Source organism: Phodopus roborovskii, unplaced genomic scaffold, assembly GCF_943737965.1.
Source record: "Phodopus roborovskii unplaced genomic scaffold, PHOROB, whole genome shotgun sequence".
Lineage (NCBI taxonomy): Eukaryota > Metazoa > Chordata > Mammalia > Rodentia > Cricetidae > Phodopus > Phodopus roborovskii.
In genome coordinates this window covers 19684286-19892598 of record NW_026126517.1, presented here as the reverse complement: position 1 = coordinate 19892598, position 208313 = coordinate 19684286, and the positions used below count along the sequence as shown (strand labels likewise).

At 42.8% G+C, this 208313-nt stretch overlaps 2 protein-coding genes across 2 annotated transcripts in view; both read left to right on the top strand.

The window, feature by feature from the left end:
- Window positions 1-11796: 11796 nt before the first annotated feature.
- On the top strand, window positions 11797-139142 carry LOC127231574 (alpha-tectorin). Its single transcript, XM_051197181.1, has 30 exons — window positions 11797-11985; window positions 21852-22001; window positions 24622-24761; window positions 30056-30237; window positions 32045-32301; window positions 34751-34877; window positions 36456-36572; window positions 72966-73030; window positions 76126-76259; window positions 78844-79131; window positions 82421-82558; window positions 82972-83137; window positions 86463-86875; window positions 92621-93191; window positions 95119-95711; window positions 96969-97542; window positions 102882-103483; window positions 109946-110507; window positions 116656-116855; window positions 120803-121186; window positions 123286-123572; window positions 125433-125713; window positions 128440-128550; window positions 129636-129838; window positions 130755-130918; window positions 131343-131591; window positions 136572-136734; window positions 137762-137849; window positions 138123-138239; window positions 138861-139142. The coding sequence occupies exons 2-30, from the start codon at window positions 21869-21871 to the stop codon at window positions 138959-138961; spliced, it is 7410 nt and encodes a 2469-aa protein (XP_051053138.1). The 5' UTR covers window positions 11797-11985; window positions 21852-21868; the 3' UTR covers window positions 138962-139142.
- Window positions 139143-202626: 63484 nt separating this feature from the next.
- The window catches only part of Sc5d (sterol-C5-desaturase), a 12658-nt gene continuing 6971 nt past the window's right edge, over window positions 202627-208313 (top strand). Inside the window, exons 1-4 of the mRNA XM_051197182.1 lie at window positions 202627-202782; window positions 204830-204902; window positions 206930-207147; window positions 208225-208313. The exon at window positions 208225-208313 is cut by the window's right edge and continues 44 nt beyond it. Coding sequence (XP_051053139.1) covers window positions 206938-207147; window positions 208225-208313 — 299 coding nt within the window. The 5' untranslated portion in view covers window positions 202627-202782; window positions 204830-204902; window positions 206930-206937. The remainder of the gene's footprint in view (window positions 202783-204829; window positions 204903-206929; window positions 207148-208224) is intronic.

The window sequence follows — 208313 nt, the reverse complement described above, 5'->3', positions numbered from 1 at the left end:
GTTGAAAGCTTCAGGTCCCACAGGATTGGAGGGGGCATGGAGGGGGCTGTCCCCACAAGTAGATGTATATAAAGGATAGAGAGCTTTTATGGGACATTTTATAGATGAGGTCACCGAAATCAGGGACAGGTATCACAAGTAGTCGGATTCATATAGAGTCAGGCCAAGCTTGCAGGTATGTTTGGCTCGGTTCAGTCCAGGGATCCTGTCTCCCAAGGCATTTCTCTTCCAAGTGATAGGTCTTTGGACCTGCGGGTTCTCTCCTGATGCACCAGTTGGAAAAGCAAGAAGACTGGGTGCATTTCTGATCAAGTCTAGGTGGATGTCACCATCTCGGTTGCCATGACAACCGCAGCTTGGTCTAGGAGACTCAGCGCCCGGCCCCTCCCAATCACGCAGCGGACGTGACACGTGCGGCGGGGGTCACGTGTTGTTGTTGGGGGGCCCCCTGAAAGCTGCTTCCGGGTCAATGCAGGACACTGGGCTCCAGCGGCCGGAGAGGGGGTCGAGGTGAAGCGGAGCCGGGCCGGGGCCGGCCGGGAGCAGGCCGGAGGCCGAGCGGCGGCGACGGCGGTGGCCGGGCGGGCGGAAGCGCAGCCTGAGAAGCCGCCGCCTCCCGGGCCGAGGGGTGAGTGTAGCTCGGCCGCCGCTCCGCTGGGGCCAGAGGCCCGAGGCGTGCTCTCCTAAGAGGGGCAGTGGGGGTAGGAGGCCAGACCTGGGACCCCGGAGGACCGAGCATTGGCAGAGGGAGGCTGGGCAGCGGGAGTAAGCTAGGATGCCCCCAGCCTTCCTGAGGCCTGGGCTATGAAAGATGCTCCCTTGGTGGGAAACTTGGCTTTGAATCACTGAATCAGGAAAATTTGTGTCCCCATCTGTAAGGGTTTGTGTCTTTGGGAAAGAGCAGCCGTTCCTATACTCCTTGGTCAGTAGGCCTGCCCCTTCCAGGACTGCTCAGAGCATGTAGTTTGATTGGAGTTTGGGGGAGCATATATTTGCCCTAAGTCATAGTAAGATGGAGATCTGCCAGAAGACCCCCATCCCCGCTTCCTGGGAATGGTGTTGAAGGATCTGTGGTGGTCTGTGTTTTGAAAATGTAGAGTACAGGCTTCTGGGGCAGCTAAGAGGAAGACAGTCTGGAATTTAAGGAAAGGAAGAGTTGCCCCTTAGGGACACAGGCAGCAGTTGCAGAAGTTGTAGTTGAGGAAAAGTTGACTGGAAGAGTTGAACTGTTGACAGACAGTGGAGGAAGGAGGAGTTTGACTCCAGGGTTGCTTAGCTACACTAGTTTGTCGGCACCGCCTTAGAGCTGGCAGGACCTCAAGGGCAGCTAAGGGCTTGGCTGGGATTTGTCCCCGTTCTCTCTGTTTTTGCCTGGGCTTTTGTGTGTGTGCCAAGGAGCCCTTAAATAGGTTTCTATGGGTCCATCCTGAGCAAAAAGCTTGAACACATTGTTTGGGGGAGGTGGTAAGGCCTTCGGGCCAAACACAGGCTTGGCTGGGCTTGTCCCTGCTGTGTTCATTCTTGGTGTTTGCCCCTGTAGCTCTTGAATAGGTTCCCTTAGGCTTATTTTGAGCAGAGACCTTGAGCAGGGGCTCAGGATTAAACATGGTGAGTCAGCCAGGGTCCTTTGTCTATAGATCTGGTTCTCCATGCAATGACCTTCTAACTTAAGGAAAACCAAAAACATCGCAGTAATAAGGACATTATGATCTAGTACATACACCTCCATATGAATGAAAAGTTTCACAAAGTAGTGTTTTTGTATGTATGTGTTTTGTTTTGGTACAGAACCTCTTGGTATGATTGGCCTTGAATTTTCTGGGTAGCCCAGGCTAGCTCGCTACTCACAGTACTCCACCTGTCGCAGCCTCCACTGTGCTGAGCCCAAAGCATATGATGCCATGTCTGGCTTCACACAGCAGTTTTTGCCCTTATTAGCTGCCTTCTGCTTATTTCTGTTATATTCCATTTTCTTTCAGTGGAGAGAAAAATGCTGACTGAATCCCACGAAATCGATTCACAGGTCACAATTTGTGGTTAGGAAAAAAAAAATGCCATTTTAGGTCTATTTCTTTGGTTAGTCAGTGACCCTGTACTGTAAGCTTCTTGTGAACAGGTGTTACTCCAGGTCGGTGTGTTCTTTGGATGGGACACCCGAGTGCTTCTATTGACTAGGTATTATCACACATTTGGCCCTTTCCCAAAAGTACCATAATGCTAATTTTCTATGAAATTGGGTGCAAGCCTGTCCTTATTTTCTCCAGCCTTTGCTGTGCCTGAGAAATACATCAGGCCTAGTTCCATTGAGCCACGTTATCTTTGTGTTATACTTCACAGGCATTTTGTTTTTGTGTTCCAGTGTTAAAGAGATCCACTGAGCTGTGGGAGAGCCCCTGCTCTTCCAGAGGACCAGAGTTCAGTTCCCAGCACTCATGTCAGGAGTCTCACAACTGCCTGTAACTCCAGTTCCAAGGGGATCTATAACCTTCCGCTGGCCTCTGTGGGCACCTGTACATATACTCACACAAATATAGCCACACACATACACATAAAAATAAAATCAGTGTTAATGTAGACGTAAGAAGGCGGGGCACTGAATTACTTTTCTTCTGTTGGATGCCATCTCAAGCTCTTCTGAAGGTTTTAGATGATGGACTTGATTTCTGTCTGCGAAATGCTATAAAGCTCATTTGTTGGTATACATTTTAAATGATCAGAAATTGAGTACAACCCTCAGAGTTAGGACCTGTGTTCCCTAGCATCCTCGTAAAGAAGCTGGGTACAGTGCCATACCTGTAATCCCAGCACTGGGAGATCAAGACAGCAAGATCCCAGGGGCTGAATTAGTAAGTTCCAGGTTTGGTAAGAGACTGTCTCAAAACATAAGAAAGAAAGCTGACATCCATTGCTGGCCTTCATACACATGTACCCATCTGCAAACACGGGTACATCCACACAGGATAGATGAAATCCATAGAAAATGGTAAACCAGTATTAATCTTTTTTATTGTTTGTTTTTCAAGACAGGGTTTTTCTGTGTATCCTTTACTGTACTGGAACTCCAGCTGTAGACCAGGTTGACCTCAAACTCACAGAGATCCACCTGCCTCTGCTTCCCATGTGCTGGGATTAAAGGCATGTGGCACCACCACTCAGCCAGTATTAATTCTTAATAAACATTGATAGGTGTTGGTGAACAAAGGGAGATGCCCCTTCATGTGTTGCTGCTTCCTCTGAAAGTTGTTACACAGCCTGTTGCTGCAGGATGTACTGTAAGGAGTCTTTCTCTGTCTCAATAGCCAGCTCCCAAATAATGACACGGAGGCTTCTTATTAATTATGAAAGTCCCTCCTATAGCTCAGGCTTTTTCCTAACTGGTTCTTTTAAATGAACCCATTTCTATTAATCTACATTTTACCATGTGGCTTTTTACCTTTCTTTCATTCTGTATGTCCGACTCCATGTCTCTTTGGTATCTCCTCTGCTCCTTGATTATCTATCTCATCTTACTTCCTCTTTCTGCCCAGAAGTCCTGCCTAGCTATTTGCCATTCAGCTCTTTATTAAGCCAATCACAGCAATATATTTTCATGCAGTGTACAAATATCCCATAACAACGTGGCATGTCACAGGATGTTGCCTCATTTCAGTAACTGATGACGGCTACCTTGACAGAGTTGCTTTTTGTTTGGATGAAGATGGAGGCACAGCCACCAGGAAAATGTTGCCCAAGTTAAACCTCACCCGTGGAGCACATTTTCTGTAGATGCTGTATGAACGCACAGGTCACTGGCAGCCATGGAGCTGCCATTCCTGCCTTTTGAGGCGATGCTTCCTGATTTTTTTTCTCTCTGGGGCTTACATCTGTGCTTGGCCAGTTGTCTTGATGTGTGATGGGTTATGTTGGCATGTGTGAACCATCTCTGAACATTGTGTCTTCTGACCAGCCAGATACTGCTTGTTTTAAAGAATGTTTTGTAGTGGGTACCAGGATCACTAAGGAAGATCTCCACTCATTTCATATGGGGGGGGGGACTCGTTTGTATGTGTGAATAAACAACTTTGGAGAACTTACTGGGTGTGATCCTGTGTCCTTTTTAAACATTTGTTTCTTCTCTTGACCTGCAAATCCACAGGCTCTTCTTCCCTGGGAATTTTGCTTCCTAACTGCTGAGGGTTTGGAAATTGGATCCTGGATACTGTTGGGATTCTGTGTAAAATGAGATTGTGTTGCTCTGACTAATGTTTCTCCTGTGTGTGTTTGTGTTTCTTGATATTTAAATGGTATAACATGTATGTGGACTACTAAGACCTGTCTACACATCCTATTCCTGAACTGTATTTTTGTGTGAGTGCTTCATGGACCCTGGGTCTGGCCAGCTATATAAGAGACCACCCACATATAATTCTCCTCACCCCTACAACCAGTACCAGGAATTGAACCCAGGGCCTCATCTATGCTAGGCATATAATCTACCACTGAATTGTATACTTCAGAAAGAGTGTACAATTAACTTGGAGCTGATAGTACTATGATTATGGTTTAGTAGGTGAAAAATACAAAAAACACCCCTGCGCTGTGCCATACATGCAGTTTGCCATGGAGCTGCCATTCCTGCCTTTTGAGGCATGCTTCCTGATTTTTTTCTCTCTGGGGCTTACATCTGTGCTTGGCCAGTTGTCTTGATGTGTGATCCTTGTATTCCACTTGATCTTGCCCAACTTTGTGAGAGAAAATGTGGCTATCTTCAAAAACCATTAACTAGTAGCTTTCCAATACCCAGTGTCAAGCCCCAGTGTAATGGTTGACATCTAGGGCCTTCTCAGCTTCCCCCAATTTTCCTTGTGACCATCATCCCATTTCCCAGAGCAGGTGCTCTTCATTGTGCCTCCCTTTGCCTGTAAGAGGCTTCCCTTTCTTTGTCAAACCCTCTTTCTGCTTGCTTCATTTCCTATAACCTTTCTCGTGAGAAGTCTTTGTGCTTGTGTTCCTGTATCAGAAATACCCAGAGGTCAGGAGGTTCTAACATCACCTTGATCACCAGCAGCATTATTTACAGAACAAGTGAATTCTAATCCACAGAACAAACAATTAAAAAGTAGATCCCTGATCCCTCCCTGGGCTTCCTGAACCAAAATTTCTGTGTGGAGCCAGGAGTCTGTGTCTTAGTGCTCTGCCCACTGATTGTTCTGCCCAGTAAAATTGAAGAGTCGCAGCCTAGCTTGATGCTTTAAACTATAGCAGGTACACACAAATAATTGTTGAGCACATGATGTTTAACGAACTGAGAAATGTCCTGTTTCAACAGGCTGGTTTAATTTTAGGGCTTTGAAGTCAGCCTCCTTTGCAATCCTGGCTCTGTCAGTTAGGCACTAGTCAGATGGCCCAAGCCTTGTTTTGTTTGGATTTTCTGATCTCAAATGGGGTTAATAGTACCTTTTATGAGTGTCATGAGAGTTAAATGAGATGGTAATGGCAAGCAGCACAGCATATGCACATAGTAAACTCAGGTTTTATCTGCTGTTGTGAAGACACTTGGCTTAATAACATTGTCTGGTCATGAAACTGGTTGATTAGGAGGCCAAAATCCAGCCCTGTCTTCGCTAATACAGGAATTGCTTGTATAGTTTCAGGAATTCAGGTGTATCATATTTTCCACTTTAGATCAGCAGATCCAGGGTCTATGTAGTAATTGAAGACATAAAGATGTTCTGTCTCTAAAATGATTGCTATTAAAATAGCATTTTGTTTCCCCCCTTTCATTTCCCCATTGCCCAGTGAAGAGAATGTTAACTCCATAAACAGAGCTCCTGGTGGTGGGATCACAGCTGTACCCCACCTTCCAGGCCCCTTCCTACAGCACATCCAAGCAGCCACACCAGTCCTTCTCTTTACCTGCATCTGTCATTCACATTCACTTTGCTTACACACCAGCTTCCCCTCTTTCCTGTTTGATGAGTTTCTGATGGCTTCTTTTCAGGCCATTACATGTTACCCACTTCCTTGGTAAAGTCAGTCACACCTTCCATGTCCTCAGAGTGCTTTGCCCACATTTTGTGAACTCTGTGTACACCTGATTTACTGGGAATAGGGTTAGCTTTGGTTGTGTTTTCAGCTGTTGTGTGTGAATAGTCCACTCAAGAGGGAGAGGATGTTGGTGATTTTACCCTAGACCCCTCTTTGCTATGACTTCCCTTCTCTGTATTCAAATAACAACTATGTATTAGTTCCTTACTATATGCTAACCACTTAGCTAGATGCTTTCATTGGAAGAATTTTATTTCGGAATGGTCACACCAACTCTAAAACAGCAATGGATAGCTTCACTTTACTGTCAAGGACACAGGCATAGGAAGGTAACTTATGTAAATTATCTAACAGTCAGAATAAACTCAGAACTAAATGAAGCATGCCTTAAAAAAAAAGAATTTATTTCTACTTATGTATAAACATGTGTGTCTGTGTGTAGGTTATGTGCACAGGAGTGGAGGTGCCTGTGAAATCCAAAAGAGGGAATTAGATCTCCTGGAACAAGTTTTTACCTGGTTATGAGCCTCCTGGCACAGGTCTTCTGTAGGAGTAGTCATGCTCTTAACCACTGAGCCATCTCTGCAGCTTTTGGAAGCATCCTCTTAAGCTTAAAGTAGAAGATTAAGCATACCCGTGTGTGCACACATGGGCACACACATACCAGGAGATTTTTTAAGTAGTGATATTTTCAAAATTCAGGGTGGTGTGATGTGAAGATTTGATTAGCAGTTCACATCCTTAGGAATGTACTGCTGCTGATGGTGTTGGGATTGTTCTTAGAATAATGCTTTTCTGGTGGTTTTTCCAAATTCATTTTCCAAGTCCTCTGTGATCCTCCCCAATGTACTTGATTTTCATTTCACTGTCAGTAGATACTGTATCGTGTCTATTCAGAACAGTTTCAGTTTTCCCATCAGTACTTGCTGTGTGCCAGGCTCCACTGTGATAACTTGAAATGGGGCTGACACAACCTCACTCTTGTGGAAATCGACCACAAGAAGTGCCCTGTAGGGTGGAAGAGGATGAAGAGACAGTGAGTGGAGACAATGACATTGTGTTTGTATTTGGTAGTGTGGTCATGGGCAGCCCCTTGAGACACTTGAATGCAGGAATGAAGTTGTCAGCAAAGAGCCAGAGAAGAGGGAATCAGCTTGACAAGTTTCAGAAGAGGAAAAGAGTGGAAGGAAGTAGGTTAGAAAGCTAAAACAGAGAGCAGAGCTCAGGAAACCTAGGTAAATAAAGCCTGGAAGCTACACAGTTGAGAATGGTTTTATTCTAAGTGAGAAAGGAGGCCATCAACATTTTTAAGAACACCACTCACTTGACAGGAAGTTAGCAGATACCATTGCTGAGAGTGGTGAGTGCTTGGACTGGTCCAAAGTGCTGAAAACAGGAGGACAAAGTAGATTTGGATGTGATGCGATCTACTGTGTTGACCAAGTAGGAATGAAGGGCCTCCATCTTTCAGGGGTGCCTCCCAGGGTATTGCTGTGCTCATCTCTCAACTCCATGCTTCTCTGATTAGTTATCCTATGGGTTCTCTCCCCCCCCCCTTTGTCTCTCTCCCGCTGAGTGTGTATGTGTGTACACGCAAACGTGTATGGAGGCTAGAGGTCTATTATCTTCCTTGATTATCTTTCATCTGCATTTTGTTTTTTGTTTGTTTGTTTTTGTTTTTGTTTTTTGGGTGTTTTGTTTTTTAGACAGCTAGATTTGACTCAGCTAATTGGCTGGCTGGCAGACTCCTGAGAGCCTCCTGTCTCTGCCTCCTCACTGCTGAGATTTCTACAGTGTGTGTGTGTGTGTGTGTGTGTGTGTGTGTGTGTGTGTGTCACACTTTTCCTTTAAGTTTTTGTGACTGAACTCCAAACCCTCAGCATTGTTTTAAAATGTATTCATGTTGATGAGGAAACTTAATGAGCTGTTGTTAATTTCCATTGCTGTGTAGCATTTTATTTTATGTCTATGTTGTAATAGATCCATTTGCTGCAGGATGTTTGCATTTTCAAATGCTATTTACAGGCATCTTACCTTTGTCTCTTGGTGCAAATGTACCAGTTCTTCTAGAGTAGTGACATTTCCTCATGTTGTCCTTCAATATATGTCCTTCAATAATAAAATTATTTTTGTTGCTACTTCATAACTGTAACTTTGCTACTGTTTTGAATCTTAATGTTTTTTTTCTGATTGTCTTAGGTGATCCCTGTGAAAGGATCGTTTGACTCCTATAGGAGTCATAACCTATGTGTTGAGAACCATTGTTCTAGATCTTTCTTTGAGAGCTAGAATTGATGGATCTGATGTAATTTACAGGCAGGACCTGGTGGTGCCTGCCTGTAATCCCAGCACTCTGGAGGTAGAAGCAGGATGATCACAAATTCCAGGCTAGCCTGGGCAAACATAGTGAGACACTTTCTCAAAATGAAAAGTGATAAGTTTATCTTCAGGTTTGCTGTCCAGAGATATATTGTGTTCTAAGATGTTTGCACCAGGTATACTCAGACTAGCCCTGCAATATAGGAGTGCTTTTCCTCCAGTACTTCTGCCATCAGTTTTAAACTTTTGCTTGCATGTGTGTGTGTGTGTGTGTGTTGTGTGTGTGTGTGTGTATAAAATTGCAAAGAGTCCATTTTTGTCTGGATTATTAAGGGTGATTATCTTTTTAAATTATTTTTTATATGCATTGGTGTTTTTCCATGGGTGTCAAATCCTCTGGAACTGAAGCTGCAGGCAGCTGTGAGCTGCCATGTGGGTGCTGGGAATTGAACCCAGGGCCTCTGAAAGAGCAATCTGTGCTCTTAACCACTGATCCATCTCTTCAGTCCTGGGTGATTATCTTTTACATAAATTTATTAGCCAGTGAAGAGTTATCTTCCATTATCTACTTGTTCATGTCTTTTATTCACTTTTCCCATTGGATTTAATTTTTTTCTTTTTAAGAACAACTCTATATTTTATGTATAGTGCAAAATCTGTTTCCAGTTTCAGACATGTCTTTTACATTTTTAATGTCTTTTGATGATCAAAAGCTTTGAGGGTCACTGTCCAGCTTCTCTCTGTGCTGTATGTCGATGATCTGTTGTGCTGTCTAAGTCAAGGGCATGCAGCAATCCTCAGGAGGAGCGCCTGTTTTCGTCCCTGGGGAAGCTTGCTGTTGCCTTTTTTTCTGGAGTTGGGGTTTTCCCTGTGTTGCCCTGAGGCTGGTATTCAGTTCCTTCTCTCCCCTCTTTTAATTTTTTTCCCAGATGTATATTCACTGTCCCAGGATTAATTATTGACTGGTTTAAGTTTTCCTGATGATTCACTTCCCCCTCATGCCTTATTTATGTGGGCCTATTTTCTCTCCTCTTGGTCTAGTCTTCTTTCCCTAGAGTTGTTCTTAAACAAAGCATAACTGGTTTTCTGCAGTCACCCTGAGTTGGTGGATGCGGAACAGTTGATCCCACAGGAAATACAGGTTAGTTCCTGTGAGCTGTGACCCTGAGGACATGGCCTGGCAAACAAGCACTGACAATACATGACCTTCTTCTTTATGAATCTGTTTTAATCTTGTTTGTTTGCTTGGTTCCCAGTGAAGGAATTCTCTGCACTGGGATTTGTCTGAATAGAACTGTCTAACAGGTGTGTTTGCACCTTGAGGCACATCCGGAGCCTCCTGTGTCTTTGGAGCACATACCACTTCAGCACTAGTCTTGAGAGACATCTTAAATAGTGACAACAGTAGCAGCACAAACGCTATGAACAACCTAGCACTGAATAGATCCTCAAATGGGCGCTTGTTTGCAGTATCAGAGATGGGACCAGAAGGCAGAGTCCCACCCAGTTTTGTGTCATGTGCAGGTACTCATTGGGTGACTCACATTTTCCGCCCTCTGCATGTATCCACAAGTAGCTACAGGAATTCTGAGTTTTGATTTGCAGATGCATTTAGGCAAACAGATGGTTTGATACATGGAAGCCATGCAGAATGGAACTGTGAAATACTGGAGATCATTTTTCAGGGGATCATTAGCTTTAGCACTGCCCTTGCCATACACATATCTCAGTAATGTTTTATCTTAAGAGAATAATTTAATATGATGACTTTAAAATACTACATTTTCTGATTGACATATGCCATTATTGCAATAAAAGACTTTCTTTTCTGGAGGATGCTTTTATTGTATTTATAATCATGGCATTATACTTAGTCCATGGATTTGAAGCAAATTAGGAAAGATTTTTAGTTCTTACTATGTTGAAAACAAATCTAAATTATTAAACCCTTACTACAGTGCCTCATTAAGATCATGTTTTTCATGGGCATCATTAATAATTTAAAGCCTGTTGGACAGTGATGGTGCACGTCTTTAATCCCAGCACTCAGGAGGCAGAGACAGGTGGATCTCTGAATTCCAGGCCAGCCTAATCTACAGAGGGAGTTCCAGGATAGCCTTCAAAGCTACAGAGAAACCCTGTCTTGAAAATACTACTACTACTACTACTAATAAACATTAATTAGTATAATAATTAATATATTGATAATATTAATTAATATAATTATTATTATTATTTCAGGCCTAGGTTTTATAAAGGCAATTACCCTTGATAAAATGATAGCTTTCATTCATTTAGCAATTTGTGTTCTCATGAAACTTGATAAATTATGATAAGAAATGTATAAATGATGATTTAATTCCTCATAAATCAGATCTCCAAATGAATTTATTACAACTTTCCTATTTTATCCTTCAGGCATGTGGAAAGGTGACAGAAAGTTGTTCAGTTAACATGGAAGGCATTATAAACATCAGACATGTTTACTATGCTGTCTCATTAGTTGGCATTATTCAGCATAGTCACGGACCCTAAGCTAGATCAAATCTATTTAATTATAAGTAAGCTGTCCAACCTGATGCTCTCACTCCCAGGGTCACTTTGAGCTGATAGTGGTGGTTGGGCAGTAGACATGACAGGACAGCAGCATCCGTAGGTGCTTCTTGTGCTAAATGCTTTCCCTGGTATTCGTTCTTCAGCAATTCTCTGAGGAAGAAGTTAGGGGCACTCTGTTCCTCTTTCCCGTGCATACACACATGAAGTTTTGGAGATCCTCAGCAACTTGTCTATACACACACAGGGTGGTGGACTCTGTCATCAGTTCCAGTAAGCCTAGCTCCGGAGCCAGCACTCACTGCCACAGGCAGCAGGGCTGAAGGAGCTTGCCACTTTGTTTTCATGTGTAAATTTTGGCATACTCTCTACATGGCTGTTCAAACATCTGGTTACTAGAGTGCTTTGTTATCTTGAGAAGGCTTTTGAGTGATAGGTTAGCTGTCTGTTCCTGATGAGACTTGGCCTTCACATGGCAGCTTCCCTCGCTGCTTCTGGAGTGCACAGATAATGGAGTAATCTATAGACAGCTAAGTAATGACCTTAAACTTGTGTATTACAGCTGCAAAAGGCAAAACAAAACAAAAAATGTGCATAAGCAATCCATTCAAGAGGAGGATATCTGCATTGCTGTTCTAGTTGGGAATAGTTTCCCCCTTTAGTGAATGGCCAGACAAGGCTAATGTTTTATGCTCAGGTACAGTGACTTTGATGTACTTACAATAAGAATTTTGGTTGCAATAACTTTCATATGCTTTAGCAAGCAAGGTCTAGTTCTAGGACTTGTATGTGGTGCTATATTCTGTTGACCTGAAATATTCCTTTTTTTTTTTTTTTTAAATGAAGTCAGCATGGCTCAGCAGATTAGATACAGGAAGGATGACTTAGCATGCTGGTCCAGCCCCAGAAACCTGAGCAAATCCCCACAGTTTCCCAGGCTGTAAATAACAGATAAGTGTGAAGGTGTGTCTTTCAGAGAGTGCCTGTGGAAAATTTCTAGGCTTTATAGTGATTGTTAATCTCTGTGTGAAGACATTTAGTTTGGGGACATCACTTCAAGAGTAAATGTGTCTAATCCTGCTCTGAGTAAGTGAGATATCCCCAGATGGGATCTGGGTCAAGGGAAAGATCAGGGTGGGTGTTGATTTGTTTGTGAAGGAGTTGGATGTGAGGGCTTCAGGGATAGTCTCCTTGGAAGGTGTTAAAGTAAATTGTAAATGCTAACCTTTATGTTGTGGTTGCCAGATATCTGGGAATGTTTTGTTTTCTGTTTCAGAGTATCTAATAGGGACATAGGCAGAAATGAATACTTTGAAATAGTTTTGAATGAAGAGGTATGTTGTTAGGTTTTCTCCCTCTGGGGCAGTAAGTACACTTGGGTCAGGCATCTCAGATCTTGTGCTTGAATACACTAAACAGCAAGTTCGCACATCAGCCGTGTTTGCTAATGTGTACCCGTAGCTTGACAAGAAAACCCTGTTGACACTAAGTATGTCTTAATGTGTGACATGGCCTGCAGTAGAAAATACAGAGTTCCCCTGGCAACATACAGCCACAGTTTCAGCATCTCTGATACCACTAATTCAAGGACAGAAATTTTAGTCAAGTTGTCTAAAGTTCATGTTGCTTCTGTGGTGCTGCTAGACCTGTGGTCTAGGGATGAGGAATTTGAGGAATTCACATTTCATCTGTCAGTGTATACACACATACATATATATTCAAGAAAGTATGATGTGCTACATATTACACTAAGATGTTGTGTGGAAGGCAGTTGACAGAGAGGCTTTGGGAATAGGGTGGTTGATTGATGGGTGTGAGATTATGGTGACATGGCGTGGGGTGATGATAGATTATCAGCCAGACATCTTGCATTGGGAATGTGAAGAGTAAAGTTAGCAAGTTGGCTAACCATGTCTCTTCAGTGTAACTCTAAAAATTTATTATAGAATTTTCTTCACTTTAACTTTACTTCTTTACTTTTCAACCAAAGAGGGCATCTAGCTAAATATATTACATAATACCCAGATAGAGTTGAGGGGGTACATAACTTCAGTACAGATGAACCTGGGTGTATCAAAGAGAAGGAGACCCACTTGTTTACTGCCTTGAACTGTGTCCTTGAGGTTGTCCATTTGGAAGGCATGGCTAGTGTTTGTGACATCCATTGTAACAGCTCATTCATGGGATTAAGATCCTTCACAGGGATTTTGTAGGTAAGTCTGTATGGACACAGATAGTTTTTCATGAACTTTGGGGCAGATTCTGAAGTTATGTGTCTAAAGCCATAATCTTTGAGTAGAAAATACACATCCTATAGTCTGGAAAGTGTGGTCTGGAAGGACAACACTGAAAGAGTGTTCCCAGGCCCAGTCAGATTGCTGATTCTGCCCCTGACTTCCGTCTTCTGATGTGGCTATGTTTGCCTCAGACAGGAAAGGCCTTTGGCTTTGGCTGCACTTACTGCCTACCAGGTCTATATCAGCTAATGAAGGATTGTCCCATGGTGGGGGTTACAGGTCTTGTGGTTCCGACTTTATTGTTTTCTTACTTTCACATAGCAGTTCTAAAAGATTCAGATCAGATAATGCAGTTTTAAAAATCAGTATGGTGATTAATAGACTCTCATCTTTAGATTCTTAAAATCTTTTGCATAGGGAAGTGTAGAACACACCCATACATTGTCCTAGAGTGAGTGTGTGTCAGTGGTGACGCTCTTGTGCTCTGCCCAGAAACAGTTGTTCAGAAAATGAAGCAAGTGAAAACCTGCAGCTTTCTAGAATACAGCATTGAAGGATCTAGTGAGGTTTGGTGTCAAAAACAGAAAAAGCCTTTTTATGATGAGGTTAAAACAGGAATCCACGCGTGGTGAAAGTCAAATAGCCTAAGAAAAAGAAATTGGAAAAATTAAGGAAGCTGGTATCCTGGGGATTGTGGAAAGTGACCCAGGTGAGATCCTTCTTTGTCCTGTCACTTTTTGCTGACCTGCTGACGTTCCCAGACTCCCCTCATACTTAGCCAATGCATTTCTCCTGTTCACCTTAAAAGCAAACAATTATTAACCTCTGGGTTTTCATCAACTGCTCATCTGGTCCATTTTCATCCAAGCCCCTCAAAGATCAGGCCCATGTTCTTTGTCTCCGCTTACTGCTTACACTTTATTTCCTCAATTCCCTGTGGAATGGTTTCGTTTCTCTTGTCTATGCTGAAATTGTCGTCACTTTCTCTGAGGTGAACAAATTGCTCCACCTGTAAGAATCTTAGATTGTTAGCAGTAAGGTTTTTCTTGCTGGCCGATCTGGTCCCACCGCCCCAAATAACACACAGAGACTCTGTATTTGATACAATGCTGTTGGCCAGATACTAGTTTCTTATTGGCTAGCGCTGTCTTAATTATTAACCCATTTCTATTAATCTAAGTACTTCCACGTGGTCTTATCTTACCAGAGAGAGGGGCTAGAGTCCTTCTCTCTCTGTCCTCCATCTTGGATCTCCTCCCTACTACTTCCCCTCTCCTCCTAGTCCCGCCTATCTTGCTTTCCTATTGGCCAACAGTGCTTTATTCATTAACCAATACGAGAAACATATTTACAGAATGACATCTCCCATCATTTAGATCCCATCTATTTGACTTGTTTCTTTATCTCCTCCTCCCTCCTCCCATCCCTCCCTCCCTCCCTTTCTTCCTTCTTCTTTTCAAGACAGGGCTTCTCTGTAACAGTCCTAGCTGTCCTGGCACTCCATTTGTAAATTAGGCTGGCCTCAAACTCACAGAGATCTGCCTGTCTCTGCCTCCCAAAGAGGTAGAACTAGAGGTGTGCACCACCACTGCCTGACAGACTTCCGTTTCTACTGCTAAAGATCACGATCAGAAACTTCATCTTTGTACTGGGTTCACAGTGCCTCTTGAGAAGTTATCTTTCTTTTATCTCCACAGGGTAACCATTGGCTTGAGTAGGGCCAGCACAGTCTGAGCATCTACCTGGGCAGTCATCTGCACTTCACATCTCCACTATCCCTGTATTCTGACAGTCCTGGTAATGTTTCAGGCTTCTCTGCCTGATCCTGTTTTTTGTCTTTTATACTTGAAATAGTCTTCTCCAACTGGCCCTAATTAGGTAGCCCAGGATTCATCTACTTTGTCATGCTTTCAAAAGTTAACCATTATACATAACACACATACACACACACCAAACACACATTTGTGTGTGTGTGTGTGTGTGTGTGTGTGTGTGTGTTGTGTGTGTGTGTCCCGTAGAGGTCAGAAGGGACACTGGCCCCCTGGAACTGGAGTTAGAGACATTTGTGAGCTACTCCATGGATTCTGGGAACTGAACCCAGGTCCTCTGCAAGAACAGGAAGCACTCTTTAACTATTGAACAATCTCTCCAACCCCCCACTTTACTCTTTTTGTGTAACTGTTTATTTGAGTATTACCTCATGTACTTCCTTCTAAGGGGTTTGTATTTTGTTTCTTCTTCCTTTCTTTATTGCTCAGTATAGATTCAGCCTCTGGTACATGTATGCTCATTGATTCCCATGAAGTGAAATGCACTCCATGGAAGTACCTATCGAATACATAAATGAGCAGGCAAATTGGCCTAATTGGGATGATTTGGTAAAGTTCAAAAAGAAATCACATTTATTTACTCCCTGCCCCAAAAGTTTGTGAGAGATTCCTATTGTCAGTTTGTCTTCTGAAGGACATGGACATCTAAATGGAAAGACACATCACTGGTGTCATTTATCATCTGACTAAAAGAACCTTAAAGGAGAATGGTGCAAACTTTGGCAAAATGTTTCCCTTCTCTATTCTCAAGTCAGTATTGGCAGGTGTTTTCAGAGTGCAGTTTTCTGCCTTCCTCGGATAAGTGGAGTCATATGTGCTGCCATTGTCTTCTACTTCTGATAAGGAGATACATACTGCATGTATGTGGATCCAAACCAAATGATTCTTTCCTAAGTTAGAACAGGTTCCCAGCCTTGACAATTGCAGCACTGTGAGACTAGCCAGAGGGCGCTTCTGTGGAAGCCCTTCTTTGTTGATTTTCAGTCAGTGGTGACCTGGTGGCCTGAAATTCCAAGGCTCCTAAGTTCATCTCTGCCTCCTGCTTTGAATGTGTAATTGCACTTGGCTGGTAGAGGCATGCTGGATGTCCCTGTACATGGTCTATAGTCCAGAATGGAGCTTTGCCTTTGCCCTAATGAGGGAGCAGTGAGGAGCTATAGGACCTGGTGGCCTCTGTCACCTGCCTGTCTGCCTACACTCACTCCTCTGCTTGTCCTGGTGCTGAAGTTTACTTCCTAGGCTCAGGTATGTGCTCTCCCTCTTTTCCAGTTGCATTTTACAAAGTCATGTGCTTCTGTTTGATCATCCATTCTATTTCTCATTTCTTCCTCTTCATTCCTGTAATGTTATTAGAATACTATATATTCCACATGTAAAAAAAAAAAAAATCCCTCAAGCTTCTTTTTGTCATAGAAACTGTAAATCCTGGAGGAGATCAAATAAATAAATAACAAAAGTTGGCAAACCATTGAGTCATACCTGTGTATATTACATGAAAACACCCACTCTGGAAGATGGTGCTGGGTCTGTTGAGTTCAGCTGCCTCAGAGTCAGGATTGACAGGGCTCCTCTTTGTGGTCCTTCATGCCTTCTCTCAGCCTCAGTTACTCTACTGCCTCTAACTCTTTCTCTCTTTCTTTCCAGAGATAGTCTGTGTAGATACAAGCCAATAATTCTATTTTTATAAGGTTTAGATCTTACCTTTTGGCCCTCTGCAGTTGTATTTCTATCTCTGGGAAATTGTGAGCAGGGCCGGTAGTGTTTATGCTTTATGAAGCACACTGTTTCTTATTGTTTCTGTGGGCAGTATTGACACTGCTTGCTAGAGGTTATATCTTGGCTAACCCTAGCATCCACGCTCAGCTCTAACAGTTTTCTGCTCTCAGTTGTGTTGAGTTTCCTACTTATTTTAATCTCACCCTTTTTGGGTGGGAACATAAAGTCCAGGTTGTTTGATAGTGTACATGTGGGACTGGATGTTCTGCTCCGATAGTCATCCACCTGGCACAAGTGCTCTGTGCACCCTGTCCTCCACCCTCGCTTTGTTGTGACTTTCTCCAGGCTTTACAGGATATTGGATCGGGATCTTGAGGTACAAAGGATTTGAGATTTTCACATATTCCACCACCTGTAATGGAACCCAGCAGCATCACCCAAGATTCCTGGCTCACTGGCTTGCTGGTTTCAAGCACCAATGGAGAACAGTTTAAAATGCATTTGAACTCTGCCAACTGCAGAGGTAGACTGGTGTAACTTGACTCCTGTTATTTCCAGAATGCCATAGATTACCTCCAACCCCCAACCCCCAAACCTTTTAAAAGGCTGCAGTTAAAGATCTTTTCCATTTTGCATTTCCTCACTTTTCAGTCTTCTTGTTTTTCAGCCTTCCTTTCCCACCTACCATTCCTCCTAAAATACAGCAGATCTAAGCAGATTTTGTGTTGCCAATCCATTATGCCCTCTCAAGGTCCCAGTTGGACGGCCATGTGTCTGTGTACAGCCTGCATTACTGGAAGGCTCTTCAGTAAACTTTGCTGGGAAATAATCAGTAAAGGGGCTGGGGTCACTTTGTAATCTCAGAGAGGACAGAACATATTTTCACATCCTGAATATTTGGAAGAGGTTTTTTTTTTTTTTTTTGCATGGGGGATGAATAATGGGGACTGAACCTGGGGCTTTGTATATGCAAAGCAAAGACATTGTCTCCAAACTGTACTCCTGGCCTTTTTATTATTCATTTTTTTTTTTTTTAATTTTGAGACAGCGCCTCAGTAAGTGGCACAGGATGGCCTAGAAATCACTTATAGGCAGGCACCACCAGGCCTGGCTCTGGAAGAGTTCTCAAGCTTGAAGACTTAAGGGAAAGTGTTCAAGTTCACAGGCTTGTTTATCTCCTGGCACATACCTCCAGCTGAGTCAGGGTTTACTTTTGCATTGCTTGTGTGGTCTGCCTTCCAGTTGTGTTCCTGTTAGCTGCCCTTGAATTGTGTAGGTGCAGGTGCTTCAGAAGCCTCCAGATCAAAGATGCTGCTTGAACATGGAGACCCTTATTGCCATAGTGACAGTTTGCCTCCACCACCACCACCACCACATACCTCAGTGTTTTGAACTGCCAATTTATGGGAGATGACAGTGTAATTTCTCTGATGGTTTTGTTAACCGTTTCTAAAAATTCCCCTGGTGTCCTGTTTGAGATGGATGTTGATAAGAGCTGTGGTGCCTTTTACTAGTGACAGAGTACCTGGTCTGTGTTGTTTGCTTTTGATGATGGTGAGTTTACATGAACAAAAACCTTCCGATCTGAGGGTTTCTGAAGCCCATGGTAGCTCTTCAGACACACACCATTTTGTAGGTCAATGAAATAAGCTGTCATATAGTAACAACACTACAGCAGGTGCTGACAGGAGGCTTACAAATAAAGGGGTAAAACAGAGGACAACCCTGTGTGTAAGGCGTTCTCAAGGTGACCTGTGATACACTCTTGAAATGGACTCCACAATATCCCTCTGGCAAATTATACAGAGAAAACGTGTTTCATGGATAGACATGTGTTCAGTGAACATCTGTGTCCCACATGTCTGGACTGATTCCGCAGAGTTCAGTGAATATCTGTGTTCTAGGCCTCTGCACTGATTCCATAGTGTTCAGTGAACATCTTTGTTCCAGGCATCTACACTGACTCTGTAGAGTCCAATGAACATCTGTGGTCCAGGCATCTGCACTGACTCCACAGAGACCAGGGAACATGCTTGGGTTACAGTTGAAGACATGCAGCTTAGTGGCTACGTCCTGTTCTTTTCTCCTTTTAATACTTTCTTCATACCTGAGAGGGAGGTTTAGATCATCCATGGGTGAGGAAGAGAGAGAGGTTAGGAACTAGATCATGTGTGCCTAGTTTGTGAGAAACATAAACTTCCCGTGTCCATGGGTTTTCCATCTCACCATGATGCCCAGGCAGGATGAACAGCGGTGTGTAGTTTGGAGCTGTACTACAGCCTTGTAATCCAGATAGCACATTTGTAGCTCTCCAGTGACTCTAGGATCCAGGTGCTCTACAGATTATGGCTTTTTAAAACTTTGTCCACTTGTGACCACTTTCATCCATGAAATTTTTGCATGACTTCAGATATATAGGTAGATAAAATATATAAATCAAACATTTCTTGATAAGAAAAATTTATCTTAAAGCAATTATTTGTTACACATAATTTTACCATTTATTAAGGACAAAAAATAAAATTTTCATAGTAATTAGATGGATGTGCATGTTTTTACAGGAAGAATTAAATGTTGGCTGGTGTATTTGCTACTGCCAAAAGCAGAGCATCTTGTCTGTTGGGTCACAGAACTATTAAGTGATGAAAACTGAGTGGGCTTAACCTAACCTCTTCCCAAAGTGTCTGCCTTTTCTACTCAGCCCCCTGGAGATGAATGATTTTTATACTCGGCAACATTTACCAAGCCCTTGCATACACAGCATGCTGCACTGGATGCTGTGAGTCAGTACTGGGAGATGGAGACTTTCACAGTTCTGCTCTCAGTATAATTTAGTGGTAGAGTTAGTATAATAGCCCGAGAAAAAGACCCAGACTTCGGCTTATTTAACTGTATAAGCACAAGTAAAGCAGTGTTGCTACAGTGAAATAAATGTCAGCACTCACTGCAGGCAATATGAAGCATTGTCTGGTTGGTATCTACAGCTCTGAAAAACTCGAATGCTTGCTCCTGCTGGTGTCTTCCAGTCCTTTGCCTCCCTGGCTAATGTATAACCACATTCAAATCTCTAATTGTTTTTACTGTCTTATAATTTCTTTTGAATGTGTGCATGAGTGCTTGGTTATATATGTGTGTGTACTACATGTGCCTGGTGCCGGCGGAGGCAAGGGGGTGTTGGGTCCCCTAGAACTAGGGCCACAAACAGTTTTGAGCTGCCATGTTGGTGTTCAGAATCAAACCAGGGTCCCCTAGGAGAACATCAAGTGCCACTAAGAGTAGAGCCACCGCTCCAGCCACTCCATTAGTTTAAGGGGGGAAATCTCCACAGTTGCCCCTGACTTCCTACCCTTGTTCCTGCGGGGCTTGTCATCCCAATTCACTTCTCATCGAAGGTCCTAGCCTGTTGGCTGTGTCCTCTGCTCTTTGGTTATTCCTGTTCCTTTTCTTCGTGACTCACTGTCTCCTCTGTCCCCAGCCCCCAGAGTGCTTTTGTCTTGTTATTCCTCATAGTGTGTCCTGTATTCAGGCGACATCTGAATCTCCTTTTTCAGCTAACGTTTCTCACCTAACTTTATGCTGTTTCCTGCAGTGTCAACAAGTGCTCACACTGTGCATGGAGGAAGTGCAGTTCATCGTCCCTTGACTAGTTAAAGACGCTAGTTGCGGTGGTCAGCACCAGAAACCCGAGGGTTGTCTTACAACCTTTGCTAGCCTCAGTAATTCCCCGAACCTTGCTTGATGAACCCATCTTGAGCCAGCCATGCTCACTGATTGTTCCCAGTATATTAGTCTAGGTCTCACTCATCTTTTGCCTATGTTTCTGTGGTGTTATCTAACTTCTTTCCTTGGGTCCTGGTTCCGTCTTATCTGTCAAATACTCAAGCACCAAGATGAGTTTAAAAAACAAAAACAAAAAGATCAAGCTGTGTTCCCTCCTCCAAGGCTAGATCTTTCCTACTATGCTCAGCTACTGATGGAGCATACAGCAGTTCCTACCTGTAGCTGCTTTGGCAACCCCACATTTCTTGAAATTATTCATAGGCCACTGTGCACTCTCATCATGGTGCCATTTCTAAGCATTTTTATTGATTACTTTTATTTTAAAAAGTAGTAGGCTGGCTGATAATTAGAGACTAATTGTGGTCGCCTCTGTTCTGGCTGATATGAAGCCTGGAGCACAGGCCAGTCCCTTAAGGTAGTGGCTTGTCAGGCTGTCAGAAGTCAGCATGTCTGCTCGTCTCTCCTTTCATCCTTTCATGTGTGCATGAATGTAGAGAAAGTGCTAGATTTACTGAATGTTCTGGCCCTAGGGAGAGATTAAATAGAGAAAACTTTACCTAAATTTAGCACTAGAAGAAATAGCATTCTCTATTAGGTAGGCTTAGGTCCAATCATAAGCGATCAACAAATGGAGAAGGACAGTGGCTTATATTAGACTGTCACTGGAATTCCTAAGGTACCTGCCAATCTGAGATCTTAGGTCTATGGAGGACTTGGGGACAGATCCCTTTTGCTTGTGTCCATGTCCATCAGGTTTATTTCCTGGATTATGCTTCAGGAAGACATCTGTTCTGCAGCAAGAGAGGAAACAGGAAGCAGAAGGAAGATCAGGTGGAAAGTACTAGCTGACTTTAGATTTCTGGAAATTACCCCAGAGATTTCTATTTCATCAGCCACAGTTTATTCATACATTTCTAAAGACAAGTATGTGTGTGCGCGCGCACACACACACACACACACACACATACACCACAAGTATACACACACCAAGGTTTTGTTACAGTGGGAAAAGAATAAATTTCAAGGGAGAGTATTAAAAGATTTGTATGAACTATTCATACTTAGCCTGATGTTTAATCTGCACCTTCTGTGCAGTCTTTTTCTAATTAGTACATGAACCTTATAACCATCCAAAGGCATCCATGTTATCCATGGTTGGAAGAACCCCTCCTCCTCCAAATGCTAGACTACCTTCTAGTGATATTGTACACACCATGCTGAGTGATCATTGCTGTCCTCTGCAGGTTCTGTAGTCTCCCCACACCAGAAGTTTGTCTGGGGTAGTAATGTATTGTACCCATCTGCAGTGCCCATCCACCTGCCTCATAAACAAAACATAGTTCTTTCATGAATACGCAGATAATTTTGATGATTTCCAGGTTTCTTATAGACTTTTCAGAAAAGAAGATGGACCAACCTAGTGGAAGAAGTTTTATGCAAGTATTGTGTGAGAAATACAGTCCTGAAAACTTCCCTTACCGCCGTGGCCCTGGGATGGGAGTCCATGTCCCAGCCACTCCTCAGGGCTCTCCTATGAAAGGTAAGGAAGGTGGAACAAAGAACATGTGTTTGTCTGCGATTATTTGGGCTCAACTACATCACCTCATTTGTGAGTGAGAGAGTGCCTTTGTTTGGAATCATGAGTCCAATGATCAACCGTGGTGTTATGACTCTGGTGTTCTCTTAAAGAGCTTTCTTCCAGATTGCCCAGGAGGCATCTTAGTTTTCTTTACAGGGCAACACTGAGACTTGGGGAATAATTCTTCAAGTGCATACCCTTTCAAGGAGCTTGAAGAGTACAGAATGGTACAAGGCCAGCTGTTGCACTTGAGGTTGAGTGCACAACATTCAAATTTATGAAGCTATAGCACAATGTCGCTTATGTTGAGCCAAATGAAAACCACAGTGATTAAGAATGGAATTTAGAAGATAATACTATCAGAAGGTTCAAAGGTTAACTAGCCCTTGGAGAATGTAGAATATGGTTAGAGAGGAGACAAAGACATTCTTGAAGAGGGAAGTGTACAAGGTGGGTTTTGGGTTTTGCTAGGCTTTTTATCTTAACTGTACTTGACAGATTTTAGAAGTTCTTTGTAATTAAGGGGAGTTCATAGGGAATCATTGCCTTATTCCAGTACTCAAAGTCTACTGACACTCATTTCTCAATATAACTGTCTCCAGCTTTGTAGAAGTGAATCTCTGAGTTGGCAGTTTGTTGCCCAGACTGTTCTACATCTGAGAAATTTGATACTAAATAGCACTTAGTGGAAAATTATATAATTCAAGGCCTCAAATTATGAATCATGATCTTCAGGAGCCCTTGTTTTTTTCTTCTTCTTCCAAATGGGAGGCAAAGTGTTTGAGGTGTCGTTTGCCCCTTTCAGTAAGATAGTAAGAGTGGTTTTGCTGACATATGTGTGTTAGAACAGGCAGTGTGGCCAGACTTGGTATTTAACTGACCTTAAGTTTGCATATTTCAAATTTTGAAATTTTTCTCCAATTAAGATTTTTTTTTAAAGAAGGCCATATTTTCATATGGGAAATTGTCTTAATACATGATTATAAAATGGGAATAATTGATAGTTAGGACTAAAAAAGAAATCAGCATTTTTATTGTCTTCTTGTAAGTGAGGAAGATGTTTTGAACACACAAACTTGAAGAAGTAGCTTAGCAGATAGCTCATTAGTGGTTTGAGATTTTTTTTTTTTACTTTTATTGATTCTTTGTAGATTTCATATCATGCTTTCTGATCTCTCTTATCTATCTCCTTGTCCCCTAGAATCCACTCTCTGCCTTTGAAAACTCCTCCCAAATAAAATTCAAATGTAAGAGAAAAACCAAACCTAACAAAAACAACAAAAGAATCTATGTATAGAAGCTGTAGTGTGGCCCATTGAGTCACACAGTTTACCCTTTAGTCTGTTTATCTTTACTTACAAGTTGTTCCTTACCATGAATCATTGGTCTGCCTCTGGTTTCTGCTACACCATCAATAATGGGCTCTCTCTCACTGGAGCTCCTCTTGGATAGCCTGTTGTCCTGTGTCATGGAGATCCTGCTGTTTTGGATCTGTGGGTTTGTTCCCTTCACATGCTTCAACAATTCATAGATTTGGTGGATGTTGGGGGAGGCAGCTCTCCACTGAATCTATGAATGAACTGTTAGAGATAATTTTTGAAAGGATAATTTGAGAGAAAAGAGAGTGCAGATGCTTTAGAACTGCGGGCTTGAGTTCAGCCGGAGGTTCTATGAGACACAGGTGACCTAGGTCCGATGTGCAGGCAAGAAGACAACAGTGTGGGTGTTTATGGTAACTGGCAGATGCCCACCTGGGAGCAGAGCTGAGAAGACTTCCTGTGGTGGGAGTTCAGCTCTTCTGAGTCCCTCCTGGCCCATATTGAACTCAAGGCCCAAGGTCCCATTGTATTTTCTAGGCCCTCTCAGAATGTGGGAAATAGAATTAGTTTTGTTATCTGATGATTGCTGGGTGCTAAACGCACATAGGCAAGAATTAGGCTGTAGTAGAATGGTCATCAAAGACACCAGAGAGACTTCATCCAGCAGTTGATGGGAACAGATTCAGAATCCCACAGCCAGGCATTAAGCAGAGCTAGGGGACTCCTCCAAAGGAGGGGGAGAAAGGATTGGAGGAACCAGAGGGGTCAGGGACATCAAGAGAACACAGCCCACTGAATCAGTGGACTGGAACCCCTGGGTGCTCAAAGAGATCGGGGAGCCTGTAGGGGTCTGACCTATGTCCTCTACATGTATGTTATGGCTCAGTAGCTTGGTGTTCTTACGGGATTCCTAACACCTAACAGTAGGAGTGGAGGTGTTCTCTGTCTCTTTTGCCTACTTGTGGGATCCTCTTCCCCCTACTGTGTTGCCTCATCCAGTCTTGATGTGATGGTATGTGTTTGGTCTTATTGTAGCATGTTATTCAGTGTTTGGTTGATGTCCCTGGGAAGCCTGCTCTTTTCTTAGGGCAGATGGGGGAAGACCTGGGGGAGAGGGGAGGTTGTGGGGAGAGACTGGGGGAAGGACCGGAAGGGGAAACTGGTTGGGATGTAATGTATGAGAGAATAATAATGCTATAAAAAGAATGCAGCTGAATGGAGCAAGTTTGTTTTTTTTTTGGGTTTTTTCCCCTCTCTTTCAGATCGCCTCAACCTCCCCAGTGTGCTCGTGTTGAACAGCTGCGGGATCACCTGTGCAGGAGATGAGAGAGAAATCGCTGCCTTCTGCGCTCACGTGTCAGAACTCGATCTCTCTGACAACAAACTGGAAGACTGGCATGAGGTAAAGCTTGTGCAGCACTGCTTGGGGAAAGGCGTTGGTCATGGCTGTGTTCTTGTGTTTTACATTGCTGTATTTGGGGGAAACATTGGTAACCATTGTGTTCTTGATTATATTCCTTTACATCCTGCTGACTCTGGTTCTCACTCAGAACCCTCTTGCCCTCTGTACATGTCAAGGTAAGCAGCAAGTCACCGACTACCTGTGGTGAATTTTCAGTTAGTGGTTATTGCTACAGCCCTGGTTTTATTAGTGTGGGCAGCACAGAAACATTTTATTCCAGGCATCAAAAGGTTAATGAATCTATAGATGCTTCGACTGCTAACTGCTAACGGTGCTTTCTCCATTTCTCAGCCTACTTCTTCTGCTCATGCCCTGCTCCACATATGTGGGGGTCGCCACAGATTGACTTAGAATTGCTTCCACTGAAGCCGAGATTGTAGTCATTTTCCTGTTACTGAAATCTGTGAGAAGTCCTTCAGAACTTTCCTTTCATTAGCCACCTGTCAAGAAGTTTGATAAATCTGATGCCCTTTGACTCTGGAGTAATTCTAACTATACACTAACAGTGCCATTAAATTCCTTTTTGTTAGTATAGATATCATTGCCTACCTGATTAAAACATTTCCTGATAGAAACTACCACAAAGTATAAGGGAAAACCAGTTCTTCCTACTTGGTTCATTCAAATTATGCTTGTACGTTTTGCTTTGACTCTGTAGAAGTTTGCTTAGTGGGGTTTTCCATGCAGTTGTCTCCTGCTTTCTCCATCATTGCACAGTGCATCACAGACTGCTGAAGCAAAAGAATCATGCTGGACCCTGCTGCATGGCACCCCTCCCTTTCTTTTTCTTGCATAGCAACCTAGGTCTGAATCCCAAGGAATGCCCCTCATCACATAGATCTCTGTTGTTTCTAGAACTTCATGTCTGTCTTTAGCCGGTGCTGTCATTTGTAGCACATCCTACGCAAATGGCATGGGAGCGTTCTCGATTTATTCATGCGAACCCACCACTCTCCTTTTCCTGTCATCCGATGGCTGTAGCCTGGGTTGTCATCCCTGTGTCACTCTCCCTGTCTCTCAACTCAGGCATCTAATTACCCCAGAGCATCTGTGCCCACTGCTACAGAAGGATTTATCCCAGCCTGGTGTGGTCACTTGCCGACTCCACATTTTTCCTAGAGACTGTGAGCTTGATTTCAGTGGCGATTTCTGTCTTCTTAAAATCACCACCATCCGGTGTACAAATTGTCAGGTGTCTGTTGCCCGTGTTAAGGAATGACTGACTGACTGCATGTGTGGATTGGTGAAGACCACTTGCTGTAACTCTTAACTGTGACTTCCCAGAATTTACCTGGTCCATTAGCACTTCTCACTCATCAGTATATGGGTGCTGATAATTAGCCATTGAAATACGCTGTAGCTATCAAGTGTTACACAAATCCTAAAACAGCTTTCTTGTTTAAGAAAACTCTGTGAACTGTTCAGAATTTTTATGTTATCTGTTCCACTGTTCTATTTAATCTGGTGTCTGTGTCTTAGTGGTAGTTCCTGTTGTGATGGGATTTTTATCAAAGTTCTTGAATGTTCATGTCAGGTGAAGTAGAGATTCCCAGGGATGTTCGAGAAGTAATTTCTATGCATACACTTATCTGTGTGTCTGTATAAACTACTTATCTTACTGTTCACAAACCATAGCTTGTACTGTCTGGGTCCTCTGAGACACCCAGTCACCAGGCATGCTCTGCCCGTACTGCTCAGGTGCAGATAGAACACCTTGCTAACCCTCCCAAGCTGGGACTCTCTTCAGTCCTTCTGCAGAAGCTCTGAGTCCTAGAGTTGGGTAGATTTGTGCTCTACTTCCCTGGGGCTTGGAAGGTGGGAGTTCGGACCAGATCCTCCTCTGACTCAATCCTCTGCTGAATCCTCTAAATATGTTGTGTGGAGATATGAAATGTTACACAGGCTGGATTTTGACCTGTAATTTGACTGTGTACTGAGCTTTTGCTCACTAGTGAGAGAGGTTTAATAACCATGAAATTGTACTTCAGAGGGGGCTTACAGTAAGAACTAGGCTTTTTTTCTGTTTTAGCAAAGGCCTGTGGTATTTCTCAGATCGCATTGCTTACAGCCAGGGGCAGCATATTTATTTAAAGTGTATCTGCTCTTCGTTTGAGCATCTTCCTTTGTACTTGGTAGCCTGTTGATACTGATGCTTTCAAGTTTCTCTTTCAGTTTATTCTAGTTTTTACCATTCCTTGTTACCCTCCTATTCCTAACTGCAGTTGGTCCCTCTCTTTTAGAGAATATATCAGAGCATAAATGGACTGGAGGAGTACTGACAACAAAAGAATATTGTTTTTTGTTTTTCCCTTGATTAACCTTTGCCAGGCTGCAAATGCTTCATCGGTTACTGGTTTTAAGACATCATATTTCAATCCCTTGCATCCCATGTGTCTGACTATGAAGAAGAGCATTTGTCCCTAGACTTTAACCAAGTTGACTTCAGCCTTATTAACATAGCAATGTGGAACAAAGTGATATAGAATGTTCTTTGGGTTTCTGAGTGATCGCTGACATTACAAGTTATGAGCCATTTCCTTTGTTTTAAGTTGTTGGCTGCTATATATCTCAAGACTGAAACATGTATGGGTGAGAAAAACGTGATACTTTGGAGGGAGGTAAAGATGTATCCATTTTTCTTAATTGGGCACCTGTATATAAAGTAAATGCAGTTTTTAGCTACAGACTTGAATTTTTTGGCTGGATAGAATTTAGTTCTACCTTTCCCAATGTATCTCTGTTTCCCCCTTTCTTCTTATTGAAACCATTTTATAAAAGAAATAGAATCAAGTGTTTGAGACGAGGGAGGAGTTAGCCAGTCAAGTGAGGCAGAGAAAAGCTTGGGCATAAATTACAGATTGTTATCCTCAGTCCTTTCCCCATTTCCCTTACATCTTTAGTTTCCTCCTTTAGAGATGCCAGGGTAGAGGACCGCCTGTGAAATGCTGGCACTGTAGAGGCTGTAGAGGTGATGCCAGTTCATCTTGCTTTTGCATGTGAGCAAACTCAACTCATTCCAGCCAGAGGAGTCTTATTTTTAACTTAAAGACACCATGTGAAGAGCTGTCTTAGAAACTCAGTGGAGTCTGTCACCTTTGCAGTTCGGACATTTTTCTATCATAAGTAAATTTTTATCAGCCTAATCAATAGTATATTTTCCTTATTGTCCATGGGAGGTTACACAGGAAGCCTCGTTGATCTTTATACTTCTAAAAGAAAATATTTGTTTCTAACATATAAAACATTTCCTGCCTGATTGCTTAGCTTGTGTCCAGTGTAGTGTTTGGGAATATACACAGATCCCTCACTGGACATTTGGCCAGTGTAGATGGTAAAGAGAGGATCATACAGCTGTTAGCCTCGGGATCCCCCACAATTCTTTTCGCAACCTTTTTAAGTAACTTTTTAGTAATTTGTCCTTTATTATAGAAACAGAGGGAGGAGTGGATGTTCAAGAGGGGTTTACATCTTGTTTTCATTTAATGGGAGTTGTACTGTTGTTGGAAGTTTTTAAGTAGAAACCCTCCTTAAAAGAGGTGATGGGTAGCTTGCTATCATCTTCTGTGTGAAAGTCCTTCTCATTGATATGTAGGTCATGGAATGTAATACACTGCTGGTCCCAGTGTGAGCTATTAAGCTGTGTTGTAGTCACAGCCTAGATTCCAGATTCTAGCCGTGTATTGCTTTATGGTTTGGTAATACTCACTCACAGTACTGACTGAGAGAGAATATTCTCATACTGTTGGCACCCCTCACACTTAAAACAGCAGCTCAGTGCATCGTAGCCTGTTTCTTCATTTGTGGAACATTTAGTGTACAAAATGGATGAACAGTGAGCGTGAGGGACTTTTCTCCTGACAGACTCCTGGGAGCCTTCCTAGAGTTAATCTTCTCGCCAAACAGAGCAGACACAGTGGCTGGATGGTGCTGCAGCTCACGTTTTCTTCTGCCCATGGTCCTCTTTGGATATACTCAGCATCTCTTCCAGAGCCCCGAAAACAAACTGATACAAAGGTGTCAACCCTGAGTGACGTCTATATACATCTGACTTAACCCCTCACTAGGTCCTGGGACATCCAGGTACTTTCCCCTTTCACCAGTGAAGAAACAGACTTGGAAAGGTTAAGTGATGAAACCAGTCGGCTAACAAGCATTGGAAACTGATTTGAGAGCATGTCTCCCAACACTCTGGAATCAGTTCTGCTGTTCCTTTCTGACTCCAGCACTATCTAACCTTGTGGTGCTTAATACATTTGTAGGCCTTGAGCATCACTCCATGCGTCCTTCATTTGGTCCTTACCGACAGTGCCAACTGCCTTCAATTGCTCTTCATTTTCTTCAGGTTATATTCAATACATACATACATATTCATTCATTCATGTGGGACCATAGCCAAATTATTTAGCATCTCTGAGCTTCAGTTTCCTCCCTTGTCACAGTGAGAAAGTCACATCTGGCAGACTGTTAGAGAGTTAATGTGTGTTCAGAAAGCTAGAACTGTACAGAGTGATTAGTTAGACTCAGTCACGTCTCTGGCCCCACTTTTTTGTATAAGTTGCTCAGTATGGTGACCATACTTTCTCTTTAATCAGTGTCTGTCTGTCTGTCTGTGTCTGTCTGTCTGCCATCACCTGTCTGACTCTCTAACTATTGCACTATACTGGATGTCTTGGGCTTTTGAATACATGCATTTTAAAGTTTGATTTGCTTTTTGCCTTGGAAGCAATCTCTAAGTGACGTCTCTCCAGTCAGTTTTGGACACACAACATTACAGGAGGGCTGGGGGTGAGGTTGAAGAAGCCTTTACTCAGCCTTAATGTGATGTTGAGAATGAGAGGAACAAGACAGTCAAAAGAATTGCATGGCTTAATCTTAGCTCTTTAAAAATGTATAGCCTAGAGTACCATCCAAATTATCCTTTTATCTTACTTATGCAAGAGTGCATCATACTGGGCAAAATCAGGGCCTTGCTAATGGTCACATAGGGAGGGAATCCTTCCCTGTGTCACTAACTCTCAGTTATGCTACTCTTTCTTGGAAACAGACTAAATTATTTGCCTCAATTTGTGGAAGTCACTTCTGCTGCTCTGTGGGTGGGTGCCTTTGCTAAGTGGGACTCCCTGAGGTAAAAGGCCCTTCACCTGGGGACCCGCTCACTCAGGCCCTCCTGCACAGGACTGCTCTTTAAAAGCCCCAATTACTGCCTGATTCACATCCCTCTCTTTTCTCTGCAGGTCAGTAAGATTGTGTCAAATGTTCCTCAGTTGGAGTTTCTAAACCTGAGTTCCAATCCTCTGAATCTGTCGGTTTTAGAGAGAACATGCGCTGGGTCCTTCTCGGGGGTTCGAAAACTTGTCCTCAACAACAGCAAAGCATCATGGGAAACAGTGCACACGATACTTCAGGAGTTACCAGAGTAAGCCCAGTGTGCATGGGGGAGTGGGGTCATGTTGTCATTTGAGTCTCTGCACAGAATTTCTGTCGATCTCTCCTCTCAGAAACTCTAGAACTGTAGGTTGAATGGAGAACGGTCAGAAAAATGAAGTTACTGGAGAGGGGGTGTCAGGTGACCTGCTCACTTTCCAGGAATATAGGATGACTCCTGGGAACATGGGATGGCACCCTTCCCTAAAATATACTCCTGAGAAGCACTTGTCATCCCAAGCACCTCAGCCTTTCTACATTACCTGATTTAAAAATTGTGCTTTGTCCCTTTCCTTTGGAAGGAAGAGAAATGCTAGTATCTCTAAAATGTGTTGACATTGCGATGACTAGGTGCCTCTGTGGGCTGATACAAAGTGGACCTGGCATGTGTGTGACAGTTGTGTGGCTTGGTCTGTCTCTAAGGCTCCTAGCAGTGAGATCAAGACCTGTCCCTGGTGCTTAGCTGGCTTTTGAGAACCTGTTCCCCATGATGGAATACCTCTCCCCAGCCTTTATGCAGGGGAAGAGCTTGGTCCTACCTCAGCCTGATGTGTCATACTTTTTTCAAGCCCATGGGAGATCTGCCCCTTTATGAATGGAGACAGGGGAGGAGTGGATGGGAAGGGGTAGATGGGAGTGTGGAGGAGAATAGGAAGGAAGGAGAGGAGGGGTTGGGGAAAACTGCTCTGTATGTAAGGTAAATGAAAAAAGTTAATAGAATAAAAAGAAATTTTATTTTGGGCCATCAGCTTAGGAATATTTTGTTCTGTTCTGTTTGTGTCTGTTTATGCATATAACTGTGCAGAGGAGACTCTGACAGAAAGAAATGAAGTTGGAGGTTCTTTGATTTTCCAAGTATAGAAATTCTCCAAGCCCCCAGGACTTGGCCTCACACCAATTTCTGAGTCTGAGTTCCTCACTATGAAGCTAGGTAGCTGTCTTCATGATGTACAGATTCCAGCATGGCATTGAATTCATTGTTCCTTTGAGACAGGGTCTCATGAAGCCTAGGCTGGCCTCACACTCACTTGTAGCTGACGCTGATCTTGAATTCTTCATTCTCCTAGCTCTACCCCCTGGGTGCTCGAATGGCTTGTGTGTATCATTAGATGTGGCAGTTGAATTAACTTTAAACTCAGATGTCACTTGCTAACCAACCATGTGACCTCTGACAAGCCCTAAACCTCTTTGGGATCAGTTTCCCTGTCTGTGAAGTGGGCAGCAGTATATTAAATTTCCTGACAAAATGCTGACACAGGGTAGGGATTTGGTAGTTATTATTTCTCTTTATAAATATTTGTCCATGTCATTTTCTGGAATTTTATTCAGTTGCCTCTCAGCTTAATTAAGTTTTTTCCTCCTTGAAAGCTGGGAATCCTTTCCTTGTTTGTAAACTTCCACTTTGGTTTCATAACTGCAGAAAACACTCTCATTCTAAGAGTTAGTGCTGCATGCTTTTTCTCAGTTAAGCACAGGATTAACCTAGCAGCAACTCCTACCAGTCTCTGTTGCTTTGTACTGGACTAGCCTTCCCAGTGATACACTACTTTAAGCCTCAGGAAATCTCCTTTATATATTGTCTGGAATACATGCCAGAGTCTCACTTATTTATTTATTTTTAGTTTTTGAGACAGGATATCACTGGGTAGCCCAGCGTAGCCTTGAATTGATTCTGTTCCTGCCCCAGCCTCCTGGCCTTTACTGGCACCTGCATCGTTTAGTTATTGAATGCATGGCAGTGTGTGTGCAGGTCAGACTCAACTGCTCTAAACAATTGGCTGTTTCCTTTCTCTCTGCAGTTTGGAGGAGCTCTTCCTGTGCCTTAATGACTATGAGACAGTGTCTTGTCCTTCTGTTTGCTGTCATTCCCTTAAGCTCCTACACATAACAGACAATAACCTCCAAGACTGGACTGAAATCCGAAAGCTCGGTGTAATGTTTCCTTCACTGGATACCCTGGTCCTGGCCAACAATCACTTGAATGCTATCGAGGAGCCTGCTGACTCCCTGGCTAGGTTGTTCCCTAATCTGCGATCAATCAGCCTTCACAAGTCAGGTGAGGCACAGGCTTCCCTCATTCAATGTCAGACTGGTCAAGTTCATGATGAAATAAAATAAAAATGTGTTTTAGTCATAGCTATGCTGCTAACAGGGTGGGTTTCCAGGTACCTACTATCCATTACTTTTAGGACATCATTTTCTTTGTAAGTACTACAATAAGTGCTAAAGACCATAGAATTATATTCGTAATTTATATTTTCTGCTTTAAAAGGGTCATAAAGGAGTAAAATGGAATTGATGATGTAGTTACTAAAAGACAGAAAAAAGAATTATAAACTAGATCATTTTACCTAGATGCAGGGTAAGGAATCCTAGTCTGGCAGCCTTTTTAAATGCTCATCCATACATTCTTGATTATCACCATATTACTAATGTGTCCTATACATTCCAAGATGAATACATGTTAGCATTTTTTTGCTTAAGACGAGATTTAGGCTTACAGCAAACTTAAGTATTAAGAACAGATGGTTCTTATGTATGTACAACCTGCCGCCACTTTCTTCCTCCCATCCCCAACTGGTATGTTTGTAACATGTCCATCAATGAACTGGTTCTGACATGTCATGCATCTGAGAGTAAGTAGTGTCCCTTAGGGTGTATGTACCCCATGGACTTTGAGAAATGAGCAGAACAGCTCCTCCGTGTGGTATGCATGGACCAGCTCAGTGCTGACCCGGTGCCCCATAGTCCACCTGATTATCTCTCTAACACTGATATGCTCCAATCCTGATCCTGTTCTCTCTGAAATTCTGCCTTTGCCATGGTGTCATTTATTTACAGTCACACCGTGTAGACCCTAAGTCATTTTCTTTGACTTAGTAGCTCACATTTAAGCCCCTCATGCCTTTTCATGGTTTGAGATGTCCTTTTCAGCCCAAACGATATTCCATTTTCTAGGGGTACCACAGTTGATCCATCCCCGTCTGAAGGGCTCTGGTTTACTTTTCGGTTTGTACAGCTATGAGTAAAGCCTTAACCATCTGTGCAGATTTTCAAGTGGACATAAGCTTTCAATTTGTTTAGGTAAATAATAAGGGTGTGACTTAGTTTTGTAAGAAACTCTAAACTCTCAAAGTAATTGCACCATTTTCCATTGCCACCAGCTGTGACTGAGAGCTGGGTTGCCTCACATGCTTGACAGCATCGGGTGTTGGCAGTGATGTATGCTTTTTGACTTATAATAGGTATCTTGAGTTTGAAGTTCCCTAACTGCCAAATGGGAAAGAGTCTGTCTGCTTGCTTGCCGTCTGTTGTTGTCATCTATGACAAGGTGTCTGTTCAGGGATTTTTTTGCTATTTATTTGGACTGTAGTTGGATCATTAGTTGGGTTGGGTTGTGAGATACTATTCTTGGGAAGATGAGAGCAAACATCTCAGATAAGGGACTGATGAAAAACCAAAGTATAGATGCCATTAAAGTCCAGCTTGATAAACCAGTGAGATTTATTGAGGTTATTTATAGAAATATGAGCGAGGGGTTAATCGTGCCAGAAATGACACAATGGTAGTTGTATCACCAAAGCCCACCCAGCACTAGTGACTGTTCACAAAAATTGCAAACCTGGAGCACACTGAACAATCGCCAGGCAACTTAACAAGTTGGAGTGTGTCCATGTCCAAGTGGATCAGTTGGTCCTTGTTCCTTCTAGGCAGTTTGACTATTCTCCACTTTTTCCAGGCATGTGGGCTTGTCTATCGTTGATTCTCAGCAGTCTTTACTATTTATATTATTGGGGAGGGAGGGACCTAGTGAATCTTGTCAGTTTCAGGAACTTCTTGGAGCTACCTTAAGTTGTTTACTTTTAGTCTTAGGTGCTTCCCTATAGTATTTCACTGCCCTTAGAATGGTCCTGTTGCTTTACACTCCCTGTAAATATCCTGTCTTAAATATTTTCCTTCAAGGTGGAAGATTGTAATCTGGAGGAAACTACTACACACCAGGTTGAACTATTAGTTGGATTTTTGTTGAGTTGCTAGTAGTTGGGTTGTTGGTTGAATTGCTGAAAATATGATGATCCAGTTAGAAGCTGTTGTTTTGCAGTGGGAGATGGGAGGGTTTGGGGGAACCAGCCCACCTCTCTGTCCTTCACCACTGAGCTCACAAAAATGGAAGAGGCTTTTGCAATGGGTTTGTTTGTTGGTTTTTTTGTTGCTTGTTTTTGAGAGAGCATCTTACTACCCTGCCCAAGCTGGCCTGGAGCTCCAGATCCTGCCTTAGCTTCTGAGCACATGTAAATCTGGACGTGAGGCATTGAGCCTATTTTCTGGGGAAGTTACTTTGGAGTCCTACCATATTCCTGTATCCTTGGAAAGGGGCCAGCATCTGGCTGGCTGTTTGTACCTCAGCATTTCAGGAACTGCTAGGTAACTACTGCCTGACCATCTTATCTTCTTCCTTTTGTTCCTTTCTGCGTTTGCCTAACTTCCTTTTTTCCCCCCATTAGGTTTGCAGTCATGGGAAGACATTGACAAACTAAATTCCTTCCCCAAGCTTGAAGAAGTGAGATTGCTAGGAATTCCTCTTCTGCAGCCATACAGTACCGAGGAACGCAGGAAACTGGTGGTGGCCAGGTGTGTTGTGCTGCCCCTCTGCTTCCTTCTTCAGGGGCCGCAAAGGGGGGTGCGCTCTTTGGGGTGCTGTGGATTTTCCCTCTCCTGAGCAGGCTGGACTTGAGCTGCCCCTGGAGAGCTCAGACCTGCATAAGAAGGGTTGTAGCGTTGTGAGCAAAACCTAAAGCTGTCCTGCCAGGTGCTGGCGGAAAATTCCCTTGTAAATGCATGTTTTGTTTGTTTGAAAGCCCATTTTGAGTGATGAGCTGGAAGCCTGTTGATGGAGAATCATCTGATGCAGGTGTCCTTATTCCTCTAACATAATAGCAGCTACACCTGGAAGTGGAGCCGCCTCAGAGAGTCTGTTTTCCTCTTGAGTATTCATTGGTTGACTTAAGAAAACCCACTCTTACGGTCTTCTGTGTTCCCGGCCTTTCCTGTCCATAGCACTGCCTCTACACACTGCTGCAGCTTCCTTCCAGCGTGTATGCTTGCAGGAACCTTTAGCAGAAAGAAGATTTTGGCTAAAATGAAAAGAGCCCCAGGGCTTTGGCTGTGCTGTCTGTGTGCACCCCACGGGGAGCTCTTGGAGAACAGGCAGTGGGCATTGGGGTATCTGCAAAGAGTACCTCCTTAAGCACAGCATTGTTCTTTCTGCCCAGCTAATGCCCAGCTCTACACCTCCATGCCTGGACTTCTTACCACAGTCAGAGGGCCTACTGTTCCCCTTTGGGGAAGCCTGAGTCTCATGGTAGGTAGGCTTTAGGCTTTTTGTTCTTAACACAATTTTTTTTTACAAGCATAAGATGGTTTGTTAGTTATATATTCATATTGTATGAACTACACTTTGAACTTGTGTTATTTAACATAGCAGCCACCAGCCTGGATGGCTATGAGCCCTTGAATTAATGTCTTAACTAGTTTGAGATATAAACAGACACTGGATTTCCCCTAGTTTATATGAGCAAGAGACTATAAAAGAGCTCCTGACTTACTTTTTAAACTATTGTTTACAAGTGGAAATGCTCATATTCTAGTTATAGTGGATTAAATAAAATATATCATTACAATTTTACCTCTTTTTTTGCTTTTTAAAATGGAACTGGAGAGAGGCTCAGTGGTTAAGAGTACTTACTTTCTGTTCTTCCAGGGATCTGAGTTTGGTTCCTAGTACCCATGTCATGTGGTGTACAGCCACCTGTAACTCCAGCTATAGAATGTTGTTACCCTCTTTGGGCCTCTGCAGGCACCTGCACATGTGAATATATAGACAAACACAGATACATATCTATGAAACAAAGAATAAAAGCAGATTCTAAAGTGGAGCTACTAGGTACTTCAGATTCATAACCAGGCTACATTCTATCCACCTAAGTTGGACAGTGCGACCTAGAGCTGTTCTCTGAAATGCTAGGTCTAAAACAGAAGGTCGGTGTTACACCCGGAGATGCAAAACTCTATTTCATCCTTTTGATGACTTCATTGTGTGTCAGTCTTCACACAGGGACAAGGCCCAACCAGCTGTGTCCTTTCAAAGGCCATGACTAATTGCTTTATTTCCAGCCCCTTAAAATGTCTTTGTTTGGCTTTGACTTACAGATTGCCCTCTGTTTCCAAACTCAATGGCAGCGTTGTCACCGATGGAGAGCGAGAAGATTCTGAGAGGTTTTTTATCCGGTACTATGTGGATGTCCCACAGGAGGAAGTGCCATTCAGGTAAAATGCTCTCAGGAGGCACGGTAGAGTGCCAGGTCAAGGTGTCACCCCAGAGGACTCAGGCAGTAGGTTTAAAGAGAAAAAAAAGCATAAAAATAGACATAGTTTATCTTCCGTAGTACAGTGGATCTCAACCTATGGATCATGACCCCTTTGGGGGATCAAATGACCCTTTCACAGGAGTCACATATCAGATATTTACATTGTGATTCATAATAGTAGCAGAGTTATAGTCATTAAGTAGCAATGAAATAATTTCATGGTTGGGGGTCACCACAACACAAGGAACTGTATTAATGGCTTGTGGCATTAGGAAGGCTGAGAACCACTGCCGGCCGGCGTAGTACATTTTCTCTAGTCTTCTGTAGACAATGGACAGGTGCCTGGCTAACATCCGCTTTTCTCACACTAATTTTGTGTCACCAATTTCTCTTTTCAGAGCACATTGCTTTGTTTGTGTTTACTTTGGACCTGGTAGCTTCTACAGATTATATGAGGAAAGGACTGGAAAGTGGACTCTTGAAGGGATGAGTTAGGGTGGCTGCATAGGAAGATGAATGCCGGGCTGAGTTAGCATTGTCCGAATTTTGGGATGATGTCTTGGCTAATGTGAAGAAGTACCTTTAATACTCCACAGATAAAAAGGAAGGGTGGTGGGTGCATGTCACCAAATACACAAGAAAAGATACCCCTGAAAACAAATTTCCAAGTGTTGACAATTAGAATTTCTTGCCAAAAATGTTCCACATTTCCTTTATTTAAGAAAAAGCTGGGAGGCTGGAGAGATGGCTTGGGGGTTTAGAGCACTTGCTCTTGCAAAGGAACTGGGCTCATTTTCCAGCATTCATATGGCTCTCAGCCACCCATAATTTCAGTTCCAAGGAATAGAACTTCCTCTTCTGACTTCCTAGAGCACCAGGAATGCACACAAACATACATGTAAGCAAAACATTCGTACATATATGTTTCGGGATATGTTTCGGGATATTTGACTGCACTATTTGACTATATTTGACTAACTAAACTCTGAAACTGTGTTAACAAAATTAACCTTGGATCAGGAGGTGGAGCCAGTGACAAGAATTAGCCATAGAGAATATGGAGGACTCAGGGATACAGATAGAGAGATCCACAAGAAGCAGAAGTGAGGGACTTAGAGATTGGGATTTTTTTTTTTTGGTTTAGGACAAGTGGAGAGTTGCTTCTCTTGCTTGGTCTCCTGCCAAAAAGGAATGCCAGCTGGTTGCATCTAGGGTTCTCTGATCTAGCAGGTTTTCACCCCAACATCTGACTCCCAAGTCTATTGATAAATAGAATAATAGTAACTTAGTTAAAACCTACATTTGGTGGCTTTAGCCAAGCTGGTGCCCATACTGGCAGGACTGGAAATCCTGCCAGGCCTCACTCAACCTGAGTGATGGGGTGCTGACTGTAGGGCCACAGGGTACAGGTGGTGGTTAAAGCGTCAGTAGATTCAGGTGTGGTAAAGTCAGATGTATAGTGCCCACAGCCATCTTGGGCTCTCTGGGAAAATGGGAAGGGAACATAGGAGAATGGGAAGCTCTTGGGCCAGCTAGCTTGATGTGCACAGCACAAAACAATAGTGAGACCCTGTCTCAGATAAGGTGGCAGGTGAGGCCTGACAGCTAAGACTGTCCTCTGGCCTCCACATGCACACTGAGGTACACTCACATCCATGTATACATGCACAGATGCAAACAGGTGCAAGAAAGGAAAGAAGAAAGAAACTAAAGAAAAAAGAAATAGCTGGGTTTGGTGACATACACCTGTAATCCTAGACCTGGAGTTCAGTGATAGCTATGGTTATATAGAGAACCCCTTTCTGGAGGAAAAAGAGGGGAGAAGAAGGAGGAGGCAAAAAACTAAGCTTGGTGGCTTACCACGTCCGTATTCCTAGCACTAAAGAGTCCACTGGAGAGTTGGAAGTACAAGGCTATCCTTGACTACTTAGTTTGAGCTTAGCAAGTGCTAAATGTCTTTAAACAAATGAACAAAACTCCCACTATGAACAGTCAAACCAAAGTGGCAAAATCAGCAACGAGAAATCTTCAAGAATAACATGAGCCCCTACTAGATCCAGGGTTGAGCTGAGCAAGGTCGGCATTGGGGAGGGATGTGAGGCAGGTCAGTTGAACCTTATGTCTATTCTGATTCATTCTTGCTGGATGGGCATGTTTTCTCCTCAGATGAGTTAATATTTACAAACTAATATTTGTGACTTAAACTGGTGGGCATTCTGTAAGTTTGCATACTCTTTGTGGTTATTTAGAAATATTTGAACTCCCGAGTATTTAATTAAAATATTAGGGAAATTAAAGATTGTTCAGATTCTTTAAATTAACTCAGAACCACCAGGTGGGGAACTTTGTTATACCTTTTAATGTACACTATACATAAGAGGTTTAAACTAAATGAAAAGCAAAACAAATAGGTTTAAAAGGTGGTCCATGGTTGGCAGGGTGGCTTATCCGCTAAAGGGTTAATGGTGCTCACCACTAAGATTTCTGCAAGTTGTCTTGTGACCTCCACACACACAAACATCATGGCACCCAGGTGTGCTGGCTGCTCACACATATGCATGTGTACACATACACACATAGAGAGAGAATAGATAGATCTTAAACTTAAAGTATGGTCCAGTATCTATTCTCATTTGGCTAACTTACTAAAACCTGTAAATTCAGCTATGTAGGTACAGATTGACAGAAAGGAATAGATGAAATTGTTTTCTGTCTCTAATGGTGTAATTATCTTGAAGTACGTTTATTCCTCAGTAATAGGGTTCTAGGATGAATTCCATAGAAATCAACCGTGATTAGCTTTAATCATCAGAGAAGTGCATTATAAGGATATTGGGAAGAATTGTTAGGCATGAACCAAGAGAGGCTGTGACAGCCATAGCTTCAGCTCCCGTTTGATGTGTCACTGCTGTTTGTGGACACCAAGGTGCTGGGAACTACCTCTGACACCTGCAGCTGTGTCTTTTAAAACTCTATTAAGTTCCTATTATGTGACTAGTGGCATTGTAGAGCTAGCTAGTGAGGATGACCAAGCGCCTCCTAGTGTGGCTCCCATTCTAATCGTAGCTTTCATTGGCTTTCACTTCCACCAGAGACTGGCCTTGAGCTTAGGCCCTCTTGTCTCTGCCTCCTAAGTATGGGGACTACAGGTGTGACCACTATTCTTGTTTTAACCACAGTGTTTCTTTCTGGGCATTTTCTTGAACTGAATTCGAGACGTACTGAAACATCAGATTTTTGTTTGTTTATTTTGCTTTTCTTTTGGGCAGTGCTGAGGATGGAACCCAGGTTTGCTAGGTGAACTTCGTGGATAAATAAGAATCTGGTAAAACAAATAGGCTGATGGATGTTTATTCAGGGAGAAATCATTTACAACAGAAACAGATGACTGCCAGCAGGTTTCCATCCTAGGGATGCCTCCGGATGGTCTCGTCTCCGACCAGGAAGGAAGAGAGAGCCTGCTGGGGTTCCCGACCCCAGATCTAGTTCCTCCAGGTCACATCCACACCTGTCCCCACCCCCAATGGCTGTGGTCAGTGCAATAGGTGCGGGTGGGGTGGATCCTCTCACTACACCCACCTCTGTCTCAGCTACATCCCTAGCATCCTGATCTTCCACTTTCCCCAGATAGAAGCTGTTCACCAAACATAACAGCTTGCTTCTTAATCTTTCTGACGTCTACGTGCTTCTTTTCCCAGTTGTAAGAAAGATAATGTTTTTGCATGTTTTTAATGTCCCAGGTCATAGGGACTGCTGTGTTAAGTCTCAGACCTTTGGGTGGCCCATATTACTTTATATCATGATACCTGTTGACTCAGTAGTGAAGTTGACCAGACTAGTAATCTTTTACAGAATGATAGAAAATGAGAAAGAAAAAGAAAATAAAATTCATAAGTACCCACATGCACATAGCAATGAACCAAATGTAAATTTGGATTGATACTGTAACCTTGTACACTGGTCCTAGAGCCGCATTTGGCATTCACTGCTGTCTTCCATCACCTTCACCCCACCTCTACCCTGTTTGCTTATAGCTCTCTTAGACTTCAGGCAGTGCAGTCGAAGCCAGCTGTTTCTGTTGGAGTCTACACCCTTATTCATTTTACGTATCTGTACTTTGTTGTCTTTGAATTTCTCCCTCTAGACCTGCTAGTACAGGGAAATGCTAAAGAGAGCCTCTGGATGCCATCCACACCTAATGTGACCCCTTTATTTCCCCTGACACTTAATCACCTACCTTGGCTGACATTTCTACTAACTTTTCTTGGTGATACATTTGGCCTGGCATTGTGTAGAAGTAGAATGGACATTGTGAGTGCAGTTTCCAGGAGGATGTTATTCTGAAGGCTAAGCTTTGAAGCCTTGTAAACTTACCAGTCTAAAAGCTGTTTTGCAAGCTGTTTGCCATATGGACTTTTAGGGTATGTCATGCACTCTGCTGTCAGACTTTGGGATTGCAGACCTACTCTGACTCAGGAAGAACTGGCATTATTTTTAACCCAGTCTCTATGGTGATAGGGGTTGGGGTTCTCTAGGGGGAAACACTGTTGTTTCAGCTTAATGCTGTAGTTGAACAAGGTTCATGGGCTCTTTAAAGTGATCCTAAAGATGCCACAATCCATTCTCTGCTGCAAAGATTTGCACAGACTGTTTAATAGATTCACTTATTTTGGTGAAGGCATATGTATATGTGGGGGGGGCATGCGCATGCACACTAGAGCACGCCTGTGACTATGGGGGCCAGAGATTCTTATCTGCTGTCCTCCTCAGTTGTTCTCCACATTATATTTTGAGACAAGGCCTCTCACTGAAGCTGGAGCTCAATGATTTAGTTAACAAGCTTGCCAGCAACTTCCAGGAATCCTCCTGTCTTAGAGGTGGTGTTGTGGATATGAACTCAGGCTACAAGCACTGTACTGACTGAGCCCTCTCTCTAACCCCTGACACAGATGATTTAATGACTAATCCTTCCTTTCTACCTCTTTGTCTCATTATGCCTACTTTTCTGACCACTAAGACTTAAATGCCACAGCTTGGCTACTCCTGTCCTTCAAGTGGAAACCGGTAGACTAATCTCAGTCCTCTGCCTTCATCTCTAGCTTTTGAAGGTTTTGTCAGCGATGTGGGGACTCCTCTTACACTTTCAAGGCTTGGAGTAAGAAGTATCTTCTGGGTCTTCCTAAGGTTTCATGAATAGAAGGTGGGTGGAAGGCAGTATAGGTGGCATGATCACTTGTGTTACTCTTGTGTCCCTCAAGATTTTGAATTCTTGCACACTATCCTCTGTGTGTGTGTGTATGTGTGTGTGTGTGTGTATGTATGTGTGTGTGTTTGACATCTCAGCTTTCTTTAGCATAGACCATGATTAAATCCACTTTCTGGTCAACCATCTGGACACACACTATTACTGCTCTTGGCTGCTAATGAGGACCATCAGATTTGAGATATTTTGGCAAGTTCTGTGCCAACACGGCCAGCAAGAGCGAAAAGTGCCTTTCCTTCTTTGGTCTGAGCTCTGGGTCTCTACTTGGATACTTACTTCTAACACGTCTGTCTTCTCAGTGACTAGAATTGTGTTTTTGTGATTACCATCTCTGAGTGTGCCCTGATCTGATGCTAACGGGCCAGGATATATATGTGGAAGGGATTGGTGTATACTTATAAGAGGATTTTAGAGAAACAAACTCATTTGTAAATGTCATTACCTAGTCAGCTGGGGTGTTCAAAGCCTCTAAACGCCTTCATTCCATTCCTGTCTTGCTCTCTCTTCTAGAGGTATTGTACTTTTTAGATATTTTAATTATGTGTAGGTGTGTATGGGGATCTGTTTGTGGGTCTGTGAATGTGAGCGCTGGTGCTGGTGGAGGCCAGAGGTATTAGTATTAGATAGCCCTGGAGCTGGAGTTGTGGGTAGCTTTGAGCCACCCAGTGGTAGTGCTAGGAACTGAACTCTGGTTCTCTACAAGAGCAGCCAGCATGTGCTCTTCTGAACCATCATCTCCCCAGGCCTCTTTCTCCTGTCACTGCTTCAGCCTTCCTGTGGTCACTTAGTTATTTCAGTCTTTATTCACTTGCAGTGAAGAAGCAAGGATATAAACTCCTGTATATCTTTTATGGCTGCCTTAGCTGCTTTGTTAGGAAAATAAAGGCACCTTTTTTTGGGGAAGGGCAGGAATGGAATCTTAACCATGTAGCCCAGGCTATCCTCAAACTCACATTACTTATTTTTAGTTGTGGGGGTGCCTATGAAGATCACAGGAGTTCCTTGGTTTCCTGGAGCTGGAGTTAACAGGTGCTTTGCCCAACAAGGGTGCTGGGAGCCAAACTCTGGTCCTCTGGAAAAGCAGGGAACATTCTTAACCCCTGAACCACCTCTCCAGCCCCTAGCTGTGAATTCTTGATGCTCCTTTCTCAGCCCTGTGAGTGCTGGGATAATAGGCATGTACCACCATGCCTGACTAGAATGCAGTTTTAATAGTACTTGCATTTTCAGTCTCCTCCCTGGGCATAGTTTATGAGGATTTCACCCTAATATCCTTTTATTTAAGCCCATAAGCTAGCAGGTTCTGTGCCTCATGTGGCCTTGAATTCATAAGCTCCTCATTCTTGGCAGGGCTGCCGGTCACCCCAGCCTTGCACGTGACCATGGGTGATAATTAGTACTTTCACTTCTCCACACTAAGGATTTAAAGAATGTCTCTGTGAGCACTGATATGATGCCCTCTGGCCTCTCCTAGGCAGAAACCAAGCACAGATTGACCTTCATTACCTGACAGTCTATTGCTTGTAATATTGACCTTCATTACCTGGCAGTCTATTGCTTGTAATTCATCTGCGCCTTGATACTAATTTCTTAGTGCAAACAACAGAATCATCTCAGGACAAGTTAAGTCTGGTAGGAATTTAGTAAGAGAATCATAGCTGCTGTGTGGCTCACACAACTGACAAGAAGATTAGAGAATTATACTTGTGCGGAATCAGTGGAAGGCATGGCCCAGCCAGGATTTCTGTGTCCATGCATGAGTGACATGCTTCTGATAGTTGAAAGTTGGACAGACCTGAGCAGGTGGCTGCCACCATCACCATCTGACTTTTGTAGCCATGCCTGTGAATCCTCAGGTCTGCATCTGCTGGACACAACCTCTGAAGGAACTGGAGAAATGGCTTAGCAGTTAAGAGTGCTTTCTGCTCTTACAGAACACTTAACTTTGATTCCCAGCATCCATGTGGCAGCTCACAACTGTCTGGACCTCCAGTTCAGGGGCTCTGATGCCGGCTTATGAAGTCTATGGGCTCCTGCACACATGTGATGGACACAGATACACACACACACACACACACACACACACACACACACACACAAATAAGCACACACAAGCTGTCATACCTTCCTCTCTACCTAGTTCTTAAGATTTAAAATGACAGGCTTATATCATTTCCTCTCTTCTAGTTTTTGGGGAACACAGAAAGAATATTTTCTCTTTAGTGTTTGCACTTCCTTTTAGCTACTTGCACCATATGTTTTGAGCCACCCCCACCCCTGACCAAGGCCCTAATGAGAAGTACATTCAGATATAGGTAGCTGAGGGTGACAGCCATCAATCACTACAGTGCCTATTCCCTAGTAGTTTTCATATAAATCTCCTGGTGGATTTATTCAGCAAATATTTTGAGCCCTTGTGATATGACAGAACCATGCTATGTGTCTAAAAGGGAATTGTGGGGGCTTGTTATGTGGCACAGTGGTAAAGGTGCTTGCCACCCAGCCTGACAACATGCTCCATCCGTGGTGCTCACATGGTGAGAAGAGAGAGCCACCTCCTGAGAGTGTCCTTTGTGCCTCCCCATGCACCACACAATAAATGATGCAACATAGCTTTTAAATTTGGTGTAGTGGCATTTATGTTTGACAACCAGTGTAGGTGACAGATAAGAAAACAGTGTAAGGTTTATGTGTACTGAAGTGTGTAGTGGGTGTAGTATGTGTCCACTGTGGATAAGAGTAGTGATATATGAGCAGAACATTGGTACTATACTCACCCTCCTCTCTTCCAGATCACATACATTGCCTCTTCCTAAAATGCTGATGACACCCTAGTCATCCTAGTACCTGGTGGAAGTGTTTGTGACTCCTTAGGTAATCCAGTCTTTACCCTGACTGGGAAGGGATTTAGGTTCCTGGAAAGCATGTCCATTTGTTTTGAAAAACAAAAAACAAAGAAACAAAACATTTCTCTTCCTTTGACTAAAGCTGCTGATGGTCCTGGTACTTTTAACTCAGTGTCCAAATCGATTTCCTGTACTGACTTCCTCTCTATGGTCTCCTGTACTGACTTCCTCTACAGTCTCCCCTAGTTTCAATTCTCTGAAAACCTCTCTCTGGCTTTCCTGCCTCATGTTAATTAGAAGTATGTCACTCTACTTAATTTAGACATCAGTGAGGAAAGAGACCCAGGTTGTCTCTGAGTGAAGTATGATGGGCCATGATGGCGAGCAAGCTAAGGGCCCCTTAGGTAGCAGAGTTACTTGGTGACTCGGTAGCTTTCTTCATATGTTTGGTTGTGACTGATCATTGTACCAATGGAACTTACCATGAAACACCCAGAGATTTACCGAGTCTATTTTCCCACCCCAGAATAAAATGTTTAGGGCACTGAAGGGAGCCACACTTCAGTGTGGTGTGTCTTGTAAGTGTAAGAGTTCAGTAATTGCTTACAGGTGCTTACTATTTTCATTGCCTTCTCCTGCAAGGTGAGGTCTCTTTGCTGTGGCCGCTTATGGTGAATAGCTGGTTAGCAGGAAACTGAGCCACCTGACATAGTCTACATGTTATTTACTTTGTCAGACATCCCAAAGAAGAGAAGCCTCTGTTCTCAGATGCTTGGCCCCTGAGCATCCCCGTGTTTGCTGGTCAATAGACCCGTTCTTTTAGAGTCTTCCTCTGTGCCTCATCTCTCAGTGGCTCGTGGAGCAGTGGTGTACTGTTTCAAGTAACTCCAGTGCTGCAGGTGGCTGGAAAGCTGTCCTCTCCTGGCTGGTCATGTTTCAATCACTGGCTTCTTCTGCCTCACCAGGAGAACTTCTAGGAATTGATTCTAGATCCTAGCTGGGATTCAGGGGACAGTTTAATTTCTTTACTGATTACTTTCTGTAAACCAAGTGGCACTGACCCCAGGAGCTGGGGTGATGGACAAACAGCAGTGTCTGGAGAGGCTTGCTTCAAGGCCAAGTCGATGATGACAGCTTTCCTTGGCTGGGTCCTGACCTCTAGAGGCTGAGTTTTCCCAAACCTTTCCTTCTTAGATTCTTTTCTCCACTCATCCATTTCATACCATTAGCCAGTCCTGTAACTCTGAATGCCACCTGTATTGTGATAAATGCCACATTGACCTGCCCCTCAATTACAGACTAGTGTTTGCCGTTACCTGCTTGACATATCACCTGGATGACAGAACATCGTGTGTCAGACTTGGGATTTGTCCCTTCCCACACCTGATCTTCTTCGGCCACATCTGCCCATCTGCCCACTCCTCACTCCTTTGTTGCTGCCTTAAGCTCTTTCGAGAGCTATGGAACCACCCACGATTCTGTTCTCCTTAGCCTTTATCTAGAGCAGTGGTTCTTAGCCTTCCTAATGCTTTGACCCTCATGTTGTGGTGATCCCCAGCCGTACAATTATTCTCATTGCTACTTCATAACTAATTTTACTACTGTTACCAATGATAATGTAAATATTTTTGGAGATAGAGAGTTGCCAAAGGGGTCCTGACCCACAGGCTGAGAACTGCTGATCCCTTTTAAGGAAACTGTCCTTAGATGGCTTGTAAGTTCTGTCTATCGTGTGTCTATCGTGTTCTTGTGCTCAAACTTTCACCATGTGTTGCCTGTACTGTTATATTATAACAGCTTAGTAACCAGTCTGTGAGCCCACCAGTTGACAGGAACTCAAGCCTATGTATATTTCAAACCCCAGAAGCAGGCACCTGCTTGCTGGTGACCAACACATCTAGTACACTCTCCCCTCAGGCTCTGGCTCTGGCTCTCTCAGTTTGGTCTGCACCAAGCAAGTTACCTGTGTAGCTTTTTCTCTCGCTGCCACCTTATTTGAGAGTCTTCCTTTGCACACCTTTGTCTCCCGCCACTTCCTTAACTTACTTTGATTTTATCACCAACACCTGATTTGTATTATATTGCCTGTCCATTCATTTGTTAGTCCTTCCATCCCTCCCACACTGCACTGTCAGTTGGCCAGATGTAAAAACACTTTCTGCTCAGTGCCTTTCTTTCTGCTCAGTGCCTTTCTTTCTGCTCAGTGCCTTTCTTTCTCCTCGGGACCTAGAACGTTGCCGGCAGTGTCCCAGTGCTTAGTAATACCACTGCAGTCAGAGTGCACGAGGACAATTAGGTCAGGGAAAAGATCGTCCACTCTAGAAAATGTTTGTGTTGACCTATGAAGGGGAGGAGAACATTCTGGATGGCATTTCCACATAACTGGTGAGAGGTAGAACTTGGGAAGTTTTGAAAGTAGTAGTGAGCGGAAGGGAGGAGTTGGCTGCTGAGTACTTAGCCGTTCTTTTATCTACTGCAAGTAGGAAATTGCTGCAAGTTTGATGTGAGTGTGGGTCAGTTAAAAGGGAGGGCTTGGGTTCTGGTTACAAGGAGGGGCTGAGAGAGACCTGAAGACTGAATTAGTCATAGAGACTGTAGTAAAAGAGGCCGTGTGCTGGACACCACAGGCCTTTATAGAGGATGCCCATGTTTGGCTGAATTATAGAGTTTAGTCCTCAGAAAACACATTGCACAGCACTACTTGTTTTCAGATATTTATAGTTGTGATTCCCCTAGGGGTATATAAACATCATTCAGGGAGGCAGGAGCCTCCACGCTGACGGCTCCCGTACATGTGTATATTATTTTTATTTTGCCCTTTATCAGATGTCTGTCACACTGCTTCTGTTTACCGTTTCCCTTTATCTTGTGTTTGCTTCCTCTCTCCATCTCCTCTGAGAGACTGGATTTAAATTGCTTCTTTAGTACTGAACTGATACACAGCCCTCTGTTTAATTTTAAAGAGAAAAAAAACAGGACAAAAAGAGGCAGCTTCCTTTTGGATGTCATCATGCTATGTATCTTTGGGGTACAGTGGCTTCTTGTTCCGAGCACAGTAAGGGGAAGTGAACTGATTTGGGGTGGGGGTTTTTTAGACTTTAAAATTTCATACTTCATCCAAAGAGTTGTAAGAGCCGAGTTAAGTGTTCACTGCTTGACGGAGGAATGCTGCCTTCAGAGCCTGCAACGGAGCGGGCAGGAAACAGCTTTCTTAGCTTTTCTTTGCTTTACTCCCCTCAAAAGCTGCTTCCCCACTTTGTGTCCTGGGAAAGCTTCTTTATGATGTCAAGGATTAGACGTCCAGTTCCTAGAAGTGCTTACTGAGTTGTCACCAGTGGCATGCTTTGTGAAGTATGGAGGCTGCTTTTTCTGCTAGAGACTAATGGGTTTTCTTAGCTGAGCTGATTGTATCTGCCTGTGATTGTGAGACAGGGCAGCGGGCTGTATTTGGACACCACCCTGATGAAGGCCCGTTTTGTCTCCCATGCTGGAGGAATCCTAGCACACTGTGTCTGTTACCTCATATTCCTTCCACACAGAGGAGCTGCTGTTGTGAAGAGCATTCCTTCCCTGGACAAGGGTCTCCTGGGGTTCTGTGCACTGCCAAGCTCCATCATCCTCTGTCAGGGCGGTGACACAGCACCTGCTCACGTTAGGCTGGGAGTCTGAGGAGAGACAAAAGGGGCTTTCTCCTCCCAGCTCCTTGGAGACCCTCTGAAACGTTAGCTTTCCCTGTAGCTTGCAGGCTTTGTCACTCCAGTTACCCAGGGCTTGGTTTTGACTTCTTGCCTCTTTCCCAGCCTGGCAGGAGGTAGCTCTCTCCCTATCTTGATGGCAGTTACGGATGAGTTTTCCAATATACCTGCAAAGGAGAGGGAGAATGAGTCTTCCGAGTTCCCTGGTTTTTTGGACATTGTCTTTGTTCTCTAAACTTTAGCTTTGGCTGGAATGAGTAGCTAGCTTTATCTTTTTGGTGTTTTTTTTCTTACTGAAAAATACTTACAATAATAAAACACCCATTTTCCACCATCCAGAACTGATGAGGTTAATATTTCACAATATTTTTACTTTATTTTTAATTAAAAAGAAATAACATCACAGGAAAAAAATGTTTTTATGTTTTTTGTTTGTTTGTTTGTTTGTTTGTTTGTTTTTCCTCTCCTCTCATTCAATTCCTTACTCCAGGAAGTAACCAGAGAAAGAATTGTTTTTTTAGGATTAGTGTGTGTGTGTGTGTGTGTGTGTGTGTGTGTGTGTGAGTGTGTGTGTACATGTGTGTCTGTGCATGTGTATATCTGTACACCTGTGTGTGTATGTATGTGTGTGCGCGCACATGTGTGTCTGTACACGTGTGTGTATGTATGTGTGCACGTGTGCGTGTGTGTGCACGTGTGCGCGTGCGTGCGTGTGTGTGTGTGTGTGTGTGTGTGTGTGTGTGTATACATGAGTACAGGTACCCACAGAAGCCAGGAGAGCTCTCCTCGTATTCCCCTAGGGCTAGAGTAAGAGGTGGTTGTGAGCTCTCTGATGTAGGCACCAGAAATTGAACTCAAGTCCTCTGCAAAACCAGTATGCTCCTAACTGTTGAGCCATTTTTTCCAGCCTGTCATGACAATAATTTGATGTGTATCTTTGATATCTTCTTTTTTAAACCACCACCAAAATAGACAGTAGGGTTTATATTTCTGTGTCAATGAATATCTCCCCATGGTCTGTGGCATCTCCAGCTGATGTTTTCAGCTTGTACTTTGTTGGAAACAGGATCCCCCCCCCCTTCATCATTCCCCTCCAACTCTTTCCCCACCATGTCTCCCTCCCAAATTCACATTTGGTTATTGCTGGTGAATAGGAAGGCCAATGAAGAGTTTGCACGCTGATCTTTTGTCATTCCTAAGGACATATGGAATAGTTCATATGTACTTCCTTGGGGATTTCTCAACACACAGTTATTTCCTCATGTAATTTCTGTGCTGCACCAGACAGGCTGGGATGTCTCAGTGGTAGAACATTTGTGTCGCATGTATGATGGAGGCTCTGAGTTCAGTCCTTAAAACCACCCAAACCCAGAAGTCTTGCAGTGATCCATCCTCTTCCTCACCTGAGGAGAATGTCTGGAAGGCTTTAGTATAAAGCATTCTGATATAAAACTGGACTTTGATTGAGTTGAGATTGTTTTATTCTTGGTTTTCTAGGAAGTTTCTTGAGTCATTGAATAGCACCAGGTTTTGCATTCTGATTAACATTTTCTTTTGTTAGTCTGGATTTTAACACTGTGTTTGCTTGCTGAACCATTTTTGCATTCCAGTGTTCAACTCATTATGGAATAAGAAATATCCTTTATAAGCAGGTAGGACTTAATTTTATGCTATTTGGAATATTCCCATTTATTTTTCATATGTAAAATTGGTCTATAATAATTTTCTGCCCTTCTGGGATTTAAGTGTTGCACTAGCTTTGTAAACTGAGTTGGGCTGGTAATTTTTTATTTTTCTAGTAAGTATTTCGCTTAGCTTTAAGATTTTAGACTCATTGCAATACTCTTAGGAGCTGTGGGCTATGTGTCTCAGTTTCTACATTGTTTTATTTTCTTCTTGATGGACAATGCTTCTACATGAAATCTGGTTGAAAATTTAAACTTGTAGCAAAAAGTTAATCTTCCTACTCACGTGCTTAGCAGCCATGAAGTACTTAGTTCCCAGGCAACCACTAGTAGGGGTTCTGATAATCCCACTGCAGTTCTGTGCTAAATTTCTGTGTGAAGATGGTCACAAAGCATTGATTCAGAGCTGTTGTACATCTTCAGTACCAACCCTAGTGAGACCCTTGCCGTGTGAAAAGCAGGCTATACCATTGTTCATTGCCTTTTACATTTCTAGTAATGTTCACTTCTGCTTTTCCCATTTATCTTGCTGGATCCTATTAAATGATTATCTTGTATCTGGATCCATTTTAAATTTTAAGACTTTTGGGGTGTGTGTATATATGAGTGTATGTGTTTGTGGTGTGTGTACATCTATAGGCCAATGGATCCTGGGTGTCCTACACTGTCATTTTCTGTTTGAGATAGACTCCAACTTAGCCTGGAGCTGGTGCAGTCAGCTAGCCCCAATTCCCAGGTCCCACCCTCCACAGTGCTGAGGTTAAGCGTGTGTTTTACAGGGGTACTGCTATCTGAATTCAGACTGTCATGCTTGCCTAGCAAGCATTCCTAGTCACTGAGGCATTTTTCTAGCACTACATTATTCTTTTTTAAAATCAGATTTATTGCAATATAACTGACATGGAGTACATTTTCACCCTTTTTAGTTTATAGTTCTGAATTTTGACAGTCCCATTATATAACCTCCAACACAAGCAGAATCTAAAATTCCTATCATCTAAAAACTATTTCCTCTTCAACCTTTTCCCCTGACTTCTACCCTCTGTCAGCTCCAGATTGTTTTCTGTGCTGGCTGTTTTGGCTTATCTGGAATAATACACCACTAGAATCGATACAGTCTGTAGCCCCTTTTAATTGAAACATTTATTAGGAGTAATTATAGGTTCACATGCAATTGCAAAAACAATTTGTGACAAATGATAGCACCTGTTCCTTGTAGTGACAGTGTCTTTCCATGGGAGGCAATTGGACAGAGAGAAATCAAGTGTTAGGACCATTCAAGTGTATGTGGCAGATTGAGAAATGAGACACACTCCTGCCACTCCAGGGTATGGAGGCTGATATGGGAGGTTCTGAAGCTCATGGCTTACATGGTGAGACACTTCCAAAAATGGGAGAAAAGTAAAGGAGCCCTTGAAGAAAAATTGAAAGGGGATGAGTAGGAGTGAGGATTGAGTGTCTAGACTGATGCTCATTCTCACAGCAAGCCACTGAGGTGGTTGGAGCTAAGAGGGATGATGGCTTAGACCAGAGCTTGAGTTCTTGATTCATCCTTTGCGCTAAAGCTCAAGGTTCATGATCAGGCTCTAATGACATATCAGTAAAGTATATGCTAGATGATCTGTGAGGTGCCTTCTGCCTGTGATGCTCGTGTGTTTGAGTAAGGATATCAGTGGCCTTAAAGCTGTCAGTAGAATACAAAATCTGTTAGGGAACATTAAGATTTCTTCTCTGCTGTGCTGTGGATGGTACAGTCTCAATACACAGTATGTTGTAGCAGAGACTAGACAGGGTGTTCAGAGGACACTTGTGGTGCAGTCTCAGTGGGAGAAGGTATATTGTAGCACGGGCTAAATGGATACTTGGGATATAGTTTGAGTTCCCAGAATGCCCCAGGAGCAAAGTAAACTTAAGGAATGCTCATTTCTAATTTCTTCAAGGATTATATTTAACCAAATGGGCCACTGGGAATTTTTCATGTTTTATGTCTCACATTTTTTAAGGAGAGATCTGTACAAGGAACTTCTGAACACAAGTGCATGAAATTTTTCTCACTTACTAAGCAAGGCTTATAAATACTAAATAATTATTAATAGCCAGATGAAGAAGATACTGGTCCATAGGATGCAAGTTGAGAAGTTGGTTTTGAAGAATATTTAAGCATCTGGAACTGTTTGGTTGTCTAAGACCACAGCTTTGTGAAGACATTGAGGGGATACTGTGTGAAGCTCAGGAGCCTCAGTGCAGATGGGGCCCAGCTTGGGTGGACTTTGAGTTACAGGTGAAATACCCAAACTAAAAGACTAGGAAGAAATCTGTTCTAAATTGTACCAGGCTTTTGTAAAATGGAGACAGTTTGTCCTGGAGCCACACTAAATTCATGGGAAGTCATAAGCTGCTTAAGAATGGATTTCATACAATGACTGATGTCCATACAAACTCTTCAGGAGAACTGAAGAGTAGACCAGCCACCTCCTCAGGCTTGCCTCTAGAATACCACAAAAGTGCTTCCAAGGACACTGTTACCTCTGTAGTAAACCTGGTGGAGGTAGGTGTGATGCCTATCTCAAGCACTGTCCTTGGTGCTTCTTAGATCACCTTAGCTTGACCTTCAGAGCAGCAGGATGCTGCCAGGCTGTTGACTCCAGGAATGAACCTTGCTTGAACTTTAGTCTGGTAATTAAGAAGTTGCTACCCAGACTGTCCCCATGCTGTGTCTGCTAGATCCATTTAGTGCTGACTGATACTGGTAGAAGCTAAATCTTGTCTGCAGGGAAATGTGGGAAATGTAGTTTTCAGCTTTTTAAACTCTGTAGTATAAGAAGGCCAACCAGAAAGAGATTCAACAAAGATAGACATGTATTGAAAGAAAATGTGTCCCTTCCGACCATTAACAAGAGTGACTCTAATTTATAAGGTGTACGGGCAAGAGAGCAATAGATAAATTAATTGGACATTTAGAAGGAAGAGGAATTACAACATGTTAATTGATTGGATGAAGGCAATGGAGGAAAGAGATATGACAGGAAGAAATCAGACAGTTCGGGTTTTGCTAGAATAACTGGATAGTTTTCAGTACTGTTTACTAAGACATGAAACATTGGCAGAAAGCTAACTGGGGGGGGGGGTAATAGTGGGTTATTTCTGTGCATGTTGAGCTTGAGAAATGTATAGGACAGTACAGTGTCCCAGCATAGGGATCATTTGATCTCTAAACACACTTGTTCATTTGTAGCAGTGAGGCTGATTGCTGCGTGTGGTTATGGCTTAGATTATAGGTAATGTTTATGGTTGACATCAGTTCATTTGTCTACAGTGTCAAGTGAGTCGAGAAATACAAATTTATCATTGTTTAGTTTTGTATTTAAGAAGGTTTGGGGTTATTATTAATTCTCTAATTCTGTCATTGAATTTTTTTCCCTGGAAGGACTCATGGGAACTCTATTCCCTCTGTCCTTTCATTTTTTAGAATGTCTCCTAGCCAATATTATTGCTGAAGAGAATTGGACCAGGGGCTTGGCTGCTCTTTCTCAACCTGCTTGTCTGACTGGTAATGGGGCATCCTCCCCTCCCTCCCTCCCTCCCTCCCTCCCTCCCTCCCTCCCTCCCTCCCTCTCTCCCTCCCACCATCTCCTTGAACTCTCTTTTGTACTTCTACACTTCCTACTCCCTAGACCACTGTGGTTGTGGTGTCCTTTCTTCTCTCTTCTTGGTGTGCTTGCTCTTAGATTGCTTTCTGCCTCTGTTTTCCAACTTTCTTCTCGTTCCTTCCATCCATTCCTTTTCCTGTGACATATGCTTCCATTTCTATGACTTATGTGGACTTTGAATGAACGTGGACAGTTGTCAGGTTGTTGGAACATGGCATGTGTTAGCTCTCCCTGACCCCTTTGTTATTGCCTCTTTTGTCCCTTTTAGGTGGTGTTTGAGGGTGCTGCTCTTGTTTCTACTTTTCTGTAGTCTGGAGGGGAAACATCTCTTTAAATTGGGTCAATTCATTTGACCCTATGGGTTACACTTCCATTTTTGAGCTTCTGTTTTATGATCACAATTGTCTCTGCTTGTATGAAAGCATGTGGCAGGAAGGCATGGGAACGACTTAAATGTGGAGCCATCTGCAATCTCAAGTCCTGGTGTGGTGTGGTGTGGTGTGGTGTGGTGTGGTGTGGTGTGGTGTGGTGTGGTGTGGTGTGGTGTGTGTGTGTGTGTGTGTGTGTGTGTGTGTGTGTGTGTGTGTGTGTGTGTGTTGTGATTGGGTTACTGTTTGCTAAGCTCCTGACAGTGGACAGACAGGCAGGATTCCGATCTCTGGAGCTTCTCTCCATCCTGGTTCCTCCATACTCTGGCTGACTCCTTCATCCCTGGCCCTGTGTCTTTCACTGAAGCAGACTTTCTCTCTTTACCTTCTTTCTCTGCAGTCTGAGGATCTATAGTCTGAGGATCTGACTTGATCTGTTCCCCCACTACTGGGCTCTGGGCTCCATTTGAAAGGTTCTGGCCATGAGGTTATGCCCCCATTGTGTTGCTGATGATGGTGTGTGGTTCTGGTTTTTGCTTTCTTGTTTGTTTTCATCTGGGCTTAAGCACTGGGAGACAGTTCTACAGGCTGTCATGTCACACGAGCACCTTCTCTAAGTCTTTTCTGAGGAGACTTCAGTTGTAGGTTCTAAGATGTCTAAGATGTGTGTATGCTTTATTATTGCAAGCTCCAAAGCAGTAGGGATATAATGTTGGTATATATTATATATAATACAATATATAAACTTAGAATGTCCAGGGTGTTTACTGGACAGTTGTTTTATTTATGGCTGCCCTTCGGTACATTTGCTAATGAGGAAGCAGATTCAGAGGACACCATGAGCTGCAAAGTCATCATGGTAATCACAAGGCGGGCTTGAAAGTCAGGACCTGTGCTATTTTTACTACACCCTGTTTCTCCCTCCATCTCTCAGCACAATGTCTTACTGTGTCATTAGTGTTCTACTAACCTTATTATGACACTGATTGTACTTAGAAGCCAGAAGTAGAGTGGGAGAGCTGGAGCATAATGCTACATGACTGTCATGTTCTGATCCTTAATTAACCTCGGCGTGTCTTAGTTACAGCAAAACTCATGGTTACTCTTAACCCCTCTCTGTTATGTAGGAGACTGCCCAACTTCCTCCATCAAATCAGACTTAATTCTCCCAAGGCTGGAAGTGGATACAGAAATTTCCATGTAGGAACTTAATATTGGGGACTATGTTCTCACCTTTGTAACTCACTTTCTGATTAGTGTGCTTTGCTTTATTATTTCTGCCCTGATGACAGAATGTCTTTATTTATGGACTTATTTTTCCAAGAATGAGTCCTTGACCCTTTCATAACTCTTGTATTTATCTGGGGCCAGGCTGGAACATTCATACAAGGCTTCATTGAAAGAGCTGGAAAATAGCTGAAACACATGGCATTGTTGTTGTTGTATAAATTATGGCTACTTGGTACTTCAAGACACTGCTCCCTCCCTTCCCCTGTATTACCAAGAAACGTGCTTAGTTAGGTGTTTTCCCTTCTTAGTGGTACCACCCAAGAAAACACTCACAGGAGGGATTGGACTCTTTCCTGTTGCCTTTGTAGCACCCACTTCTTTAGGTTGTTTGCTTTCTCAAACTTTTTTCCATCCCTAATTGCTTAAGATAGGGTTTCATGTAGCCCAGGGTGATCTTGAGATGTAGCTGAGGATGACCTTGAACTTCTAATCCTCCTGCCTCTACCTCCCCAGCGCTAGGTTACAGATGTGCAATCACTCTGCTGAGAGATATCCTCAGCCCCTTTGAGCCCATTTGTAAGTAGCAGAGGCACGCGGACCACCTTCTAGAGAAATGCTTCTCTCCCCAATGATGTGGTTTTACTGTGACCTCAGCAGACAGCTACATCAAGACACAGAAGCAACAACAACCCCTCAGTAGCTAGAGCTACATATAGGAAGAAAGGAGCGGTTATAGGACAAGATGAAAAAAGACGCTGAGAGCAACAGAGCAGTTTGCTTGTGTGTTGTGAGTGTTTAAGGTGACACTTTTTTTTTTTTTTATACTCCTAGGTATCATGAACTCATCACAAAGTATGGGAAATTGGAGCCTTTGGCAGAAGTAGACCTAAGACCCCAGAGCAGCGCAAAGGTAGAAGTTCACTTTAATGACCAAGTGGAAGAAATGAGCATCCGTCTGGACCAAACAGTAGCAGAACTGAAGAAACAACTAAAAACTCTAGTGCAGTTGCCCACGAGCAGCATGCTTCTCTACTACTTTGACCACGAGGCCCCCTTCGGCCCAGAAGAGATGAAGTACAGCTCCCGAGCTCTGCACTCCTTTGGCATAAGGGATGGAGATAAAATTTTTGTGGAATCAAAAACAAAATAACCTCTACCAGCCTTGTAAAAACTCACATAGGACTTCCTGCAGGGCGTTTGTTTCCAGCGTGCTTTTCTTTAGGAGGAAGGACATTTCTGTTTTGTTAGTTTTCATTTAGCTTTTGGAGGGGTTTTGTATATTTTCTTCCCCTAGAATGGGTAGGGGATTGTTTTTGGTATTTTCTACCACAGATTTCTTCAGCTCAGTCAGCAGAACTTGCTGCATCTCCAGTCTTTGTGTTCTCTCTCTCTCTCTTCCTCTCTCTTTCTCCCTCTCTCTCTCCCTCTCTCTCGATGACAGAGAAATCACCGACTTCTTACTGTGTTGCTGGGGTTTGTCAGCCTCTGGGCTCTTTCCTGCTAGGCTCAAAGACAGAGTGGTCCCTCAGAGGGGTGGTGCACAGTGTTCAGGTCTGGGGAGGGGGTTCTTCCCAGGAAGAGCCAGCACCTTCTATCTCCAACTCCGGCTCCTCTTTCCCCTCCCTCCTCCTCCTTTCCTTTCTGGGGTCTGTTTTTGACTCTGACTTGCACACATTCACCTGGTAGCTTTATTCTATTTGTAACTTACTTGGTATTTTTTCCCCTCAAATTTGACTCCCCTTGCATTCTCTGTTTTAAATGCTTTTGAGTATTTTAAACATTTTTCAGCCTGATTCTGATCTCAGGAACTCCCATTAGGCTTTTAAAGAGATGGAGATGGAGAGTTAAACCCAAGGAAACTTGCAGTGGTCCTGGACACATGGGCGGAGCGCTTTAACCCCTCTGCTGCTGCTGCCCTGCCCTGGAAGTCCTTGTGCATTCCATCAGCGATCACTTCTGTTAGGTCTTTTCTTTCTGCTTAGTGATTGTATTTCCTGACAGCTCTGTCACATAAGCTACTGGAGATAAAGGAAGAGCCTGGACAGGTCTGGGGATGCAACCCATAGCAAAGAGCCAACTGATGGGCTGACCAGGAGTCTGTGAAGGAGGTGGAGAGATTAGGAGAGACTGAACTTGCTGACTGTCCTACCTTTGTCCTCCATCGAAGCCCTTGTCCTTGTGATGCCATTTAATGTGAGAGACTTTACTCAAAGGGAACTACGGTTCCCACCCTTTTCTTAGGACTTCGTGATGTCATTATTGAACATCTGTTTTTGTTTTGTATTTTATTTTTACGTCCCCTGTAGAATGATTTTTGCCTAACCTATGAGTGAAGTTCCAGTGTTACACCTCCCCAGCCCAGGTTTCTTTTGCAGAAGTGTATCTAAGGCACTTTCTTATATTTAACACCAGTCCCTTGCTTTCTCTGGATTCTTTGTTTATTCAATGTAAGTCCTTTCTTTAGTATACAGAACTTTTTTTTTTTTTTTTTTTTTTTTTTTACTTTTTACCCTTGTTATGGGAATCCACCACCTCTCCACCTCTCACCTCTCCTACAATCACTTTGTTAACTCTTTTAAGTGACTCTTATGACTTCTTCACGGATGGGGAGTTGTGTTTTTTAAAGTTTCCTCCGCCATGTGGCAGGTGTTTGTTCTCTTGATGCACTTCAGGTTCAGTATCTAAAGCTGTTGACTCAGGCCTCCGGACAGAGGGACGCAGGCCTGCATTCGCCGCAGCGCTAAAGGTGAAAACCAAAGGGTTTAGAAAGATGAATGAAGCCAATTCTCCTGCTGCAGACTTTATCTCCGAACCCTAAAAGTGGGCAGCAGGAATCAGGCTAGTATAGACAAGGACAGTTATTTTGCAATCGCATTTTCTTGACAGATTTTTGGAAATAAAACAAAAAGTGTGGCCACAGTGTCACGAAGATGAAGACTGGGTGCTTTGTGTATGTGCGCATGCGTGAGTGCGTGCGGAGGAGTTTGCGAGAGAAAACTGTAATGGAGACTGCTTTTGTCAGCCTGGGAGACAGATGCACTCTTATTTTTGAACTTTGGAGCCACTACCGTCCCACGGCAGAAGGCAAGAGTGAGCACTTACATTTTGGTCATAAGTGGAATAGTCACAATAAGATATTTTATATATGACAAAAAGTTTTATGAGATGCTTTTTTACTCTTTGAGACCCATTTCTTCTGTTATTACAGAGTACAGTGTTTATCTACTGCAGGCCCAATCCTTTATTACAGTTGCATGTAAGGGGAGCTTCTCATCCAATTTAACTGGTATAGGTGTTTCTAGGGCATTGTAATTGGTGGTTTGAATAATTGCTGAATCATTTCCAACTAAGAAAATCTCAAATACAATCCTTGGGCTTTTGGAATTACAGAAGTAAATGAGAAAAGCTGTTTAAGCATGCGTATTTACAGATTTATTCGGGTGGCTGAGTAAAGAGGCTGCGTTTAAAACAAAATCGGTGCTGTGTAGACATTTATAACCAAAATTATTTTTATAACAGACGCAGAAGGCAGAGAGAAGAGACTGTGGACCTTTGAGTCTTCACATTATGCATCATGCTTGTCTGTAGCTTGTCTGTATTTTAATATTGACTTCATCAGATGGAGTGGGAGCATATTGTTGACAGTTAGGAGGCAAATGCTGTCCTCACCGGTATTACAGAGATGTGCCTTCAGGCACAGCAGAGAGAACACACCTTTCTAAAGTAGAAATCCTTTTCAGATGTGGAAAAGGAAAGGAATAACACAAGAAAGCCAAAGCCAAACCAAGAGTCCTACCTGTGGGCAGAGCTGCTAAAGCTGTGGTCCAAATCCATTTGTGAGTTTGATTGTTGATCTCTCCCAGATTTCTTTACAAGAAGCAAAAGCCCACAGTTGCCTATTTCTGCAGCCCATTGCCATAAATGCATAAGAAAGCCACAGAGATGAACATTCCTTGTTCATAAAAATCCTTTTTGGTGAAAATGAATCCAAAGGGCAGAGGACTATAATGCTGCACCCACAGAGAGCTGCTTGGCTAAGAGGAAGGGCAAATGCAATTGCAACTGGGATTTTTAGCCATGTCTCCCCACCAGCCATGCTGGGAGCAGAAGACACTTTGTTTTACAGTTTTGATCACCATGGGAGCCATGTCACTAATAGCTTTTCCTAACACACATGAGTGTGGCTCAATACACTGCAGCTTAGGCCCAAGGGCAGGTAGAACATGACTCCAGAATGCTTGATAGTTCTTACATATTGTCACTTCTGTTTATGAATTTGACTTTTCCCTTCATTTCAGGTGAGACTGAAATGCAAACAAACTGCTTTCAAGATGCCCAGAAGCTCTGTGTCCCCAAATGTTGTTGTGAACTCTACTGTTTTTCATAGGTGCTTCCTTAAAATGTATGTTTATTGTAGTGACAGAGGGACTGGACTCTCAGGCCCTTTACAATTGTCTCCTGCAGTTAATGGAAATATAAATATATATTTTATTTTAGAATATAATTTAAACATGAAGGTCTATTCTTTGCACTTTTTATTAATATATATAGAGAGATAATCTTTAAAAAATTAAAAATCCAAGTCCATTTATTTCTTGTGTTCTGAGTGGTTCTTCTGGAGTGTTGGGACAAAGATGTGTGTTTGTTTTTATACAGTTATAGATGGACATTGGTTCTGGAGTGCCTTCTTGGGGGGATTACCCTAATAGTAGCCTTGCCATTTTGCCAAATGTAATGGGTATTTTGCTGAGGTTGAAACTTCTCAAACATTTTGTTTTTAAAAAAGAAAAGAAAACAAAACAAAACAAGAAAAAACGCTTTTACTTTTTTGTTAGTAAAAGTTTAGGTTTCCAACACACTTTCTATACTTTTTATTTAAGCCTTTAGGGACAAAGCTTTCTAACTGTTCAGCACCCTCTTTATTGAATAAGATTGAAAACTTCATTTTTGATGAAGTACAAATTTGCCAGTTTTTATTCAAGGGTCATTTTTCTTGAAAACATTTTCTGCAACTTTGGGCATCTTATCCTTATTTGTTGATCAATAATTTCTTTGTAAGCTGTTAGGATTAACGCCCTTTTGAGAATTAGGGACCGAGGAGTATGCATCTGTACTTAGGAGACAGTGTTCATGGTGCTCTTGGTGCTTTGGAAGTGCATCAGTATCTTCCATTTAGAAACTTAAGATGAGATCTGCTTAGGTATATTATTTAACTTGCCCAAAGAAACACAGTTGGTAAATGATACTTGGCTCCAGCAAAATGACAGCAGTGGATGTTGCCTGGTTTTGAAACCCTTGCCCTCCAGCCCACATCTTCACTGTTAATCCTCATGTTACTCCAGAACAAAATCACTGGAATAGCGAACAGTGCTCAGTCCATCTTCAAAGATCCCTGTGTCAAGTCATGGTTGGTAACTACTGAGACCCCTGCTCCTCTGAAATGCCACATTGGGTGCTTGTGATTGATGCTGTTGGTAAAACAAGACGAACCTGTAATATGATGTAAGGAGACTGGTAATTTGGTTTTTTACCTCAGTCCATTCTTAGTTTCAGTATGGAGCCAAAGGTGACAGAGGCACTCGGTTCCAACTGAGATTAATGTCAAGGACACCCCAACAGTTCGGGTGAACTACAATTGGCATTTATCAAGGAAGGGGAAAATAGTTTATAGCCTGATGGAGCCCTTTTGTGGTTGCCACTGCTGTTGTTCCTCCCTAGTATTCAAGAAGAAGCTGTGTGAAGCATATAAATACTGCCTACAAAATAGAGGAGACAGGTTCTTGTGGCCTGCAGGATCTAGGTCTGCCAAGCCAATTCCAATGCAGTTTGAATTTGTGGAGTCCTTCACAGTTGCCTCACCCTTAGTGCTTTTTAGTCACTTCAAGTAATACAATTAATACAAGTAAGAACAGCCACAGGAGAGTCAAACACGAAGGAATTACAGAGAAAAATGTCATGGGCATGGGTGTCTGTTTTATTCAGGAAGTTCAGCAGGGGTGATGTGAACTATCTTGGTTGTGTTAAAATGCCATTTGTTCTAAGTTTCATATTTTGCATTACAAAGAGACGACATTAAGATGTTAGATTTGCTTTCCAAACAGGTGACTTCCATAAGGTTCAAAACTCCAGTAATGTAAGGAAGGTAGAGATTGAGAGGCCCCATTGTAGTATCTCTACTGCATCTTTTATTCATTTTTTGGTGTCCTCCCAGAGTTTACACAAATAACAGCAAATCCAAATATATATATTCTAGTTGCTTGGTCTTGCACAGCAAAGAGTGTGCTTTATGTATGGTCACTAGCCTTGCTTTCTTTGTCCATAAAGAATATCTTAGAGATGTCTCTGTAATAGGACATAGGAAATCACCTTAGCCTCTTTACACATGGTAGTTGTTCATTGTATGCCCACATGTGTCTGATGAGTATTTTATTCCTTGACATTTGAGTTTCTCTTGTCTCTCAGCTCTCTCTGCCAGAAGCAACACATATTCCTTTGTATGTTTGAAATGGTCTGTAGACCACGTGTGGAGCTGCTGAATCAGAAGGTAGAAGAGTTTGTAATGTTGATAGATATTTTGAAATTATTCTCCAGTGGGATGATACGAAATTAACATGTAAAGGGCCAGGCAAGGTGGTTTGCACCTTTAATCCCAACACTTGAGTGGCAGAGGCACATAGGTCTCTGTGAGTTCAAGGCCAGCCTGGTCTACATAGTGAGTTCTAGGCCAACCAGGACTACTCAGTGAGACCCTGTATCAACAAAACAAAAACAAAATAGCATAAAGCTGCCATGGTTTCTTATTTGGCACAGTCCTGCAGGGTCTAAGGCTTCACTGTGGTTGAACTTGATATCGTGGGTTCTTGGCAAAGAGTCAACCTTCCCAGCCAGTCTTTGCACTTGGATTCAACACATGACTGATGTCATGTGGTATCAGTTAGGCACAAGGGAAGAAGGATATATTCTAGTTTAGATTTTTCAGAGACTTCAGTCCAATCTGCTCTGTTACTTCTGGACTCACAGTGAGATAGAAAATAACAATACAGGGTGAAAGTGATGAAGAAGGAGCAGGAAAGGGCAAGGGCAAGGTAGAGTCATGGGAGGCATATCACCCACATCACACTTCTTCAGCCATGTCCCATCGCACCCATCACCTACCATACGAACCATTGTTCTCTGAAGCCTGACCTTGAAGGTTTCATCTCTGCCACAGAAGGCATAAGTGTTACTCATGTTTGACAGTGTGTGAGCACTTTAGCAGATCACTTGTCCTAAAATCCTGTGCTTATTTTCCGTAATAAGCTTCAGTCAATGCTGACTCTTGCCTGCCATTGAAGTGTCTTGTAGAGGATCCACATGTTGTTCCTTGCGGGATGGAGAATACAATGAGCCAGCCCTCTTCCCATCTCAGTGTGCTAACAAGGGTATTAGTACAAAGCCAGTTCTGAGGTTTTAGTTATATGAGTCTACATAGAACTTATTGTTTTAATTGCTTAGCTGCAGCTAGGATGTAGCCCTGTGGTAAAGGACTTGCTTAGCCTGTGTGAGGCACTGGCTCCTGCCCAACACCACAAACTAATAATGAATGCTTTGGTTAGACACAGTTAAGCTGATTTTTAAGAATGGCTCAGATCTCAGATATGAACATCTTTTGTTATTGAATCTTTAGGGAGTATTCCGCTTCATAAATAAACATTAATAAGCATCATTCTGTGATTTTCAGATATCCAACATCACAGTTTTATATGAATATTGTCCCAGAATATGGATCACAAATGTGGCCAGAACAGAAAGAAATGGAACTTAGGGAAATGATTTTTTTTTTTTAAGTAGAGTCCTAAACCCAATAGTTGCAGTATGCAATTAAATACTACCACTTTGATCTGCTAATAAATATAAAAATGTGGTTTAAAAAAATATGTTTTTAAGGATGGAAAGTTGAGCCTGCAAGATGGCTCAGCAGATAAAGTCATTTGCTGTTCAAGCATGTCAACCTGCACCCAAGACCTCTATATAAAGGTGGAAGGAGAAAGCAGACTTCTGAAAGTCGTCCTGTGACTTCCATGCACACATTATACCCCCCACATATAACAGCAAAGAAATTAAAATTAACTGGCTGTGCCTTTAATCCTAGCACCTAGGAAATAAGAGGCAGTCAGATCTCTGAGTTTGAGGCCATCCGAGTCTACATGGCACATGCCAAGCTAGCCAGGGTTACATAGTCACTATTTTAAACAAACAGGATGAGAAGCAAATTTTCTATATGAGTATGCCATGTTCTGGAAGTCAACCCAGAGGACCAGGAGTAAAGATCTGAGACAAATAGGAGAGGTGTACTCCTAGATGTAAGACTCTTAGACTCTTGCGGGGTTGTTGGTGGGGTGTGTGTATGTGCGTGTGCGTGTGCATGTGTGTGTGTTATAGTCTATTGTGAAGAAAACCCCAGGAACACAATTGTATTTTCCCCTATAGTGCCATCCATTTTGAGGATCTGCTATTACTCCTTTCTAGGGAACAATGTATATATAGCCTTAGATAATAGTTGACTCATTTAGGTAGATCTGGGGGCATTGAGGATGGACCTGACGAGTCACTAGGTAAATGGTAGAAATAAGTGCATCCAGAAAGCACAGAGTTTACATGGGGTACAAGGCACCAGCACCCCAGGTTCAGTTTCTTAGGAAGCAAAAATTGTGATATAGTGGAGGAGTAGCAGGTCTGTGGGGAATGTCACTCAGAAAAGAACAGAGAAGTATCAGGATCGGGGCAGGAAAAGTCTTCACACTGAGCTACAGATACATCAAAGGTAGCCCCATCCAAAGGAATATTCTGGATCAAGGAAGTCTTGCCTGGTGAGTCTTGCCATGAACAGAAATGGCTTCTTGTCATGTCTCTGCTGAAGGAGAACCCCCCATATCTGCTGCCACTGCTTCTTAAGCAATCTACTTTACTACTCACCGGGGATGGTATCATCTCAGCCATGCTATTTATGCTGTAACCTGCATATCCACTGCCAGGGGCCACTCACGGCTCCTTCGCTCTGAAATGCTTTCCCCAGTGGTGCTCTGGATCTTGCATCCTGCAAGTCTTCCCCCGATTAACAGTGCTGGCCCAAGCCTCTGGGCAAGCAAAGCATGTTCACATGTGTTAGGCACACTTTTCATCACTGTGGCAAGTACCTGAGAGAAAGAAGCAGTTTTGTGTTTCAATTCACAGATTGCCTGGATTGAGTGATTAGAGCCATTGCTTTGGGTCTAGGGAAAGGCAGAATATCACGGTGACAGGAGCATGCTGACGAGGCTCTTTGCCTCATGAAAGCCAGAAAGCAAAGAGAATGTAAGGAAGGCCCAGGGCCAGATGTGTCCTTTAGTGACATGCCCCCATGATGTAGTTATTCCAGCCAGGTCCTCCTCCACAGTTCTGTCATATTCAAACTGTCTGTAAAATATGATAAAGCCATGGAGCATTAGTCAGTGCAGAGCCCTTGAGATCTAGTTGCCTCCCCAAAGAATTACTTCATAACATCGCCAACTATCAGGACCAAGCCTTGAATACATGAATCTTTTGGAGGACACTTTGTATCTAAACCATAAATATTTAAACGAGGGGGATAAAAGTGGTTTGACTCAATTCTCCCAAGAGGTCAGTCACTGTCCCTGAGAAGCACTGGCATATTAGGGCTCAGCTGTGCTCTGTCATCCACAGATTGGACATTTGAAGATGGGAGACACTAGAAGAGCCTTGCAAAATGGGAGTTCATACTTTTGGTCCCCTCTACCTCCATTTCCTGTGGCTGTGGCCACCTTATAAATATATTCATTGTACCAACACTGACAAAGTCTGCTTCAAATCAGCTGGTCTGGTGTTTTTGTCTACTGAGTCCCTCTTCTGCAGCAGATGCTCTCGTGGGTGTTTATATATGACACAAAGATCTTCACACTTTGCAATTCCCTCCCTTCTGTCTATTCACATCTCCACTCCAGACCTCCTAGTCACTGGTTTTCCAACTTTTTGAGCCATTGTCCATCTGGCAATGTGGTTCATCACTGCCTTTGAGTTTACACATAGAATATCCTCAAAACACTTCTCTTTTGATACAAAGTGCATGACACAATGGATTACACCAAAGCTCCATACACCAGGAAGATGCCTCCTTCTCATGGTTAAAATCACCAGCATTCTCATGAGCATTCCCATTAGAATCACACAAGACATACATATGAGGCTGTAACATAGCTACCATCTGTCTGCTAGACACACGTGCACACACTCAGGGGCATCACATCACCTACACCAACTATACATTATATATATATTGATCTTCATCTAGATGACCAAATATGAGGTGTGGGATCTGGGATCTGGGTGGCAGGTGACAGAGCCCGAACTACCTAGTTGGGCAGCTTGTTCATGACTATTCTCTGTGTATCATTTATACCCTATGATGGATTGCTGGGGTCCATCTGCCTTTGGAAGTTGGATCCAATAGGGCTCAGATCATAAAAGAAAATAACACATGGCCATTTGTCTCTTGGGCAAATGCCCCATCAGAGGCCCCAGTCACATGCCAACAGTTTAATTTGAAGAGGTGTATCTCTTTGTTGCTAGAGGTATGGCCTTATTGCAGAACACCGGGGCCTGCATTGTAGTTTAACCGCCAAGCTTTGCAATGAACTACTCATTTCATCTCTTTCCACCACTAGCATCTCGAACATCAAATAGTCAGTGGGACCTATGGCCAGAGTGTCAGAGCTGTTTGTATTGTAGCCTAGAGCTGCTATAGAATTCATTCACATTATCAGCCTAGCTCCATGCTGGCTGACCTCCTGGGCTGGAGCAATTTTCCTAGGTCTGAAATGTGTGGCCTTAACCCAAAGACACAGACAAAAAAAAAAAAAAAAAAAAAAAAAAAAGGAGAGTCTTTTAGGGCTGCAAAATAAGTATATTGCCTTTCACTTTGGAGGAGGTGTTCCTGGCCACCAGGTTTTGAAAGTTTTATTAGAACAGTATCCTTGGGTCTAGAGGATTTATCTTCCACTTTGTAGAACAGATGGCACCAGAACATCTAACCTTCTTCCATCCCTGGCTCATCACACCCAGGATGCTGAGGTTTGATACTACATAGTGAATCAGCAAGATATACTGGGAGACCCAGATGGTACAGAACACTTTGCATTATATTATGAAAGAAGATGTCTTAGCCCATTGTCTGATGTTATAATAGAATGCCGGAGACTAGGTAAATTATAAAGAAAAGAGGAGTGGGTTTTTGTTGTTGTTTGTTTGTCTTTTTTGTTATTGTTGTTGTTTTGGTTTTTGGTTTTTTGGGGTTTTTTTGTTGTTGTTTTATTTTTGTTTTGGTTTGGGGTTTTTTTGGGGGGGTTTGTTTGTTTGTTTGTTTGTTTTACCTCATGATTCTGAAAGTATAAGAGCATGATGCTGATACTACTCAGCTTGGCAGCCTTCTGCTGTTCCAGGCATGGTGAAAAGCAGAGAAGTTAACATGGAAGAGAGAACAGAACAGAGAAGGCCGAGACTTTACAACAGCATGCTCTCATGATGGCCCTGTCCTTCCAGGGTTACAACTGGCTTTCATAGGACAGCATCAGTTGATCCAGGAGGCTCCACACCTAACTCTTCTCCACCCGGACACTTCTCCTGAGGTCCATCTCTCAACACTGCTGCATTGAGACACTCAAACCATAACGGTGACTGCCCATAGCCCAGAGATATGAATGTGTGTTGCCATTTGTTTCATATGACAGAAACTATTGCCACTCTTCACTCCCAACTTTTCATTTGTGTACCTGAAGCCACACTTGCTGGCTCTGAAAAAGTGAGCATGAGTCTATAGTGGTTCACAACCAATCACCAGCATCCATCCTGACCGGTGGAGAGATGAGAGAATCCAGCACCCCCTCACCTTTTAAGAGTGACAGTAATTCACTACCTTGTCTGGCACGGAGGTGGGGGAGGGGAGTTGTTTCAGATGCTTTCAAGATTGTGGTAGCCCTCAAGCTTCAGATCAAGAGCCCAGTGTGCCAAGCGCATGGATCATACTGACATATTGAGACAGGGAAAACATCACCTAGATGGGTTTGCAGATTCCTGTAAGCTGAGCTTTGCCAGGACCTTCTTTCTCCCCTGGGCTCTGCATATTACCTTCTCTCGTTGTCTATTGGTGTTGACTGAACCCCTTGTCCACCACTCCTTAACCTGTTTAGGAGAATCTGTAATATCTTTATGAGGATGAACTGGGGGAAGGGTATTTTTGCCAAGTTGTTTTAGGGTCCTTTTTGGGGGGGACTGCTTACTTTTTCTAACACAGAGATTCTAGATTTAAAACCCAACTTGAGACTGGAAACTGAGACTGTGACTGTTTCATTTCGTTGAGACTGGGAATCAAACCTTGAATCTCGACACTCTAGCACCTTGCCACCAAGCTGCCTCCCCAGACCTACTTTCCCTTTTAGAGATGTCTCACTTTGAGGTATCTCACTAGGTTGCCCAGGCTATCCCAGAAAGGCCTTGAATTTGAGATTCTCCTGTTGCAGTCTCCCAAGTCACTGGGATTACAGGCCTATGTCACCAAGGTTAGTTAGACATCATAACTGATTGGAGAAGCCGCTCTCTATCTTTGTTTATCATTCTTCTGCATTCAGATTCTATGTGGTACACATACCCTTGACGACTCTCTGGCCTCTGTCTTTGGCCAGCATGCTGTTAACCATCTCCAGAGCTCTTTATGGATCAGATCCCCTTGACTCTCATACTGATCTCTTCTCTGTCATTGTGAAAATGCTAAACCTCTGCTTCCCTCAGACCTTCATGTAGGAGGGTGCTGTCACATGGCCACTGCTGCTTCAGAGATGCATGGTCATATCCATGGCTACAAAGAGGCAGATCCTGTGATGAGTGCCTCCTTAGTTCTGGCTTGCTGAGGGGAATCACACTTCCTGGGGCCTAGGGACTTCCTGCCTGAGAGGAAGGTCTCACTAAATGGCAGAGGACTTCTAATACTTTTTCTGTCACCCACCACAGTAAATTTGGCTCTACAATCTTAGTAGATATGATCCACCACGTTCTCTAGACTTGTAGTAAATGCCTGAGGACTGTCGGTGTTTGAGTCTTCCCTGAGGCCCTTTGACCCAGTATCAAAGCCATTATCTCTAGAGCCAATGAATATCCCTGATTCTGTGCCAGGGCTCAGCTGGCTTGGCTGAGCATCTTCAGAATTCAGTCCCTTAGGTTCTCTCCCCACTCACTCTAAGCCAATGTGCTAGCTACAGCCTTCAGTTCCTTTGAAAGTATGGTCCCTTCCTTTCTTGCCACACCAGCATATCAATGGCTGAATTATACAACTGGAGCCTGAGTCTAGGCCTTGCAATCGGGAGAGGAGTTAGGAGCAGCTTTTGAGCCAGGTAATTTTCTGTCCTGTGGGGAAAATTCCTTTCTATGATGTTTGTGCACAGGAAGAAATTTTATCTGCTAGTGAGGTAGAGTGGAGTGTATCTGAGGACCCAGAATCTTTGCGAAATCAAAGAGAGTCAACATCTTTAGGGATATCTCTCCATTACACATGTATCTCCCAACTTAATGGTGGTGATGCTTTCTGAGGAATATATTGCTGGCAATTTTGTCATTATGCAGATGTCACAGAGTTCTTGTACCAACTAAGACAACTAAGAGTGCAATGTAACTTGGTGATATAATCTTTTGCAACCACTGTTGTACACGTGGATTTGTTGTGAACAGAAATATTGTCATATGACACATGACTGTATTTAAAGATATTTACATTTAATTCTGCATAGTCACATAGAATACACATAAATATGTATGTATAATGAATCATACAATATGCATATGTGTATACATTATATTTTTTTCTTTTTTTTTTCCATACAAGCCCTAATGCTATAGAGCTGCTTGATGTGAGCACCTAACAGAATTCTGTCACTCAACAGGAGTCTCTGGAGCAAAAACCTTCCCAACAGTACATCTTGCGTCATTCCATGGTCACTCCAGTCAACCATCTCTTTCACAGAAAGGATGTAAGAAACCTGAAGCAAAAAACAGAAACATTCAGTGCATAACAACTGTTTTATTTGCTTTCAGGGAAATTCATTTCTGCTTGTTTCTTTCCCTAGTGTCTTTTCTGCCAGTCAAGAAGCAATGTCAGTCTATGCCATGTTTATAAAGCATGGATATCTCGGGTAACTGGCACCAACCCACCCCAACTTCACCTATCTCAAGTCTAACTCCTGGCAGGAATCTTTACATAGCACCTCACACCTTCAACCAAATGCATCTTGCCATGAATAGAAGCTTTTGTTATTCATCCATCTGTGGCCACCTAGTGTGCAACTAGAGCACACCCCCACCGACCAGCTTCCTTCCAGCCCAGAAAGGGGTCTGCCAGATCAGCCTCTTCCCAAGCACCTGGTTCTCACTGGTCGCCAGAGTCCCAAAGTCATTTTTATTTCATTTATGCTGCCATATTGTAAATCTGGTTCTGCCCAGATGGCCTCATCTCAGCAGCAGTCCAGCCTCAAAAAGGATAAAGAATTTAATATGGGTCAAAAGGCTGGGATGGCAATATCCTTGAGTGCATGAAAAAGGGAAACTGGAGCAATTAGTATACGCCATCAGCAGGGTTTTTAAGATTCTGATTGGCCGGCCTCTGGACATTCGGGGCTGATGAGACTGAACTAAAAAAGCCTAATCAGGACCAGGCAAAGGGCTATGCTGCTTTAGGTGAGTCTTGGACTTGAATTTAATTCTATTTTACACAGGTATCAAACAAATGTCTTTACATAAATATGTGCCTTTTGGAAGAAAGGAGTCATTCAGCATCTGTAAGTGGGTCTATGGGGAAAAGTCATATTACCAGGGAAAGAATCAATGCATTGTGTAATGCCTACACACTTATCATAGGTTTTTGGCAAAAAATGGGGGAAACTTATGGTAAAAATCTGGTTCTCTTAACACTTTTGTCCTTTTAGCACAACATATGCAAAGCTGGGATTGTTTTGATTCATTTTATTTCTGGTACAGGCAACAGTTCAGTGTCTGGCCAGAGAAAAATTTGGAGAAATTTAAAAATCCCACTGATTTCATTTATTAGGACCTTTCCTACTGCATCCAAATTACATCTTTTTTTTTTTTTTAATGAATTCCAATTTGAGTATTTTAATTTTGGTGGTAGCAACAGCTATTTTGTAATCTCCATATGTTTAAATTTTTCTTTGAGATTTTTGTACATAAAGATTCTATGAAAATCATTCTTACCCCTTCTTCCTTCCCTTAAACTCCCCCTCCCAAATTCATGATCTCTTAATTATTATTGTTACATGTATATACATGTGTGCACACAAATGCAAATGTATATACAACTACTGAGTCCATTTAGTTTTGCTTGTATGTGTATTTGTCCAGGGTTACTCACTCTGGATTGAACTTGGTTTATTCTCACTGGCAAGCATCAACTGAACATAGACTTCCTTTGTGTGAACTGCCTTCCAAAGTCCTTTCTGGACTCTTTCATCAGGAGAAGCCTGTGCCCCACTACCTGTGAAGACCCCCAGGGGTATCAATGGAAGTGTCACGGGCATAGTTTCCTTTTCCTCATTTGACTGGGAAGTGCCAGGAACAAGGAATAACAACCTACACACATTTGGGAAAGTTTCTTTAAATACTTTATATATACCTGTGTGTGGAAAGGGGTTAACAGAGTAGAGCCTCTCTGTGAACAGATCAGAAAGGAAAAAGAAAGTGAGAGAGAAGGAAAAAAGAAAGAGAGAAAGAAGCAAGAAAGGAAGAAATAATGGGAGGGAGGAGAGAGAAAGAGAGAGAGCGAGCGCACTTCAGGAGAAAACCAACTTCATTTAAATGTCGGAGGAGCACTTTGTTGGGTTTTCTCCCATGCTGGTGGATGCTAATTCTGTAATGCTAGACTGTCGCCTTCTTTTGGGTACAAAGAAAGAGAGGGAGGGTTTCCTTTGTGTTTTTCAGTGCAAAGTGATTCCGATCAGAGAGAACCAAGGCTTCAGCTCCAAGTACCTGACATTTCCATCTGAATCCACTTTTTTTTTTTTTTTTTTTTTTTCAGGGTGGGTGGAGGGAGGTCTAGTTTTTCAGGAAAAGAGCCTCTCTACGAAATCCTGAAACCGATCTGCAGACTTACTTTTCCTTAATCAATAGAAAGCAACTTGATTGCAACTCAACACTCCCCGACTCTAGTGCAGGACTAACTGAATTTTTGGTTTTAAGAGTTCAGGATTCGGACGTCATTTCAGGAATCAGAAATAATTGGCAGAGAGGTGGGGAGAACTGACGTGAATTCTTGTACCTAATTTTCCGGGCTCACCAAGATTTGGCTTAATATTTTTCACTCAATCCCTCCAGGCTCTACAGGACAGGTTAGTGGCATTTTTTCATAAATACAAATATCTAAACGAGTCCTCCTCTCTGCTGCTGTCTGGACCGTTCCCCCAAGGCCTTCAGCCTGAAGCTTGCACTGCCTCTGCTATGCTCTTTGTGAGACCTGCCGAAATCCTCTGCCATTTGCAACAAAACTGGCTAGAGTTTACTGAGTGCTTGAGACATCAGTGTGTATGTCTGAAAACCGACTTTCACAGTATCAAGTCATTTCTTTTCCTAAAAGTTTGGCTTAAAAAAAAAGATAACCTCAAATGATAAGAGCCAGGTGTTTATCTTTAAGAATGCTGTAGGCAGCAGGTTTCCCGGTCTGCACTTTGGTTCTCAAGCAGGTGCGTGTTGAACTTGGAGCTTATGTGTGTGCTTGCATCTCAGCTTTTTGGAGGCTGGAAGACCATCCACGTTCCTGACAGAGGGTAAAGCCACCCGCTGAACTGATTGTAAATTAACATGCAAATGAGTTCAGATTTTGTGATGGTCCTTCTTATAATTAACTTCCTGCAACTAACCAGTTGCTTACATGCCGAGTTCTTTTTCTGTTGTATTTCCAAGCACACACTTTGGTGTGCTGCTTTTTAAGTGCCAAAGTAACCATCAATCATTGGTTTCACTATGGAGTGTTGGTGGACAATCATAGGCCACCTGTGAGTCTGGTTAGTAAGATGACGGATTGGCTCCATGTCATTGAGAAGAGGATGGCATACTCTCAATCCTCCTACCTGGGAAAACACGTGGCATTTCAACCAACATTTCTTGATCCTGATGGAGAAAGCCCTGTGGAGATTAGGACAGTTGGGTCTTACAGAGGCTAGCGTACCAGAGACACAGTCTGAGACCTGTGTTTTTGGAGTTGGGTGCTATTATTTTTTTAATCCGATGTAGAGTAGACACCTTCCCCTTGATTCTTGCAGCCTGCATTACTCCCATCTAACTCCCTGATCACCTACACTTCTAGGCAGCCTTCTTCTGGGGGTCTACTTTGTTCCCCAAGTGTCGAACTCAGGAGGACCTGCAAGCCTTCTGGGAATTACAACCAACTCTGAAGGACTGATGTTGTGATGTGAATTTGTTCTGTGATGGTTGTGGTGTGTCTTGGGATTTGCCGACAAACACACCTGGTGTTCTATTTACTCTGGCAAGCAGGGGATTTTTTTTCCTTTTTCTTTTTAAAATTCCAGGATGAATTATTCATCATTACTTAGAATTTGGGTCTCTTTCATCTTCGCACTTGTACAGCACCAAGGTGAGTATGACAGAATCTCATAAAGCTCTTGATCAGCATGCTCTTGAATTTATAAAGAGACACTTTTGTTGGCGCTGTAATTGCAAGGGCAGGTGTACATGTGTCTGCAGATACAACAACCAAAAAAAAAAAAAAAAAGTAAATTAAATTCTGTTGTCAAGGGTAAAATGCATTAACTTTGAACTATGCTCACTTACTCTTATTTAACTTCCAACACAATTTGTATATACCAATTAAAAGTCTATAAAATAATACAGACTAGTTCTACTCAAATACATGCAGGAGTTGAGGCTGCCCATGCCCTCCCTCATCATAGATCCAATTTAGTCATTTGGCTTATTGTTGGAGACTTTGAAGAGTGTTCTTATTTTTAACTCCAAGTTAGGAAGTTTCGGCAGTAGCCTTGGTGATGGTGACCTGTTTCTCAGGGACCTATGACATTGGCCAAGAATGTAAAATTGCAAATGAAATAAGCTAATTAACTCTCTCAGCACTCATGATCCCTTCTTTTCTCTCTGTATCTGTCTTAAGTTGGCGAAGGACCATGTGTATGTCTTCCTCCTACTGTTGTTCATGGGTTTTTAGATTAGAAAGATAGGGCAATCCATGTACATCTTGCTCCTTTAGGGATCAGAGCACCTTTATTTCACATGTTCATGTGTTTAGTTCATCTGCCGCATGGTCCCAGGTCTTAGATGGACCTTCCCTTTAAGATCATATCCATTGTCCTAGAATTGGGTGAATTAATAGTTGTAGGGTGTAATCCAAAGTAACAATAGAGTGATTTCCCTACAATAATCCCAATGATTCCAGCTGCCACCTCTACTTCAATGAAGTGTATTTTTCTTTAGTGTAAGAGAAAAACCCTGGAAATACAACCATACTTATTGTGTAATTCCCAGTTTAGAGCAAGCATGGGTAGGGATAGTGTTTCTGATGCTAACTCTGACACTAACCATAGGCCATGCTGCCAAATGTCCTGCTTTCAATGGTAATAGGTTCTGAGATGGAGATCACTGTTGTTTACTTCTGTCCCCTTTTGTTGAGTGCCCAATTTTATTCAATAAATCTTTACTGAGACTGTACAATATTAGATGTACTTATCTGTAATGTTCTTAAGATGAAGAGCTTTTTAACTGTGTGATGTTTCTGTTCAAAATCACAAACTAAGTGAAGAATCTTGGAACGGACAAAGGATTTAGGGCAGTATCTAGTGTCAATGTTTTGTGTCCTTAAAAGGGGGTTTTGATCTTCCCTTCTCCAGATAGACCGGCCACTGCTGTATAAAATACTAATTAAACTTTTGCATGGAAATGACTACTATGCCATATGAACTGGAGCTCTTTTCTCTACTGGGCAAGACTCCCAAAAAACTCCCCACGAAGGACAAACCTATAGTTTGGCTCTATATGTGCTAGTAATTCAGGGCTGCCTATCACCTTCAAATTTAATAAATACCTGCACGTAATGCCATAGTCAGAATTGCAAACAAATTTTTGAAGTTTTTATCTACTAGAAATTTGCACTTTGTTACCATAATGTAAATAATAATGCCTTTCTAAATACCGATGGTGACATCACACACAGATCACTGACCAAAAGCTCCTGAGATTCAATCAGCCACAGCATCTCCTACAGGTTAGGATTTGGTCAGTTTCCCAGAAACTTCTGAGCTATGTGGCACAGTGTGTGACTACTAATGGCTACACTAGTTCCCTGCTTTCCTGATGCTGTCCCCCAGGAAGAGAGTGAACCTGTGCCCAGGCAGACCTGCACCAACTCCCCACTCCAGAGCTAAGGAGCTGGCACTTTGCCTGGCTCCCAGGCTGCTGTCTGTCCACCGTGCAAGCTCTTCTCAGGGGCTGTTGTCTGCTCACTAACAGTCTCCCCAAGGGGAAGAGCTGGCAAGGACCTGTTGTCCTCCCTTCTATCAGTTCCATCAGTGCAAAGCAGGGACTTTCCCGGAGAGAGGGGTGACATGAGACTGGGTGTCAGCTTCTGGACAGATGAGCTTGAGAGCCGTGGCCACAGCCCAGTGTGGATCAGCTGCCCTCACCCCAACCCCCAGAAAACTACAAACTTTCAAAGGAAGAAAAATGTCCTTTTGCCAACTTTCATTCAAAAGAAGAAAGAACAGTGACCCCAGATGTGACATGTTGATTATTTCAAAGGTGCAGTTGTACCAGGTCCTGGGTAGCATAGGCCCTGAGGATATTGTCTTATTTTTTTCCACCAGTCTGGGCCACACCTCGCAAGAGTTTGCATTGGAAACTCAAGAGTTTGCAAAGCAAGCATCCAGGAAGGAAGTGCTGTTGTCCCAGAAGGGGTCTGTGTACCCCCTCACTTTTGGCTAGGAGGGTCAAGAAGAACGTTGTGTCTGGTCTGCAAAGTATATCAGCCCTCCATGCCTCCCACACCCCCATACACAGCCACACATGCACCCATGTGCACACACACCCTTTCCTCTGCTGGAGGATCCCATGTCTGCTTTTTGTAGCTGCCTTGGGCTAATCTCAGTCAAGGTCACTTACAGGCAGTTACTACCAATCCTTTCCTCCCCCACTGCCTCCAGTATTACTCCTCTTGGGCTCTGATGCCTTCTGCTGTGTGGCAGGAAGGACAGGAGTCTTAGGAAAAGCTGTTTCGACCCTCCTAGTATATAGTAGACTTCTTAGCTCAGGAGTATGCTTTGTGGTTACATCTACCTTCTCGTCATCTAGTTGTCTACTCAAGAGGCAAATCCTCCTCAGCCATGCCAGATCTAAAGGCCACCTCCATACACTGAGAGCTCCAGATGCCCATGGTATGACTGTCCACCTTCCCACGCATTGTCACCACTGGTCTCCAATGCATGAGCACACAGGAATAAAGCACATAGGTAGAGCCCGTGTCCCTTTTGTTCTCTCCTTTCCCAGAGACAGAAGATCATCGACTAGGTGTAAGCATAGACTCAGGGTGGAAAGGCCGTCTGCCTTGCCTTTGGCTTATAAACCATATTCAAACAAGCTGACTTTAGTGTGTGTGTGTGTTGGGGGGTAGCTAAAAGGAAGAGGCAGCTGCCATCTAATCTGTCTTCCCACCATCTCTCTTGACAGCCGAGCCCAGGGAGCTCATGTATCCATTTTGGCAGAATGACACCAAAACCCCTAAAGTAGACGATGGAAGCTCATCCGAGATTAAGTTGGCCATCCCTGTTTTCTTCTTCGGTGTTCCTTACCGAACCGTCTATGTAAGTGCAGCAGCAGCTCCTGAAATACTCTTCCTCTGTTTGTCATTAAGGGAACGCATTTGAAATGCCCCTTCCAGGCCTCTAGGATAGAGGATTTATTGGCAGCCAAAACAACAAGTTCTGAGATTTCATGAGCTGATGGGTTTTATGATTAAGAAAGTCAAAGGTGTATTTAATGGCTAATGTTCATAGTGGAGGAGTACACAGGGCAATAAATTGCCTTTGTGGGTGATTAAACACAGAAGTGAGGCAGAGGCCCCAATGCCGTGCACATCATTTCTGCTACTCAACAAGATAAAAAAGATACAATGAACCACAATAGGAGCAATATCATTTTTTTCTCCCTTCTGGGGGTGTGAAAAGTTTAGGCATCTGCTCTTCTTGGGCTTCCGACCAATTTGAAGCTGAGCTGGAGCTCGAGAGATGGATAACCAATGATTGCATACACGTTGTTTGCAGAATTGGCCACCGTTCTCAGGTCTGTAGCTATGCCAGAGGGTGCCATTGTCAAGCCTGTGTGCTGTCGAGCCTGTGCTGGGAAGTGTTTCCATGGCTGTCAGGGCTCTCCCAGGCACCTGCATCCTCAGGTTGGGTGGTTTGGCTGGTTGAAGTTGCTGCTGCCAGGGAGACTGTGTTTTGGAGCAGCTGAGCCTGTCTTCATCTCTGCCCTTACGGACCAACGCAGATTTGGTTGCATCTCACTCCAGGTTTATGCCCTACCTTGGATGAATAAACCAATGAAATTTGGAACATTTATTTTCACGTCTGCCCTGAGACTGCTACTTTGGCAGTTTCTGACATACAGCTAGAAAATCACCTCCACACATCCCTGTATACACACACACACACACACACACACACACACACACACACACACACACTACTAGGGGCTCCTGAAACACCAGCAGTATCACCTGCCATATCATCTTCCACCAAAGCTGACTCAGATTAGAGCCTACTAATCTACCTTAATGAGCTCTCCAGGTGATCGTGGTGCCCACAAAAGCCTAAGAGCCACTACTCTCAACCATAGAATACAATCAAAACACATGTGAGTCTCCACCAGCCTCCTCCACAGGTGAGCCTGTGTGTTTTAATTACACCAGTTTTCCCCTAGCAAATACATGGCTCTGGCATCCTAATGCATTTGTATATGCTCCTCACAGTGGAGGGTCTCCCTGGTCTGTGTCTGAGGGAGCTGACTGCTAGTTCTGAAGTGGGCTGACCTGCCTTTGGAAATGAGAGGCCTTCCATTCTGCAGGTCTTGGCCTCCCAGGCCCCTAGAGCATGTATTTTATTTGGTTTCTCTTTCCCTTCCATTGCACAATCTGACACAGAGCTTAAAGGTTCATGGCCTTGTGGAAGGACAAACCATAGTTCAGGGTAGGGTCATCTGAGGGTACACTATACCATGAGTATGCAGTCTTTCAATCATTCAAAGGCCTCTGGGCAACTCTTTGTTCCTTGAAGACAACAGGTTTCCAACATCCCCCTACCCTGGCCATCTCACACCCTAAAACTCATAGAATTTCTTCCAATGCATGCTGAAGAACCCTCAGTCTAGCTGCAAAGCCCTTCCCTAAGGGACTAGGTTAATGTCTACCCTGTTGCTGATTGATAGGAATATTACAAACAATTTGACACAGAGGGCAATCATCCTCAGATTTGCTCTGCCCAGGAACTGCAAGTATTCCCACCTCATGTGTTTCTGCTCCCGGAGTCATACAAGCTACCTGAAGTCTATTTCTCTCAGACACAGGATTGATATCAGGTCCCGAGTGAGCTGAGGGTTGTTTCCTGCACTTACTAAGCCATTTTCAGATCAGGAAACAGTCACCACTGGGTAGTCATTTACACATACAATGCAAAGTACCCATGTCTCAATGTTTATGCAAAAATGACACAAAGAGCTGTACAGAAATTGGACATCTTTAGATCTTACTTAACCTTGTCCTTTTTCTGAGTGAGGAAGTACTTATGACATCCAGGGAAGCTTTTGTTTGTTTGTTTGTTTGTTTGATGTCTCACCCAGAGCATGATATGGCTCATCCTGAGATCTGAGTTCAGCAAAGCAGTGTTTGATTCACCTCTCTCTGAAGGTACACTATGCACTATGAAGTGCTTCAATTATTAAATTGAACTGTAGTTTCATGTTTGCTTGTTTCCCCTTGTCTATTTTCCATCTGTGACTCCCCACAAATTTGTCTTTTTTTTTTTTGTCTCATTATCTCCAGGTTGGGCTAATACACACACACACACACACACACACACACACACACACACACACACACACCACAACCCAGTAGTATTTAATAAATGCAAATAGAGATAGGACAGAGAACATGAAAATGAGACTGATTATTAATAAGGAATGATGCTGACTACAAATTGAAAGTGAAAGAAAACCGAGAGTGTCTGGGAGTAAATGAACCTCCTCGTATGGACAATGGTATTTAGGGGTTCAAAGTCAGCAATTTAAAAGCCCTCTCCATTCATGTGATTGGCTGTGTGTCTGTCTTAGTTTGATACTCTGAAGTTTGTCTCTTCTCGCGTCCATTGTGCAAAACCCCTGTTATTTTTGTAGGTCAATAACAACGGTGTTGTTTCCTTCAACGTGCTCGTGAGCCAGTTTACGCCGGAGTCCTTTCCCCTGACGGATGGGAGGGCCTTTATTGCTCCATTTTGGGCAGATGTGCACAATGGAATTCGGGGGGAGATCTATTACAGAGAGACCATGGACCCTGCCATCTTGAGAAGAGCCACCAAGGACATCAGGAAGTACTTCAAAGACATGACAACCTTCTCTGCTACTTGGGTTTTCATTGTGACCTGGGAGGAAGTCACCTTTTATGGAGGCAGCAGTACCACACCTGTAATCATTCAACTTTTCCACTTTCCACTGGTCCCTGACATCTAATTCTTGTCCATCCTCACTACCATGCAGGAGTCTAATTGGTAGAGCTGGGGAATGTCAGTTCACTTCAGTTAAACTAATGGGCATTGCCACCCACTTTCCTGGAAACAGAGGGAAATATAAGCTTGAACCAGTCCAGTCAGCTGAGATACTTCAGATGTGTCAGCCCAATCACAATTCATTACCAGTGTCTAACAGGAGTCCCTTGACAATATTCTTGCAGTAGGTAGCATTCTATTTTGTGAGAAAGTGACCAAGACACAGAGACTTGTTCTAGGCTATGTGATTAGGGATGTTTTGAGGGATGCAAAGGTGTTTTTCTCTTGCCAGTGGCACAAATGTTTCTCACCATCAATAATGCGCCCCCCCAAACTCTGATAGCAAGAGAAAAGCAGGGTGCTGGATTTGGGACCAATCGACCTGGTTCATTTTATTATGTTATAACATTTTTTAATTGTGACCAGGGTGAGATGATTCATATTTGATGCTAATTAGAGTGGGCAGTTAAAGCAATTCCTGAATAAAGTTTCAACATCTGCTCTGAGATTCCCAAATGAGCAGTCAAATAAAAGTCAAATAAAAAAGATTATCTCTGGTAATATCATAGAGACAATCAACTTTCTGCCTAAAGGGGCAAAACCCCAGTTTCTATGAATGCACACAGCTTGTTTGGGTGACCATGGTAATGGAGATTTTTGAATCTGCAAAAACATGCATCTTCAACTGCAGTTCCCTAGTAAACAAAGACACTTAAAAAAAATCTATCTTCTTCTTTCTTAGGGTTATTTCTAATTCCATCTGTTTTCCTGGCAATGATTTGACTATTTAGGGGTGGAACAGAAATTCCTGTGTAGCAGAGGGAGGTTCAAAAGTGCTGGTCTTGCAGTTCATAGCTAGGATGAAATGAGCATGTGTTTTAGCATTGTCTGACGAGAGAAGCTCAAAGCACTTTATTGCTAAGAGGTCCTGCAGAACAAGAAGACACAAGCTTAAACAGCAGATGCATTGGCTAGAAATAACCTCTAAAGAAGCATGCATTTCCCTCTGTCACGTTATGGATCGCTAACGACTCCTCAGGCGATATTTTATGTCCTTTAAGCCTCATATCTTACAGCGCTAGAATGCAGGGTGCCAGCAATCGATAAATTTTAGTGTCAATGGAGGGTTAGGGGAGAGAAGAAATGCCCGTCAAATGCTGACCACCATTTTTTCCCAAAAGATTGTTTCTGTAGAAGAGCAAAGTGTCCATCATCCCTACCTTTGTAATGGAGCCAGTTATCTCCCCAAGATCTCCTATCACCCAGTTCATTAAACATGGGGTTAGAGAGATCTTAAGAAAGGGAAGTGTCAGGTGAGCCTGACTGCAGTATGTGTTTAAGGAGACCCAGTGTTTACTGAAGTTTAACTATGTGCCAGTCCTGTAGTCTGCTGTTTCTTAAGCCCCATAAAAATTCCCCAAGTGCTATTACAAGGAGACAATACTATGGACTTGAACCTCCTAAGAGACAGAGCAAAGGCTTCACACTGAACCCTGTAGGGTGGCTTTCTTCAGGTGCTTCCTCAGGTAGTGTCCTAAGAAGTCCTTTGAATTCTTGAAAAACAAGGTTGTGTAAGAAATGAATATTGAAGAACTATGTCTGTAGAGGGGTATGTGTGTAAGGGAGAGAGAGAGAGAGAGAGAGAGAGAGAGAGAGAGAGAGAGAGAGAGAGAGAGAGCGCACACAATTGAGGGGTAAGTATATGTGAACATGTGTGATATAATCTACCTTGGAGTGGCTGGTTGGTTTAGGGGTAAGACGGGATAGCATGATTTTTGGGAGATACTCTCAAGACTTGCTAGCCAAAGGTATTTCCAATATAAAGTTTATAAGATTCAGTTCTGAAGAGGACCCTAGTATTAACAGGGTCCAGCATCAGTTAATCACTGCATGACCCTAACTTTGCACCAATCCTTTGGATCTGGCCCCACTAGTGATCGTGTAGAAACCTTGAGTTCATTGATCATTCATTTCCGTGTCCCACTTTCTTCTTTTGATGAATGGATCCAAAGAATGAGGGCATATCCCAGCCACTCTATCATAAACGCCATCGGCTGTGGCAGGCAAGGGCCGGAGGAGAAGGCTCTCTTTTTACAAAAAAAGGCTTTTCTTTACAAGCAAGGTGCTCTTCCCTGGGACAGTCTAGATCCTCCACCCCAGTCTGATTACACAGGATAGGACTTTGGGCCTTTCTCTGCTCTCTCACTAAATGTTAACTGAGACACTCTCAGGCAGATGGGTAAAGGGCTAGGCTTGAACAGAGAAAGGTCATAACTGCTACTTGAAATCCTATTTTGATTGGCATTTCCTGAAAACGCATGTCCAAAGGTGGGGATTACGAAAGGGAAATAGGAAAGGCCGAAGCTTGATTTGGTTTGGATTTATGCAACTCTGTCCTCTGGAAAACATGGAGTGACAATACTTAGAGGCTGGGTGCTCTGGCCACAATCCCATGACCCTGTGGCTACTCAATTTCCAGCAACTCATTTCACTTAGTCCTTAGTTGCTTAGCTCTAAATGGAATGAACCCAAACTGTTGCCCATCTTAGCTTTGGTCTGAGTTACAGATGAGCAATGAAGATCTTACAGATACAAAGTAATACATAAATGTTCAATTAGAGAAACATTTTCTTTCCAGATAGTGCTTCTTAAAAATCACTTCCCAACTTTCATTTTAAAAGGGGGAGACATCTCATCCAGACTAGTGATGTTTTCCAGGAACAGGGAGAGAACACTCCAGAGGAGCACTTAAATGCAGCATTGGGTTACTGTGTCCCTCCCCACCCTGCCCATTCTGCTGTGGGTGCAGGTGTTCATGCTGAGGTTCCTGGCTTGACTCTTCCCTATAGTTTATTCTCATGCTGCCATCTATAGGTGCTCTTAAGTCATGGCATTCTCAGACAGGTCCAAAAGAGATGGGGGTTGTGGGGAGGTGTGGAGGTGGGGCGGAGTGGGGTGGGGGGTGCACTGAGTCAGACTCCAGGTTTATCTCAGCCAATTTCTCATTTGGATGCACAGTCCTACACATCTTGCTTTTTTGCACTGGAGGCGAGAACAAGTGTTGAGGGAAGACAGGCTGAAGACTGGGCTGCAGTGCAGTGTGGAGCTGTTTGGGGGTAGAGTGGGGGTAGAGGTGTACATACTAGTTGTGGGGGAGGTCAGCCACCACTGGGTGATGATCTCCTGAGCTTGTTCTGCACATCCTGCAGGTGAACACCTTCCAGGCTGTGCTGGTGTCTGATGGCTCATACACATTCACACTTTTTAATTACTATGAAATCAACTGGACCACTGGGACAGCAAGTGGTGGTGACCCCCTGACAGGCCTTGGGGGTGTGATGGCACAGGTAAGAGATTCCTCCTATCATCCTCTTGTAGGTTTAAGTCACTACATCCCTTGCTTGCTTTGCTCAATATCGTGGACAAAGTCCTGCCAATACCTTTGTTCTAGAAACATGTCTGCTCTTGTAGTTGCATTAAGGGGCTAGCCTTGAGCATCTTAAGTACCTTTATCTGGGTATGGATTAAGTAGGCAGGCCTTCCACACCTTGGATGGTGGCCTGGTGGGATCCAGGAAAAAGTAACCTCTTGTTTTCAAGTGTGATGCTAACTAATGGGGATGGTGTGCACTCAAATCTCTCTCTCTCTTCCTCCCTCCCTCCCTCCCTCCCTCCCTCCCTCCCTCCCTCCCTCCCTCCCTCCCTCCCTCTCTCTCTCTCTCTCTCTCTCTCTCTCTCTCTCTCTCTCTCTGGTGCTCCAGGCGGGATTTAATGGTGGAAACCTCACGAATTTCTTCAGCCTTCCGGGGTCAAGAACTCCTGAGATTGTAAATATCCAAGAGACCACGAATGTCAATGTTCCAGGCCGCTGGGCATTTAAAGTTGATGGAAAGGAAATTGACCCAGCCAATGGCTGCACCGCCAGGGGTAAACCTCTCCTCTCTTCTCCGACAGAGCAGGGTTTGTTTCCCTTAGATTGACAGGAGAGCTTTCCAGCCATGGGGGCGGACTCATTCCTGATGGCTTACTCTTTTGACATCTTTCAGCTGTGAGATGGAGATCAAGGTAATTTTAGCGTGCACACTCATCACCCTGGGAGCAACACTGCATGTGGTACACTTCCTAGCCCTTGCCTGTGGTGTGTGTACCGCTGCTGGCCACTGCTGGTTTGGAATATCTCCAAAGTGAACCAGGATCTTAAGTGATTTCTCAGCCAGATGGGCAGAAGGGAGCCCTCCTGTCTCTCTTTATTTTTGTTGTTGTTCCCCTTTAAGATTCTGTCCTCATCTTTACTCCTGTTCTGCCATCTGCACTTTGTAGATCCACAGGAGTGGGTGAACTTGGAGTGTCGCCAAGCCCCTGTAATGGTAAAGCAGTAGCTCCTGGTACACGGGAATAGAAAAAGTAGCAGGGATTTTAGGGGAGCTTCTAAAATCCTCTCAGGGGTTGAAAGACATTTCTGGGGTTGGGGGAATCAAAGCTGCTTTAGGTTTGTGTGAACTGGCTCCTCTGGTGAGTTTCCTTTACATTGGCTTCTGTAGCGGGGCATCTTTTCTCAACTACCAAAATCTCTTCAGATGTGAATAACAACCCTGGAGTTCTCGCAGGAGCATCCCTGTTTATTGATTCTGGCCTCCAATGTATTCAAAGTATCTAGAAAACAGGGTTTCTGTTAATATTGCTGCATGTAGTAGAGACTACAGCAAAAAGCCACAAGAAATGATCTGTTTATCTGATGCCCACCTAGTGACCATCCATCTCCACTACCCTCCCATCATCCACCTCTCCATCCTCTTGCCTAGCTACTCACCCATCCAACGTTCCCCTTTCCACTCACACCATCTCCATCTAACATCCTATCCATTCATTCCCCTAGCCACCCATCCACCACCTCCCATCCATACATTATTCTTTTTATCAATCCATCTATTTACATGCTTCCATCTGTCCACTGAGCCACCTGTTCATCCATTTTTATCTTTCTAAAGAACAATGGAAGAGACCTATTGAACCCTAGTTACTCTTCAGGTAGCAGAAATATCAGTATTATAGTTGTCCATGATAATACTACGGCAAAAGAAATAGACATAGAATGTACAAAATGTAGCACATATAATGAACAAGGTGTTGTGGAAGTACAGGAAGCATTGGGCAAAGTGATTGCAGACCCATAAGAACCTTTTGCACTGGAATAAGGAGATCTTTCCTCCTTGAGTAGAAAGCATGGTCTGCATAGTTTGCTGCCAGATTGCTCCCTTGACTCAGCTTCAATTTTCAATATATAGAAAAGCCAGTTTCATATGGTCTGAAGTTCCCATGCCCTCTGCATTCACCCACTGATTTGCCTAACCTCTGACTTTGCCCTAAGCCAAGGATAGCTTGTGTGAAGATGGCTTGCCTGGGCATCTTAGCCTTGTGGACTCTGAAATAGAAAGTAAATGCTATGCAGCTAAATGGGCATTAAAATGGATAGGAAAGAATCTAGTCCCAAAGCCCTCCATGATTTCTGTGATTGTCCCTCTTCCCTTGTGGGAAGGTCAACACCATACTACATCTGTGTGAGATACTGTCCCCTTTGCCTTCTCACCTCAGTCTCAGATGCTCACCCTAACACATCTTCCCCTTTGCTCAAGTGCTCAAGGGTTCACTGATTGTGGACTGCAGCATGAGTTCTCAGTGGCACCCTCTCACTTGAGTCCTGCAAATGAACACTGTGATGATGGACGGCACTGGCTGGCATAGCTGTGGGGACAGTCTGATGCCAGCAGTGTGCAATGTTCCCACTCTCACTGCTTTCTTCTCCTCTTGAGTTATGTGTTTGGGTTTCATATGCAGGGCAAAGTCAATATCCACACTGGACTTGTGCATTTTTATGTGCCACCGGACATATATCAATCTAATGAGAAGGGACTCAGTTCTATAGAACTGGCTTATTAAATCATCATTTCACAAACAAAATTATCATAGAGCATCTACCTTTTGGTCCAAACCTCCTCTATTCAGAGACAGTTTACCCTCATTTATTGGAAGCCCGGGAATGCAGAGACAATGATACTGGGTGAGGGCAGCTGAAAGATATGCAACCTTGATCTAGTGCCAAACTCCTGGAGGATTTAGGGCCTGTTTTAAGGGCTGATGCATATAACCTACTTGGAATCTGAATACATCTATTATCTCATTTTAGGTGCAAATCTCAACAGGTAGGAGGCATAATTGTTTGTGGAGACAATTTCTTGTTGGGTAGACATAGAAAGTGGTGTCCTTAAGGTCCCCTGCCTTCTTTGAGGGTTAAGATAGTAGGCTTGTACAACTTGCAAGGTATTCAGGTGTGTGTGTGTGTGTGTGTGTGTGTGTGTGTGTGTGTGTGTGTGCGCGCGCGTGTGCGTGCGTGCGTGTGTGTGTGTGTGTGTGCGCGTGTGTGCGTGCGTGCGTGTGTGTGTGTGTGTGTGTGTGTGTGTGTAGATAATTTATTAAGGGAAATGATTTTAAAGATTAAATGTCTGCCAAATAAACGGTAGTGAATATTTATTAAAAATTAGCACATGCCTTAAAGCCATTCCACTGGCAGCCTCCCCCTAACCTAGACTTGGTCAGCAGGTTCTTTCCTTATGATAAAGAGAGAGGAATACCAGACTTGGGCAGGGAAAAACAACTCACAAAGGTTGAAATTCAGCCTGAGCAGCATCTGTAGCATTTATGAACCTTTGAAAATAGCACAGAAGAAGTCAGACTTTTCTAGAATATTCCCCAGAAGCTGGGATTTATGTCTGCATCCTGATTTGTGGTGTTGACCTTTTTGGGCACATGCTGCCCAGACTGTTGATTAAATGAACAAATTAGGGAATAAGCAAGCAATTGCTGAGTCCTGTTGCTATAGGCTGGCTCTGCTTCTGGAATGTCCTTGCTCACATTCTTGAAAGAGAAATGGCTCCTGAGTGTCAGGGACTTTCTCACAGATGAAGGCAATGTGTCTTTGCTTGGATGTGGGCTTGCTCACCAGCTGGGGAGTCAACAATGCCAGCAGCTCACCCTGGATTCAGACCCACTCAGCTTGGAGTCTTGGCTGAGTTGCTGGGCGGTGTTGAATGAATCATTCAACTGCTCGTAAGCCTCAGTTTCCCCGACAGTCCATGACCTCTACCTGAATAAGTTAGTGAGTGGGATGAGAAAGCATGATCAAGCAAAGCCTTTGTCCCAGTGCCTGGCACAGAGGGGAAGTAGTAAGTGTTGGCTCTGATGTCTTTATTCCCAGGACAGTTCCTTCGGCGAGGTGAGGTGTTTTGGGATGACCTGAACTGTACCATCAAGTGCCGCTGTCTGGATTTTAACAATGAGATCTACTGTCAAGGGGCCTCCTGTAGCCCCTACGAGGTGTGCGAACCCAGGGGTCGCTTCTTCTACTGCAACCCTGTGGAGACCAGCACCTGTGTGGTGTTTGGGGAGCCACACTACCACACCTTTGATGGCTTCCTCTTCCACTTCCAAGGCTCTTGTGCTTACCTATTGGCCCGGCAGTGTCTACAAACTTCTAGCCTCCCCTTCTTCAGTGTGGAGGCCAAGAATGAGCATCGAGGGGGCTCTGCTGTCTCATGGGTGAAGGAGCTCTCTGTTGAGGTCAATGGCTACAAGATTCTCATCCCTAAAGGAAGCTATGGAAAAGTCAAGGTAAGACCCTTTCAATTCATCATGGGGAGGTGGCAAATCCAGAGATGCTTCAGCCTGGGGAAAGCCCTTCCTCTGTCTGTTTTGTTGTTTGTCCTTCTATAGTGCCAAAAATGTAAATGCACTTCTTACTTGGATGATGCTTCAATAAGCCAAAGTTTATTTGTGCAAAAGTCTCAGTGCAACCATATCTTGAAAAATAAAAAAGTATATTCACATTCATAGTTCCCTTGCTGGTGGACACATGTTTGCGCATGTACATGAATACACATACAAACAGGTATTTGTGTCTCAGAAGTCACAGTAACAGACAGACAAGCTTAGTTCCTCATAGACTTGGCTTACAATAATTAAAATCATATGGTCATGCCCAGGCTACAGGGCAAGCACAGAGTGCTTACTCCTAATTCAATATAGCCTTGGGGTCATCCCCATCCTGTTTGCTCAAGAGCTATTTCTTGATTCACAGAGAAACTTCCACATTGATTGATGTCACTACAGGCATTACCCTAGAGTAGCTTTGGTGAAGTTACTTTAGTGACTTGAAAAGATCCCAGGAAAGCTTTACCCAAATGCCCTCTGGAGAATGCCCCCCCACTTCTGCCCACACCAACAGAAGAGCATAAATCTCTACTGGCCTGTTTAGCATATGTAAATGACTCCTGTTACAGGGGCATTGACTAAAGAGGGAAAGCCAGACGCTACAAGTAATTAGTCAATTGGTGGAGGCCTCAATTTTCATAATGTTAATGGAGACCTTGTTGTAACTATGTATTTATTCAAGCAATCATAACTTGGAGACCACAAGGGGTGGTTGCTGCATCCCATTCAATTCTTATTCTTGGTGTAGGGTTGCTAAATAGAGTACCAACCAGAACTAATAAGAAATGTGTTGTAGTTTTAATTACTGTAGCACATCTGACAAAAGGCAAAACCAGGGAACTAATTCCACTTTTTCTGGCTCTGCCATTCTCAGGTCTGTGCCATTCATCAGCTTTTTAGTTAGGAAAGTAAGCTATGACCACGGTTGAAATGCCAATTTGCTTGTTATGTGGTTAGTCTCTCTAGGGACAGGTTCATGTATCAGTGAAGGATTCTGGTACAAAAGTTTGGAGTTTTTCCACTGTTAATTTATAGGGTGCCGTTGAGTGCCATCTTTATCCTTGTGGATAGATACATTTCCGGCTATTTTTTTTTTCTCCAGCTTTCCCAACTCGCCTGTGTTGTCAAACTGGCATGTCTGATACCAGTAGTTGAAAAGAAAGCATCATGCTCTGTCCCTGCTTTCCATTTTGATTAAAATTCTTTTTTGCTCACACTCAGACTTCTTACTTCTTTTTTCTTTTTTTAATGAAAGAAAGGATACTGTCATCTCTTTCAGGCCCAGCAGCTCTGCTAATTTTGTATGGCTTGTTCCATCGTCCAGGCATAGGGCATGGATTCCTCAATTTTCTGTAGCGACAGAGAGATGTGGATGTGAATATAAATGCTTCAGAAAGAAAAGGTTGTGTGACTCCAACTGCAAGCTAACAACGGCGTCCTTTTCCTTTGGCCAAATGGTTTCCAGTGCCTCTGAATACACCTGCTATACTGGGCAGAGTGGCTAGATGGATGCAGGCCCCTGACCCAGGGTGATGTGGGGACAGCCAGGGAGAAGCTGGAAAAACAGGAAGGAGCCCAAGAGTCCTGGGAAGCAGCTGACTTCCTAGACATGTTATGCCAAGCCTGGAATGGCCCAAGTTGCATCCTTGCAAACCACAGGTTCTCTTTCTCCAACCCTGTCTCCATTTGTTGGGTTTGAAGCAACATTCTTTCAATGAGGGTTTCTCCATTGAATCCATTTTCAAATGATAAGATTAACTATCTGGATTATATATGCCAAGGAAGTTCAAAGAAAGCTAGCATAACTGAGCATCCATACCTGGCAAATGTCTCCTAGTGATTACAGCTTTTCTGGTTTCTCCTAGACGTGAACCAGAATGGTTTAGGATACATCCAGGGGGTGGGCAGGCCATCTAGCCCACAAGGTTGAGGAGCTCTGACTGTGGAGAGGAACCTGCCCAATACCTCTGCTGTAACTGCCAGCAGCATGACATCTAGCTTCATTCTCCTTTTCTGTAAAACTGGAGAGGTTGTGTCCCCTGGATCGGGCACCTAGGCTATAGCCTGGACTTGATTGTCCCCCACTCAGAGCTGATACAGGCAGCTTGAAGCAGTGTGAAGCATGGCTCTGAACCTCAGCAGGTGTCAAGTTACGTCACAAGCTCTATCTTCAAATAAAAATAAAGAGAGCATCATAAGATCCTTTAAGGTTTCATTAACCTTAACTAGAACAAACATGTGCTTCACCCAGCACAGAGCCTGGCACACAGGAGGTATTCAGGACTTACTGGTTCTGTATTTCCATTTTCAAGACCCACTCTTCATGATTCCTCTTCTCCCTCCTTACCTGGTCTCTGTACACATCCTCAGAGAGACCTTCTGGCCATAAGGAGAAGGGAAAGCAAAGAGGTTTGTGTGTTACTAGTGAATGAAAGGTAAGAATGAACCAATAAGTCATGAGTCAAGAGTCTTGTTCTCGATGGGTTCCTGATTTGACCCTTGGGGAGCATAAGTAAGGTGGCTAGCTGTGGCAATAATAAAGAAAGCATCATGTACTCTTAGGCTAGGAGAAAATCTAGCAAAATCTAGAGGCTGATGGCTGCTGCTTTGAGGCACAGAAGACTTTGTCTCCTTGCTAGGAACAGGAACTTGGGTGAGAGGGAAGGGAAGTGCCCAGCAATTAATGTACTTGGAATTTGAAATATACTTTTCCAGACCCCTGAATGGACAAGGGATAATTGTTCATTACTCTAGCAGGCTGACTTTCCTTACAGAAAGGCCTTCTGCACCCCTATTGGCTTAACCCTACCTGTGAGACAGAGTCAAATGACCCAGTTCCTTGGCTTTTCTATTTCTAATGGCAGGACAGTTTGTCAGGCTTGTGCACTCTTCTACCATTGCTGCAGTCTGAAGGTTTATGCCCTTCCCATTAATATGATGATGTTCTATTAATAAATTCTCATGAGGGTAGTACTAGAAGATGGGATGGGGAAACTAATATGGTAATGAGAATGGAACACTCATGAATATGATTAGTACCCTATAGAAGGCCATAGAAAGCTAATTCACCCTTACTGTCACATGAATACATATCTATGAACCAGAAAACTGGCCTTTACAAACACTAATCTGTTGGCATTCCTATCTGTAAAATTCTGTTGTTTATAAATATTTTATTGCAGCAGGTCAAGACAGAACACTGGTATCTGAAGTAGGGTGCTGCTATAATGAATATCTAAAAACTAGTGGCTTTAAAACTGGGTAATAAGCAGGAGGTTTCAGAATTTTGAGGTACAGACTAGTCAGAGCCTACATCACTGTGAGTAGACCATTAAGAGTAATTCTGTTGGAGGTCAGCTTCTAGACTGAGAGAATACATGTGATGTTTACTTGATATATTTATATAGTGGGATATATTGAGAGCAATACCTGGGCAGTTTATCACCTTGTTTCCAGCTCAGAATGTGATGACCATATGGAAGGTAAGACTCCTGTCTATATGTTTCCATATATTGGAAACCATTGTGAGTCTAGGTCAACCTGGAAAGTTGGTATGCATCTAAAGTCGCCCACCAAGGACCTGGGGGATAGGATTAATCATTTATTTCACCCCAGCCCTTGAACATGAGCACCTTCAGAAGTGAGGCACAGTACATGGGAAGATAAAGCTCTACTCTCTGTTGGAAGCATTTCAAAGGACCTGCTCATGTTCTCTGTACAACTGAGATTCACTCTCAGTTCTTCCCCCAGGAAGAATTCAACCACAGGGGAGACTGAGGGAACAACTGAGTGGGCTTTGCAGCTTGTCCTCCCATTTTGTGTCTGGTTTTAGCTCTTTCCTCTGCCTTCTCTTGGGCCCTGGCAGCAGCTGCCTGTCTAGGCTCCTAGCTTCTCATCTTGACTTAGTTCAGCAAGCACTTCCTGCCAGCCAGGAGGAACTTCCTGCAGTGCAAACCTCCTGTGTTATTTCTTTGTTTACAGCCTTTTGGGGGCTCTCTCACTACTGAGTAGAAATTCAACTCTATACTTGTGTTGTCTTGTTTTTAACATAGCTTAAAGGCCCTTCAAGGTCTGTTCCCAACATGGGAGCCAGAGTGGTTCTTTCAAAGTGGAAGTCAGATCGTGTGGATCCTTTGCTTTAAATATCCTCTTGGCTCAACATTTTGCTCAGAGCTAAAGCCAAAGTCCTGTCTTGTTCTGGCGGATACCTTGCTTGATATCAGCTACCACTGCCCTCTCCTCCTTGCTCAGCTCAGCCACTTGGGAGACCCTGATGGCTATAGCACCCAGAAACACGCCCACCTTCAAGCGTGCTGATCTCCCCCTGTGATCTCTCACTCCAAGGCTCCTTCCTCTCTCAAATGTCACCTTCCCATGGAGCTATACCCTGACCTTTCACCTACAAAGCTTCTTTCTGAACACTGGAATCTGGAATCTCACTCACACATCATTAGATGTTGTACGCCTTTGTTTTGCTAGTGGTTAGTTTCCCTAAGCTAACTGCTAGGTTATACAAGGAAGGAAGAGAATTTTGATCAATTTGCTTGTTGGTAACCTTAAACTCCTAGAACACTGCTTGATACCAGAGTAGCCCTAGGCCTTGGTCTATGTCTTTAGCTTCATCTCTAGCTACCAATTTCCCCAGCAATCCTGACTATTTCATGACTCTTCTCATTTCATATAGTTGCCTCTAATCCCAGGCCTGCCTTCCTTTATTCATTCATTCATTCATTCCTTTCTTTCTTTCTTTCTTCCTTCCTTCCTTCCTTCCTTCCTTCCTTCCTTCCTTCCTTTCTTTCTTTCTTTCATTCTTTCTTTCGTTCTTTCTTGTTCTGGAAGTATCTACTCAAGACCCACCTCAGGGTTTCTATCTGGCAACTTGAGTTTATCTTTAAAAACTCAAGTCAGATTTAACTGCCTCTAAAAATCTTGTATGAGTCCCAAAGGCTGGGTTAAGTGTTCACTCTGTTCTCTCATTGCATCCATTGATTCATATTTAAACCTGACTATTATAAATATCTGTGTTCCTCTTCATCACTAGGCCGAGAGCTCCTCAAAGAACAAGGGTGAATATTATTTCCTTAACCCCATACTTCTTGAATCTTGGCATAGTGCTTGGTACTTAGCAAGTATTCAGACTTGTTGATGTTGAGTGATTGAATGGTATAGTCCAGATATCAGGGAGTCACTGCATATCATGCTTAGAGTAAGGCCGTAATGTGTCCTCCAACACCAACAGCATACCAAAGTTGCTACAATCACATATCATCTGGCAGGAGGGCCCGTGGGCACAAAGGGCAGTGAGGGTCATGGAAAATATATGTGATATTTAATGGATCTTCAGGGAAATCAAAGTGATGCACCCCTTGCCAGGTAAGAAGGATGCCAGCCAGCCAGTTCCCAGAGACATGCACAATGGCACTAGAACTGTCAGAGCTATTGGGCTCAAGTGACTGGTGCCCTTAGTTCACCATTACCTAAGTATTTCCCCCAGACATTATCCACAGTAAGAGGTAAGACCATGGAAACCTGAAACTTGGGGTGACTGTCCCCTCCATGACAGTTGCTCTGCCTTTCCTTGCCAACCGGTGCTGGCACGCATACATGGCCACCTGCTCATCTGCCTTTTACTGTTACTGTTGGCAGGTTAATGACCTAGTGACTTCTTTGCCCGTCACCTTAGAGTTGGGGGCTGTGAAAATCTACCAGAGTGGCATGTCTACTGCCGTGGAAACAGATTTTGGGCTCTTAGTGACGTTTGATGGCCAGCACTACGCCTCCATTTCCATCCCAGGCTCTTATATAAACTCCACCTGTGGCCTTTGTGGCAACTACAATAAAAACCCACTGGATGACTTCCTCCGCCCAGATGGCAGGCCTGCCATGTCAGTGCTGGACCTGGGAGAGAGCTGGCGTGTCTACCATGCTGACTGGAAGTGTGGCTCTGGCTGTGTGGACAATTGTACTCAGTGTGATGCTGCCACCGAGGCCCTATACTTTGGTTCTGACTACTGCGGCTTCCTCAACAAGACAGATGGCCCCCTGTGGGAGTGTGGCACTGTTGTGGATGCCACAGCTTTTGTGCACAGCTGTGTGTATGACTTGTGCAGCGTGAGGGACAATGGCACGCTCCTCTGCCAAGCCATTCAGGCCTACGCCTTGGTGTGTCAAGCCCTGGGCATCCCAATTGGAGACTGGAGAATCCAAACTGGGTGTGGTAAGCTAGCATGCCATCATATGAAAGGTGCCCCCATGCCAGGGATGGGGATAGGATTTCAAACCTCCTCCAGACCCTGTTAAGAGTCATGGTTCAAGAATGAGGGTGGTATTGAAATATCACAAATTATACAGAGTAAACTATAAAGAGATCTTTACCCCTTCCACTTTCATAATCAAGAAATAAGAGACCACTGATGAGCATAAGACATCTAGAAACAGGACATGGATGACAGAAAAATGCATGGCTAGAGAAACCCCCATAGTGGGATGACTGCCCAGAGCTGAGCGAGAGAGAGAGGCGATTCCACAGTTAGAGTGGCTGTTGAGGAAATAGAACCCACACGGGGAATGGTTTCCCTCCTCAGTGGAGGATTCCATCCTGGCTCTTTAGCTCATCTTTGGTCCCCCACCTCCAGGGCCTTCAGAGTATGTGCCATTTGTTCTGTAGGATCTCATCCCATCTGGCCAGAAAAAGGGCTTTGGACAGAGAATAGAGCCTATCAGTAAGGAAGCACTTTTCTTGCCTAGCCAGAAGTAGTCAGGAGAGGCCTGGGCTTGTGAGAGTACCCAGGTTCTTTTTACAATAGGCTTTTTGGCAAAGTTTTCCCATACCCCTTAGTTGTTTTACTGTTTCTCCCCACCCCACTATTCCATTACATCTCCCCTTTCTTACTGATATAAGCACAATTATAACTTGTCTCCTTCCTGGTTCCTGGTTCCCTTTGCATGAGTAAATAGACAGTTGTTGTTCATGACTTTGAGAGACAGTGTGTGGAGGTGAGATTTAAGTTTCTCTGAATTCCAAGTCTAGATGGAGCTTCCCTCCACAGCCTGGGTCGGAGTCACATAAATCATCATGTGTCAGATTCAAATCTCAGTATATTGGTCACACTACCAAGAAACAGTGTATCTTGCTGTGTGACTGACTGGTCAGTTTCCATTATACCCAGAGCAGCCATCTCATAATTCACATTCAAGTTGAGTATGGCCTCTCTTTGAGCCTTATATAATCCAAGAGCATCCAAATTGCCCAACTAAATTTTTATAAATAATGGTTGTATATTTTTCCTAGTGGTCTGGTTCTCGTCTTATACCCACCCACCTGCCTTCTCTCTTACTGGGATGAATTATATTTAATTCAGAGCTGATTTACTAGACATATGCCTGCCTGCTGGATTCAGCTAGATTCAAACATTTATGTAGACTTGAACGCTTTTAAATAAGAGAAGCCGGCTTATAAGGCATTGGCTGCCCCAGGAAGAGAGCAGCTAGCTCCCAGCAAGCCTCCCAGAGGAACAGGCACACCATCTCTGCAGACTGCTCAGTTTCTTTCTCATTTTTAATGTCCCAGGAATTCATTTCCACAGTCTGCCTCGGTCACACTCAGATATTTTAAGTGTCTTCTTGTTTGAAATTTCATGTCTTCAAATTGCTGCTCTAATGGGTACAATTTTCATTTCTCCTGAAAGTTTTATTTCCTTCTAAGAATGGGACATGCTCTTTAAAATCAAGGCATCTCCTGTGTCCTTGGTGGAGGATTTGAAAACATCTTCATGACCGAAGATCACTCAGTAATAACCCTCTATTGAGGAGTGGGGCTAAGCTAGTAAGGACAAAGAACTTCAAGGTGCATTTTAGTGGGCTCAAGTTCAGGGAAAACAAAACAAAACAAACAAACAAACAAAAAAAAACAAACTAAAACAAAACAAAACAAAAAAACCTCACAACCCCAGCATATAGAGAAAGCAATGTGTCAATACTTACAGGTGCCCCCCTTCAGTCTCTTCCCCAGTAAGTGGTCACTTGACCCCACTCTGGGGCCTGAATGATCTGGGAGGAGCATTTTTGGTTTTTCTCAGCCCCTGTACTGGTTGGCTTCGGGTCTGCTAATCTATGACCGAGCTGTCTTCCTTTCTCCGCACCAGTGTCTACCGTGCGGTGCCCAAGTTTCAGCCATTACTCTGTGTGCACCAGTAGCTGCCCCGACACCTGCTCGGACCTGACGGCCTCTCAGAACTGTGCCACACCTTGCACGGAAGGTTGTGAATGCAACGAGGGCTTTGTCCTCAGCACCAGCCAGTGTGTCCCGTTGCACAAGTGCGGCTGTGACTTCGATGGCCACTACTATACCATGGGGGAGTTCTTCTGGGCCACGGCCAATTGCACGGTGCAGTGCTTATGTGAGGAGGGAGGGGATGTCTACTGCTTCAACAAGACCTGCCGGAGTGGGGAGGTGTGTGCTGTGGAGGATGGCTACCAGGGCTGCTTCCCCAAGCGGGAGACTGTGTGCCTGCTCAGCCAGAACCAGGTGCTACACACATTTGATGGTGCTGCCTATGCATTCCCTTCGGAGTTCTCTTACACACTACTCAAGACCTGCCCGGAGCGTCCTGAGTACTTGGAAATTGACATCAATAAGAAGAAGCCTGACGCTGGGCCTGCTTGGCTCCGGGGTCTTCGGATCCTCGTGGCTAACCAAGAGGTCAAGATAGGAGGAGTCGGGGCTTTGGAAGTCAAGGTAAGAGTCCTTGCGTCCTTTCAGAGTCTTCAGATGGAGTGATGGAACTTTTCATTTGGCTTGGCTTTCTCTCTCTGGCTATGAGTAGATTCTAAAAAGAACATGGCTTCAATAGGGTGACATTTTTAAATAATCGACCCAAAACGAAACTCTAGCAGGTGGAGAAATAAAGCCAGGTGGAAATTTTCTGAATTAAGCAGAGTAAAACTTACTCTCTACGAGCACAAGTCCCCACGGAAGGTTATGTGCCAAACACTATTCTAAGCCTTTTTCATCAAGTAGGTTGTAGCATTACCTGTATCATATAGCTGTCAAAACCAAGCTACATAAATGTTAAGAAACTTGCTTTAGGGACACACAGCTTCAACATGGGATTTAAGAGCAAGTAGGCTGGGTGTTGTCCTTTCTGTTCTTCACTGATATAATATTCTTTCTGCATGTAGAATGGAATTCACTCTCACAATATGGAAGTCAGGGTAAGATTTCTTGGGGTGCCTCAAAACTGCCTCCTCTCCCTCTGACATGGGCTAATGTAGCCATGATCAGGGGTCCAGGCTCATTAGTTCTGGAAGGAACCTTGATAATCACGATAATCACTTAGAGCAGTGTTTGATTCCACAGGAGATGCCAAAGGGCTAAGCTGACTTGGCTGAGATGAGATGATGCAGGGAAAGGATTCTCCCTCCTTTCAGTCCAGGGTGAATTGAGTGGCATTCTAAAAACAAATGTTACCATCATGCAGCCTAGGGAGATTACAAGACACATGTCCACAGACAGAAAAGGCCGTGTTCTCAGCCCCATTAGTGAATTGACAGAGACTAATCTAGTAAAGGAATAGCAGACATAGTGAATGGACTTCTAGACATTAGCTCTCCTTGATGCACCCCAGTGGTCTGGGGCACAAAACTAAAATCTACCAGCAAAAGAAGGAGCCACAAAGGAGTGGAGGAAGGGCACCGTCTGGGAAACATTGCTTGAAGGGAAATTGGCTGCAGGAGGAATACAGCCTTCCAAGACAATTTCACTCAGTGTGATTGTGTGGGAATAGCTTAAGATGTGGTATACAATAAAGTAATGAGAGAATGGAGGTTCAAAGGAAAGAAACAAGCCTGTGAATAAACAGGTGTTGTCTGTGTGCAGTTTACATACACCATCAGCTCCTTGGTATTTTCAAGGAGCTGGCTCTTTGCCAGCCTCGGAAGCAGTGGGGTCCTTCATGGGTCCCCGTCACTGATGCCAGGGCTTTTGATTTTTCAGCTTAATGGTCAAGATGTGGAATTACCCTTTTTCCATCCTTCGGGGAGGCTGGAGATTTATCGAAACAAAAACAGCACAACTGTAGAGTCCAAGGGCGTGGTGACAGTCCAGTACTCTGATGTGGGCCTGTTGTATATCCGGCTGTCCACCATGTACTTCAACTGTACTGGAGGCCTGTGTGGCTTTTTCAATGCCAATGCCAGTGATGAGTTCTGCCTTCCTAATGGCAAGTGCACAGACAACCTGGCAGTGTTCTTGGAGAGCTGGACCACATTTGAGGAAATCTGCAATGGCGAGTGTGGGGACCTGCTGAAGGCCTGCAACAATGACTCCGAACTGCTCAAGTTCTACCGGGGCCGTTCCCGGTGTGGAATCATCAATGACCCCTCCAACAGCTCCTTTCTGGAGTGCCATGGGGTGGTCAACGTCACTGCCTACTACCGCACCTGCCTTTTTCGCCTGTGCCAAAGTGGGGGCAATGAGTCTGAGCTGTGTGATTCTGTGGCTCGTTATGCCAGTGCTTGCAAGAACGCAGATGTGGAGGTGGGCCCTTGGAGGACCTATGACTTCTGCCGTAAGTTAGGGCTGCATGGTGGGGAGGCTAGGGCCGGGGAACACATGCTCAACCATGGTTTCCTAGTCAGATCTTCTTAGTTGGACCGAGCTCAAGGGGAGTCTAATGACTTGTCTTTGGTCCCATTACCCCAAACTAGATTGCTTCTCACCCTTATTTTCATTGTGTGTGTGTTTTGTGTTTTATATGTGTGCATGTGCGCAAGTACATGTGTGTGTATAGGCTAGAGATTGGCATTGATATCTTCCAATCTTTTCCACCTTACTATTTTTGGTAAAAGATATTGATTTTTACTATGTGTGTGTGTGGGTGTGTGTGTGTCCCCTCCAGTGTGCACATGCAGATGTCATTGGAGGCTGGAGAACATCCAATGCCTTGGGGCTAGAGTTAAAGGCTATTGTAAGCATCCCAATATGGGTAATGGGAACCAAACTCCAATCCTCTGCAAGAACAGTGCATGCTCTTAATTGGTGAGCCATCTCTTCAGCCCCTCCAACCTTATCTTTTGAGACAGTGTCTCTTACTGAATCTAGAGCTCACTGACTAGCTAGACTCACTGACCACAGAGCACCAGGGATCCACCTCTCTCAGTGCTGGGGTTATAGACACTCGAGCTTTTATATGGTTGCTGTGGATCTAAAGTGGGGCCTTTATGTTTGTGTGGCAGATAACTTTATCAACTGAGCCACCTCCCAAGTCCTTTCTTTTCATTTCTACACAGTATCGTTTCATTGTAGAGCAGTTAGCCATCCCATTGACTAGTGGTTTTATCTACAGAGAGCATAGACACAGGGTTAAAGGATGAGAAACCTTGTTAATGCCTCTGTGGGTACCTTAACCTTTCCCTTGGGCGCAGAAGAGCCCCATTCATTTCATAGGGCAAAATCAGCTGTGGAGCTATTCAGGGTATTAGAGATCAGTGTTTCTCCCTGGGGCAAACTTGACAATGGCTTTTAAGACAGTGCCATGTACCTGACTCTTCATTTTGTCCCCAGAGTACGTGATCCCTCTCAGCCAAGCAGTGGTAATACTAGTAGTCATTAGATAATTCCTGAGCAGACAAGATACCAAACACCCTGCTTATCAGAAGAAGCAGAAGGGATGGCCTGAGAGGGTGGAACCCATGCAGGACAGTAAGAATGGCACAACTAGGGCTTCTATATATCACTCTCCCCTACTAAAAACTTTGGCCCTGAACAAAAACTTAAACCATGAAGATGCCAACTGCTTGGTCTGTGTATCTCTCTGTCATGGCCCACCCTAAGCTTGATCATTTCAATTTTTTTTAAAAATAGTTTCGAAGTTACACAAACATCATGAACATTCCTATGTACTCATTTACACAGATTAAACCTGCTGTATGCAGTCTATCCCTTTTGTGTCCTTTCCCCATCTGCCCCCTCATCCCAATCTGAGAGTAAGTTGTGCATACTGTGGCCCTTTCCTCAACCTTCTGTAACTGTGACAGAATACCCAAGGGTATTTCTCTTTCAGCGAGGTAGAGCATTATTTTTGGCTCATGGTTTCAGCTCAAAGGTTGGTCATCCCTAATGTCCCCCCCTTTGTTTTTGGTCCTGCAGTGAGAGTAGAGCATGGTTGGGACACGTGTGTGTGTGTGGGGGGAACATGTTCACTGTATGAATGGGAGGGAGAGGAAGGGCTGCGTTCTCACTATCCATTTCTAGGCATACCCTTAAAGGTTTGCTGGAGACCAAACTTTTAATTTTGGGGGAACATTTGAGATTCCAACCAATTACACATCCCCACTAGTTCTTCTGCAGATATTCCCTGAGACTAAGGTCATTGGTGTATGTAACTGTAGTGCAGGTATCCCCTTTAGGAAATTTAATGTAGATAGATCAACTTAATATCCACATTCCAGTTTTGTCATCTAAATCAGTAGTATCTTTTATGTTTTTTCCCTCTGCATGGATCTAGTCTTGATTCATGTGTTAACACTTATTTCTTTAATACTATAATATATTCTGTAATATGATTGGAACAATTCCTTAGCTTTCTGTACCCTTTAAAATAGAATGACTTCTTATGTAGACTTTGGTGTCACTCATGGTGAGCCTCAATTGTGGGCCCCATTCAGCCTCCTCACAAGTTCTACAAGCAGACTAAGGCTATGTCCAGCCTGCCCCCTTGTGGGTAAGCTGCATGCTGTTGTCCAGGTCAAGGAATGGGTGGAACCCTCTGAGGATTTCCCACGAGTTTTCCCTTACAACCAAAAAGCAAAGTGTGGGGAGATTTTTGAGATGTTCCTTTGCTGCTGTCCATCAAAATCTGCCCTGCTTCAGCACCTACTGTCGACTGATTCTGGCTTGTGCCATATTTTTGCACTGATTACCAAATGACAATTCCAGGTCCAGCACTGTCTTCCCTACTTTACCAGTCAGGAGTTGCCATCCCAGTGTAGGCAAGAGCCCTCCCATCTCTCCCAACCAACCGTCCCTCATTGATGTACCCACCCACTCTCATACCTCTTCTCTATCTCACCTCGTCTCAACAATAGGTACATGGGTTTGGTTTTTTCTTTAAGGCCTTATATTTCATATATTACATTTGAAAAGTATTTTGATGTTAAAGTTCTTCCATGTTTGGCCTATAGGAACCTTCAAACTGACTCCTGTCCTTTGTCAAACCTCTACTGTGTGTTTTTTTTTTAGCACTGTTTTACTTTCTGGTCAAACATTTATCTCTGTATTCTCTCCACCCTGGGCAACATTCAACCCATATACCAAGAGGCTCTACTCCCTTTTGGTGAGAGGTGCTTTAGAGGTAAACATCTGGATACCAGTTACCCAGTGCTTTTGGGGGTATCTTTTTTTGGGGATATATTTCAGCAGAATTAAAGACACACACACACACACACACACACACACACACACACACACACACACACCTTTAAACCTCCGGTTTATGAATGTCAGAAATTCAGTGAGTATGTAGCAAGCCTAGTGGCTGTCAACTTGATCAAATCTGTTCCTGATGAGCCTTAGCTTCCTTCAGAAGGGACTACGAGGCAGATGTTATGAGTCTGAGTCCTGAAGCTCAATTCTTCACACAGTCATCTTCAGCAGGAGAGCCACTGTGTTGTTAACTGCTCTACCTAGTGGGATCTTGAAATACTTCCAAAAAGCCTCTCTGATCCATCTGCTCTCCCCCACACCTCCTTCCTTCCTCCAGCCTCTGGAGTGTGGGTTCTGCCCCTGCTCTCACTCCCAGCTTTCTGGATGGATTTCACACATGGTGTGGAATTGCCATGTTCCCCCATCCCAGATCTATGCCACTGTCATGTCATCTTTCTAGGCAACCAGCTCCTGCCTGGCAGGGTGTGCTTGTGGACTTTTTACTATACATTTTACTATACAAAATACATTTTGGTAGTGCTCATTTTAGTCTTGCCTGGCTGTGAGGGCTCTTGAGAGAGGCATGTCACCAAGCCTCATCCAGGCCAGTGGAGTGGAGGCAGCTTGTGTAAGCACCTTTTAAAGGGTGATTTGGGCAGAGGTGGCCACATGGAGCATAGTTTCATTGGAAGGAAAGGCAGGCTTACACCTGGCCTACTCACTAGGTTGGCTCTTTTGAATCTGTTGAGAATGACCAAAGTGTGCACATTTGATCAACCAGCTGTCTGACTGGGTCCTGAAAATCTGAAGTTGTCACCCAATCCCAGTTCAAAGAAGATGCTATTCCTTGTCTGTGGTTGTCACCCAATCCATTTCAAGGAACAGCATCTCCTTTGAACTTGGAAAGAGACTACCATGTTATCTCTGTTTGAACATTTTTAGCCAGCTTTCTTGTTGGCAGAGCTGGATCCCCAATTTAGTAATTTCCCAGAGTGATTTCAGGGGTAGGGGAAGTTTTATTACTCCACGTCTCTATGTTCCAGACTTTCAGACAAACCCAGACAATACAATAAGTCATAAGCAACAGCCATTTAAATAAGTCATGTTATTTGCTTTCCCCATAAACCTGCAGTCAGTGCTATAGCATTCATAATTTAGAGACAAGTGTGAAAATCCCTCTATCCAGACATATATAATCAGTGGTGAACTAGCCTTCAACTCCAAAGCTGTATGGTATTGTAGTCGATGGAAATAGAGAGAGTCCTTTAGCCTAGAGGAAAAAAAAAATAAAAAGATTGGCTTTCAGTCCACACTGCAGAACGATTGAGTTGGTCCTCATGGGCAGAACTATTATATCCATGCAATTTATTTCTCTGTAGTGTCTTTCATGTCCTTGGTTCCTAAGACGCTGGAAAGGAACGATTGTATGTCTCTGAGCCAAAGAAAGTTCTATGAGCAAGTTCTCATTTTCCTAGAGGGATGGGGAACTTTGCAGATCTTTAGACCACACAGACGTGTAGGCAGATTTCTTCTGTACTCTTGGATTCTGTCCCTGCTCCTGTCAAATTGTTACCAGCCAAGACATGGAGAGAAGTGGGGTGCTTACCCAGACAGCCACAGACACTCCTCTACAGCAGAGACCTGATCTCATAAGGAAGGCTTCTGGGAGAAAGTGTGATTTGAAAGGAAGTGTGAAGGAGTCACAAGACATGGCAGAGGACAGTGTGAGCAGAGACAGAGGGATCACTTCACACAGAGCATGGTGAGGAGGTGAAGACCACAGGTGCCAGATACAGAGAAATAAAAGGCACAGAGAAAGACATAAGGCCAAGGCAAGAAAGATGGTCCAGATCGGGGGAGTGTGTGCTATTTATTGATACTCTACTATGGACTCAGCATATTAAATTATTAATCCTCAAAATATGAATATTGTTGAACAATGACAACAAAGGAGACACTAGAATTCAGAGATATTCATAAGCCAAAAACTGAGAGAGATCTTTATGGCCACAAAGCAAATATTTTGTAGTACATCACACGCTGTCTTTAGAATATATGTCATGATATCTGAACCCTTTCCTGGCTCTTATCAGGCAGATAAGTTAAATCATTGGCTTCTCATATCCTCACCTATAAAACAGTGATATAAGACTTGTCTTAATCCCGGTAGTTGAGCCGAGGCACACAAAAGGGCCCAGGAGAGGGTCCACATGTAGCAGGTGTTCAGTACTTGTTTGTGGACAAAGACTCTTCTACATAGATGATCAAATACACAAATGGAGCCTGTGTGTGTCCTCTGACCCTTGGTCACACCAGTGAGGATGACCGTATTCAGTCAGAAAGCTTCACTGAGCTCATTTTGCCACACAAACATGAACCCACATTTGATTGCATTTGCACAAATATGTACTTACCTGCAAACTTATTTCCCTACCCTCCCCTCTGTTCATTTCTCAAACTTGCCTTGTCTTTGACCACCCTCAGCTCTAGAATGCCCAGAGAACAGCCATTTTGAGGAGTGTATGACATGTACAGAGACCTGTGAAACCCTGGCCCTGGGCCCCATCTGTGTGGATAGCTGCTCAGAGGGATGCCAATGTGATGAAGGCTATGCCCTGCAGGGCAGCCAGTGTGTGACTAGGAGCGAGTGTGGCTGCAACTTTGAGGGACATCAGCTTGCCACCAATGAGACCTTCTGGGTGGACCAAGACTGCCAGATCTTCTGCTACTGCAATGGCACAGATAACAGTGTTCACTGTGAGACCATTCCCTGCAAAGATGATGAATACTGCATGGAAGACAGTGGCTTATACTACTGCCAGCCCCGTACCGATGCTTCCTGTATCGTCTCTGGCTATGGCCACTACCTCACCTTCGATGGCTACCCCTTTGACTTCCAGACCAGTTGCCCTTTCATCCTCTGCACTACAGGAAGCAGATCAAACTCAGACTTTTTCCCTAAGTTCATTGTAACAGCCAAGAATGAGGATCGGGACCCATCACTGGCCTTGTGGGTGAAGCAGGTGGACGTGACCGTGTTTGGCTACAACATTGTGATTCACCGGGCTTACAAGCACACTGTGCTGGTGAGTAAATAAAGGCCAGCCTCCAGAATGGATTCAGTGCTTATGGAGACAGTATCGTGGTTCAGCAGGGTGCTGCTGAGCCATGGTGGTCCAGCATCCAAAGGCAATCATGGTGTGATATTAGATAGAGGCCTTGGGGGATCAGAGAGCAAAGGATTGCCCAAGTCATAGACAGCAAAGCGAGAGCAGAGGTAATGCTAGCAATGGATCTTAGATCAGCGAAGGATGCATCAAGAGCAAAGATCTAGATTCAAATCTAGTGTTGGTAACCACTGTGCAACGCTGGGCAACCCCATGACCTTCTGGTGCTATATCATTTATCCGTAAGAAACTGCATGGCTGGCACAGGCTGTGTTTCTCTCAATGGCACTAATGTTCTCATTTGTCACCCCCTTTTCTGAGATCAACTTGTCATCTGCCTGCTCTGGCCTCCCTGACCCTTTCATTCTCCATGAGTTCCAGAGTCTTGTTCACATTTGGAGCACTTGGGGGCACTCTACCCTGTCTTTATTCACCAGGGCCTCAGGTCCCTCCTTCTACCCTTACAACCCTCTCATCCATGAAGTCTTCTTTATCTATGATGATGGGAGTAGTAGCGCCAAAGAGTCCCATGAGCTCCTTGTACAGCCTGTAGACAGCAGCCCCATGGCAGAGCAGCCCTCCTTGCTCCACTGTTTTATCTGAGCCTGGTGTTGACTATCAGCCAGCTAGCCAGTGGGGCTGTTTCAATGGTTTGCGGTACATCCCACCACCCCAATAGGACTTCTTTACATTTTGTACGCTTTCTTTTTTAAACACTGGAATGAAGTAAACTAAACTAAACTAAACTAAATGCAATGGGCTAATATTACCTGAGAGACCCCCCTGGATTTTCTTCCTTCCAGGGATCCACTTAGCTTTGACACAGAGATGGTATAACTTCTAGACCTGCCCCCATTTTATATTTATTGGATAATCTTACCTCTTGCCATCTAAAGATGCACCCTTAGTTTGTTGTTAGAGTGTTTTTGTTTTGTTTCTGACAAAGAGTCTCATTGTGGAGCCCAGGCTGGATTCGAAGTGTGCCCCAAACACAGTGACACTTATCAAGTGAATGATTGAGGTGGCATCATGACCTTTTTAAGGTTCCTATGGGTTTCCTTCTGCTGGAGGCCATTTCTTTTGCAAATTGAACTATTAAATGGACCAGTGAGACTAGTGAAGAATATGCCAGGTATTTGTCTCTTAGCCAGATTGGATCACATTAAAAAAAATTCACGTGCATGTGTTCATATAGGTGTCCATGCCTCTGTGTGTATGTGTCTGTTTGTAAGCCAAAGGTCAGCATTAGGGTTCTTCCTTTATTCATCACCACATTTTTTTTTATTTTTATTTTATCTTAAGTGTATGGGTACTTTCCCTGTATGTATGTATGTATGTATGTATGTATGTATGTATGCATACACGTGCCCCACACATGTGCCTGGTACCCACAGAGGTCAAGAGAAGACAGTGATCCAATCTCCTGAAACAGAAGTTACAGAGAGCTGTAAACCACCATGTGGGTGCTGAAGATTAAACCTGGGTCCTTAGGAAGAGATGCCAGTGCTCTTAACCATTGAGCCATCTCTCTAGTCCCAATTATTATTTTTTGAGATTGGATCTCTCACTGTTAGTGAGTCTACAGCTCACTAACTGGCTAGATTAGATTTCCAACATGACTTTAGGATTCTCTGGTCTCTTTCTCTCTGTGCAGTCATGTGCCACCAGGTTTGGAAATTTGTTTGTGCATAACACTTTACCAACTAAGCCACTTTCCCCAGTCTTGAGATCAAAATTTCTATCAGATGTCTTGGCACTTGAAGCTACTCATGATAACACCTTCTGTCAATCCCATTCTCATCAGAGGTTAAAAGAAAGGTATCCCTCACTCTGTGGTATTACCTCACTTTTGTCCTTTCCTCCTTTCACCTTATCTGATACGTTTCTACCCTTAGGTTTATACATTTTCATGCAGCTAATTTTCTACTTGCTATTCACTACCCTTCTACTTTCTTCTTGCCTTTCAAGGTGGTTGAATTTTTTCCCCCTTAAAATATATTTATCTGTTGATAAGCCTTGCCCACCTACTTTATGGCACATCCTGCTTCTGCCTTGTCTTGCATGAAGGGATAGATATCTGAGGTTGTACGGGTTTTTCTTTCTTTCTTTTTTTTTCTTTTAAACTCTTCTTAGCTATTTGTACACACAACTCATTGGATTCTTCTTGTCTTCATTTTATTTCTATTGCTATGATAAACACTGTGACCAACAGCATCTTTGGGGAGAAAATGTTGACTTGGCTTCAGTCATTAGAGGAAGCCAAGGCAGGAACCAAAGAGACCATGGACTAAAGAGAACACTGCTTGCTGGCTTGCTCAGTTTGCTTTGTTTCATGCAACCCAGGGCAAGAGCCCAGGGACAGCACTGCCTCCAGTATTCTGGGCCTTCCCACATCAATGGTTAATGAAGAAAAGCCCTACAGACTTGCTTACGGACAATCTGATGGAGGCATTTTTCCAGTTAAGGTTCCTTCTTCCCAGATGATCCCAGCTTGTGTCAAGTTGTCAAAACGAGCAAACAACAAACAAAATGAATAAAAAAAGAAACAAAACAAAACAAAAACCACTAGTCAGCACATTCATGTCTCCTCTCTCTTTCAGAGGAACTAGTTCCCCATTCTCTTTGGGGGGGGAGTACCTTTGTTTCCCTTTCATTGTTAGGTAAAGCCCCACAAAGAGTCAGCTCACCTTCTAGGCACAGACCCTGTCCCAGTCTTATGAGATGCACTCATGGAAAAGAGCCATAAGGACCATCTGCACCCTGCTTATCAGTATCCATATCTCCCTTTCCTTTTAAGGACAGGCTGTCATTGGATGTGGAGTTCACTTAGTCTACCATGATCTCATTGCATCCTGGTTATGTTCTTAAAGACTGGGTTTTCCAGTTTCGGCTATATTCACAGGTACCATGAGCTAAAGCCTCAGTTTATCTTTCTGGGACACAGAATGCCACTCACAACAGGGAATACTATAGTGAAATGAACATCAAAGTTGCAAAGGTGAAGGAATCATGAGGACTCCTGGCCAGGATCCTTCTTTCTAAGTGCCATGCTGGGAACAGACAGATAGCTTTCAAACTCCTGACAAGAAGGATTCACTGAAGGCTTTTTACTTTGGGAGCCCATGGGATAGATTTAGCAGTTCCTTTGAATTATTAATATGCATTACAAGGCCTGCTTATTCAGTGATTTGCATTTGTTTTCCCATGATGTTATTATTAGTCACCATAGCTGAAGAATAATGGCTGTCATTATGACAGTGTAACATAAAGTGCAAGACCAACTGTAGCCCAGAGCCCCAGGTCACCACTGGTGCTCTTAGAAATGGAGGATGACATAGAAGTCACTCTCTGGGACATGAGAGTCTTCTATAATTGGGACCTTCTTGTGCACTGAACTGTGCTGCAGGAAAGTGAGAAAATCAACAAGGTCAGATAGAGCTGGAAGCAAACAGGCTCTGTATAGACCAGGCTGGGCTGTGGAGGATCCTCTCAGCCTCTTATTGAGCTTTGGAGCTTCACTCTGGTACAGTTCGGTTCAACAACCTCCTCCGTGATAAGAAACAGAAATTTTAAAAAAGAATCTGTGTGTGTATGCATGCATAGTCATATGTTTGAGCATGAGCACGTGTAGTCCACATAGTATGCATGTAGAGGTCGTAGAGCAATATTGAATGCTAGTCCTCGAATTCCACCTTGTCTGAGTTAGTGTCTCTCATTCATCACTGAGTTCACCGGGCTAGCTGGCCTGGAAGCATCTGTAGATTCTCCTGTCTGACACTCATCTTCCCACAGGGATATTTGTGTTACTGTATTCAGCATTCTTTGTGTTCTTGGGATTCAAATCCAGGTTATATAGGAAGTATTTCCTTAGCCAAAGAATGTGTTACACATGGCATCAAGAATTAAAAAAAAATGTACAGCAAACATAACAAAACATGGTTTCCCTCAAGAGTCTAGTGGGATGAACCTGCTAGCAGTTAATGTCAGTGTAATTATGAAGCATACAAAATGTTCTGCACAAAGGACCAAAAAAAAAATCACATTATTTTGGTGTCTCTTGTGTGACATCAGGTAGTAAAGAACTCAGAATGCAAGAAGAGCTAGCTGCACTCATTGGCTAGGATCATGAGCCTTTAGGGTGGCCCTGAGCTTCTGTGGACTCTCCTTTCCTGGTGATCTTCTGGGCTGCCATTTGTGTTTGCATATGGCCCACTTACTTCTGCCTTTAGGCTTCCTGTTGGAAAACAAGCTGTGTTCCACCTCCTTTCTCTTCCTCCACCCTCGAGGAATCTTACCTCTTAATGACTCAATTCTCCCCTTGCCCAGATGCAGATGTATTTCCTCCCATTGTCCCTAACCCTTCTTCCCTTGTCTTTATCCTTCACTTTCTATAGCCTTTCCCTGATACACACAAACATGCCTACTCTATCCCAAAGCCCATCCCTCCTCAAGCTCTCTCCCATCTCCCCTCCCTTCCTAATAAAACTCCTCTGTGGGTTGTCTTTCCTTCTGGATCTCCTACTTGTTATTTTATGTACAGTGTATTTTGTAATCTGACTTCTGATCTCATTATTTACATTCTCACTTTAAGATCTTAGATAATGTCCCCTCACCCAAAGCCTGCCCTCCATGGGCCAGGCTTTCTGTCATGGCCTCTTTGCCTGCTTGACACTAAAAACAAGGCAATCCTTGACTGAGGTCCTTCCAGCCTCTCTGTCTTCAGATCATCTTCTACTCCCAAGGTTGCATTTGATTTTCCATCAGCACAAAAGTGTGATAATCTTTCATTGCACCTAAGCTTTTTCATTTTGTCTGGACTTTTGCTTGGGTTATGCTCTTTCCTTAGAGTTCCTTAGCTTCACTCTCATTCCTCCTTACCTCACCCCCCATTTATCTTTTAAGCCTCCACATGAGTATTGTCTTCTGCAGGCCCCACTGATTCTGTCCCCAGGCTGAGTCTGAGGCCACACATCTCTGCACCAGTGTCACTGCTTTTCTCAGATGGTCTGACTATCTGTTGGAGTCTTTGCCTTGCCATATGCTGGGGAAAGGCTCATGTCTTGATCCAGCCTAGCACTCTGCTTAGTACACAGTAGTTGCCATACAAATATCTGTTAGACAAATGGATTCTGCATTGACAAATATGCATAGAAGCAGAGAGAGCTGAGCTGAGTGTTGAGGGGTAAATATGCACCCAGAGAAAGGGCATATAGGAAAGACCTTGTTACTATCTTAGGGAAGTTTTCTTAGAAGCAAGCCCCAAAATGGGGCTTCTTAAGAAACTGAGGGAAAGCCTAGGAGAAGAGATAAAGTGTTAGGCACTGGGATGCTAGATACTCTGAAAATGACCTACGTCATGAAGACGATTACCAAAGTGGGCCATTCATTGGCTAGGGGTTGCCCTGGTGTGGACCATGAACATCTGTGTTATCATTGTACCACAACTACAGGACCATGGACATCTGTGTTAACATTGTACCACAGCCACAGTGACTGGGATAAGGGTCTTGGCCAGGAGCAGGACAATACCTTTACACTTGAATCATAGGAGATGGTGGGCTAGAATGATGTGCTTGGTTCATTTGGAAAACTGAACTGTGAGGCATGTAGAAGGTCATAAAGAGAAGGTGGACATAATGGTTCTTGCCTTCAGGTTGCTGCTTCTAATCTTGCAGGCAAGACAGAAGCACCTAAAACCAGATGTACCAAAAGGGGATGTTGTGATGTACATCTTAGTGGTCATGTGCACATGTTTGACCTAGAGGAGAATATAAGGGAATTATAAATATAACATGCTGTGCTTGCCAAGGCAAGGGAGTGGGTTCCATTAACCATGGTCTTAGACTCAGAAAATCTTGTTGGAGAGGCAACATGGGAGCAGGTCTGAGCACAAGAGAGATGTTGATGTTTGATGAGTGGTAGTCAGGCAGAGGAACCAACAGTCATCCTCCAAAACCACAAAACAAATCCCAATGGAATTAATAACTTGAAGATTGCCTAAAATAAATCCACAGTAGAGCTAGAAATAGAAACACAGGAGTTCTAGGTTTTGGTATTTTATTCTCAACGTTAATTGAATTTTTATTACCCTCTCATTACCTTAGAGAAAACAATTTGAACTCCTAGGGGAAAAGAATGCTGTATAAACAAACAGAAGGCACTGAAATAAATAGGTATATTAGTGTACAAAGGATAGTCATTTAAGTCTGTTCAAATCCTAATAGTAAGAGTTGATTGTCATAAATAGCACTATATACAAAGCTCATGTTCTACCTGGGCAAGCCCCCTGTGGAATTTGTCCTTCAAGAGACTGATGACTAGGAGGACTGAGAAATTTCTAGGTCAACTGGGCTTTTCTATTCTTTTCTTTGTCTCTTACAGGTCAACAATGAGCGGTTGTACCTGCCCCTGAAGTTAGGACAAGGAAAGATAAACATCTTTTCTTTTGGCTTTCACGTGGTGGTGGAAACTGACTTTGGCCTGAAGGTTGTGTATGACTGGAAAACCTTCCTATCCATCACTGTCCCCCGGAGCATGCAAAATAGCACTTATGGCCTTTGTGGACGCTACAATGGCAACCCCGATGATGACTTGGAGATGCCCATGGGGTTGCTTGCATTGAGTATCAGCGAGTTTGGGCAAAGCTGGGTGAAGAGAGACACCTTCTGCCAGGTGGGCTGTGGAGACCGCTGTCCATCCTGTGCCAAAGTTGAAGGTTTCTCCAAAGTACAACAGCTGTGCAGCCTCATCCCCAATCAGAATGCTGGCTTTGCCAAATGTCACAGCAAAGTCAACCCCACCTTCTTCTACAAAAACTGTCTGTTTGACTCGTGTATTGATGGGGGTGCTGTACAGACTGCCTGCAGCTGGCTACAAAACTATGCCAGCACCTGCCAGACTCAAGGGATTGCAGTGACCGGCTGGAGGAACTACACATCCTGCAGTGAGTCCATCTTCTACCTTTCTTGCTCCTCTTTATTTTAGACTGGTGTGGGTGGCTGGTCTTCCAACTCCATAGAAGGGAGAGAAAGTTGAAAAGAGTGGCTTCAGGATATGCACTTTGTAACTGAGTCCATTATCTGAACCAGAAGGTGTAACCTCCTACGGTTTCCTTTCTTTCTCTGTAGAAATGGGTCAACACCATTAATTTGGTGGGTTGCCCTGAAGCATGGAATGAGACCATGTATCTAAAACACAGAACACCACATGCTACATTTGAATTCCACACAATAAAATGCTTTCCAGAGACTAACAGGGAAGAGTTGGATGGTTAGTTTGTTCATTTACTCTCAGAGGTCCACCACTGCATGGATAGCTTACATACTTTCCTTATATAGGTCATTCTGATATATATATATATATATATATATATATATATATATATATATATATGTACACACACACACACACACATATATATATATATATATATATATATATATATATATATATATATTCATGACTGTAGAGCATGGCAGAATATTAAGAGCATTAGAAAAGGAAGTAGAGTTCATGGATTCTAGCCTCAAATTAATCTTAAGGATCATTGTAACCAACTCACTTCCCTTCCCTGGTACTCAGCTTCTTTCCCAAAGAGCAGCCATAATGCTGCCTGTACCAGTTTTCCACAGTAACATCAGAAAGGTCAAATCAGATCATTGGAATCCAAGCACACATGCATGCTAGGTGGTGGTATATTAATGACTTGCTGTGAGTCAACCCCCCTGCTAAAACAATCTATCAATGTTATCTTATTGATTCTTTTCAATAACCCAATTAGTCAAGGCAAAATTGAGACTCATAGAAGTTGAGTTGCTTGACTAAGTTTAAACAGTCTCAATGGCAAGGTTGGGGTTTTACCCTCTCACCCCAACATCCATGTGCTGCACTAGCAAACTATACATTATAGGAGAAGAGTTAGAAGAGTTAGCTAGAGCATTTGCTGGCATTCGGCATATGCATGTAGGAAAAGGGTGATGATGGAATCACCATGCCATCTCCTATTTTCCCATCCTAGTCTCATTAACTATAGCACATTTCTTTGTATAAAAGATCTGATTGTACAAAGAGGCTGCAAATTAATGCTGGATGCTCAGAGCTCTAAATAAGGGGTGCAGCAGGCTTCACAGCGAACAAACTCTCATTTTCATCCCAGAAATGGGAGATTTGGATGCAAAGCTATTGTGGTTTAATGATCAGTCAGTCTGCATTCCATACACAGACACTGGATTGATGGAAACTGTTTGGGGGTGGGGAGAGAAGGGAAGGGAGGGGAAAGATTCCAAGACTGTTTCATCCAAATTCAGTTCTCAAGCAAGGAATGTGGGGGACATGATGCCTGTGGATGACTGTCCAGACAAATCAGCCTTTAGTGTTTTCAATCGAACAAATTTACCTACAAATGGTCTGGGACTAGAGCACTCTCTGTGGCTACTGGGGATTCACTGGAGTCAGCGCAGTGGGACTGGAGTGCTTGCTTCCCTCTAAATCAGAAAACCAGGTTCTTGGCAGAGAGCCCTAAGCATAGCATGGCATCAGAAAGCACGTTTGGAAGGGGAGCTGCAGCCTGCTTTTTCTTGAGGTCTGTCAGAGGGACCTAGCTCTTTCTCTGGTTATTGGCTTATTGGCTCTGAAGCTCTGGGGTGGCTGAAACGGATTGGGCGGGGGGGGGGGTGTTGGGGACAGTCAAGAATAATGTATGCCAAATGCCATCATGTCTAGGTGTGATGAATAAGGAAATGTATTAAAATAGCTAAAATAAACAAGAACCCACCTTCAACTAATGAGCCTCAGCTTTTATCACTCATGGGAAGGAAAAAGGATTGAGTTAGGAAACCTATGACCCCCCGCCTAAATACAGAGATACTCTGGAACGAAGCTTGACTTGTGATAAAAGATATGAAGATTTTTTATTTTTTCCTGTCTTAGTAATCTGGTCTTCTTTCCTCTTTAAAGTTCTGAACACTGGTTGCTTCCTGTGTGCATTAGTTGATCTACTCCTGGCACTGAGACTAAAGTCTGCCTGCCTCAGTCTCTCAGCCTTAGTTTCCACCCTTGCCATAGACTAGCTGGCCCCAGCTTGTCCCAGGCTGACACATCACAGTTAACAGGTGACTGAGAATGGATTTCAGTGCAGAGTGACTTAGCTTTTCCCATTTCAGCATTTCAAAACAGGGATGAAGATCCAAAATACAGAGCAGGGTGGAGGATGGAGGTTGTGAATAAATGAAAAAGAGGAAAGCTTAAACTAGAGAACAAATGTATCCATTGAATATGATATGTGGGTGTGGTGGGGAGCAAGGCAGGTTTGCAGGCGGCTAAGCTTTCCAATTTGAGTTTTTCTAGTTTGAGACATTCAGCATAAAGCATGGCCTGACAAGGAAGGCCTTTGTATCATTGGTAAATTTGACCTCTGGGAAGTTGGGGTCATCACTCCTCTAAAAGTTAAAACCCAGTTCATCATTCACGTATTAGGTATAAGAATGGTACTTCCGGGGGCAAATAGGGGATGCTAAACCAAATTGCCCATCCAACATGTGCTTTATTGGTAACAGGGTAGAATGCCAACTTTTCTCAACAATATTGGCTGCTCCTATCAATGGGATAATTTATTACTCAATTTCCTTATTTGTAAATGCATTGAAAAGCTCTCTACCCACATTGAACAAATGGCCTTGGAGGGAAAATGGGAGATATATTGTCTTAATTACAAACCCATCTACAATCCCATCATCTGAAGCTGTCGGGCTAGTTTTAGTTGCTCCATGAGGGACTTGGAGAAGAAGATGGTGAGACCACAGTAAGAGGCACAAAGTGTAACTAAGTAGACAGTGCTCCTTAGCTCTTGCCATTTGCCAGGCCTTGTTCAAGATGTGGCATGTGGACTTGTGGACCCCTTCTAGAAGGGGAAACTGAGAGGTAGACAGCGATCATAAAGAAGGCAACTTGGGGAAGAGGAATGTGTACAGAGATAGTGTACCATTGGCCATGAGGAACTGCTCTCTCTCCACCTCCATCTAAGCACTTGGCATATGATCAGTCCAAGCTGATTAGCATCATCATTTTGGGTTTCCCCTTTATCAGAGTTTAGTCATTAAGTATCTGTTTTACTTATTCCCCTTGCAAATCTAACAAATTCCTGTTGATGAATTTTTAAAAGTGAATAATTACTACAACTATTCCTACCATCAATGACACCATCAAAATCGTGTAAGTACAGAGTATCTTGTTACTCATGAGAAGGAAAAGGAAAAAATGAACCAGCAGCTTCCAAACTATATCATTTTAACAGCTGCTTGGTAAGAGAGCTGCAGCATCACACGATTTTATAGGGGAGAAAATGAGTTCAGAGAACACAAGGAACCTGATCAAGGTGATCCTGCCCACTATCAGTAGAGCCAGGGTTCAGAGCCAGGTCAGTCTGATTCCGAAGAGCTTGTCCATTCCATTCTGTTACATTGATTTCCCTGAGGGATCTGTGCACCCTGCCATCCACCCAGGCTCGATTAAATTGGTCTTCTGGCTCAACAAGAGTCGTCTTCTTGAACACAATACACATGACCAGTCCTCATTCTCCAGCCCCCATTTAGAGGGTGAGAAGAGCAATAAATCAGTATTTGAAATTTGAAAACTTAATTGTGACAGTCAGCCACCATGTTCTCAGTGTTGTTTGAAAGCCAGGAAAGACTCCAAGGTCCAAAATGTGGAGAAAGAGAGATGAGTGTCTTCCCAGATATGAAAAAGGCTATATTTTGCTACTCATGCTTTCTATTAATAGTATTAATTGATCAATACTCAATATTAATACGTCCACAGGAACAAGTTAGCTAGCACAAATTAATAAGAATAAAACATTGTGATGGAAAGACAAACCAGTGGAAAGATGAACATGTCAGCAAAAGATCTGATCACTAATTAATAGAATCAATATATAGCAGACCTGGTTTCAAATAACTTGAGGAAAGGAAGATTTAGCTAATAAATAGTAAGGAGATGGTGGGGAAACTTTCTGGGAAAAATAAGAGTTTATTCTTTCCTTCATTTCTGGGTACAAAATAAAGTCCAGAGAATAAAGATAAAACATTTTAAAATTAAATTATAAAAGTACTAGAACAAAACAAAGGAGTTTGGGTTCTTTCCCCGCACCCCCCCCCCCAATCACACTCTCAAAGCTGTTAAAGAAAACCAGATAAATTTGACCTCATAAAATCTTTACCTCTCTACATGGCAAAAACATAATTAAGAAAGCGCAATTTTTTTTAAAAAAAAAAGAAGCAAAGTCAGAGACGAATGATAAATATTTTATAATACATATGACACACAAAAGCACATTTTTACTTTATAAAGAGCACTTACAGTTTAATAAGAAGAAACTTCAACAACACAGTGTGCAATAGATGAGAAAAGGCAATTCTCAGGAGACAGAAAAATGAATATAAACAAATGAGAAGATAATAAGGCTCAGAGAAATGCAAGCTAACTACACGGACAACAGAAATAGTTTCTGATTTTCTTTCCACATTTCCAGAAATGAAAAATATGGTTGTAGTCATCAAGACCTCAGGAGACTAAATCTCCTTGTTTGTTCATTGGCACAATCTCTTCCCTTCCAGGGCAGCTCAATGGTATCTGCAAAGACTTCAGGGGCTGGAGGCATAGCTCAATGGCAGGTGCCTATGTAGTATATGTGAGAGCTGGGTTGGCTCTCCAGCACTGAAGTAGTGGTAGCATCAGCAGTGGCAGCAACAGCAACAACAACAATATTCCTATCCTTTGGCTAAAAGTTCCACTTTTGGGAACTTATTCTACAGCCTAATTTGTGAGGGCGAAAATACACACATAAGAGGCACACACCTTGAAGCGGTGTAAAGACAATAATTTGAGACCAAGTGGAAGAAATATTGTCATGAAAGAGCAATGTGTGGCAAGGTTTGTAGATTATGCTCCCTCCCAATTTTGTAAAAATCAAGGCTGTGGATGAGATGCATGTACATGCATCTATATGCATAGACAATTTATGCAAGGATCCACTGTAAGTTGTTAGTTATTGATCATAGGCAGTTTGTGTTTTCTACCACATGAGGATACTATCTTTTGAACTAAACATTTTTGAAAATGTAATAGCATACTATGACATTGCTTATATGAACATACCCATGCATTAAAATTCTTAGGACTATGCACTCCCCCAAACTGTCCATATACTGTACAGTAGAAGTTTCCATATAAATAGTTGTTGTGCTTTTAGTGTGCATTGATTAAGATAACAGCTTCAATAAAACTTTTAAGCAAGACTTGCTTTAATGATTGGTTAATACTTATTGAACACAACTTACCCAGTGCTCTTCTAAGCATACAAATTCAGGTGCTGTTGGTATCCGCATTATGTGCACAAAGAAGTTGAGGCTTAGAGATCCTAAATAACATGAGCCCAACATTCTTCACCAGTATTTCTCCTGCCCTCCATAGATGCAGTTTTAGATGTGTCTCAGACCCATAGAACATAACTGATTCAGGTCAGTTTACACACACACACACACACACACACACACACACACACACACTCACCACTACATACTTCCAGACATCACGTGGCTCAGGAGTCTGTTGCTGATAAACCACTTATTTAGACGAAAGGTTCTAGAGAAGTTCTGAGGTGAGGGTAGGTGATGTTGATAATAGGGGGAGGGCACTACATCTAAGTGGGGCCCAAAGAATGGGGAACTAGAGTAAATGGGCTATGAATAAGAGGATTGAAACCCAGGAGGCAGGGCTGGTGTGCATGCCTTTTGTAGCCCAAATGGGGATTTGTTGTGACTACCACTGGTAGGCAATAAAGAGTGCAAAAGCCAACACTGAAGAAAGGATGAAGATTCTGTGCAGAGTCTCCAGCCCCTTCCCTCTGCATGCCAGGCTGATATTTAAGGGATTAGGCAGAGTTTTCATAAGCAAAGGGTCTGAACAAGGGAGAGTGGCAAGGCTCACACCTCTTCCCTCACGCCATACCCTCTGCCTCCCTAAGCAAGGCTGTGAGAAAGCCATTTACAGCTCCCTGTGACTCTGTGAGACTTGACTAGTCCCTTCTGTTCCAGCGGTCACCTGCCCTCCCAACAGCCACTATGAGAGCTGTGTGAGTGTCTGCCAGCCTCGCTGTGCTGCCATCCGCCTGAAGAGTGACTGCAATCACTACTGTGTGGAGGGCTGCCAGTGTGACACAGGCTATGTCCTCAATGGCAAGAGCTGCATCTTGCCCCACAACTGTGGCTGCTACTCGGACGGAAAATATTATGAGGTGGGTACAGGGGGCAGCGGGCCTCTTCCTCCATACCAGATTGGCTTCTCTCCAAGCCCAAGGGGGAAGACAGAACTGCCCAGGCTTCCTACTCAGTTATGATGAATGTGGAGCTAACTGTAGGGTAGGGGAGCTGAACCTGAGAAGTTGAGTAGTGTTCTGGGGAAAGGCTTTGCTCTCTGTGAGAGTTGGAATTGCAGCCAGGCCTCACTCCTGCCTCTTCTGCATGGGCAAAGGCCTCTCCTCTTCTCTCTCGTGCCTTTCTGACTGCCTCCCTGTAAATCTTGGTCTGAAAGCTTCTGACAGGGCTCTAGTTTGGAAATACAGTGGCTGTGAATCTGACATTTGTGGCTGTCTCCGTTAAGGATGTTTTTAAGCAGAAAATATGGGGCTGGAGGCTGGGAGGAGTGGCCTTCCCTCTCTGACTATTGAAGCTCCCACACATGTGTCATTTGTCATTCTCATATCATCCCTACACAGTTGAGTCTTGACTGTTTACCTCCTGCCTTTTGCTTCTTACCTGGTGGGGTGGGCTGGGGTGGGGTGAGTGGGGGCAGGGGTACATAAACAGAATGTTGATGAAGATGCCCCTCCTCCACATTGCCCAATAAAATATATTGGCTTGCTAAATCATTTTACTATTTAGATTTGGGGGAAGAGGCAGTTCTGGGGATAGGACCCAGGTCCTGGAACAAGTTGGGAAAGTGTTCTACCACGGAAGCATGTCCCTCTAATGTCCCTAGCCCTCTAATATGTAATGTCCCATAACAACAAGCTAAGAAAAGCCTTGATGAGAAGATTTTCAACCAGTCATTTAAGTATGAGTAAACAGTTAACTCCACACACTGAGCATTCATTGGCTGTGTGCCAGCCACTGTTCAAATAGCATTCAAAGGACAAGGATGTGTGTTCCTGACTTAAGGGACTCAAACATACCTATTCAGGAGAGAAACAAAAATTGTGCTTTAAAGAAGGAAACAATTACAAAATAACATATCAACAAGTGAAAAATTATACCCTGCAGAGCAGATCAATTTTAAATGAAGGTGGGAGAGCTTGCCAGAAATCTAATTGAAGTGTCTGAACTGGAACTCAACTAGGCAAAAATAAATAATGTCTCCTTTCTGTAAAGATGCATTGACTCATTTGAGATTGACTGAACTGCCTTTATTTGGGGAATAAATAAAAGAAGAGAAATGTAGGCATTATGCTCAATTTCATTTTCATTGGAAAAGGTATTTGGAGGTTATATTAGAAAGACAGGATGAACATAACATAGAATAGTAGAATTAATAAGAGGGCTTCCCCGAAGAGCTGGTGCCCGAGTTAACTCTTAAGATCGTTTGAGAGGAAGAGGCGGAGTGTGTGGAAGAGAATCATTTCCGTGTTCTCCTCGTCTGGGAGTGATGACTCAAAGAGCACTCTTCTAAATTCTGCTCCTAGCCTGGAGATGGCCCAAATGTGTTTGTCTATTAGCTGTGTCATGTACCCCTTCACAGGGGTCTTAAGTGTCAGTGTGACGGAAGGGAACAGGACTTAAGCTTAGCCCTGGCTGTCTCACTGTTAGAGGAGTGACATTGACCCAGCTGTGTCATTTCCCTGACCTTCTGCTTCCCCATGAATAAAATGTGGCTCTAAGTGACTCCTCAATCCTATGAATGAATTGTAGCTGCAAGTGATTCCTCAGTAGTGCCGTTCATATGCCCCATGCTAGTTGCCCAGCCTGGTACCCGGCATCTAGTCTTTCAGTGATTGGTATTTGCTGTTGTTAGGATGGTGGCTCTCATCTCTTGAGAAGTACTTTATAAATAAATAGAAAAATCCAGGCATGTTGGTGAAATGGTGCGTATAGGACACTTGGAATCCCCCCAGAAAGTCTCATAACAACCCTTACAGCTATTAGTTCTATAAACATGATTATCTGGTTTTTCATCAAAAAGTCAGTGGGTTTTGACAACAGCTTATATCTGGGAAGCGGCAAAGTCACAGAACAAATAATCTATATCCATTTGCCTCAGTTCAAACACGCTCGGAGGCTTGTTTATACAGCAGATTTCTTTGGAAATAAAGAGAGAACACATCTAGTCATTAGCATGTAGGGTAATCACCCAGCTGTCGTTGTCATGTCTAATTAAGGTACAGAAAGCAGCATGGGGCCAAACACTTCCCTTTGAAGCTGGTTTCCCAATCAAGTTCTTCTGTGGATGAGTTATTTACCCCTGGTCATATCCACAAACATCAGGTTATTTTTCCCTTCCCACAAATGTAATGTCTGTGTTCTTATCAGACAGGGGCCAAGCCAACCTCTCCATTACTCTATAAATCTGATAAAAGGAAATGAAGTCAGCTTGTGAGGCTTCTGGGCCCCAGAATATGTTACAGACCAAGATGGAGCAAGGACCTGGCTTCTGATATCTTCAGTTGGAAGATGAATGACGCACTGGTTGGAAGAGCTTGCCCTCTGTTCAACCTTGAATCTGAGTTGCAATCAGTCAATCTCAGGGTATTGTTAAATCTGTAGTTATAGAAGAAAACAATGACCAGACAGAACCATAGGCACCTTTGTATGTCTTAAGACATCTTTTCTGTCTGGTAAATTGATATAAATTATGTATCTCCAATCCAAAAAAATCTGAAATACAAAATGCTGTTACCTGATACTATAAGTAAAAAATTCTACACTATGAAACTTTGACCTGAGACATGTAAAATATTAAATTATCAGGCTAAATGTAGAAGAAGTATATGAAACATAAATTAATTTCATGTTTGAACATGTGTCCTAGTCCCAAGATATCTCATCATATGCATGCAATTAACTCATAAGTATGAAAAACTCCCAAATCCAAACTCTTCTAGTCCTTAGCACTTGTGACAAGGGATGCTCAGCCTGAAAGGCATGGGGTAGCCCAACCTCTCATAGTCTATATATTTTGGTCCTCCCATGTGGACAGCCATGACTATTTCCCAATGTTCCAGATCTAGAGCAAGTACAAGATTAAGACTATAAACTCTACCAAGTAGAATTGTGTCTACAGATTGTTTCCCATCTGGGGAAGAACATAAAACAATGCCTCCTCCTGTTGAGGAGATACTGTGCTATAGGCATTTAAATGATTTTGTGTAATTCCTCTGAAGGAGACTGAGTGGCTCTTCTGTAAGAATAACATCAGTGAGTAGGTAGCTATTGAGTGGCTAGTTGAGGCCAGGACACGTGCTTTCCATGTCTTATTTAACTTGACCTTCACAAATGCCCTGGGACGTGATTATGACCTCCAATTCAGATGAAGAAACTCACACTATGGGAATTAATGATGATCCCCAGATGGCATATACAGGGCTGGGACTCATGTGCTATATCCCTGATCCTAGAGCTTCCCTTATGAGGCCTAGATGATAGCTAGACCTCTCACCTTTAGCACCCAGAGAAATGGAGGTGCTCGTCTAGAAGTAAATCAGAAGTAGGCTGGAGTGAGGGAAGTACTTGGAAGGATGAATATTGGGAAATACTGAAATGGTTGATCATGAGAATTGATTATCATTTTCTTTTTGAGAGTTAAAGCAGAAGTGTCTCAGTCCCACGTGAATTTAAATTTCATCTTAAAGGGAAGCTTATATTTCTTAGAAGCATGATTCTCAGGCTTAAAAATCTGCAATGTATTTTTCCTCTTCACTTAGCTGCTCTAACAGCTCGCTGCACATTCAGGTAGGCTCTGATTAGTTCAACAGCCCCAGCCGTAAAGATTCCACAGTTCTTGATTGAAACCAATAAATTCTAAATTGCTTATTATTTGGCCTCTGGATTGCGTCAAAGGGATAAGCGTTTGAATCCAGGCTCTAGTGCTAACCCCAGCCCTATTAAAGGGAGGCTGGGCTGGGCTCTGAGGTCTCCAGCCTTGACTACAATCCGAGGTCACAATTTAACTTGAGTGAAACCTCTCCTTCAGCCCAAGCAGCTGTTCTGGAATGGAGACTGCACAAGACGCTGCCGCTGCTTCAGGCGCAACCTGATTCAGTGCGACCCACGCCAGTGCAAGTCAGATGAGGAGTGTGCCCTGCGCAGTGGGGTGCGTGGATGCTTCAGCACCAAGACCTCCTATTGCTTGGCCGCAGGAGGTGGTGTCTTCCGCACCTTCGATGGTGCCTTCCTGCGTTTCCCAGCCAACTGTGCTTTTGTGCTCTCCACCATCTGCCAGAAATTGCCCGACATCTCCTTCCAGCTCATCATCAACTTTGACAAGTGGTCTTCACCCAACCTCACCATCATCTCACCTGTCTATTTCTACATTAATGAAGAGCAGATTCTCATCAATGACCGGAACACTGTCAAGGTTTGATTCTTAAGTAATGTGCCAAGGGAATTGATAGTGGGCTCCTCATTATAGTTTATCCCAAATAACTGAGTTGAAGGATAACAAGGATTGCTCCAAGTATCATACACACATGGCCAGATTTTAGAGAACTGAAACATGAAACTTCTATGGGCATAAGAATGGGCCACAGTCTCTGTTCTAAAGGCCTTATAGGCCTTAGCTTCTCAGGCTATAATTCCAGCAGGTCAGCAATCCAGCTCCAGGTGATCAAATGGGTAGATAAGCCAGCTTTACTCTGGATTAATTTCTAAAAGGCATCTCATTAGCTTTTAAGAGTCTTTGCAATTTTTCTTGGTGTTGCCCACTCATACTAAGACCAATTCTCAAAAGAGAAGACAAGCACTTGCCTGTAAAAACAGTGATGCAAATGAACCCTAGTAGAGCAACCCCCTCTACCTGAGGCCCCCTGATGACATTCCAACTGAAAGAAAATGTTGAATTTATCTTAGATTGATTCTTCCTTAAGGTCATTGCCTTTGCTGTTTTTGCTTGTAAATCTGAAACCCGTATATAAATACATACGAAGTGCACACTCACCTCCATATTTAATATTTGCTTTGAATACCTTACTCATTCCACTTAGGAAAATAATCTGCCCTATGAATTATTGAGCCTTAGTCTGCAGCTATACCAGACTGGCCACATCAGTTTGCCCCCAAAAGATGGAGCAAGGCTCCGTTACAGGGAGCTCAGGTAAGAGGTGGGGATAGGAGGAAGAGAGTCATATTAACATGTTCTGGGATATTGTGACTTCCATCTGCCTTCCACTACCAGCTCAGCTAAACCTAGCACTGAACTACCCTTTATTTAAAGAGTCACCAAACAGTGTAGTGCACAGTGCCAGACAAGAGGCCGGCTTTTTGCAAGCTTAAAAGGAAAAAAATCTGGGATTTTTATGGCTGGCATTTAACTTCCAGGCAAGCTGCAACTGTTTTTGACACTCCAATTCCTTTTGCAAATTGGCCTGCATGGGCACAGCCACACTGGTGAGGAAGAGGTGAAAGTGACCTGCAGGAGGTATCACCGCTGAATAATACCCCAAGCTAGCCAAAAGGAAAGGCAGAATTTTTTTTTAAAGTCATTTTTTAAAATAGAACAACATAGAATAACCATGAGGGGAGATCCAATTTATTTTTTAAGTACAGGAAAAACATGTTATATCCAATCCCAAGGGCTAAGAAATTTTATAAAGCAGAACAATGACAAATGCAGAAAATACTTTGTTTATAAGACATCTGGGAAGACCTCAGGTTTGCACATTATAAATAAGAAAACAATAAACATGGCAGCGATCCCCAGGTCCATTGTAACCATGTTGGACTCCCCTCAGAACAAGATTATGATGTCATTCTCAGTAATTGGTAGATGCTGGGGAAAGTTTAATACAAAAATCTATCCTTCCATGGAGGGCAATACTATTTGGATGTTTTCTTCCCTCTTAACTTCCTGTCCCTACAGTTTGCTTCCTTTCTGAAAACTACAGGATAAGTGTGTGTCCTTAAACTCTAGGGCAGGTATGATCATTCTATGGCCTGTGGCCAAGTCCACTTGCTGTGTTCTGTATGTTAATGTGTATGTATACACATGTACACTCTTGTAGTTAGGGAGGTCAGAGGACAGCCTTGTTATCATTCCTCAGGTGCTGCCCAACTTTATTTTATTTTGAAGATGTGGTCTCTCACCTGCCTGAAACTTGAGGAGTGGGCTAGACTGACTGCCCTACAAGCTCCTGTTTAGCCTCCCCCACTTTGGAATTACAAGTATGAGCTCTGAGCTACCATGCCCATGCCCAACCTTTTCAATGTGGATTCCTCATTCTTTTGAAGGCAGCACTGTGCTGCCTGAGCTGCCTCCCCACCTTTCTGACTTTGTAAATAAAGCTTTATTGGACAGTAGACATTTACTTTGTTACACATAGTAATTGATGGCCCAGCACAAGGGCAACATTGAAGAATTGTGGTAGAGAAGACAGGGCCTGCAACATCTGGCCCTTTGCTGAAAAGATGAGCCAACCCCAGCACTCAGGTAAGGATTTCCTATCTTTCTGCATCTACTAGGTAAACGGCACACAAGTAAATGTTCCATTTATAACTGGTTTGGCAACCAAAATCTACAGCAGTGAGGGTTTTCTAGTGATTGACACCAGCCCTGACATCCAGATATACTACAATGGCTTCAACATCATCAAAATCAGCATCAGTGAGAGGCTGCAAAACAAAGTGTGTGGTCTCTGTGGCAACTTCAATGGAGACATGACTGACGACTATGTGACCTTGCGGGGAAAACCGGTGATGAGCAGTGTGGTGCTGGCTCAGAGCTGGAAAACCAATGGCATGCAGAAGAGGTGAGTATATCCCAGTAGTATAGACCATGACCATGCACCCCTTGCTCCAATCTCCCCACATCCGTAGGAGGTACGAATAGGGAGTGTACCTTTCTTAACATCTGTCTTCCTTCCTGTCATACAGAACCTCGTGTTTAGCCATTGGAGTTTAGGGGCATTGGAGGTCCCAGGAAATTTTCCAACTGTAGGAGCTGGGTTTAGATGATAGAATTCTAAATTGTTATGTGATCTTGCTCTCAACCACTCAGAAGAATGTGCCTGGGGTTAGAACTGAAGCTGTCATCAGCTATCTACCTGAGACCTAGGGTCCCCCTGCTGGGAATGGGATGGAGAGTTGGCACAGAAGAAAGGCAGCCCTTTGCTCCCTAGTGCTGGGGCTGCTTGGATAACATGGACTCTTCCCAGAATGGTTTATTGATGCTGTGAATCAAGGAGGCCTTTTTGAAAAAATGTGTTATAGAGGTGATTATCAGCCACTCCCCTCTGGCCAGCTGAGACACAGCTAAACAAATTATTGCAAAGGATCTTGATTTAGGGTCCCCCTTGGCTGCAGAATCATGCAGACACCTTTCTGGCTCTGTGAACATGCTTCTCCTTCCTGACATTTCCTTGCTTCTACAATGGCCCAATCCATTCATGTCTAACATGTTAGATATTGTCTAAGTGCCTGGCTGTAGAAAGGGTGCTGTAAGGAGTACGGTTTTTCCGCGCGCCGCCGCTGGTCTTGTCCCACCGCCGTGCCAGCCCCAAATAACCTGAGACTCTGTATTAGATATAATTCTGTTGGCCCGGTTACTTGTTTCTTATCGGCTAGCTCTGCCTTGATTATTAACCCATTTCTATGTATTTCCACGTGGTCTCCTTACCAGGGAGTGAGGCAGGCCTCTGGTCACCCCGGTCTCTCCATGCTGACTCCTCCTTACTACTTCCTCTTTCCTCCTTGTCTCCTAATCCCGCCTATTGGCCAACAGTGCTTTATTTATTAACCAGTATAAGAAACATATACAGAATGACATCTCCCATCAGGGTGCTCCAAGTTTCTGGCCTCGCCCTAAGCAAAACCTGATTAATATATCAATATGATCCCGTAAACCAGTGGATCCAGAGCTGGGAAGGACCATAGCATCCAGTTGGGTGTCTCTCCTTACTTGGAGAAACATTCTAGAGTCCCTGACTCCTAACTTGGTGCTGCCTCCCTCTATGTCCCACTCAGTAGCTCACAGGTACAACAGCTGCTTTTGGACATTTAAGCCATTCTGGGTTTCCCACCAGTAAGGTCCTAGTCCACAGAGAAGCTGTGCTCTGTTTTCATTTTGTTTTGATTCCTCCTGCCTTTCTTTGTTTTTCCTTCTGAACTATCTTCAGCTGCACAGAGCTCTCTTGCAGAAGTTTTGCTTTTTGATCTCTGACAGCTAAATTGGAACCAACTAGAAACTCCTGAATTTCCTCATGGGTCTTTCATTCTGTAGGCATCATTATTATTGTTATTGTTATTCTGCTGATATGCTGTTTGTCATTATTATGTAATTGATATCAGTGAACTATATCAAGTGTGAATGGTTCTTATATTAATACCTATTGGCATGTAGCCCTTTGGCTACTAGTCCATTCTGATATTCTTATCTTCACTCTTCACTCTATCCCAGTGATATGAACAATAGAAATCGTTTAATTTTTTTTTTTTAAGTGAGTAGAAACCATTGGAGCCTGGCTTTCTTAAGGTCATGTTGCTGGTTAACATTGACATCTGCATATTATATGAACTTCAGGGCTAGCTAGCCCAACAGGTACTAGCTTCTGTGGGAAAACTCAGGTGGCTGTTTTTACTTCACTCATTCTGACCAGACCTCTCGCCCCCAGCTGCAACGAGCTACAGTTCTCACAATACACAGCCACGTGTGACAACGCGCACATCCAGACCATGCAGGGCGATGGCTACTGCCTGAAGCTCACTGACATGAAGGGCGTCTTTCAGCCCTGCTATGGGCTCCTTGATCCCCTCCCCTTCTACGAGTCCTGCTACCTGGACGGCTGCTACAACCACAAGAAGTTCCAGTTGTGTGGCTCCCTGGCTGCCTACGGGGAGGCCTGCCGCTCCTTCGGCATCCTTAGCACCGAGTGGATTGAGCAGGAGAACTGCTGTAAGAGAATTCTTTTATTTATGTGGGTGCTGGGTGGGTAGCACTGCTTTGTCAGATGTCAGGTCCACCCCATCTTTACTTCTCCATGTGTTCCCTGGGATGGAGAGGAGGGTGCTGTGAGCTGTCCTGGGATTCAAAGGGGGACATTTCCGGGGGAAGCTCATGTGTAACCCCTGTCCAGTGATGGGCTCTGAAAAGTGAGCTGAAGACCATGGGGCCCTGGGCTAGAGAAGTACCGGTTCAGTGACTTGGTAGAAGGACATAGTTAGTCCTGGTTGTTCTTAGTTCTCAACTCAGCTCCGCCATGACTTCCATATCAGAAAGGGAAAGGCATTGCAAGTGGCAGATAAGCAGGATTGGGATGGCTTTATCTGGCTTCAAAGGAAGCTGCAGATGGGTTTCTATAGGGTTCATCCATTAAACTAGACGGCAAAATAAAAACTTCTACTTCGTGCATTGTTTTCTGCAGTAAGAGACTTCAATGTATGTAGTAATTCCATGGTTCAATGTGGCTGCCCTTTTACTGTGTTAATTAAATAAATGAAGTAATTCTTAAAATATACATTCATATAAGTGGGAAGTAAGTATATGCATAAATGGCCAGTGTATAAATAGCCATTTCCATCAGTACAGTATTATGGTGTGACCAACAGAATATGTTTGTAGCCAGATTCATAACACTAACCCCGAGTGCATCTAAGGGCCAGCATGTGTCCAGGACCATTCCCAAACCACACACACACTTTGGTGAGTCTACAGAATAAATATGATTGAGCGTGGAGGTACACTCAATTCAGACCCTAAAAATGATGTAGTTAATAAAAATATATATATTGTGATTTCAGAAACTGTTAAGAAAATTGCTAGTCCATTGGGAATCTGTTTGGTAACTAGTAGTTTACTGTTCATAAGTAAAACATTTTAAATAACTTAAAAGTTAAGTGTTAAGTGTTTGAACTTTGAAATTTGGATGGATCTGTACACACACACACACACACACACACACACTTCTTCCTGTCAGAGGGTGTTAATACCTTGTGTGTCAAGTGGGAGATGGACCTCTACAGTTTGAGATGAGCTCTTCCTCCTGTGGGCCATAAGCTGTCCATCATTTCTGCTCTCTTTGGGCATCTTCATTTGCTATTAGCATTGACACCATTTGCTGACTGCCCATGTGTGTTTGTCCCTGTGTCAAACATTGAACATGTTGGGTGAGTAGTGAAAGGTCTTAAAAACAGAAAGCCTTTTCAGAAGAATACATTTAAACAATGTGGATGGTTTTCCTTCACCTGTCTTTCTAGAAGGCTCAGTGGTGAACCAACCCTGTACTCTCACCATGTACAATTAGTTACTCACTAGAAGGGCTTGGCAGCCATGTTGAACAAGGTGTGTGTGGTGAATGCTGTATTTTTTTTTAAAATTGTTTTTTATCTTATGTGTAAGTATTTGTCTGAATATATGTATGTGTATTGTGTGTATGTCTGGTGTATGAAAAGGCCAAACTGTGGTTACAGATGGTTGTGAACAGTCATATGAGGCTGAGACCCAAACCTGGCTCCCCTGAAAGAGCAGCAAGTTCCAATATCTGCTGAGCTATCTTTCTAGCTCCTGGACTTTGTTCTTGACCTTATTTTTGTGTGTGTCTGTGATGGAATCATTTAAAAATCTACTTGCTTAGTAGTTTTTAAGTGCCCAGTGTCTTGTTGTAAATTATTACCACATATACAGTTGATCTCCTCAGCTTGTTACTTATAACTGGCATGTGTGATCTTTGTAAGCCCCACAAAAACTCCCAAAGCAGTTCTAGCTCCTGATAGGCAAGTGTTTCCTTAGCAAAAAGCTATGGCATGTTGAACAAGGGTAAAGAATCAGCCTCTTAAAGAGAAAGTTACTGGTTAGTGAATGCCAAACGGAGGTGCTGGGATATCTTGCATGAAGAGTCATCTGTTACAGGGATATTGCTTATAACAACAGGCTGGTGTTTTACGTCTTCTAAACATTTATGTCATTACCTTATTCTTTGTTTCCTTTTAGTAAAATGATACTGTTGGTTGAATTGGAGAATTATGTATAGTTGTTGATCTGCCTACTTTTTATAAAATCAAGTAGATATTTGGGGAGAAGGTACACCATGAATCAAAGAAGTCTCTAGGAGGAGCATCTTTGGGATCTTAGGAGTCCTAAGGTTTTTGTTATTGATAAATATTTGTTGAGCACTGCCTATGGCATGGCTGGGTGCTGGAAATAGAGAAACAAATTATTTGGATGTGACTTTTCTATAAATATAGAAAATTCAAGTAATTATAACATATACAAAACATATTAGATGTATGGTGTGGTGGGTATGTTAATTGTGATATGGTAGGTGGGTACAGAAATTATAGAATTACTTGGTAGGTAAGTCTGTATTTTAGTTCTACAGCTTACCTTCCAGGATGACTTTGGATAAGTTTTAGCAGTGAAATTGATGTTATAATACTTGGCTTCCAGAGTATTTGTGAGAGTCAGTCATTCTAATTCAGTTAAAGCTTGAAGCATGGTGCAGAACCATAGTAAACATCCAGTTGCAGTGCCAGTTCTTTCCATTACATCCTGGAGGTTACCCTGTCTGCTGTCTGTTGACTTGCAGGTACCCACCTGACTTCCCAACTGAACTGTGTCAAATCTACTGCTACTGTGTGTAGGTGTAAAAATCAAATTGTGTGTTTCTGTGTTTTCTTTTTTAGCAGGAGTGGTTGAAGACCCCTGTGTGGGGGCAGACTGTCCCAACAGGACCTGTGAGCTGGATAATGGAGGAGAACTATGTGGATGCATTGAGCCGCCCCCATATGGAAACAGTGAGTGACTAGAGCCCAGCAGGTCCAGTGAGGAAGCTTATCAAGGAAAATGCCAGAGAAGCTGTGTGTGCCCCCCCACTGTGTTAGGAATGCAAAAGCAAAGCTCTCAAGAGCTAGGAAATAATCTGACAGCTTCAACATAGGCTGATGATCATTTCCTCATAGCTACATCATTTTCTTTGTAGGACTCTGACGTGCAATGTGTATATGAATGGAATCAGTCATTTCCACACCAGTCCAAGTAATATCAGAGAGGCCCAAAGTTGCTCTTTTAGACCCCCAAATAAGTAAATGGTGTGATGCTAACAAGAAGGGGTTAGGAGAGTGCCAGATACTGACTTCAAGCTAGCTTCAGCTGGCCCAAAGGTATTTGATCCTAAAGACATGGCTGAAGTGTTTGATGTGAACGGGGTTACAAATGATGTTGTTCTCAGCAGAGCCCACCTAGATGACAGCTTAAAGGGGGATGTTATTTGTCTTTTGGCTCCATTACCTTTTCCAAACCAAGTAGCCCACAAGCACATGCTAATATTAGCATCATTCAAAGATAAAAGCCCAATTGACTAGAATGTTCCCTAGGAGGGGGCATGAAAATGTTTTCCTTTGTTTCTGTAGTGCTTATTACTGAGTACTGGCATACTCATAGAAAAAGCAACTCTACTGGAGCTCACCAGGACTCACTGGAAGTTCTTCTGAGCTGGGCTCATCCAGGGCTGTGGGTGGTAGGGTCAGGCCAACATTGCTCTTCCTGAAGCATCGGTTTCTCATCCAGACCACACTGTGGCAGTATCTGTGTGTCACTTACAGAGAAGTATCTGCCACCAGCACTTGTGGGAGGAAGACAAAAGGCACTTTATTAGCATTTTCATCTTTTTAATAAGCCTCCACCAACGCCCAAGTTATTGCTTCGAATGAATGCATGTACTCATTCGGTGTGATCAAAGCATAATTAGAAAGGCTTGCAGCCTCTGAGTAGGAATTGTTTCCTGCTTCTAAAGAAATGTGGCCATGGGGGCCCCAGCCCAACCCTGCAGTGGCAAGACTGATTCCCACTGACAGGCATGTCCTCCTAACTGTTCCCACAGATTCCCATGACATCATCGACGCAGAGGTGACCTGCAAGGCCGCCCAGATGGAAGTGTCCATATCTAAGTGCAAGCTCTTCCAGCTGGGCTTTGAGAGAGAGGGTGTGAGGATCAATGACAGACAATGCTCTGGCATCGAGGGGGAGGATTTTATCTCCTTTCAGATCAACAACACCAAAGGGAACTGTGGAAATATCGTGCAGGTGAGAAAATAGGGCAGGAGAGAGCATGTGGCTGAGGGGATGACATCTCCTGGAGTTTGTACATTGATCACCCTTAAAGTTGGGGTAGTCTGCTTAGAAGCATACTTATCGATGAATAGCAGAGAGCACATGCAAAAATCAAAGACAGAATGTCATCATTTGGTGCTAAGTGGTTGAGTGAACTGCAAAAACATTGAGTGGTACATTTCTTTCCTTGGTTGGCAGTGCCCACTGCCGTCCTTTGTTCTATAGCTTTGTGAGACATGTTACCTTTCATGCACTTCTATTGTCTTTCCAGGGAAATAGCTGTTTTATGTCAAAAGGGTGCTAGCTGAAGAAAGGAGTTGGCTGTATAAATACAGAAAGGCCTTGAATTTTGGTGTCAGGGTTTCCAGTATTTGGTTTAATGAAGCATCTCATATCTTCTCTTGTTTCTTCCTGTGATGTAGTAAAGATCATGCCTCTGTTTAATAACACTTTCATCAGAAGGAGGATGGCTTAAAGGACGTGAAACTCACTTGTTTAGTTGCTACTTGTAAGTGTACCTGGTAAAATGTTTCTTAGAGAGATTTCTAGTTAAGGACTGAAAAAGAATTTCTGATTCAATTTAAGTTCACTGGATATTGTCAACATCTCATGCTTTCCCTAGGCTGAGATATCTGTAGTTGAAATTCAGTGGTACATGGAATCTGCCTTCCACGGGCACTCAAGGTTATCAGACTGAAGGGCACTGCTCATATCCATGGCAATATTTCTTTCCCCCAGTTGGTGCTGAGGCTGCTTCCATGCTGATGTATTCTAGCCTCTGGGTTTGGTATGGAATGAAGTCATTTCTCTGCAATTCCAGGAGATGGGTTTGGAATGCTAACCGGGTACTCCGTATTTTAATGATTTCTGACCTCCCCTTGACCTGCAGTCCAATGGTACTCATATCATGTATAAAAATACAATCTGGATAGAGAGTGCCAACAACACGGGCAACATCATCACTAGGGATCGCACAATCAACGTGGAATTTTCATGCGCCTATGAGCTGGATATCAAGATCTCCTTGGACTCTGTCGTGAAGCCTATGCTAAGGTAAAGAATTTCATGGCTGCCCTCATGCTTTCTCTCTCTTTGACAGCTAAGATTAGCAGCATCAGAAAAGCTAGCATTTGTCTTTGAAGCACCAGAGAAAATATAATTCATGTTTCTGGAAACAAAATGCTCTCAACTAATGGTGGAAATGCTTTCTCTCTGAACTATGTGAAACAGTAACTACCTGTGACCAATGATCATTTGAAATTTGGCTCCGGGGACTGATAAATTGAATTTTTTATTTTATTTAATTTCATTTAAATGTAAATTGTCCCATGTAGGGACCAAATTATACAAGGCAGCCTTATGTGCTCTGCCTTCCCTCTACATTTTAACTTGAAAAATGGCAGGTAATTGAATAAATAACAGGTTTTGTTTTGCTTTGTTTTGTTCCTTGGCTTACATATGAGTCTTTCTTTGTTAGTGTCATCAACCTAACAGTTCCAACTCAGGAGGGCAGTTTCACTACCAAGATGGCGCTCTACAAAAATGCCTCCTACAAACACCCTTATCGCCAGGGGGAAGTCGTGTTGACAACTAGAGATATCCTCTATGTGGGGGTCTTCGTGGTTGGAGCTGACTCTACACACTTGATCCTCACACTCAACAAATGCTATGCCACCCCCTCCCGGGACAGCAATGACAAGCTTAGGTACTTCATCATTGAAGGAGGGTGAGTAACTGTCAACTATAACACACTCAGAGCCTTTAGTGTAATATTTTTTGTTTGTTTGTTTGTTTTGGTTTGGTTTTTGAGACAGGGTCTCTCTGTGGCTTTGGATGCTGTCCTGGAACTAGACTAGCTCTTGTAGACCAGGCTGGTCTCAAACTCACAGAGATCCTCTGTCTCCTCTGCCTCCTGAGTGCTGGGATTAAAGGCGTACGCCACCACCGCCTATCGAGTGTAATATTTTCTGTGTCATGTTTTAAGAGTAGGAGTAGGTGCTAACTTTTGTTGACATCCACAGAAGCAGCATTTTGTATCAGCAGATTCACCTGATTGTCATACCCTGGGCAGTAGACTGTATAAGATCTAACAACTTGTCTAAAGTCACATAAGTTAGTGGCAGATCCCATATCATAGGGCATTTGACATCTGATGCTTTAAATGAGAGATTCTGACTTGCCTGACTCAACCTTTTGTTTGAGAGGAATCTGGAATTCTGAAATTCTGATGCAATGAGAATAGCTGAAGGTCAAGGTCTGTGACAGATATGCCTATAACAAAGAAGGGTCTAGGGATAGAACGCAGTAGCAGAGTTCTCTTCCAGCATGTGCAAGGCTCTGGGATCAGCTCCCAGTGCCATCAAACAACAACAACAACAACAGTAATAATATTGAAAGTAAAAAGCAATTAGAATACCATGGTTCCCCCTTATTCCAGAGAGGACACATTCTAAGACTCCCAGTGACTTCCTGAAGCTACAGATAGTTCTGAACACACAACATTCTCTCTTTATATGCACACCATGCCCATAATAAAGTTTAACTTGTAAATTAGGCACATGAAGAGATTAACAAGGATAGCTAATTAAAGGGGGGGCTGTTGAAACAATTTGGTGCAATAGAAGTTATGTGAGCAGGGTCTCTCTCCAAACATCTCACAGTAGTGCACTCACCCTTCATCTCCCCATGGTGATGTGAGGGACACAGTGCTGATGTGGCGGGAGGAGTGAGGTGAATGATGTAAGCCCCAGGACTCAGCTTCAGGCTACCACACACAGATTACTAACACACTCACTGAGATTCCACACTAATCTATCTGATATCCGAGGCAGCTACTAAATGACTAGTGGGTCTGTAGCATATACAACATGGACATATTAGACAACGGAATGATTGACTCCTGGCTGGCTGGAGCAGGGCTTCACGAGATCCCGTCATAGTATTCAGAATGGCATGCAATTTCAGACCTAATAAATCATTTCTTAGTTTTCCCATCTAATATTGTTGTAATGGGATTGAATGTAAATAACCCAAACTATAGAAAGTGGAACTGTGCATCAGAGGGGGTTTCTTATGCTCACCAAGCTTCTTTACCCTCGATATCATATGCCTACACCCTCATATATTTCCTGAAACATGGTTGCACAACAAAATGTATTCCATTAATGAATGGGGAAAACTAGACCAAAGAATGAATAAAAACACTGGTTGTATTAAGCAACTCACACCTATGCTGATACATTTTCTAATAATTTATTTTACTATCATGGCACACATACATGAAGAAATGTGCTTCCTTAAGTGTAAAATGCAAATGTTTTAGTACCTCAGCAGAACACAAGCATGCCCATCATCTGACTTTCACCACCCCTGGCCATGGGTCTCATTTTGAGTGACTACATTAGTTGGTTTTCTTTCAATCCTAACTGACAGAATTCAGTGTGATTTGGCTTATACAAAAATAAAAAAGGAATTTGCTGGTTACAAAACTCAGTCACAGATGTGGGCGAATGTCAGGGATGATTGGACTCAGGGGACTCAGGCTCTTCAGTTTTTTCTTGCCTTCCACCTCCCCCCTTCTCTGCCATTGATCTAGTTAGTCAGTTGCTGGCGATCTTGACCTCACATTCATGCACTATTGTCTTCACTAAGAACAGAGCACAGCTAATTCCAGATCAGACTCCCAGGGAGGGCATGTGTTTTGCCCATATTGGATCACCCTTATTTGAAGAAGGCACCATTGAACTTCCTTGGCCTACGTTGCCATCTGCCTCTGTGATGGCGTGGCGCTAATCTAGAAGTTGTCATTACCTTTGTGACTGCAAGAAAAGGAACAGGAGCTCCAAGAGAAGAGGGGAGTGGCTCTGGGAAAGTTACAAATCTCCCTTATTTTGCTGATAGCACAACCTTGGAGACATTAGGCAGAGATCACCCAAAGCCACCAACCAGCCAGAAGCAGAGGAGCCATTTTAGGTTTCAGAACACACAGTGACCTAATGCCCTGGGTGATGCCTAGTGCATTGTCCAGGTGGATCATGGGATTTCTCAGCAAAGACCTCACTAAAGCCTGCATCTTTCTGAAGATATGTTCAGCCCTCCAAGAGCAGAGTGGGGCAGGGTGGGCGGGCTTGGAGACTGCTAGGTGCCTCTCAGTCCTTGAAGACAATATTAGCAGTACCATTTTCTCCTTTCCCCTGTCTCTTCCATCCCCTTACCACATTCCTTTATTGAAGTAAACAAGCTAAGATACGAGCCACTCTACAGCTACAAACCCAAATGACAAAGTTTAGGTCTCCTTTGAAGGGCGAGGTGGTATTTAGCATTTTAAAAATAGTATTTAATAGACTTGACCCAGAGAGGGAGAGCAAGCCAGCAAGCATGTTCATAAATCTCAGCTTACCCCTGGGTCTTTCTAAATAAAGGCCTTCAAATTAAACCACTGTTATGTGAGAAATTATCTCATCCTCAGAGAGAACTAGAATTCATCAGTCCTTCTAACCTCTCTTACAGGCACATGCTTATTGTTTTTCCCCACCCCCAATGAACTGATGTGGAAACATGCTCAGCTTAATGAATGAGCAGCAAAATGGACCCGCTCATGCACTAGAAGTTGTTCTTCCCCAGCTGTGTGGAAGGCAGAGACAACACCAGCTTTTACCCCCAGCCCAGTCATCTGGGAACCGAGGCCACTTCTCCCTTTTTTTCAGGTGCCTAGACAGGTGAAAGGACAAGTGTCAATCAAAGTACTTGGCTTGCTTACTTGCTCCCTGTGCCCCAGCACAATATTTTTATTGATTATTTCGGAGTCTCACACAATGCACCCCCAATGATGCTCACTTACCTGGTTCTCTTAGGCACATTCCTCTGACCCTAGTGGCCTCACCCCCAAAAAGAAAAAAATAATATACCAAGTCCAATTTGTGTTACCCATATACTCACTGGAGCATGGTCAAACTCCCTGTGGCCAGTCTCTTAAAGATAACTGAGTCCTTCCGCACCCTCCAGCCAGAGTCATCAACTGTGAAGAACTACACTTGAGCATCCCTATCATAATCTTTAAGCACTCTCTTGTTGATGTCTGTACTGCCACCAGAGGCCATGCTGAGTCTATGGTCTATGCTGCCACCTGAGGCCTTGTAGATGACAGTGGTCTGTGCTGCTGCCAGAAGCCACATGGAAGTCCTTGATCCATCCTGGCACTGACTGTAATTGACAAGAAGGTTACTTTTGCAGTGGTCTTGATAACTGCAGACTCATACTTGAGAATGCGAGACATTGAAGGCTCCTGTGACAACTCCCTCCCCAATAAACAGTCTAGCCAGGAAGCCATTGGAAAGGGCTCTTAAAAATTATCAGTCAGCCATCCCCTGTGCTTTATGCATGGTTTTCTGATACCTAAACTTCATGCCATCCACATGGGAGAGAGGAGGGGGCCTGGCTAAAGAGGGAAGGTCCGTGTGAAGATTGGAAGTCTGAAAATCTTGAACCGATTTAGATCCTCCAAATGAATAATAATGACAAGGAAAACTGTGGCATGCTTAGTTTTCCTTTCAAAGCATTTAAGAGACTATTGCTTTGAAAAGCCAAGTTGCATTTTGTCTAATTACGAAAACTAATAGGTGTGGGAACACTGAAGGATAACTTCAAATTTTAATTTTCCTTATTGCTGAGCTATTTAATCCAGTAGGCTTGGGGAAAAGACACAGAAAGAAAAAGAGACACCTTTTAAAATCTTTATCACTTAGAAAGTCTTCTGGTTCCTATGGCTCACAGTGACCATAGCAGGATCCTTTCTTCCTTGATTTTCTAATATCTGCCATTTGCCACATAGTGTGCCAGAGCCACAGTGATGACTGTGACCTTTCCCCTTCACTTGAGGAACTCAACAGGATCCTACTGTCAAATCCAGGAAATGCTACCTATTCCTGCCTGCTTCAGGCATGCATTTAAGAGATACTTATATGGGAGTAGGTGATACAAATTGGGGCCCAAGACAGAAGAACAGAAAGGTCTTCCAGTGGGGAAAGCATCACGTGAAGACACAAGAAAAAGGACTATAGTGCATGTAGAGAAGTTTTAAGTGGTTGTACAGAAGCAAAATCACCATGCCTGGGGGATATGCTGGCAGTGGGAAGTAGGTATTGGAGATACCACAAGAAACCAGGGAGGTAGAAAAGAGGCAGTCCTCCTCCATCAAAAGAATCCCTGGGACTCACCCATCCTCCTCCTCCTTCCCTCCAGCTCTTACCTTCTTTAGCGTAGGAAGAGTCCCCAAGAGATTTGAATCAGGGCCCCTGCCAACATCGATAATTAACTGGAGAAAACAGAGGAAGTAGGCCTTGTGTTTGTTAAATTGTCTTCTGAGGAACACCGTGCGGTGAGGGGGCGGACTGAGATCCCGAAGCACAGGGAAATTGAGAGCCATCCCCAAAGACATTTCACTGGTAGTTGCTGTTAGGATAGCAATTCAAGGTGGCAGCCGATGTTTCAAAACAAACAATGAAAACAGGAGGGAGTGATAATAAATGGCATACTGAAGCGATCCAGAGGTCACTTTCAAGTATGATATCATTTTTAGCATTTATGGCCACCATTTTGTATGAAATATGAAAAATTGAAATGAAGACGAGTATTAACCTCTAAGAGGGAAAAAAAAAAAAAAAAAAAACCAAGGGTAGGATTTCATGATTTTTTTTTTCCTGAATAGATGTCAGAACATCAAAGATAACACCATTGGCATTGAGGAGAATGGAGTGTCCCTAACATGTCGTTTTCATGTCACGGTCTTCAAATTCATCGGTGATTATGATGAAGTTCATCTTCATTGTGCAGTGTCCCTCTGTGACTCAGAAAAATACTCCTGTAAAATTGTAAGTGTAAAAATAGGATGTATTCAGCCTTTCTCTCGTTGCCCCACAGTGACTGTGGGTGCCTGGTGGCAGCATTGCAGCCATCCAAAGTCACTCAAGAGTGGGTGGTCATATTTGGTGGAGAGCATATCGTGAATGACATCCATGTCCATACTACTCAGACTCTGAAATACCACAAGGTCATTGGCATCACACTAGGCAAGGGCTCCTGGAGCCATTGAAATCTTGGATGGAGAAATGAATCTTGGATGGAGAAATGCTATGTAGGAGAGTTGAGCTGTGCAGTGGAGGGTGCTAACAACATTTTGGACTTCTAGACATCAGTAGTATTTACTCTCCTGGTTTTAACACCTTGAAAAATGTCTTCAAGAATGTCTATGCCCTGATCAGACAAGACAGATCTGGGTAAGGACCATCACAGTAGTGTCCAGGGGTGTATTGAGTCATGCTTCCAGAATGGGATAGCCTATGATTGAGCGCTGCTCCATTGGTACTCAAACTCATAATACAATGTAGCTAAGCACTCACACACTAGACTCTAACAGTCTGCAACTGGGTGGGGTTGCAGACAAGGGGCAAATTCATCATCTCCTCTATGTCAGACTGACATCCTTACCGTGATAGTTATGTCTTCAAGATGGTATTGCTCTAGATCCTTATTCCTAGTCTTTCACATTCCATCTTTATGCTTCCCTCATGTTTACAGAAGCAAGATGTGAATTATGGTCAGAGTTACTATCAGATGGCGCCGCATACATTAGTATCAGACGAGATCCAACAATTTTCATTCCTGAGCAGAGAGCCTCTTTGAATCTCATTCTAATGTGGAGAGTATATTTAATTCTGCTTGACATAAAGCCTAGAGTCCCAGTGGGCTCGATGATCAAGAATGCATTGGTTCTAATTAATCTGAGCAGCGATAGTGCTGGAGGCCGAAGCCTCCGTCTCTCTTGGAGGTGGGAACATGGTGGAGAATAAGTTATCAGCTTAATTGTGTGAAATCTCCCTCTGGTGTTCTGTCTTTCAGAATTGCCCGCAAAATTCCAGGATTGCCACAGATTATACAAAAGAGCCCAAAGAACAGATCATTTCAGTGGGACCTATTAGGAGAAAAAGTATGTATGTTCCTTAAAACACACTATAAATTACTAAGACAATGGGAGTTTAGGACTGCAGTGTGCCTCACTGTGATGTGTGTCTGGCGGATAGAGGAGGTCACACTGGAGACACTGGTATGAGTGGCCTGCTGATATCCTCCAGGAAAAGCTTTTCATTGGCTTTTAACAACTCTTTCTTCTTTCCTCTCTTCAATGCCCCCACCCCTGCCTCGTGTATGAATTGCAGGGTTGATCTTTCTATTATTAAGTCTCCCGAATGCTCATTTTCAGGGCTGGACTGGTGTGAGGACAATGGGGGATGTGAGCAGATCTGCACCAGCCGAGTAGATGGGCCTCTGTGCAGCTGTGTGACTGGATCCCTGCAGGAGGATGGCAGGAGCTGCAGAGGTGGGCTTCTTCTGAAGGGTTGGCCAGCTAGAAGCTCCTTAGTCACAAAGAGAAACTCAGCTGAAGCCCACTTAGCATCCTGTCTGTGACAGTCCCAGAGAAAGACAGGAGACACCCAAGGAATTTCAGAACCCCTTCCTCCCCCCCACCAAAAAAAAAAAATCCACCTTGGGCCCCTGGTCTTTCATCTAAAAGATGTGTACAGTTAAAACAAAATTGATTCAGTAATTTCTAGGCTATGTGTTGACCATAAAACTTTAGCCAATTCCTCTCATGCTGAAGTTGGTAGTCGGGACATGGTGGCACATACCTGTAGTCCGAGCCACTGGGAGGCTGAGGCAGGAGGCTCATGAGTTCCAGGCCAGATTGGGTTGTAAGGTGAGACTCTACCTCAAAGTAATAAAACCAAACAGACAGAAAGCCAGTGGCATCTGATTTCCCTGGTCTCCTTCTGAGGTGCACAGGGCTCTCTTAAAGGTTAGATTAATTTGATTTTTTTTGGTTTCTTAATCAGAGCCACTTTGATTTTCCCAAGACATTGCCTTTCATTTGAGTGCTGCTGGGCAGGCCTGGAGCCTGCTGAACTGATGTGTTCTTGTCATGTCCCCTTTCTGTCCCCAGCCTCGAATTCTTCAATCGAACTTCAAGTTTGGACACTTCTTCTCATCATGACCCAGATGTCACTGTGGCATTTTGTCTATAAATCAGGCACAACCTCATAATGAACTCAAGGTGCTTGCTTCGGTCCCTTTAGGTATAAAAAGTGTGTGTCCCCAAGTCAAAACCTGTTTGAATGTGTACAGCCTTTCAAACTCACGGCACCTTCCTCCAGCAATCAGATCTGGAGGACACTGAAGTTCCTGACTCTTCTTCCAGGGTATGCAATGGTGGCTTTTCAAAGCCAGGGGGACCACGAATTTACCATAAACGCCCAAACAGCTGCCACTGAAGTCCTTGATTCAGGCCAAAAGCCAGTCAGGGAAACTATCTGGTTACTGGAGTACGGTGGGAAATCTGGCCAGAAAATTCATTCTGTCCCCTTTGGTTTCTGGCTCCCAGTGGTTAGAGACATGCCAATGACTGTAACTTTGCGTTAAAGCTACGACTTCCTCTAAGGAAGTGCCGTCTCCCCTGTGCAAACACTGCCCTCTGCCCATGCTTAGCTCCTTCCCCACAGCAGCCTCCAGCTTGCCTTGCCAGCTTCAGCCACTGGATACAATGTTTGCAGACCTGGACAATCTCACCCACCCCATTCCCACCCTCAAACCCAGTCCTTCACTTTTTACAAATCAACCAAATACTTTAAATGTGTTTTATCTTTAAATAAACTTTGTGTTCAAGTATTCTCATTATTTGGTGTCTGGACTTGCTCCTGTTGAAGTTAAGTTTTATATGTAGACTAGTAGCATGGCAGGATTAAAGAAGTAGGGGTGATGTCCTCATTGGTACTTGCTCACAGTGCATCCTCAGAGCACAAAGGTATTCTGCCACAGAGAGGCAGGCAAGTCTTCCTTTGTAGGTGGTACATAAGCACATACTATTATCACGGCCTGCTAAATCTAACCTTGGCGTACCTCCCCTTCAAAGGTTACAAACACAGGAACTCTGAAAAGCTGAGTAAAAATGTGTAGCTTTTTTGTCCACGAGCTCTGAGCAATGGCTATCATTTTACTTGTCCAAGGCACCTGCATCTCTCTGTCACTGAGCTAAGGAAGTGAGGTGTAGCCCTGAGCGGCCCCTACTGGGAGGATCAGAAAGGTCCACCAGGTTTGAGCATTCGCATGTGCCTTGGAGCTAGGAGGAGGATGGGGACAGATGGAGACCAATAAGTGTGTGTTTCAGCTTGGACACCTTAGGGTCTTTGGGGAAAATACTGAATGTGATTGAGGGATTCAAGCTGATCAGTCCAAGCCAACTCTGAATATTCATCCTTGCCGGGGACAAAAACTGAGGGTTGACTGCATGTTCTCTGTTCATGTGGAAACTTCAAGTCCTGGCTCCTTGAGATCAGAAGACTAGGCTGGGCTGTTGCTCCACATCTACCCCCACCACCACCCTCATTCCCTGCCCAGGGAGGGCCAGGGCTTTCACAGTCGGATCAGAGGGATCAAGCACAATAAGGTCTCATTGAATGCCTTAGATAACGTGTGAACAAAAGCATCAAGAAGGAAATTAAATATTACTTAGTAATTTATCTTTATTGAGTCTCATAACAATGTCAATAGAAGTACCAAATTTAATACTATGTTTTGTTTTGGTTTTTGGTTTGAGCCTTTAAAATAAATATTTGGGTTGAGGAGAGGCTCAGCAGATAAAATACTTGACAGATAAACATGAGGATCAGAGTTCAGAACCCATATAAAACCTGGGAAGGCATGGTGACCCACTCTACTCTCAACTTTCAGGAGGCAGAGACAGGATTCCTGGGGCAAGATGAGTAACGAATTTATCTGATCAGTGAGCTCTGGGTTCAGCTGAGAGAGACTGACTCAAGAATAGGTTGGAGAGTGATAGAGAGACATCCACTATCAAACTCTGGGCTACCAACACACGCACACAAAGGTACACACACATACATGTGAGCATATGCACACACATACATAATAATACATGCATCAAATAAAATAAAATAAATTAATCTTTTTTGACCACAATTTTATTCCTCTGTTTTTCTCACTTGTCTGAAGTGCTTGGAATAAATCACACTTTGGAGCCATAGCACAAGACTGCGAGATCTCAGAGGCTTAAACAGCAAAGGCCTACTTCTGGCTCATATTCCTGGATTCCACTGTTCATTGGCCTCCTGGAATGAAGGTTGATGGAGGTGACATTATATTTTGATGCTGCCAGATCAATGTGTGGGGAGAGGGAATGCAGAATCATACTCCTCCCACCACAGTTCTGCCTCTGCCACTTCTCTGCCAGGAAGCCTTGCTTACTGTTGCTGCCCCCATCCCATTGGCTAATGCAAGTTATGTGACTGTAACTACCTTTCTCTAGATCCTGTGTGTTGGAAACTGGCCCCGAGCCTGTAAGGGAGAGTAGAAATCAGCAGCAATTGCTTCCATGATGTCTTTAGGGTAAGCACTTGTCTCTGAGTTGAGAAATACTCCCACACAAATGACAACACACAGACAGGCCCTTTGGTCCATTTCCCTGAAGGCAGAAAAACCAGGATCCAGCCCTGAATCATTTCACAGTCTGCCCCAAATACAAATCTTTTAACACCCTCAATGCCTCATCTTCATTTTCTTCCCTGTGAAATGAGAACATATACTTTTTCTTGCATAGCCTGTAGATTTCTGTCTTCTATTTACTTATTTGTCCATATGTGCTAGCTAACCCACCCACATTGGCAGTCAGAGGACAGCTTAAGCCAGTTGATTCTCTCCTTCAACCCAAGTCAGGGATCCAGGTCAGGCAATCAGGCTTGATGGCAAGTACCTTAACCAAAAGAGCCATCATGCTGGCCCTCAAATATTCTTATGTTAAAAAATGATACAAGGTAAACACAAACCTCGTGACAGCTGACTAAGATCATTTGGGAGCCAGATATGGTGCTATATCGCAATAATCCTAATCTCCAGGAAGCAAGAGGCAAGAGGATCATGAGTTCAAAGCTGGATCTCATAACTTAAGGAGTTCAAGGTCATTTCAGGCTGTGTGAGAACCTATCTCAAACAAATAAACAACAACAACAACAAAAAAAGGTAATTCTAGAGCATTGTCTTTTCTTTATATTCAAGGAGGAGAGAGAGTATGCTCAACAAAGAATAGAAAAGAGTGAAGAAATCCAGTTGAAAAGCTGTTGACTGGGTATTTGATACCAAGGGTAACATTGGGGAGTGGGGATATGGTATTTGTGACAGTTGGGGATTCTATAATTGGTTTCCTAACACGTGTTAGGTATGTGCTTTACTCAAAATCTTCATGTCAGAGTTTGAGAGCACTAATTATTTAACATATTCTAATATTCCAACTATTTTTAGAACCATTTGACATTTAGTGAGAGCTTAAAATCTAATAAAATTCCTTGCAACCAAAGGAATTAAGTAATTTTCAAAAGATAACAACCACCAGGGCTGGGATACAAGGCATTGCTTATTACTAATTCTGAATTAGAGGTTCTGCTAGAACCTCTCTGACTCTCTCCCATACCTTGAGGTATCTCTACACCTCCTGTCTCATTGCTGGGGGATTTTTCAGTTCATGGTGTACTGACATAGGCAGACAGACCAGTGCAAAAGAAGATCAAGCAGCACCCTCTAGTGTCTACTTTTAATTTAGCATGAAACCTAAATTAATATCAAACCAGAACAATCAAATTACAATACCCAGCCTCCCCACACCTTAGATACAGAACATTACCAGAATATAGCTTTAGAAAATACATCAAATGCCAAGGGCATCTTCTGGAGTACATCATGAGATTTATTTTTATGCGCACAGTGAGCCTTGTTCCGAGAAAATACCAGCTTTGGGCATCCCATGCAAATTTTGCCCTTAATATCTATTTCTCTAATACGATGACAAAAATAGCTGCTGAAAAAATTAAGTATCTCTTTAAAATGTTGCGAAATAAACAATCTGATTGAGAAGAGCTCATGAAATATTTAGTGGCTCTTTCCCTCTAGGAGAACGTAAACTACTTTGCCACACATCTACCAAGCAAGAGCAGTAACTCTCTGCTCTGACTAATGGAAGGTTCTGTTGGTGATGGTTTAATTATGTTCACTGAAATACAGCTCTCCTCTAAGAAAATGCTGTCATGGCAGAAGGGTAGATCTCATGTCCATAGATAGAAATAAAACACAAAAGATTCATTAAGCCAGGAAGAACTCAGCAATCAAACTCTGTTTGCTGAGGAAACCAGTAGAGGAATAATATTCACTGTACATTTTGTTGTAGGTTTCTGTTTGCACATAGCCTCTAGGTTAGCCATTGTTTTGTTTGTTAGCATAATATATCCATTGTGAAATATTTGGGGAACTAAGATATTTTCCCATTAGATGAAACTGCAATATGTTATGCAAATGCAGTACCCTTCATAACTAATGCTTTCCCACTGCAGTTAATATTGTTTGGCTTTGAATCACACTTCATGTCTGAGGAGACATTACAGAAGTTTTAAGTTGAAGTTGAAACACATATAGCATTAAGTACTAGGAAAAAACATGGACTCACTCATATATGTGGACTTTTCATGTGCAAGTATTCTATAATGATCAATTCCTAATGAGAAATGCCCAAGTGGGAATAATATTTTACTAACCAGGAGCTCATGAGGCATAATTCTTGGCTTCCTCCTCTTAATTCTTAATTTTTTTAATGTTATATTTCAGGGTACAAAATAATCCAACTATGTAGTCTTATTTTAATTGGAATAAAAATCATTTTATTGAAGACAATATATGTTTAATTGTCTCAGGGCTTCCAAATCTTTACATTGAACCTATACAAAATTATTAATTTTTTAAAGACCATAGTCATATAAAATTTTACTTCTAGGTTATACGTTAGTCCAAGGTAGAAAAGATATGGTTTCAAGTGATGTTCCCTTATCTAATATATATATAGGCTCTTTTTCTCATTGTCAGGGCAGAATACTTGACACAGTAACTTAAGGATATTTTTTTGGTGGCAGGGTTGTCATGATGTAGCTCAGTCTTAGATCCTGTTCTTTAGCTTATTTGCCTTGTGACTGACTAGAAAGAAGAGAGCTATGGCTGGAGCCAGAAACTGACACCCCGTTCAAGGCCCAACCACAACTAATTTCCACTGCCCAGGACACAGTCCCCAAGGTCCAACCGCGTCACTAAGCAGTGCCACCAACTAGAGACCAAGCAGTTAAACACACATGAGTGGAGGGTGGAGGGGGACATTTCATGTTCAAACCCTAATTTCCATAAACATTTATAACTCGGTATTCATACTGGTCCTCATGTGTTGTATGTCCTACACTGCCCAAGCATCGTAAGCACGTGTGGTCACAAGTGTGTTCGTTCTTCTACATTTTTCATGAACCTTTGCAGTGATGCTTACAACATGCTGTTAAGGAATATTTGCATCCATGCAGAGCAGGGACTCTGCTGCATGAAGAGTCATGATCGGAACATAATTTGGCAAACTGATCTGACAAGGGGAAAATGATTCAACGTCTAATGTGACTGTGTTTGGGTGTCATATCAGAATATTCACAGCACAAAATGAGAAAAAAGAACTGTGAATAACACAGTCACAATGTGGTCTGTTAAAAAAAAAAAAGTTCCAGATTGTAAACACTTACTTTGAACTTCCAAGATAGATGAGTGGTGATACCCTGAATGTTAATTCAGGATAAGCAGAATCTTGGCCCATGGAGATGTTCCACTTTTAAGACATGTCTCCCACAGGATAGCATGCTCTAACTGTAGTCTAACCTGTTCTCTTTGTTGAGAACTTCTTTTATTCATTAACTTTTATTCCAAAAACTAAATTAATAGAGGGCAAGAAATCTTACCACCTGTACATTCAACACTCCCTCCTTGGACCACAGTGAACAACTTACTCAATGATGACCGCTAGTTTAAGTATACTCTGATCAGGCAAACTGTTCCCAAAGCAATGGCTACCTAAATCATAGGGAAATGAGTCTCTATCATACAACCGTAAATGTCTTTTTTATTGTGATAACAGATCATCGTGACCACAAGAACTTTAGTATAATTTCAGCGTCATAATTTAAAACGCAGATTTTTTAAAAATTTAGTGTTGTCCCTGGACCCCTCTCCTCCCCCAAAGGGGCACCAGGGCTGATTAAAACCAAAAGAACCAATGACTTTGCAGCTATATTGGGATGAAGTTTTTCTAGTTAAACCACCCAAGGGTTTTCCCTATTGTGTAGGGAGCATGGAATGATAGGACTTAAAGTAGGATGATTTGAAATTTTACAATAAAATGTGTATGTTAATCAGAGTCACCAAAAAAATAGCATTCTGAGGTATTCTGAACAACAGGACAACAAGGGCTACTGGACAGATAATTCAGTGGTTGAGTGTTTACTGCTCAAACGTAGAGATCTGAGTTCAAATCCCCAGCTACCAGACAGAAAACAGGCATGGTTGTCTGGGCCTGGAACCCCACTGCTATGGAAATGGGGGTCAGGAGAACTGCTGAGGCTTACTGAGCACTAGCTAGCATAGCTCCAGGCTCAGTGAGAGACTCCTCTTAAAGGAATAAGGCAGAGAATAGTAGAGGCTGAGACATGACCCTCTCCTCTAAACACACACACACACACACACACACACACACACACACACACACACACACACACACTAAATGACACTAAAAATCTTCATCTTTAGGTCCCTTGTTAAAAATATGTCCTTTCTTAAAACATGGGCGTGGGTCAGTGAGCAATAGCCCTCTGTCGCTAACTTTTCACCTTTGTACACACCCGGGAGGGGGAAGAAAGCCTTCTCACTGCTTGCTACATTATTTACATCTGTTCTATTCTGAGTTGTCTGTCTCACCAGAAGAAAGCAAGTGCATGTGGGCCAGGAGAGTGTGAGTTGCATAGCCCTTTCATTTTGTGAAGGTAAGACATGAAGAGTCTGCTCAACCATGGGACAGACCACAGCTAAGAGTGGCAGAGAGATTACAAAGGGGCCAGAGGCTACGGTGAAGCCTGCCCTGGTCCCCATTTCACATGGGACCCTTAGCTAGCTAGCCTGGCTGACCAGACGATGTCAAGGAATCATCTTTTTCCAGATAGGCTGAGAGAAGGGAGGTCATTTCTTCTAAAACACCCGAGCAGGTGTGTTAGGCTGTCTTAGTCAGGGTTTCTATTGATGCAACAAAACACCAGAACCAAAAAGCAAGCTGGAGAGGAAAGGGTTTAGTTGCTGTTCATCATCGAAGAAGCCAGGACAGCTCAAACCGGGCAGGAACTTGGAGTCAGGGGCTGATGCAGAGGCCATGGAGACGTGTTGCTTACTGGCTTGCTCAGTTTGCTTTCTTGTAGAGCCCAGGACCAGCAGCCCAGGGGTGGAACCACCCACAATAGGCTGGCCCCTCCTACATCAATCACTAATTAAGAAAATGCTGGATCTTATGAAGGCACTTTCTCAACTGAAGTTCCCTCCTTTCAAACAACTGTAGTTTGTGTGTCAAGCTGATATAATATTAGGCAACACAAAGGTAAATAAAATTATCTTAACACTGAGGTATGTGGTGCATTATGAAAACAATGCCTCTTAGTCTTAGTTCAATGAAGGAAAAAAAAAAAAACTACTGCAATTGAGAATCAAGAAAGGAAATGTACAGACAAGTGTTCCCTGAGGAAGAAAGTGAATTTAACAAAATATTCCTTGCGGATGCTAAACTGATGGAAAGGAAAGAAAAAAATATCTTGATACAATTCCTTTAGAATAAACACAAGATTTCACAAAAAAAATTAATGGATTACCCCAAACAGCCAGCCAATAAATATTAAGGCCAATCCGCAGGAGTTGGATTGGTTGTTCCTCTAGGAGAAGCCATAATTTCCTCCCAAGATATTGTAAAACTATTTCATGGACATTTCCTTTAGGCAGGTTCTATTTTATTTCTTTAGAAGTGTGTGTGTGTGTGTGTGTGTGTGTGTGTGTGTGTGTGTGTGTGTGTGTGTGTGTGTTGGTGTGTGAAAGAGAGGAAGAGAGAGAAGGAGAGACAGAGATACAGAGAGAGAGAGACAGACAGACAGAAGTTTGAGACCTCAGGGTGAGTTGCAAAGAACAAACTTCATTCTCACCAACCCTATAATTTTTAGTTATTTAGTCTTAAGCTTTTCCTTTCCAAGCCATATAACTACTTAGGAAAAGTGCTACCCCTGTCTCTCCCACAGTTTTCAGTACCAGGAACCAGCTGACTGTTGAAGCCACTGTCTCCAATCATTGATCTTGCAGCTTTTGGGAGAACTTCTATGGCCCTGGGGGCAGAAAGGAGGCCTGAGGTTTGGTTTTGTTTTTGTAAAAGAAATTCAGTGCTCTCAAACTGACTCCAAAGAAAAATGAGACCCAAGGCTTGCACTAAAGCACGTGAGATAGGACACACAGCAAACACTAGCTAACAAAGCCCTCGGAAGCAGAGGAAGATAACCGAGGAAGAAGGGAGGAAAGAAATGCCCATTACAAGAGCCCACATCTACACCTTGTGTTGTTGTTTGGGCAGAATGTGAGAACAACGGGAGCCAACTTCTCTTCAAAAGTAACTTAGATTACGTATGCAGGTCTAGCACCCTCATGAGAAAGAAGCTATGCTTTAGAGCAAGGTGGAAATTCATGGACTAAATATGAGTCTCAAGAAGGACACTCACTTAGGGCCAGCAAGATGGCCCTGCTTGCCATCACATCTGATGACCTGAATTCCATCCCTGGGACCCACATGGTGGAAGGAGAAAGCTAGCTCTCACAGCTTGTCCTGGGAGGGGAGGAGGAAGAAGGTAGGTATAAAGATGAAGGAGTCAGGAGAGGGTTTCAGACAGGGCAGTGCCAGGAGGAGTTGTGTTTGGCCAGTGTGGCTAGAATGCTTTAGGTTGGTGTGCTTTAGAGTTAGAAAAGTAGACATGTCTTTGCCAGCCATGAGAAGCAGTCTGAATTTATTTTAGTAACAAATAGGCAAGAAGCACTAGAAGACTGTAGGAAGCGAGGAAACCGTTCAATTTACTTTTTTGTTTTGTTCATTTTGTTTTGTTTTGTTTTTTTAATGCCATGGTGAGCTGGTTTAGTGGATCATGAACTCCTGATGGCCTAAATCCAATCCCTGGAATTCACACTAGATTGAGAAATCCGATTATTAAGGAAATGTGTACATTTGCCTTTCCTAATACTGTTCTTAAAGGAGGCAGTATGTTTTGATTTATTGATATTGTCTAACCAGTTTAAGATCACAATTATTTACATGTCATCTGTGTTGTAATATACTTTGCAAGTAACCCAGAGGTAAGTTAATAATGCTATTCAGGGTAATGTGAACTGGTTATATGCCAATACTAAGCAAGAGGGATTTGGTCATCCCCGGGTTCTGTTTTCAACCTTGGGACATAGGTGTGGGGGAAATGGATGGCTCTGAGCTCTATTTTGGAGGTGGAGGCTGTGGGACTGAGTCATACTTGGAGTTTGAAGGAAAGATAAAGAGATGACAAAAATGTTTCTGACCTGTAGAAATGCAAGTGTGCTGACAGCATCTACTGAGCTAGGAGAAATCTGTAGTTTGAATAAGAAAATCAAGAGTTGGGTTTGTACATGTTGAGTGTGAGATCCAAGAAGAGGTGTCAAGTAGGCAGCAAGATGTATGATAGAAGCTCATCAGACCAGCCATATATAGCAGCCATGTACACTTAGATGGTATTTTAAATCCTGGGAAGAACTGAGAGAGACAAGGAATAGAGACCTAAGATAGGTGGAACAAAAAGAAGAAATTAAGATCCTGCAAGATGTCTGGGTGGGTAAAGGGCTTGTTGCGCAAGCCTAATGACCTGAGTTGGATCCCAGGAGTCCACATGAAGATGGAAGTGGAGAACTGACTTTTCAGCTTCTCTTCTGAACTCCACACATGCACTCTGGCACATGTGTGCCCATATACATCATACATAAGTGCACTTGCATGTGCATACACACAGAGTTTTAAAAAGCTAGAAATTAGCAGCAGAGGAAGAAATCAATGACCAGAAAGAGCCCAGTGAAACTCAAAAGGATGCTGGGACTCATCCAAAGGTCTCAGGCAAGGTATTTAGCCTTTTGAGATACTAGACAACCTACAGATGAATGATGGCTGCCCAGAAAAGGACAACTCTAGGTCACAAAACATAGGTCTGTGTGTGTACTGATTGTAAAGTAGTAGTTTAAAGAAATTTTGTGGTAGTTCAATGGCATCCAGTATTGCTGTAGAATGGATTAGCAGATTAGTCAGCAGAGAACTATTCCCATAGTAGCAATAGGGATGGAGAGATGGGCCAGTGTTTGAGAGTGCTTCTTGGTTTTGCAGAGGGCGTGAGTTCAATTCCCAGAGCACCCATACTAGACACTTATAACTCCAGCTCCAGGGAATCTGATGTCCTCCTCCAGCCTCAGCAGGCACTGCATTCTCAGGCGCAGACATACATGTAACTCAAAATAAAGTCAATCGTTAAAAATGACAAGCTAACTTTTCTTTTCCTCTTGTCATCATAAATTATTTTAAAATATGAGGAAATGTTTTCCTATGCTAAGCTCTAGTTTTCAACATCACTGGAAGAGTGTCGTTAATTACTGCAAGATCTGCTTTGCTTGCTCACTGTTTCCTGACACTATTTGGTTTCTGTGTGAAATGTAGGAGTGTTCTGTTGTTGTTTTTCAATTAATTTTAACTGCAACCCTAGGAGGGACCAAATCAGCACAGTTATTAGCATCTTAAAAACACTGATCCACTTACTGGAAAAGCTTTTTTCCAGAAGCCTCTTGTGGGAATAGTTTCCCAGAGCTTACTGGTGTTTCTGAATGCCGAAGTGCCATTTAAGAAGGAAAATCATTCAGCGTGTAGGCCTTCCTAAAAGGCAGGAGAAATTAAAAGCTACTAAAAACAGTAATGCATTAATGAAAAGAAAATGAGCAGATTGCATTTATTAAAAATTATGTAAACACACTCATTTCCGACCCATTATTAATGCACTTAGATCTTCTTGCTAAATGGTATCAGCAGGTAGAAATGTAAGATGAAAATGTTCTCAACTAATGCAGCAAAACAAAAGCAAAGCTGGAGTTCCTTTTTAAAAGACCGATCCAGGCAAAGTTGTTTTAGGATGGCTTTCTCTCTCCACAAACAACTGCTTCAGATTAGAAAGCTTCAGCCAGTGCCTGGCAAGCATTAGGACTCACGTTTGTTTTCTAGAACTTGCTTGTCACCAACTGCAAACAGTCGACGGAGCAGACCCTCCCTGCACCTTGTGTGGGCAGCACACTAGAGCTAACCCCTTTGGTGGAGGTGTGGGCGAGCCAGCCTGGATATTGTGAGCATGGTAGATCTGTCCCCATTACTCACCAGTCACGTGGAAGCATGATTCAGAGAAAGATGTTGTCGTTCCCCTCCCCACATCCCTGGCCCATCAATGCCTGAGGCAGGTGAAAGAGGTCATAAGAGTGGAAGAGTTAGCCCTGCCCCTCATCTGCTGTAGCACTGAGGACAGTGGCCCCTACACCTTGCCTGGGCAACACAATAGAACTGGTCCTAAAGGTGTCGGTGTGGGAGATCTGACCCTGAGGACATGAAAGCGGGAGAACTGGTCCCATCTCTTGCTCTTCACTCCAAAAAATAAGTTCAGCAAGGCAATTCGGGAGAGCGCACCCTGGTGGTCAGGACAAGAGAGAGCTGGTCAGCTGACCAATCCTCCAACTACCCAGGCCCAGAACCAAGGCTATGGGACAGGATGGCCCACCCCAACATCCACCCCATCCGTGAAGTGCTCAAGCACGTGAAGGGGCCAGTCCTGCAGACCCAAAACTGAAGGATCTCCCCAACACAGCAACAATAGGATAACTAAGAGGAGGTCCAGTGAGGGCCCAGCATTGACAGTGTAGCAGAAACCAGAGGCCTCGAACCAGACTAATGTCTCTTCACAATGAACACTTGCAAGTAAAGATACATGGATGAAAGGGTTTCCTGTGTGACTCACACTACAGCTTCCATGACAAGATATTTTTTTCTGCTTTTTTTCTTTTCTTTTTTTCTCTTAAATTTTATTTGGGGGACAGGGACTGTAAGAGCAGAGGGCAGATATACAGGTACAGGGAAATGAATGGGACTGATATGCATAATGTGAAAGACACAAAGAATAAATTTTAAAAGTTAAAAACAAGCAAACAACAATAAAACGAAAATAAATTCAGACAAGTTGGACATGAAGACAGGCAGATGCCTTGGGCTCATCGCTAGTCAGCTCCTTCTAAGCAGAGAGCTAGACGTCAGGGTCTCCCTGCCTCAAAACGAGGTAGATTTGTCTGAGGAATGACACTGGAGATTGACTTTTGACTTCTACACACATGTGCACACACATCCACATGCACCCTCATGCTCATGGGCACACAAGCATGGGCACACACAAGCACTAAAGAAAATTCTGTAAATGAACACTTGGATATTTTCCCCAGTTAACTAAAAAGTCTCACCTCAAGTGTTTTGTGGGGCAATAAACACCATTTTATAAGCAAAAGCAACACAGTTATGCTTAGATCTCCACGAAGAGTTAGATCTGTGGCACAGGCCTGTATTCTTAGCATTTGGGAGGTAGGGACAGAAGAATTGGGAGGTGAAAGCCAACCTAGGCTACATAGCAAGACCCTGTCTCAAAACGGCACCAGCCCCAGCACAACTGCAATGCCACCGAGAGCTCTGTCATCTGTTAGATTTTGCTACAGGAGTATCCCATTACTGTATAAATATCACGAAAGAGGAGGAGGAGCATAGGTGATGGATTGTAGTGTGAGCTGATGCATGCACGCTGATATCATACCTGAATTTGCTAAGCTCGACCTGACCAACTCACTTTCTCATATCTCATCTCATTCATGCTCCTAACTGCCACTCCTTCTCTTCTTCTCAAAGTAGCCCAGCAATTCTTTACAGCAGCAACAGGAATACAGAAAATTTATGTTTAAAACATTGCACACAGACGAGGAAAGGGGATGAGTAGTGGAGGAGACACTTAGACCTTATAGAGACCTGGGATTGAAATCTACATCAGGTGCTAAGAATGGACTTCTAGGCTCCCCAGCAAACAATCCCAATTGTCTGTAGGATAGAAAAAAAAATTTCCCCTTAGACTAGTGTGTGTGGGAGATGTAACCATTCTGTAAGGCTTACCATTGAGTCACTTCTTACCCACAGGAGGTTCTTTCTGCCAATCATGACAGCCATTTAAACGGAGAATCAGATGACGGGGGCAGAGTCAGACAGTCAAGTCTCTGTATCAGGAAGAATAGCATGGTTATCTCCTGCACAGAGAACAGAAAACACTACCTCCTGAGTGTTCTTGTGAGGAGGGCTGTGTTGTAACAGTAAGAAACCATCGCTGACCCACCCTCACTGTACTGAAAACACATTTTCTGCTACCCTACCAAACTAAATGTCAGCATGAGTTTACAAATGTATGCTACAAAGCATAAAAACATTATTAAAGGGTTTAAATTTAAAATAATTATTGTATAATACTAGCATAGATGGGAAAATGTCAATACACTATTTTTGAAAACCTTGAAATATTTGGGAATTCTACAAGCATTCCATAAAGACTAGCAAAAATTAATAAAGTTTTCTAATGCTAATACTATTTTAGCTTAGGAATGTGATGTCTAATTTATTAAGCTGTTTTGAGAAACACATTTGCAAGTAATCAAAGAAAAATGTCCAAGTATTTACAGAATGATATTTAATTTGTATTTTCATTGTGAAATATTGCACATTTCTAAAAGAGTACACATGCAGTTCGAAGTATTATAATAGATGTAACATTCATATAGGTCCTGTTTGAGTTGGGGTATCATGTGCACCTCCAAAAGGTTTCCTTGAAGAAAGCTGGTAGATTGAAGGTTGGTACATTCACTCACTGAGGGGTGATTAAACCCTGAGGGCTCTGACTTAACCAATAGACAAGCCACTTGATGGATAGATGAAATAACATCACTCCTGAGAGACAGTGGAAAGTAGAAGGCAGGCCTCACTGGAAGAAGTTATCTAATGGAACCATGCTCTGGAAGAATAAACCTTGTCCCTCATCCCCGCCTCTGTGTGTACTTCCTGCCTTTCTTACTACAATCTGCAACCTTTAAAGCCATGAGCTAAAAACAAAAAAAAAAAAAGAAAAATAAAACAAAAACCTTTCCCTTCTTAAATCTTTTCTCTTGGGTATTTGCCACAGTGTTGACTTATATCCTTATCATTCTGGTAAGCATCCAGATTGATGTGGGTAGCTCTAGTTGGGTCATGTGGCAGAAGTGACAATTTGCTACTTAGTTACACATGAGCACTTAAACATATGCAGTGCTAACATATATCTTTTCTTCTTGTTTTCTGGTGCACAAACCTAAAAATCTCTCAACAGATGTCTCCATGAGTTTGCCGGATCTTGGGGAATGTGAACCGTCACAAGGGTGATGTGGATTGCTTCTTCAAGTGATTGCTACCCGTTTGTCTCAGTTTTTCTGCTGCTGTGTCAGCCTTGCCTACGACTAGATTTGCAAAGTTATTTCCCCCAACTCTGTTGGGTCTGAGACTACATTTCAGGGTTTTAACAGAATGGAGACTGAAGAGAGCTGGTTCTGCAGTTAAGAGAAAGTATTTTTTCTTACACAGGACCTGATTTCAGTGCTAAGCAAGCACATCTGGTGGCTCATTATGCTTGTAACTCCAACTCCAGGAGATCCCTTGCCCTCTTCTGTCCTCTGTGAACACCTGCACTCATGTGGATACCCAATTTTAAAAAAGAAAATAGGAAGATACCTTTAAATTCTACTGAAGTAAATTATATCAGTACTTGAATTCCTGTACCATTTTTCTGTCATCTGTTTGTGTCTTCTCCGTATCTGCCTAATTAGTTGTTTGTTACTTTCTTTTGGAATCATATAATTTATTTATAGTCTGGACCCTAGTATTTATACTTACCTGTACTGAAAATGCATTTTCCCACCTTGAGATATAGTTTTGTTCTCTTTCTACTTTTTTTTAAAAACAGAACACAAATTCTTAATTTTAATACAGCTGATTCATTCCATCAGTAATTGGAAGTGTCTCACTGTATATGTTTTAAAATATCATTTCTTACCCAAAATTTAGGAGAATAAAGCTATTCCCCTAAATGCTTTTAACTAAAATTTTCATATTTACATAATAAATCCATTAGGATTGTGTTTTGTATGAAATTGAAATAAATTCAGTTTTTCTTACCACTGGGTAATGAGAAGCCTAAGCCTACTTATGTAATAGCCTATCTTTTCTCCATTGATTTTTGGTGTCCCTTTACATACAGATTTTTTTTTTAACTCTTTGTTCGAGCTGCCCTCGAACTCACAGAGATCTGCCTGCCTCTGCCTTCCATATGCTGAGATTAAAGGCGTGTCCCACAACCGACTTATGATTTTAACATAACAATAATTTACTTATGAAAGACTAATATTTGACATTGTGATATTGTTAATAATTAGTTTATTTTTCTCTATTTTTTTCCCTGAACATATATCCATCACTGGAATTTTAAACCAAAATGTTTGCTTGCTTGCTTGCTTGCTTTTTTTTTTTTTTTTTTTTTTTTTTTTTTTTGGTTTCCTTTTGAAGTTTCACTCTTGAAACCTACATAGAGCTAGAGGTTTTGTGAGGAAGGATGAATTTTAATTGATTCAATTTCTTTAACAGTTGCAAGATCCTCTAATTCTCTATTTCTTCTTGAGTCAATTTTGATCTTAAGCCTTCCCTGTGACTTTTAATTAAAGTTTAAATGTTACATTATATGTTATTATACCTATTTATTGTATTTTCAAGATTTTTTTAAAATTATTTTTTAGTTTTATTTTTTGAGACAGTATTTATCTATGTAGCCATGGTAAACAAGGCTGGCCCAGAATTCAGAGATCCATCTGACTCTGTCTCCCAAGTGCTGTGATTAAAGGCTACCATCCCCAGCAAGATTTTATTTTTAATTACATACATATGTGTGTTGGGGGGTATGTACACATGAGTGCAGTGTCCTTGGAACACAGAAAAGGGAGTTGGATTCCCTGGAGATAGAATTCAGTGTTGTTGTGAGTCACCCTACATGGGTTCTGGGTACTCAGCCAAGAGCCATCTCTCCAGCCCCAACTTTACTTATTTTTCAAAAAGCCAGCCTCTAACATTGTTAATCTTTTCTAGTCATGTTTCTATCACTTTAACTTCTGCTCATTTTTGTTACCTCTTTTTTTTTAGTTACTTTTGCTTTTCCCCTATGAATTCTCAAAATATAAGCTGAACTCATTAAACAGCTCTTTTATCTCTAACATAAGTGTTTAACACTACAAATGTCTCACTGAAAATAAATTTTGACTCAATCCTAAAATTTTGATATGCGTCATTTTTGATAATGACTCATTTTTAAAAGTTTTTTTTAATTTCTACTACAAAATGTAGCATTTAGTTAGACACAATTCTGTAAACCACATAAAAAATGTATCATCGTCATTGCAAAACTCACCTGGTGTCTTAAAGGTTGGTTTCCACATATGGGCACTTCATTTCACCTTCTTACTAAGTTGTACAACATATGATGTTATTTTTTATTTTGTCTGTGATATCTTTGTCAGACTTTTCTTTGGCCATGATTTTTTAGAAACTATGAATTTACTTAAGGTAGTGTAAATAACTTGCCTAAATCACCCTATGATAAGATACAATGACTGGAAACATCACTGATAAGCCTGCTACATTGTGGTATCTCCATTCTGTCCTTGGAATACTGGGGACTAGCCTGCTATAGGTGGCAGCTATCTGATTTACAAATTGAATAAGGGTATTGGTATTAACTAACATATTCATTGTTAGTAAAGTTTAATTTGTTTCCTTGGTAATATGAATAAAGTTACTATTACAATGAGTAAAGTTACTACTCCCTTAGTGGGTTTTAAGTCCACTCATCCATGTTGTTAATAAAGGACAGCATCTCCCAGCAGGGACAGGTCAGTTTCTGACTCACAAATAAATCCAGTGGATGGGATTTGTGAAGGAGGCAGTGATTCTCAAGAAATCTGCACTCTTGTGAGTCAACATTCTCAGGCAGGAAAATTTTAAGTTTGAGGCCAGGCTGGGGCAAACAGTGAGACCCTACCCACTCCAAAACAGAACCCACATTATAATCTCTGCAAAAGTACTTTGATGTGATATTGTGTGGTCCACACCTGGAGCCAAGCAGAGACAGCCACTGTCATACAGCTGCAGAAAGTTCTGTGAGAAGACCAGGTACACTAGCCGCTATTACTCTCCTCTACTACAGGTCCTGAAATTTCCTCCTTCTGCTCTTTGTCATCTCAATCAAAAATTAGGCAAGGGTATAAAGATGCCAGGGATACCATGACAACCAAGCTCCGTAGGGCATTGGTTAAGAAATGTTTTTTGCCAGGCTATGATGGCACTCACCTTTAATCCCAGCACCTGGAAGGTAGAGGCAGGTAATCTCTGAGTTTGAGGTCAGTCTGGTCTACAGAGAGTTCCAAGATAGTCAGGGCTATGAAGAGAAACCCTGCTTTGAAAAACCAAAAGGGAAAAAAAAAGGAAGAAAAGGAAATGGCTTTTATATTTTTGAAACCTCATTTATCTGCATAGATGCTACGCAGGGTAATTTAAATAGTGGGTATTAGCAGGTTGGCAAATGTTTATAAGGAATGTGAAAATCCTCTCTTATGAAAAATACCAGACAGAGATTCTCAAGTAATACTGAGATGATGCAGGTTATGTGGGCTCTCATTTTTCTCATCCAGTGTCCCCCTCATGCATTTTAATCACTGTTATCCAGTGTTTTAAAGGAACCATATAAGCATTTACAGGAGAATCTTCTATTACTCCAGCTGCTCAAACATGGTGAAGAATTCCCCTTTCCAAACTTGCTTGTACAGAAGGTCATACGCTTGTGACCTGCCAGAAATTTGTTGTGGTTCTTGGAACAGGGAATATGAAAACACAGAACTGAACTTTACACTCAGAGATAAGATCATTTTGAAACATAAAAATAACCACACATAAAACACACCAAATATGCCTTAGGTTATCTTCCAAGAGAGATCATTGTAAGAGTGGATATGGTGCAAGGAGAATGTGGGAAGATGTTGGTGAAATTATTAAAATTGCATTTAGACAGGAGAAACAAGTCTAAGAGACCTGTTGTGCCACATGGCAACTGGAGTCAGTCACAATAAACTGTGATCCTGAAAAATATCCAAGGATAGATTTAAGTATTCTCACATGAAAAGAATATGTATACAAAGCAATGTACATGTTAACCATCTTCCAAAGTACATAGATATTCCCAAATATTATACTGGACATAACAAACATATATAAATTTCCTAATAAAAGTAGTCATCTTAATGACAGCTAATCCATCTCCTTGACAAAGTGGCCCCTGAGCTCCCATGGAATGGATGGTTAGAGTACCCATCACATCTTGTGGCAATTGTCTGTTTGCTTGTCTACCTCCTAGAAGCATATCTTCCCCAGGTGGATGAGCAAATGGTCTTCACTCTGTGGATTTAGCCAAGTGCTTACTTGGCCCGCAGGAGGAATCCACACACCCCTCTAGCTGAATTAAAAGAAAACTCAGCATTTTTGTGAAACTGCAGATTAACATAGATCTAAAATAAACCCTTTGTGTTGTGATAGCTATTCTGCCTATCTCCTGTGACTAAGGTTTTCATCAGAAACTAGTTAGAAATGTACATTCTTGGCCTATAGCCCACACCAACTATTCCAGCGGTCCCAGAGTTGAGACAGATATGGTGAGATAGAAAAATATCATGCATACACACATACAGTGTTGTGTGTGTGTGTGTGTGTGTGTGTGTGTGTATACATGCACACAAGTGTGATTTTATCCTAGAATAGATTCCATGGAGTCTCTTTAGTATTACCATATCAACTTCTCTACATGGCATGCTGGAAAATGAGGAAGGGACCTTATAGCCAGAATGCTGAACAATGTCCTCACACAAAGTCAAATTCATCTCTGCAGCCACCACAGTCACCACAGGTAGGTAGTTAACCCTCCTGGTGATTGCACATTACCCCAGTTCATGGCTTCCAAACTTGGGAGGCATTTGTCAAAATACAAATGCGTCCTTGTCCTGTTCTGCTCAGGACTTGCTTATCGATCATGTCATAGAAGCAGATCAAGACTGAAGGCTAGCCAGTGTGTGGGAAGGTACCCCCTGGAGCTGTGCTGAATTGTATCGTCCACCAGCCTGAGGACAGAATGACTCACATACTCCTTCACATGCCAAATAGCTGGAGGGCTGGACATCTTCAAAAGAGGCAATGGAGAGGAGAGTTCCCAGTGTATACATTGTGACATTTTATTGGAAAGGAAGGCAACGGTTTTTAAGTGAGAAATGGATTTTGAGTCCTCCCCTAAGGAATTGAGTTTGCAAAGAGAAACATTTCTCAGTCATCTTTAACATAGCCACGGAGATCTGCTTAACTCAAAATAACACCACCAATGTTTTATTAGTGGCATTTGAGAAGATTGGGTGTTTATTTCTACTTCACTAAATATATAAGCAACCCTCTATCCCTCTCTCCAAGCTGACATTTACATGCAGCTTCAAGGCAAACAGCTACCTCACACCATCCAGATGTAAATCAGGCTCTTCCTCCTCCCATCCCTCATCTCATTGCACAAGAAGATATGCTGCTTTGACAAGATCCTCATCAATATTCTTAATCTACAGTATAAACAATCACCTGAACTTCTCTTGATATTTGGAACACATCTGACAATATATATTCAGCTTAAAAAATAAATAATGGCAACAAAACCAAGGACTATAGGACACCAGGGGAATAGCCTATGGGGATCTCCAAACTCATCCAGACAGGCAATGGGAACACTGGTAAAAACAACCAGAACCAACTTTCATGGAGCTCTGGTAACTAACTCAAGGTTTGAGGCAATCAGGAAGCTTTTGTTTTTTTCTTTCTCAAGCAAATCACTTGGATGTAGGTAAAGGGAAGAACAATCAAGGGCTGGGGCTGTGTATTTAGCTCAGTGATACAGATCTTGTCTTTTAAACATGAGGGCCTATGTTCAATCCCCAGACTGAAAACAAACAGAACAAAAGCAAAATTACAATAAAATAAAATAAAATAAAAATCTCTGAGGGCTGGGAAGATAGTTCAGTGGGTAAGAGTGCTTGCTATGCAAACACAGGGACTTGAGTTCAAATCCTTAGCACCCACATAAAAACCCAAACAAGGTCTCTCATGCCTGTAACCCCAGCAATTTGGGAGGTCATGAAAACTGGAGGATTTCTGGGGCTTGCTGACCATTGTTCATTGCTGACCAGGTCCAATGAGAGACTCTGCCTCAAGGGAATAAGGAAAAAAAGTGATAGACCAGAAAAACATACATACAGAGAAAGAGGGGCTTTGAGGAATCATGGGGCATTTTAATTCACTCTGTTCTCATTCCTTTCTATTTCACTGGCAACCATCAAAGCCAGCAGCTTAGATACCATACAGAGGGCAAAAATGAACCAATGCCCTTTATGCTGGTTTGTCTTATATCAACTTGTCACAAGTTAGAGTTATCAGAGAGGAGGAAACCTTAAGTAAGAAAAAGCCTCCATAAGACCTAGCTGTAAGGTATTTTCATAATTAATGATTGATGGGGAAGAGCCCATCCCATTGTGGGTGATGCCATCCCATCCCTGGTCCTGGGTTGTATAAGAAAGCAGACTGAGCAAACCATCAGGAGCAAGTCAGTAAGTAGCACCACTCTGCATCAGCTCCTGCCTCCAGGTTCCTGGCCTATTTGAGTTCCTGTCCTGACTTCTTCCATGATAAGCAGCAACTTTCCTTCCCAACTTGCTTTCTGGTCATGGTGTTTCCTTTTAGTAATAAGGAAACTAAAACCCCTTCAGCGTACCAGGAACCTAAAAGGCTTAAGGTGGGAATTGAGGAAACAGATGTATTTATGGCATATCTACATGGGGATTTAAGAAACCCTGAAAGTTTGGGGTCGCTAAAAGAAACACTTGAGACAATAAACTTACAAAGAGAAAAATTGTTTTCATCTGTCTGAATTCATGCCGGCATAATTGTTTAGGGCCTGTTGGCACATAGTGATGAGGTTGCCCTCCCCCCAGATAAAAGGTTTAGAGAACTCTTGATGGCTTGTGTTGGTTGTCAACTTGCCTAGATCTAGAATCAACTGAAAGGACACCGCTGGGAGCACCTATGAGGGATTTTCTTGGCCAGATTATGTGAAGTGGGAAGAGCTATTCTAAATGTGGGGAGCACCTTCTAGTGGCAGCCCAGATGAAAGGAGCCAGAAGAAACTGTTGGTTTGTCTGCTTGCCTCCACCTTCCCTGGCAAGTTCATCTACGTGTTGGCGGTGGCTGCTGCTGCTGCCGCCATCAACCCTACCGCCGCCGCTGCATTTCTTCACTGGTATCAGAAGCCAGCTTCTACTGACTTCCGGTATGAACTGAATACCAATGGCTTTCAAGAAACTGATTCCTTCAGACCTTCAGCACCAGATTGGGACTGCTGAGCCATTCAGACTGTAGACTGAATTACTGGGTTCTCAGGCTTGCTGGTGTGAGGTAGACATCATTGAGCTACTCTGATCCTATTGTGTAAGCCAATCTAATAAACGTCCTTCAGTAGATATTCATGATATGTGTTCTGTTCCTCTAGAGTTGCTAGAGCTTTCTGCTAGTTCTTACCTCTGAATACCTCCACCACTACCACACCCAATAGTATCACCCTGGGAACTATGTTCCCAGGAATCCAGAAAGCCATGCAGATGTATAGTGGGGCTTCGTGTGAGCCCAAGCCTGTGGACACTCCCAAGAAAGACCTAAGAAGGTCTTAAGGTCTCACCTCTAATCCTTCTCAAGTAGAAAAATGAAGGCTAATACAGAATTGTTAACTAGCTGGCTGGATGCTGAGGATATGCCTCAAAAGATACATTGAGTCTTTTTTCAAGGAGTGGAAAGGAGTTAGTCCTGGGATTTGAACAGTGAATTTCAAACACACTAGGCAAGAAGATTGGGAGTCTTAGAAGGTCTTGGCATTAAAAGATGTATCTTTGTAACCATTTAAATCACAGTTAATTTAACCAAGCTGAAAGTTCAGTAGCCACACCTGAAAGGGAAGATAAACACTAGCAATTAGCTGGGAAAAGTCACTCAACAGGCAGAAGACAGCAAACCCTGAAGAGTGAGAGAATGCAGATTCGATGCATTGTATTTGGGGGGCCCAGTGTTCAACCACACAAATTATGTGATGTGCAAAGAAATGACAGTATCACCCCCACACAAGGAAAGAAAAGCAACCAGTAGGAACTCCTCAGTGAAGCCCAGAGGTAAGGCCTCAAGTCAGCTTAATATTGTTCAAGTTAAAAAATAAATCAGAGTGAGGGCAGAAACCTGAAATCAGTATCTCAACAGGAATTTCTTCCTCCAAAAGCTTTAGGGAAAGTATTTGCCCTCCTCTTCCAGTCACTGGTGAGAGCATGCACACTTGTCTCGGGACTGCGTGATGCCAGGCTCTTACTCCATCTTTATATGCTTGCATGTCTGAGTCTGAAACCTGCTTCTGCCCCTTTGTAACTATAACTGTTATTGGATGTAGGGTCCACCATATAATCTTATAGCCATGATCACCATATCTTCCTCCCTGCCTCCCCCTCCTCCTCTCCCTCCTCCTCCTCCTTGCTTCTTCTTTTTTAAAAAAAAAAAGGCATCAGGGATTGAATCACACACCTTGAACTTGTTCTGTAGCAGAGATGCATCTTGAACTTGTGATCCTCCTGTCTCATCTTCCTAAGGCTAGACCGACAACACTTGAAGGATTCTTAATCCTATCTGGGAAAATCTTTTCTTAAAAGCCACAGTCATGGGTTTTGAGATTTAAGACATGATATAGCTTTTGGAGGCTGCCATTCAACCTTACACTTTAGCCTACTACAAAATTACACAGTTATAATTTACCCCCCCCCCAGAAGTAGATAAGTACATATGAACATGTAAGGATCCTAGATGTCAAAGATATCTTCAGGAGGGAAAAAGAACAAGCTTGGAAAACATTCACATTCTGATTTCACAACTTAACACAAAGCTACATTAATTAAGATTGCATTAAAAAGAGACAAACTTAGAAACTTAGAAGTGTGTGTGTGTGTGTGTGTGTGTGTGTGTGTGTGTGTGTGTGTGCCCAGAAATCAGTGGGAAAGAATAAGTGGTTTTTATCCTTCAACAAATGATACTGAAACAACTAAGTATTAGTGTGTATAAAGTGGTACTACATTCTCCCTTTGTCATATATAAACATAACTCAAAGTAGATCAGTGGACCAAAGTGTATGATCCACAACTTGTATCTTTTTAAGTAAATCCTTAGACAAATATTCACTCTCTCAGAATCCTTCCCCTAAAATCACTTGGAATCATTTAAAATATTTAAATACAAAAAGACAGGGCTGATTTGAACACATGTACATGAATACACACATATGCATATACACACACACAAAACTACTGACCAAGAAAATGAGATCCTTCTCTCCCCTCCCCAGGCACCATCCTGTGGCTGAAGCTTCTGACAGCCTCTCTCTTCTTCAACACTCAGGAGGCCACAGTGGCTGCCTCATGCTGCAGCTGGAACACATTTTACCTGGTTCATCTTATATGCATATCCTGCCCCAACATCTCCATTCCTCAAAACAAGAACATGGGCATAGATCCTTCCCTCCCACTATGATACAGTGTAGACAGCATTTGGGCAGGATCTATTTAATGAAGAATTGGGTTGGCCAAAGCTGGAGTAAGCAAGCCACTGCTGGGTTGGTTTCTGACGTCAGAGTGAAAACAAAAGAAATTATTAAGAAGAGCCAGGAGAGCCCAGGAGCATGTTGGGAGTCTCTCTATGATACAGTATGGGGAGACTGTCTCACTGCCCTGAAAATCCCATGCTCCATTTACCTTTCCCTCTATCTCCAAGCCCCTAAAAGCCACTGGTGTTTTTCTGTTTTTCTATTATTTCTATGCATTTTGCCTTTTTGGTTGTCATAATGGATGTGCCAGTCATCTTTTTGTTCCTGGAAGAAAAGTGGTGCTAAGCAATTTATAGAGAGGAAAGCTTCACTTGGTCTCAAGGTACATGAGGTTTCTTTGGACGTTTCTGTTGCCCTTGGACCCCTGGGGAAGCACTGCACTCTGGTAGGACACACTTAGTGGACCAAAGCATCGCATTTGTGATGGCCAGGAGGCAAAAGAGGAAGACATCGGCTCTGGAGTCCCAACACACAAGTCCTCAACAACCACAAGACTTGTCCCTGGGCTCTATCTCAGGATGCACCACTTGTCCCTGAGGATCGGTGAATGGTTGCTGGGACCACCTGTCCTTGAGAGTCTGCAGGCATTGAGTGGTTGTTGGTTGAGGAAGGGGCATTTTCTGCAGAGATGAAGCCACTGTGAAGATGCCCATGCTCCTGTCAGCAAATGTAGTGAAACTCAGTGGAGCACTTAACAAAAGGTACAAGAGGAGAAGGGTGTCTGGCTGGGAAGGGGGGCAGGATCAGCATGAGTGGGAGAGGACCAAGAGAGTGTGATTGGAGTAAATACGATGAAAATACGTTATATACACATATGAGAATGTAAAAATGAAACCCATTGTGAATAATTAATAAATACTGTTTTTTAAAAGGTAGAATTTTCCACTATCTCCCAGTAGTCTGAAGCTAGGCACTATATCTTTAACAAATGGGAGACATTTAAGATGCTAATTATAGAAAGTGGTAGATGGAGAGGGGGGAAAAGGTGATAAACGATACAGGATATAGTCTCTTTCACTCAGAATATACAATATGATTCATCCATCTATGCCTGGTTGTGACTCTATAGGCATTTCTGTTTTTTCACTGAGTGATATCCCATTGCATGGATGTACTACCCCAGCAGTCCACATGGTTTTAATTACTAATGAGTCTTCTGTCTGCATGTGTCAAAATTTTTTCTTGTTGCTTCAGTAGCATCAGTTGAACTAAAGAATCTAAACAAGTGTGCACCAATGATGGCTTCAGAGTGAAGACAGAATGTGCACCTAAACACAGGCAAAATTGTTTTGTTGCTTCTCTCTGTCTGTAATTTACCTATGAAAGTTCCACCTAACAGACGAATGCACATGTTTGTCCATTAGGACTTCATTCTGCCATTGTTTTCCTCCCATATTTTATTGTCATTGGCCTGACAACTGGTCAAGTAATCTTTTGCAGGTGCCTGCTTCTGAACACATCTAAAGTTAGAGCCAGTCAGATGCAGGGACATCCAATATGCCTTTTTAAAGAATAATTTTTCTGTAGGAAGTGTCAGTGTGTTGTTACAGTGACAAGCTATAACCACATCAACTATGGGGTACCAGTCGTATGCATATCAAGCTGTAAATGGTGTGTTTGGACCCGTTTGTGCTGCTGGGCCTGTACTGGGAGCATTTCCTGTTCTTGCTACCCACTTGTTTAGCCACTTCAAGAAAATCTGCATATGGTCCAAGTTTCCTCAAACCCATTCCAAGTAGTGTGTTTGTTTCCAAGATAAAAGCCACACTCTACCCATGAGAAGATAGTGTGTATCTGGAGAAGCAACTGCCAAACTCTCTTCCAAAGAGGCAGCACCATTCTGTGTTCCCACTAGCAATGAGTCAGACTTCCTGTTTCTCTGCCTCCTCACCACCATTTGTTATTGTCAGCTTTTGTTTTGGATTTTAGCCATTCTAATATGCATGTAGTGATGCCCATGGAGGTTTAGTTTTTAACTTTCCAATAACACAGTGCTGCCTGTCTTTCAATGTGATTATTACCACATGTGTATCCTCTTTGCTGAAGTATGTTTTTAGATTTAGCCTATTTAAAACGGTTAGATGTATTCATTTATTGAATATGTGGGGGAATACATTTTGTTATGGTGTGTCAATGGAGGCCACAGGACCACTGTTGGGAATCAGCTCTCTCTTTCTATGATGTGGGTCCCAGGGATTGAACTCAATCTGTCAAGTTTGCTGGCAAGAATTTTTATTCTGTGAGCCATCTCCCTGGCCTTCAGTCCATTTTTAACTGCATTATTTTGTTTGTTTTTGGACTTCATACCTTGAAATTCAGAGTCCAGATACTTGACTCCTCCTTTGCCTCCTCGTCCCTTCCTCATGGCTATGGCGTAAATGGCCCCTAGAGCCTTCTAAAACTCACTCCATGAACATGCATTGATGGTGTCTGGAGGTGGGGCTCTACTGGGAGGAACTGGAATTTTAAAAATCCACCCTGAGAGGTGAGATGAAATTTGTGGGTTTATAGGAAGGGAGAATCTGTCCGTCTCACCACATCTCCTCTGCTATGTTGGGATACAATAAGAAGACCATCATGGATGCTGGCTTTTTGATATTGGGCGTCCAGATAAAGATAGCGGCACAGAGAAAAATCACTGGCTGCAGCCTGGAGAGACTGAGAGCATCGTGAGGGCAATCGAGCATCTGGGTTAACATTTAAAAATGTCCCATTTGCATTGGGAGCCTCAGCACCAAGGTGTTTCTCGTATTTCTTCCTCACTGCTCCTCGTTGGCTTCCCTTCCTTCACCATTACCTCAAATGGGCCATTGCTGCCTAAGACCCAAGCCCTACCCAGCAGCTTGGTTTCCCAGTGTTCCCCGTTCATCCTACATTGATCTCATCAATCCCTTCCATACAGCTAAGGTGCTCCTACATTAATACCTCTGGATTGGTAACGTGGTTACCTAATGATCCCTCCAATGCCTTCTGGGCATCCCAAATTCAAGTTGGTGGCGGCAAAACTGTTCTGCTTCCTCTCCGGTTCTATTTCTTTTGCTAACATCCAGTGTCCTCTATTCCACTGATGGCATCACCAGGGAAGGCCAGATTCTGTCAATTCTACCTGTAAAATCTAACACCCATCTCTCTCTTTTCCATTTCAACCTCCTTTGGCAGTCTCTCCTCCTCCAATCTGTCTTCCCCAAAGGGTGCTCTTCCTGTGCAGTATCATGTTATCGATTGCTCAAATCGTTCAGTTACCTCCTATTAACATTACAAAACACCTCCCACACCCAGTGCTCTACATCCTCCTCTCTCCATGCCACCCTGAAGAGGTTTGATAGGTATGATGTCTGTGTGAGGACAAGTTCAAGGTGATGGAGTGTGTGTCCTGTGGGCACTGGAACACCCGGGCCCCACTCATTGCTTTCACTCATTAAAAAAAAACTGTGCTAAACATACCCAAGCTAAAGTTGGTTGAACATTTATTTGAACAAAATTTCAGACATAAGTATAAAAATAGCACCAATAATTCCCTTTATACCTTATAAAGCATGAGCCTTTTACCCAGTTTTCCAAATCTTCATGTTTAAAAGCAACACAGCACACAATACAGCCTTGCTCTGTTGTCTCCTTCCCTCTCAGTGCTTGGCCACCATGTTCCTTATATTGTGGTTACATCATGTACCCGCCACTGGCCGGCTGTTAGCTGTCATCCACTTTCTCAGAACTGTGTAGCCCACCCTGTCCATCAAAGTCCACCCCAGGCTTTCTGCATCAAGACCTGCAGGGGAGGCCTCTTTTGCCAGAGAAAGCCATGATATCAAAGGCAGAGCCCCTGGTGGTCCCTCTCCTGCTGTGCAGGGGAAGCTAGTATGAGAAAGATGGTGTGTGTACAGGATGGAGGGCAGTAACAGAAAGAGGCAGTTTGGGAAAGAGTTGCTCCATGTGCTCAGTATAGCAAGAGTTAGGGGTAAGTTCATGAAGCAGAGTGCTGTGAGAGCTAAGTACATGGAAAGCTAAGCTCGGTGGTAGACTACTTGCCCAACACATAGCCCCAGTACCCCAGAAACCAAACTGCCAACTGTGAGAACACTAAACTACGCATAGGCACATATAACAGAGGCTGGAGCAGGTGGGTGTTGCTCCGCATAGCTAGCTGTTTCAGGAACATAGACTCATCAGCGATGGAATGGTGAGGAAAAAAACACCTGACTGGCCTTGGTGTGACTAAGCGATGGGTCAGCCCACTGTGTTTCTGTAATGTCTCTCGGATCCATCGATTGCATCTCGTGTGCAGTTTCTCTCGTTTGCTTTGTTGCACCTATTATTCACGGGCCTGGTTCTCTCTCCCAGGTAATCACCTTTGAGAGGAATGCCCATTTTTGCAGATACTTCAGTGCACAACGAGGACAAATGTAAGAGTGTGAACACGTCCACTTCAAAGCCCCATCTATAGCCAGCTTTTAATACAATGTGATCTTGCTCAAGAACTTTTGAGGTGTAATCTCTTCATCACAGCCTTAAACCTTCACCAAGTCACTGTGAGAACAGCAGATTACACAACCAAAGCACAGAGGCCTGAGGGAAAACAAAAGCCTACAGAGGACTGGCGAGATGGCTCTGCAAGTAAAGGCACTAGCTGACAACCTGTGCGTTCAACTTGCAGAATCCACATGGTAGATGGACAGAACAGACCCTGTTGAGTTACCATGTATGTTGCTGTATGCTGCATGTTAAGGCATTTATTGTAACTGATACAGTGCCTGGCATAAAGGGTTATTATTATAATTATGCTTATTAATAATAGGCTTGGGTTTTTATTATTTTTATTACTAATAGAAAAAGCATGCTGAGGATGAAGGTTTGCCCCATGCAGGTGATTGAGGAGAGTGAGGGTGGGGGAAATCTTGGCTCAATGCCAGGTGCAAACAGTTGGCTTTTGGTATGCACCAGTGAACAAGGCTCAGCAAAGTATTTCAGTCAGTAGAATTTTACCTCCAGCAGTCTAACAGCTGCTAGCACCAGGCAATCATGGAGAAAATCCTTCCGAACACCTCTAATCCCATCAGCAGACTTTGCTCCAAACTTCATTCATCCAGCAAAACATGAGTATGTGATTCAAGGTAGAAAATCAATGGGGTGGAGGTGGGGGAAACACACATTAATGCACAGCTGTCAATTAGATTTCTGTCATTGTGTGAGGGCATCTCCTACTGATTCCCAGCTGATCACTCACACTGCCTAATTTAGGCTCTAGTTTGGGCTTACAGTTCTCTTTCCCATGTCTATGCCTGCAGACATGGAATCCTTCCTGGAAAGTTCAAATGCATACAGAAAACCTATCCAAAGCAAGAGGGCCAGGCAAGGGGCTGGCCTCCATTCACAGTAGCCATCACTCACAAGATGATGATGATGAAAAACAAATCTGCCATCTTGATTTTAAATCAGACTCACAGATCCCCATCTCTCAACTTTCCACTTAGCCTGGCAGAGCTTTTTATTTGCTAATGGCCATTTCTCCCCCCATCTGTGGCACACCTCTCATTTTTACTTCACACCTCACCTACATTAGATCCCATGGATATCTGATAATCCCTCCCTTGAAACTAGCAAGAAACTTTTGCCAGCTCTATTTAAGTGTCACCTAGAATATGTCAACCTTGGGTAATAAAAAATCCTGGAAAATGTTTACCTATGGTCCAGGAGCTGAAAATAGCTTCCAGAAACTACACACCTGTGCCTGTGCCTTCCCACTGGGTAAACGACCAAGTCACCTCAGTCAAACAACCCTCTCATATTCTCTAGAAAATCCTCTCTTCTAGAGACTGTTTCCCAGGTTACTGTCTCTCCTTAGGCCCCTAATAGCTTCTCTCCAAGTCCTCCTTAACTCGCACTGACATAAAAGAGAGCCACTCATCTGTTGCCCTTCCAAGTCCACCAACCAGTGAATGTGGAGGCACTTCCAGCTCTGGTCCAAGATGGACGCTTTCTTTGGGTTTAGTATGCAGGACACTTTTGCTTTCATCACAGTTTTCTCTTACATCATTAGGATCACTCCCATCACTGGGTTGTTCCCAGCAGCATCCAGCCATGCCTTCAATAATACTAATAGTAAGAAACATACTTGACTACCACATGCTACCACCCATTTCTTAAAGCAAAAGTTCTTAAAAGAATTGTATAGAAGAAAGGGCAGCAAAATGGCTCAAGGGATAACAGAGCTTGCCAACAAGCCTGACAGTGTGTGTTTGTTCTCTGAAACCTACATGGTAGAAGGAGAGAATGAACTCTCAGAACTTGTCTTGTAACCCTCACATGCTTATAGTAGCGTGTGTGCACGCGCGCACGCACACACACACTAAATAAACAAATAAAAAAGTATTTATGCTCCCTAAGCTCCCACCATTCTTCAGCCTACTTATATCAAAAATGAGTGAAAATAGATTCTTCACTCATACAAAATATCCTGATTACAGTTTCCCTTCCCTTTCCATCCAGATCTACTCCCTTCCTGTCTTTCATTAGAAACAGGCTTCTAAGAGATGACAACCTGATTCAGTTAGGTTTCTATTGCTGTGAAGAGACACCATGACTACAGTAACTCTTATAAAAGACAGCACTTAATTGTGGTGACTCACAGTTCAGAGGTTCAGTCCATTATCATCATGGCAGGACACGGAAGTGTGCAGGCAGACATGGTGCTGGAGAAGGAGCGGAGAGTTCCATTTTACACAGGCAAAAGGAAGTGCTCTCAGACAATGGGCAGTATCTTGGGCATATATGAGACCCCAAAGCCCACCTCCACAGTGACACACTTCCTCCAAGAAGACCACATCTACTCCCAACAAGCTCTTGCCTCCTAATATTACCACTCCCTTTGGGGGCCATTTTCTTTCAAACCACCATGAAGCCAAACATTAAAAGATAAAATAAAAACCATCACACTGAGGCTGGAACAGGCAACCCAGCAGAAGAAAAAGAATTCCAAGAGCAGGCACAAGAATCTGAGAACCACTCATTCATACACACAGGTGTCCCATAAAAATACTAAGCTGAAAGCCATAATATATATATGTTATATACAATATATAATATATTATATATACTTATTATATATTTATTTATGTTGTACATAAAACTATGATATATATGTATATAAATACATATATATTTGTGTATATACATGAACAAATATATATATATATATATATATATATATATATATATATTTATATATTACACAGAGGAGCTAGTGCAGACCTGCCTTGCCCCCTGTGCTTGCTGCTTTAGTCTCTGGGAGTTCATATAAGACTTGCTCAGTTGATTCAGGGGACCTTGTTCTCCTGGCATTCTCCATTCCCTCTAGTTCTTACAGTCTTTCTGCCTCATCTTCCACAGGTTCCCTGAGACATCTTGTATGTACCAAGAATTCTCTCTCTCTCTCTCTCTCTCTCTCTCTCTCTCTCTCTCTGTGTGTGTGTGTGTGTGTGTGTGTGTGTGTGTGTGTGTGAACTGTCTGGCTGTGGGTCTCTGTGGGTCTCTGTATCTGTTCCTGACTGCTGCAAGAGGAAGCTTCTCTGATGATGACTGAATAAGGCACTGATCTATGAATATAGCAAAATATCAATAGGAGTCATTTTATTCATACAGTATTGTTAGGTTTTACCCAGGGTCTCTGGAATACCTAATCTCAGTTCTTGGTCACCCAAGCAGTGCTAGGTATGGGTTCCATTTTGTGGAGCGTGCCTTAAGTCAAATCTGACATTGGTTGCTTCTGCCATAAGCTTTCTGCCACCATTGCCCTAGCATAACTTGCAGGCAGGGTAGATTGTCAGTCAAAGGTTTTCTGACTGCGTTGGTGTTTATGTTTTTCTTTGGTAGCCTGGAGAATACCTTTTCCCACCAAAGACACTAGAGCATAGAGGTGAAGTCTCCATGTGAGCACCAGCTCAACTTGTCCAAGTTGAATGAATTGTGTGGGTGTTATCTTCAGCAATGGGGACCTGCTGTCAGTTTGCAGGAAGCAACCCATTGTCTTGACAATAGCCTAAGTTGTTTGGGATTTCCATGGGACCCCCATTGGCCAACTATTTAATTGAATGCAACCCAGTCCCAGTATTGGAAGCCTCATTTGGTAACAAGAAATGGCCAGTTGGGATTCTATCTCCCCTATTATTAAGAGACTTCATTAGAATTGCCTTCATATAGTTTAGGATGTTTCCACTGCATTAGCTTTCCATACTATCCCTCAATTCCAGCTGTCTCTCCCCACATTTCCTTCCTCAACCCTATCTCCACTTCCCCTTCCCACTTGATTCTCCTGTTCCTGTCCCCCCATCCCCAGTCCACCTATAAAATCTATTCTGTTAGATCTATGTGTACCCTCTAATCCCTTCCTCTGTACTTGACCTCTCTGGGTCTATAGATCACATATTCATTATAAGTTTATTCATATTTATTTATTTATATCCACATATAAGTGAATACATACCATTTTAATTTTCTGGGTCACTTAGGAATATTTTTTATAGTTCCATCCATTTGCATAAAAATTTTGTGTTGCTATTTTTTAAAAGAACTGAATAATACTACATTATGGAAATATACCACTTGTCTTTATCCAATCCTTCTGTTGAGGGACATAAGTTGTTTCCAGTTTTGGCTATTATGAATAGAGCAATGGAGGAGTGTTCCCCTTGTTCCACATCCTCACCAGCATAAGTTTTCATTAGTGTTTTTGATCTTAACCATTCTGATATGTGTAAAATGGGATCTCAAAGTAGTTTTGATTCACATTTCCCTGTTGGCTAAGGATGTTGAACATTTCTTAATGTCTCTTAGCCATTTTAGTTTCCTCTATTTAAAATTCTTTGTTTAGATCTGTGCACCATTTTAAAGTTGTATTATTTGTTTTTTTTTAAGTATCTGCTTTTGCAGTCTCTCTCTCTACCTCCCTCCCTCCCTCTCTCTCTCTCTCTCTCTGTCTCTCTCTCTCTCTCTCTGTCTGTCTCTCTCTCCCTCTCTCTGCCACTCTCTTCTCTTCTGCAACTCCTGTCCCCAGAGACTGGTCTCCCCTCTTCCCTCCCCCACTCTCCCATCCACTTTCCCCAATTAAAAAAAAATCCCTTCACTGGGGGGGGGCTGCTTTCTCAGATCCTTTATATATTTTGTATATTAGTCCTCTATCAAATGTGGACCTGGTAAAAATATTTTCCCATTCTAGAGGCAGCCACTTTGTCTGAATGACAGTGTTCTTAGACTTACAGAAACTTCAGTTTTACGAGATCCCATTTATTAATTGTCAGTCTTAGTGCCTGCCCTATTGGTGCTCTGTTCAGGAAGTTGTCTCCTGTGCCAAGGAGTTCAAGATTATTACCCCCACTCTCTCTATGAGGTTCCATGTATCTGGTTTATGTTAAGGTCTTTGACCCATTTGGACTTGAGTTTTGCAGGGTGGTAAGTATGGATCTGTTCTTCTACATGCAGACATCCGATTTGACCAGCACTTTGGTTGAAGATACTTTTTTTTTCCCAGTATGTGTTTCTTGCTTCTTGATTAAAAAAAAAAACAAACAGGTATCCAGGTATTCATAGGTGTATGGATGTGTGTTTGGCTCTTTGATTCAATTACACTGATCAACGTGTCTATCTTTGTGCCAACACCATTCTGCTTTTATTACTATAACTCTGTAGTACAACTTGAAATCAAGACTTGTGAGACCTTCAGCAGTTCTTTTATTGTTCAAGGTTACTTTAGCTATCCTAGGCTTTTTGTTTTTCCATATGAAGTTAAAAATTGTCCTTTCAAGGGCTATGAAACATTGCTTAGGAATTGTGATGTGATTGTGTTGAATCTGTAGATTGCTTTGGTAAAATGGCCACTTTTAGTATACTAACCCTACCAGTTCACGAGCATGGGAGATCTTTCCATCTTCTACTATCTTCTCCAATTTCTTTCTTCAAAGACTTGAACTTTGTGATTCAATTGCTTGGTTAGAATTACCCCAAGATATTTTATATTATTTGAGAGTATTGTTTCCATGATTTCTTTCTCAGTTTGTTGGTCATTTGTTTATAGGAAGGATACTGATTTTTTTCTTCTTTCATTTTTCTATTTTTTTTATTTAAATTCGAAACAAGCTTTTATACATGTCAATCCCAGTTCCCTCTCCCTTCCCTCCTCTCCTGCCCCCCACCAACCCCCTATCCCATCTCCTTTCTGCTCCCCAGGGAGGGTAAAGCCTTCCATGGGGGATCTTCAAAGTCTGTCATATCAGTTGGAACAGGGCCTGGGCTCTCCCTCATCTATCTAGACTGAGAAAGTATCCCTCTATGTGTAATGGGCTCCCAGAGTCCATTTGTATACTAGGGATAAATATTGATTCACTACTAGAGGCCACATAGATTGCCCAGGTCTCCTAACTGACACCCATGTTCAGGGGCTCTGGGTCAGTCCTATGCTGGTTTCCCAGCTATCAGTCTGGGATCCATGAGCTCCCCCTTGTTCAGATCATCTGTTTCTGCGGGTTTCTCCAGCATGGACTTGACCCCTTTGCCTATCACTCCTCCCTTTCTGCAATTGGATTCCAGGAGTTCAGCTCAATGTTTAGCTGTGGGTATCTGCTTCTGCTTCCATCAGCTACTGGATAAAGGCTCTAGGATGGGATATAAGGTAATCATCAACCTCATTAGATTGTTAGTTGGGGTCATTCTTGTAGGTCTCTGGACATTTCCCCAGTGGCAGGCTTCTCATTAAACCTATAAAGCCTCCCTCTATTATAGTATCTCTTTTCTTGCTCTCCTCTATTCTTCCCCTGACTCAATCTTCCTGCTCTTTCATATCCTCCACTCTCCTCCTCTTCACCCCTTTTCTTTCTCCTCCTGATTCCCTCTCCCCTCCCCCCTCCCAATTTGCTCAGGAGATCTTGTCCCTTCCCCCTTCTCCAGGGGCCATGTATGACTCTCTTAAGGTCCTCCTTTTTTCCTAGCTTTTCTGGTGATGTGGATTGTAGGCTGGTGATCCTTTGCTCTATGTCTAAAAATCCATATATGAGTGAATACATACCATGTTTGCCTTTTTGTGACTGGGTTACCTCACTCAGGATGGTTTCTTATAGTTCCACTAGTTCCATCCATTTGCCTGCGAATTTCAAGATTCCATTGTTTTTTTTTTTTTTTTTTTTTTTTTTCTGAGTAGTACTCCATTGTGTAAATGTACCACATTTTTAAAATCCATTCTTCAGTTGGGGCCATGTAGGTTGCTTCCGGGTTCTAGCTATTTCAAATAATGCTGCTATAAACATAGTTGAACAGATGTTCTTGTTGTATGAATGTGCATCTTTTGGGCATATGCGTAAGAGCAGAATTGCTGGATCTTGTGGTAGACTGATTCCCATTTTCCTGAGGAACTGCCATACTGATTTCCAAAGTGGTGGTATGAGTTTGCACTCCCACCAGTAGTGGAGGAGTGTTCCCCTTTCTGCACATCCTCTCCAGCATAAACTGTTGTTGGTGTTTTTTATTTTAGCCATTCTGACAGGAGTAAGATGGTATCTCTGAGTTGTTTTGATTTGCATTTCCCTGATGGCTAAGGAAGGATGTTGAGCACTTTCTTAAGTGTCTTTTAGCTATTTTAGATTCCTCTATTGAGAATTCTCTAATTAATTTTGTACCCCCATTTTTAATAGGGTTGTTTGGTGTGTTCATGACTAGCTTCTTGAGTTCTTTGTATATTTTGGAAATCAGCCCTCTCTGTCAGATGTGGGATTGGTAAAGATCTTTTTAACACGTGTTTCTTTTGCTGGCTCTGGTTTCAGGGCCAAAGTATGTTTCTTTGGTTCTAGTTTCAGGGCTAAAATGTGTTTCTTTTCACTGACCCTGGTTTCAGAGCCAGGGTGCCCCCCCCCACTCTGGTTTCAGGGTCAAAGGAGGGGTTTCTTTGGCTGGCCTTTTTGCCTACAATGTTGGCTATGGATTTGTTGTAAACTGCCTTTGTTATGTAGAGATATGTTCCTTGTATCCATAATCTCTTTTATCCTGAAAGGATGTTGGATTATATCAAAGGCCTCTTCTGCATCTAATGGGTTTTATCTTTCAGTTTGCTTATATGGTGAATTACATTTGGTGTATATATACATTATATATTGAATCATTCTTGCATATCATGATGGATGACTTTTTTGATGTGTTCTTGGATTCTGTTTGCAAATATTTTATTAAGTATTTTTGTGTATATGTTCATAAGGAAAATTGGTTTGTAACTCTCTTTCCATATCAAGATAACCCAAAAAAGACAAAATGCTGGCATCTAGAATTCGTATGATTTTGGGTCTTGATGCTGGATCTGTCTTTGTTGGGTGAGTGTTTTATTCCTTGGTTTCCTTTCTGGATTTTCAGAGAGTGTAATGGCTGTGTGTTGCCTGGGAGGAAATTGTCTTTGTACCTGATGGTTTTTTGGCCACTAGGGAATATGTGTTTGAGTATTTGGAGCTGATACTTATGAAAAGGACAGGCTGGGGTCTGAAGGGGTTCACAGGAGGGAGAAGAGCAGGGTGTCCAACCAGGGACTGCTTATTTTATGTTCTTGGGATGTGGGAAGACAGTGAAGAGAGATCACCCCAGAGGGTCTGCTATAGTGCTGGGATGATAGGAGGGTGTTGGATTAGAGGAGCAGATCTTCAGATAGTCTATCTGCTTCCCTGACAGGAGAGGTCTGTGGGCTGGCAAGGAGTGCCTGCTAGAGTTGGGGGCTGGGGTAAAGCCATAAATGGGGGAGGAAGGTTAGAAGAGGAAGGTCTGTGGGGTCCACAGAATTTGAGATCGGGGTACAGGGAAGGTTGCCACAGTTCTGCTGCAGAGCTGGGGGTGAGGCTGAGGCCCTGGATCTGGGGAAGGAAAGAGAAAAGATCTATAGGCAGCCTACCTAGCTTTCTGGCAGGCATGGCCTATCATCAAAACAATTATTAATGATGTTTTTGTTTGGATATGAAATGACCACTAAGACTTAAAATATTTAAGACTTGGCCCCCAGCTGGTGCTGATACTGAGAGATGACTGGGTCACAAGGGTAGTGACTTCATCAACTGGTTAATCCACTATCGTGTTCATGCTGAGTAGGAAGGGAGGGCTGGGTAGAGGGAAACTTGGGAGGTTATACCTTGTCTCTGGCCTCTTCCTGTCTCTTTCACCTCCAGCTGCTGGGAGGGGAACAGCTATACTCTTCTGCCAGGATGTACTGGCTCACCATAGCCCTAAGGATGTGGAGCCATCCCGCCACAGACTGAAACCACTTCTCTCCTCATTTAAGTTTTTTAATCAGATATTTTGTCTCAGGGACAAAACACTGCTTAACACAGAACTCATGACTTCTAACAATGCCATTTCCAAACCTCCCTTCTCTATCCATGACTTATCTCACCTTCCAATAGCTTTGGATATAATTCTCAAAAATCCAAGCTTGCTGATACAGAATTTACTATTTGGTGGATGCTGACAAGTATATAAATCTTTAGGACAACCACAACTACAATCAACATACAGAAAATTCCCAGCACCTCAGAATGTACCCTGGTACCCCATCCAACCAAGCTCCTCATTGTAAGGAGTAGGTTTTTCCGCCCGCTGCTGGTCTTGTCCCACTACTGCATAAGCCCCTAATAACACACTGAGACTCTGTATTTGATATAATGCTGTTGGCCAGTTACTTGTTTCTTATCGGCTAGCTCTGTCTTAAGTATTAGCCCATTTCTGTTAATCTATGTATTTCCACGTGGTCTCATCTTATCAGAGAGCCGGCTGGCGTCCTGCTCTCTCCAGACTCTCCATCTTGACTCCTCTTTACTACTTCCTCTTTCCTTCTTGTCTCCTAGTCCTGCCCGTCTTGCTTTCCTATTGGCCCACAGCGCTTTATTCATTAACCAGTATGAGAAACATATTTATAGAATGACATCTCCCATCACCACACTCACCTGGATTCCAGACACTCACTAATGTATTTTTTTATGCAATACTTTGGAATATTTAGCATCCATATTACTAGAATTATATACTATATATTTTCCTTTTCTTGCTTTGTTACTCAGAATGTTTTTGAAAATTATATGTGTTAAGCATATCAGTATTTTGATCCTGTTTTACAAACGAAAAATTGGGATCTTGCCTTGCCCTGGTAGTGGTTTGAAGGAGAAACATCCTCCCATATGTTCAGGCATTTGAACACTTGGTTCCCAGATAGCTGTTTGGGAAGAATTAGGAAGTATGATCTCATTGGAAGAAGTGTGACATGGCGGGGTGGGGGCAGCTGTTAGCATGTGTAGCCTTGCCCAATTTGCAGTTATTTCTCTCTCTGCCTTGTGTTTGTGATTGATCTCTCAGCTTCCTGCTCCTGCTGCCAGGCCTGACACTTGCTATCACACCTCCCCATCATAATGGATTCATATCCCTCTGGAACCAAGAGCCAAAATAAGCTCTCTTATATGAATTGCATTGGTCATGGCATTTTAGCACAGTAGCAGAAAAGAAACAAATATGCAGGCTAGCCTCCGAGTCAGGATCTTCATGCCTCAGCCCCAAGTGCTGAGATTATAGGAGTATGCCACTATGCCTGGCTGCAATTGATCTATAAATTTTGACAAATTTTCCTGCTAAGTTTCTAAGATAGCATATTCTCCTTGGCTTTCCTTTGGGAGATCTTTTGTACACATCCTTCTAAATGTTAAGGACCAAACTCTAGATTCCCTATTCTTTTTTCTATCCATGTACCACCACCACCACTTTGATCCTGTTATCAGAGATCAGCAGAAATTACTTAGGGGAAAAGCCAAACATAAATAGGGAGATGGAAGGAAAGGAGAAGTTAAGAAAGTAAAATGTTGTAAAACAGTAGTTCTCAACCTATGAGTCATGACCCCTTTGGGTCACATGACCAACCCTTTCGCAGGGGTCACCTAAGGCTTTCAATGCACAGATACTTACCTTAGAATTCATAACAGTAGTAAAAATGCAGTTATAGAGTAGCAGCAAAAAAAATAATTTTATGGTTGGGGTAACCACAACATGAGAAATTCTAATAAAGGGTCACAGCATCAGGAAGGGTGAGAATCATTGTCTTAGAAGGACCAGCAAGAGAGGATGCAGGATGTCAGAGAGAGCATGATACACAGAGATCCACAGGGTACTACTGAAGTCTAGAATGTCAAGGAGGAAAGGGGGAGAAAGTTTAACTGTAGTCTCATAGTTCATGACAACTTTCTACTCCCATGGCAGTGGGAGAAGTATAATGTGATATGGGTGGACACTGACATGTAATTGTTGCAGCCATTAAAATGGAGTTTGTGAAGAATACTTATCACTTCGGGAACTGCAATGTGTCACTGGAAAAGTAAGAATGTTATGAATCACATAAGCACTTCTAAAAGACTGAAAGAAAAATATAGCAAAAGGCTGGCAATACTATTGTTGTTGTTTTGTTTTTAGAGACAGGGTTTCTGGCTGTCCTGGAACTCACTCTGTAGATCAGGTTGGCCTTAAACTCACAGAGATCTGCTTGCCTCTACCTCCTGATTAAAGGCATGTGCCACCTTGAATATTAAGACTGCATGTGGATTCATTTTATTCCTTTTACTTTTAATACTTGCAACTTTTAAACAATTGGTCTGCATTCAATTTTCAGAAAATAAGCATCTTATTCACAGAAGTGGCATAAAGGTGTCACTATCAAGTGTCCTGTGTTACAAAGTTTGTGCCTTGTGATTTATTATTTCTAGTTTCAAGTTCACCATTTGGTAAACTTTAGGCATCATTGATGGATTTATGGGGTACCAGACAGTCAGTTAAAGAAAAACCAAGTTTCTGGATAGAAAGAACTATTCCCTAGGAATGGACACATTACAACACCCACACTGGTGCAAACCAATTGCGAAGAATTCTTATTGCATCATTCTTTTAAACGTGTGTAATTCCTTTCTTGGCTTTTGATGTTACACTAGAAATAAAAGATAGAATATTTTGAAATGATGTGACCATCTGGAACAGCTATTCTACTTGTACAAGTAACAAATGGCTGCCACAATCCTCCCTTCACTCTATGGTCCTCTGCCAGCTTTGGAAATTTCATACATAAATTTGCTCACAACCTGGAGAACTAAATGGATAAAGCCAAGGCAAAGAGCCAGTTGAATTCACATAATTGCTTTCAGAGAGCTGCCTTATAATTTCAGGGGCAACTTATTGGTTTTAGTAAAGATAAAGATGTGTTGTCTCAAGAACACATGGACTGTTCCAGGGATCATTCACTTTAGTTTAGGATCAGATATGTTTACGTATTAGTTACAAATGAATTAGAACAGTCTATTCTCCAGAGTCAATAATATGCATGTGCATATTACATATAGTGTGTATCTTAGAATGCACTTGCTTTAACTTGGGAAGTAAAACAAGGATGTGAAGATGACTGTGACCCAGGTGCTTCCTCCCCATCTAGAGGGAATACTTGAGGCAGGTGGTGGCGCACACCTTTAACCCCAGCATTTAGGAGGCAGGGGCAAGTGGATCTCTGTGAGTTCAAGGCTAGCCTGACATACAAAGTGAGCTCCAGAACAGTCAGGGTTGTTACACAGAGAGATCCTCTCTCTCCAAAAACAAACAAAAAAATTACCATAGAAGTTATTTTGGTTGATATTCTAAAGGTTTCTAACTTACTACTTGTGACAGTTGTGCTTGACCCTCCCTCTACTATTTTGTTTATTTACTGTAGGCTCATTACTTAGAAATCTCAGAATAATATCTAGGTTGAGCTCAACTCTAAGAACAGTGGATCTCTGCTCAGGTGACTTTAGTCTGATGGAGAAGGTTCTGGAAAGCTTCTTAGAGGAGTTTCTCTTGGGCAAAGTCTTCTAGGATACAACAGAAGGAGCTGGCCAACAATGATATACTTATATGATATGCTCAAGAAAAAGGCTGAATCAGGAACTGAGGGTGTTACTACCAGGCATGCAGGCATGGTGTACTTGCCGGCATACAGCTGTTTGGATAGCTGGAATTAAGAGATCAGACAAAGGCCATGCAGGAGATGAAGCTAGAACAGTGATATTGCGTGACACTATTACTTGGGACATGTGAACAACCATCTATTCATCCCAAATAGTTAATTGATGCCAGACCAAAGCAACAGTACCACCCAAGTTCAACCTAACAAACTGGTGAGTTAGTTTACTGTGGTTACTCACAGACATATGGGTGAGGGGTTACTTAAAGAAGCATAAGTGACACAAAGCCAGCTGCATCAACAAAAGCTTACTCTAGAATGAAAGCTGGCACCCTGGGCTTCTCTGAACAACTTGAAGGCAGATGGACAGATGCATAAGTCTCCTCTTTTCAGCATTCCTTACTTATTTTATAAACTTTCGGGGAGGGGAGCTTTGCACATCTGATAAGTTTCAGGGACTCCCTGAGACTTGTAAGTTTATTTCTGGGTCTTAGTGAACCTCCCTTTAAAACTTCCTGCTGCACAACAGGTGGTGGGAATGAGAAAATACTGCATCGCATAGTAAGTCTGATTTTATAGGTTAGGCACTGTTTGTAGAATTTGCTATGGTCAGCAACTGTTTCTTTTTACTTTTCTTTTGTGATCAATTCTACCCATTCCTTCGTTTCCCTGGTTTTTCTGTCACTGGTTGGTACAACAGTCCAGCTCCACTTCAGCTAATTAGGAGCTGTTCTTGAGAACAAGCTTAATTTCCCTCTGTCTGTTTCCTTTTCCTGTGGTTCCAACAACATCACACAGTGGGTGATTTATATTGAAAATAAATTAATTCTTTACAGTCTAGAGAGTCGAAGATATAGGGCTACAAGCAAGGGCTTTGCATTACCTCATCCTGAGGATAAAGGTGTGAAAGCAAGACCGGTGGTGATCACTTTTTTTTTCCCCGTTTTTCCTGACTGGGTTTCTCTGTATAGCTTTGGAGCCTATACTGGAACTAACTCTTGTAGACCAGGCTGGCCTCAAACTCACAGAGATCCCCTGCCTCTGCATCCCAAGTGCTGGGATTAAAGGTGTGTGCCACCACTGCTCAGCCGTGATCACTTTTATAACACACCCACACTCATAGCATTAATAACAAGCTATTTCCACAACCACATCAACCCATTTGTGGGCAGAGTCCACAAGACTAGGTTTGCTTCTCAAAGGCCTCACCTCACAACAGTGTTGAATTGGAGGTTAAATTTCTAACACATGAACTTTGGAAGGGGGATGTCTTTGAGTAGTAGCTAATTGGTCAAAACAAAACAATTACAGATTCAGTTGCTGCATTCTCAATTGGCTTGGTTTGTGATTCTAGAATCCCACAATATTTCATTCCAAGAAAAAGACAAACTGTTTCAGTGAGCTGAGCAAGAGGAATCTGGTTTTATAGACAGAGAAAGCCTAAGGTGATTAGGCACGGGGAACAGTGCTGATGGACACAACTCAGATGCACAACAACTGCCATTATGTGAGAGTCACCAGGTTTGACTCCGCACACAGCAAAAACAAAACTAAAACCAAAGAACACTATCTGGACACACAGAGGGAGAACACTAGAAAAAAAAAATAACTGGTTAGCTTGAAGTACTATTTTTTGGTAATTATTAAGGCAGAGGCAAGCTTGTTGTCATACTCCATACTGGCCTGGTGTGCGGCTGATATTTCTTCCCAGTTCCTTGGAGGATACAATTCTGATGGGGAATGTTCTTCTGTATATTTTTGTCTTATTGGTTGATGAATAAAACGCTGATTGGCAAGGCAGGAAGTGAGCATGGCAGCTACTGCCACTAGCTAACCATAGAGGTCTAGAGGTTTGTACAGGCAGGCAGGAAGTGCTGTAGCTGGGCTGAATTAGAATACAAGCAGGGACAAACAGGAAATGACTCTCTGCAGAGATGTAGCAGGCAAAAGAGATGCAGGCCCTGCATTCCGGGTAAGCCAAGACCACGTGGAAATACTTATATTAGTAGAAAAATGCGTTAACAGTTAAGTCAGAGTAGCCAATAAGAAACCATAGCCAATGGACAAGAGTTCCATAGTTTATACAGCGTCTCTGTGTGTTACTTGGGGCTGACAAGGCTGTGGGACCATGCTGGTGGGAAAGTACTCGCAACACGATTCCTTGTAAATGAGTCTACTTTGGTTTATAGTCTGGTCTGCTGAGACCTCATGAAAAAGTTCAGCCCCAACCAATAGCTTTGTGTAATTCTTTATTTAACAACACCCTCAATACTTACCTCAATACTTACCTCACGTTCTCCAAGCTTTTGGCCCCACCAGCTACCTGATTGGGTATTTCTAGAATCAAATCAGGAAGAGATAATGTGGGCAACTCCTGTCATCTCTCTCCGGCAGAGCTTTGTATGTCAGCCCATAGTGCGAGTCAGGAGGCTGCCGTCGGATTGGCTGGTCCTGCACCGGAGTCAGACTGCGTGGTGAGGAAGGTCAGTTTGGGTGAGGGTTTAGAAATCATAGTTCACAGTGAACCTGCCAAAGAATGAGGAACTGAGCAAAGTCCATTCCCTTTGATCAGCTGTGGATGAGGTAGGCAACAAGGGCAGCTTCATCCCTTACTATCTGTGCTGCCTTTGAGAAATGCCATTTCATTAGAGCATGGACCACAAATCCAGACATTGAGAACAGAAAATCCCTACCTTGCCCTGCACAGTGATTGTGTGTGTGTGTGTGTGTGTGTGTGTGTGTGTGTGTGTGTGTAAGAGAGAGAGAGAGAGAGAGAGAGAGAGAGAGAGAGATCTGCTTCATAGCAAGAGCTCAATAAAGGTGACAAATATCTCAAACTCAACACTCTTAATTTTTGAGTAACAGCAGATATTTACCTCAATTTAAAATGAAACGCTCAGGTTGGAGAGATGGCTCAGCAGCTAAGAGCACTGGCTGTGCTTGCAGAGGACCTGGATTCAATTTCCAGAATCCACACGATGGCCCACAATTGGCCTGTAACTCCAGTTCCAGGGGATCTGGTGCCCTCTTCTAGCTTCCTCAGGCACCGGATGGCTGTGGTACACATACAAGCATGCAAATACAAGCATAAAACAAATACATATAAAAAGTAATAAATAAAATAAACTCCCCTATTTGTAGCTTCCATTGTAAAACATTTTAAGTTTGTTTCTATTTTCCATTCTTATTTTAAAAATGCTTCATTCAACATTATCATAAGTACAGTTGTATCTTTTAAGTTTTTCAAAGATAAACATAATATACTTCACTAGGACAAAGAATATAATATTTCCATAATGTAATGTAGATCATCAAATAGAGATCCAGAAAGAATTAATAAATAATTCCTGAACATTTGAAGAGTTCACCAGTTTTTCCTGTTTTAGAAATGGGATCTTACTAATGTTTGGATTAGTGTTGTTGTGACTAACAGTGTTGGGTTTTAAAATGTCCGTGAATTGATTTTCATTTTGTGTGATTTGACTGTTCCTATATTTACCGAAATCACACAGTCTAGCAAAATATATTACAGGCATACATATGGATATGTATATATGCTTAAGACATTCATTATAGAGTACTGTATGTATTATTACATATTTATTGATTGACCGGTCTATCATACTACTGGAAATATCTTTCTTTGTGTCAATATCACATTTAAAACACCTTGCAAAACATGGATGGGCTATTCTGTCTCCCTCTCTCCGTTTCCTCCTCTTCCTTCACCTTGCTTTGCCTTTTTATTTGTTAATTTGTTTATTTGATTGACTGACTGACCATTGTGACACAATTTTATTATATAGCAAGGCTGGCAACAAACTCATAAGCCTCTGGCCTCTGCCTCCCAAATACAGGGATTATAAAAGTATACAGCCATATATGGACCTCTTTTTAAATTTGACAATAATCATTGCTTGCCAGTGTATTCAAAGTAATTTCAGAATTATTTTATTGGTCTCCATGGAACAAGTCAGAATTTTGATTGATGTTGAATAAATGCACTCTACACAGCTAGCTCTTCAGTAAATAAATCTCCAGGAGTTCTTTGAAATATTCCTTTTTGTTTCTTACTATTTCACCATTAACCTTCAGTAGCCATGCACATGCCAGCTAATTCAGAGCTTAGATTTTGATTTGTCCGATGAAGTCTCTGTTGACTTTAAGAGTTTAAAACAAATTTCTCATGTTTTTATTTAACTAAAAATATTATCTTCTTACATGATTTCTGTCACAGACAATGAATTTCTACATCATGGTTTTAAGAGGGGAGGAAAAGAAGGAATGTTTCTCATTGACTTTAAAGTCTCAGTTTAATCACATATTTTAAATACAATTACTAGCCCACTCAAGCATGTGGCTCTGATAGGCCCTTCCCTTCTCATTCTTTCTGCCTGAGCTCTGGAAGACCTTGCTCTTTCCCTCTCCCCTCTTCCTCCATTAAAACTGATAGACTACAATCCAAAAGCTAGTCACCAAGGTTTATTCCTTCATTTGCCTACTTCTTCCTCCTGAGGCAGACTGCCAAAGTCTAGAAATCAAAAGCCCTCTTGGTTCAACTAATTAGCATGCCCAATTAAAATTAAACACCTCACCCTAAACTGCCATTTGCCTATCTGCTACATTTGTCTCTTCTATCCAGAGGCAGTCCTTTGTCCCTCCAGGACAAACACCCCTGACCCTTTGTCCCCTTCCCCTTATCCCTCATTTTCTATCTTTTTTTACCACCACATCTAGCCCATCCTAACACAGACCTCCCCTTTCTCTCCTCTTAAAATGATACCCTCAAGGTCATTTGCGACTGTTTTTCTGCTTGAATCAGAAAGCAGCCACTTTTTCTTTCCTGATTAATAAAGGATCTCTCTGTGAAAACAGGTGTTTGGGTGTGGTTTGTGTCTAATCCAGGTTCTGGGAGGAAGTTCACAGTGTTTGGGGGGTCCCATTCAATTACCCATTTAAGGGTACTTACATCTTTCTCTAAGTAAAAATGCAATTATCGTACGTGTGTTCCTATATTTTATTTCTTGTCACATGACCTGGCTGTGCAACTTATGATAGGATACTATGACTTGGGTTCTGTGTCAGATATATTGCTCCATTGTGGCAGAGATGGCAGGCAGAGCAGAGCAGCAAGCTTCAAGGGGGATCAGGAAGCAGAGAAAGGAGGGTTGAAGTGCTCTGGGCTCCTCCTTCTCCCATGTTATTTCCTGGGTACCCCAGAATATGAAGGAACCATCCACATTCAGGGTGAATTTCCCCACCTCAGTTAATCCTCTCTGGAAATGCCTTCACAGACCTACCTATATCAGCCCCTGAGGGGATGACAGACCCAGTCATGATGACCACAAAGATTAAGAAAGAAAGATTAGAGAAAGGATGGAAGGGGATAGTACAGCCCCTCTCTCCACATGTCTGTTCCCCCTTCAGGTGTTGGGGAGATAAAGGATAAAGTCCTATGGATCTAAAATCCATAGAGTTTCATCTCTTGGCTGTGTTTTCAGGAGATTAACGAGAGAATGGAAGAGAGCAAGCACTCTACTCTCAGGAGCTCTGTCTTGAGTCTGGATGAGCAGCAGAAGAGAAGGGAAAGGCTCTTATAGACCTCTGCTGTGTTAAGCTCTCCAGCACAGCTTTCTACTGTAATTTGAAATTGTTCTCTTGAGAATTCTCTATTTAGATCTGTGTTCCATTTTTAAATTGGGTTATTTGGTCTTTTGATGTCTAGTTTCTTGAGTACTTTGTAAATTTTGGAGATCAGCCCTCTGTCAGATGTGGGGTTGATGAAGATCTTTTCCCCTTCTTTGGTGAGCCATTTTGTCTTGCTAATTGTGTCCTTTACCTTACAGGAACTTCTCAGTTCCAGGAGGTTCCATTTGTTAGTTGTTGCTCTCAGAGTCTGTGCTACTGGTGTTTTATTTTGGAAGTGGTCTCCTGTGTCTATGAGTTCAACTGTATTTCCCACTTTCTCTTCTATGAGGTTCAGTGTGGATGAATTTATATTGAGGTCTTTCGGCCATTTTGTCACACCACAAGGACATTTACTCAACTTTGTTCGTAACAACATCATTTGTAATAACCAGAACTTGAAAACAACCTAGATGTCCCTCAAATGAAGAATGGATAAAGAAAATGTGGTACATTTACACAATGGAGTACTACTCAGTGGTAAGAAAAAAATGGCATCCTAAAATTTGCCAGCAGATGGACAGAACTAGAAAAAAAGCACCCTGAGTGAAGTAAACAAGATCCGGAAAGACAAATATAGTGTGTGCTCATTCATAAGTAGATACTAGGCATAAAGCAAAAGATATCTAGCCTACAATCCACAACCCCAGTGAAGCTAGAACCCTCTTTCAGAAACAGATGCAGAAATCAATAACTAACCATTGGGCCAAGCTACTGGAGTACAATCTAAGTGAGGGAGGAGAAATACTGAATATTTTACAAGAAATAAAATTAAAAATTTCAGATACTATCTAAAAACACACAGAGAAGCATGTTTCCCACTTTGCCCTCTTCCTGTACTTCCTAGATAAACCTGAAGAGTTAGTGCATTTAAAGTGACGTCCTGAAGAAGCAGGAAAACACGAAGAGTTGGATGGGATAGAAGAAGTAAAAGGCAAATGGCTGGGACACATTCCTGGGGCATATGTCAAGCATGGTAAGATAGGATGAATTGTGGATTAGGGCTTGTATATCCAGTGATGTGGTAGACCAGAAAGCTTACACAAACATCAGAAATACAAGCTGAAATATACCAATCATATTACAGAAGGTTGGAAGAACTAACAAGATGGTACATTATAGCAAGATGGTGCATTATAAAAGAAAAGGGTCTGTCAGGAATCTTCCCTTAAAGGAGCCACGCGAATAAGGGTCCAGTGTAGTGGTACATGCCTGTAGACCCAACAGAGGTGACAACAGTGGTAATCAAAGGCTTTCTGGGGTCACAAATTGCAGGAAGTTGCTTTTAAATCTTCCAACAAGTTAAAGAGCTGTGTTCCCAGCTCCTGAAGCTAAAACAATATGAAAGTTTGCTTTCAAATTTGCAAACACAACAATAATAGCTTATCTTTATTTCATCCTTGTCATATTTTTGGCATTTTTCTAATTATCTGATACCTAACAGCCACTTTACAACAACCATATAATATCAATAGAATTATAATCCTCATTTTACAAATGAGGAAGCTTCAGGAAAAAAAAGAGTTGAAGTATTGAGACAAGGTTACACTGTTAATGTAAGACAGGATTGAGCATAGGAGCTGGTACCAAAGCCTATTTGATTTTTGTTTGTTGGTTAGTTGGTTGCTTTTTGTTTGTTTTGAGACTTGGTTAGATGCAGCTGGTCTCAAACTCTATGCAGCCTGCCTCTACTACCCACTGAGATTACAGCTGTGAACTTTCACACTCTTCAGCAAGCCTGCAGTGCAGGAGCCCTCATTCTTAAAACAGTTCGTCAAAGAAATGTTGAAAAACTGGAATCTACTCTTCCCAATTGGGAACATATGCTTCGTAGGGCTCTGCACCTTGTTCGTTTCTTTCAATGAGATGCTCATACAGAGTGACCTGAACCGTGTGTAACTGCATGGATATACTTCAAGACTGGGAGTGGAGGTGAGGACAGCATGTATGTACAGATGCAGGAAGGTGTAGGAAGGATCCAGGTTGCAAGGATGTCACACAGCAGACAAGCACTGCCACAAGGGAAGGGAGAAGAAAAGCCTGCCAGAAGAGGTGAGAATCGTGGAAAGCAAAGGCTTCCCGAGCTCCCAAAGTTGCAGGAAGTTGATGTGAAATCTTTCAACAAGTTAAGGACAAAGTAAGGAATTTTACTGTGCTTCTCTAACAGCATTATTCACTTGATGGTTGTTCTGTTGGTTTTTATTGAATCTACAGCTTTAGAGAAGCTGTATGTCTAGGTACACTGGAGATTCTCTAACTCCCCACTAGATGGACCCATTGGATACATTGTTTTTCAAGAAAAGGTACCAATTTCACAATGAAGTCTAACAGGGTTTAGACTGCTCATTTTTAAAACAATATTTAACCTTGGGTTTGGGTTTTTAATAAAAAAGTCACTTATACAAAATATTGAATAAAATTTACTTATTTAAATAGTTCCAATCGAAATGACTGATATTGGCACAAGACACCCTAAGATCAAGTTCTCAACATGAAGGAGATTTATTTGCTCCCAGGGACAAAGGGCAGGAAATAAGAGATATAGACAGGAGATAGAGTACGAAGGAGAAGGGAACAAGGGAAAGGGGGAAGAGGTATTTGTCCCCAAGTGTCCTCTGGATGGAGAGGAGACCGATGTGGTCCATAAGCAAAGGGAAGTTTGTAAAGGTAAAAGAGGAAAGCCTGTGTTAGGATGAGGTATTTAATTTTGATTGGGTGTGTTAATTAGGATAGTCAAAAGGGCGATTTTGATTGCTGGACTTTAATACTGTGATAGCTGGACTTTGATAGTCCGCTCAGGAGGAGGCCTAATGAGGGACTAGACTCCAGTGGCTAGCTTCAGGAATGTAGTCTAATGGTTTTTATGGAGGAAGAGGAGAGACCAAGGCCTGCCAGAGCCATGTTTGCTGTGCTCAGGTTGGACAGAGCCCCTTCACCAATGAAAACAAAATCTCACATGAAAGGAGTTTGGTTTCTTGTTTACTTGGGTTTATTTCTTTTTAGATGGGTTTCATATGTCTTGGGATGGCCTCAAACTCATTATGTAGTCAAGGATGACCTTGAACTTCTGATCCTCCTGCCTCTACTATCAGAGCATTGGAATTGCAGGTGTAAGCCAACATGCCCTGTTTACTCTGTGCTGGGAGTCAAATTCACAGCTTTGTGTCTGCTGGGCAAGCATTCTGCAACTGACCTCTATCCCCATCTCTGAGGCAAGATGTGTTTGGTGTTGTTTGGCTGTTCTTTCTTTGCTCATTTTTACTGTTCTGGGGGGGGGGTCAAAGCCACCACTCCCCAAAAGCCGGCAAATGCTCTCCTGCCGAGCTAGCTGCTTGCCCAGCTGAATACCTCTATAACCATCTCCAAGCTGAAGGAACAAAATATAACTAGATAAATCCTTGATGCCCATAGTGCACCCTCTCACCTTATTCTTTGCACATTGGTCAGCGACCATGATGAATTATAGTTAACAGCTATTCTGAAAATTCACTTATAGTGTATGATATATTGCTAGTTGTGGGAGAGGGAGGTCTATCTACATTTTGGAAAGCATATTGAAATCATCATGTCGTATTTTTCCCTGACATGCTTTTTTTTTTCAATTATCTATTGCTGAGGTTCATATGAGTTGGTATGTAAGCCCTGAAACACTGGTATATAAACAGGCTAAAATTCATTTCTCTTACTGAATTTAGACTTGCTCTTCTTTATTAACATTATTACTTACACATTTTCTAGGTAGAGAGATGACTCAGCAGTTTATAGTGTACACTGCTTGAAGGGACACTAGTCCACTCGAGCATGTGGCTCTCACAGCCTTGCCCGTCTGTCTCTCCCCTTCCCTCTGTATTGTTAAAAAAAAAAAGAAGAAGAAGAAGAAGAAAACATCCCTAAAGCTAGCCACCAAGGCCTAGTCCCATATTTGGTCAGTCCTCCTGAGGCTGATCACCAACTATCACAGAATTGAAGTTCAGCAATCAAAATCCTTCTTTTGGTTGCCTTAATGAACATGGCAATTCAAAAATACACCAACGCATCCTAGTCCATCCTAACACAGACCTCCCTTTTTCTCTTCTTAAAAACTACACCTGTAAGGTCATTTGCTGCTGTTTTCTGCCTGAGTCAGAAAGCAGCCACTTTAACTTTTCTTCCCTGCTTAATAAAGAATCTCTCTGTAAAAACATGTGTTTGGATGTATTTCCTGCCTATTCATGATCCAGGAGGGAGCCCACACTGTGCAGGAGTCTCCCTCACTGCTCTTGCAGAGAACCCCAAGTTCAGACCCCATTATCCAAGCTGCATAATTCACAGCCTCCCATAGCCCCAGCTCTGTAGATCAAAGTCCTGGCCACCGAGGGCACCTGCATTCTAATACATAAGCACACGCATCCCTGCATTCATCAACATAATCTTAAATATAGTAAAATAAAATAAGTATTTAAAAAATTTCAATTCACCCAAGTTGCTAAAATTTAGATAGATTAGACGCTCTTAACACAATCTATATCTAATGCTCTAATAATAGTCCTAGGGGTGGACAGTGTGACTATCAGTATGCTTTAGTTAAAAACAAAAAAAAAACTATTTATCTATTTATTTTACATTATGAATGCCTGGTCTTTGGGATAAAGGATTACTTTATCCTACTCTTCACTCTGTGGGGTTACCTCTGATTCACCCACTAGGATGTTTCCTCTTCTCACATAGTTCCTCCCAAGTCTCTATTGGCCAATAGCCTGTTTTCATCTGTGGTTGAAGCAGGTACCTCTTGGAGGATGTTGTGGTTTGAATAGGAGATGCCTTCCACAGGCTTCAAAGTTCTAATACTTGGTTCCCAAGTGACAATGTGTGATGTTGTGGATGCCATGGAGCAGTTTTCTCCAAAGATAAAGCTTTTATACTGGAGGGTAATTTCTTAAGCCATAGAATGTGGAAGGAAGAGAAACAACAGGCTAGTTAGGACAGGATGTTTACAGTGAGGAGAAACAACAGGACCTTTGTTGGGATGACATTCCATCCTGCATGGATGCACCGTTAAGTCAGTAAGTGAACAATCCAAAATAGCTTCAGGAAGTCCCTAAAACTGACAAGACTGACTAAGCAACCCCATCCTAATCGAGTAAACAGCAAAGACTGCTGAGAGTCAATCTCAAATAATCCAGAACACCTGGAAGAAGAGGCTAGCCAAACTGCCCAGAGGAAAGGAAGACAAGATGAGCTACCTAGAAGAGGCTCAAACCAACTGAGACACCGAGGAAGAATAACCATCTCCCTGACTTTTTGAGCTGCCTGCAGCCTGTGCAGTGTGCTCCAGATTCCCAGCTTTGATGACTGGCTTGGTTGTGCTTTGCTGAGGCAGTTGTCTCTGAGTCATTTCTATTCCTGTAAGTAACTGCTCATCCATATTCCTATTATTAACCCCATTAAAACTTGGTGGTTCAACAAGTCGGATTTGGTGGTATCCATACTTTGGTTTGTCATCAGTTCTATTTGGATTGAGCAAGTGTGTGTGTGTGTGTGTGTGTGTGTGTGTGTGTGTGTGTGTGTTGTATCTCCCCAGGAAAAGTCTGTCACACATAGAAGTGAGGCTGTGGAATCTTTAGGAGGCAGAAGCTAGCTGGAGGAAGTGAACACTTGATCACTCAGGGGTGGGACTTGAAAGTTATAGCCTGACCCATAGTTCCATGCTGAGCTCCCTGTGTCTTTTGATCTGCTGAGACACACCAAGCTGTGTGCTGAAAGCTCCTACTGCCATAGATGGAACCATAACCAACCACATCCCCATCAACTGATGGGCTGTATCCCCTTAGACAATGATTCAAAAAACCCCTTCCTCCTCCTTTAAACTGCTTCTGTCGGGTATACTGTCACAATGGCATGTAAAGGAACTAACATGAGGAGATGGATGAATTTGTCATCTGCTGTCTTCTTCAGTGAGACACATGTTATAAACATTGGTGGCAAAGCTTTTTCTAAGGATGTATTTTCTAAGTTAGCTTGACTCCATGTAAACAGTTTTTGTACATGCATGTTTGTATTTTTCAGGGAGGTTCTACAGGTGCAGATTTCCATGTGACTCTTTCAAAACAATTGAGATCCTGATCATACTCCATCACTGAGGAAAGCTAAGGCAGGAACTCTAGATGAGACTGTGGAATGATGCTTATAAGCTTTCTCTGTACGACTGACTTAGTCTGTTTTCTTAGACAATTGAACATCACCTACCCAGGGATAGCAGCCCACAGTAGCAGCCTACATCAATCTTTAGTTAATAAAATGCCCCAACAACATGCCTACAGGGCAATCTGATGGAGGCACTTTTTCACCTAAGGTTCCCTCTTCCCAGATGTCTTTAGCTTGTGTCAAGTTGATGAAAAGACCAACCAGCATACCCTGGCTTTGCCTGTATGCCTTGTACAGGGCAAGCCAACCTCCCCTTTTGAATGAACACATTGTCCTCAGCTTTCTGTGCCTAGATCATCCATGATGCATGCCCTGAACTACAGAGCAGCTCCACAGCATCAGATGCTAGACAAGCTGAGTGTAGTGTTTGCCCTTCCAACAGCTCCTGGTCTTGTCAAGCTGTCTCTGTCATTCTTTCCCAAATAACAGGATCAATGTGCTCTCCTGTAGTAGACCACGTATAAACCACACACAGGTTCTTTAAGGTGAGGGTGGTTGGGTTCCCTTAGTGCTTTTGTATTTGTGTGATAAGTGGGAATTGCTTTCTGTTTTGTGACTGTTCATTGAACTGTGCCTGTGGTGGCCAAGGGTATGTTCTGAGAAATGAGAAAGATCTTTGTGGCCACTACCCAGGTCACTATCTTCCAGATTGATATGGCACTTGCTCAAGCTCATTAGGCATCATTTCAAGTTTGGTAACCAATGTTGCTGACCACAAGTATTAACCTGGCACAAACTTGTATACCACCAAAAGAGACAGTGATGACTATGTGAATGCTTGTAATGTGTTTGGATCAAGCCCACCCTCCATTCCCTCCAGTCTAATCCAGTTCTCTCCCCATTTCCCCATCTACTCCCTCCAAACTTCATGTTTACCCATCCTTCATAGGCTGGGATTCAGTAAGTGATGAGGAGAAAACTAGACCTCTGCATCAAGAGGATGAAATTTGGCCCTCACTCTACAACACACAAAAGACTTAACTGTAAGACCTGATGCTGTAGTCCAAGCAAGAAAACTACAGGTGACCTTACCATATAAGGATAAATGAGAGTCCTTTATTAGCCAATGACTACAAACAGACTGGTGCCTTGGAAAACTTGGTATCAAAACTCAGGGACACAGGAAAAACCACAATGACATAATTGACAGATGTAGGTCAGGGGAACCTTGTGACATTGTCAGCTGTTTTGGTTATACATCTGGGCTTTGGTTAAGGTCATGGAAAGTCCTGAGTATGTTGCCAAGGCTGATGTGACTATTCAGGGGCCTAGGGCTGAAAAATGCCTCAGCAGACACAAAATGGAGGCAGTTTAGATAGAACAAGATGGCATTATCTCAGTCACTTCACTGAAACCATAGCTTCCCAGAAGAAAACATTGGTTTGGGTAATGATTTTGTTTTGGTTAAGATAAAAAGAACAATAAAAGTAAAAATAAACAAATGGGACAATGTTAAACCTCAACAGCAAGTGAAGTAATAGAGAAAATGTGGATTCAGGCCATGGAATGGAAGAAAATCTCAAATCATCTGTCTGGCAAGGAGCTAATCTGCAAAATAGCCCCGTTGTATACCTATCACAAAAAGTCTAGAGCAGGGGTTCCCAACCTGTGGGAATATCATCTGAAAACACAGATATTTACAATTCATATTAGTAGCAAAACTACAGTTATGAAGTAACAACAAAAATAATTTTACAGTTGGGGGTCAACATAACATGAGAAACTATTAAAGAGTTGCTGCATTAGGAAGGTTGAGAACCACTGACCTGGAGGCTATGGTGGCACAAGTTTATCAACAAATGCTTGAAGAGGATAAAAGCAGAGAAATCATGAGGTGGAGGCCATCTTGGCTACCTTACTTGAGGAACCAACGCTCTTCTTCCCTCCCCTTCCCTCTAGTTAGTGTTATATTTAGGTACTTAGGTTTTCTTTTTCCTTTTTTCCTTTTTTTTGTGTGTGTGTCTGTGTCTGTGTGTGTGTGTGTGTGTGTGTGTGTGTGTGTGTGTGTGTGTGTGGCTGGTTGGTTGTTTGGTTGTTTGTTTGGTTGGTTGGTTTTTGAGACAGGGCTTCTCTGTGTAACAGCCCTAGTTGTCTTGGAGCTCATAGAGATCCATCTGCCTCTGCCTCCCGAGTGCTAGGATGAAAGGTGTGCACCACCACTGCCCGGCAGGTGTTTCTTTGTGTGGGTGGGGCATACCATGTATACACCTGTGATTGCAGATGAGCTTATCCATGTAGACACATGTGGAGACCAGAGGTTGACATCTATATGTCATCTTATGTTTTAAAATAAGAATTCTCACTGAACCTGGAGTTCACCATTTCAGCTAAACTGGCTAGCCAGTTAGCACTCCTGGGATCCACCTATCTCCACTCCCCAGTGCAGAGTTACATACAACATAACTGGATTTCCATGGGCGGTGGGGACTCAAACTCAGGTCCTCATGCTTATACTGCAACCATTTTCCTAGTGGGGCCATCTCCTCTCTTCAGCCCTAGAGGCTGTTAATAAACTTCAATGTTGCTTTATATTGGCTTACCCAGAAATTCTTTCCTGTGGTAAAGTTGAGAGAGAATTGCAGTTCCACTTGAATGGAAGTCTCCAACACAATTCCTCAGGCTAGGCTGCTACAGGTGGCAGTGTGGCAGTGTGTCTCCCTCCCCTGCTACACTGTCTCTGACATCCCTGATAACCCACACAGGGATATTCTGAAACACAGCTGCTGAATGCCCTTGATCTGTACTTAGCTCCTCAGCTCTGCTCTTGGCTTACTTGGTACTTTGGTTTCTTCACTTTGGTTTTCAAGCCAGAGACTCATGTAGTAGTTAACAGATGCCATCAGATGACCAAGGACTAGAATCTTCTTGGAGCTATCCATACTCTGTTCCTGGAAACAATGCATGACTATCAAGGGGGACATCCATCCTTGTAGCGACTGATCCCCAATATTCCAAGCTACTTCATTGCCTGCAAGAGAGCCACCTGATACCCTGTTGAGGTGAACTGACTTGGGGCAATAGTCAAGAGGGGCAAGCTTTATGAGGCAATACATTCTAGACACCAAACACCTTAAGAACAGTTGCTTTTATGCCCCCGTTTATCCCTTGATCCCCCTCCACTTTCCCCACCGTGCTCCCTACTTTTCCTGTTTTAATGATTCCTATGAGACTGTGGCCTACACATCTGAGCACCTGCTGACCTCTTCCCTAATGCTGTCTTCTCAGCTTGCATTTGCAACACTTATCTTTTACCCACTGTGATGGATTTCTGCCTATTTCTGGCTAATCTCTGAGTCATATTTTGAGGATAGAGCCTCCATAGCTTTCTAAGACCAGCATGGGTGAATCTCTGAGTTATCATTTGCCTAGCCGCTCTCTGAATCTAACTATGTCTTTAAAACCCAAAGACATCTATTGAGGTGGCTTGGTGGATCTAAGCCTTTAGTCCTGAGTTTCATCCCTCAAATCCATATGATAGAAAGAAAGAACCAACTCTTACACGTTGTCTTCTGACCACCACATACGTGCTGTGGTGTGGATGTGCACATGTGTGTACAGGAACATGCACAGTCTCACACACAGAGTTAAATTAATGTGAGGAGTACTTTGTTCATTCGGGTAACATGTGCATGCATGCACGCATGTGTGCTCACCTGCATGTGTGTTAAAATTTGGTGTGTTCAAAGATAGTATATAAGGACATCACCTAAAAATCAGTCACCCAAACCACTGGTATGCTCGCTGTCCACTAATTAACTACTGCGGATGAGCTAGTGGTGTCCAGTCTAGGTTGGGAACTCACAGTGAGTATCTGTTTAAATACAGAACAAGCCTGGTGATGCCTAGTGTAAGGTGGGAAAGGCATGTGAGAATTCCAGGCTATTTTACTTTCTTTCTTCTTTTTCTTTCTCTTGTAGATGCAGAGGTACACATGGGGAATTCAAGTAAGTAACTATAAGTTAGAAAGTAAAAAAGAAATTGATCTAAAATGATATTGTGGAGAAACTTCCCTTTCGTTACCTCCCCCCTCTACTGCTTAGCTTTTGGAAATAGGTGAAAATACTATCTTATGTCTACAGAACCAAGCTGGGACTGCTGACCTATGGCCTAATTTAAGGAAGTTCTAAGAGATGTTCTTGGAAGTGCAAATTTCAGAGTTAGGATTACTAGTGCTATGTAGGAAATAATCAGATGCAATATAATCTTTAAAATGGGCAAACAATAAATCTAAAGAAAATCAATAAAATCTTCGGGTCTATGTTCTTGTGTGTTCATGTGTATGTCCTTGTATGTGCTTATGTGTCCATATTGTTTGCATGATGCATGCAGTGTAGTTAAAACCAGTTGTCAGCCTGACTGCAGTCTTGGGTTGCCTCTATGCCATATGCAGCTTTCTTTGGCAGGCATTGCACATTACTGACACTTCTACCTATTGTCACCATTGCAGTACTCACTTGACGCCCACAGCTGCACTGTGCAACTCCCATTCGAAGCCTTTTTGCAGGAACTTCCATTCTGCAACTCACTGGCTGATCATCTAGGTGTTTGAAATCTTCCTGGAAATAGCCACCACTATGTAACTCTTGCAGTCTGCCACAGCCAGAAAGCCAGTATTGTGTCAGAGCACAGATGTTTATTGCTGTTCCTGGTCCCATCTAGTCCATGGCAATTGCTGAACACAAGAAATGGAATCCTGGGGCCCTACAAGCTTCCCTGGAGCTCCATTTCATTCTTTCTTTTCTTTTCATTTTTTTTTTTAATTTTACATATTGGCCCCAGTTCCCTCTCCCTCCCATGCCTCCCGTCCCTCCCTCCTGTGCCATTCTCCATCCACTCCCCAGGGAGGGTGATGCCTTCCAGGAGGGATCATAAAATCTGTCAAGTCTTTTGGGGTAGGGCCTAGGCCCTCCCTCGTGTTTCTAGGCTAAGGGAATATCCCTCCATGGGGAATGTGCTCCCAAGTCCTTTCGTGCACAAGGGATACATCCTGGTTCCACTGTCAGAGGTCCCATAGACTGCCCAGGCCTCCTAACCAGGGGGTCTGGGTCAGTCCAACGCTGGTTTCCCAGCTATCAATCCGGGGTCCATGAGCTCCCCCTTGTTCAAGTCAGATGTCTCGGTGGGTTCCCCCAGCCTGGTCTTGACCCCTAGCTCATCATTTCTCCCTTTCTGTAACTGGATTCCAAGAGTTGAGCTGTGGGTGTTTGTTTCTGTTTCCTGGAGCTCTATTTTGCAATGAGTCTACAATAAAAAAGTCTTTGAAACACATCCGTGTTTCTACACTTAGCATTTGCTGATTTCTCAGGAGCCATTCATACATTTTTCCTATTGTCCTGATGTTTCAAGTTGATACAAGACTAGCCAGCATAACTGATAAGGCTTAACAACTGTAAACTCCTGGCCCATACCTTTATATAGTTTTTATTTATTTTTCGCTGGTGGGGTGCTAAACTACAGGTCTTTCCAGCCTTTCTAGCCTCACCGTGAATGTGACTGAAAGCAGCCAGTAATTCATTTGATTCTGCAAGACATGTGGCATGGACCCAGATTCATGAACCTGTCAACCTTCATCAGAATGGCTTCCTTTTGCAGTGGATAACAATTAACATAGGCGCCCACAGTGGTCCAGATGCAGAGAATAAGAGACCGAGTAGTTCAGTCTTCAATGAGACATCTGTATCACATCTCCTCCTCCTGCCAAGGATCAAGGATCGATCATTGTAGAAGAAGTGGAAAGATAATGAGGGCCAGAGGTGGTGGGGGAGTGCAAGGACACTGTGCTTTCTGGACATAGCAGGGGAGTTGCACATATGAATTCACAGCAATGAGACAGCATGCCTGAAACCTGCACAGATTCAAGCCAGACAAAATTCCAATGTGGGGCAGGGAGGAGGGCATAAAGCCCACCACAGCCAATGAGCTTCTGGCAATGATAGTTACAGGGAGAATTAGAGTGAAATTTCTTTAAGGGTGCTGCCCCAGATGGGTAGACTGACCTCCAGTGAAGGCCACACAACCAAGAGTATTTGGGCAGCACAAACTGAACTAGAGAAGTTTGAGGGCAAGTGAAGAGGACATAGCTGGGTAGGTTGGGAAGGGGAAACAGATACAGGAGAGGTGAATATGATCAAGATATATTGCACAAAATTATCAAAGAACTAATAAAAATTAAAAAGTAGAGAAAAAAATCAATGTTGGGGAAAGCAGTTCATTGTCTTTAAGATGAGCCATTCATAAAATGCCATGGTGTGGCTAAAGTCTTTGCCATGGTGTTGCTAAGAGAGCCTTTTCTCCAGTTTCACAAACAACCCTTGACCTTCACTATCCACATCGTTATCAGCATTCCTTTGTTCGAAGAAGCTCTCACAAATGTCCCACATTAAGCTCTTCTTAGTATTTATTTGCTAAGATTTATTTTTAATCAAGAATATGTTTACAAGTGTGTGTATCTATGTGTGTGTGTGTTTGTATGAGTATGTACATGTGTATACATGTATATATAGCTGTATGAGTATGTGTAAGTCTGTGTGTGTGTATGTGTTTGCATGTTTGCATGTGTTGGTGCATGCACTAAACAGTGCTGTGGCCAAAAGCATCAGATCCCCTGAGGCTGGAGTTAAAAGTGGCTGTGGGATGCCTGTCCTGGGAACTTGGGAGATGAACTCAGATCCTTTAAAAGAGCAGTATGGATGAACTAAGGTCCTTTAAAGAGAAGTGTGTGCTATTAACCATGGAGCCATCTATCCTTCCCTTTTAATAGCATTTTAGGATTTCTCAACCTTGTCCATCCAGAACCCTCCATACTCTTCCCATAAATCAATCCCAAAGGCTCCCCCACCTCTTCAAGTGAATGATAGCAGCCCTCTCTTCAGTACCAACTTTCTGTACTTCTCAGCTAGTCAACTAGGTGATAAAGAGAAAAGGATTGTGCCTACATAGTTCTGAAGCTGTGCAGGTGTCCAGCCTTACATGGGTGTCCTGATGCTTTGGGCCTCTACTAATGATGCCAGATGGTGATGTGTGGAGTAACTGCTTATACCAGGAGCCAAAAGGCAGAGGGAGAGGGAGGATGGGCCAGTGTTCCATAAGCACCCTTCCAGGGTGTGGTGGCTAATCTTGGTTGTCAACTTGACTGAATCTGGAGTCAACTAAAACCCAAGCCACTGGGCAACCCTGTGAGGGACTCTTTGAATGGAATATTTGAGGAGAGAGAACTACTCTAAAAATAAATCTTGGCCACACTGTCTGGTGGCAGCCCACATACAAGGACACGGAAGAGTTTTTCTTTTTTGCCTGCCTTCCCTCACTCTCCACATCAAATTCATCTGTTCTGCTGCTGAGACATTCCTCTGTGTACTGAAGACCAGCCACTCTTTAGGAACCAAGCTGGACTCCAGCACCAGGTTGGGATTCTGAGTTGTCCAGTCTTGTGCACTAAACAACTGAGAGCTTCTTTGCATCAGAAGACAGCCACTGATGAACCACCCAGACCATAAGCCACTCAAACAAAACGCCTCTAAATATATGAGTTTCTTTCTGAAATATGTATAGGGAATGCCATCAATGACCCAAGGACCTCCAATTCTGCCACCTCCTAAAGATTGCAACACCTTGAAAACACCACTATAGGGATCAAGACCTTAACACATGGCCTATGGGGACACTACCCATATTCAAACTGTAACTTCATTTTCTTATCCTCTCTAGACTGGTTGTGCTTTAAAAATATTATCCAATGACTATCCTTTCTGGTGTTTAAGCCTCTGTGCAGTTTCCTCGGTGTGTGTGTGTGTGTGTGTGTGTGTGTGTGTGTGTGTGTGTGTGTCTGTGTCTGTGTGTGTATGTGCATTAGTGCAGATACATATAGAGGTCAATGTCATTCTTCAGTAGCCACCTATTTGTTTTGTGAGACAGGATTTTTCACAAACCAGTGATTCACTAATTAGGTTAGGCTAGCTATACAGAAAACTCCAGGGATCTTCCTGTTTCCATTTCCTTGGGGATAGGGTTACTTACGTACCAACATATCCAGGTTTTTTATGTGGGTGTTAGGGATTATCCTCCTTCAAAGGCTCTTGCCCACTGAGGCATCAGAAGCTAGAGAAATCCTGCCTCAGAAGAATGTGGAATGTGAGGACTCCTGAAAGTTGTCTTCTGAGGGCAAAGTGCACACACGTGCATGTCATACACACACACACACACACATACACACACACACACATACACACACACAGAGTACACACACACAATAGGCATGCACACACACACACTTTATTTCACCATTTATTCTTCTCACTCATTTTTTAATTTCATAGGTAAAGTATTTTCCCTTCCTAATAACAGGATGCTAGGCTAGAAGGTCCACAATCCAACGACTGCTGTTACCAGGGAAATTGCACAACTGAGAAGTTGCTAAGAGTTGTGCTTCGCCTAAACCAGAAGGCCAAGCGCTATGTAAAAGAGGCAGCAAATGTGACTCCAGCTGGTTTTCCCACAGAGGAATCTGGGTCAGAGTTCCCAGTTGTTTTTAAAAAGTTTATTATTTATTTATTTATTTAATGAAATCCAGTCTAAGGGGGTTATATTAATTGGACTTTGAATCACTGGGACACAATAAGGGGACCTCATTTTGGCTCACTGTTTCAGAGGTGTTAGTTCATCATGGTGAGGAGGAAGTGGTCAGGGAGCAGAGAAAGAGACACAGAAAGAAAGCCAGGGCAGGCTTCTCCCACCTGTGACCTTCCTCCCACTAGTCCCTGCATCCTGTTGTTCCTCTATCTCAAAATCATCCTTACATTTTGAATCCATCAATGGATGATGCCATTATTAAGTCAGAGCCTCCTGGTCTGATTGAAATGCTACACCATGCCGTCTGCCTTACTAATCCCTTAGATATTCATTTTACTCTGTGTGTGTGTTGCCTATATATACATGTGTGCACTGTGGGTGTGCCTAGTGCCTCCAGAAACTGGAGTTCCATATGTTTGAGAGCTGCCATGTGGGTGCTGGGAAATGAACTCAGGTCCTCTGGAAGAGCAGTCAGTGCTCTTAACCATGGAGCCATCTCAACAGCCCTCTCTTATGTGTTCATTAATCCAAAAGATTGAAACCAAGGTTAACCATCATAGGAATGTTGAGAGACAAAATGACAAGGTATGCTTAGAAACTAAATTGGCTTCCACTTGCATTCTAGTGTTGGACAGTATTTTATTCTAAAAATAATCTGAAGGCTCTCCTTCAGGGTGTTGGGGAACAGCTTGTTTATATAAGGAATCAGAATGGAAGTCATCAGGTAACTGTTAACATTGAAACAGAACAGCCACATCTGGGGTTGGGAGACAGGACTTTAAGAACAACTGTAGTTGAAGCCCCAGTGGAAAATTAATGTACCAGATCCACTGCAACAGTACAAAACCTATACTCTCAAACCAAGGCACACCTCTAGAATGCATACATGCTCCTGCTTAATTTTACACATTTACTTTAGCTTCATGTGATGGATTGTTTTGGTGACAACGTGCCACAAATTAGAATCAACTGAGTAGGGAGCCTCACTGGTTTGACTGTCTTAATTTATATGAAAGAAGCTACCTTAAATGTGGGCAGAATTTTTGGTAATTACCCCCCCCCATTAAAAAGGGGAAGGGGCAGAACAGAAGAAAGATTATTTTCCTTTAACTTGATTGGCCTTCCATTTTCCCCTTGCCACTGACCTTGCAGCTTCTGATTCCTTCCCTGATAGCAAAAACCAGTTATTTCCAAGTTTCCATTGTTAACAGAAGATTCTCCAGACACCTTCCAGGTTTTGGGTGCCACACTGGGACTTCTGAAGTACCCAGCCTTGTGGACAGACCATCTACCCGGCCATTTATTTTTTTCAGTGTGAGCCAGCCACTGTAGTCTGGATGGTGAGGTAACCAGCTTCCATGATGGAACAATTACTGGGCTATCAACCCCTCAGGTATTCGACAACTTATTATCTTAATATAAGCTGGTTTCATAGATTATTTATGTATGTCTTCATCTTTTCAGGTCTGTTTCTCTAGAGAACCCTGGAAAACACACTTATTAAATGAAATTTATAGAGGGTCATTATTTTGAACTAGGCTCTTGTCTCAGAGATCTAGGAGATTAGACCAAGCTGGAATGGAGTTCTTCATGCTCAAGCCACTTAATCAAACTGACTTTTGAAATACCCCACCCTTTACATAAAAAAAAAAGAAAAGAAAAGAAAAAGGACAACATCCAGTTAGAACAGGTAAATCCTCTCTGAATGCAACATCGAAAGCACCCATCTTTTTTTTTTTTTTTTTTTTTTTTTTTTTTTGGCCCTTTCTTCTAAGGTTCATTTCCTTTCGACTGATACAGCCAATCCCTACTGCTCACCTTCAGGGAGCTCTTGTATTTCATAGAATGCGTTGCTACGGCCTAGATTCTTGAGTCATAATTAGCCAATTTGATATTTAATTTGTTTTTGTTTTTGTTGTTTTTCTTCCTATCTATATCTTCATCTTGTCAGTATTGAAACATCTATGTAAAGCTGGTTCGGTCAGATCATAACCTTTTTCTTTTTTTAATCTTCATAAACAATTGCTTCTTTAATTTACCAAACTACACATATTCTTCAATTTCCAGATTTTATGCAGATGCTAACTCTTCAATGTTACATGAAAGGACTTGTTCCAGGGAGGCGAAAATAGCAGCAGATTGATGAATGTTAGAGCCACAAGCATGGGACAAATGCGTCTGCCATTAACTTCAAAGGAAACGTCATCGATCTTCCTTCAGGCCGAATGTCACGGGTCCTATGCACGAATCCCGTACACTTGCGTGGCGGGAAGAAAGTGGGCAGGAGAGCGCGCTCCAACCGAGAGCATTTAGAAGGGCGGCCCACAGCGCCAGGTTAGTCCCGGACCACTTGGCCGGGGGGGCGGGGCTCGCGAGCTGTGACCACGTGACCACGGAGGCCGAGCCGCTCCAGGTCGCGCGATCCGCCGTCACATCAGCTTATGGCGCAGGCTGCTGATTGGCGGGCTGCCTGCAGGTGGGCGGGGTTCTGCTGAGCGGGCGGTGTCTCCGGCTCTCCAGCTCCTGCCCCCGCTGGTGTAGCGGCGGCCGCAGACTGAACGGCTCCGGCCCTGCAGGTAGGTTTCCTGTATAGGCAGCTGGACACCCGCGAGTGGGAGGACCAGTGAGCTATCGCGAGGGATCCTCATTTTCCTGGGAATGGGAAAGCATCCTCCGCACAGGTGTGGCGGTCCCCGCTAGAGGCTCAGGTGGTTTGGGGTGGTGGCCGGGTGGGCACCTTGGGCCGAGGGGCCTGTAATATGGACAGGGCTATTACGGGGCAGAGAAGGACACCGACCCGGGAGAGCTGGGTCCCCGCCAGTGCTGGAGGTTGCCTGTTGTGGATCCTACATTCAGGGAGAGATGGGGAACGCTGGTGCTTTGCTTTGCGACGTGCTTCTCCGGGAGAAGAGATCAGGTTGAGGACCTGGGTCTGACAATTACTGTGACCTAGTGAAGGTGGTGGGCCAGTAGTCGCTTCGATTTTGAAAGTGCGTACTTAAGCAAAAAAAAAAAAAAAAAAAATGTACACTGGTTTCCCGGTTTTATTGCCAAGGTGGTCCAAGTGAAAACATGGCCTCATTGGAGAAGTTACCAGTTTGGAAAATTATTCCGGTCAAAACTTTGTGGGTTAGCTGAGCGCGTCACCATCAGTTGTTCTGTTAAAATGCTTGCTGATAACAGCCTTATGACCCTTTATTTATTACTGGGATTTTGTGTGAGTGTGTTCATTATGTAATATATAGTGTGAAGACCTCAGAATTCCTTATTCATATGTGTGATTTTAGAGAGGTAACAATATAGAGCACTAGGCTTTACATCACATCCACTACTTCTTACAAGGATATTTAAGTTATCCCTGCCTTCACTGTCCTGTATGCTAAGGTTATACAACATATACTTTATAGACCTGTGAGAGTTAGATGGGAGAACCTCTCCATTACCCCCCCCCCACACACACACATACACATGTGTAAAAGTCAGATGAGATGTGGTATGGGTAATCATAAGAGCTCAGGAGGCGGACGCAGGAAAATTGAAGTTCCAGGCTACATGGCAAAGACCCTGGGGTGGGGATGGGGGGTTAATAATATGCAGACTTTTAGAAAAATATATGAATGCTAGCCATTGTTTCTGTGCTTTTTCTTTTACTGAAGAAAAATAGTTTTAAGTCATCTAGGTGTAATACTGTATTTATTTACTTATCTATCTGATGCTGAGGAAGGAACCAAGGCTTTGGACATACTAGCCTGGAGAAATATCACTGAACTACAGCCCCCGCCTGTTTAATTGATAGTCATGTTTTGAAGGGAAAAAAAATGCTGTTTCTGCAAAGGCAGTATAAGATTTCATGTGAACTTTAGTTTCAAGCAGTAATGCCTGGTTAGCTGAGAGTCCACAGAGCCTCTGACTTTAAGGGATTTAACTCTTAAAGTTACATAAAAATTGTATGAACATGTGGGTGTTTTATTACTGTATACCAGTGAAATTGGATGTTTTTGAGTGATCGGGGGCATATATGATGGATATCAGAATACATTTAATGTAAATTAATTTTTCATGTCAAAGTTAAAGAAAACATTTGGGATTCATCCCATAAGCAAAGGGCTAAGCCTCTTAGTATATAAGATCCTAGCCGGGCGTGGTGCTACTTAGAAAGTTGTGGAGGGTGGATGGCTTGAGTAATGGACGTGGAGGGAGAGGAGGAGAGGTAGCAGAGATTTTTAATGAAGAAACTGAAACATCAAAGGGAAAGTGAACAAAGGGTAAGTATCCAGACTATCTACAGAAAAAGTGCAATTTATTACACTATATGAAGCTCTGCTCAGTATCAGTCAAGGTAGCTAGGAATTAAATATGCACCAAGAAGTCTTCTCTTTCCTATTGAGTTCAAGACACAGATCCCGGGGATTCTGGAGAAACAGGTACTGCCCTCCATCATTAGAGTACACACAAAGCAGTTCCATACCTATGGAGAGTAGCTGAGCAACCTGCCCCAGGTTACACACACAGTTTCTCCTTGAAAGCATCTTGCTTGTAAAAGTATACTTAATACTGGAGCAGTCACTGCCATAAAGCCTGAAAGCCCTGAGAACCAAACAATTGTTTTTGTTTTTGCCACAGGTTCAGCACTCGGACTCATCCGATGACAGGTTCTGACTGACGTACACCTGTTGTTTCTTGGGTTACATACCAGGTATTCCTGCCTGTGCCTTCTGGCAGTGTTTTGCTTTTCTGTTGTTTTGTTAACTTTTGACTTACTTCTGTGTGAAAATATCAGAAGTAGATGAAGAGAGCTTGCTGGGTGACAGTAGAGTTGAAACTGCTGTCAGTACTGCACTGGCCAATATTGAGGGTACTGCTGGTGTGTGGTTTCTGACACATCATCCTGAAACATAGTTGGGTAACTAATGCCACTCGTGACTTTTGGACTGGCAAAGAAAATAGTTGAATTTTAACTGGGAGTGACGACGACCAAAATATTGTCTAGGGGGGGAAAATGAAATACCATGCTTGACAGTAAAAAAGTAAATAGGTGTCACTAGTGGTTGCGTTGATCATGAAACCAGATGACATAAATGCAGAACGGTTAATGCAAATAGCAGCATTAAGAATGAATGAAAAGCTTAGAGATGGAGAACAGTGAAAGTTATCTGAAAGTCTGGTGAGATGTACATGGGAACTTTCCTTCTGCCTAGAAAACTCTTGCACATTCTCCTCCTTGACTTCATGTCAGCATTTTCTTTTTCTCCAGTGTATCTTCAAGACAGCCTTTCTCACCAAGCAATGTCATGCTTAGAAAAGCAAGTGTTTATATTATATACTGTCCCATACTTAGCATAGGCCTGGCCATCATAATGTCCTAGAATAGTTCATCCATAAAGAACTAGTCTCAAAATTGCTTACCGTGCAAAATAGTGTTGGTAGATCAGCATTAATAAATGTTTGGAGAGATGGCCTTCGCAGTTGCATAGGACCCAAGTTCAGTTCCCATCAGACAACTTACCATCACCTGTAACCCCAGCTCCAGGGGAGACAGAATCCTCTTCTGGCTTCTGCAGGTACCTGTGTTGTGGCATATATTTAGGCATACATATCCACATAAATTAAAATAAAAAGAAATCTTTAAAAAGAAATGTTTACCATGTGAGCAGGCAGTAATAAACCAGAAGGTAGTTGGAATATTTTTCTTTCTCTGTGTGCCTGTATGTGTGAGTGCATGTATGTGTATGTGAGTGCATGTGTGTGTGCATGTGAGGGTCAGAGAACAACTTCAATTGCTGTCCTTTGGTGCCTTCCATCTTGTGTTTGAGATAGAGTCTCTCAGTGACTTGAGATTCTCCTAGATAGACTGAGCTAGCCAACCAGGAAGTTCCAGAGTCCTCCTGTGTCTCCCTCCCATCTTGTCTTCAGTGGGATTATTTAGACACAAGCTACCATGCCCTGCTCTTCACATGGGTTCTGGGGTTCCAAATTCAGGCCCTTTGGTTTGCAAGGCAGGCACTTGGCTAACTATGCCATCTCCCCAGCCCAACTGAATGACATTCTAACACAAAAGACAGTGGTACTTAATCTCATCAGGCCATGGATAACTCAAGGGAGGCTACCCTGGAAGAAATGCTGCACATTGATCATGTTACTTCTGGTGGCATCATTGGGAAATGACTGGAAAGTTATTAAACAAGTATACCTGAGCATAGTATGACAGCATGAATGACTATGTTGTGAACCTTTATGGGAAAATTGCTAAAGCAATTTGTGGTAATAGCTAAACCTTAGGGTGATAAATAAGGGAGAAGAAATCTTACTAAAGGTATCTTGCTATGTTGCTCCAACGCTTGGGAATCCTGACCTTACCATGTGATTAATATCTAAATTTTTTTTTTTTTTCCGAGACAGGGTTTCTCTGTATTGCTTTGGAGCCTGTCCTGGCCTCGAACTCACAGAGATCTGCCTGCCTCTGCCTCCCGAGTGTTGGAACTAAAGGCGTGAGCCACCAACGCCTGGTGATTAATATCTAATTTGAACACTGTATGTCATGAAGAAGTCAGTCTAGGGATGACCTAATCAGTACTCTCTTCTGCTGCCAAAGGTGGCACCTGGGGAAACTGGTGGCCAGGTCTGAGCTGCATGAAGCTGTTCTTAGTCCAAAAACTGTACATAGAGCTTTTCTGAAACATTGTAGAGATGTGAGGAGTGAATTGCTACACACTTGTCCTGCAGGGGCTGCGATGGACCTGGTTCTCAACATTGCCGATCACTACTTCTTTACTCCATATGTATACCCAGCCACGTGGCCAGAGGACAACATCATCCGACAAACTATTAGTCTCCTAATTGTCACAAACCTGGGTGCTTATATCCTCTACTTCTTCTGTGCAACCCTGAGCTATTATTTTGTCTATGATCATTCATTAATGAAACATCCACAGTTTTTAAAGGTAAGAGATTTTCTAGCTTCTGTTACTTTAAATAATAATGCTATAATGTACTTGTGAATTTTTCAGTTAAACTGGTCGTATGTAAATAGAGCTTTTGAAAACAGCCCCCTGAAAGGGTTGGATATTTTTATAAGGGTTAATCACCTCTTTCCTTTGTGTATTCTAAATAATACGTGGATCTTGTTTTCTGTTAGCCTGGAAATCTTACTTCCCCATGTATATAGATGAGAATTACTTTACTGATATTGATGAATAAATGCATGTGTGTAGTTATTGTGCTTATGTAAATGTTTTACTCTCTGGCTTTTGGCAGCTGAAAGGTATTTTTACCATGTGTGTTTTTCCATGGCTGAGCTGAGGATTCAAGTCCAGCAACTTGGAACTGTGACTGCCACTGGTATTTGTCAGATAGTCCCTAGACTGAAAGGAGCTGGGGAAGGAAGTTCATTTAAAGATTATTCCATAAATAGAAACAGCATACAGATTTGGTGAGAAAGGTGGACTTCAGAAGTGAAGGTACTTTGCTATTGCCTTTGGTAGATATAAAGGAACACTTTTCTCGTACTTTCCTGTGTATTAAAATTTCCACAGGAAAAGTTTGGAAGTCGGCTTTTTAGTATTTAAGTGGTCCCAGGAGAGTGTACTCAACAGCTAGGAGTGTATATTTCTTCTTCAGAGCACCCGAGTTTGGTACCCAGTACCCATGTTGATGGCTCACAACTTCCTGGAACACCAGCTCCCTGGCTGGGGTCTTCTGGCCTCTGCAGACATTGCACTCCCATGACATGCACATATTTACACACACACACACACACACACACACACACACACACACACACACAGAAGCACACACGTACATATATACATATTTAAAAATAAAATGTGAAATAAAATCTGAGGAAAAGAAAGAGAAACTTGAGGGCTAGGACTTTAGTTTGGTGGTAGAGTTCTTGCCTGACATGAGCCAGAGTCCAAGTACAGACAGAAAATATTTAAAAGTCCATCCCCAATCAACTTTATGGCAGTTTTGTTGGACAGATGTTGTGACTTTCAAATAACTGGAACTTTTATCTTCAGAATCAAGTCTCTCGAGAGATCATGTTCACGGTCAAGTCTTTGCCTTGGATAAGTATCCCCACCATTTCATTGTTCCTGCTGGAGTTGAG

Coding starts and splice junctions, on each gene's coding strand:
- LOC127231574 (XM_051197181.1), top strand. CDS start 21,869: ATGGACCAACCTAGTGGAAGAAGTTTTATGCAAGTATTGTGTGAGAAA. Junction 129,839..130,754: donor ACTGTGGAAATATCGTGCAG/GTGAGAAAATAG, acceptor CTTGACCTGCAG/TCCAATGGTACTCATATCAT. Junction 137,850..138,122: donor GGGACCTATTAGGAGAAAAA/GTATGTATGTTC, acceptor GCTCATTTTCAG/GGCTGGACTGGTGTGAGGAC.